The 234,929-nt window shown below is 26.1% G+C and overlaps 3 protein-coding genes across 5 annotated transcripts; 2 read left to right on the forward strand and 1 right to left on the reverse strand.

The window, feature by feature from the left end:
- Positions 1-210: 210 nt before the first annotated feature.
- LOC129610368 (jerky protein homolog-like) lies at positions 211-68,232 on the forward strand (the record flags this gene model as incomplete). Its single annotated transcript, XM_055522933.1, has 5 exons — positions 211-256; positions 331-354; positions 485-1,675; positions 67,890-68,071; positions 68,197-68,232. Coding segments are annotated over 5 exons (1,479 nt in total), but the record flags the coding sequence as incomplete, so codon positions are not given.
- Positions 68,233-81,638: 13,406 nt separating this feature from the next.
- Positions 81,639-89,499, reverse strand: LOC129610369 (putative actin-fragmin kinase DDB_G0287957). Its single transcript, XM_055522934.1, has 7 exons — positions 89,333-89,499; positions 88,623-89,035; positions 87,656-88,093; positions 86,700-86,989; positions 85,789-86,060; positions 84,566-85,235; positions 81,639-81,752 (listed from the first exon to the last, which is right to left on the reverse strand). Exons 1-7 carry the CDS (start codon positions 89,497-89,499, stop codon positions 81,639-81,641), a joined length of 2,364 nt encoding a protein of 787 aa, XP_055378909.1.
- Positions 89,500-93,613: 4,114 nt separating this feature from the next.
- Positions 93,614-230,145, forward strand: LOC129610136 (uncharacterized). Of its 3 annotated transcripts, none has more exons than XM_055522523.1 (30): positions 93,614-93,730; positions 129,959-130,017; positions 176,821-176,951; positions 179,021-179,248; positions 179,332-179,443; positions 188,935-189,062; positions 192,863-193,599; positions 194,573-194,643; positions 194,698-194,922; positions 198,156-198,276; positions 203,548-203,707; positions 203,990-204,139; positions 205,715-205,836; positions 209,081-209,173; positions 211,880-212,026; positions 212,127-212,285; positions 215,682-215,826; positions 216,093-216,184; positions 216,413-216,572; positions 218,349-218,446; positions 218,545-218,635; positions 218,757-218,870; positions 221,048-221,290; positions 221,369-221,526; positions 223,804-223,946; positions 224,295-224,404; positions 225,340-225,509; positions 227,647-227,828; positions 228,034-228,158; positions 228,287-230,145. In XM_055522523.1, the coding sequence occupies exons 3-30, from the start codon at positions 176,835-176,837 to the stop codon at positions 229,670-229,672; spliced, it is 5,787 nt and encodes a 1,928-aa protein (XP_055378498.1). In that variant the 5' UTR covers positions 93,614-93,730; positions 129,959-130,017; positions 176,821-176,834; the 3' UTR covers positions 229,673-230,145. The 3 variants fall into 3 exon arrangements, with proteins under 3 accessions (XP_055378498.1, XP_055378499.1, XP_055378500.1); XM_055522524.1 differs by having other exon boundaries at positions 223,807-223,946; XM_055522525.1 differs by having other exon boundaries at positions 216,102-216,184.
- The last annotated feature ends 4,784 nt before the right edge of the window (positions 230,146-234,929 follow it).

A 234,929-nucleotide genomic window follows, 5' to 3' on the forward strand; every position in this document is an offset into this window, starting at 1 on the left:
TTTTGTCAGTAATTTGGAAGTGTTAAAACAATAATATCGTAGTCTTTCAATTTCCTAATAAGTAAAAAATGACTGGAAATATTAGAAAATTTTTAACTCTAAAAGAAAAGTTAGAAATTCTAGATGAATTAAAAAAAGGAGTCTGCAGTTCAGTTTTAGCAAAGAAGTATGGTATTGCAAAGTCTACAATTTTCTCTATAAAAAAAACAGAGTCAAAAACTTAGTTCTACTAATGCTAATTCATTTGGTGGCCTAGGTAAGTAGAAGTACATACATTAATTTATAATTAGTGTTTATTTCTGTGTAAAAATGACTTTTTTACCTGTATAGGTAAACGAAAAACAATGCGCACTGGTGAATTCTTTAAGCTAGAAAAAATGTTGTATGAATGGTTTTTTAGAAGGCAGAAAAAAAAATATACCGATTGATGGTACCATTTTAAAGAACAAAGCTAAATACTTTTACAAAAAAATATATAAAAAAGATGACTTTTCTGCTAGTTCTGGTTGGCTCCAAAAATTCAAAAAAAGACACGGAATTCGATTTATAAAAATTTGTGGTGAAAAATTGTCTTCTCAAAAAGAACTTGTAGATCCTTTTTTAATCAAATTAGCAGAAAAAATAAAGCAGCTTAATCTAGCGCCGGATCAAATCTACAACGCGGATGAAACAGGCTTATATTGGAAACTGATTCCGGATAAAACTTACGTTTCAAACAAAGAAAAAAATGCGCCTGGCCGAAAAGTTTGTAAACAACGTTTGACATTTTTAGCGTGCACGAATGCGTCTGGTGATCATAAAATAAGACCTCTTGTTATTGGAAAGTCAAAAAATCCACGTTGCCTGAAAAATAAACACATTCCTGTAGATTATGATTCTTCAAAATCAGCTTGGATGATTTGCTCAATTTTCAAAACATGGTTCGACACAAAATTTATTCCTCAAGTGAGATGCTACCTTGAACAAAAAGGTCTTCGTAAAACAGCTCTTCTTTTGCTTGACAATGCTCCAAGTCATCCACCTGAAGATGAACTCATAAGTGATGATGGTCAAATCATTACAATGTTTATGCCGCCTAATGTTACTGCCCTAATCCAACCTATGGACCAAAACTGTACTAGAATCACAAAATTGAAATACAGAAATCTACTTCTGTCCCACATAATCGCAAATAAGGCTGAAGATTTAGAATTTATATTGAAAAAATTTAACCTTCGTAATGCTGTTACAAACTTATCGAAAGTTTGGGAAAGTTTAGAACCTGTAATGATAGCTAAGTGTTGGAAAAAAATTCTTTCTACTTCTTTCGATAATGAATATGATTCTGAAGATGAAATCCCATTAATAAATTTAAAATCCCAAATGTTTTCAGATCAGGAAATGAACATTACAAAATCATTATTTCAGAAGATTTGTCCAAATGCCAACTTATCATCAAAAGATATTTATACGTGGAATGAAGATGTAAACTTAGATGATGAAACTCCTGCTGTTGAAATTGAATCTGATGATACTGACGTATCTGAAGAGGTAGCAGAAGTTCAAACTAAAATGAGTCATTCTGATGGAATCAAAGCCATCAACGACTGTTTGAAATACGCATTAGAAAATCGTGCAACAAACGAAGAAATTTCCGTTTTGAAAAATATTCGAGAAAGAGCTGTTTTGGAGCAAAGTAAGCAAACATTTAAAGAATGCAAGATTATAGATTTTTTCAAATGAATGCGTCAAAACCAGAACTCTTTCAAATAAATGTAAAAAGTTATTTAAATTCCTAACTTATGTTTTCAGATTCTTTGTTAATTTTTAGTTTTGTTTTATGTATTTGTTTTGAACTGAATGGATGTTATTACTTTTATTTTATAATTTTTATTTTTAAATAAAATTAAATATGCGTACTTTATTAAAAATAAGAGTTTTAAAATTATTTTTCTGAAACAAATGTAACCTTTACTGATGAAGAATAAATTATAATATTGATTGAAGAAAAAAAAACACTAGTCTCGGAATAGTAGACTCCTCGTAACAATGACCACCCTGAACATTTAATTGGTCACTATATCGCGACTCTACTGTATCTCCAAAAATATTTTTGCTACAGCCTATTATCATATATTGGCAGAATTTGTGGATTCCCAGTGATCACAAAAAACACTTAAAATCGCTCTATCTCTTCTAGTTTAGCCAGAAAACGCGTTTAAAGTTTTGCAAAAGATTTTTTTAAATATCTCCAAAAATATTTTTGCTACAGCCTATTATCATATATTGGCAGAATCTGTGGATTCACAGTGATCACAAAAAACACTTAAAATCGCTCTATCTCTTCTAGTTTAGCCAGAAAACGCGTTTAAAGTTTTGCAAAAGATTTTTTTAAATATCTCCAAAAATATTTTTGCTACAGCCTATTATCAAATATTGGCAGAATTTGTGGATTCCCAGTGATCACAAAAAACACTTAAAATCGCTCTATCTCTTCTAGTTTAGCCAGAAAACGCGTTTAAAGTTTTGCAAAAGATTTTTTTAAATATCTCCAAAAATATTTTTGCTACAGCCTATTATCATATATTGGCAGAATCTGTGGATTCACAGTGATCACAAAAAACACTTAAAATCGCTCTATCTCTTCTAGTTTAGCCAGAAAACGCGTTTAAAGTTTTGCAAAAGATTTTTTTAAATATCTCCAAAAATATTTTTGCTACAGCCTATTATCATATATTGGCAGAATCTGTGGATTCCCAGTGATCACAAAAAACACTTAAAATCGCTCTATCTCTTCTAGTTTAGCCAGAAAACGCGTTTAAAGTTTTGCAAAAGATTTTTTTAAATATCTCCAAAAATATTTTTGCTACAGCCTATTATCATATATTGGCAGAATCTGTGGATTCCCAGTGATCACAAAAAACACTTAAAATCGCTCTATCTCTTCTAGTTTAGCCAGAAAACGCGTTTAAAGTTTTGCAAAAGATTTTTTTAAATATCTCCAAAAATATTTTTGCTACAGCCTATTATCATATATTGGCAGAATCTGTGGATTCCCAGTGATCACACAAAACACTTAAAATCGCTCTATCTCTTCTAGTTTAGCCAGAAAACGCGTTTAAAGTTTTGCAAAAGATTTTTTTAAATATCTCAAAAAATATTTTTGCTACAGCCTATTATCAAATATTGGCAGAATCTGTGGATTCCCAGTGATCACAAAAAACACTTAAAATCGCTATATCTCTTCTAGTTTAGCCAGAAAACACGTTTAAAGTTTTGCAAAAGATTTTTTTAAATATCTCCAAAAATATTTTTGCTACAGCCTATTATCATATATTGGCAGAATCTGTGGATTTTCAGTGATCACAAAAAACACTTAAAATCGCTCTATCTCTTCTAGTTTAGCCAGAAAACGCGTTTAAAGTTTTGCAAAAGATTTTTTTAAATATCTCCAAAAATATTTTTGCTACAGCCTATTATCATATATTGGCAGAATTTGTGGATTCCCAGTGATCACAAAAAACACTTAAAATCGCTCTATCTCTTCTAGTTTAGCCAGAAAACGCGTTTAAAGTTTTGCAAAAGATTTTTTTAAATATCTCCAAAAATATTTTTGCTACAGCCTATTATCATATATTGGCAGAATTTGTGGATTCCCAGTGATCACAAAAAACACTTAAAATCGCTCTATCTCTTCTAGTTTAGCCAGAAAACGCGTTTAAAGTTTTGCAAAAGTTTTTCTTAAATATCTCCAAAAATATTTTTGCTACAACCTATTATTATATATTGGCAGAATCTGTGGATTCCCAGTGATCACAAAAAACACTTAAAATCGCTCTATCTCTTCTAGTTTAGCCAGAAAACGCGTTTAAAGTTTTGCAAAAGATTTTTTTAAATATCTCCAAAAATATTTTCGCTACAGCCTATTATCATATATTGGCAGAATCTGTGGATTCCTAGTGATCACAAAAAACACTTAAAATCGCTCTATCTCTTCTAGTTTAGCCAGAAAACGCGTTTAAAGTTTTGCAAAAGATTTTTTTAAATATCTCCAAAAATATTTTTGCTACAGCCTATTATCATATATTGGCAGAATCTGTGGATTCCCAGTGATCACAAAAAACACTTAAAATCGTTCTATCTCTTCTAGTTTAGCCAGAAAACGCGTTTAAAGTTTTGCAAAAGATTTTTTTGAATATCTCAAAAAATATTTTTGCTACAGCCTATTATCATATATTGGCAGAATCTGTGGATTCCCAGTGATCACAAAAAACACTTAAAATCGCTCTATCTCTTCTAGTTTAGCCAGGAAAAGCGTTTAAAGTTTTGCAAAAGATTTTTTTAAATATCTCCAAAAATATTTTTGCTACAGCCTATTATCATATATTGGCAGAATCTGTGGATTCCCAGTGATCACAAAAAACACTTAAAATCGCTATATCTCTTCTAGTTTAGCCAGAAAACGCGTTTAAAGTTTTGCAAAAGATTTTTTTAAATATCTCCAAAAATATTTTTGCTACAGCCTATTATCATATATTGGCAGAATTTGTGGATTCCCAGTGATCACAAAAAATACTTAAAATCGCTCTATCTCTTCTAGTTTAGCCAGAAAACGCGTTTAAAGTTTTGCAAAAGATTTTTTTAAATATCTCCAAAAATATTTTCGCTACAGCCTATTATCATATATTGGCAGAATCTGTGGACTCCCAGTGATCACAAAAAACACTTAAAATCGCTCTATCTCTTCTAGTTTAGCCAGAAAACGCGTTTAAAGTTTTGCAAAAGATTTTTTTAAATATCTCCAAAAATATTTTTGCTACAGCCTATTATCATATATTGGCAGAATTTGTGGATTCCCAGTGATCACAAAAAACACTTAAAATCGCTCTATCTCTTCTAGTTTAGCCAGAAAACGCGTTTAAAGTTTTGCAAAAGATTTTTTTAAATATCTCCAAAAATATTTTTGCTACAGCCTATTATCATATATTGGCAGAATCTGTGGATTCCCAGTGATCACAAAAAACACTTAAAATCGCTCTATCTCTTCTAGTTTAGCCAGAAAACGCGTTTAAAGTTTTGCAAAAGATTTTTTTAAATATCTCCAAAAATATTTTTGCTACAGAATATTATCATATATTGGCAGAATCTGTGGATTCCCAGTGATCACAAAAAACACTTAAAATCGCTCTATCTCTTCTAGTTTAGCCAGAAAACGCGTTTAAAGTTTTGCAAAAGATTTTTTTAAATATCTCCAAAAATATTTTTGCTACAGCCTATTATCATATATTGGCAGAATCTGTGGATTCCCAGTGATCACAAAAAACACTTAAAATCGCTCTATCTCTTCTAGTTTAGCCAGAAAACGCGTTTAAAGTTTTGCAAAAGATTTTTTTAAATATCTCCAAAAATATTTTTGCTACAGCCTATTATCATATATTGGCAGAATCTGTGGATTCCCAGTGATCACAAAAAACACTTAAAATCGCTCTATCTCTTCTAGTTTAGCCAGAAAACGCGTTTAAAGTTTTGCAAAAGATTTTTTTAAATATCTCAAAAAATATTTTTGCTACAGCTTATTATCAAATATTGGCAGAGTCTGTGGATTCCCAGTGATCACAAAAAACACTTAAAATCGCTATATCTCTTCTAGTTTAGCCAGAAAACACGTTTAAAGTTTTGCAAAAGATTTTTTAAATATCTCCAAAAATATTTTTGCTACAGCCTATTATCATATATTGGCAGAATCTGTGGATTTTCAGTGATCACAAAAAACACTTAAAATCGCTCTATCTCTTCTAGTTTAGCCAGAAAACGCGTTTAAAGTTTTGCAAAAGATTTTTTTAAATATCTCCAAAAATATTTTTGCTACAGCCTATTATCATATATTGGCAGAATTTGTGGATTCCCAGTGATCACAAAAAACACTTAAAATCGCTCTATCTCTTCTAGTTTAGCCAGAAAACGCGTTTAAAGTTTTGCAAAAGATTTTTTTAAATATCTCCAAAAATATTTTTGCTACAGCCTATTATCATATATTGGCAGAATCTGTGGATTCCCAGTGATCACAAAAAACACTTAAAATCGCTCTATCTCTTCTAGTTTAGCCAGAAAACGCGTTTAAAGTTTTGCAAAAGATTTTTTTAAATATCTCCAAAAATATTTTTGCTACAGCCTATTATCATATATTGGCAGAATCTGTGGATTCCCAGTGATCACAAAAAACACTTAAAATCGCTCTATCTCTTCTAGTTTAGCCAGAAAACGCGTTTAAAGTTTTGCAAAAGATTTTTTTAAATATCTCCAAAAATATTTTTGCTACAGCCTATTATCATATATTGGCAGAATTTGTGGATTCCCAGTGATCACAAAAAACACTTAAAATCGCTCTATCTCTTCTAGTTTAGCCAGAAAACGCGTTTAAAGTTTTGCAAAAGATTTTTTTAAATATCTCCAAAAATATTTTTGCTACAGCCTATTATCATATATTGGCAGAATCTGTGGATTCCCAGTGATCACAAAAAACACTTAAAATCGCTCTATCTCTTCTAGTTTAGCCAGAAAACGCGTTTAAAGTTTTGCAAAAGATTTTTTTAAATATCTCCAAAAATATTTTTGCTACAGCCTATTATCATATATTGGCAGAATCTGTGGATTCCCAGTGATCACAAAAAACACTTAAAATCGCTCTATCTCTTCTAGTTTAGCCAGAAAACGCGTTTAAAGTTTTGCAAAAGATTTTTTTAAATATCTCAAAAAATATTTTTGCTACAGCCTATTATCAAATATTGGCAGAATCTGTGGATTCCCAGTGATCACAAAAAACACTTAAAATCGCTCTATCTCTTCTAGTTTAGCCAGAAAACGCGTTTAAAGTTTTGCAAAAGATTTTTTTTAAATATCTCCAAAAATATTTTTGCTACAGCCTATTATCATATATTGGCAGAATCTGTGGATTCCCAGTGATCACAAAAAACACTTAAAATCGCTCTATCTCTTCTAGTTTAGCCAGAAAACGCGTTTAAAGTTTTGCAAAAGATTTTTTTAAATATCTCCAAAAATATTTTTGCTACAGCCTATTATCATATATTGGCAGAATCTGTGGATTCCCAGTGATCACAAAAAACACTTAAAATCGCTATATCTCTTCTAGTTTAGCCAGAAAACACGTTTAAAGTTTTGCAAAAGATTTTTTTAAATATCTCCAAAAATATTTTTGCTACAGCCTATTATCATATATTGGCAGAATCTGTGGATTTTCAGTGATCACAAAAAACACTTAAAATCGCTCTATCTCTTCTAGTTTAGCCAGAAAACGCGTTTAAAGTTTTGCAAAAGATTTTTTTTAAATATCTCCAAAAATATTTTTGCTACAGCCTATTATCATATATTGGCAGAATTTGTGGATTCCCAGTGATCACAAAAAACACTTAAAATCGCTCTATCTCTTCTAGTTTAGCCAGAAAACGCGTTTAAAGTTTTGCAAAAGATTTTTTTAAATATCTCCAAAAATATTTTCGCTACAGCCTATTATCATATATTGGCAGAATCTGTGGATTCCTAGTGATCACAAAAAACACTTAAAATCACTCTATCTCTTCTAGTTTAGCCAGAAAACGCGTTTAAAGTTTTGCAAAAGATTTTTTTAAATATCTCCAAAAATATTTTTGCTACAGCCTATTATCATATATTGGCAGAATCTGTGGATTCCCAGTGATCACAAAAAACACTTAAAATCGCTCTATCTCTTCTAGTTTAGCCAGAAAACGCGTTTAAAGTTTTGCAAAAGATTTTTTTAAATATCTCCAAAAATATTTTTGCTACAGCCTATTATCATATATTGGCAGAATCTGTGGATTCCCAGTGATCACAAAAAACACTTAAAATCGCTCTATCTCTTCTAGTTTAGCCAGAAAACGCGTTTAAAGTTTTGCAAAAGATTTTTTTAAATATCTCAAAAAATATTTTTGCTACAGCCTATTATCATATATTGGCAGAATCTGTGGATTCCCAGTGATCACAAAAAACACTTAAAATCGCTATATCTCTTCTAGTTTAGCCAGAAAACACGTTTAAAGTTTTGCAAAAGATTTTTTTAAATATCTCCAAAAATATTTTTGCTACAGCCTATTATCATATATTGGCAGAATCTGTGGATTCCTAGTGATCACAAAAAACACTTAAAATCGCTCTATCTCTTCTAGTTTAGCCAGAAAACGCGTTTAAAGTTTTGCAAAAGATTTCTTAAATATCTCCAAAAATATTTTTGCTACAGCCTATTATCATATATTGGCAGAATTGTTGGATTCCCAGTGATCACAAAAAACACTTAAAATCGCTCTATCTCTTCTAGTTTAGCCAGAAAACGCGTTTAAAGTTTTGCAAAAGATTTTTTTAAATATCTCCAAAAATATTTTTGCTACAGCCTATTATCATATATTGGCAGAATCTGTGGACTCCCAGTGATCACAAAAAACACTTAAAATCGCTCTATCTCTTCTAGTTTAGCCAGAAAACGCGTTTAAAGTTTTGCAAAAGATTTTTTTAAATATTTCCAAAAATATTTTTGCTACAGCCTATTATCATATATTGGCAGAATCTGTGGATTCCCACTGATCACAAAAAACACTTAAAATCGCTCTATCTCTTCTAGTTTAGCCAGAAAACGCGTTTAAAGTTTTGCGAAAGATTTTTTTAAATATCTACAAAAATATTTTTGCTACAGCCTATTATCATATATTGGCAGAATTTGTGGATTCCCAGTGATCACAAAAAACACTTAAAATCGCTCTATCTCTTCTAGTTTAGCCAGAAAACGCGTTTAAAGTTTTGCAAAAGATTTTTTTAAATATCTCAAAAAATATTTTTGCTACAGCCTATTATCATATATTGGCAGAATCTGTGGACTCCCAGTGATCACAAAAAACACTTAAAATCGCTCTATCTCTTCTAGTTTAGCCAGAAAACGCGTTTAAAGTTTTGCAAAAGATTTTCTTAAATATCTCCAAAAATATTTTTGCTACAGCCTATTATCATATATTGGCAGAATTATTGGATTCCCAGTGATCACAAAAAACACTTAAAATCGCTCTATCTCTTCTAGTTTAGCCAGAAAACGCGTTTAAAGTTTTGCAAAAGATTTTTTTAAATATCTCCAAAAATATTTTTGCTACAGCCTATTATCATATATTGGCAGAATCTGTGGATTCCCACTGATCACAAAAAACACTTAAAATCGCTCTATCTCTTCTGGTTTAGCCAGAAAACGCGTTTAAAGTTTTGCGAAAGATTTTTTTAAATATCTACAAAAATATTTTTGCTACAGCCTATTATCATATATTCGCAGAATTTGTGGATTCCCAGTGATCACAAAAAACACTTAAAATCGCTCTATCTCTTCTAGTTTAGCCAGAAAACGCGTTTAAAGTTTTGCAAAAGATTTTCTTAAATATCTCCAAAAATATTTTTGCTACAGCCTATTATCATATATTGGCAGAATTGTTGGATTCCCAGTGATCACAAAAAACACTTAAAATCGCTCTATCTCTTCTAGTTTAGCCAGAAAACGCGTTTAAAGTTTTGCAAAAGATTTTCGTAAATATCTCCAAAAATATTTTTGCTACAGCCTATTATCATATATTGGCAGAATTGTTGGATTCCCAGTGATCACAAAAAACACTTAAAATCGCTCTATCTCTTCTAGTTTAGCCAGAAAACGCGTTTAAAGTTTTGCAAAAGATTTTTTTAAATATCTCCAAAAATATTTTTGCTACAGCCTATTATCATATATTGGCAGAATCTGTGGATTCCCACTGATCACAAAAAACACTTAAAATCGCTCTATCTCATCTAGTTTAGCCAGAAAACGCGTTTAAAGTTTTGCGAAAGATTTTTTCAAATATCTACAAAAATATTTTTGCTACAGCCTATTATCATATATTGGCAGAATTTGTGGATTCCCAGTGATCACAAAAAACACTTAAAATCGCTCTATCTCTTCTAGTTTAGCCAGAAAACGCGTTTAAAGTTTTGCAAAAGATTTTTTTAAATATCTCAAAAAATATTTTTGCTACAGCCTATTATCATATATTGGCAGAATCTGTGGACTCCCAGTGATCACAAAAAACACTTAAAATCGCTCTATCTCTTCTAGTTTAGCCAGAAAACGCGTTTAAAGTTTTGCAAAAGATTTTCTTAAATATCTCCAAAAATATTTTTGCTACTACCTATTATTATATATTGGCAGAATCTGTGGATTCCCAGTGATCACAAAAAACACTTAAAATCGCTCTATCTCTTCTAGTTTAGCCAGAAAACGCGTTTAAAGTTTTGCAAAAGATTTTTTAAATATCTCCAAAAATATTTTTGCTACAGCCTATTATCATATATTGGCAGAATCTGTGGACTCCCAGTGATCACAAAAAACACTTAAAATCGCTCTATCTCTTCTAGTTTAGCCAGAAAACGCGTTTAAAGTTTTGCAAAAGATTTTCTTAAATATCTCCAAAAATATTTTTGCTACAACCTATTATTATATATTGGCAGAATCTGTGGATTCCCAGTGATCACAAAAAACACTTAAAAACGCTCTATCTCTTCTAGTTTAGCCAGAAAACGCGTTTAAAGTTTTGCAAAAGATTTTTTTAAATATCTCCAAAAATATTTTTGCTACAGCCTATTATCATATATTGGCAGAATCTGTGGATTCCCAGTTATCACAAAAAACACTTAAAATCGCTCTATCTCTTCTAGTTTAGCCAGAAAACGCGTTTAAAGTTTTGCAAAAGATTTTTTTAAATATCTCCAAAAATATTTTCGCTACAGCCTATTATCATATATTGGCAGAATCTGTGGATTCCTAGTGATCACAAAAAACACTTAAAATCACTCTATCCCTTCTAGTTTAGCCAGAAAACGCGTTTAAAGTTTTGCAAAAGATTTTTTTAAATATCTCCAAAAATATTTTTGCTACAGCCTATTATCATATATTGGCAGAATCTGTGGATTCCCAGTGATTACAAAAAACACTTAAAATCGCTCTATCTCTTCTAGTTTAGCCAGAAAACGCGTTTAAAATTTTGCAAAAGATTTTCTTAAATATCTCCAAAAATATTTTTGCTACAACCTATTATTATATATTGGCAGAATCTGTGGATTCCCAGTGATCACAAAAAACACTTAAAAACGCTCTATCTCTTCTAGTTTAGCCAGAAAACGCGTTTAAAATTTTGCAAAAGATTTTTTTAAATATCTCCAAAAATATTTTTGCTACGGCCTATTATCATATATTGGTAGAATCTGTGGATTCCCAGTTATCACAAAAAACACTTAAAATCGCTCTATCTCTTCTAGTTTAGCCAGAAAACGCGTTTAAAGTTTTGCAAAAGATTTTTTTAAATATCTCCAAAAATATTTTCGCTACAGCCTATTATCATATATTGGCAGAATCTGTGGATTCCTAGTGATCACAAAAAACACTTAAAATCACTCTATCTCTTCTAGTTTAGCCAGAAAACGCGTTTAAAGTTTTGCAAAAGATTTTCTTAAATATCTCCAAAAATATTTTTGCTACAGCCTATTATCATATATTGGCAGAATTGTTGGATTCCCAGTGATCACAAAAAACACTTAAAATCGCTCTATCTCTTCTAGTTTAGCCAGAAAACGCGTTTAAAGTTTTGCAAAAGATTTTCTTAAATATCTCCAAAAATATTTTTGCTACAGCCTATTATCATATATTGGCAGAATTGTTGGATTCCCAGTGATCACAAAAAACACTTAAAATCGCTCTATCTCTTCTAGTTTAGCCAGAAAACGCGTTTAAAGTTTTGCAAAAGATTTTTTTAAATATCTCCAAAAATATTTTTGCTACAGCCTATTATCATATATTGGCAGAATCTGTGGATTCCCACTGATCACAAAAAACACTTAAAATCGCTCTATCTCTTCTAGTTTAGCCAGAAAACGCGTTTAAAGTTTTGCGAAAGATTTTTTTAAATATCTACAAAAATATTTTTGCTACAGCCTATTATCATATATTGGCAGAATTTGTGGATTCCCAGTGATCACAAAAAACACTTAAAATCGCTCTATCTCTTCTAGTTTAGCCAGAAAACGCGTTTAAAGTTTTGCAAAAGATTTTTTTAAATATCTCAAAAAATATTTTTGCTACAGCCTATTATCATATATTGGCAGAATCTGTGGACTCCCAGTGATCACAAAAAACACTTAAAATCGCTCTATCTCTTATAGTTTAGCCAGAAAACGCGTTTAAAGTTTTGCAAAAGATTTTCTTAAATATCTCCAAAAATATTTTTGCTACTACCTATTATTATATATTGGCAGAATCTGTGGATTCCCAGTGATCACAAAAAACACTTAAAATCGCTCTATCTCTTCTAGTTTAGCCAGAAAACGCGTTTAAAGCTTTGCAAAAGATTTTTTAAATATCTCCAAAAATATTTTTGCTACAGCCTATTATCATATATTGGCAGAATCTGTGGACTCCCAGTGATCACAAAAAACACTTAAAATCGCTCTATCTCTTCTAGTTTAGCCAGAAAACGCGTTTAAAGTTTGCAAAAGATTTTCTTAAATATCTCCAAAAATATTTTTGCTACAACCTATTATTATATATTGGCAGAATCTGTGGATTCCCAGTGATCACAAAAAACACTTAAAAACGCTCTATCTCTTCTAGTTTAGCCAGAAAACGCGTTTAAAGTTTTGCAAAAGATTTTTTTAAATATCTCCAAAAATATTTTTGCTACAGCCTATTATCATATATTGGCAGAATCTGTGGATTCCCAGTTATCACAAAAAACACTTAAAATCGCTCTATCTCTTCTAGTTTAGCCAGAAAACGCGTTTAAAGTTTTGCAAAAGATTTTTTTAAATATCTCCAAAAATATTTTCGCTACAGCCTATTATCATATATTGGCAGAATCTGTGGATTCCTAGTGATCACAAAAAACACTTAAAATCACTCTATCCCTTCTAGTTTAGCCAGAAAACGCGTTTAAAGTTTTGCAAAAGATTTTTTTAAATATCTCCAAAAATATTTTTGCTACAGCCTATTATCATATATTGGCAGAATCTGTGGATTCCCAGTGATTACAAAAAACACTTAAAATCGCTCTATCTCTTCTAGTTTAGCCAGAAAACGCGTTTAAAATTTTGCAAAAGATTTTCTTAAATATCTCCAAAAATATTTTTGCTACAACCTATTATTATATATTGGCAGAATCTGTGGATTCCCAGTGATCACAAAAAACACTTAAAAACGCTCTATCTCTTCTAGTTTAGCCAGAAAACGCGTTTAAAATTTTGTAAAAGATTTTTTTAAATATCTCCAAAAATATTTTTGCTACGGCCTATTATCATATATTGGTAGAATCTGTGGATTCCCAGTTATCACAAAAAACACTTAAAATCGCTCTATCTCTTCTAGTTTAGCCAGAAAACGCGTTTAAAGTTTTGCAAAAGATTTTTTTAAATATCTCCAAAAATATTTTCGCTACAGCCTATTATCATATATTGGCAGAATCTGTGGATTCCTAGTGATCACAAAAAACACTTAAAATCACTCTATCTCTTCTAGTTTAGCCAGAAAACGCGTTTAAAGTTTTGCAAAAGATTTTTTTAAATATCTCCAAAAATATTTTTGCTACAGCCTATTATCATATATTGGCAGAATCTGTGGACTCCCAGTGATCACAAAAAACACTTAAAATCGCTCTATCCCTTCTAGTTTAGCCAGAAAACGCGTTTAAAGTTTTGCAAAAGATTTTTTTAAATATCTCCAAAAATATTTTTGCTACAGCCTATTATCATATATTGGCAGAATCTGTGGATTCCCAGTGATCACAAAAAACACTTAAAATCGCTCTATCTCTTCTAGTTTAGCCAGAAAACGCGTTTAAAGTTTTGCAAAAGATTTTTTTAAATATCTCAAAAAATATTTTTGCTACAGCCTATTATCATATATTGGCAGAATCTGTGGATTCCCAGTGATCACAAAAAACACTTAAAATCGCTATATCTCTTCTAGTTTAGCCAGAAAACGCGTTTAAAGTTTTGCAAAAGATTTTTTTAAATATCTCCAAAAATATTTTTGCTACACCCTATTATCATATATTGGCAGAATCTGTGGATTCCCAGTGATCACAAAAAACACTTAAAATCGCTCTATCTCTTCTAGTTTAGCCAGAAAACGCGTTTAAAGTTTTGCAAAAGATTTTCTTAAATATCTCCAAATATATTTTTGCTATAGCCTATTATCGTATATTGGCAGAATCTGTGGATTCCCAGTGATCACAAAAAACACTTAAAATCGCTCTATCTCTTCTAGTTTAGCCAGAAAACGCGTTTAAAGTTTTGCAAAAGATTTTTTTAAATATCTCAAAAAATATTTTTGCTACAGCCTATTATCATATATTGGCAGAATCTGTGGATTCCCAGTGATCACAAAAAACACTTAAAATCGCTCTATCTCTTCTAGTTTAGCCAGAAAACGCGTTTAAAGTTTTGCAAAAGATTTTTTTAAATATCTCCAAAAATATTTTTGCTACAGCCTATTATCATATATTGGCAGAATCTGTGGATTCCCAGTGATCACAAAAAACACTTAAAATCGCTCTATCTCTTCTAGTTTAGCCAGAAAACGCGTTTAAAGTTTTGCAAAAGATTTTTTTAAATATCTCAAAAAATATTTTTGCTACAGCCTATTATCATATATTGGCAGAATCTGTGGATTCCCAGTGATCACAAAAAACACTTAAAATCGCTATATCTCTTTTAGTTTAGCCAGAAAACGCGTTTAAAGTTTTGCAAAAGATTTTTTTAAATATCTCCAAAAATATTTTTGCTACACCCTATTATCATATATTGGCAGAATCTGTGGATTCCCAGTGATCACAAAAAACACTTAAAATCGCTCTATCTCTTCTAGTTTAGCCAGAAAACGCGTTTAAAGTTTTGCAAAAGATTTTCTTAAATATCTCCAAATATATTTTTGCTATAGCCTATTATCGTATATTGGCAGAATCTGTGGATTCCCAGTGATCACAAAAAACACTTAAAATCGCTCTATCTCTTCTAGTTTAGCCAGAAAACGCGTTTAAAGTTTTGCAAAAGATTTTTTTAAATATCTCAAAAAATATTTTTGCTACAGCCTATTATCATATATTGGCAGAATCTGTGGATTCCCAGTGATCACAAAAAACACTTAAAATCGCTATATCTCTTCTAGTTTAGCCAGAAAACGCGTTTAAAGTTTTGCAAAAGATTTTTTTAAATATCTCCAAAAATATTTTTGCTACACCCTATTATCATATATTGGCAGAATCTGTGGATTCCCAGTGATCACAAAAAACACTTAAAATCGCTCTATCTCTTCTAGTTTAGCCAGAAAACGCGTTTAAAGTTTTGCAAAAGATTTTCTTAAATATCTCCAAATATATTTTTGCTATAGCCTATTATCGTATATTGGCAGAATCTGTGGATTCCCAGTGATCACAAAAAACACTTAAAATCGCTCTATCTCTTCTAGTTTAGCCAGAAAACGCGTTTAAAGTTTTGCAATAGATTTTTTTAAATATCTCCAAAAATATTTTCGCTACAGCCTATTATCATATATTGGCAGAATCTGTGGATTCCCAGTGATCACAAAAAACACTTAAAATCGCTCTATCTCTTCTAGTTTAGCCAGAAAACGCGTTTAAAGTTTTGCAAAAGATTTTTTTAAATATCTCCAAAAATATTTTCGCTACAGCCTATTATCATATATTGGCAGAATCTGTGGATTCCCAGTTATCACAAAAAACACTTAAAATCGCTCTATCTCTTATAAATTAGCCAGAAAACGCGTTTAAAGTTTTACAAAAGATTTTTTTAAATATCTCCAAAAATATTTTCGCTACAGCCTATTATCATATATTGGCAGAATCTGTGGATTCCCAGTGATCACAAAAAACACTTAAAATCGCTCTATCTCTTCTAGTTTAGCCAGAAAACGCGTTTAAAGTTTTGCAAAAGATTTTTTTAAATATCTCCAAAAATATTTTTGCTACAGCCTATTATCATATATTGGCAGAATCTGTGGATTCCCAGTGATCACAAAAAACACTTAAAATCGCTCTATCTCTTCTAGTTTAGCCAGAAAACGCGTTTAAAGTTTTGCAAAAGATTTTTTAAATATCTCCAAAAATATTTTTGCTACAGCCTATTATCATATATTGGCAGAATCTGTGGATTCCCAGTTATCACAAAAAACACTTAAAATCGCTCCATCTCTTCTAGTTTAGCCAGAAAACGCGTTTAAAGTTTTGCAAAAGATTTTTTTAAATATCTCCAAAAATATTTTCGCTACAGCCTATTATCATATATTGGCAGAATCTGTGGATTCCCAGTGATCACAAAAAACACTTAAAATCGCTATATCTCTTCTAGTTTAGCCAGAAAACGCGTTTAAAGTTTTGCAAAAGATTTTTTTAAATATCTCCAAAAATATTTTCGCTACAGCCTATTATCATATATTGGCAGAATCTGTGGATTCCCAGTGATCACAAAAAACACTTAAAATCGCTCTATCTCTTCTAGTTTAGCCAGAAAACGCGTTTAAAGTTTTGCAAAAGATTTTTTTAAATGTCTCCAAAAATATTTTTGCTACAGCCTATTATCATATATTGGCAGAATCTGTAAATTCCCAGTGATCACAAAAAACACTTAAAATCGCTCTATCTCTTCTAGTTTAGCCAGAAAACACGTTTAAAGTTTTGCAAAAGATTTTTTTAAATATCTCCAAAAATATTTTTGCTACAGCCTATTATCATATATTGGCAGAATCTGTGGATTCCCAGTTATCACAAAAAACACTTAAAATCGCTCTATCTCTTCTAGTTTAGCCAGAAAACGCGTTTAAAGTTTTGCAAAAGATTTTTTTAAATATCTCCAAAAATATTTTTGCTACAGCCTATTATCATATATTGGCAGAATCTGTGGATTCCCAGTGATCACAAAAAACACTTAAAATCGCTCTATCTCTTCTAGTTTAGCCAGAAAACGCGTTTAAAGTTTTGCAAAAGATTTTTTTAAATATCTCCAAAAATATTTTTGCTACAGCCTATTATCATATATTGGCAGAATTTGTGGATTCCCAGTGATCACAAAAAACACTTAAAATCGCTCTATCTCTTCTAGTTTAGCCAGAAAACGCGTTTAAAGTTTTGCAAAAGATTTTTTTGCTACAGCCTATTCTAGTTTAGCCAGAAAACGCGTTTAAAGTTTTGCAAAAAATTTTCTTAAATATCTCCAAAAATATTTTCGCTACAGCCTATTATCATATATTGGCAGAATCTGTGGATTCCCAGTGATCACAAAAAACACTTAAAATCGCTCTATCTCTTCTAGTTTAGCCAGAAAACGCGTTCAAAGTTTTTAAAAGGATTTTTTTAAATATCTCCAAAAATATTTTTGCTACAGCCTATTATCATATATTGGCAGAATCAGTGGATTCCCAGTGATCACAAAAAACACTAAAAACCACTCTATCTCTTCTAGTTTCGCCAGAAAACGTGTTTAAAGTTTTGCAAAAGATTTTTTGAATATCTCCAAAAATATTTTAGCTACAGCCTATTATCATATATTGGCAGAATCAGTGGATTCCCAGTGATCACAAAAAACACTTAAAATCGCTCTATCTCTTCTAGTTTAGCCAGAAAACGCGTTTAAAGTTTTGCAAAAGATTTTCTTAAATATCTCCAAAAATATTTTCGCTACAGCCTATTATCCTATTATCATATAATCTGTGGAGTCCCAGCGATCACAAAAAACACTAAAAACCACTCTATCTCTTCTAGTTTCGCCAGAAAACGTGTTTAAAGTTTTGCAAAAGATTTTTTGAATATCTCCAAAAATATTTTAGCTACAGCCTATTATCATATATTGGCAGAATCAGTGGATTCCCAGTGATCACAAAAAACACTTAAAATCGCTCTATCTCTTCTAGTTTAGCCAGAAAACGCGTTTAAAGTTTTGCAAAAGATTTTCTTAAATATCTCCAAAAATATTTTCGCTACAGCCTATTATCCTATTATCATATAATCTGTGGAGTCCCAGCGATCACAAAAAACACTTAAAATCGCTATATCTCTTCTAGTTTAGCAAGAAAACGCGTTTAAAGTTTTGCAAAAGATTTTTTAAATATCTCCAAAACTATTTTTGCTACAGCCTATTATCATATATTGGCAGAATCTGTGAACTCCCAGTGATCACAGACACTGGGAAAGACACTTAAAATCGCCCTATCTCTTCTAGTTTAGCCAGAAAACGCGTTTAAAGTTTTGCAAAAGATTTTTTTAAATATCTCCAAAAATATTTTTGCTACAGCCTATTATCATATATTGGCAGAATCAGTGGATTCCCAGCGATCACAAAAAACACTAAAAACCGCTCTATCTCTTCTAGTTTAGCCAGAAAACGCGTTTAAAGTTTTGCAAAAGATTTTTTTGAATATCTCCAAAAATATTTTTGCTACAGCCTATTATCATATATTGGCAGAATCAGTGGATTCCCAGTGATCACAAAAAACACTTAAAATCGCTCTATCTCTTCTAGTTTAGCCAGAAAACGCGTTTAAAGTTTTGCAAAAGATTTTTTAAATATCTCCAAAAATATTTTTGCTACAGCCTATTATCATATATTGGCAGAATCTGTGGATTCCCAATGATCACAAAAAACACTTAAAATCGCTCTATCTCTTCTAGTTTAGCCGGAAAACGCGTTTAAAGTTTTGCAAAAGATTTTTTTAAATATCTCCAAAAATATTTTTGCTACAGCCTATTATCATATATTGGCAGAATCTGTGGAGATATTTAAAAAAATCTTTTGCAAAACTTTAAACGCGTTTTCTGGCTAACCTAGAAGAGTGTTCTCTCGAGAAAAAGATCCCAAAAAGAAAAATGTCACTAGGTGTTTTTTGTTCGTCTGCATGCATTCTATGACTATGCTTCGGGAATACCTTTGAGTCTCGGACACCCTGTATAGTTAACATATTAATGGTAATTAAAATTTATTTGTCAATTTTCATCTCAGTTATATTATAGTCGTGATATTTTAGTCGTGTTAGTATTATTATGTTTACTATATTACCATACAGCATTCAATATTAATGTGGTTGAATTGTTTACGATTACAATTAATTCATATTTCAAACACATTTCTATCCAAATTGGTAATAATGGTTTTAATATTTTAAATGAATTTCAATAATTTTGATTATAAATTATTCTCAATAAAGTGAGCATTGACGTGTAAAACATTGTTTATATAATTATTATGCAACAATGTAAAATTATGTGGTCAAAATATTATTAACACTGTCATTTTGCTACCTACTGCAACATATGAAGGTGAAATATTGGAATTCAAATTTTGTAATTTGATTAGTGTTATTATGCAATATTTCCATGTTGTAACTGTTGATTTCTAAACAAGAGCATAATTCAAATTCAGAATAAACATTATTTTTTCTTCAATGTTAAATTTGTACATTGGAACGTAAACGGCTTTTATGTAAAATTCTTACACTATGTGCACCTCATCTCGCATGTCAGATATGTGTTTGAGTAGCAACTTCAAATTTAATATTCAAAAATTTGTTTTGTTGCGGATTTTTTTTTTTTTTAATTTTTATTGCGTTCAGGCTGAGTTTCCAGTAGTTAAGATATTTAGAATGATTTTTTCAGATACGAGTATTGTGGCTTTTTATAGTAAATCGCATTTAAATGAACTTCACAAAACTAATTTTATTTTCGAATAAGTTAATTAATGAAGATTTTTACCTTGCAATAATCTAAAATTTTTAAATGTATTAAATATTTTAAACAGTAATTATATTTTACAGTAAGCATTCTATTAAAACTAAGATTTCAAAAGGTTTTAAAGCTATTTTGTACAATGATCAATTAATCTAACAATCTACTTCATTATCAAAACTATTGTCAGTTATATTATACCAAAATATTTCGAAGACTGTATACATTTAAGATGAGGCAAAATAAATTAAATAATATGAGGCGTTAACATAATGCTGAATTTAAGTGCTAGTGCGTGTATTAAAAAAATAATTCAATTTTTTGGTAGCATTGATTTTACCATCAGCTTTTAAATTTCATAGAAATTTGAAAAAGCTTGCGATTTCGAAAATATAATGTGCCGAAAAATCAAATTTTACTAATATTATTCGAGCGGTGATAGTTTGATAGGTGATGGTGATGGAAAAGAATTTTCTTTCAACGAAATAAACTATTTATTAATATCTAAGGGCTGATATCAAACATATGAAAAAAAAACAGTTTTTAGTTAACGGTTAATTTTAGCAGCCATTTTGTCTTTTCAATATTCACACACAGTTCATACTTATAGTTGACACACCTAGAAAAATGTAAAATATGCTCTTAGTAGAGTTTCGATTTGTACTACCCGAATCCCCTGAAATGCTCGCCAGTTAATTTCGGTAATAACCAAAACTCAAATATCAAATTTCAAGAAATTTCATCAATTCGTTCCTTAGATATGGTGAAAAATCTAAAATCGGCCCTCAGATCAGTTTTCAGATCTTTCCAAAAAATTTATATGTTCATTGTTTCAATACGAAAAATTCAAATATAAAATTTCAATGAAATCTATTAATTATTTCTCATTATATACGCAAGAATGTTTTAGTTGGCCCGTAATAAACGTCGAGTTGCTGTCACCTAATTTCTTCCAAAACTTAAGAGGTTTCGCGGACGGTCGAGCAAAGCTTATATATGAGATTTCAAGTAAATCGGTTGAATATTTTCTTCAAAATGGTCAAAAATGTAAAACAGGCCCGCTAAAAAGTACAGTTCCCGGGGTCTGATACATCCCAAAAGTTGATCAATTCGTGCCATGGTCGAAATAAACTTACATATAAAATTTTCATCAAAATCGGTTCAGCCGAACTTGAGATACACGCGTGCACACACAGACCGACAGGTTGCTAAAAATATTTTATTTACACTTCCCTACCATGAAGAAGTGCATTCCCACCGAAAACTCGATATGCAAAATTTGTTGCCATCACATAACCTACCTATTGTTTACACAATACGGTCGGTAAAAATAAATTAGAATAATTTGGCAATTCAAATTAAAAAAGGTAAAAGATCATACGAGTATTATGGATGTACATTAGTTTTATCATAATAGTTAAAGTTAAATGAAAATTTTTGGTTTCGTCAAAGAATGTTGATTTTAATGAAAATTATGCTTTCATATCAAAAGTACATTATTCAAAATTTTGTGTAGTACTAGTAAAGCTATAACATGTAGTTTTCGAAGGATATTTACGAGTAGCTACCTCGTTTTATTATGAAAAAATTGAGTTCTGTGTTTTCTTTTTAAGCCTTATAATTCATGTACTCTTCAACAATAATAAGTATTGTTATTTTTAGCACTTTTCCAAAATTTTTTTGAAAAAAGTGCTTATTAGTTTCACTCTGTCCGTCCGTCCGTCCGTCCGTGGGCACTTTTTTTGTTTACAAAACTTCTACACCTTTGAAGACAGAAAGCTGAAATTTAATACGCACATAGATCTTCACTAGAAACTTATTTCCGTAGAAAAAAATTTTTACCTATCTCCCCCCCTCTAGAAGTTATACCCCCCCAAAACCCTAAAAATGGCCTTTTTTAAATATTTGTTGCAATGAAACCATAAGCATTTTTGAAATTTTGCAAACGCAGAAAGGCAGTGGCTTGCTTCCCCTTGCGCGGTATGCTATAGTTAAACTTTAGAAAAACAAAATGGCCGTTCAAATTTACCGTTATCTAAAGACCTTTTTTTCCAAATTTTTGATGTCGTTTTTCTTCTAGAACACAGACTGTAGGAGCTTTTAGATATTAACAAATAGTTCATTTTGTTAGAAGAAAATTTTTTTCCATCTCCACCCCCTCTCAAGTTATCACCTCTTGAAATTCGTAAAATTTGAATTTTTGACACCTTATATTTCCGAAACCGCAAGCTTTTCCAAATTTTTATAAACGCAAAAAGCTAACGGTAAATTCCATGACATTAAAAAATATAATTATTTTTCTTAACTCACACAAGTAACCCTTAAAATCGAGCATTATGTTAACCCCTTCTTATATTAATTTTTGCTTTATTTCAAAGACTGCATAAATCGTTCATCCTGAATATATGCAATCCTAGAAATAGTTTTGTATATGAATGAAAATAATTTTAATAGTGTGATAGGTATACATAGACTGTATTTAAAAGCAGAATTTTCACTTGTTGAAGGAAAAAGTGCTACAATACAAACCATTGGTTTGACCCAACTTTATTTGAAAAGTTCTTGGAAAATTTGAGTCAGGAAATAAATAAAATTTTATTTACCTATAATACTATAGGTATATTATAAAAAAAATTCCAATCGTTAGCTGATAATCTGATTTAATATTTTTTCTTGAATTGGTACTTCTTTTATATTGCAATATCATAAAATTTTAGTGATAATCAATAATAATAACAAGTTTAAATTTAATTTATTTGAAAGGGCATGAAATTGAATTAAAAATTTTCAAATATAAAAAAACTAGTATAGATACTCCATATCATAGTTTTGAATACTTATTGTATAAAAACTCATTTTCAAAATGAAAATAATTATTTTATGAAATTTTTTTTGTAAAAGTCAATATGTTAAATGGCATCCAAGTAAAAAATGAATTCTTTATTCCACAATTGATCAACTCTACAACAAACTGTTTAGTAAATAAGTAATTTAAATGAGAAAAGCTATTTCTGAAGTAAAGGCTTTAGTAATTTAATTTACAATTTTTCAAGTTGTTAGACTGTTATTTGTCTAATCGAACTGATAAGTATATAATTGGGAACGACTCAAATATAAAAGCGATCTAACTGACAAAATATATTTTGAACCGCTTCCCAAATGTAATAATGGTACTACCGAGTAATTGAATATAAAATCATAAACACTGTAAAAAATAATAGGAAATTACTAATACAAAGAAATAAATGAAAAAAACAAGCCCTTACTTTCAATCTCCTTTATACCTTATTATAATTAATATGTTATTCTTATATTAACTTCAGCTTCTCTAAATTGAAATTTCAAATAAAATTTTGAAAGTTTTTCCTATAAGACTTAGGTATTTCATATACAAAATTTTGATATTTCAAGTACCTACCTAATAATCTCTAATCAATGTAATTGAATCGTTCAAAACAAAAATTTTATTTAAAATCCAACATATTATATAAAAGATGTTCTCTACAAGGATTCAAAAGGATCAAGATAAACAATAATTTTTTTTTTTCGTTCTTTAATACTAGGAAACCTTCAGAAAAAAAAACGTTTTATTCGGAACAATAATTACATATCCTTTGAAACGATAAATTCTGTTTATGTCATTTCATTAGAGGACAGTAAAATATACTAAATATAGGTCTACCCATATAAAACATAAAAGTTGTAATTTTAAAAGATTTATTTTTATTTCGAAAATAGCATTTCTAGTCAAATCATTATCAACTTATGGTATACACATATACCATAAAGATTTCTAGCATTAAAAGTTAACAAAATTTATTATTATTCATGTTTATTGTTTTTTTTATTATTGATTTCTTTTTGAAATATTTAGGCACGTATACCTTAACATTATATTGAATAAACAAAATTTAATATCCTTATTGACTTACTCCAAATAATAGTAGCTAGGTAGTAGATGCTCTTCTCTACAACTACATACTTAAAAATATTTTGTATTTAAGAGTACCTGTGCATACTTTTTTAAGATGTGTGTGGAATTTGAAAAATTTGCTAAGAAAAATTGTTAGAATTTTACAAAACAATCACTTAAATTAAATATAAAATATGTAAGAGTACATACGTGCCAACAAGTAGAAAGAAAAACAATAAAAATTTTATGTTTAAATGGAAAATAAAAGTTCCTACTGTTAAATCACGCATATTTAATGTAGTAGTATAGCAGTTATACTCTATTTTTTAATAAATATAAAATATAGAAAAATCAAACCCATATGCATATACCATTTAACAATATGAAAAAAAGTAGTTTATTAGAAAATTGGCATTCGATTTGATAATGTCATCTTAGTAAAAATTTAGGGAAATAGGTTTAAGAAATGAATTGATTTCTAATTATTTCTTCGTAGTGACACAACACTAACTTTCATTAAGTTTTTGAACTATTACGATTATATAATTGATTCCCATATAGGTGAAAGAAAATTTGGTTCTGCTTCAATATTAAAATTTGTAAGAAATTTTATGTCGGCTTATTGCCAACGAATAATTTATACTTGCTCATTGGTCTATAGGGTAATTTATGTGAATAACTGGTTGTCAAAATATTTTTGAAATTAAATAAGAGCAAATGGCTAGAATAATAGCCCAATTTTTGAATTATTTTTAGTTGAATAAAGAAATATAATAGGACAAAATTTATTAAACACGTTTATTGTGCCAAAAACCTGTGAAGTTAGTAATTACTTAAAAAAAGGTTCATTCTGTGAAATTATTTTATTTAGATGTAGACATCACGTTTTCGGATTTCTCAACAATACTGGTAACAGAAAAATGTGCATTTGATATAATCAAGCAGAGTCAACTTGTTTTGATCATTTTATAATATTTTACATTTTCCAAGTTTTTGCATGGATAAAGTTTAAGCACAAAAATTTTAATATAAATACTTTGCATAATTTCAGGCTCATTTTAGTAAAGCACTGTAATAATTAATAATTTGAATATCTTGAAAAAATTTTGTAATATTCTTCTCAAATTTTAGCATAATTTATTTTAACCTAAAGAACTGTAAGAGTATATCGTAATATCAATCCATACTTTTCACATGTAATAAGGGCTAAAATTTATTAAAAAGTATTCTCTACGCATAGAAACTAATATTTTTATTTGAATAAACTCATATATTATATAAGTACTTTATTAATACTCAATTCTTACACTACACTAGGGAAAATTTAAATCACACAACGCTTTTAATATAGTGTAAATTAAATACATGAATACTTTAACTACGTTTACTCCAATATTAACATCTATGTATAATAATGGGTATATAAAATATGGTATATACATATAATATTTCATAATTTGCAATACCATAATTTCTTATTAGTAATTCATGGCAATATACAAAATCTCTATATTCTTCTAAAGTAGTACACTATTTATATCTTAAACATGCCTAAGAAGGGTATAAATTTCATTTACGAAAATTATTTATAAATAAAGTATAAATTTATGTAATCATTAATTAAACATATATACACCAAGTATAATGTGGCATACTATATATATATACATAATTAACTCAATTTTAAATACTCTAAGTGGTAATAAATGCCAAGGTATATAAATTTTTATATGTATGTGCCGTCTATTAAAATAACATTTGTATATACAATAAACGTGCCATATAATGTATAATAACATGTTTATAATAGAAAAGTATTTAAAAATAGTCCTTAGATTTTATTATCTTGCGATATACGATATTGCGTTACTGCTACACGCAATATACCGACATACATATATTATTATACATACAGGTCTCATTTTGGTATATTTATTATTTGAAAATCATGTGTGAGCTTATTTAATAGCAGTATTACATTCATATACATAACACTGCGAGAAGTTGTTGTGATAAAATATTATTTTCTAGGTAATTAGCGTGTGAAATATTGTCTCCGGAATAATAGTTATATGCTCTGCTAATATCTTTTGATTTATTTATTGTGAGAAAAAAGGAGAGACTTTGCTTTTATTATTCATTATTATTTTTTTTTTCTTTTTTGACTAAAATAATGACTTAAAATTCTAAAATGTAGGTTGTTTTTAGTTTTGGTTAAGAAGTAGCTAATTTTAATTGGCAACTAAATTTATAGTAATTAATAAAAACTTTGGACTTTCATCATAAATTCAATATCAATAATAATGAATTGAATATTTAATTGAAGCTTGAGCAGTGTGCAGTTTGCAACTTCTTTTCGATGGAGCTTGGAAGATGTTATGGATATTTGATAGACAGAGTTTTTCCAATCTACCTTTGTTTAAATTCTTTAAAATCACTCCTAGACGTCCGAGTCTCTACCCTCTCTCCTCCCCATTCGTAGAATGTTTTCGAAAAAAACACATCAAAGAATCATTTCCAAACAAAGCTTTAACACCAGTTCCGAAACGCCCCGTATTTATTATATTTTTTATGGCTTTAATAACCTCATAATTCTATCAATTTGTTAATGTCTCTTTTAATCATTGCCATACTTTTAAAAATATGCAATGATTGAAACCTATTATTATATTAAGAAAATAATTTAAATGAAATATTATTTAAGAACATTACTGTTTTCTTGTTGTGTAAGGCAAATATTCTTATATTAGAAATCATTGGTTTTTGGTTCGATTTAAAAATGTTTAAATGTTGTAATAATCTGACTGATAATCTGAGCTTCACTTATGACTATTTAAAAAGCATTTGTTACAATTTTTTAATTAATCTTATTTTGTTAATAAAAATGAATTTCTAAGAGATAAGGTGCCAAACCTTATCTCTTTAAAATATATTTTAAGAAATCATTTCTTTAAGCATTTGATTATTATTGTAGAACTTGTGTCACTTTATAATCTACAGTAGGTAGAATATAGAAGTAAAAAGTGATAAAAAAATATTGTTTGTCAATATTTATTTATTAAAAGTTTTCTGCACCTGTATTCATTATTCTTTTTAAAATTATGAATATAACAATAAAGATAATGTAAAAGAGAATTGAAAACGTGCTTTCATAACCACTTAGAACTTCTTATTTTTCATTACCAGCGCAATAAACGATGTTATTCGCGAGGAAAAATCGAAAAAATTAAATAAAAAAAAAAAATAAAGTTTGAAAAAGTTTCTCTTTTGCTGATTTTTGTTGTTTCGAAGATCAAAAGAAAATCAAAACTTTCTGTATTCCATTAACAAAAATTGAAAGATTTTAAAGAAAATCAAAAAAATTTTTAAAACAAAGGTAAAAAGAAAAAATAAAGAAAAAGTTTTCCTCGAAAAAAGTAGACGAAAAGTTTCAGAAATTTTATTTCACGTATTTGAAATTACAGTTTACTTCAGCTTTGGATGTGATTCCAAAACAAATTTTCTAATTAATTGCTATCAAATACATAGATGCAAGAGTTCTGCATAATAAACTCATAAACTAACAAGAGAGTCTATGAAGTGGGCTTATATTCACAAGGTATGTTTTACAATTTCAATAATAATTAAATGCCAAAATAAAGAAATTTCGCTTTCAAATTTCATTATATCGCTATTTCTACAAAGACATTCGATTTGTACGTCCACCTTGCCTTCCTGTACAATATTTTAATTACAAATCCCTTAAAGAAATAAGAAATGTTTCCAAAATACATAACCTAGTTCAATCTGCTCTCTGTAATATTTTACTTACAATAAATTCTAATAGGTGTTTTTTTTTTTGGTGGAGAAGGACAGAGAAAAAATGGATTTCGAGTTTATTTTTGTTTTGAAAAAAAAAATGCAAAATTGTTCATTTGTTTGTTGCTGTTCATTTGAAAATATGAAATTTTAATATTCTGCATACGTACATACAACGTAGGTACATCTATACAACATGCAAATCTACATACCAATCTACTATTAAGAATATCAATTTACCTACATAGATTTCATATAAATATTATGTAAGCGGGTTTTTTACGCATGTTTACCCAGTGGGAAATTGAATAATGTGATTGGTAATGGGTAATAGGTTCATACTGAGATATATGAACAAATTCACTAAATTATTTATTGCAAACGCTATTATGTACAATAATGTAATTATATAAAAATTGTTAAAGATATGAAAAAAACATATGGGCTAATAATGCCAAAATGAGTTATTAAATTACTGTCATCATAATACTTACCATATAACATTAAAATCAGGTTTGGACTCGAACCAGTGACCTACCGCTTTCTAGGCGGACGCTCTACCAACTGAGCTACAGAGGCATGAAGAAATTGCCGACGAAATGTTCTCTACATTGCTTTATACTGTAATCCACATAATTAATAAGTATTTGTTTACATTAACTGCTACATACAATCTACTATTTTAAAATTTTTTAATTAATTTTTCTGCCTTTAACTCGTTCCTTTGATTACGTTATCCATCTCTTCTGCAGTTGCATGAAGAAATTTCCATTAAGTTAAATTATTAGTGTAATAAGCACATTACTTATCAATTTCACAACTATAATGTTGTATTAGTAAAATTCAAAATACTGCCTTACCCATTTTTGGTTACTATTCAAAGAGCTACGATCTCTCACGTTTATGACATTTTATCTACCATTTATTGCATCACTTCCAAATGAAACTAATAGGTCTCGTAGAATTTTACCAATCAAATACAACTGTTGTGAGCAGAAGCATAGGCGGTAAACCAGAAATAAGAGCCTTTTTTACGATTAACTATGTTTGTAGCTATGCCACTCAAGTAATGACAAAATTTCCCACTGGGTATAAACACTTTACAGATAAGCATAAAGAAAATTCAAAATTGATTTCTTTTACTCCTTTATAACTTTGTTCTTATTAAGTACTCATTTTTATTCTTATTTTTTACGTTGGCAGTTAAGGGTTAAATTAAAATAAAAATTTTCTGGTTTATTGAAAAATTTTATTTACTTTGAAACTATATAACCGTTTTAAAACTATTGTACATACATACTCGTATAAAGTACCTAAATAAATTTTTGAAGTGTCAAATAAATCAATTTTAGACAAACAAAGTGTAGGTACATAAAAGTGATGATTTCCTTTTTGTCAAAGTAGTGAAATTGTTTTGTTTTTTCAAGCATAACTAAGTTATAACACGTAATATAATATGTGTATGTATGTATGTATATACATTAGGAATATTTGAATAGCATATCTGTTTTATTTTGGAAATATTTGAATAGAAGGTGCTATGGTAATAAATTTCAAAGAAGGAATTTTTGTCACACAAAATATTTTTCAAATAAACAAAGTATACAAAGTACATGGTTGGCTGACATGATCATACTTCAATATTCCATTTTAAATTATCTGCCCAAATTACCCCTGCTTCTAAAGAATTTATTAGAAATTTTTGATATAAATCGACAGCGTATCGACTAGTGTAGACTGCTGCTCTAACTTTCATCCAGTTATATATATTACCAGTTTCATCCAGAATGATAATATATTACCAGTTTTAACATAACAGATAAATATTTTATTTTAAAACAAAATTTTCTTTAAACCACTTCACTTTTCTGAACTATAACTCCTCAAAATCTGAAAAGTTTTACATTATCTTCAGTCACCTGCATACATTATACGAGTATAATGGGAAACTTCATTGTCTTCTATGAAAGTGGGGTTTCTATTTCATTTTTTTATTCGTGCAACAGAGAGTTTGAAAATTTTTCATTAAGTGAATAAAAAATGCTAACAATAGTTATGTGATAAAAGGTTCCATATTTAACAAGTTTTAATAATAAGTATTTTATAGTTAAGCAACGAGAATGTTGAAACACAGAAATAATGTTAATTATAAATGCTTATTTGGCAACTCTTTTGATTTAGTTATTACACAAGTTTGCAATCAACATGATTTGTGAGTGACTTTATACTATTTACTAACAAAGCTGTAAGTAAGTTTTTAAAAAATTTTAACAAAATTAAAAAATCTTTTCATTTCGACTAGCTTCAAGTTAGAATAAAATATTAAGGCCCATTTTGCCATTGATTATAATTTTCTCACACTTTCATAAAAATTTTTTGAATTTTACTTATGATATTTCTCGAATACCCCAACCAATTTAAGTACATCAAAAAAATTAAATTTTTATTTCATTAATCTTCTAAATTAAATTTACTACAATAATTACAATTTCCAGAGAATTTCTTAATCAATTTAATAAAACTGAAGTAACTTTTTTTGGTTATAAATTTTTCAATTGAAATCTTCTACTTTATTTATTTTGAATTTGGTATAGGAGTTTTGAACAAAACACAAAAAAAAATCAATTTTTCTAAAAGGAATATTTTCAAAATTTGCAAAAAAATATTTTTTTCATTTCAATAGTTTTTTACTTCGAATGAATTTGATGACCTTAAAATCAATCGAGAACTATTGAAGTAAAATAAAGTTATAGTTAGTAAAGTCATTAAGATTTTTATAAGATTAAAATTAATTAAGACTAAATGGATTAGGTTTATTTTTTAAAACTTTTTCAAAAAAAAATGGAAAAATAATGCTGATTATTGCATCGCTTTGTCCGTCAGTTAGTTTAATCCGTCTATTTCCTCGCTCTTTGAAAATTTGAGAGCTGAAATTCGAAATGAATCTGAAGTAATTAAATGTAAATAATAAACAAGTAGATTTTTAGAAGAAAATCTACTTCTCTAGAGGAAAATTTTTGCCTAAAAATCCTGTTGATATTCAGAGACCATAATGATATTTTATTGACAATTTATTTTATTGATGATTATTGTGTCGCATTGTTCTTTTTTTTAACTTTTAAATTCGATTTCGATTAGTTGTTGGAGTTTCAAGTTTTAACAACTTCTAGATATTTGTTAGAAATTTCTGCCGTTTAAAGAAACTCCAACAACTAATCGAAATCGAATATATTCAAATATATTTCTTTTTTTGAAAGCAGAATGCAACTTTGCCGACGACCGGTCTAAACCTTTTGCCTTAACTTGCAATTAAACGTAAAATATTAACCATTCTCCCCCTGAAGTATGCAATTTTTTTTTTTCATAATTATAATTTATTTGTTTTTTAAAATACTGAGAACAATCACAATTTTTTTAAGGGAAAAAATGCTTCTACAAACCATCTTGTTTGAAAATTAATTGTTTACAATTTCGAACAAGGTATTGCAAAAACAAACGCAACAATATTTTTCTTTTTACTAAATTCCTTTAAAGTCCTTTTATATTTTGATTTCTTTATTTGAAGAGTTGAACACATGCGGCACAACTTTAATATTATTTGTTGAAAATAAAAAGCAGAATAATTTTATTTTAATTTTTTTTTCTTCTGTCTATACTTTCTTATCTTAACAACATAATATTATTGTTATAATCATTATCCTTAAAATATCCTTGAATATTTACCTATCTATATATAGATGTTCATGTACATAATTAATATATACATATATACACATATTATTTTGTATTGTATATGTGTGTATATTTAGTATTATTAACTACTTATTTATAATTTTTATTGAACTTACGGGTACTTCACATAGTCTTGTTTTCAAAAAAAAATTTTCCGTAACGAAGTGTAATTTTTTTTTTATTGTTCTGTTATTTTCTGCATGTTTTTATTTTTTTTTTTATTTTTGTTTAATTGGAAAAAGGTTGATTGAATTTTATATTGAAAATTGATAATCGATTAGATTTGAAGTGTACTTCTTCTCCTATGTTCTCTTATATTCACATTTTAAAAAGCAAAATAAAATAACAAGAAAATTTTATTTTATCCTTAGGAACTTTAAGATAGATTAAGTTCTTTATTTATTCGTTTTTATTCAGGATAATAACAATAATATTATTATCTAGATGCCCCGAAATTCGAACAAGATAAAAAAAACCTTGAAAATTTGACATTGAACTTGTTTTCTTTTAAAAATAAAAATTTTTTAATTTTATTTTTATTGTTTACAAAGAAAATATTTTTGTTTTTTTTTTTTGTATTTGGCAAGTATAATAGATTATCTGTCACTGACATTTAATAACTTTTATTATTATATCTAGATAGCTGTAGCTGTAGTAGAAAATCTAGATATTATAAAATTGAAATTTTTCATATACAAATTTCAAATGTTAGTTTAAATTCTATAAAAACTTGAAATAAATTAGAGTCTTTAAAATATTTTTACGAACAGCTCTAAATCTCAAAACAATTAATTCATAAATTTCGAATAATAGGAGGAAATCACGTTAAGGAGTTGATCAAGTTAAGTTTAAGCCGATTAAAACGTGTATCAAATCACAAGGTTTATATATGCACCACATTAAATATATTGTGAATTATTTATGAATTCTGAATTTATTTGGCAAGTTTAGGAAAGTAATCTTTTAAAAATTTAATTTTTTCTCATAAAATCTGTTCAGAAAATATTTGAATTGAAAAATAGAATAGAAATAGAAAATGATAGAACAATGAATATAATTACATTTTTAACTAACCTGAATTCTTATTCTGATTGGATTATTGTCCGGAATGATCGCCAGGCTACAAAGAAAAGAAAAAAAATTACACTTTTACAATCATGCATTTAAAATAAAATAAATTTAAAAATAATTTCTTATTATTCTTAGAAACTACATTTTAAAAAAAATTTAAGTCCATTCATCCAATTACGCCAGTTTGATAATTGACACAAAAAATAGGGAAATAATGTCTACCACAGCGAATATTCAGAAGGTGCCAAGATCAATAGCTGCAAAGGCAGCCAATTAATAGACGTTTCGCCAAGTTTTAGCTGCAATTTACAATAGTTTAACAGCTGGCAACGGAACTAAAAATATTAATTTAAGAAACAAAACCCGATAAAATCGTTTAGTTTTCCGGCAACCATTAAAGGATGCAGTCGTCTGAAAAATACCTCTTCACTGCGATGAAATATATATATTTTCATATATATAAATTTTTTTTATAAATTTTAAAGGGAAAAGGTTGATCTAAAATAAGTTGTATTATATGAGCTGAACCAAACCGTGTGTTTTCACCAGTTTATAACAGAACATCGTATGAACGAAAAGTTTAATATTCTGATTGTTCCACCGTTTGTGATCAACTCCCGTATGGAAACAGATGCAGCTTTGTTAGACTATATTTTATTACGTATTTCTAATTCAGTGTGAACTTGAAAACAGCACAAAAAGATTTTTTGAATTGAAATTTTTTGGCAGCCACAGTTTTTTTTTATAAATCGATTTTCACAAGTTCGAATTTAATTGGAGTGTTGAAATGCAGCTAGAAAATTAGGAACTGCATTTATACTTTCAAAAAAATTAAAATTTAAACCAATTATTTCTTTTATACTAAATTGAAAACATTTTCTAACTCTATTATAATGCAAAAATATTTGCAATTCATCAATTATGAATCTGAATTAGAAAATAATTTATATAAGTTGCCATCGTACTGCAGTTATAGTATTATTTAATGTTTTAAGATGTAATGTGTGTGTGTATATTGTAAATAATATTATCAACTTTATTTTGTATGTGTTTCTATATCCTTTATATTCTTCTATATCCTTCTATATCTTTCTTGAACTTGAAGAATCTCTCTGTATACCTTTTTCATTTTTATTCTAGCATTTAAATTTCTCTATTTATAAATAATGTAATATTTTTTTTTTTTTATTCTAAGCACATTTTTCAATTGAACACATTTCGATCGTATCTTTTATTAGTAAAATTATATTATTTATAAATTATTAAAATTCGAAAGTAAAGGATAAGAGAAATGAGAAAAAAATAAATAAGAAATGAATGTAAAAACAATAATAATATGTAAAACATCTTGTCAACAAATTGGATTATCCTTCCAACAAGTGCTCGAATACTGACTGACTCTATTGAGTTCATTTGATATTCTTGCTTTGTTTGTTTTTCTTTTTGTATCTTTCCACTTGAATATTCTTTAATAATACAAAATTTATAAAAAACAAAAATCTAATTTTATTGCTACAGGTGCATACCTATAAAGCTTTTGCTATAAAATCGATTGTATATCGTGATAACGAAATTTTAAAGAAAATTTATTCATCGCATTCTTTAAAAATAAGAAATGAAAAAAAAGTTTTAATAAAATTTGCATTGATAATCATTGAAAATAAAATTCTAAAAATTATGATAAAATTTTATTATTACAACTCAAATTGTAAATAGAGCGACGATCGCCATTATTATTAATTTTGAAGGTCATAGCTGCCAAACAGCGCTTTGTTGTAATAGGTAATTAAAAGAAAAATTAATCTTATGAACGCACCTTGAAATAATTATATTATTTTAACATAGAAGATTGTGTAAAGTTTTATAAAAAGAACTAAGTAGATTAGACAGTCGGGGAAGGAGGCAAACACAAAACTAATTAAATCTACTTTCTTTATAGTATTGAGTTGGAATCCGTGCGAATAAGCATAACGTAATAGTAAGCTTTCTTTGATTTTTTCTTAAACAAATTCTATGTATACTCCTAACGGCAACCTGAAACGCAATATATTAGCTTTTATATTCAAATCTATAAACAGTCATGCACCCAAACAGTTTTAGATATTTGATCTTCGCAGCAGCTACAATCTATGTGGCATACTAAATTGAAAGAGTATGTTTACTACTATTTTAAATTTAATATTAAGTTCAATTAATGATATTGAGTGAAGAACTTATGCATTAGCTGCGTTAAGATTTAAAGCCAAGAAGTAGTAGGAATATTACAATGTTAGTTCTTTTTGGAACACCTTATACTTCTGAAATTCTACTTCATGCTATTATCGTAAATCTCTCATATTACTTTAAATTTTATATCAATTCATTAAGACTGTTATAAACATATAACTTACTGGCTTACTTCATATCTCTGTAATTCAGGTAGTAGAGCGTCCGCCTAGAAAGCGGTTGGTCACTGGTTCGAGTCCCGTTTGAGGGTAGAAATGTTTTAACAAAGTTTTTGTGCCTTGACTCATTCTTTTGATTACGTCATCCATTTGTTCTGCAGTCGATCAAGAAACTTCCACTAATTATTATTATAAGAATCCATAAAGAAAATCATAAAAAACTACACGTTGCGTTGGTAATGTGTAACCGGCATACTCAACTTAAAAGAGAAATATTAACTAGTTAAAATATTGTGTTAGAAAACACATTCATTAAATACGAAATTTAGTTTATCGACATGTCAGAAACTATTCTAACCACAAATAACTAACAGAATGAATTTCTAATTAGCTACTGTTCTTATTTTATAAAGTTCTGTAATTAATCTTACATTGTCAATTTAATATTAATTATTTTATATTCACATTTTCAAACCACACACATTATAAGTTTCTTATATGTTATAAAAAATCATTAATTGGTTGTTATACACGAACTTGTACATACATTTGTTACCTACCTATATAATATTAAAGAGGATTTTATTTATTTGTGAATTTTGAGAAAATTTAATAGAATGTTAAGTATCATAATTTACAATAAAAAAAATAAAAACAAAAATAATTATCCTTCTCCGTCACTCAGCTCAGCTCAACCCATTAATACATTAGAAAATTATAAAATGAAGGCATGAAAATTTTGATTTTCATCTCAAAACATTTTTGTATCATAAATAATGACGATTCCTACATATGAGTGAGTGTATGTTTCCGGTGTGACATAATTAATTTTACCAACATTATTAATTTTCTAATGAGTTTTTAATGAAAATAATAATTAATTTTTTTTTATTTTTGAAATTCATTAATATAATTATGAATCTTCGATATAATAAGTTCGACATTTTGTTTAAGAGCTCATTAATTAGAAAATTGAAGAAGAATAAATGGAAATGTTAAAAGACATTTAAGTGTTGATTAAAGTTCCAAATAATTGAATTTAAGGCGAATTTTCAATAAAAGTTTTATAAATTTAATGTTATTAACCCTTCCGTTGACAACCGCTTACCTGGCTATATTATTCAATTTTAGCATTTAATTTTCATATCTTCTTGAGACTCTTACAGAATGCTGTGTAAATATACGTGCAAATAGTCGATAAATCAATGGCCTTTGGCCTTCTTTTTTATTATATTAGATATTCTAGCTTTGGCCGCTTATGTAATTCATTCAGAATCAAATTGTTATAATAAAAGGAAAACAAATAGCCACCGTAAATTTCTTCAAAATCTTTCAGAAACGTTAGTCCGAAGATAATCAAACGTAGCAATAACAATAAAATCATTAATAAATATTTACCCCATGAAGTGGAATAGAAAGTATGCTGGGAATCAAATTAAAATCGTAATGAAATACACAAATGATTATTTGGACGTTCCGCAAAAGGTTTTCTGGCGTTTTCCGAACCCAGAAAACCTTTTTGCAGCCATCATTAAGTTGAAATACCGTATTGCAGATGCTATGCAGAACAAATCAATCTATGTATAACTTTATGAGAAAATTTATGATTTTATTTGTTTTTACTTACCCGGGTGAGATCGATGATCGAAATAAGGTTTGACTGCCAACACAAGGGTTAAAGTGTATGCTAATTGCTGCTGGTTTTATAATTAAAAATTTCAAGTGTTTTATAGTTTAATATTATTACACTTAATTAATCTTGTATGTCAAGAATTTTCGAAATATTGTAATAGCATTTAAACTTCAATAAAAACTATTATAAATTTGCTGAAACTGGAATGGAAAACTGTTCGAAAAATAAATTTTTTTAACATTCATTTATTAAAATATTAAGCTTCGAAATTACTTTATCAGCATAGTTGCAAAGAAAATATGCGTTATATAGAATTGAACCTAGAGAGAAAGGGAAGTTTCGAGAGCTTTTTTTGTTCCAAGTTCTAATCATAGAGATTTCTCAAATACCGTGGTATCTATTTGAAAATTGAATTATTTTTCTAGAGAAAATTTACCCAAACATATTTTATTTACAAATTATAATTCAAGAATTAAAATTTAATGTTCGCTATTGAAAATTTTAAAATTAAAAATATTTAAACTTCACATTCGGAGCCCTCTAACATTTTAAACACTAAACATCACTTTTTATGTAACACCGAATAAAATTTGAACTTCGAAGTTTTTTTTAATACAATTTTAAACAAGTAATATCAAAAATTTTAAATCTTAAAATTTTTTTCCATTTTTTATCTAAAATATACCTAGCTACATGATTTTACAATATAACAGTTTTCAAATAAGAATAAATATTTTATGTGATTTGTAACTTCATAATGAAAGCATGTTAATTTGAGAATATAAAATTATTTTATGAAATAAATTTGAAATTTTTTTACATATAAAATGCATTAGAGATTCACATTAGATATAAAAAAAATAATTTCAAATAATTTTATTTCGCAAATGGCATTTTTAAATGAATGTTCTTTATTACAACAATGCCAACAACCCATAATAAAATATGGGCTTAAAACATAAAAATTCAAACGTGGGTTCTCCCAATTATACAGAGATTTTCTTGCATAGGAAAATATTATATTGTTTTGGAGTTGGTTTTACACAAGTACATGTACAAAGTGCATGTGAAAAAATTTTATGGGACTGGTTGTAAATTCATTGAAAAGTTAGAAATTAGAATATGCTTTTAATATTTTCAAAATACATTTAAGAAATTTTAATAAGTTTATATTATTTCACAATTATTTTTTTGATTCTAAAATTAATAAAGCTATGTAAGAGGTTTTCAACAGAATAATTCAATTCATATACACAGTTAGTCTATGAATTAAAGATGAATCGATCACCTATCTACAACTTAAAATGGCAAAACTTGTAATTTCTCGGAGTATTTGCAGTTACTTTAAACTCAACTAGTATACTACAAATGTCTTTGAAAAGTTATACACATTACAGTTATTGTTTAATAATTTTGTTCACTTTTAAGTTTTAAATCTTATCAAAACTTTTTCATATAATTTTTTATGTGTGGATTTAAAACACAAGTGTAAAAATTCATTGAAATTAATTTCGTTATATAGAATAATTAACCATTCTACAAATTATTGGAGACCTACTTAAATTGTAATTTATATGCCCATAAAATGAATACTTATTTTGGAAAACCTTAATGAATTCGCTATTTATTAATAAACAATTGTCGTATTATTGTATAACTTTTCCTTACAATTTTGTTGATTTTCAATAGTGAGTAAAAAACTGCAATATTAATGGCAAGCAAAATGGAAAGAAAATCATCGATTTTAAGCCAAAAAACTTGATCTAAAAAACTAATAAATCAATTAATTAATTATAAAATTTGTCGGACATTGACTTGAGCTGTTTGCTAACAAAACGTTGCGTTATTTAAGTTCATTTTTTAAGAAGCGCAACTTAAATATGCAATCCATAATTTGTTTTAAAAAATATTCTACGTTCCAAGGTTATTAACGTTAAGAACCTAAACTAATGTTTCCCGTGATATGGTACTTTCCTTATCTACAGAAGATGAATAGGATCGATAGAACCTTATTAAATATTTCGGAAATCTCCTTTTCTTAAACAGAATTCGACGGGTTTGTATTTTCATTTTATTTGTGATAACAAAATTTTTCTTGAACGGAAACAATCTGTCATTTAGTAGTCCCTAACACGTATAACAAGAACAGGTATGTGGGGTGTTGTTGGAACGTGCATTTCTTTGTTATGTATAACAAAGTATATATAGGCACCAGTGTTTTAACCTAGTTTGATATTTAGTTTTATACAAACCATCACTGAATTCTGCCTCAACCATTTAATCACACATTTTATTTTAGAATATGTAAAGCAATTGCTTTTTAAATATTAATTTCATAATATTTCAAATTTAATGCTTTAATAAAATGAAAAGTAACTTCTGTGCTCTACGAGATGAGAAATAAGACAAAAAAAAATTAAAAAGTTTGTTTAAAATTTTTGAAACTCTTATACTCGTAAAGTACTCACAAAAAAATATTAAAGTTTGCTTGAACAAAAGAAGTCAAAACTTTTTAAGACTTTATTTTTTTTCTTTCTTTTTTGGGAACAATATGTAGGGGGACTAAGTAATAAATAATATTTTTTGTTTAGATATGAGTTTATAAATTTTTATAACAAGATTAAATTTAACAATTACTTTCATTTTTTATAAGAAAAGTAATTGGTAATTATTGTAATTTATATGGTACTTAACAAAATATTAGAGTAAGTAAGTGTGAGAAAAACATTGTTTACGGTTGAAAGAAATTATTGATGAAATTAAATGTCGTGTAAATTAATTTTAAATGTTATTTTTAAAAAAAAGCTTTAATTTATTATTAAATTAAATATTTTTATGAATTTATGTCTGTTATCGTAAAAATTATGTTTGGTTTTTTAAAAAAAAATATTCACGTAATTGACGGGGTTTTTGCCCCAAGGGCAGAAGTAATAATTTATATACAATATTATTTATATACAATATCAAAACTAACTTACATGGCTGTATTAATGAAAGACGATGACATTCTCTGGGCTATAAATTTATGCAAATGTAAAGGAAACTCTGTTGTTAAGTTGAATATTCGCATAGCAAAATAACGGTTGTTATATAAAATAACATTTGTACAACTTAATATTCCCAAATCACCATTTTTGTCAATAATTATTCATAAACCAGATCAAACAGCGTGTTAACTCATATACCAAATTGAAACCCCAGTTGATAAGATTCACTGCTGTTACGTGACCTAGAAAATTAAAGATGAGATTTCAAGTTTTTCAAACTTTAAAGGATCATGTGATTCCGAAATCTGAACAGAATAATATAGCTAATGTAGATATTCATAAGAAAGCCCTTATTTCAAATATGAAGTTTCCAAATCATATTTAATAATGCGCCTGTGTAACGCAGTCATACTTAAAATTTTAAAAAGTGAAAAAATCAGTCGAAATTAATTTTAACCAACTACAATTCTGAACGTGGTGGGCTGTGAACATCTTCTCAGTACAAACATTTTTTCAGCTCATAAGTTCCTATACAATGGTATATAGCAGTTCGCTTTGATATGAAACATTTTGTATAATAACTCATAACACCATGTTTTGTTATGATATAAAAATAATTTTAGAAACCTTTAGTATTTGATCGCTTATGTTCACACTTCTCCTATAATAAGTATGATAAAATATTAAAGTCTATAATTTCATTCCATAATTACAACGTCATGTAGTGTATTGATTATAAAGATTAAATTTCATTCACTTTTACAGTTACAAAATAATTTTGCCACATCTCAAATAGAACAACAAGATTTCGTCGCAGAACCACAATTTTTGCAAAGTTAATTTTTTGTTTTTCCAATAGCTACTATACAACTCGAAAAATAATTCGCTATGCACGACACATTTTAACAGTTTTGAAAATTATTATGGACCTTTTTGTAATTTAAGATCAAGTTCCTGTTATCAAGAATCATTTAGCAACTTCATATTTTGAAATATTTTCTGTCGAAAATTTCTTATTTTCTAGTTCCTGCAACTAAGAATTGCTTACTTGTATTCATTTTTATTATTTTATTAAAACGAAATTCAATAATTTTTCTTTGTATATCAACTAGAGCAACACATTTGTATATCTCTATACACATATACTTACATATGTATGTGTAAAATATTCTATTGTGAAATTCAATTTATTTATATTTGATCTTGAAAATGAAATTGTGAAAGAAAATAAATTTCTTTTTCAGCTCTACTCAATTTTTCTTTTTACTTAGAAAACGAACAAAATTCTTTTCTTTTCACAAAAGATTTTTAAAAAATTTTGTTTTTTTATTTTTTTTGCCTTTTATACTTTTGCACACATATTGTTGTCAGCTATTGAAAATTTGAAATGCGTAAAATTTAATTTTCATTATAAATTTAACATTGATTTAGAAATGTTAACAAATTTTTTTAATGGTAAAAAGAAGGAAAAACCGAGAGCTTCGTTGCGAACTTAAAATTTTTGGGGCATTCGAAAAGTTATAAAAGTGCAGAAATTATTTTAGAACATTTTGACAAAGCTAAATGGTGTTTTCTATAAAAATTTATTAAAATATTTAGAACTAGTAGCGTTTCGCCAATTGTAAATTTCAAAGTGGAAATTATAGTGAAAATCAAATTAACATTTACACTCACAAATCATTTTTAATAAGTAAAAAAGTGAAAAGCTCAAGAATTTAGAGTTATTTAGCAGCAATTCAAAATTTAGCAGACATTTGGTTAAATAAATAAATTCTGCTGGATAAACTCTTAAAATTTTGTCTCACAATTTAATTGGTGAAGGCTATAAGTTTTCAATTTAAAGCTCATTGTAAAAGGCTCAATTTTTGAAAAAAATACTTTAAATGAAGGCTCTTTCTACCTCATCTACGTGTCAGTTTGTTTCCAATTATATTTTTTTACAATTAAATTCACAATTCACATTTAATACTATTTTTGAATACAACTTGATTTTCATTCACAATTTTGTGCAAATGTCTTTTTATAAATTCAATTTTTTATTGTTTTTTTTCTTTATTTTTTTATTTTGTCATAAATTATTCATTTTAATTCAACTTTATAATTTAATATATCCTATATGAATAAAATTATTAAATTAAAAATGCACAATTTAATCTCTTTTCGTAAAAATTTTTTCATCACGTTTTTTTTTTTGGCTTTTCACACCTTAACTGTTTGCAGTCATGTTTTGCGTACACAAAAACATGCACACATTTTTAGTCTTTTGTTATTCATAAATCAGAGTTTTTTTTTTTAATTCTACTAAGGGAAATTCTACATAATATTCAGAATTCAAATACAAAAGTATAATAATTAGTTGAAAGTCATCAATGCAAAATGGAAATTAGTTCAATGAAAGTTCATTTTTGATTTCATTAAAAATGGGATCATTAATTATTTTTACTTTCAAAATATCAATTTTATTAATCTCATATGTGTTGATTAACAATATGAAAAGACAAAAATTACCTATAAATAACAGATAATGCTTAAACAGAATCTAAAGGATATATCTATAATTTCTGCTATATTTAAAAAAATTTCATTCAAATTTAATAGAAAAAAAACAAAAATTTAATCTGTTAAATTCTGCTGCCAGCCTCTTGAAAAACCACTCCAAATACCATGTCGAAATCAAAATTATTTTTTAAATTGCTTGACATTATTTTTCCCATATATGGTGATTTATGAGAATCTTAAACTTTATAAGGTCGCAGATATTAGCAAACATTTAAATAATGCGAATTAATTTTATTAATTAAGGAAATTATTTCCTTTTTACTCGCTTTTCGAGTATCGTGTCTCAAAAATAGCGAAATTTAAAAGTTTAGCAACTTATTTCTTTGAAAATGTTTTATCATTTTTGGTAATAAGATGCAATATCTAAACATGGAATTTTATTATTATAATGCCCCTAAATGTATGCAATTTTTTTTATATTGCGAATGTAAATGAGAAACTTACATAAGACATCTTTTAAAAAAAAAAGAAAAATATTTCAATTTTTGATCTAAAATTATTTTATTTTATAAATAATTGTTTTAATTCGAACTTTTAATAGAACTTTACAACACTATTAATATCAATAATATTAAATTTTTAATATTTAATATTTAATATTTACTATACAATAAATTTTAAAATTTACGCAATTAAGAGAAACCTTATTATACCTACTTAATAATTGATTTACTAGTACTACTTAAGAACAGATGTCAGAAACATTCTACAAACGTAGAATATTTAAAAGATAATCTCATAAAATATTTGAATAATTTGAAAAATCTCCCGTTACAAATTTATTTAATTGACGGCGATCTATATTTTAAATAAATTTAAGGGATTTTGTTTCAAATAACATAAGTTTTCGTTTTCATTCCATTAAGCATATAAGGAATAAATTTTATTGTATACCAACTGCAAGGTAGGGAGGGCAGGATTAAGAAAATTAGATAAATATTCAAAAAAATTCAACAGACAAAAAAAATATGTAGAACTTTATCTACATTATTATACACACTCCTAATTTTCTTGCTGAAAATTATGACAAGTGATTTAATTTTTAAGTGTTTAAGCACGTTTCATTTAATAATGTGAAAATTATAATTATTATTATTATTATTTTAATACTATAATAAGCATATTTTACTCGTACACTCATAAAATCCCCACAAAATTATTACGTTTCAAAGAAAATATGCGTATTATTTTTATTTAGAGAGCTTTAAAATTAATATACACGTATAATTTCTTCTTAATACTCAAAAATCCAATCATACAGGTATACGGCACACTCACAACATATTGTTATACATAGGCATAAAAGTGTCATTAAGAAAGATTTTTTTTTTCTAAATCATGAAACATTGAAACCATTATTGTAAAACAACACAGTCGTCTTCTTCATTTTCTTCTTCTTCTTTCTAATTGCTTTCATTTCTCTTAAAAACTTTAGGAAAAAAAAAATGACAATAATATTCTTAAAATTCCATGAAAGAAAGAATCCTTGGTTTTAAAGCATAAAACTGTGTTTATATACTTGTGTTCAATATTAAAGTGTATAACGTTTACAGGTGACGTACATTGACGATTTCTAATATATACACATGTATCGCATTTATCTTCTGTTATTTTTTAATTTATTGCAAAAATAAATTCTGTAAAAGAAAAGAATTTTTTTTCTTTCGAATTTTAACAATATTTATACAGATGTATTCTTCGTTTTATTATTACAAAAAAATTCAAAGGAAATTAGAATAAGCGAACGATGTAATACATACGTTATATACATGGCTGTGATGTGTTATACATTTTATGCTTGAAAATATCGTACTATACTAATTCGTTCACCGTTATGGCTGTTTTAATTGACAAAGTAAAACAAAATCGTACTAACTGTGAAAAGCTTTAAAAAAAAATTCTACATTTCTGTACAACTAAGTGTTTTCTAATAGTAATGCGTCCAAAATTTGGAAATAATTAATTAAGAACATGTTAGGTACTCGCCTTGAATTTTCGGCAAAATTCGCGAAAAAATTTAATAATAATCACATATTTTATTTTAAATTTATTTGTAATCTGCGATTTCATTCCCATTAGGTTAAATTTTGTTTTTGCCTATTAGAAATTGTCCAATTCAAATAAAATACATTTGCATTGCGCCTCCTATGAACGAAATTTCAAAATCCTAGAATGTCTGAAAATTAAAGTATTCAAATGTGGGTTTTTTTTATTTCCCATAAAATTTATTTTTTGTCGCTTACTTCATTTGTTATTTGTATCCGTGAGAACCTATATCTGAAGGATATTATAAATTTGCCATACTATTTGTAACGCTGTCTGAGGTATACAAATAAATATATGTTTTTTGATTAAATCGAATTCTGAGTCGATCTAACCACGTCTATTCATCTGTACGTCCGTCCATTCCAACCATGACTTAAAAACTAATTGAGCTAAGGTCACCAAATTTTCAGAAAAAATTTATAATATTGAAATTGGATGGCATTAAAGCAGTGGTTCGGGTAGCTGCCCGAACAACTTCAAAAATATTTTGTTTTATTTCAGAAAATTATTGAAGCTATATAATTTGGAAATTACGCAGAAGAAAATATATAATTAGAACTGTTATACGTAATAAAAGTCATTAAAATTTCTCAATTCTTTTAGCAGGTATCGTACCATTTTAATAGTTGTTCGGTCATGTCTCTGAAACTATTGAAATTCCAGTTTTGATATTTTGCATACATTATTATAGTAATACGGCAACTATTGCGAACATGTATCAAAAAATATTACAAATTCTCAACTCTAAGACTTTTTTTCCTTATTTTTCTGTAAATGGTTGAATACAGCTCGATGCAAAAGATTCAATGCCACGTAGATAATTTACTTCATTCCTTAAAAAACAACACTAGCGTAATAAAAGTCATAGTCTGTCCTATAGTCAGCTATGGCATATTTGTTCGCCTATAAGACAAAAAGTTCTAACGGGTATCATAGAGTTGACAGGATCAACACTATTTTTTCATCTTTTTTTTTCTGGTTGCATATTGGCACATTAGTAAGCCGTTATCATTTTATTTTCTATTTTTTTCTTTTGATATTTTCAGAAAATCTTCTGAAATTTTATTCTTGATTACTCAAATTGAAAATATAATTGAAATAAAATACTTTAAAAATATGAAAAATTAAATTTTTTATAAATTTTGTGGTTGCCACGCATTTAAAATAATATTTTTTACCATTTTTAATGAGTATTGATTTCAAAATTTTTGTTGTAGCTACCAATATTTATTAAATAATAAATAAAGAAGGAAGAGTTTTAAGGAAATATGGAACGATAGTAAAAACATTAATGAAGACTTTTAATGCTACACAATAATGACAATTTTGGCAAGTTTTCAAATCTAATATTGTTTCAATTAATTCCCTTTTTTTATATATACAAAATATATTTTATGAGAAAGTTTGTTAAAAAAATAAAAATAAAATTAACTTTTATTTCTACAAAAACTTAGTTGATTCAATAAAAAATTGAAAATTTTTATGGAAAGCAGATGATGCACATAAGAATTAAAATATTTAACTAATTACAATTGGAAATTGATTTGGAATTTAATGAAAAACTTGAATTCTGATGGGTGTCATCTGTTTGCAGCGTGTTTTTCAATAATGTTATAAATTAAATTCTGTACACATGTTCATTCAAAAGAAGCTCAATATTGTCTTATGAATTGAATATTTCAAATATTAAAGACATCTTGGTATATGAAATGTTTCAAGACCTTGTTGAAAAGCAATTCTTTTATTTACGAATATTAAAATGTTACAATAATTGAATCTTTTGTTATACAAGTCGGAATTTTGTAAATTAGAAATCGCTTTTTTAATTACTAAAACAAAATGGTAGTGTTAAAATATTGAAGTAATATGCTGGAATATGTGCGGGATCAGAGTGATTTGAACGCACATTTCAAAACAAAAATTTCGTTGCAAATACTGTGAAAAGTCAGAAAATAAACTTTTCATTGCGATTGCACAAAAAAGAAAGTTTTTCATGAAATTTAAGAGGCTGTTTAACTTCAAGTCCATTCAAGAAAGATAAAATGGTTATATTGTGAAAAACTATAAGTTTATTACAGAATTCAACGTGCGTTAAAACTTACAAAATTCTTGTTAACGAGCGGATGGACAGATAAAAGTTATTTTATATTTAGAACATTATATTTGAAAATAATTATTAAAACTAATTAAAATATTTGTTTTAATATTATTGTTTGAATTTTTTAATAAAAATTTTGAAAAAATTTTAAGCAATGACCGGAATTTATTGAAATAACTGAAAAAAAAATTATTGTGAGTTGTTTACAATTCAGCGCCGATAAAGCAATTTTGTCAAAATTTCCGGCAAGCAATAAAAATTGGAAATAATTTTGAGACACTCTTACACCTACGTATAAATACCTGAAAATTCAGTAAATCAATTAAATATTAAATAATTAGAAAATCTAGTCAATAATAGATATTAATAATTATAAATTATTAATTATCAGATAAAAATGTTAAATAAATATTCTCAGAAAAATATCAAATAACAAATGACCCAAAAATACAAAAAATTGTCTTAATGACCTAGGTGCCTACATAAAAATCACCTTTAATTCTTAAATAATTTTTTTCAATAAGTAAAATTATTTATGGAAAATTTGGGAATAATAAAAAGATTAATATTCTCCTTTAAAATATAATCTTAAATTTTGTTCTCCTTTTTTGTTTTTAAATCAAAAATATCACAAATCACGTACGACCATAACTGGTAAATGGTATGTTGACAATTCATGGTATATTAAACAATAAAAATAAAAACAAAAGAAAAATATCAAAATATCAAGTTGACTTTAAGGATTTTTTTTTATATTTACGCACGTATGAAAATAATTTATGAATAATTTTCTCTCGAAATTTCCCTTTAAAACCTTATATAGCTGTAAGACATGTCTTTAAAATATTAATAATGCAGGTATTATAATAAAATGCCGAAAATATAATATAAAAGAGGAAAATTATTTTTCCTTCAAACATTAAAAATATTTTAACATTTTTATTTTCTTTTAATTCTTTAGAAATTATTTTTTGTATGGTATGCAAGGACGAAAACTTTAACCTTGATACTAAAAGAAAACTTTAATGATTCAGTTTAATGATAGTATAGAATTATTAAAACTTTATGTACCGTATAACAACGAAAACAAGATAAAGATTCTTGAATAATTTTATGGGGTGCGGTACAAGAGATAAAATTTTAAATAAGTTTTGTATCATTTGAAATATAAAAGAGAAATTATTTGAAAGGATAAGAGTTTTTCTCGGCAGAAACCTGAAATTATGAATTTGATCACAGCGTATAACAGAAAAAAAACTTTGCTACGGCATTAATATTTTTATTTAAATGGATTTTTAAAAAATTTTAAGAAAAAACTTCTTGCCCCTATTGGTTATTGAACATTTAAACATTAAATTGCATTTTTTTATTTTACTAAAACGATATTAAAGATAAGGTCTCTAAGTTGCACAGTTCCTAGTACAATGTTTTCTTTATAAACGAAATATTTTTATTGTTTGCAATATAAAAGAACCGTGATTAACTTCAATATACAAATTATTAAGTTTAAAGTCCGATCAAAATTGTAAGATCAATACGGCGATATTCTTAATGATAATTTTCGAAATCTTTAGATTTTACGATTTTAGATTATATTTTATAAATTTAAGATGCCGCTCGCGAACTAAAATATTAAACAAGTTTTCTCCAAACACTATGGAGACGTGGATACTAGATCGATCTTCAAAGCAGATAATTTTAATTCGGAATTCCTTGGACTTCTATTTTTAAGAATTGCCTGAGTCAAAAATTCTACACAAAATTTTAACTAACAATTTTTAGCATGTTTAGCAATTTTTAGACAAAATTAAGCAATTCTTTCCCATATTTCTACTTTATAGAAATTAATTAAAAATTTGATTTTGCTAGAAAATTCTATTGACAATGAAATTTTTCTCCCAAAATGCTTATCTTAAGAAACAATGCCTTAAAAAATTCGAAAAAAATTAATAAATATTGATCATAATTTAAGAAACTTCGATGTATGATTTCCAAGGTAATGCAAAAATATAGCCTTAATTTTCAATTTAAATTGGCAGTCATTTAATTCAAATTTAAAATTTAGTTCGAGAAATTTCATTAATAATTATTATTCAGTATCGAATTGCACATTAATCAAAAGATATTTTAAATTAGTAACATGCTATTAATGAAAATAATAAGAATATTTTCATTTTACATGGGTAAACATTTTGTCGTTCATAGGTAGAAAGGGTTTTGAGGCGGAAATATATAAATAAATCATCCAAAATTAATAAGAAAACGCGAAAACTGTGGGCTCATTTCTAAGATAATTTCCATACTTATACCTTTATAAAGTAAAATATATTTCCTCGTAAGATGCAAAAAAAATGTTTTTTTTTTTCTTTTAAGCATATAAAATGAAAAAGCATTAAGTGCAGCTGCAGCTCCACAAATTATTTTCTCATATGTCCTTATGACGTCCATCATAAACCGCTCTAGTATAGATTATGCCCTGTGTAAAATGCAAATGAAAAGCATATTTAGAATATTTTCATTAATTTATTAATGTTATTGGTATAACATTCAAAAGCTGAAAATATTTTGCCACAAAACGTCTTTACACAGACTGCAAAACTTTCTAACGTTTAGGAATTATCAATATTCTTTAGCAATAATTCAAAATTAATATCATTTTTGATTTTCTTTTGTTACAAGGACAACTCTTGAATGTTAAATGATGATTAAAAATCATCCTCCAATTTTCCTTTGGGAAATTAAATATCAAATATTTTTTTTTATTTACGCAAATAATCTGAGAATCAATCGTAATATTAAAACAACAATATGCTAAAAATAATAACGTGTGTGTAACATGTAATAAAAAATGGAAGTTGAGAGTGAATAGCTTTTGCAAATACTTTAAATATTTCTTTGAATTCAAAGATAAAATTGAGTCTTTTTAAAGTATGTTAATAGAAGAAATCAATGAATTTATAAAAATTACTATTATTTCTTTATTAACTTTTGATATTGATATTTTTCATAATATTTTTCATTGTTATCTGGCTCAAATTGGAAGTTCCTTTAAAAATCGTAATTCTCTTTACTTTTTTAAGAATTACGAATAAAAGAAGCATAAGAATAAACAAAGCCCTTTAAATATTTTAATATTACTTCCAATTTGTACTATGCTAAATCCTTTTGTTAGAAAAGCATTTTCGAAGGAATTTTGGAATAATTCGGCTTGAAAATATTTTATTTAAGAATCAATTTAAATATTTTTTTAAAATTCGTAATTACCTATAGCTTGAATCAGGAAATATTTGAGATTTGAAAAACTTTAACTGTGTTGTATGACTCAAATAGAAGAAATAGATCGAATCTGAGTGTTTTTCTTGATATTAGGTATGAAAGTAACTTTAGAATTGAAAAGTTAAAAATATATTTTTATAGAAGTTAAAATTATCTGACCGTTGTTGTTATAGAACCTATAAAACCATGACCAAACTTGATCGAAATAGTATCCTTGCCCTGTTACTAAACTCTTTTAAGCAAGTAAAAAGGTACTCTTTTCGTCATTTATATGTCTATATGTAAAATAAATTTTATGATTAAGTTTTCATTTAAGAAGAGAAATTCACAAGTACAAAAATATTCCCAACAATATTGTATTTAATAAGGACATTTTTCAAAATTTTCCAATTACCTAGTTAGTGAAGATATTTAAATATTTAAGGCAACAGAAACTATGACGAATATTATATTTAGTTTCATGCATAATAAATATTAATTGTAATGAAATTTATTAGTGAATTGCACAAATATGCTAAGTAACAATTTTATCAAAATGCGTTTTTTTACAACACTGCTAGTTTTAAACGACCCTCTTTCTTATATATGGATTTTAGTCGCGTACGCGTATTAGTTCCCGAGACCGACGTGGTACAAATATGTTAACTGCATGGTCGAAGGAGCGTGAAAAAAGTAAGTGCTTTCTGCGAATGTCTCTATTACAAAAACTGATATACTGATGAAGCAATACTGTTGATATGCTAAGTGTACAATCTTTTGTGCAAAAACTCAAATTTTATTTTAAAAGACTTTTTTGAGTAATTCATTTAGAATAGAGCAAAAATTTAACTAGGCAAAATTATTCTAATCAACTGTCTTCTTTTCGCAAATTTGCAAACATTCGAAACGATCCCTTGCAAAATTTTAAATTTGCTATTTAGCATACCTGTGCGCTTCACCATCGATTTGGTGTTTAATTAATAAAACAGATTGCAATCGTAAATTATGCTGCAAAATATAATATTGAAGAAAGTTTAAAAATATTATTTATATTTCGTCTGATGCCTGAGAGCTGCAGTTAATGAACCATATCTGTAGCAGAAATTTCTTTATTATTGTTTATGTTATTATGCGCTTTCCGAAACATTTAAAATTTTAAGAATAAATTAAAGGACAAGGTAATTATTGATTTTCTTGTTTCACATACATAATTTTTAATATTACATGTACCTATCCACTTCCCAAAAACCCCTCAATCTTGTATCATACAATTTACACTATTTATTTTATGCTTGTACTGTTTTATTGTAAATGAATTAATTTTGTATGTTATTTTGTATTAGACCTTTAACTAATCGATTTTTTTTTTACATCAATATACATACACACATACCATTATGCATATAGTTTTTAAATTTTTAAATATTTTATTACAGAAAGGCAATCATATTTTACAAGGATATTATTTTAGGAATTTTTTTCCTGTTTCTTTATTCTCAAAAATTTCAATGTGTGTTTTTCAAGGTTTTATAGTTCAATGCCATAGTTTCAGATTTACATTATAATAATATTATATGTATGTACCTATACTTGCATGTCTATTGTTTTCTCATATGAGAATTTTTATAGATTTTTTTTGTTACAAAAATTTTTAAATATAGCAGCAGCAGTTTTATCCGTCATACATTCTATTTAACATCAAATTATAATTTTGTATGTATGAAAAGAAATCGATTTCACTTTTCTTTTTTAAAGAGATCTTCAAACAATATTGACAAAAGAATGAAAAAAAAAGAAAAATCATGACAAAATAATATTTTTAGAATTCAAAAGAAAATCAAAAATGGATCTTGGGATCTTTGAAATAGAGAGTATAAAAGAATTCCTTTGTACGAGAATATTTAAATTTTCACTTTTAATTTTTAAATATTCTTAGATTCTGTTGTAAAATTTTAATGAAAGTAAATTTGAATGGAATGTATTACTGAAGGTTAAATCGAAAATTGTAATTCTACATTTAATAGTAATTAGTTAAGCAATTTTTTATTGAATTTTTATCTCTTACTCAACATGAGAGCGTAGGCCTTCCAATTGACGATTCCTTCTGTTCTATTTTCTGCTATTTCTATTGACTTGATCTCATGTCGGGTCCGAATATTTTAGTTTATATCTTACATATATACGCCAAGTACTTCTTATTCGTCATATTCTTTCTTATAAACTATATTTAGATTCCACTATAAACCCATTCTGACTATAATTTTTGCGGATTTTCTTAGAGTGTGTCCAATTTACTTCCACTTTTTCCTGCTGATTTCCCTATCGATTAATTCCACGCCTGTTATTATTCGGAGCTCCTCATTGCTCTTCGGCCATTATTTCAGTGGCTTCAAGCACAAACGACTTAAGTCTGTTTTAGTGATTTCGAGATAAATGCATTTTAAACTTTAAATTAAATTTTGAAAAAAGTTATGAAGTTTTTTGAACCAATTTTTTTTTTAATTGAAAGATAATTAAAAAAGGAAGCGATTAACTCATAATCTGAAGTAAAACAACTAATAGTATTCTCATAATTATGAAAAAAGTGAGATAGGCGGTTATACAAAATTTATAAAAAGCATTTTGCAAAGCATAACTCGACTTAGGCGATTTGTGAAAAATTACTTTTGTATTTTCGTCAAACTTAAGTCGACTTAAGCTGTTGTTGCAAAACTGAAGATATGGTTTTAGGTGACTTAAGTTATACTAAAATGGGAAGAAATATATATATTATTTTTACGTTATTTGATTTTTCACTTTTTTTTCAAATCATTGTCATAAAAAACATAAATTGAGGTAAGAAATGAATAAACTTCAAGTAAAAATTATTTCTAAAAGTTTAAAAATAATTTTTTCATGAAATTTAAGAAAGGTGACAGTATCTTTTATTCTCTCTCGGATTCTCCAACTAAATATGGATGAGTATCTGCTAAATCTCCAGTCTTAATCGTTTTGTAAAATTTGTAAACCAAAAGATTAAAAAATTGCATCAATTACTCTAAGTTTTTCTCTTTTGGGACTAATTTTCTCTTCTTCTTCAATTCGGAGTATATCTTGAAAATCTAACTAAAAAATCTTTGTATAAACTGTTCTTATAAAATATTTTTGGAAGTCAATTTTTTGAAATCTGTGGTGCGACTCTTTCCACTTAAGAAAATTTCAAAAGGTAATTCAATTACAAAAAGGCTTCATTGTGCAACGGATCTGACAAAGTTGTTACATTATTGTAAAAATGAGCACATAAAGTAATATCTAAAATTATGAGTTTTGTGTTTGTTATTTTATTTATGTACTATATTAAATTATAGTACATTATAGTCCATATGACTTTCTTACTTGTTCATAATGATACTAAATGCGAATTAATTAAAATTTTTAAATCAAAAACAAAATGAAATCGAGTGTAAGTCATTACAACTACTGTAATGAAAAGTCAAATTTGATAGTGAACTCGAACTCGTATAGAAAATAATAATTCGATACTTGTGACAATTAAATCTTGGAGACGTATTATTAATTACATATAGAAAATGGTTTGTTCGTCAGTTTTTCTCTAAGTTCTGCCGTAAAAAGTATATAGATCTCCGTAAAAAGTTGTGGCAAAGTAAATTGGTTCGGAATTTGCTCTCCTATCATAGAGTATATAAGTATTTGATTATCAAATAAACAAAGAATATTGTAAGTTTGCTCGACATTTTTATTTTAGCTGTCAGCATTTACTTTTCAATTAATACTCCATACAAATGGACCACTAGTCAGTTTCGAGCGTTCATGTACTTGAGTGCATTTAGGAAGCCCGGTCGCGAAAAATTAAGCGAATTTTTCTAACCGTTCGGCAAATTGTAAAAGGATTTTTCTTAAAACAATAAAAGTAGAAAGCCTTTCATATTTTTTCATCTCTACAGATATGTTCACATGCCCAATAGGACCCGAAAACTTGCTTTTGAATGTTGTCAATTTTAAAATCAGGATCATTAATACAGTCACCACGACCAAAGTCAATTGCGGTTTTCAAAACTGTATTAACTTTGGTTTTCAAAGTAAGATCTGTTATGTAAATACTTGTTTATTTACTATAGGACCAGTTTCGCTAATTTCTATGCTTTAAAACACTTTGAATCCGTTATGTTAGTTTCAAATATATTGTAATACCTCTAACATCCGCCACAATCATCTCAGCTCTCCTAGCAAGTTCCAAAATTTTTAACGTACATTTATTAAGCGTGAATAAAGTTTATATTGGATAATTTTTGCATTATTTAACAATTTCCAACATCAGCACATTTAAAAACAATAATAAATAAGTGTCTTTGTAAAAAATGCTTCCTTCGAAATAACAAAAATATCATAAATATTTGAAAATCGAAGAAATTTTATCTCACGGAAATGAGTAATAAAAAGTATAACAAAATATTGTTATTCCCAGACGTACCAATTTTATTTATTGAAAACCCTTGCATGTTATAATAATTTGAATTTTCTAACAAAATGTGTTTTACTAGTTTATAATAAAAATATTGCTTTGTAATACAATAATTAGAATAAAAACTCTTGTTAAACACAAAAATTTGATCTTCCTAATAACATGTGTTTTACAAGAGCGTAATAAAACAACACTTTGTTTAATAATACAATTAGACCACAAAGGCAAAACAATCTACCATCAGGTAGCTAGCCACGTGTCATTTTAACATGGGAACTTCGTCAATTGAAAAAAACATTTGTCGCAGGTAAATCACGAAATGACCTACAAGATTATTTGTTAAATAAAAGAATTCAAAACTTAAACGTGGTATATTTGGGTAATTAGAGCATTAATAATGCAGGTAACTTGTGCAGATGTTTTATATTTTGAGTTAAAAAATACAACTATCTTCCTTGTCACTGAATGTAAGATTTAATTTTAACTATAGTGAACAAGTTTTAAATCATGGACATAAAGTACCTACACTATATATCACATAAAACAATATGTTAAGCGTTATAAAATATTTTTTATTATAAAAAACTAAAAAATATTCCATACTGATCATGTATTATTTCAAACACTAAACGCTTAATTTTGGTTTATTGTTCTTATTTGCACGCGTTATAAAAACCTAACTCAACATAAGAAGCCTTTTGGAATATAATTGTATTTGCAACAATCGCCTAACTCGAGATGAGTTTAAAAAACTACCAATTTTTATTTTACACAAATCGCTTATGTCGAGTTAGTATTTAAAAAAAATCAAAATTAATTTTGCAACAAAAGCCTAACTCGAGATAAGCGGTTGTAAAAATTCATACAAATAAAAAAAAATGTCACTAATTTTGATTTGCAACAATAGCCTATCTCGAAATAAGTGGTTTGTCAAAAACATAAAAAAGATGTTTTCTGCTCTTAACTCGATTTAGGCGATTAGTGCAAGTGCATATGGTTGCCATTTCGAGTTAGGTCATGTGTGAATCCGACAATAACTCCGGCTGCAATAGTCGTAGAACCACCAAAATTTGTGAGCATATGAAACTCAAAACGGAGAATTCGCTGGTAAACATATCTCATTTTTGTCTTAACTCGAGTTAGGCGGTTTGTGTTTGAGACCACTGATTTGTCTCCGCAATTTTCGGCCATTATTTGGTTCATTATTAAAATTTATTTATTGTTGAAAACTTTCCGCCTTTGATTAGTTAATTTTGATGAACTCTGATTTCGCCGCCGTAAGTTAGACAAGATTTGATTTCACACAGCATCGGAATATTATAGGTATGGTTATTTTAATCTTCCTTAGCTGCATGGAGCCCTTTTTTTTTGTGCCGTTTTTTTATTTTCGCTAAACCTTTTTTGCCGTTGTGCCGTACTGTTTTGCGGATACTAAAATTTTTCGGGATATTTTAATTTACTCCATATATCACTGGTCTTGTAGACGAAAAGACAGATGTCGTCAGTATAACCTAAGTTCTCAAGCTATCAAGTGAAATTCGATTTGCTCTCTTTACTGCAAATAGACGATTTGTAAAATGCATTCCACCTATTGTTGCCACTTTTGCTCGAATAGGCCATTTGAAGATTTGAAGTAAAGAAGTTTAAATTTTGATTAACAATTATATTAGAATACAAATAAGCATAATAAATTTTGACCCTTTTGTTTAAATTTTGCAATTTTCTTTTCCTGATCCCAGCAAGATTGTGAAGAGCAACGGAAATAGAGGGTAACTTTGTTTGCTTCTGAGGTCGTAGAGGAACGTAAATAAATGTTTCTACCTTTAAAAAAATTAAAATTTATTAAATTAATTCCGATCTGGAAAAAAGTGTATATTAAAAACAATTAAAATATAAAATTAAGCGAAAACTTGTTAAAGAAAAATTTATCAGTTATCAAATACTCGGCATATCTTTTGATTTACTTTAATATTTTTATTTTCTATTAGTTGTGTTTTATTCAGGAAGGCTACACAAAGAAAATTCATTAGAGTGCAAAACTTTACACATCGGTAATTTAGTTAAAAGGAAATTTTTGTACTTCATCACGTACCATCCTAAAAAATTGACACAACAAAAACAAAGATATTTTTTTATTGCTAAAATAACTAAAATATCGCAGTCGCACCCATAAAAATTTTCTATTTGACTAAAAAATTATCAAAATTTTCGTTTTTTGGTTGTATTTGTGAATCGCTTGGGATTTGGCTCCCAAATGCTGTACACAGTTTAACAGTTTTAAATAATTATTTTTGGATAATAATTACAGTATAAAGGTAAAATAATTAAAGTTATTATTCACCTTATCCAAAGTTGATGACTTTTATAACTTAGATTGTCAGATTACAAATGAGTAGAAGAGTACAAGATCTCTTAACATAATAAATACTGCGAATTTTCTATTGTCTCTTATTTAAATAATTTTTTGAGCCTTTCTTGGTTTTTAATGCTTTAGGCCGATAATTCGATTTCCAACTCCAGTATATATAAGAACTCAACAATAAGTCACAATGTTGCCATATAAAACCGTCCTCAGCAAGAAAAATGCATTACCTTTTTAATTTAACGAATCTTTGAATAAAAAATTCAAATTCAAAGACTAACAAGAAAATGTAATTATCCTTTGTACGAATTTAATGCCTCATCTGATAGGTTTACTTATTGTTTTCACTTTGCTGATAAAAATGAAATTATGGTGCCCTTAATTGGAAAGCGCTTTAGTGATAAGCTTATTGACGTGATAACAAGAATATTTTCTCAATCCCATTTAATTTTCTTTGCTTATTTTTTCCTTTTACATATTTTGTACATGAAATGTTAAGATCCGCTTTGAAATAATGAAAAAAAATAAAGTATACCGTCTTATATGCACATTCATGCAATTCTGTACGTAATTTTCATCCTTTTTTTTCTCTATTTGTTATAATGTACATACAAAAAAACAACAACCATGTATCGAATGAGAGGAAACCACATTGTTATAAAAATTTTTTACAAAACTAATTCTCTCCTGTTTTTTATATACTTTTCTCTCTGTAAATGGATTAGAACGGATAATGGATGACAAAAAGATTTTTTTTGTTGCAGATTATTCTTCGTGTCTTTGTTGCATTGCAACATATATGCAATTTCCGTTCAAAAACTCTATTTAATACTTTTATTGTTGAACCAAAAAGCATTGGAAATTTGTTATAGATTTCTCATTACGCTTGTAATACCAATTGGGTATTTAATAGGTTTCATTAATGTAATATATAAGGTATCACACATCAGTTTTAAATTGGTTGAAAACGGTCTTTCGATTTTGTTCGAACGTAAATGTTGTTTGATGGGAAAAATACCGTGTCATTCAATTTGCCGCAAATGTTTATCAGATTAAAAATGCAGGAGACTAATATTTTTTCTGTATTACCTTGCAATGAACTTCTTTTTCAAAAATTGACATCGAAAAAACCTTCCAAATTATTGATATGCAAGGATTATTCGATGTTTGATATATAAAAGTATGAACAATATGTTTGGTGTGCGTGAACGATTAAAGATATGAACAATGTTTGATACATGTATAAACGCAGCCTTGGAGGAAATGGCATGGATTTAATTTTGGTTGTAAATGAAATTTCGAGAAAAAAGGGAAAATTAAAAATTATTAAAGGATTTTTTTTTTCAAAACCAAAATATTTGGCGTTTAAATATGGAAGATGAAAGTTTTTGTGTAAGTATACATATAGATTTTAATTTTACCACATTTCTTCTTGAAGATTACAATTAATATCAAAATTTAAAGATTTTTAAATTAATGAAATTAGAGATGAATAGTAACTTGATAAAGTTGATAAGATGTGAACGTTTCAATTTGTTAATGTTTGAAAAAGGGTAAGATTATTATAAGCAATGTTGATTGAGAATCAAAATTCTTATTTAAGAAAGCTATAGACAAAACGCCCTTCAGTTAAAATTAACGAAAACTATTGTGAAATGAAAAATAAGATATATTGCTCTTCATACCGCATAATAAGCAACAATTTAACTTTTGCCAAACTTTGGATAAGTTTCCCATTTCTATTAATTATAATTGTTCACTTTTCAAGTCTGAAACCGAAACTAAAATAAAAACTCAAGAAAAACGAACAACAATATGCTTTAAAGTACGCCATGCAAAATTACTGCAGTCTTTAAATTTTAAAAAGAGTGAAAGCATTTTAAACAAAATTTTTTAAAATTTAAACTTGAAAAAACTTTTATACCTGTTCCACAATTTTTTTGTTTTTACATTTTCCGCAAAACAAAGGAAAATAACAAACAAAACCGGAATTAAGAGTAGAAAAGAAAAAATAAAAGAAAATTGCAAACAACAATCCCGTTTGTAAGAAAAATTCATCATATTAAAATTTTGTTTCGGAATGTGACTGCAAACATACACATTATGTGCTTCCAACCGTGAAAATATTTGGGTATACGACAAAAATCCTTGACTTCTTTGAATTTGAAAAACAAACAAATGTACTGCGACATACACTGAAAATTAAATCTTAGTAAATTCACGGTGCGTATATTATTCAAAAGGAAGTCGCGTGTTCAAAGTTACATACCATGTTAACATAGCAGAAGATTGAATCATAATACCCACTTTGCCTTTTGTTTTTTCAGATTCTTTTACATATGTAAATAATAATGATTTTTCATGATAAATTGAAAAATTCTTGAAATATTATTGTTCTTTTTGTTTAAAATTTAATTTTTCAAAAATATATGAAATGAGAAAGCCAATTTATTTCAACGTTCAAAAATATTTTTAAAATTGAGAAAAAATAACTGTTTAGATCAAAAGTATAGAATATTAAAGCCAACTTCGGTGTTCTTTAATTTTTTAATTTATAAAAATAATTATTCCGGCAACGATGGCAACACTATCGCATATCACATAGTACTATCAACTATCACTTAGGCGACGACTGTAAGACTAAAAGTTGAAAAATTTCTCAGCAGTAAAAGTGACAGTGGACGATGTAAGTAAAAGCCATGTTTAGTTGTAAGTAAGCGCCTCATGCATGTAGTAGCAAAATTTTTTCGTTGCCAACGTAATTCTGGTCATACTACGTACAAAAGTTGATTCGAGTAGCTGCCATACAACTCAAAGAATTTATTTTAAATATTTCAAAAACCAATAAAGGTATAAATATGAAATTTTGTATATTTGAGTCCAATGGCATGAGGGCACCGGTTTGGATGGCTGCCAAACAACTTCAAAAGCAAATTTTTTATATTCGAAAAAATAATAAAATGAGATTAATAAAACCTGGCAGTCGTATGTCCAATTATAAGTCAGATATATCCGTGAAGTTTCTGTAGAATAGTTTCACAGGTTCGAATAATTGCAATACAGGAATGAAAGGAGGTATAATTCAATCGGTTTATGCAGACTGAAACGTTTTTAGTTGTTTCCATTTCATTTCTACGTTCACTTTTGAATAAGAACAATTTTTAAAGCTGACATACAAAAAAAAAACCAAAAAATCGAATACGATAACGTTAAATTTAAACAATTATGCTCATAATTATTATTGATTTTATATTCGAATATTAAATTTCATTTTAAAATTTTGGCATTTTACTATTTTCATAATTGTTATAATTTAATGGTTGTTACAATTTAAAGATTAAATTTCATAAAACTATTATTAAAAATATTATTATGGGGGCAAAATATAAGCTGCTTTTAAAACACAACATTATATTTATATTGCCCATATTCCAGTACGCATAAATGTATAGGTATATGAAATATAAAGTTATAGTTGACTCCTGTACAGTAATGATACTACATTAACGGATAAAAAAAAGAACGAATAATTCAAGATAAGAATATTTTTAAATACCTTTTTTTTATTACATGTTTCTCTTGTGACATGGGTCCAGCAAGCTATTTCCATATTAAAGGTTTTTTCTTTTGGTATTATTTCGAATATTTTTTTAATGAAAATTACATAAATTAAAATCAAAATTTATCCTTTATTAAAAAACACATCGGGGTTAAAAATTCAAATTTATCATGGTTACCTTTTTAATTCTTTATTATGTATAACAGATAAAAATTAAAGTGAATTTAAAATTTATTATGGTGAATTATTGAATTTTATGCCCAATTTCATTTAATTTAAGTACATATATAATAATATTGAATAATTCCAAATATATATTCATAGAGATATATCTTCGCCTGAGGGCTATTTTGATTCATACGCCACTTTCGTTATTTTTGAACTAAGAACGCTTTCACATAATTTCGAAGATGACCTTTCAGAATATGTTATCCGTTTTTGGCTTTCTCATTTAGTTTTATTGATTTTCAGATGTTACTTTCATTCACCTCCATTTTTAAATCGATTTTGAATGAATTTTGATCTATAAATCGAGAGTAAATTTGATCCATATCCATCGTTGGCGTAATTTACTCTAAATTTCTTTACCGAAATTGAAAGAAACTTGATATTCAAACTTTTAAAACTATAATAAAACCCCTAACAAAAATTTAAGAAATCCCGTCATTTAGTTTTGAAATGAAATGCTATTAAATTTCAAATATACTTTTTCTCGATTCAAAAAATTTGTCATATGGATCAAAATAACACTCAGCCGACGATATGCCTAAAATAATAAAATATTCTGCACATAATCTGTTTCCACATATATTTGGAAAGAATTGTAAAATTGTAATCCGATTTATCAATTAATCGAGAACCATCAATTCAATTTATTTGGTAAGAGAAATAAGAAAAATGAAATGAAACTGAAATTTTGCAAAAAAAAAAATTTTTCTTCAATCTATTGGATTCACAAAGGTTTTGCATAAAATTAGAATTAATTATTACACACATTGGAAAAAACAAAAATCCAATTTCATTGAATTTGTACTTGTATACAACAACAAAATTTACATATTATATACCTACATAGTCCTAATACACATTTTAATTCAAATATTTGCATTTATCGTATACATAGGAATATTTTGGAATAAAAAGAATATTGATTCGTAATTTGTATTCAAAGGAGACATTGAATTGATTATAAAATATTATTTTTCATTCCAAAATTTTCTTTTGATTATCATTATGATTAGTTTAATATATAAGATGTTTATGTGTATATAATTATTTTGTAGCTGCAGGATATACTGTAATTGAATCTTAAATATTTTTCAAAATATTTAGATTATACAGGAAATTCTAATAATCCTACTATACATACTTGTATTAAGGTAATGTTATTGTATATACACTTGTATAATAAAATATACTTATTGTTATAAAATATTGTATTTAATTTACATAAACACTTTATAAATAATTGTTATACGCTTTATTTGATTTCAATTATTTCAAAATGTCCATGCTTCTACTGTTTTGCTTTATACACAAGAAATTTATTTTTAAAAGTTTTTAAGATTTGTTACTAGATTCAATGAATAAATTGTAAAAATTTCTATTATATCGCTTATAAATTTGAAGTAAGAAATAACAAAAATCTGATGTGGCTGTCCGTCTGCCCGTCCGTATCAACAACAAGGTCACCAAATTTTCACAAGATATTTAAAATAGTAAATGCTGGAACCTAATTTAAAATTCATATAATCGAGGCTGTAGTTCGTGCATCTGCACTACCACTTCAAAAACTATTTTGCTATATCTCACAAAATTATTGAAGGGCTGTTATATTTTACAAAACGGTTTTATAAAATTTCTTGATTTGTAGTTGTACCTGCCATACATTCGAAAGTTTACTGCCATATGTGTATAAAGTAGCATTATATATATAAAAAAAAATATGGTCGTGAGAAACAGTGTGGGTATTAGAATACAACTTTTAAAATCATTCATTCGTATGACTGACTCTTTGAACGTTCAGTTTCCGTGCCTTAATATTTCCAAAAAATTTACTTTTAGTGATATAAAATTCAAGGAAATCGGTTGATTATTTCTCTATGTTTTTGAGCAAAAATGTTAATTCGGTTCGTGGTAAAAATCCAGTTCTTGGGACCTGATTTATTCGAAAACAAAAAGAAATAAAATACAAAAATAAATATTATTTTCTTAAAAATTACCAAAAATGTAATATTGGTCCATGGTATCGGTCCAGTTCCTGAGATCTGATATATTCAGAAAGATGCCGAACCCATGAAATATAAATTTTCAAAACAATTAATTAAACGGAAGATATAGCACTCGTGTATGTAAATTTCGGAGATTTCCAAAAATATTTATATCCAAAGATTTCCAAACGGAAATTTCCAAATATAAAAATAGACCAAAAATAAATTGCCAAACTGGCAAACATGTGCTGTAAAATTGATATTTAAGTTTTTATCACAATCTTTTGAAAATATTCTTACAATCTTACAGCATGTATACAAGCATTTGACCATTTTAGTACAGAGATATGTAAATTAATTTGTAATATAAGAAAAACATTAACATACAGCATATACATACATACATATGTACAAAGCTTTTATGTTATAAAAATTTTGTGCAACAAATATTTTTAAAATTTTAAAATCAATTTAATTTCAAAATTATTTATCATTCAATATAGTTAAGAAATTATCCTTGGAATGGTTTTATTGAAATGCAAAAGTAAAATGCATTACTTGGAAATTCTCTTGGAAATTGAAGAATTAAATAAATTTTAAATGCATCTCTCTAGTAATGAAATTCTTATAAACATACAATCAATCAAAAACGAATATAAAATATGCACGTTCAATAGAAGTCTGCACTTAACTCGATATTAGGGTCTTAGTAGCAGGGTAGTACATTTTATGTTTAATATAAGAAATTTTTCCCTACAATTATAAAAAAATTTTATGGTAATATAGAACACATGGATTACACATGGATTGTGTACATACATACACATACCTACGTCCAGTTTTAATAAATTCTCAATTAATAATCATGAAATAATTATGAAAAGTTAGTGATAAGGCTGTTAAAGTACACTCTTAAATCTTGAATATTAAACTTTTGCTATGAAAATTTTAATTTTGAAATAAAATTCATGTATGTTCTTCTCTTAAATTATACCATATTATGTTGAGGATTTCCTCATTTCTGCTTGTTACATAAAATGTTACCTATTCTAAATGAAATAGTAGCATTCTCGTTGTAAATTAAAAAATTTTTATTTCAAGTGAATTGAAAGTCTTGCTAAGTTGTTAAATTATTACAGTAAATGCAATCCTGCATATTTTCAAATACATTTTGCAACAATTTTTAAATTAACTTAATCATAGTCTTAAAAAATGGTGTGGAAAAATCATAATGAGGGCATGTTAATGCAATTTTTAAAATCCTACTGCCAACCAATCATATTTTAATGCTATTGGTTGCTATGAAATTAGAAATAAGTAAACAAACTTATAGAAAATACTAAGAGCTTTAGACAACATTGCCACTTTATTTGCAAGCCTACATACTACCATACAAAATATTGTTGAAATGTGCGAAGAGCAAACTAAATTTTAGTATACAAAAGAAATATTATTTCAAGTAGTTTTTTTTTAAAAATATCCAAGTCATTATTTGACTAACACACCAACAACAACATTGGTATGGCATTGTTATATGACACTTTTGTGACAAAATCGATTTTATGAATCAACTAACAAAATTTTCAATATTATAGAATTAGTAAACAAAAAGTCTTGAAATTTTTTCTCTTTTATGTAAAAATTATTTGAAATTATTCTTTTATAATGATTGATTGATTGATAGACTTTGATAAATGATTCAAATAAAAAAACTATATTGATAATGTTTAAATATTTTCACTTCAATGATTATGAAAATGGTATAAAATATCCTTGCTATGTAATCTTCCTAAGAGATATTAGAATATCATTTTAAATTTAACACCATTTTTATGAATATAATGCAAGAATAATATGCACAGAACATGCAATGCAAGAATAATAATTTCCTTGAATTTCCTAACATTTTTAATTTCTATTAAATTTTGTAAATTTTCTGAAGCAGACTCTCATATGCAGGGAAATTATTTTATTATTTCATACTTTAATTGTAAAATATTAGGAGCTTATTACTAATTGTAAAGAAAGTGACCATTAAATTTTAAATCATTGATCAACTACATGTATAATAGAATTTAATTTATTAATTAATAAACTTATTAAATCAAGAACACAGTAGAACCTGGATAAAAGGAAAACTTCTTTAAATGAAATTATTTTTTCCGTCCCTTGAATTTTCTATTTTCAGAAAAGATTTCAGAAAATACAAAAAAAAGCATATCAGAAATATTGACAGAAGAAATAACACCAGGGTGACATGCGATTATGTAAAGAGATGTGGAAACACAAAATTGGAAAAAAACCTAGATAATGGAAAACTGAATAAATTATTGGTTAATAATCAAGTACAAGACATTGGTTAATAATCAAGTACAAAATATAAACCTGAAACTAAGTAAAAATTCATTTGTTGTGAACTAAGATATCTGATCACAAGCCAATAAATTCATTTGTACCTCTAAGATAAAATGTGGTATAATTTTTAATTTAAATTATTTCAATAAAGTGCAAATATAGATGTCGTTTTGACTATTAATATAGCAAGAATAGTCAAACCCATAGCTTACAAAATAAATACATAGTTTACAGTCTCGGGATTGCCTAACATGGAGAAATGTCCATTATTTGGAAACTCGACTTGTGAAATATAAAGCAATTTTAATACGTTCTTCGTTTTCGCCAATATGGTCTGTAGCCAAAAAAAAAAAATGGTAAGATGCTCTTTTGTATAAAAGTGCTACTTTGACTAACAAAGATAGTGTATAGAGGTTGTCGTAGCGTTAATTTTAAAAAATTCTTTACAAGCTGTGATAATTCATGTATTACTTACACATTGAAGTAAGAGACTTATCAGCTTTTGATGTTCGAAAAAAATTATTTTCCATTTCATTTAGTTTCAAAGAATTTCGTTTAACCTTTAAGATCCACTCAAATAAACGTAAAGAATTTTCTACCCTAGAACAGATCAAGCGAAATATTTTACTTTGTTATCAAAAAATATGCGGTCTTGTTATTTAAAAAAAAATATAATATTCAGTCTGTTCCTCTGCCAGTTTATGACACCTCATCCCTGCTTCCATTTTATAAGAAACAAAGCACGTAATAAACTTTGTTGATTTAAAGATTATCTGGTTTTTCGGTGAAATTTATTTCTTTAAAATATTTTATTTTAAAGAAATCGTCTATAAAATTTAATTGTACCTTTTTCAAATTTTCTAAGAACAGTTAATAAAAATTTTTTTCAATATTGGTATTTCATAACACAGAACAGTGTACAAAAGACAAAAATGTAAGAAAAAACAAGAAAAATAAATTACTGTCAAGACAAGAAAATAATTGAATAATATTTTTCAAAATCACCCACGCATAAAAACAACAATACTAAAAAGACACACACACACAGTGACACAAACATGTTATAGCTATAGGTATATAGAAAATTTTTTAAGGCAGAATTTTAAAGAATTTCGTCTGAGTCTGGCAATACATTGAGAATAATTTATTAGGTGACACTAATATAGGGATAATAGATGACAAGTTTGAGTATCCTCTAAAACTGCAATTATGTTCAATTTAACAGAACATTATTTAAAATAACATTTGAGTTGATCTCAAAAATTAATAGATCTCAATAAATTAATGATTTTGGACTAATTTATTGGGAATAAACCTTTAAGAACGTTTGACCTAATTGAAAACCATAATCTGCCGCTTTGCAGGTTCAAAATATGCAACATTTCAAAATATATTAAAATATATGTAGAATATGTAGCTAAATATTTTTTTCGACTTCCTTTATTCAACCTTTGGTGCAAATTTTACTCTAATAATAAAGCAAATGCTCATACGGAAGCCAAATGAGACTCGTAATAACCAATCAAAAAATAAAACTTCTTTTTATTTCTAGCCTCCCAAACGTTTATCTAATAAATTCGAAACCAGAGCTCTCAAATAGTCTACCATAAATTTTTAAAATAAAATCTTCATTTCGAAAATTTTATAAAAAAAGATTCTATTGAAAACAATGAGAAGCAAAAAACATCAATCCACAATCACATATTATGTTGTAAGTTAATTGCAGCGGCGAATACTAAAAATTTCATATCATAGAAATAGTGCTACCATGCGTTAAATTGACTTTTTGGTCAAACATTTTTTTTTTGCAAACTTTGGAAAATATGGAAAAATGTTTTAAAGAAACCTTAATTTTATTTTTGTTCGCACGCAAAATTTGACCTTCACACTGAATTACTAATACAGCGTTCAGCGTTGTTTTAATTAATAAGTATTGTACCTATTACACTAATAATGTTAGCTCAATGAAAATTTCTTCATACAACTGCAGAACAGTTGGATGACATAATCAAAAGAACGAGTTAAAGGCAGAAAAATTAAAAAAAATTCTTCTTCGAACTGGACTCGAACCAGTGAACTACCACTTAATAGGCGCAATTTTTATAATGTTTTACAATTTTTGAACTATTTTCATTCGTACAACAGAGTTACTATGAATATTATATTTAACTTTTCTTTTAGTTCAATGAATTTTCTATGGATATTATGAAAAAAGAACGATTGTTGACCTTATCATTCATAATATTTGAATGGGTGTTCAGTCCCTAGGTAAATGCACTCAGTTCTAATGCAAAAATGAATTTTTAATACAGAAATATTAATAATTTTTCTTTTGGAAAGAGATGGTAACATTTCTCGTCAAATTCCTTTTATTCTAGAAAAAAGAAATTTTATTCTTACTCGCATATGTTGATTTAAAATTCCCGTTAGCAATAAAATGACATTAGCAACCTTTTACAATATTCACAATAATTTTCCATTAAATATGTAAAATATTTTGAATTAAAAAAAACGTAGAAGAAATATTTGAAACTTCAGACAACTGAAAATTTTCTATGGATCAAAAGTAACGTAATAATCATAGCTGGTCAAATCTATTTCCAATAAGATTGCAGAAGAAGAATTTGTACGTAAATAGATATTTTTAACAAATAATTTTAATTTTAATGAATTGTCAGATAAAGTTTCAGTTTGAAGAATTTTAGGATGTTAGTCAATTTGCTTAATTTCTCTAATTTACTTCTCCCCTTACTGTAGTTCGAACGATTTAACAATTTTAAATCTTCTCACACTTTAGCCAAATGTTAATTAAATAGTGAGTAATTCAGACTCGATCACAAAATTTGTACGGTGAATTTTTATTATATCTTTAATACAATCTGTTCTAATTAAAATTTAGTTGCACAAGCATACATGTACGTATTGTTCTTTTCAAAATTTTTAAATTATTAATTTCCAAATTTTGATTTATTATCATTATTGTAGCTATCTAAATAACTTTAATTAATTTTTGAAAACAATTAATATAAAATTGATTCTAATTGTAAAGCAATTCCTTATCAAAAATTCTAATAAAATTTGGAATATTACAATTTTTGAATGCTCTTCCCAAAATTGTCTCTCTTATCTTTTTCTTATCTGTCTTGACTCCTCATATTTTAATCAAAAATTAAAATTACTTATGATAAGAATTCAACCGATTTAATTGTTATTTAATTTTGATTAGATTTATTTTGTGCACTCAAGAAGTCATTCTAAAGGTTGAATAACACGGACAACGTTACTTTAATCTAAACGTCATTATACCGTTATATTAAATACTACTACTTTTATTGTAAATTGTAAAGTTTTATAAGTGATAATTCACCTCCATTATTGTATTACAATTCCCGTTTCTAAACATTTCGTTAGGTCACTGCCTCTAGTTTTGTTTGCAATGAAAATTTCTTAAAATTTCTTCTTTGAATTTCTTTTGACACATTAATATGTTAACGTAAGACAATTACGTTTGCATGTGTTTATATAGTTCAACCTTAAAACTACTCGAAAGATGTACTCTTATATATAATTAAAGTTGTTTTTACTAAATTTGTTTATTCTATTGTTAACCTTTCCACATAATTATTAACAATAACTTGTTAAACATGAAATTAATAATTTCAATTATATTATTAGCTTTTATTCTTGGCGTTGTCACTGCAACTGCACCAGAACTAACTGAGTGCCCATCTCGTGATGATCCAAACGAAATTTATTTTTATCCACATCCAGATTGTTCGAAATTTTATATTTGTTTATTTGATGAGCTATTTGTTGAAGAATGTCCGAATGGTTTAGTGTTCAAACCGTTAGCAGAGGTAAGTTAGAACTATAAATTAATAACATTGTTGTTCAACTCACATCATATAAATTAGTTTTTAAATATTTTGAATTGGAGTAAATAAATTTTTTAATATTCATAAAAATATTTGTTCAATTCTAGGCATGTGATATTCCTGATGCTTCAGATTGTAAATAAGATATGAGTATAATGGCTGTAATATAAAAGCAAGTTTGTGTTTTAATGGTTGAAGCTGATTAAATTTGAAAAATATAACTAAAAAAAATGTGTTTTTTATTTAAATGAAAATATTTTTAGAACAATTGATTCATTTTTAAAATTTATGGATTCTTGAATATTTAAAAAATACCTAGGAACGAATTGGGCTCTCAGAAATCTGACAAACAAATTCGGCGCCAGAGCAAAAAATTTTCTATATTAAAAATCAACATTCTGTGTCGTAAAATGAGAAATTCTTTACGTGTTAATTGCTGTTATCAAGATAATTTATAGTTAGAGAATTTTTTGAATTTTTGTAAAACAGGAAAGCCCCTATTTGTGTACGAATATATCGGACTCTTTAAATAAATTAAAAAATCTTCTAAACAAAATAACAATTTTTCGTTTCTGTCAGGGGTTTTTGACTTCAAGTATAATTTTGTTTTGTAATTTTCCATCAATTAAGCGAAACATTGTTAACAAACTAAGAGGAATTAATTTACTTTTATTAGATTAGTAAATGTACAGTCAAATTTTCAAAAATTTCTTTCTACAGCCTAAGAAATTTACCTTTTAAAAAGCCCATTCCAATCTTATCTTGTTCATATTATAATTCATAATTTTTTGATGTGAAATATATTGAGAGCTAGTACTTGAATACGCTGATAATAATATATAGAAATTGAAGAAATATTCCTGCTCTTACAAAATAATATTCACATTTCATCATTCAGATAAACTTGAAATCAAAAAAATATTGTTGGTTTAACGTAACGCTGTAGCGGAACCATTAATGTAGCTTAACCTTAAACACTATAAAACAGTATATAAATAACTGAAATATGCGCATAACTTCTTATTACTGCATTGTAAAGACGTGTTTAATTGTTGACTACAGAAAGTGAAATAAATAATTTTTAAAATGAAATTTACAATTTCAATTATTTTATTAGTTTTTATTTTTGGTATTGTTACTGCAGCTATACCTGAACTAACCGAATGTCCAAAACTTGAGAATCCAAATCAATTAGCGTTGTATCCACATCCAAAATGTTCAAATTATTATCAATGTGTTGGTGACAAGTTGAATGTTTTGAATTGTCCACATCCCTTACATTTTAATGCTGAATTACAAGTAAGTTAATTAAAATTAAATTATGAAGTACTGTGCGTATATTGTAATTTTATTTTAAAATATTTATAATTCTGTTATTTTTATATTTAAAACAAAATATGTAAAGGAGTCTAATGTAATTTTTAGGTATGCGATTGGCCAGAACGTGCAAACTGTGACGGAGAATGGTGATAAATTAAATAAATTTGGTGTTTCTTGTGAATTTCATAATAAATCTAGCATGCAATAAAGTTAAAATTAAAAAAAAGTAAATTGTTTCTCTCTCTTAGTAAAGTCCCTGGAATTCTTAAACAATAATTTCTAAGTCCAGCTTAAAAAAGAGATTTAGAGTCCAATTTTTTGAATTTTACTTTCTTTTTGCTGAAACTCTTTTCACTGACCGAAATTGTACCTGAAATACGAAATCTTATTAAAAAACTAATTATTCGAAAATTTGAAAGGTTATTCATAACATTTTGAATTTCCGAAACAACATAAGGACTTTGGAATACGGAGGAAATTTTCAATAGGAATTACTAAATTTTATCAACTTGAATTTCTTTTAGCCAATTAATTTTTAAATTTCCCTTTAACGTGGGTCTTTTTCTTTATACACTAAAAAAACTTTGTCATTTTTTGAAAAACTTACAAACCATTATGTTAAGCTTACTTAATAATAAGAATGAAATTATGTAGTTCTTTTGATGTAGAGGTTTAAGGTTTAGCTTTCAAACATTACGAGATTAACTTAAGCATAATCATGATTTATGTTTCGGCCTTTGTTTAATTAAAATGAGTGAAACTGTTTCTCTTTACCAATAATTTTTTACGTATTATTGTAAGCAAAGCAGAGAATTAATCAAGTGAAGTGTTAAAATAAGTGTAAAAAACTAAGCAAATTTGAATAAAATTATATGAATCCAAAAAAAAAAGGAAATGTTCCAATTAATATTTTTACAACCGTTTTCAAGTACATTGTCTCATAAACATCATCGTAAATCTAGAATACTAAAACTATTAGCATCACAATTATGCGAAAATTGCAGAGAAAAAGAAAAAATATGACCTGCGTAATTCATTTCTAGACTAATAAAAAGTAAAGAGACAGTAAACATTTACTACTTGGGGTAAAATTGCCCGACGAATGCAAATAATGAAACCAAATTGAAAAAAAACGTACTACCAGTACTATGCTTGTAAATTTTATAAAACTTTACTTAACACGAACCCTACACTCCCCCCAGGAATGAAGTATGATAAAAAAAATTAATGATTTCAAATAATTTTTAATAAATTGTTTTCTACGCTCTTTAGCTGAAAAATACCAAGAGTGTGTAATTTGGGGCCAGATGCTTCATTTTTAATTTTTTGTAATTTGCAATCATATTTGGCAAATTGCTTTAAAAAAAAATTTAATAATTGAGAAATATTAATTTTCACATTTTTGTAATTGCTGTCATTTTCTTCTATAATAATCTCAATTAACAATTACAATTGCTCTCTTGAACAGTTATGCGTTCTTACTCCCATATTACGTCAGTTTTTATTTTACAGTTTTTTACTTTGTTCGTGACATTTTTATTTCATGAATGTCACTTTTTTTATTACTTACTTTTATAACAAAAATAGTTTTGTAATTTTTGATTAGAAAAATTAAATTCTAGTGAAAATTAAATTAAAATTCTTTAAAATATTTAAAATATTTTCTTCTATTTCAAATAGAAAAAAAAAAGTGTAAAACTCATAATTTAATATTTTTTTTTTTTGCTGCTTCTTGAAGAAAAAACAAAAAAATTTTAAAACTTTAAGAAAAAATTTCTTTCCAAAGAATTTTCCCGTTATTTTATAAATAAATATTATTTTCATCTGGTACAATATTCCATCTTTTCATCATGGTTTTTCTTTTTATGAAACTTTAAACTTTATTTTAATATATTGTGCAGAATCTACTAAAAATAAAAATTTCAATTATGCAATATGAGCAAACTGAAGGAAATATTGAGAGAAAACAATTCCTTAAGGATATTTTTTTTCATTCATATTATGATAACAAGTTGTTCTTATAAAAATTGTTACTGTTTTTATTTTTATTTTCTAAAATATTTTTCAAAGAGTAAAAAGAGAAAAAAAATATGTAATAATTTCTTTGAATTTTTATTTAATGATGTGAAAAATTAAATAAAATGTGTGCATACAAATAAATTGTACTGAAAGAACATTCAATATTGTTGAGGAATAAGATGTAAAACTGAATGAAAAATGAATTAAGTTATTGTTTAACTGTTAGTTAAAGGAAACTATGCATGTGGCGCTGTTGTGAAAACTGTAGAAACTGGTGACCTGTTTTGCCAGAAACATTTGAGCTTCATTGAAATTACTTACATTATTATTTTCATAATATTTTAATCATACCTTCTTATTGCATACTTTTAGGATGAGGTTTATGTCATATGTAATTGATTATGATATTAAATGGATATGTTGTGCTAAAAAACAAATATTCATAATCTGATAGAATCCAATCGGCAATTTGATCAGTTAGAATATTGGAGCTTATTCTGAGTTCCGAATCGCTAAATAATAGTGATATTTATCGTAAAAGTATCAAAACATTATTATAGAAACAAATCATTTGCATGAATGATGGTTTGTGTTTACAATAATAATATCGAAGTTTGTACGATAATTATTATTATCACTTAGTGATTCGATACTAAGAATATTTAGCCCAATTGAAATAATAATTATAATGTAAAAAATTTATTTTTATAGAAATCCAAAAATGCTAACACAGTTTCTAGGAAATAAGAGTTGTTGAAATTTAAAATATTTTACTGATTTCAAGAAGTAATCAAGTATGGGATCTATCTCAAGAGAAGAAGGTAGAAAAAAATTTTATTATAATAATATGTGTAAATTATTTATTAATGCTAATATTTTGAATATCTACCACTTACAGTCTCAGAGAAAATTATGTTAAAAGTTCTAGAAAAATTGATTCAAGGAAAACATTAACTAGATCGACAAATTTGGTATTATTATGCCTTTTCTACACAATATAAAAATTAAGGCATGTGCTATATTTGAATAAATGCTTCTGTTTTAGCTCTAGTAAAAATTGTCAAAAAATTATACTTAAAGAGGTGCTTAAAAATATTGACAGAAAAGCGAACGATTGAACAATTATGATTAAATTTTTGTAACATGAAATCTTGATTAAGAAATGTACAATAAGGTTATTGACAGTGATGTTACTCAACCTTTCATCAGAATTTATATTAATCTTAAAAATATTTTTCTTTTCATTGTTTTTGCCATGTCTCCATCAGCTTTAATTAAAATACGGTAACACGTGTACCAAAAATATAACTTTGATTCAACTTTATCCAAACCGAAAAACTAAATTAGATAATTCATAACTAACTCTTGTTATCAATAACATATTCCTGTTCTCAATCTTACACTAAGTGATTCGATTCAGTTTTCAGTTCTTCAAGCCTAAACGATGTCGTAAGGTTGGATAAACAGTCAAATATTGTTAAAAAATTTGATTATTGTAAACTGCATGTAGTATTTTAATTAAAAATTTAATTCTCAGAAGCATTAGAATCCTTCTGTTTCCAACTTTAGGAGTTAAAAAATTAAAAAAAAAACCACATAAATTTTTATGGAATAAATTCTTTGTTTGTTTTTTTCTTTTTTACTTTCAATTTCCCGTAAAACAAAATTTTTTTTATTTTAAGTAAAATTTAAAAATCTTTTAAATAAAAAATTTATTTTTATATGTTAAAATTCTTGGGAAATTCAATTGGTTTCTCTATTCTAGATTATCCTTGAAAAAGTTAAAGAAAAAACCAATTTTTTTTTAAACATTTTGTTTTTTTGGTTTTTCTTTCAAAATTTTCGTAAACATTTTTCTTTTACATGATTTGTTTATATGAGTAAAAATTGTAAGCGTGTTAAAATTTTTCCATGTTTAGAATAAAAATTATTTTACAAAAGTTAAAATTGCTTATGGGAATGAGAAAACCTTTTAAAAGAATAATAAATATTTCAAAAATATTTTCTTTATATGGTAAATATAAAATATTTAAAACTAAATGATCTACATTAGAATAAAGAGAAAAAATAACTCTTCTAAAATCATTAAGGCCTAAGACTTTTACTTTATAATCTCGTGGGAAATTATTTTAAATTCAAAAGAAAATATTTATAAAAAAAATGTGAAACCAAAAACAGATAATAAATTTACGAATTAATTTTTGTAAGAAAGACAAAAATTTTGAGTATGTGATGCCGAATTTTATTAGTCAGTTTTATGATATTTAATAAATAATGTCCTTGTAGCCTTTATGTCCCTGAATTATATAACTCTATTCTTATGGAAATATTATGGAAATTTTTTTTTGAATTTTTTGAATGACAAAGGTACTTCTTATGAATTTAGGCAAAATTCTACAATTTTCTATTTTTTAACAATAATTCACAAAACCGAAATAGAAAAGCAATTTGAAAATATTTTATTTCTTTAATCTTAAAATTCTACTGTGAATACATAGATTCTTTTTAACTGTAATAAAAATTTTTAGCCCTTTGTTGCCGGAGAATAGAAATAGACGAAATTTGTTTCTAACTTTTTTTATTTTCCTAATAAATGGACGCTTATGAATGTTTCTTGATAAAACAATATTTTTTTTAATTTGGTTTTTGGGTCTGAGTTTTGGGGCCTGATACTAACTGGTATTGTGAGTTTCCTAGTACTACAATCAAATCAAAGTATAAATAGCTTAAAACTGAAATTTTATGTATATCTACGATTTTTAAACGTTTTAAATTTGGTGATAATTGAGAATAGCATCAGTTAACAAAAGGTTAAATAATGAAAATAACTCACCATTTTTTTCCATATTTTAAGTCAATAGTATGAATAGGTTTTCTGCTAGTATGAATATGTTCTATATATAAAATCAATTGTTTAACAAGTCGGACGATTTATTGCAATTTTTTTTTGTTTTTTTTAATTCTGGTTGAATTTCTCAGATCTGTGCTAGCAAAATATTTCATTTTCAGCAAATCAAGCACTGGCGATCGTTAATTATTCTAAAATTAATTTATACTAAATCGAGTTCATAATCATTTGAAAAACCTTAACCTTAAACTCAATTACGACGTTGAGATTAAAAAAACTTTTTATTCCTAAAATTGAAAGAAATCATTTTAATCTTTTCCAAATTCACTTTAAAAATTTTTTATTTTATTTTTTAAAAATATTTCAATTAATTTTCTTAACTACAAACTTTTGCGCATCTTATTCTAATGTTTATTTTCATAAAATGAAAAATATTTCGCTTTGTATTTCAATTCTAACAAATTAATTTGTTGATACCTTGTTGGACGTCATCAACTCCCATATTTTAATTGATTATTATAAAAGGCAATAAGTTTTGGGAAAATCTTTTTATTTTTGAATGATTATGGATTAACTTAATAACAGAGATTCTCCTTAAATATCTTGAAGAATATTACAGAAAAAATATAAAAAATTGAAAATAATCTACGGGATTTATTATTTTGGAAAAAAAAACAAAAAAAAAAGAAATAAAAATTAAAAAAAAAAATGGAAAAATATGGTTACCCTCGTCATTAAAATTTAATTATAAGAAGATTATGGTAATAATTTTTATACATTTTTCCGTTTTTTCTTTTTTCTGAATTAATTTTTGGAAAAGTTTGTTTTTTTCTCAAAAAAAAAAAACAAAAAAAAACAAAAATCTTTAAAAATTTTTAAAATCCTTTTCATAAAATGAAAAAACAAATTCCTTTTCCTTATGTTTTTAAAATTTTTTATGTTAAAAAACGAAAATAAAAATCTTGATGAAATGAAATACAAGTATAAGGCGCAAGAGTGCCCAGTAGGATTCTAAAATCCATTTTTTAAATTAATGGATGGCAGAAAACAAAAAAAAATGTTCGTCAAGTAATCAAAAGAGATTATAAATTTCATAATTTTCTGAAGAGTTCTTTTCACTTATTTCAAAAAATAATTTTAGAAAATTTGATTTAACGAATTAATTTGGCTGTTAATATGTTTTGCCTATGCGATATAGGCATACGAACATTTTAAATAGTTGAAAGGGCTTCAATATAATTAGCATTACTAATGCATAACGTATTATAAAATATTTATTATGAAAGCAACTCATAGTAAATGAAATATTAAGCTGTTGCCCCTAAATATATGCAATTTTTCATTATTATTATCAGCCTTATTCTACGAGTAAACACGAATAGCAAAATGTGCAAAAGTGGCAGATTTGTTAGCGTATCGCTATTTATCTTAAAAAGCGTCCATAGTATTATTCTACTAGACGCATTTTTGAAAATTATCACATTTTTTCGTTACATTTAGTTGCGTATATTTTATTGTCGTCCAGTTGAATAAGGCTAATTGTTATAATAATGGTTCGTCTTCGCAAATTGTATTTGAAAAACTACATTAAGTAAATTTGTATATTTCCGACTATAATATAATGAAAGCTGTCTTATATTTCTGTAATGATTTTTATTATAACAATACTGTAACTTGATTAATAAATAAAATAATTTATTTCCTTGAGGCGAATCCATCGCTTTCTGTAAAAGTACCTCTATTTTCTTATATTTTTCTTGGACTGGCTTTTATTTCCCACAAGCAAAGGTATACTTTGAATGCATTTTTACAAGACTGAGAATTAATTTGGCTTTTAACTGTGCAGAAAATCACTTAACTATTCGTTTTCAATCAAATTATTCACTTTACAATCACAATTCTCTTTGCTCTATTCAAAATATCAAAATTTTCAAATTATTTCAATAGCAATTGATAGAGTTCACATAAAACAATTTGTTGCACCTTAATTTTTCCTAGGAATAAAAATTTTCTGTATTTTAATGAAGCAAAGTATTTTTAACATTTTTCTAATTGATATTGTATTTAAGGATATTTAATTTTATCAAAATATTATTCTTTTAAAAGTATACAATTTCTCATTAATTGAGATTAATTAATTTTTGAATTAATTATCAATTAAAAATAATATTTTGAAGTAATTTTATTCATACAAATCAATAATACAAGGGGCTCATATTAAATATCCATTCGTTCTATGACGTATTAATTTCTAATAAGAATAAAATTCTGGCTGGTGTTTTTCAAGGATCAGAATAAGAAAAAATATTTTCTTTTTCTTGTTTATTTTGTAAATATTTTTTTTGTAAATTCGTTCTGATATTTTTATAAATTTTTTTTTTTTTATATTATACATTTTTTAATTATAAATTTCTGTACGTTATTTTGTTTTTAATCTCACCTCCTTTTTGTCATTTTGCTTAATAATAGTTTTATATATAGTTCTTTAATTGTTTTACCTAATGGAACACTTGTGTACACTACTATAATCATTCCTTCATATTCATATAATATAGTTATTATGTGAATAATGAGGGCTACAGCCACCAATCTGATGAAATTTATAAATACGATGGAAGATAGGTTTCAGTCGAACGTTATTTATACTGTTCTAAGGAAGGTTTTCGATTCGTTTCACCATAGCATAATATTTTTAAAATTGTGAAAGTATGGCTTTCCACCATATTAAATAGATCAGTTTTTATCCGTGTAGTAGAAAATATAATATTAATTTTCGTCTTGAATCTTCAATTACCTTGTTGGATTTTCTTGTGTAACTCACAATGGTCATTTGGGTCCTCCTCTATTTGTTATTAGTATTAATGACGTTTTTCGTCCTCAACTGCTCTTGCAATATGACTTAAATTCGTTTGCAAATTGGTGCAATTTCAATAATCTATGCCTTAATTTCTCTAAAAACTCCGTTGCAAGCTACACTCGCCATTTCTTATCTATAACCTTGATTTATTTTTTGAATAAAGATAAACTTGATAGAATTGGTTATGTTAAGGACTTTGGCGTTTTCTTTGACGAGAAGAATGACTTTTAGGTAACATTACAATGCCATAATTGATAAGGCTAATTCCGTTTTGGGGTTTCGTTAAGTGCTATACAAACGAAATTCATGGTTCCTATGTAATAAAAACTTTTTTTTGTTGTCTTGGTTCGGCCACATCTTGAGAATGATAGTCAGGTTTCGTATTAATATATTGAAAGCATGTAATGGAAAAAAATAAAGAATTTTTTGTTATTAATTTTTGTAAATAGCTTTATTTAAGCTAATATAATAATAAATAAATGTGAATGTAATAATAAGGAGGAAATATTAAAAATACGCTTAGAAATAAGTTTCATACGGGGTACAGATAATTATGCAATAATTCCTATCAGTTGACTAAATTTTTGAACCATCGAAATTTTGAAAATACGTACTTCTATTTTACATTGCACTAAAAATATTTAATTCTAGTGGTATTTACAAACTCATATTTAATTGTACTGTTCTTGTTTCGAAACTAAGAACTATTATTCTTTATTTTTCAATGAATAAGACGTCAATACCTTACGCAAGTCAATATTCGTTTACTACATTTTCTTTTAATGTTGTCAATACTAATTCACAATCATGAAGATCAACTTTTCATATAAAATTTAATAATAAATGTCCTTAAGACTTGGAAACAAAACGAAAAAAAATAGTAATAAAAGTAGCTAAGAAAAAAATTTAAAACCCATTTTCCTTCTTGAACAAAACTGCAATTTTTATAAAATTGAAACATTTTATATAAAAAAAGAAAAATTGTTATGTACACGAATAATGGCAACACCAGTTAGCAACAAGAAAAAAATTTTTCATAAATTCAAGAATATTAGATTGTGTTTATATTTTGTGTGTGTGTATGTGTTGCGTATCAAGAAATATGAGTTTTTTTTTTTAATATAAAGGTTGAGAATTATTGAAGGTCCCTTTGTAACACATGTAAACTTTTGTATAAGAATAAAAGAGAAAAAATAAAGTTTATAAAATAAAAATGCAGACAAGCTTTTCATCAAAGAATCTTTAATGTTGATTTTATCGTGTATATTATATAAAAGAATAATATTTGTGTGTGAAGAAATATGTGTGCTTATATTGTACAAATAAATATTTTAAAGGAAAACAAAGTAAAAAGAAGTTATTAAACTTTATACACGAATTAAATTTGTTATTATAAAAAGATTTTTTTTAATAATTTTATTTAATATTAAAATTGATTTTTAGCAAAAAAAAACACCCTTTCTTTGCTTTCATATCATTTATAAAATTGTGCGAGCCCTGAAACACTTGTATTTATTCCGCCTCTCTTAAATACCTTATAATCTACTATTTTATAACCAGAAAACTTGCAACATATAGATGACAATGCATGTTAAAAGTCGCAAAATACTCAATTGCTTAAAAATACTTTATTAAATTCTAAAACCACAAAATTTAAACTCATTTGTATACCTATATGCTTCTACATTTCGTGTGAAAAAGTCATTAATCAATGGTACTTAAAAATGATAATGGAAAGGCTATAAATCTATGCATGTGCAAAGGCTTGAGCGCTTGTGGTCAAAACTATTTAAAAATAGGAAAAACAGTAATTCTTCTTTGTATGGTCTTAAATATAGAAAAAAAATTTACGTAAAAAAACTACAATAAGATTAATTAAAAGATTTGAAGAAAAGAAAAATTACTCGTGAGTTGTTAAAATGGAAATCAGCAAAAAATTAAACTTTTTTAGAACACTGACTGATTACGAAATTATTTGTTATTGTAACATGCCTTCAATAATTTTGTAAGTAATTAATAAAATTACAGGTTTTGCAATTCATTTGTTTTATAAACTAAATTTAAGAAGAAAATGCAAGATTACAATTTTACAGTGCATAAAATTACAACCTTCTTTTAACCACTTTTAAGGAAAATGAACTTTTCAAAAGTTAGTTGTATGAAAAGTGTGTCCAACTATTCTTTCTGTATCTACTTTTCGTAATTTTTAAAACAAAAAATTTCAAGGTGCCATCACATATCCTCTTTAGGTAAATTAGCCGTCTTTCACCTAATGCTTTGCAGAGGACACGCCAACGGTTAGCCGTTTATCCTATTACAAGAAATAACTGTCTGCAAAGTATAGTAAGGAGACAAATTGTGAATCTAACATCTCTTATTAACCGTTCTGGAAGACCATTCTAAAATGAAGAGGATTGTCCGCTGGCATTCCGAATATACAATTCTAGTACTGTTGCTACCGCTGCTTCAATTGCTCAACCCGATGCACATCCATATAACATAGTTGACAGATCACAAAAGGGCTTCAAATTTAGAAAAGTATCCGTTTCCTTATTTCCATAGACATTACCATGTGCCGCGATCAAATATAGGATGACTTTATTCTTCTTACTTAGTTCTACTAGCGCTTGCAGACACTCCCACAGTAGCTCGATACGATAAAAATGAAAAACTCAAATCATCTTCCAACTAGCCGAGAATAATATATTAATGAATTTATTTACATATCTTCTATACAAATTTTTCAGCGTAATCAGAGGTTTATTGCAAAGATCACATCTCTGGAAAAGCTTCCAAAGTCCTCGAAGGAAAATTGAGTTTGTTAAAGATATTATATTAGCAAATAAAAAATATATATTTTAGACTCCGATGACTCTGAGTATTGCACACGAAATTTTAAATAAATTAACAGAGTAAGATAGCTTTAACTTATATTCAACTCCAACGACTCGAAAATAAAGACAATTTTTTACGTAGATAGCATAGGTATTAATCTTTTTAAAAAATATAACAGGTGATATTGGATAAAAGATCCAACTGAAACTATATAATTTTCCTGTCAGTTTAATAACCGCATTCCTATATAAATTCTAGATTATCTAGGTGTGCTTGTTAACATTTCATTCCAAACCATTTCCACACAACATATTGGTAATCGTAAGGATGATACAAAAATTTTATTTTACAAATTATATCGAATTTATTTTATTTTAAAAATGTTTTAGGGTTATCATTATTCTATTATTAAGATTATAAAAAAATAAAGCATACAACAAATGTGCTATGAAACAGTAAAGTTTTTTAACCTGACGTTGTTGTTGTTCAACCATCTAAAAATGCATATGTTATCGGGCTGTATGACACAATAGAAGGATTTTATATACATACATATTGTACGAAAATAGCTAGTTTCTACTTTTATGCTTTGTTGTCCTTATACTTTAAAAGATTTCAAGCATGTTTTAATTCTGTTATAAAGGAAATTAACTATATTAAAGTTTTATAAACGTATATTGCATTATCCTCCGTATATATAATCAATAGAAATAGCTCTTTAGATATAAAATTAAATTTTAGTATAGCTTTTAACATTTTTTTTTGTATGTGTACAACAAAAAGGATTTTTACAATAGCTGCACTTATCTAGAAGGGATAACGTATAACGTATATGCTTTCCCCATACAAGCTATTTATTGCAGAGAAAATAGAAATTTCAAAACATTTTATAAACGCTAACATGATAAGAGCACCTACCTTTTGTTTTACAAATGATCACCATAATCTAAAAAGAATTTTAATTAAATTTGTAAAATAAATTTTAAAAATTGATTTGGTGGTTCGCTAATCTCATCGAATTTTTAAAGCAAAATTTGATTAATTTTATAATATTTTTTTCTTAAATTCTTGGAAAATTCTGTAAAAATTATTATTTAATTTAGTGAAATTCATTGTTATTTTAGAAAACAATAAAGGTTTTTATATTGATTTTAAATCTGAGATGTGGAGTAAATTTAGTAGTACACTATCATTAGTTGACTACTAATTAGAAACGATACTAAATTTAATTGATATTTGATTTTATAAAAATAATATAACCTGTAGTGGATTGTAGATTGCAGAATGGAGCGATGATGCATCGCGACCTAAAATGTCTATTGTGCCCCTACCATGAGCTCCCAGTGTCCAGCCTAGAGAACCACCTCGAAACCTACCGTTGAGAAAACCCACAACGGCATGCCCAAGCTGTCCCTTCTCTTATGGATCAACACTCTATACTCATTGAAAAGTCTTTTCCCCTTCTTTATAGTAACTACAAGACCCGTCAGTACCTAGGCACAGTTTTCTTAGGTACTTTCTATGCCTGCAGTGTCCTATCAAGAAACCTGGGAGAATTGTCACATGATTCCCCGGGAATAATTCCACAAAAGCATCTGCGTTTGACCCGGAGTCCCGGTCGTATGCCCTATAGCTTCAGCTTTTTTTCTTCCACTTTGCTTCTTACCGCCTCACAGATCTTGCCAGATCCAATCCCGAAAAAGGGCTCCAGTCCAACAAAATAGGAATTGTCCCCCAGCTTCACCAGCATATCTGCTTCCTGAATATAACACTTTTACGAACATCTTTAATTAATTTTTGAGTTTGTTATGGCATTTCTTAAATTTTTAGTAAATGAGTGTTGTAGTTTTATTTTATAAAATAAAATTAATATAAAAATGAATTTGGTAAGTAGGCAAATCTCCTAAATTAAAGTAAAAATCTTGTTCCATTGAAATTTTCTCTTATTGAGGTTCAAGTTCATTACTCTTTAGCAACCAATAAATTTTTAACTGACCCTATTTGTAAAAATTATTTTACTTTAAAATACTCTTATAATTTATATTTTTCCCACAAATGAGTATAACATTAAAATTCAAACATAAAATAATGAAAAGGATCATAACAAATTTATAAAAAGCAACGATAGTTTTAATATAATAAAAGTTTTTTATTCATAAAAAAAAAAAATGTTATACTTTTTTATAGTTTATTAAGGCACCTGAAGTGATAATGAAATTTTTATAATTTTTCTCTAGCTTTTTAACTTCATTTCCCATTATAGTTTTTTACAATCTACTTTAAATAAAAAAAGAATCTGCATTTGATTTCAAAGAAAAATATTTTAATAAAATATAGGTACCAACTGTATATACTTACTTATATACATTCATACATACCATATGTACGTAATTAAAAGGAAGAACTGTTGAACATTTTAATTCATATAAGCAAACCAATTATAAAACTATTTTAACTTTTACTTGTTTTACAACAAACTCACACTCACATTATTATATGCATATAAATTTAGAACTTAATACTACAACTATATATATATACATATACATATATATAATTTTATAATTAAAAATACAATATTCTCTAAACTATAACTTTTTGAAATTTCAAAATATATAAAATTAAATAAATTAATTAATTTATAATTAAAAGTTTTGTTAATAGTCTTGTTTATATTGTGTTTCATATTGTAGCCTTTATTAATAAAATTTTCTAATTAAATTCATTTTCTGTAAAACATTAATAAAATTAAATTTTAGTATAGAAAATTTGATTAGATTTGAGGTTTGAAATTTCAATTGCACATAAAGGAGTACACATAAAAGGTTAAGTTGAGATACCAAAAGTAAAAATATTTTTTTAAAATAAATTTCTTTTTAATAGAATGCAAACAGTAGAATAAATGAAAGAGGAAATATGGCTTGTTCTTGTTTACATACCATTAAATACGTTTGTAAGCACTTTATAACAGATACAATAAATTTTTAAATTCAATTGCAGTAAAGGCTCTGATTTACTCGTATGAGCTGTTAAGGCTTTGCTTCCAGTAAAATTTAAATGAAACAGCATTTATGTGACAATTATGCGTTAAAAAAAAATTTTATAATTTAATTTGCAGTAAAATTCAAAGAAATTTAGGTCAATTGTGATAATGATTGACATTGATTAAAATTGCATTAAAAAAGCAATGTTCAAAAATATTATTGGGGAAATTACTAACTTTTTTCAAACATTAACGATTTATAGTAATTATTTTGATTATTGCACTATAAACACAAAACACTTGAATTAAAACACAAAATTAATTTCTTCACAGTCAATAACATCGTAGAACACAATATTGCATTAACACATACTATATTTATTATGCAAATTAAATTATAAGTTTTTACTTTACACAAAAAAATATTTTAAGATTTATAAAAGTTCTTTTTATTTCATTTATTAATTAATTACACTTTAATTTCTAATTCCAAACTTATTAACTTTATTTTTAAATCTTTATTTTCTAAACGGCAAAACGATTTAATAACTAACGAGCTACTGAATTACCAACCAAGCCAAGTTGCTATTGAATTTACTCTATTTATAAGAAATAACTGTTTAGTAAGCAAAAAATTGTTTAGAATAATTCTCATGGGAAAGTTTTAATATTGTAATTTGAATATTTGGAACTTTGCTTTAGTTTTGTCTGTAAAAGTTCAATCACGTTGCAATTAAATGATTTCATATAGGAGTTTAATTGCAACGTTGAATTTTAATTTTAATTTAAAATAAATATTTTGTTTTTGTCAAATCACGTTGCGATTAAATGATTTAGAATAGGTTTAAGTAATAAAGTATGGAAATTTGATCGCAACGTTCGATTTAATTTTAGTTATAGTTAAATTTTATTTTTTGGTGTTCCGGGCGTAAGCGAATATATAACTCCCCCCTCGTTAAGCTGGAAGCTCTCCTGAGCTCCAGAGATTATATTTCCTTTACTATTATTTTCATTTGTATCGTTTGGCCGTTTTTTACATTTATAAAATTTTTTCATATAGTATTTTGTAATAAAAATTATTAAAAGCAATACAATAGAGATATTTGACAGTATTAAAATATAATGGTTTTTAATTTCAAATTTTACAAATTCTATTTCATTGTAATTTTCAATTTGCTTCAAATTAATATTTTCTAAATTTGGTATATAACTAACATTATAAGGTTCTAAATAGTTTGGTATTATTATGTGGTTGTTAATTTTTCTCTCTATGTTTTTGAATATTACGTCATCTATTTTTATAGTGCAATTATAATATGTAATTAAGTTAGTTTTAATTAGTTTGTATTGTATGTTATTACAAGTATTTTCTAACATTACATTATTTGCATTTTTTACTAAGATAATATTAGATGAAACTTCCACAATCTCAAAATTAATATTTTTCCTTTTTGTACAATTCTTAAAATTATTATTCATTAAATTTTTTATACAACCATTTATTACTTTTAGTTTATTTTCACAATTCTGTTTATTATTAAAGTAAATTTCATTTTTAAATTTCAATATATTAGTAGATTCAATGTTTATTTCCTCGAAATTTTTGTTAGGTACTGGAATAATTTTATATCCAACTGCAAGTTCCTTTGCAACGTTAGGAATCAAAATGGCAAAAATAATATTATTATCTAGACTAATAAGTGAACTTTTTATTTCTTTATATTTAAAAACATCGATTTCAAATTCATCAATTTCTTCATTGGATAAAATGGAGTGAGTCATGATACCATGTTTAGCGAAAAGAATGTTTTGTTGGACTTTGTCTATTTCTGAATTTAGTAAGTTAATATTTGTGTAACTAGAAAGAAACTGTAAACTTTTTATGCTTTTGCTAAAGGTGTTGTTTTGTTCTCTCAGTGTAATATTTAAAATTTCTTGGTTTTCGTTAATTCGTTTCTGTAGAATATTTAGGTTTTTCTGAAATTGGTCGTTTATTTTGATCTGTTTATTTATGGTCTGAATGGAGTTGTAATTTCCCTGTTCAATAAGTTTTATGTTTTCTACAATTTCAGTTTTGTCATCATCGTCTAAGTTTCCAAATAACCATTTTAAAATTTTGCCACCTAAATTAATGAGTCCTCGTTTTTGTCTGTGTGGTAGTAATGTTTTAATGTTATGTCGAGTTTTTTCGATTTGAATTTGTAATTGTTTTAATGTGGTATTGTCTTGGTTAAAAGTGTTGTAAATATTATTTTCAATTTGTGCTAAAGTATTTTCTAGTTCGCTAATATTTATAAAGTGAAGAATTTTAGAATAGTTTTGAATTATAGGAATTTCTTCCCGTTTGATTAGTTGGAATCCACCTTGATTTTCCAATACCCGAACGTCAATATTTGCAGAACAAGTATTTGAAGTGAGGAGTAAAATTAGTAGTGCTAATTTAAGTTTGTTGTGGTAGTGGTTGAGTGGAGTTTGTTTCTGGGTTACCTGAGGAAAATTTAAAATTTCTTTTTAATCTACTTGGGTGAATATTTCTATTCTGGTTATCTTTTAATTTACCGTTAATTAATTTAGATTTAATATACGTATATTTCTTTTTATGTTTATATCTTAGAGCTTCGGGATTTTTTACAAGAACTTTGTCTCCTTCTTTATAGTCAGGGTCTATCCTATCTTTGTTTAGTTTTTCAATCGTTTTAAGTTTATTTTCATCAATTAATTTTCTAATTTTTTCAATATCGGTTATTTCGTTATTTACAAAGTTTATAGGCTTAACTTTAGTTACAGAGTGAATGGAATTATTATATTTTTCGACTGCGAATAATATTTTTTCATACGGTGTTAAATGTGATTTTTGTGTATCTAAGATACGAAGGTGTTCGCTTAAAGTTCCGTGAGCTCGTTCGATTGTAGAATTTCCGGTATGGCTTCTGGGTGACGTAAAGTGAGCGTTTATATTTTCTGTTCTAAAGAAGTTTTTGATATTAAGACTATCGAACTCATTGTCGACAACGATTTTATCTGGCCTACCGAATAGTGCAAACCTGTTGCGAAGTGCTTGTATAATAGTAGTTGCATTTCGGTCATTAAGACGTTGGACCATTAAATGCTTTGAGAATTTGTCAATTATTGTAAGAAATATTTCCTTATAACAGAAAAATAAATCGACGTGTATTATTTTATTAGGAGAGCTCGGGGTTTCGGAAATTTCGAATCTATATTTATTTGGTTTGCGATCATATTTTGATTGATTACATATGTCGCAATTGTTTATATACTTATGAAATAGTTCCTTAAGTTTAGGGAAGAAAAACTCATCTTTCACTTCTGTATAATTTTCAACGATACCTCGATGGTTTGATTCTTTATGAATTTTTTCTATTAATTTTAAAGCCTCTTCTTCATTTTCTATGTCTATTGCTTTTTTAGTACATTTTATGAATTTCATTTTATTATTATTAGAAAAGAGTTCCGTGAGTTTCTGTTTTACTATATCAAATTTTTCATCATTTAATTCGGAATAGATAGCAGTTATTCCATTTCTAATGAATCGTCTAAGTATGTCATTTAAATAATGGCTATTATTGATTTCATTTTCACTAATAAAGATTTGTCTAAATTTTTTATATTTTATAATTATTTCCCTTTCTTTTTCTTTTGTCAAATAAAGCTGCGTCAAATATTTATTAATTATTATATCGGATGTTGGGAATTGATTTTCATGGCGACTATGGTTTGTTGTTATAACTGAATTATTAGAAGGTGTTTCGTTAGGGTCATCTATATGATTAATTTCATTATTTGTAGAATCCATTCTACTTAAAAAATCAGCAACACGATTTTCTTTTCCTTTTACATAGTCTATTTCGAAGTCGTATTCGTTTAGTCTGATTCGCCATCTTTGTAGTTTGGCGTTCGGTTCTTTTAGTGAATGCAACCATTTTAAGGGTTGGTGGTCTGTTCTTATTAAAAATTTTGTACCATATAAGTATGGCCGAAAATATTTAGTGGCCCATACTATGGCAAGAAGTTCCTTCTCTATAGTAGAGTAATTGCATTCATGATTATTAAGGGTTCTGCTAGCGAAGCAGATTGGGTGGTTTTCTTGTGATAGGACCGCTCCAATTGCAAAGTTGGACGCGTCCGTTGTTAATACAAATTTCTTTTTAAAATCAGGGTAACGAAGTATAGGATAAGTTGTAATCAATTCTTTTAATTTTTGAAAGGAGTCTTTATATTGTATATCATTTTCATTGATTTTATTTCCCTTTTTCAAATATTTAGTCATAGGCTGAGCTACTTTCGCATAGTCCTTGATGAACTTGCGATAGTACCCCGTAATGCCTAGGAAACTTTTTATCTGCTTGGGAGTCTTAGGCAGTTTGATTTGTTTAATTACATTAATTTTATCTTCGTTTGGCTTTATTCCCTCTGGTGTTAATATGTGTCCTAAATACTCTGTCTCTTTAGAGAAAAATTTGCACTTATCCACTTGGATTTTTAGATTGAACTCTCTTAATTTTGAAAATATTTTATTAATAGCTGAGAGGTGTTCTTGTAGTGATGTAGAGAAAATAAGGATGTCATCTAGATAGACAACGCAAATTCGCCCGATAAAGTCCTTTAAAACGTAATTGATCATCCTTTGAAAAGTTGCCGGAGCATTCTTTAGTCCGAATGGCATCCGTACAAACTCAAAGTGACCTTGCGGTGTAGAAAACGCGGTCTTTAGACGATCTTTTTCATCCACCAATATCTGGTGAAACCCCTTTGCGAGGTCCAGAGTGGTGAAATATTGAGCGCGACCCAATTTATCAAATATAGAATCTATATTCGGTATCGGGAATTTGTCATCAACCGTAATTTCATTTAATTTACGGTAGTCGATGACAATGCGCCACTTTTGTTTCCCTGAGTAGTCCAATTTTTTGGGTACTACCCATATAGGGCTATTATAAGGGCTACTGGATGGTTGAATAATATTTTGCTCTAACATTTCCTGAACTTGCTTATTTACTTCCTCTTCATGTATTTTCGGAAACCGATATATTTTACTATAAATCGGTTGGGAAGCAGTTGTAATTATTTGATGTTTTACACTTTTGACACATGTTAATCGATCTCCTTCTTTATAGAAAAGATCTTTATTAGAGTTTAAAATATATTTTAATGATTTAATTTCTTCTCTATTCATATTTTTATTTAATAATTTTTCAAATAATTCATTATGGTTGATTTGTAAAGGTTCTATTTGACAAGTGTTTTCAAAAGGACAAGCTGAATTAAATTTAATATTACGGTTGTTAATTTCTAACCGCCCCTTTGAAAGATTAATATTTGCTCCTATTGGTTTTAAAATATTTTGGCCTAAGAGAGCGTCAAAGTTTTATTGCTAAGATCCATTACTTTCCAGGACATAGTTGAATTTTCATTGAACTCGTCAGGTACTTTTGTAGTTATTTCGTATTTAATGGCTTGGTTTCCTGCGAGTGTTTTTAATTGAATTGGATTTTCTAATTTGTTTTGTTTAGATCGATCAAAAATATTGCCGTTTATAATTGAAGTAACTGATCCTGTGTCGATCAGACAGGTCAGCCTTTTGCCTTCTATTGTTAAGTCTACTAAGGGTAATGTCGGATAGGGGGACCACAGTGAAAATTTTCTGTGGAACCCGAATCCACGTCCATTGGAATTGGACTTGACCGATTTTCGTTATAAGATGGTCCTGGTAGATTATTACCTGTACCACCAAATTGTTGGTTGGGCCTAAAATTCCTAAACTTTTCGTTAGTAGTGTAGTTTCTGTCCATTGGTCTATTTGTGTAAGTGTTTCTTATGTTGTTATTGTAATTGTTATTGTTGAAAGTTCTATTTGCGTTTCTATAGTTATTTCTGGAATTTGTATTATTACTACTATGTCTAGAATTTATGTTATGGTTATTTCTGTAATTTGTATGATTATTGTTCCTATACTGAGAGTTGGTGTTTGGAACCTTGCTGTCGGATATATTGGTTTCTAATAAGCTTCTATAAGCGTCTTCTAATGTTGTTACATTTTTAGTTCTAAGGTACATTGAGTCTACTCTATTTAATTTATTCAAAAATTTTTCTAATATTGAATTTTCATTATTAATTGGATTAAATTCTGAAGATTTATTGTCATCCAAATCATATTTTAAATTTAACAAATTTAATATGGAATTTAGTTTAACATAAAGATCACTTACATTTCTAAAAATTATACAGTCTGCTTCTTCTTTTAATTTCAAATAAGATTTCTGTACTCCGAAGGTAGCTTTCAGTTGTTGTTTTACTTCGTCCCAAGTTTTTTCCTGAATTCTCCGGATTGCTGCCGCTGCAGGACCCTGGATCTTGCTGTACAAAATTCTGTATAGATAGTTTTTTGCATCGGCATCCGCTGCTAAGGCAATTAAACTTTCGACTTCTTCGATGAAGGATTTTAGACTGTAGGCGTCTTGTCCAGTAAAAATTGGTACTGAACGAGCTTCGCCTATCAAGTCTTTTAATGTAATTGCAGCAAGTGACATGTTAAAATTTTTTTGTATATTTTTTAGATTATCAAAGTATTTTTCTTTTTCACTTTTCTTCATAAATGTTAAAAAAAAAAAAATATTTTGGTTTTTTTTTTTTTTCTTTTTTTTTTTTTCTCTTTTTATAATTTTTGTTTTATCAATTTAATTAGTTGTAAAATTTGATTTGATTAAAGATCTTTTAATAGATATTTTATTTGTGTTTTACTTATAATTTTTGTTCGTTTATTTACCGAATTAACTTTTTGAAAAAAGTTCTCCGCCTTTACACAACTAAACTTTTATCACTCAGTTCACCACAAAATTTTTTTTTTATTATTATTATTTAATTTTGCTTAATGGTTTGAGCATTACACTATTTTATTTTCTAGTTTTTTGTTCATTTAAATTGACTTAAGAAAAATATTAGTGTTTTCTTTTTTTTTGTTTAGATTTTTTTTTGTTTTTATAGACGGAGTCGGTATCCTACCGACTGCGCCAATTAAATTATAAGTTTTTACTTTACACAAAAAAATATTTTAAGATTTATAAAAGTTCTTTTTATTTCATTTATTAATTAATTACACTTTAATTTCTAATTCCAAACTTATTAACTTTATTTTTAAATCTTTATTTTCTAAACGGCAAAACGATTTAATAACTAACGAGCTACTGAATTACCAACCAAGCCAAGTTGCTATTGAATTTACTCTATTTATAAGAAATAACTGTTTAGTAAGCAAAAAATTGTTTAGAATAATTCTCATGGGAAAGTTTTAATATTGTAATTTGAATATTTGGAACTTTGCTTTAGTTTTGTCTGTAAAAGTTCAATCACGTTGCAATTAAATGATTTCATATAGGAGTTTAATTGCAACGTTGAATTTTAATTTTAATTTAAAATAAATATTTTGTTTTTGTCAAATCACGTTGCGATTAAATGATTTAGAATAGGTTTAAGTAATAAAGTATGGAAATTTGATCGCAACGTTCGATTTAATTTTAGTTATAGTTAAATTTTATTTTTTGGTGTTCCGGGCGTAAGCGAATATATAACTTGCACACTATCCGCATAATCTTAAACAATTCAACAGCCTTCCATCTTTAAAAAATTATTTACAATAAGCAAAAAACTAAAAATATTTTTCAAAATCCAGTAATAAACTAATCTGCCTGCAATTATAAAAAATTCAAAAAAAATATTCTGCTGGCTAGTTGCTTAAATTTTTTTATTTCTTCAATAAATATTGCATATTTTTAGGTTCAGAGTAAAAATTAAAGATTGTCGAAATCGATGTTGACTTAATTGTCGAATTCAAATACTATTTGGGCCAGGTTAAATTTTTTTTTTTTTTTCTTATTCACTCCTAGAAGGAGCATTAATTATTTGAGGTTATTAATATTTACTGTTTATTTTGTCTTAGTTTTTTAATATCGAATATTACGAATATTTGAAATTTACTTGTATTATATTTATTAGTATTGTATATTAAGTTATATAATATTGAATATAATTTTTTATAGTGACCTGACCGGGGTTTGAGCCCGAGAGTTAAAGGACGGGTGCCATAACCGCTGCACCAATGGTCGGATTAAATAAATAAATATATAGAATTTTTAGTGTTATGACGGTTACAGTTAGTTTTATGGTATAGAAAATTTAAGTCGAAAAAGCTTCAAACTCACAATTAATAAGAATTATTAATTAAAATTTAAAAGTATCCCGTAAAATTTAAATTTATCATTAAATTTAAATTTTCGCTTCTTTTGCGAGGCGATGAAAAATGAAAATTGTGAAATATTAAAAAAAATTTAATGATTCCTGCCATCTGTTAAAATTTTATACAAATTGCGATTCTAAATGATGCCTTCTAAGAGGAAAGCTATGTTAAAACGTTTGGAAAAATTATTTTAAGATAAGAGTAAATTTCAACTGATATTTTGCTACGTTATAATGTTTAGAAGAAGTTAGTCGAAATTTTTCTGCAAAAGAAATTATTTTGTGGCTTCGAACTAATAAATTTTCAAAAAATCCTGATATCCTTATGATTTTGAAGGGTCATAAATTTTATATCATCTTCAAGTGAAAATGAATCTTTAGAAAAATTATTTGTATACAAAATTTTGGCCTTCAATCTTAAAGTTTATTGGAAATGTGCTGATAACATGAATTTGCTTGTTCATGAAATATTGCCATCCCATATGATATGAGTAGGTAAGTTTTTAACATTAAAATCTACAACAAAAAATTCTTATAAAAAAATTTTATATGGAATTTTTACTTATAACATTTTGTTAAAAATTTCCTTATGAAAACCAAAATACCTGAACAATGGAAAAAAAGGAACATTGGAAATTACTCAATTAAAATAAATTTGAAAGTTTGAGAAACAATGTTATATTATAGAAAATCGTTTTCACTACAAAATGTAATACTACAAAAATCTAACAGGTGAATAACCATAACACACACATAAACATCAGAAAACAGCAATTAAGGATCTTTTTTTTCTTTTTAATCTTCTGCTCTTTATTATTCTTTTGTTTTTATTATTTTGTTATCATTTCGCTGCTTTCTTCATGAACGTTCTCTGCTCTTTCAAAGAAATTTTTTTCTCTTTTTCAATTAAGCTTTTATAATATTTTTATTAAGAGAGAAAAAGTTTTCATTATCTCAGCAATGTGCTATTGAATTCGTTTGGAAAAAGCTTATGACTTTTACTTGTTACTAAAATGTTACTTTATATTTCTGGTTTAGAAAAAGCTTAACATTTTTTTATTAAAAGAAATCAAAAAAAAAAAATTCTTCAAATTACTTTCACATTCAAATGTTCGTCGCTTATTGCATTTATAAAAGAAAGTGTTTTAGAATTTTAAATTTTAGTTCTTCATTTCAATTCCTCAGATTACGGTGTCGGAATCTAAACGGAATCTCAATATAACTGTTGCACTCCTCCTTTACACTTAATTTCTCAATATTTTTTATTTTTAAAAATAAAAAAAAATAAAAGAAATTAGAATTACAATTTTTTTATTAAGTTTATTGTTAAAATATTTGTCATTAAAAAGAAAATGACGACCTTAAAAATATGCGTTTTAAATGAAAATTAAAAAAAAATTTTAATTTAGTGGCAGTGTTGGCGGCAATGAAATATTAAAATTCTTTTTATTATCAATAAATTTTATTTGGAATAATGAGAGGAAAATTAATATAACGGTTTCAAAATTACAACATTATTAAAAAAATTGGAACAATTGAAATTTTTTAAAAATTATTTAAAAAAAAAAAATTTTTTTATGGCAAAAATCAAAACGGATAAGGAAATTTAAAAATATTATTAAAAATACAATAAAATTTTTTTCAGAAGAAAATTTATTTTCTTTTTGCTTGTTTTTCTGAAAAAAAAAAACAAATTTAATAAAAGGACTTTTCTCAGAAATTTATTCAGTATTAAATTTGGAATAAAAATAAGGTATTTTTTACTGTGATTTGAAAAACAAAATTAACTAGAAAAATTTAAGAAAAAAACAAGAAAAAATTTAAGTTGGAAGCAACAAGTTTTTTTATTTTTCATATTAAGATTACGAATAATACAAAAATGTACACATTTCTGATTAAAAAATAATTAAAAAAAATTAATAATAAATTCCCAAGATTTTTAATTCCTTAATACTACTACCATAAATTTTAAATTTTTACATGAGCTAAATTCAGTTCTAATATTCAAATGAGAAAATTAAAATCATAAAATAATTATTAAATAATATTTAAAATTTATTAAAAAATATTTGTGTATATTGTGTGTTAAAAAAAAAATATTTAATATTAATTGTTTGTCATAATAAATGTTGTAAATTAATATTACCTATATATAAATGTCAAATATATATATAAAGTGTTTTATAATTTAAAATTATTATTAATTAAATAATTAATATTTACAAATATATAAGAAAATTAATATATAATTATTTATTATTAATATATAATTAATAACTATTTAATAAGAAAAATTTATTCAAAATAAAATTAAAATAAAATAATGATATTTGTAAGAGGTGATTAAGCTAATAATTAATTCAAATTAATTATTAAACAAATCATTCTAAAAGAAAATTATAAATTTGAAGAAAAATTTTAAAGATTTTAACAATTTCAAGAAGCCAACAATAATTATTATAGAATTCAAAATTCTTTGCTGGATTGTTGTAGTATTATAGAAGAATGAGTATATGAAGTAATAATATTGTAAGTTTTGGAACACATTTAATATAATAATAATTTTAATATATTAAAATATCAATAGGAAATTTTGTTGAAACAATTGCAACAGTTGAAATGCTGTTGTGTTTCCATGTGAAAGAAGCCCATGTGAAATAGTAGAACCTATTATCGTAAACTTAAATTTTCATTCTTAAAATTTTTAATAATAATTTTTTATATTAAATTCGAATATTTTAGCTTAAATTCTCCAAAATTTATATTTAAAACTGTTTAATTGTTGGGTTAGTATATTAGTATAGCCAACCAAATTAGATTATCACTATTTCAAATAAAGTAATTTCAATAACGTAAGGACAGTATTTTGACTAATTATAAGTAAATCATTAGGTACATTAATTATGCCCCGGTTTTTCAACGGAAAGCCTATTAAATTCAAAATCTGAACAGAGGTCAGTAATTAAAAAAATTATATAGGATAGTATTCCATTGCTACTGGTATAAATTTAAAAAAAAAATAGTATTAAAAGTGTTATACTCCATATAACAGAATGTAGTTAAAGGAATGAATAACAAAACTGAAATGTGACTCAATTATGATATCATGCAACAGTTTTATACTTCTTTGGGAAAGCAAAAACCAATTACTTCTATTATTTTGGGCTAAAGTGACTGAAATTACTACACTAAGAAGTTATAAATCAATTGAATTTGAAATAAATTCCAATAATACCAAAAAAAGTTTAAAATGAGAGAACGAGTGTTTCTGATACGGTATTTCACGTACGCTATTAACGAGTGATTTACTATACGCTAATTTGTTTGTTACATTCTTGCCATAAAAATTACTCACTTACTTCAAAAGTTATCAGCAAAAAATATCCAATTAATCACAGTCTTACTTTTTATTTTTAATTCTAAGCAATCCATTTGGAATTTCAACTTTAATAACGATTTAGTTCAAGGTTAATAATGACATTAAAAAGTCTACGACATTGATATAACGATAATTTAAATTTTTTGAAATATTTCAATTGTACTTGTACAATATTTTAAAATCCCGTGAAACCTATATATTTAAAATAATTTTAAAGCTACTGAGAATATTCTTAGAATTGATTTTTTTTTGTTTAAGTTGAAAAATTATATTTAACTTTTCCATTTAAAATTAAGGTAACTGTTTTCGGGAAAACAATAACAACAATACATGTGCATACATATATACAATACATAATATATGTATACATATATGTACATCTAATATTGTTTGTGTCTTTTTTTAAAAATATCCAACAAGACGTATTTGTCATGTTAAAGAAAATTATCTTAAATAAATAATAAAGAATAACAAATATAATTTTTTATTATAAAAGGAGGAAAAAAGGGAAGTAGATACAAAAGAGCCAGCCCTCTCTTCGACCTTTTCCTTTTTCGTTTTTTGTCATTTCCCAAATTATTTTTTTAGTTTTTTGACCTCTAAAATCCTAAATAAATACAAAACGATGTTAAAGAGCTGATTGAGACCCAGTCATCAAATGTTTAATAAAAAATAATAACAAAAAATAGTAATGAAATTTGCGAAAAAAAAGAAAACCGATACAGGAAGGAAAAACTTAAAAATTGTAAGAGAAAACAAAATAAAAAAAAAACTGTGATGGAAAATTAGGGAAAAATAATTTTCTGCTAAAAATATTTTTTAAAATTTTATAATTTATTTATTTCATTCTATTTTTAAAATTCTTAAAATTCTTCACCAAAATTTAATATGATCCAATAAAATATAGAACGAAGAATACGCATGAATGAACAATTTTTGCTTCCCATTTCATTCGCACTAATAATAAAAATGGCCTTCGCAAACTTTAAAGCAGAATTCCACTTAATCTTAATATACGTGCTTTATACAAGTAATTTGCCAGATTTTGGAGAGTGTAACATTGGCTAATATTAAGGAATCGACAAAAAGTTACAGGTAGCAAGTAACATTCTGAGTAAAAGAACATATACATGGAAAATAAAGCAAAACGAAAGTAAATTTGTACATGTAAATTTTACAAACAAAAATTTACTAAACTGCCGCAATTGAGTTTGAATGGTGTTAAAGTATCAATCCAAAATACAGTGAAATTCTTAAGTATATGGCTTTGGATGGTAAGCTCAGGTGGAAAGAACATGTAAAGAGGAAAAAGAATAGAATTAGAATACAAATATATAGAGAAAACTATTGGGTCCTATGCGGCAGGTCTGGATTGTTAACATATAATAAAGTGTTTATATATAGCCAAATCATAAAACCTATGTAAACGTATGGCTCGCAGCTATGAGGTTGCGCCATAATACATCCAACAAATACAATCTTTCCAGACCAAGGTCTGGAATACAGAACTGTCCTATGAAGCATAGGGTCCGATCATAACAGCATGTAAATGTCGAGGCTTATTGACTTATAGGACAGAGGGTTTGAACAAAAAAACTGAAGCGAATGAGACGTCTCGAGTTAGAGTAATGCGTTGAAACAGCAATTCATTGTCTTTCTCCACGGAATATAGACACAAAAACACCGTAGAAAAAAACTAATGACCTATCAATAGTGTCTGATAAGAGTGTGGGTCAGCCTATATTTGTCGATGATTTTTAACACCAGCTGAATTAAAAGAAAACTTAATCCTTAAAATACTTAAAAATTATGATTACTTTAAGTTCTAATGAAAGTTTTATATTGTTATTAAAATCTCATAATATTTTAAATTATTTTAAAAACATAAATTAGATTTCAAAATGTCTGTCGTCTAAGACAAAAAAATTTTTCTTGCGTAAATAATGTACACGTTTATGTAATTGTAGCTATGTAAAAATTATTACTCAAAATTGTATTAAAAATTCATTGATTCCGTAATAAATTTATTATTGTGACAGTAATAATTTTATTGGGAAATAAGAAAAACATTTTGAAAACAAGAAAATTTTGAAGCATCAACTATTAATGCTGAAATATTTGAGCTTGTCTACGAAGAGTGCGAGAAGACATTTTCCTATATTTTGTATTGAATAAATTTATTAACATTTCGGGGACTTGTTACCGCGTTTCGTCTTTCTTTGAGAAGAATGTAAATTCGAAATTATTTCAAGAGCAGCTACATTTTTTTTTTATAACCATGAAAAATAAAATAAAAATATTCTTTTTTTAAAAATTATCCAAGAAGAAATTTAAAAAGCTAAAAAGAGAAAAGTTGAAGCTTATAATGAAAACTAATTTTCTTTTTTTTTTTCCTTGTTTGTAAAACTTTTAATATTATGCAGAGTTTTTTCTTTTTATATACTTTTATATAATGTTCATTCAGTGTATAACTTTGAATTCATTTTGTTAACTATAGAATAAGAACCGTATTATAATTTTTATTACTTAAAACTTTTATAACACTTCATACATAAATTATTAAGAATCCTTTACGAGTATATGAATAATTTTTTTTCTTCTTCTTTTATATTTTAACTTAAATGAAATTTACTTGTACAAAGTAGCTTTCAGTTACTTTACTTATACTAATGTAAAGAATATAGAGAATAATTTACAAAGAAAGCCATGCTAATTAAAATTTCATTAATATGCTTTATAAATAGAGTTTTTTTTTTTCTTCATTTTTCTTTCACTAATATTTTACTTTACTAACTTGTATTCAGATATGTTATAAATTCATAATGTTATACTAAATTAGGTTCTACAATCTACTTAAAAATTAATAAAAGTATTCTAAATTAAGAAGGTATTTACATAATTGACTGACTGGTTTATAAAAAAAATGTGACAAATTTTATTTAACTATTAATACCAAAAATTTTTAGGCGGCATAACATTAAATTTTCATAATGTAAAATAGTTTAAAGCGGATATCTTTGAGTGTCAGATAATTTGTTTATTTACTGTGCTCCTAATTTGTCTCTATTAAGATCCTGTTAAATATTATAATTATTACAGTACCAATAAATAAAGAAATTAATTTGAAACAGAAAATTTTTTAAAAAATTTATAAAATTCATTGAAAAATTAATAATAGTGCCCCGTAATATATGCAATTTGAAATGATTTATAAAATTGAAAATGCATAAATAGCTAATGGGCATATTTGTTTAATTTATTGTCATCATAATAATTATTATAATTTTTTACTTTATTGTTACCTACTTAATTATATTGAAAAGGAATCTCATATACATGATACTGTTGATTATGAAGGCAATGAAAATTTTTGTGCAACAATTAATTATTCTTGTATTCTACCGCAATAATTTCACTTACCTTATTGCATTGCAAGATGACAAGATCAACCTTTACCTATGTATGTTCATGATAGATTTTTTGACATGTCGGAAATAAATTTTCGTGTGCAGCAATATCACTTCACTTGTATTTTCCTCTTTTGCGGTTAGCTTTAATTTAGTATTCATTTTGACTTTAAGAGAAAGGATTATTTAGTAAAGGAGAAATTTAGTTAATGACAAAAAAATTCAACAAATAAGCTTGGACTTTCAAAAAAATATTTTTCTACTCGTACATATAAAGGCTACTTTTTATTGATGTTATTTTTATATTGGAGTACTTTTTATTATGGGGCTGACACACGTATAACCTTCATAGATGTTTTCAGGAAAACTACGAAAAATGTCTTTCAATGCCATATACAAAGTTTAAAGAAAAATTAACTTGCATAATATTTTAGGAAAAGAAACAACGGAAGCCTGTTCGAATGGAATTGATATATCTATCTAACCCAACGACCACTATTCCATAGAAGAAAATGTGCTATATATGTACGTCGAACTGAATGAACTGCAAAAGCCCAATTTTCAATTGGTTATACTAAAAACACTGTTCTCAAACATATATTGGTGATAATACCGAAAAATAAAGATTGGTGATAATACCGAAATATTCGAGGCCTCTGATTTTCTTCATTTTTTCGATATTCGGGTAATAGTCTTAGTTTTCATATTATTACTATGAATTTGATTCATTTTTGCAATTAAAGAGTTCCTAAAAACACTAGAAATAGTATTTTTGTTTTGTAAAAAATGAAGTTATATTTTTGTTAATTTTGAATCCGAACATCATAGGCTGTACAGTAGTTAGTAGGCTAGTGTTATTAAAAAATACGGAGCATATATCATTTTTAGCTATTCAAAAATAAAAACGAAAAATTTATGTAAACAATTTGTATTAGAAATTTTTGAAATTAAAAGTAGTGTCAAAAATTTACCACATATACAAAGAAGCGCAAATTCAAACCACGTACATAATTAAGGGTTAAACATTTATAAAATTTGATGACATAAAATTTGCAATTTCAAACGCAACATAATAATGAGTATTGATAGACGTACTGCACCTACGTATATTTTGAACCATTAAGCCTAATATTTTTAGTTAATTTCTTTTATATGAAAATTATTAATTTTCAATCTCCATAAAATTTTCAAACAAATAAAAAATCGAAGGTGAAGAAAAATCTTATTACTTTAGCAAACAAATTACTGAAGTCGGATTCACTCATCGTTATAAACCAAAATGTTTATTAAATTCATAAATATTTTGATTTTAATTTCTAAAGTTCATAATAATTTTGAATTTATATTCTGGAATTTATTATTTTTTTTTTTTTGTAATTCAAAGCCTTTTTTTTTCCAAGAAATCTATTCATGTGTATGTACATACATTATTATGTATGTATTTATGTAATGGGCATTAATTATGTGAAAAAAATATAGAAAATATTTTTTTTCTTATTCGAAAAATAAACATTAAAAATTTTTTAAAAAATAATTACATATAAAAATTATGAAAACATTTTTAAAATTATTAAATTCATAAATTATTTGATTTAATGGATCATTAATTATTATAGTGGAAAATTAATGAGAATCATTTGAGAATTATAAAAATTTCCATCCATAAGTAATACTTATTTTAATGATTTATGTATGTATTCTATAGAGACGCTATACTTTCTAAATAATTAAAAATATTTTGAATTTATTTCATTGTTGAATTTCAATTTAATTAAAATATATTTGTTAAAAATTTAATTTTATGCTGTAATTTTCTTTATGAAAACTGCGGTAAGTTTAATTCATAAATTTTATACATTAATTATAAACGGAACCGTTTGTTTATGCTTGAAATTATTAATTTATTGTGAAAAACAGGTGAGAATTGAAAAAAAATATTGCATTAAATAAACAAATTCAAGTGTATTACATTTTAGAAAATTTGAAAATTTTTTACGATATTGAAGTTTTGTTATTCGTTTAGGTAATTTTTAAATTTTATATAAAAAATCTTTCATGTTAATTAACGTAACTCATCAAAAATAGCTTTTTTGGGCTTGACAATTTTTTTATTAAAATTTTTAAAATAATTTCACTACAGCAAAAGTTTTCAGATCAATTGCAGGGTAACGGTATACACCTTGTCTGTTTAAAATTAAAATTTAGGATTTAAACTTCTTTAAGTTTCGCCTTCTTCAATCTTTGACATTCTTCAATTACTTTTTAACAACTGATTATATTTTACATTAAGCTAAACTTCAAAGTTTCAAATTACTTCAATATTTTTAAATAAAAACATTTCAAGACAAAAATTTCAGAAAAAAATACCTAAAGACTAAATTTAAAATATTAAACATTTAGAAATAAAAATTTTCCATCAATTTATTTTATCAAGGTTTTTTCCGAATAATTTTATTATTATTAAAATATAACCTTTTTAAGTGGACTACGTTTTTTTTATTTGCTCTGTCACAATAAAAATCTGACTGTATGGATAATTTATACATTTATTATAATATATTATATCGTAAAATATGAAAACGTGCAGGCACATGTCTGCTTGGCCCGGAGCCTTTAAGAATTAAAGAAGGAAATACATATGCAAATGCAAAGTTTTTGCAAATTTTGTGCAGAAGGCACAAAAGACGGAAGGCTTCGGTATACCTTCTGGGAGAATACGAGCTCTCAACAGAAGAGGGAGGGAAATACTGGAAAACTACATGCTCATTTCGACGGAGCTGCGGTCTACCGGATCTTCCAGGAATTGATTAGGAAGGTGGGCCTCAACGGGCTTGTCTCACACCAAGTTTGGAGCAACTTCCAATAATTTTTTTAAAAGTTTTCTAATATTATATGTCAACCTTTAAATATTTTTAAAAGTGACAATTCAAATATTTATTACCAATTATTGTCGAAAATAAGTTTTAAAAATAAATTGGTAATTAAAATTCAAAATTTTCATATAAGACTCTTCAACAATTTCTGAATAACATTAAAATAAACATAAATTAATATGCAATATGATATTTTCTAAGAATAAGTAAATATGGCTGAATTTTTCCAATTATGTGATAGTAAAATTATGTACTGGGTATAGAATATATTTTATATACCATTAATTGGGGTAAAATTTTTATCCTTTTCAAGAGTATTTATTATTTAAACGAAATATAATACACGAATGAGTACAGTAATCTTAGGTTAAGTAGGGACACTTTTTTCTAATTAAATTTCTAAGTTCATCAAATAGGATGATTTCATCTTATTGTGAGTATATGATAATTACAAATATAAGAAAATTGATACTGAGCCAATATTCCCTTTTTGGTTGATATTTTTTAAATATTAAGAAATGTAATAATTTCATTGAACATTATGTATAGTCTCATTTTTTATGGAAAGCACTGTAACTAATTGTTTATCTTTTAAATAATTCAAACTATTTAATTTTTTTCATAATTTTTTCCAAAATAAAGTCCTTTTAATTTTTGTTATTAGATCTTTTCATTGAGGAACTAAAATTGATAATAGTATGTGAGTGTTGCCAAATTAAATTTATTTAAAAATAATTTTTTCATGCTAGAAAAAGCACAATTTGATTTTATTCTGAATTACGCCAAATTTATATTTTATAATAAATAAAAAAATAATTCAAATTCACAATGTAGCTAAAAGAAACATTTAAACTTGAAATTTTCCAAAAATATGACAAACAACTGAATATTTTTACTAGATGAAAATTGAACATGATAAAATTTTGAAAAATCGCATTTACACTGCTATTGTTAATTTATTTACATAATAAAAAAAATGTTTATAAAAATATTGTGTTATTTTTTTATTAAAATGAAAACAACCACCTAAATAGAAATTTTTAAATGTACACAAAATAATTACATACTAGATAAACAAACAAAGGAATGCATTATTTTTCGTTTATTTTCATAAAATTTTTGGCGGTGCTATGTATTGGAGTCAAAGGAAATAACATCAAAGAAAAAACCATATGAAAATAAGGTTGATATCAGGAAAAAGTAACATTTTTTAATTAAAATAGGTTTAACAATTTTTTTTCTGACATATTGCATATGTTTAGGGGCACGACAAAAATTTCAATCAAACTGGTAATTTCTGGTACTAAGTCACTTAAACAACTCAAATGATAAATAAGGGTTTCATACACCGAGACAAGAATTCATGAATGGACAGGGTGATTTTATTGAGCATTTTTTTTTTTCAGATTTTTTAGTAAAGTGTCTACTATCATACTTAATTCATTTATGTATAAATGACTACAATAAGAATTTTTAAATAATAACAATGTTTTTAGTATTGTTTAAATATACCAGAAAATTTTCGCTTGTGTATATCTTAAAATGGCACAAGTATCCCATTTTACTGCCACAATTTCGCACATGAAATATATCACTTAGATGATAGTTCTCCTGAGTTTATACTACAGCATATCGTACCTAAAAACACATTCAATTTTTCTTAAAATATTTTAATAATTCATAAAAAATACTTATCAAAATGACTCTTATTTGTATTCTCTAACCACAGTACTACAACTGGCTACCGCATTACGTATATGTATTTATTTGGTTTCTGATTTCATGCGGTGCAGGATGTAATAAATAATAGAAGCTAAAAGTATATTTTTAAAATAACAAATGAAATAAAAAAAAAACAAAGCATGTGGTTTTAGAAGCTCTTTATTTATTTATATTTTCATATATGTGAAAACATAAGGAAGAATTTTACAACAATAATTCTAAATAATGCGGGCTCTTTATTTTGGATTCTAAAAAAAAAATTTTTTTTTAGCATTTTGTTGTTAAATAACCAAAAATTTTCCTAAATTTTTTATTTTTGTTTTTTCATTGCATTTTCAGTTTTGATAACTGAACAAATAAATTGTATGATTTAATTAAGTCTAAGTGGTTTTATCTACTAGAATATGTAGTGTATGTAGATTGTTTTGTAATAAAAATGAAGGTTAGTCTAGAAATGCTCATATATATGCAAATATTAAAAAAATTTTACACATATTAGTATGGAAATGAATGAGAATAATAATTAAATTATTCCCTAAAAATTGAATTATTTCCATACCACTATACTATTAGGTTGTATTGTAAAAAAATTATTGGAATCTATTTTAAAAAGCAGATTATATTTTAAGGGGAAAAATATTTCTGCTTTTAACCTGATGAATTGAGAAAAATTTTGTGAGACTCTTTAGGGTTTAAGACTTAATAGGCTGGTGAGTTCCTTGTGTGCTTAATTATACACATTGAGCGCGTATTGAGCCTTAAAACCTGTATGTCTTAAAGAAGTAGCATTTTCCAGGAATCTGTTCTTATCACTCATATCCGGAGTTCAAACAAGTACATAGTCTAGTATTTTGCTATGTGCTCAAATTAAAATATTAATATAATACTTGAGGCGATATTACTGGAAAATCAAAACCCAAAATTTTAAATCATAAGAAACTCATTTGAATTTTTCATCAATCAAAAATTTTTAGTTTTTTTCGATGGTTAAACGGTACACTATTCTATGAAATTTTAAACCTTATGAGAGCCTGATACATAAAGTTATCCACAAATGAATGTACATATAGTATACATGTTTCACGTATGCAAGCATAACCATATAGATCGTCTATCCGAACATTTTAAGAATATTTTAATTAACTTATTAAAATACACAATTAGACCAAATAAAGTAGCTATGCTACAACAAAATACTGACTTCAAAATTTTTTTATTTTTTCATAAAAATCATAAATTTAAAAATTTATTATTGAATTTCTTGTATCACTATCCGAAAAAGAAAATTTTCATTTAATTTATTAGCCCTCTACATGATGTTTTAAACGTAAAATTTTGTTTAAACACTAAAAATGGCAAATATATTCGAAAACTATATAGCAATAATATGGCATAAATAAAAATTTAATGCGCTTAAAATAAGTTAGACACAAAATTAGTGTAATATAATAAGGTACAATTTTATTTTCTGCTTTACGTAATCATTCACTCGATATGTTCCAAAAGTAACACCGAGAACGTATTTAGTACCAAGAACAAAGCATTTTCGTACCGATATTTTATCTTAGAATCAAATTCTAATTTGATATCACTTGAAAAATTGAAAAATTCTTGAAAAATTTTTTGAACGCCAGTCTTCCTTATGATTCTTAAAACAGTCATTGTAAATACATTCATTTTAAAATTTTTAAGATGCAAGGTCGAAAATGAAAATTTATTAATAAATCGCTATTGAATTACTGTTAAATTTCATTTTTAATTGAAAATAAGTGTGCGACATGCGCGATCGAACGTCAAAGTGGTTTAGGCCTGTAAATAGCTACTCAATATGAATATGAAAAATTTAGGAATATTAGAGAAAATTTAAAAAATTTTATTTTTTTACTGAGACGATATTATAATTCCTTAGTATAAATTAAAATGAATCTAGGAAATTTATATGGAAAATTATATCGAAATTAAAGTGGAAATGAATTTGAAAGCAATTCTTATTTGGTGTCTAATTTATACAAACTCTTATTACTGGCATTGCCATACCTAACACCCTACGTTTCTAAATTCCTATCCTAAGAATCCTATCGGATTTTGTTTAAAGCAAAATATTTCTAAAGGTAATACGAACGACCATTCGTATGTAAAAGCCAAATGGAATAATGAAATATGTTATGCATTTTCAATATTCCATTGTTTATACGATATTCTGTTATCGTAAGAATATATGAAAAATGAATTTAACCTCGCATTTTTGTAAAGTCAAATACCAAAGAAAAAAATTAATTTAAATTCATAGTAAGAATATATTATTGGGCTACACAGAGATATGAACACACATTCGGATATACATACATATGTACTACATGTTCTATATAATACGAAAGTTAATGTTAATTAAGAATGATGTTTACATAGTCCCAAAATTTTACATTGAATTTTTTGTTTTTCATTTTTTTTTTAAAGCAAATAAACAAAAATAGGCAGTCATAAAATTTTCATAAATATTTTAAAAATAGTCTCAATCCCGATTCTTGTTATTTGTTTAACATTTTTATATATAATATTTATATACATATTATGTATACATATATGTAATATACGTTTTACGCGATCTATGTGTGTATATAAATTTCGTATCATTATTTATGTATCCGCTTGTTTACAGTAATCAACACCAACTTGTTTATACTAAATTTATCTAAAATTTAATATGAATAACAACATCTACATACACAATGAATATTTACATACATAACGGCTCTGATATTCACTATCAAAGCGGGTGCGAACTTTTTGTGTTGCCAGAAATTCAACATTACTAGTTAAGTAAAATTTTAATATTAAACAAAAAATATTATTTATAAGTTTATTAGCCGTCTACACTCACACTTATTTTCGGGAAAAAATTTACTCATACCGGGATCTACTAGACCCCAATGTGCGATGTCGTAAAAATATTTAAAAAAAAATTGTTCTAATTTAACTTTTACGTTTATTAATAATTTTTATCTTCAAAAATACATATTAAGCAATATAAGCAACTTTTTTTCTTAAAAAAAATTTAGCTCTAGCCTGCAATATCAACCCTATTCCAAGCTATTATTTAATTTATAATCTTTTAAAGTATATATGTAGATGCTCCATGTAAATTTCAAATAGTTGACTAAAAGCAAATTAGGAATAAAAAAACTTTTATACGTTAACACACAGTTACAGTTAGACGACTTCGATAAAGCACCGAATTTTGACGAAAATGAAAAATTGTCCACTCAAATTGAACTCGATTCGAAGACTTATCGTTTCAAGTTGTACTAAGTTATAGAGAGGCAAAATTACTATATAGGACCAATCAAGTTACCGTTTTTTAGGTTATTTTATACAGCACTATTAGTGGGGTGTGTCTATGATGATTTCACAATCCAACGTAGGGAACTAAACACAAATATTTTCTGAAATCTACATTAAATTTATTTTAAAAACTGAATGAGCCCTAGTTTAATGCGAATTCTTAAATGATAATATGTTGGTTTCTCTTGTTTTCTTCTTTTTTTGGTTTTGAATCAAATTGCAGCCCAATGGTACCTTAATTACGAGTAAGAATGGTAGGTTAATGGAATTTATTTTCTTACGAGTAAATTGAAGACCAAACATTTATGATAGGTCAAATGTAGTGTTATCAAGAGTATTTATATAATGATAAAAGCAATAATAGCTCTGGAAAAAAATCATATTTATTGGCAGAAAGTGAAACAATTTTTATGGAAAAAGAGTACACATTTTAGTTTTCTGTTTTTTTTTCTCTACAAAATCTATATTTTGAACCATATTGGATTGCATTGGCAACATTTTCATTAAAATTATAGTTTTTTTTTTTGAAATTCTATAAAATACTTATGATTTTAATAGAATGTTTACAAATTCCTTTACTAAATTAATTAAATAAATATTGTATAGAAATTCATTTTTATCTATATAGGTCTAATAATATTAAAGTGTAGACTATTTGGAAACAGATAAAATAAAGAGGGTCGTAATCATTAGTGTCTGTAATGAATAAACATTGTTGTATTTTTGTTGTAGTTAACAGATTTATTGCTTGTTTTTTTATTATTTTTTTGGAATTTACTTTTAATATACAGGTGTCAATAAAATTAATTATTCCCAAATTATCTAGCTATGTACATAATAAAAAAAAAGCAATTCGTGTTTTACTTTAAGTAATGTGTGATTTTAGCATTAAGATATTTTTATAATTTTTAAGAGGAAAACAAGGACAAGGAACAACCCCACGGAAAATTTTATATACCTTAATATTACATAAAGGTATACGCGTAGGTGTCTCAAAATAAGAGTTAGGGTTAAAAACATCGCTAACTGAAAATGTTGATGACTAATCGTGATAATATTAAACAACAACCACATCTACATGTAGCAGCTTAAGCTATTATAGTGCTGTCTTAAAAAAGTGTCGAGATTGTAGTAAAAACAGTGTTAATAATTTAATTTGTTTTGCAGTTTAATGAGCAAACTTACTTCAACGTATAATATTTTTTTATTTGATCCTGAAAGAATCAAGAAATAGCATCATTTAATTAGAGCAGAAAGAGGTCCAAGAGAACTCTTCGAATTTCATAAAAATAATATCCTCCCATTTGTTCTCTATAAATAGATCGAATTTTTTTATATTTTATTACAAATTAATTGTGCTACTTTTCATGTAAATTAAAAAGTTTATGCAGTTTTCTCCCAGAAATTACACGTAAGTTTAATTTAACGGTCTTAAATTAAACGTTGTTGATATGACCCTAAATTAAAACATTCAGAATGCCATGAGTTGACACTGAAATAGAACAAGTGAAGCATTTATATAAGTGGAAAAATTTTTTCGATAATCGGATTTTTTTTTACCTAAATTAAATTATTCTATTAAATCATTGAATTGAATTTCATGAATCCATGTAATTTTTAAAAGTTTTTTGAAATTTGCATGGTGTCATAACAGGAAACAATATTAGCATAACACGGACACATACTTATATATAGAACTTACATAGAACTCGATCAAAAATATAAGAAGAAAAGTAAGCAACTAAATAAAATCATTTAAAGACTTAAAGTACCCGAAAAAAAGTGCTTCTCTCATGATCTATCTCTTGCATATTAATTTTAATAGAGTGGTACTAAAGCATAGCATCATCAACGTCAAAATATAAAGAAATCTTATTTTAAATTTGACATCAAAAACATCAAATTTAATCTGTCATAAATTTTTAAATTCAGTTTTTTTTTTTACACAAAATTGTTTTCCAAATTTAATTCAAATTTTTTTGAAGCCAAACCATCATCCCTCATTTTATTTAAATACTTATTAAGATCTTATCAAAAAATCAGAATTTTAAAGTACTTTTTTTTCATAAATACATAAAATTATGAATTTTGCGATTTTGAGTCAAAAATAAAACACAAATTATACAAAAAAAATGATGTGGTCAGCACATAACCAACCACAATGTGTACTGCCTAGTTTAATGAACAGAGGATTATGAAAATGCGTTTTAAACACTTCTTTACAATTTTAAGGACACTAATAAGCTTTTAGTTAACATACCTAGAAAAATGTAAATTTGGCTCTTAGTAGAGTTTCATGTTGTGTTATCCAAATTATACAAAAAATTCGTCAGGAACTCAAATATTAAATTTTAAGAAATTCCATTCCGTAGATATGGTAAAAAATGTAAATTTGACCCCCAATTTGGTTTCCGAGCCATGGTTTTTCAATTAATAATTTATAGATGCACTGCTTTATCACCCCATTTTTTGCTTTTAAATATTAAATTTCAAGGAAATTAGTTGATTATTTCTCTTTATACCAGTAAAAATTAAAAATTGAGTCGCAAGAAGGTTAAACTCATAAAATAGCATCAAAATCGGTTCAGCCGAATTTGAAATTACCGACAGACTGACAGACCGACAGGTTTCTAAAAATATTTTATTTACGCTTCCCTACTATAGAGAAGTACGATCGCACCGAAAACTTGACATCCAGAATTTGGTGTCATCACATAACCGCTCTTATTGTATGCAATGCGTTTGGTAAAAAAATAAAGGATAATGGAAAGGAAAATCGAAAACGTGCTTCTTCATTCTCTTTTTTATTACATTTTATTCTCAAAATAAAACCGATTTTCGGATCTTATTTTTAATAAAATGGAAAAAAAAATAATCAGAAATGCATGAATCCAAAAAAAAAAATAATTAAAAATTCCCTTTTATCAAAGATTAAACAGAATTGAAAATAAAGTACCCACCCGTTTCATTGCTTTTATTTTTAACAAATTTCAGAAACGAGAAAAAAACAACTCCTTTTTTTTATTAAAATTCGAATTTATCGAAATATGAAATGAAAGAACATTATTCTATTGTTTTCTTCATTTTTTATTTTTGTACAAAATAACCCTTAAGCAACACACGAACATTTTTAGTTCTAGGAAATTTCTTTTAGGGCATAGCTATTAATTAAATAATAAATTACGTACAAAAAAAATTTTTTGTTTTCCTATTTAATATCATATTATTGTTGCTAGCAAATCAGGATATTTTAATAAAGGACTTGCTATTCTCTTATTATGAAAATGAATTCAATATAATGAATAGTTCAATGCTGCATAATGCGGATTGAATAATGAGCGGTGCATGTTGTAAAACCACAGTGTTATTATAAAATATTAATAAACAGCGCCGGTTCTACAAAATATGTAATGAAAGCATTTGCAAAGGGCGGCATTGAAAATGTAATTAAACGACTAAATTTTAAAAAATCAAATTTTTTTCCAACTTTTTTCAGTACGCGTTTTCCAAACATTTTTTCTCTCTATATTTGTAGCGAAATTAATTGGATAACATGTACCTATATATACAAACATTGCAAAATAAAAGGTTTAATTCTATGACTATTATCTTCCACTTAGCATGATAAAATTGCACGAATGCTATTTATTAAGAGCAATGTGTAATGTTTATTGCATATTATTAATTGCTTTGAAAGTGGATTGGATGGTACGGGATTGGAACGGAAGGGTCAACGTTTTGGAAGCCGCGTATTACACCAATAAAACCAGAAGTGGACCTATTAATAAATTAAACTAATAATTTTTAAAGAGAGTAGGTTCAAGAAGAGATATATTTTTTTTTCTCTTCCTTGTAGTCCTATAAAATATTATACGTTCTCACAGACACTTAATGTTTATGAATATTTTACAAAATTAATACGAAAATTCAATTGATAACTTAGACTTACAACGTGGTTCATTGTTTTATTATTCATGGCCGCAAATAAAAAAATCTCACTTTATAAATTTTCAATTTTTAAATTTTAAATGATTTACGTTCATCTCATGCTTACTAAAAATTAAAATTTTTGTTTTCTATTAATTTTTTTCATTTTTCCAACTTCCGTTTAAATTTTAATAAATTTCCGACAGTTTTGGTCTCACCTAAACTTTAAAAGGGTTTTTTTTCGATTTTTAAAGAAAAATTCTTTTATATAATTTGAGAAAATATTTTTATTGAAAATTTAAGGAAAACCTTGATCATGTCTTGCTTGAATTACTTTAATTAGTTTTCTTGTACAGTTTAGCAGCTACATCAAGATTTTTGTGGGGCATATAATATGAAAATTTTCTTAACTCGAATTCTCCATAAATTATTATTTTCTTTATTAAATATTAAATAAGTATGGTAGTTGTGATAAACTTCAGAAATAAAAGTAAATCATGTAAAATCAGTTAAGGAAAACGATAGAAACTCATTCCTGTTAAATATGAAAAATATTCGAAAATTATCAAAAATTATTTTGTTTTTTTTTTATTTTCTTGTATAATGTTAAAGAACACGAAAAAACATAAAACAAAAATTAGTCTTGTATAATATGCTTATGATTTCAGAAAAAAAAAATCTGTTTATTTTCTGGTTTTATTAATTTCAATGGGATATTGCATAAAACACGGCGTAGTTTGGAATTTTTTGCCATTTTTCATCAGCACTTTTAAAACAAATTTAAAAAAAGATTGCTTATCACTTTTACCCTGATCATCTCTTTTGTTTATCCGTTCATTTGTTTACAAAACTTCGACACACTTTACAATAAGAAGATAAAATTTTTATACATTTTAGGAATAGATTTTTAGGCGAATAAAAATTTTTTCCTAAGACAAGAATTTTAGCTACCAGTTCTCGCTCAAAAACCTTTGGCTTTTCAAAATCTTAAAAATTTAATTGTTTTAAAGTGAAACTATACAAACTTCTTGACAAAATATTGCTTCTTTGACAAAATTGCTTCCCATAATTAACTTTTGGCTCTAGTCCGTATTTTTCAAATGTTTGGTAATGTTTTCCTCTTAGATGTTAAGTTTAGAGAGTCTAAAGATTTTCAGTATTTTCTAAACATTAATAAATATGCTTTAGACAAAATTAGTTTTCTGCATTCCCCCCTTCCCAGTTATCACAATAAGTCTCTCAAAATTAACAATATTTCCATAATTGATTTCTTATATTTTCGGAACTAAAAGGTTTTCCAAATATTTCAAGCATAAAACTAACTGTAAATGTTTTGCAATCTAAAACAGTAATTACTTACCTTATAACTTTTCTAATTAACCACAGAATTCGACCATTATGTTAACGTTACTTTCAATTTCTGTTCTTTCTCCGCAAGTTTTTTTGGTATTAAATGAGAATAATTCAAGTGTTGGCACTGTCTTTTGAGAAAATTATTTTTACTTTTTCAAGGGAAAAGTGCTGCTACTTTGCAAACCATTTAGATAAATTTATTTACTTTTTCTTTCTTTCATTTGTGATATTATCGTAATAAATAAGAAGAAAAATGTTTAAAAATTCTTCCCAATTATAATTTCAGTATTACACACTTACTTATCTCTTCACAGATATTTTTGGTTGCCATGTTATTAGTATGAAGACGAATTACCTTCAAAACAGCATTACCATATTATTATACTTTTATTTTTTTCATTTTATTAGAGAACTGAAATTTAATACAGAAACAGAAAAAGAAAAAATAAATAAAATTATTTTCAAAGTAATGTAAACAATAAGATGGAATTTTATTTAAAAATAAAGTTGGGTCAAACCAATGGTTTGTATTGTAGCAGTTTTCCCTTCAACAAGTTAAAATATTCACACTATTAAAATTATTTTCATTAATTTACATAACTATTTCTAGGATTGCATATATTTAGGATGAACCATTTATGCAGTCTTTGAAATAAAGCAAAAATTAATATAAAGTGGGGTTGACATAATGCTCGGTTTTAAGTTTTAATGGTGTGAGTTAAGAAAAATAATTATATTTTTTAATGTCAATGGAATTTACCGTTAACTTTTTGCGTTTATAGAAATTTGAAAAAGCTTGCGGTTTCGAATATGTAGGGTGTCAAAAATTCAAATTTTACAAATTTCAAGGGGCGATAACTTGAGAGGGGGTGGAGATGGAAAAAAAATTTTTTCTGAGGAAATGAACTATTTGTTAATGTCTAAGAGCTCCTAAAATTTCAAACTTCTACAAACTGGGGTCTAGAAGAAAAACGATATCAAAAATTTGAAAAAAAAGGACTTTAGATAACGGTAAATTGTAACGACCATTTTCTTTTTCTAAAATTTAACTATAGTATACCGCACTAGGGGAAGCAAGCCGCTGCTTTTCTGCGTTTGCAAAATTTTAAAAATGCTTATGGTTTCATTGCAGCAAATATTTAAAAAAGGCCATTTTTAGGGTTTTGGGGGGGGTATAACTTCTAGAAGGGGGCAGATAGCTAAAAATTTTGTTCTACAGAAATAAGTTTCTAGTAAAGATCTATGTACGTATTAAATTTCAGCTTTCTATCTTCAAGGGTGTAAAAGTTTTGTAAACAAAAAAAGTGTCCACGGACGGACGGACAGAGTGAAACTAATAAGCACTTTTTTTCAAAAAATTTTTGGAAAAGTGCTAATTAAGTAAAAACGGGAATAGGTAGAGTTGACCGTGTGAACTTTGTGATAGCCCTACGAATACTGCTGCTCTGTTTCATACAATCTATTTGTTTTCTTTTATAGGATTTACCACATAAGCACCACAATACCTTAAAAAATTTTTACTGGCAACACTGCATCGATCACATCCAATTGAAATAGGGTACTGGCATTAACTGTATATAAGTCATTTGTGAATATTTGATGAGCTTAGCTTAATTAGTTTCAGAGTTATCGTTGGGACGAACAGATATGGTTAAATCAACTGAGAATTCGACACTGATCAAAAACATACACTTGAGTCTATATCTCAGATCATTATTTCTTAGCGTTACAAATGGTAAGGTAAATTTACAATAACCTTCAAAAATACCTTCGTACGAGTATCAACAAAAAAAAAATATTCAATACAAAAGAGCAATGGAGAAAATATCATTTAAAATAATTTGCACAAAAAATTAGAGGGAAGAAAAAAAGGAAGAGAAAACGAGACGTTAAAATAAATTGAAAACTTTTTAATTTCCCTCTAGCTTAAAATTGGCGAAAATAATATTCTAATAATAAACAACTGTAAGGCATTAAAGTTATTATAAAAAGATTTTTTAAAATATTTAAATTTGATATTTTTAAAAATATTTCACGCCGCATATAATAAAAAATATCTGATCAGATTTTCTGATTATACTTTAAAAGTATTGTTGAAATTTTAATTGAAAATAATAGTTCTAAAATAATTAAATTGAAATTCATCTTATTATGCTTATTTAATAATTTGAAAGTTAATGTTAGTTTTGAAAGACACCTGTATATAAGTAGTTCAATTATCAAGGAAAACTACTAATAATGCTTAAGATTTTGCCAACTATATCCTACTAACTACCATGCGTTTCAAAATAGTCAGTAGTCAAAATAAAATTATATAGTAAACATATTTAATTTTGTCAAACACTGTCCTAGTTCTTTGTAGTTAACAAATTCGGTAGACAGTTTTTTATGAAAGGTTTTGTATATGGTGCCTTATACTGAATTGCTTGTTCCGAAACATGTACTAAAGAGCATAAGGGTTTCTAGCTTTACATATCATACCATTACAATGATAGATTCTTTTACTTTATGAACGAGAAATTTTTAAAAGACCTTTCCAATAATTTTTTTTTTAATAATATTATTTAACAATATTGACAACCAGTGACATTACAAGAAAACAAATGGATATTTTAATCATTGCTTAATTTACATAATACTATGTAGAATTTGTAAGTTGAGTAAAATTTGGCATAAACATAACTAACATAGTACACTATTTGCAGACACCATTGATATTTAATTTTACTTTGCTTTGAAAAACAATCTACTATATTATAAAAATTACTTTTATTCATATACACAAATATTTCAAAGATTGCATACATTTACGATGAGAAATTGAAATTGAAAGAAGCCTTTAATATTATGTTCGAATTCATGGGTCAATTGCATGAGTTAAGAAAAATGATTTTATTTTTTAATGGCATGGCAATTACCGTTTTGTTTCTGGATTTTTAGAAATTTGGAAAAACTTGCAGTTTTGGAACCACAAGGTGCCGAAAATTCAAATTTTAAAAATTTTGAGAACCGATAACTTAAGAGAGAATAGAGGCAGAAAGAATGGTCTTCTAACGAAGTAAACTATTTATTGATATCAAAAAATTGCAGGCTCCTGAAGCTTATTGTTTAGGAGAAAAACAGTATCATGAATTTTAAAATATCAAATAATTTTCTGCAAAATTTCAAAAATGCTCATGGCTTCCTATTAGTAAACAATCAAAAAATTACATTTTAAGGTGTTTGAGGTGCAATATTTTACAGAGGAAGAGAAACAGGTAAAAATTTTCTTATACGGGAATAAGTTTTTAATAAAGATCCACCTGCAAACGATATTTTAGCTTTCTACTTTCAAGGGTCACAAAAGACGATCGCACGGATGGACGAACAGACGGACAGAATAAAACTAATAATTTAAAATTTTCATAATATTTTACAATTTCAAGAAATTTCGAAGAAATTTCGTAAAATTTTAAAAATTCTATTCTTTTTACTTGGTGTTCTCATTACAAAAAATTAGTAAAAATTTCATTTAGACTTGCTTCTCAAGCAAGCAAACAACAAAACGACAAAATAGTGACGGGTCTTTATCTAACAGTTTATTTCGTGTATCTATATTATATAATTGACAACCTGACAAATGAAAAATTATGAAAAATTTTTAAGAAAGTTTTTGAACATAAAAAACATTGAAACTGAAATTGAAAAACGTTTTTCTTTTTATTCGCATTCATAATATTTTTAAGACTTTAAAAATTTACTTTTAAAAACTTTGAAATTAATATACAGAAAATTTTAGAAATTTCCTTTTTATTTATTTTTATATTTATCTTTTTAAATTGGCTGTTTAAAAATATTGGTGTCATGACAATATTTAAAAAATTTTTAAAAGACAAACTTTTTTAATACAAAACTGAAAAATTCGCTAGCTATACAGGGTGTTTACATAAAGTGACAAGTAATTTCAGGGATAATTTTTTTGATCAATTTCAGCAAAAACTATATTGCAGACGATACAGTTCTAGCATATTCCAGTGTCAATTACTTTCATATCTGTGTTAACGTGAATCATGACTTGGAAATTATTGGGAGGTGGTTTAATTATGCTCTTCAAAATTATGAGAGATTAAGGAAAAAAAATCTACGAGTTTTATCACGAAAATCGTAGTTTAAATTACTTGTAAAACCGTACCTGATGGTTATTCCATCAGGAAAATAAAGAAAAATCTGGTATTTTTTTTTTCGAACTAGCAGTAGCTCGCAAACGAGTATATCTGTACCCCAACCATACAATTTTTTGCTGGAAATTGATCTAAGAATTATTCTTAAAATTGTTGGACACCTTCTGCGTAACACCCTGTGTAATCACGTATAATAAATACATTATGTATAACCCATATACAGACATAGTCGGCAATATTTGAACGAACGCCTTCATCTAATTTAGTTTGAAAATCAAAGTAAATTTTACAAATTGAAATGTACACATTAAAAATAAAAATAAAAAAAAAACATTTTCGTTTTTTTCTCATCACCACAATAACTTTGAACATTGTGGAAGTCTTTGGAAAAAATTAACAAAAAAATTTTCCATATAAATTGTCAAGTAAAAAGCAATGAAGTTGAACTTTATTTTTGTGGGGGAGGGGAAAATAACAGAATTTTATAGGAGGAAAATTTGTTTGCAAAGTTTTATAATAGCTACCTAAGTATAAAAGGAAAATAAAAGGAAAATTCAAAAAAAGAAACGTGGAAATTGGAATTTACTTTTTTTCATTTTCTTTATTTTTGTGATATTTGTGATGAATTCGATAACCAGTAGGTACTGTCGCGATTAAATTGACTTTTTTTTTGAATTTGTATCTAAAATGTATACAAGTAAAAGAATTTCTACGGTTTCATTTAATATACGATGGGATTGTGAGAAGAGAAAAAAATTAAAATAAAATAAATGTTTAAATAAAAATTAAGGAAAATAATTTCAGACAATTTTGTATACCAATATTTATAATTAAATTAAGAAAACAATTTATAAATTTATTTTTTATGCAAATATTTTTAAAAACAACACTCTTTGTTGAATTTAATCATTAAATGAAATTGAAAATGTAGGCACAAAATTATAATAATTATTGAATAAGGTCGGTGATATTTGACAATAAACAAGTAAGAACTAAGAACAAAGAACTAATACAATTTGTTTTAGAGTTATTTCTAGAAACCATAATAACATAGTCATTTGGCTAGATTTGCATACAATAATTTGATTTCTAAAAAAATAACGAGGGAAATTAAAATACAAGAAAAATAATAAAAGCTTCACAAAAAAATTTCCTGAGAATAAAAATCTTATATGGTGAGCTCATAACCGACCGAAATGTGGATTTGATCGTTTAGGGAAAATATTACAAAAAATTTATGAAAACACCTTTTAAACACTTCTTTTCAATTTTAAGGGGGGAAGTAAGCTTTCTTTTAAAAACACCTAGGAAGGTGTAAGTTTGCTCTTAGTAGAGTTCTGTTATGCATCATTCGAATTCCTCGAAAAGCTAGTTTTAAGTGGCAAGCAGAACTCAAATATTAAATTTCCAAAAATTCCATTGGGTGGTTGCGTAGATATGGTACAAAATATAAAATCGGCCTCTAAATCGATTTCCGAGCTCTGATCTTTCAAAAAAATGTATGTACCCTGAAATCAATAAAAATCTAAAATAGTGAGAATTTTTTTGAATTTTTACATTATTATTAAGGTCTTCAAAATCTTGACATAGAAATTCTTTTTCCGCTATATCTTCCGTGCCATAAAAGATTTTTTAACGTTTGAGGGCGTAAATTAAAGCTTCAGCGGCTGGATTAAATTCTGTAAAAAAAAACAATTTAAAGTTTCAAAAAATTTCGTACGAAATTATCAAGTTAGAAAACATAAAAAAAGGAAAAGCTTGATTTTTCTTAAAGTTCGAAGGCTTGGTATTCTGAAAGTACATAAATTACAAAATCAAGTAACACGTTCATTTTAAACCCTTTACTAGGACTTTCGAAAACTATTTGTTTGAAGTCCCAACCTTTTTCCGAATGGAAGGTATAAGCAAAAACAACTTGAACAAGTAAAAATTTCGTGAAAATTCGTTAAAATCCCTGTAACTCGGATACACGTAATATTTAGCACATAGTCCAGAACAAAAGTTCTATCCATTTTTGACCCTATAATCAATGGTATATATTTTTGTATACCTTTCTGAATGACCTTGTAAAACCAAGTGTATGGATCATGTAAGATACATGTATCTATTTGTGGAGCACTGACTAAATTGTTGAAATTTTGCAACAGCAGCTTTAATCTTTATGCAGTTTACAGTTTTTAATAATTTTTCTGAGAACATGTGACATTACGAGTCATTTATTACTTTTCTATATTTACCGATCACATAAAAATAATCCCGCATGCCTCATAATCAAATTATTTAATAATAATTTTGAACAACTTCCCAGAAATGTAACTATTACACTTCAACTCAAGGACTCAAGGAACCCTAAATATTTTTCCTCTGAAATTATTATTAATGAACTCCTTGGTATATAATGCAATTACGTCCTTTTCGCTGAAAAGCAAATTTCATTTAGATTTTCAAATAATTTCTGGTAGGTGCATTAACATAAAAATAGCTGCTACTTTCACATTTAAAAATCTTTTGATACGCCAACATTTTCTCATTTTATAAAAATAATTGGTATAGCTCCATGATTAAAGTGTATTTCACGGAATTCAATTAGAAATTTTATTCCGACCTTATAATTTTCTCACGTTCGATTACTTCTTATTTTCCGAATTTTCCGAATTTTTGTAACTTATCAAGCTATTCTATATTTTTTATTCCTCAACATATTTATTTTTTTAAAATGTAATTCATATCGCAAACAGAATAACATCGGACCGACAACAGTCTTAAAATAAAAAGATTTTTTTTTTATAATTTTTTTTTCTTTAGACCTTTCCCTTCGTCTTCCAAGGAAGAAAAAGTTGTTTCAATATTAGTTTACAAAGAAGAATTTTTTTGCTGAATTGGGTTTTCTTTTTATATTCATTTTGTTTCATTATCTCCATGAATTAAATTACACTTTTAAATACAGTAGCATCGCATAAGTTTGGGTATATGTGTTTGTTCTCCAGCACTCCTTCCAATAATGTGGCACTCTTTTATAACAAATGTTTATCATTCATACAACCACATATGTAATAAAAATATACAAGCTCTAATATCCTTTTTGTAATTCTATATTCACACGTGTGCTAAAATAAAATTGCATGTTCATGTTCCTTCATACAATATTGTTATTGTAACTAGATCAACAGGTGAAAGAATTTTTATATACCATATATATGTGTATAAAATTATAAGATGAGTAAAAATTCTTTTATTAAATTCAAACTAATTCTATTCATAGGTATAGGTTCATTCATACAATCATGGGAAGCATAATGACAAAATCTTGTTTATCTTCTTTTCAAAGAGAATCGAGAAATTAATGAAATGGAATTTCTATGTTTCTTGATTATTTTACAAATTATTATGTGCACATAATATACATAACTAGTATATAGGAATCCAACTAAAACATTTGTGCAATTATAAAGCTTATCCTTGAAAAAATTTTCATTGAAGATATTTTTAAATTCTTAACAAAAATGTCAATTAAAAATGTTGCTATAAATATAAATTTAATCGGAGTACTTTAAATATTTTAAATTTTTTAAATAGTTCTTAAAGTTCCTAACGATAAGTGCAAAAAAATTTAGGTGGGTACTCTTTTAAAATTTATTTCAAAAAATATTCAGGGTTCTTTAATCTTTAATAATATTATTTATAAAGTAATATTAATTAGGGGATTCTGCATTTTTAATGCATTGCTTTTACTACATCATTATCATTTTAATTTAATTAGCGAGAATAAAAAATAAATAGAATTGAAGAAGAAAAAACTATGCGTCTATAAAGAGAATATTTAATTTCAATTTCAAATTGAACCTCATTCTAAATTTGCAACAATCACTCTGCTTTTATTTTTAGATGTGGGACGTGAATAGTAGACACTCAACAATTTAATCTAATTAGTGTTTTTTATTCCATATATTATGAAAAAAAAATACAATCAAAAGACTTTTACATAAACAAATTGAAATAAAATTTAATTATAAATGAAATCAATGTCAAATATTATTTTTGTTCAATTTATAAAAGAAAATTAAATATAGATGAATGAAGTAGGCTTTAAAAAATCTTTTAAATTCTTGAAGGATCACACAATTTATTAAAAATTTAAATTTTGTACAATATTGTAAGAGGACTAACATAAATACTATGTTTAACTCTCTTAATTTTGTAATTCTCATTGTAATTCTGAGAAAAAATCCTGAACCTAAAAGTATGCAAATTTTGTGAATTTAGTTATCGCTGAAATATAAAAGGAACTGGAGAAATAATATATAAAAAAATTATTAACAACTATTTTTGGTGCAACAAAAGACCAAGTCCTTAAAATTCGTGTCGACTTTTAAAATATTTTAATATTTTTAATAAAATTTTATTTGATAAACGTGAATTATTCCCTGCTTTCTATGCAATTCATCTTACTTTTAGCAGAATTAGTTCAATTTCTGAAAAATATTTATTTCATTGCATGACTTTAGATTTTAATTTTATATAAAATTGGGTCAATCCAATAGTTTGTAATGTGGGACTATTCCTTTCAACAAGTGAAAATGCTGCTTTTGAAAACAATCCATACGCCCACTAAATTATTAAAATTACTTTCAATCCTATACGAATTTGTTTTAAGGTTTGAATACATTAATGATGGGAAATGTATGCATTCTTTGAATAAATTGAAAAGGCGTTAACAAAATCCTTGAATTTAAGGGTTAATTGCGTGACTTAAGAAAAATTTAATTAATTTTTAATGTCCTGGCTTTTACCGTTAACTTCCTGTATTTATCGAATTTTGGAAAAGCTTGCAGTATCAGAAATATAAGGTGACAAAAATTAAAATTTTGAGAGCATAAACTTGAGAAAAAAAATTTAATTTCACGAAATGAAAAATTCTATTATTGCTATCTAAAAGCTGCTAAATTTTCAATCTCCACAAACCTATGGTCTAAAAGAAACAAGATTTTTAACAAATTTTAACGGCCATTTTTTTTTGTTAAAGCTCAAATATGGTAACTTCTGTAGAAGCAGGCCGCTATATTTATGGTTTTGAGCAATTTAAAAAATGCCTATGGTTTCGCTACAACAAATAGTAAAAAGGTGACATTTTTAGGGTTTAGTGGTTTTAACTTTTATATGAAATGAGATAAATAAAAACTTTCTACTAAGGAAATTGGCTTTCAGTAAAGATCTACGAAATTTCCTTTTTCTATTTTTAAAGGTGTAGAAGTTTTGTAAACATGTCCACGGACGCGCGGAGAGACGAACAAAATGAAACTAAAAAGCAATTTTTTCCCAATTTTGTTTGGAAAAGTGCTAAAAATCATTATAAAATTAGTAATAGAAAAATTTCTATCAATTCCTTACACAATAATTTTTATTCGAAGGTTATGAGACAACGAAAGACAACAGAAGGTCTTTCGTGTAATTTCGTGACGGTAATATAAAAGCTCACATTTTAAATTTTATGAAAAAAAAGTTTCAGGTTTTCCTGCCTCATTAATAATATTAATTATTCAAAATTCTTTATAACTTTCTCGAAATTTAAATTTTCTTAAATTTTTTATAATTGAAAAAACTAGAATTTCTTATGTTACAAAAGAAGAAAAAAATTTATTTTGATAACACGAAAATTTTTTGTTTAACCGCAGTAGAAATTTTCAAGGATTAATAATCCTACATTCATTACCATACCCCAATAATTAACAAAATTCAGTACAACATTTTATTACATTGTGTAGTTTTAAAGGATGTTAAATTTCAACAAAATTATTTTGGAATACGTATTCCAAATTCAAAATTATTTAAGTAACTTTAAGCAATACATTGTAAGATACTTCAGACCGCACTAAAATATCAAAGTTATCAAGATATCGTAAATGCTAAACCAAAATATACGATGAAACCATAACAAAAACCACCTACACATCATTTACATTTTCACAGAAACATAAAAAAAACTTCTGTACGTCATTTCAATTTTATAACCCAATTTAATTTTTAATCTAAATAATAAAAAAAAATTTTAACATTTCAATTTCAATTTGAAAATTTTGTTATGATCCTATGCGTATAATACCTACACTTTTATGTAATAAAATTTTATACAAAATATTTTTTTATTGGCGAGTGCTATGTGACCAAATAAGATTCTAGAAGCATTAAAATAATTTAATATTAATGACATCTATATTAAAAAAGAGAAGATCACGCAAAAAGCACCAAATAAAATTTTTGATGTCTTTTTAATGAGAAAAGTAATTAATTATACATACCTACCGACATTGGTATTATATAAATATACTTAGGCCATTAATTATATGGTATAATGAATGGAAGAGTGTTAGAGGATTCAAATGAATAAAAGCTAGTATAATTAATACAAGTATAATACAAATTACGAAATTTAAGTTTTATAAGAAAATGTCAAAAAAAAAAGAAAACATTTACAATTATTAGAAATTATTGAACTGTGTGGATTTCTCAAGATAAAAAAATTTCTAATTAATATTAAATCCAAATCAATTAATCCTTCTAGGTAATAAATCTCTATATATACTCAGAACATAGAATATAAAAGAAATTGATAATATAAAAGTTAAGAAGCTGCTTAAGTAATAGGCAGTAATATGTAGGCATAAATCCATAAATCTAATACAGGTTAGGGAAACAAGTGATTTGAGTTTTACTTATAGAGAGAGTTTTACTTATATGCTTATATATATTCATTTATCACATTACAACGTCGAGTGTAATTCTGAATTTTGTCAGCATTTTGCAGATGAATTTTTATTTTAATTAAAACTTAATATACGCGATCATCAATAAAATTAAACACATTTCACAGACTAAAATAAAACGTCAATTTGTTAAAAATTTCATTTAGACAGGAAAATAATTTCATTAATAAAGATTTCACCCTTACTAACAAAGCTTTTAACAACGTTCAACCGTATTTCAAATACGAAATCAATTCAACTTAATGCGACTTTTACTTACAACATCAATTACAATAGAGAGGAAGTTGAACTTTTAAACTAACGTTTACCACGGTAGAGAAACGAAAATATATTTTTATAGAGATGTCTGTTGGTCTGTCGGTCTGTTAGTGCAGATCAGTTTCTTAAGTTCGGCTGATATGTAAGCCTATTCTGATAATACAATAACACATCCAATTTTTTGAAGAAATCAAAAGTAGAGCCGATTTTATATTTTTGTTCATATACAAAGAAATAATCAACCAATTTCCAATGACACTAACTTAGTTATTGAATCAATAAATCAATAAATTTTTCGTAAATGGGCTGAGAAACAGAACTTTTACTAAGATTCGATTTTACATAACTCTCTGTTTCATCGTTTATAACTCTCTTTTAGTCAAATTCTTTCTTATTGAATTAAAGTCTTCGAATATTTAATTGTATTTCTTATATTTAAAATTCTTGAATCTAAGATTTATCCTCGGTGACTAATTGCAAAAGATTCACTGTACTTTGAACAATTCTTACGATTCTTTACTATTATCTAACATCAGCTTAATTTTCTTCCCCAATTAATTTTAAGTTTTTTTTTATATTCTATACGGCTCTGTTTCGAAATATTTTCTGAAATTAAATATGAAATATTATAGAAAATAACTTGCAAACATAGAATCGAACAAATTAGTACAAAAAATTGTTTCAATACTTTCATTTATCTTTCATCCTTTATTTTTCAAAATTGATTGCTTTAAGCAAGTTCTTTAATACTCTAAAAGAATTATTTCCTTATAATATGCTGCAATTTTTTTTATTATCGCAAAAAAAAAACATACAATTACTAATTGTAAGTTTAAGCAATTTTTTATTCTTAGCTCAATTCTTTGTAGCAATTTCTTTTGTTTTTGAAAACACTATGAAAATGTTTCCTACACTAAAATAATGTAAATTTTAATTTTTGCATAATTTAAAAAAAAAAATTGGTTTTCCTTGTCATTTCTCTTTTTAAAAATTTATTTCACTTGTATACTTCGTATCCTTTACTTTATCTTCTTTTTGTATATGTATACGGTTAGAATGAAAATTCAAAGTGAATTTACAATTATTATGAAAACATCCTGTTTAATTTTCCAACAATAAGAAAAAATTGCTGTATTTCGCATAAGGTTGGAAAAAATTTTAGGGATGGCTCTTTGATCAATTTCTAGAAGAAATTGTATGACGAAGGAGGTGGTGCCGATATACTTGTTTTCCAGCTATTGAACCTATTGAAAAAAAAATTTACCAGGTTTTTCTTGAATATAAGTAAACTGGTATAGCTTCGGAACCATATAACATAGAGTTACCATCACAGACTTGTTTTACAGGCAATTAATTGCTCTTTATTTTTAATCTTACGATCAAATTGATTTGAGTCATAGATTTCGAAATAAACCTTATCAAAGTCAGAATTTTTGATTTTTTTTTTAAACTCGAAATTTCTCGAAAATTTTTGTTGCAATTTGTCTTTGTTTTGTTCTTTCCGATGCGCTACAATGAGATCTAAAAGCTAACCCATATAACATTTTCCTTTATCTCTCATAGTTTTTCCAGTAAAACGTGTTAAATGCGTTTAAAAAACATGCGAATCGTCCTGAAATTATTTGCACACCTTATGCGAAACACCCTGTCCTGTACAGAATAAAATAAAATTTTAATAGAGAAAAAAGAATAAAAAAAAATAGAAAATTTCGTAACTAATAATTTATAATCAAGATTCCTTTTTTTTAACTGTAAAAGCAAAAATTACAATATTATAATTAACCTACGCCATTTTTTCTTCTATTCATGATGAGAATTCAACTGAAATGTTATTTTAATATACAAGTACGAAATATACACCATAAACTAACAATAATAATATGAGAAAAAAAAATAGAAGTTAAATAAGAATAAAGTTATTTAGTTACCCAATAAAACAGCAGAAAAAAAATGGATGATGTATAAAAGAAACGTCTTTTAGTGAGAAAATTAAATGTGAATGAAAAATAATTTATTTATAAAGGAAACTGTAGCACAACAACAACAACAAAAAAAAAGAACAAAGAATTTTCTGTTTTTGCTCGTTTCTCACCAACGACCAATATAACACTGTTGTGGTTCATAGAATTTTATATTGTATTTATATAACACCAAGCAAAAAAAAAGAAAAGCAGCATACCATTATGTTTCATTAGAAAATAAAAATTTCAAAGTGAATTATTAATTGTGTAGAGAAAACAAAAGGAAAAAATAATGAAAATAAAGTACAAAATAATTTTTTTTTTTTATAATTTATTTTACAAGGATATTTGAGGAAATATGTACATTTTATTGGTATATTTATAGGGTGCTTATATATTAAATAGCGTTCCAGAAACCACAATTTAATATTATCATAAGTAGGCAGCAATATTATTGTTAATATTTTAATGTATGGGTACACAATATTTGTTATATTTTAAGTAAAATATTTAAAACGTATCATAACGTACAATATAAGAATATAGGTACTCGTATGTACATAATAGTAGTATCCCGATATATGTACATCAAGAAATTTGTTAAGTACATTGTTAAAGGAAAAGAAAATTCGCCGCAAGTCGAAAAATTATGTTTCGCATAAATTTTATTGTGAGCAGAATTTTTCAAATTTAGATTTTAATTTTGTATTAATTATCAAAAAATTTTAAAATTTTTGTTTATAATTACTATTTGTTTAACAATAATGTTTCTGAACTAAAATTGGTAAACCTTAAATAACCGCATTTTAAATTGCATATGGTATCAAGCGTTATTAAGAAATACAAATTTCCGCTTTTGAAAGCACAAAAATATTAAAAAAGAAAACACATAATATTTGATACAAATTATGTTTAGAATTTTATTGAAGCAAAGTTATGGTAAACTTAACAAGTTCAGTTGAATCTAGGTCAAAGAAACTCTCAAGAAGCGAGATTTCAACAAAAACTTTTATACCAACATCGAATCAAATGAATCCTCTCTGTACCTGTAAGGTACACCTTACACATCCGCCCTATAATGACTATAATATTTATTTTACTAAAAAACAAATTATTTTTTAATAGGAAAAAAGAATCGATTCAAAAGGACTAATTTCTAAAGACAACATTTTACTTCTAAATAACAAAATAGTTCCACTAACTTGTATAGAATTTATTATTGTTGTTAAAGAATTTAAAAATTTTACAAATATAATTTTTCCGAAAGAGAGGGTTTCCTATGTTATTCAAAAATATTCATGATATGTTTAGAAGATTATAAAATATTTTCGGCAACTACAATTCAAGAAATTTATTTAAATTAATTTCTCCTTCTAGTATTTAATTTGCGCTTACTAAATAATTCTGAAAATTGAGAAGAATTGAAATTAATTTGCATTTTTTTAACTAAATTGAGGACCAAATTTTAAAATTCATCATGAATTTACCCAGAATTTTTATGAGTAATAATTTAAATTTAAGTATTCAGAATATAGAACAATTTGACATCGGACATTTAAATTTAAATATATTTCTTTTTATTATAAATAAGAACAATGATACTTTCTATATTACATCTCTATCTGTATCTCTATATTAAATTTAGAAAATTTGTTAGAGAAACTAAAAATTTCACTAAAAATAAAAATTTTTCCCTTTCCTTTGCTATTTTGAATGGGCATAAAATTTTCTATAAAATCACCCACAAAATAATTTTAATGTAAATTACTGGACTGCATTTGACGTTACTGGTATTGCAGAACTCAAACATCTTACAATACTAAGGTTATTCTACATAAAGTCTCTAAAAATTACTAAAATTTTCTAAAATCTATAAAATTTACTAGAATCTCAAACAGTTTTCATTATGACAATATTTTATTTAAAAAAAAAAAACAGGAGAGCCCACTATATTGTGGTTAACCCTAAAATAAATTAACATGGTTCATAAAGATTGAGTATTCAATTTTCAGTACAAATTTCTCATAACAAAAGATTAAAAGATTTGGCTTCATTCAGTACTCGTATAAAATATTAAAGAATAATTTTTAAACCTACATTTATTTACAGCAATATATTTTGATTTTTACAATATTTTCATGTTAATTAATTTATTTGTAAGGTCCTTAAAAAGGAAAATTTTTAAATTTTGATTAAAATACGAGAGTAATGGGTAAGAGAATAATATTTATTTTTAGGAAATTCTTAAAATAAATTTTTTGACAAAGAAAAAAAATATACAAAAAATTTTATAAAATCCACAATTGAAAAAACTCGAAAAACACCGTAACTCCAATGTAGCCTTACACTGAAACCCTTGAATCCTTATTCATTTTTCTTTTGTATACTTGTGTTATAATCCTAAATAATTAACTGTTGGAATGTTTTAATTATATATTAAATTAAATGTTAAAAAAAACGAAAAAATATTCCATTTGTTTTCATGTAAGTTAAAAACATGGGTTTTTTTCACAACCTTATACATTTTATTTACTTAAATATTTTTCTTTTATTTGTTTGAGGGATAAAGGTTTTTTTTTATTTCGTAAAAGCCACTGCCACCCTTCAAACATTTATCAAGTACACAAACCCATTTAATTAAGATCACAAATTTTAAAATTAATACAAAAAACAAGAAAAATAACAAAAAAAAGAACCAATTTTGAAGAGATTTTTTTGTTACACAAACAAGCACACAAGAGCCGAACCAGTTAACTTTTAAATTCTTTGTTTCTTTGTTAAAATGTTATTAAAATGTTGGTTTTTCAATTTTCTCATTAACACGTCATCATAAGCATCATAAAATCAAGAAGAAAAAATTAAAAAAATTTTTACAAAACATAAAATATATGAAATTAGACATTAGATTTGTAATGTTTGCGAAGAGGAGAGAGAATTATTAGTATGAAAGATTCACGTACATTATAATTTTGGAATTAATGGTGATTGTTGACGCACAGAAGGACGATTTTAGTTTTTCCAATAAATTTATTAATTTTTTTTCAAATTTTTGCTCTTCGTGGCTTTATGTTTTTCGAAAATTATGACACTTTGATATGGGAAAATTCACAGTTTCTTCTTTTAACATAGTATGAGCTTTATTCAATGACCAATATACCAGAATGGGCATGGCTTTTCTTGACAACTCTTATAAGCAATCTTTTCGCTATATTTGATGTTGGAAACCAATTTTCGTTTGTGAAAAAAGTGAGATATCAGGAATAATCTTTGAAAATACTTGCTGTACTAAAAAGAAACACACTAACTGCCCAAGATGTTTTGAAGAAATCAAAATTTCAAATTTATGAGGTGAATTAAGGTATCACCTGGATCACTTGTCTTATTGAATGTAACTTTTTTTTTTGTTTTCTTCTGTGGAACTTTTCTGTGGAGTTTCGATTTATTTCACTAACATGTGGAATATAATTAATACCATCACATATTTTGTCGAAAAAGGACGACCGTACTACCTGGTTTTTTTTTGTCTAACTGAAAAATTAAAATGGCGATCAGTAAGCAATATTGATCCTCAGTCGTCTTGATGCACATTTTGGTAGAATTGGATACATTACAAGATGTAAAATTACTCAAAAGCTCGATTTTCACCCTCATTGAATTTTAAGTCTCACACTCGTAATTTTAGGATTATTTTTAGTGTCAATCTCGGTATTATCCTGGACAGTCACAATTTTTCATCATGCAACAAGCTTTTAATTTATAGCTTTAAATTTCAAACAATGTCTTCATTACTCAATATAATAAATTTGAGATCGTAAATTATTCTGATAAAATTCTTAAAATTTAAAATTATTTACAATATTTTTAATAATTTGTGTTAATCATTTTTGTACCTACAGAAAACCTCTTTTGTATTATTAAATTGCATTTTATTTGCACTAATACTAGAATTCAACCACTTACTTTATAAAATATAGATACCCCTGAGTTGACCTAAAGAACTTCAATTGAAATACTTTATCGTCTTTGTTCGTATAAACTTCAACGAATACACTTTTAGTAGAACGCCACATCGGAAGAAAAAAACAATAAAAAAAATTTGTTTTTCTTTCTTCTCTCTTTCAAAAAGAACAAACAAAACAAGTGAAAATTTTTTTGGTGTAGGAAGAGAAAATTACAAAAAAAAAAAACAAAAAAAAATCAACAACAAAAGAGTAATACCGTAGGATAAACATAAATGAAACAAGGACGATTTAGATTGCTACAATATACAAAAAAAAAAGAAAAATAATGAACAGGGCTTCAAACTTTCCCAAGGATAAAAAACAAGAAAATAATTTTTTTTTTTTTTTGTAAATGAAATACGCTCGCTTCTCTGCATACTTTGTTAAGAAAAATATTACAAAAACAAAAAAGGTTTTTGTTGTCTTTTATTTAATTACATTTCGCTTTAAAGACCTTCTCTTCTGCGAATTTTCTACATATATATTTACAAAATTTTTAACTTTAATTTTCACATCGTCATTTTATTATAAACAACCATTTAATTTATACAGAGGTCTTCTTCTGATCAGTAAAGAGCAAAAACAAGGAAAAAAAAGGAATAAAAAATATTCTCCATTTTAAATTAAAAAGTTGTTTTTCTTTACCATGAAATTTTCTTTTCCATAATCCTTTAATTGCCTCTAAGCACATTTTCGAAAATATTCTATTTTATAAATTCTTTTCTCAAATACACACACTTCTATTTTTTTTTATTTTGTTTTTGATGTTTTTACATTTTTTCGCTTTTTTAAGATTAGTCTTGAAACTTTTACATTCAAAAGAGTATATACAAGAGTATTAAACAATATGGTCTTCTTTCTTTGAGTTAAGTTATCATAAATTATGCTATTTGGTATACACAATTCCTATTATGGTTTTTAAAGAGTTTGTTAGCCTTAAAGGAGTTCCGTTTACAACAAAAGTGGCACAAATCAAAAAAAGTTTTTAATTCGAAATTTTTAATTTTAAAGTTAACAATTATCTATTAAAATAATGAAAGATTTTCAAATTTCTCAGTGACAGGAGGATCGTCAATTTATTAAAAAATTGACTAAGATATTGACTTTCCTCGAAACGCAATAAATGCTTTATGTATAAAGGCTACTTTATTTTGGACAAATTGTGGAAAAATTTCTTAAATTTACAAATTTATCTTTTTTCATCCGAAACTCTTATCACCCCGATTCAAAGACCCTTCAAAGACAGATTTATTGTCCCGCCTACATGAATACTAGATGGACTCTGTATCTAATTGGACTCTGTCTATGATATGCTGACCTATATTAACAAAGCATTTTGTCTAAAGATCGCGAAATATTAAAAAATTCCAAATACAAAAATCATCCAAACTACTTCAAAAAAAAAGCAGTCACTTGCTACCATTGCGTCCTTTAAAATGTGCAAAAGTATTTCTACCTGCAAGCAACAGACTGACTGTAGGAATGATAAATTTTTTTTTAAATATCTTAAAACTTGAAATGCAAACCGAAGTGATGATCTTTCTGAAAATATTCAAAATATATTTTTTTAACTTTTCGAAAAAAAAAAATGTAATTTTCTTTTATTTTTTCAGAATGCAACTAAACTATTTTTGGTCTAATTTGTGAGCGAAACTTTAACTATTTTTTGATGGTAAGTTAAAAATATTTTATATGGCCTCTAATTTAAATAAATATTAATTTATTTTTAAATTACTCTGTTTTTTGTACCCTGGAAAATAAATATTCTATCGGATATCTGCGTGTACATCAGCCTGAAACACGCTTGAGAACATTCCTATGAGCTCTGTGTTAAATTCTATGCCAAATGCTCCCACATTTGCTCTCACACAAGTTTTTGACCCATCAGCAATCGGTTGTGTTATACAGCAAAAAGGGTTTTCTTAAAGCTGCACTTTATTTCCTTGTTATCCTTAGGCAGTGGCAGATGTATAATATGATAATATTCCGCATACAAAGTATTGCTTTCCACAAATATCGCAAAAATTCCAATTAAAAATTTATTGTTGATAACTCACTTATTACCTATATTAATTTTGCTCATAAAATAGTGCGTATACTTATGTATTTCAATATATGCACAGAAATTCGAGTATGACAGTGATTGATGCCTTTTTACTCTACCTTTATCCAAAATCCCATCACAAATTGATGAGAAGACTAAGTAATTTCCTTTATTTATTATTTTACTTGTCATAATAATCATAATTTTTGTATTCACATAATATAGGAAAGCCGTAGAATATTGTTTTAAATTTTTACATGCGTACCTACATAACAGTATACCGTTATACTCTTGACATTCCAACAATCCAATTTCCTCCTTTATACACATTCAACCTTAAATATTAAATATTAAAAAATCATGTACAATAATTTCACTATTTTTACTATGAGCACATAAGATATCTTTGTGCACATGGGGAAATAAAGTATACATACATATGTACATGTGTACATTCATCTATCCAACCCAAATCAAAAAAATTGGCTTTTTAAAAATTTACTCGGTTCCCTTATTTAAATAAATTTTTAATAAATATAAAATATGCAAGCCTCCAGGTGTCAAACCGAATTTTACTGTAATGGTGTACAATGTAATACACATGTGCATATATAGTAAGAAAAAGAGTATTATTTAATATATACGTAGTTTGTAAAATGCATCTATACAAAATACCTGTACAAATATTTTTGTCTTTAAGAATTGAAGAATTTACAGAAATTTTCTAATATTTTGCTATGAGAAAACTTTAACAGATTTGTTACAGATCTGTGAAATTTAAATGTAATCGTAATCCGATCTTATGTACACGGCGTTGATTATTAAAATATGACACAAAATGCTTATTAAATTTTTGGGTTCTTACACAGCTTTTTCGAATAGCTAGATTGTTAAAAGGAAAATCATTTCATTCGATTGCACAGAAATAAGACTGTGTTGCTTAAAATTTTAAATTTGCTTTTAAAAATCTGTAAACTTAAAGCATAAAAACTCCAACAAAAATTTATTAAAATTTTAACATTATTAAAATCTCATATAAAAATATCAAAAATTTTCGGTTTTTTTTCAACCAGAAAAATCTAGAATATCCTTAAATAAAAAGTTAATCCTTAAACAAACTCGTACATGGAACAAAAAATTCGGAGAATTACAAGTAAAATTAAATAAACGTAATTAAAATCTTTTTTCGTCAAAATTTTTTTTTTTATTTTTATGTAAAAGGACCTTGTATTGTATTACAGGATCAAGAGTAGCTAAAAATAATTTGGACGTGAAGCTTTAGGATAATCTTAATAAAAATAAAATGAATTCAATAAAATATTGAAAATTATTTGGAAAATGATGAGAAAATATGAATAATCTTCTTTGCATAAATGTTGCAAGATTGATGCTTTAACCTCATATTTCCAAAATATTCTACGCCGAAATTTTTGCGGAGCTATAAAAATATAACACCAGCCTTATCTTGAAAAATTTCAAGTTTCCAATTCGTCTTTAAAGCATTTTCAAAACTATTATGCACAAATCGAAGGCGTACAATCAATTTTTTTGAAAAAATTCAAAAGTGTATGAGACAAATTTCAGCTGAATTCTGAGGAACTGTTTTTTTGAAAGCGTACCAAAACTGTTGCAGAAAATCTAAGAAAATTTGCCCGAATTTTACATTATTCTACCTTGAAATAGCAGGGATCATTCTTACATGAAAAAATTCTGAAATTCCGAATTTAAAAATTACAAAATTTTCCAAAGTACACGAACATTTTCAACGAATTTGGAAATTCTTTCCAATTCTTCAATTGGGTGGTCAATAATAGTACCACTTTGTTTCCAAATTCAATATCAAAATATATTTGAAGCTTATAATAGAAATAAACAAAATCCCTAGCCGATTCCAATTCAACCTAGTATTATAAACGTTTAAAGATCCACAAAATATATTAAAATTTTTTTTCATCCATAATAAAGAATTTTGAATAAAAAGTGTAATATTTCGAGACTCTGAAGTAATTTGGGTCAGTATAGAAGCTAATTAGTTTAACTTGGGTAAATTTGAAGAAAATAAATCATAAGCATACCAAAAAAAACATAACATGGATTCGAGTTTTTTGTTTGTTTCCCTCTCATGTTTTTGTTTTTATTGGGTTTTTTAATAATTGCAAAATTAAATTTTTTCTTATAAATGTTAGCAGACTGCTGCAAGGCAAAATATAATTTTTATATATGATAAATTTAAAAAAAAAAGGAAAGTTTTGGTCTCAGAATGGTTGGTGTACGATCAAGGAATTTTTTGTATAAATACTGAATTATTAATTAAAATTTAAGCTAAAGCAAAAAAAGAATCATTTTTGATGTTTTTTAAAAAAAATTTTCGATAATGTGAAAAACAAGTTTAATTTTTATGAAATCTAAAAAATTTCTAAGTGATTTCAATTCTCTGTTGTATGCTATTCTTCCATTCTTTTCAGTATCGTATTTACAGACTGGAGAACTGCCATTAACTGATAAGCTTTAAATACAACCTTGTATAAAATATTCTTTTTATATTCCTTAGCAGCTGTTACGCTTTCATTAATCGACTGTGGGCTCTTTATAATTACACGTTTTCGTCATAATTCTTGAAACCTTTAATTACATATTTTGAGACCTTTAATTACAATTATGAATTTACTTCTAAAATGTAAAATTTCCAAGATTATGTGGAAGTAATCGAAAAAATATTGTGATCTATCCTTTCTTTTTCACGCTGCAGAGAGGAAAATGCACTCTAATATAACTCTGTCTTTGAAACTTTCGATGCAATTATGTTCCGAGAACAAATAATTTTATTTTAGAATTAATTGAAATTTTAAGCTTATAAATTGATAAACTTACACTGCATTTTAATGAACGCAATTCATAAATTTAACAGACAACTTGCAGGCTTCCATACAATTCCATACAGTAATTCTCATACTTTCATTATTATAAATAATAACTGAAATGCAATGTGAAAAAATAAATAATTTAACATTTGAATGTTTTGCAACTCTTATCTTACCTTTAATTAAAATTGATACGACGTAGACTTGATACGAATATTTACATATCAAGAGACCAGATACATCCACGCACGTACAAGTAAAAACAAACCAGCAAACACGTACATACCTAAATTTATAAAAAAAAAAAATGTATTATTTTTTTTTTATGTTGTTTGTGTATCCTACAACTCCATCATGTTGCCAGGATAATAACCTTTACCATTTCTATTCAAGTATAGGAAACAAAAAAAAAACCAGAATAGATTTAGTTGACCATGTCACCTTTGTCATACCCGCACGAATAAATGATTTTAAATGTCGGAACTAATTGACACACAGTTTCTCAGAACTTCTTGCTTCTTATGTCTAGTACTATTTTATACATATATGGTAGTTACCATATAAACTCATACCATCTAAAAGAGTTTTACTCAAAATAATGGCAGCTACTCGAACTAAAACCTCTATCATATATAAATTTTAATAAAGCTCTGGCATTTACTATAATAAATCATTTGTGAAAATTTGGTGACCTTACCTCAATTAGTTTTTGAGTTACCGTTGGTAAGGGCAGACATTGTTTAATCGATTCAAAATTCTACGCTTATCAAAAATACATATACTTAGGTCTGCATCTCAGACTATCATTTCTTAGCATCGCAAACGGTAAGGCAAATTTTTTATACCATTTGAACATACGTTCGTACGGGTATAAGAAAGAAACCATACTAATGTATGTAAACACTTTACACTTTTAATCATAAAATCTTCTTTTCATAGAATACCAAATCATAGAAACCAATACTTTTATGTTGGTACACAACTAAAATCTATGTTAACAATATTGTTTTTTATAATAAATTTTTGTAACAGAGATGAATGATAAAGAATACTGTTGATCTTAGATATTTATACAATGATAATTCGAGTTTATTAAATTTCAGTGTTTGAATGTGTTGTGTACGTGTGATATCGTTTTGATTGGTAAAATATTAGATCGTGCATTTATGAATGTTAGTAAGCTTGTGAAATATTTTATAGGTTTTATTAATCCCTTGGACAAACACAAAATTATGCAGTTCAATTATTGACTGAACGTCTCACTTTCAAAGAGAATAAATTTTGTATGCATTTCAGAAAAAAAACGAAATACGCAATACAGAATAATTCTTCTCACTCGAAAATTACACTATACAAATTTTCGATAGTTACTCACTTTCTTCTCACTTGACGAGTAAATAACACAATCAGGCTCTAATTCTCATATTATTGTTTTTCAGCCTCTAAAACTTCTCAAGTTATAAGCAAAAATTTCAATGCTTCTCTTAATTTTTTCTCTTTTTCTCCGAAAAGTATGCAAGAACATTTAATTACATAAAATAATTTAGTACGTTGGTGAGCATTAAAGAAAAAGTGCTACTATTCGAATTTATTTTATAATTTGGCAAGTTTTTAATTACTTGATTTTTTTTTTAAGGACTGTAAAAAAAAGTTTTGCATTTGCTTTTGTATGCTATAATTTGGTAGCTATAGAAAAGCAACATAAAACTTTTTTCAATTCTATTAACTAAAGGTGGTTTTTTCTTTTCTATTTTAAATTAATTTTTATGCAACTTTTCGTAATTAAATTAGATTATCCATGGTTACGCGTTTTTATTAAAAATCAACGTACTGATACATTTAACATGATTCCATTACAATGTAATGTGCTAAATATATGGGTCCTTGTACGAGAATTACAAATGTTCATTATAGAATAAAAAATATTCGAAAAGAAAACTAAATTGGAATTTAATTGATTCCAGTTTATTATTTCGATATATTTTTATGAAACTCTTTTTCAGTTTTATGAGAAATATCGTTTAGCAGTGTCAATAATTGTACCCGGTACGCTACTTATTACATAGCATAAATTTTTCAGTTAAACCGTAAATTATTGCATAGCTATAGGGGAATTATTTTTTATTGTATTGTACAATTATGTGTCACTAGAAATTTTTTTTTATGATTTCAAAATTATTTAAGAATGCAGCTGTTATTTTTCTGAATACATGCATCATATTTACAGTAAACCTCCCCATTTAATTTCTACAATTGGGCGAACTTTACTGTAACTCTAAACACAGCGCAACAATCATATTTTGATTGAAAATGACCCAATCCTATTTTAATATTGCAAAATATTTCATCCAAATGAAAAATACCAAATTTACACAGTTTAATTTAGGAAATTTGCACATACCAAAAAAAAGCATTAAAAATTTTCAATATTTTTCAATAAAATTTGAAGTTTTTTCCAAAATATTTTCAATAAAATATTTTGACTAAAGTTATTCAGAAAAAAAAAATGATGCTAAAAAATCAAACAAATAAAAAAAAAATCACACTTTCTTCAACTTTCTTTCATAAAGGAAAAAATTTTAGATCTCTTCATTTTATTGAAAATTTTCCTCTTTCTCTTGATATTCAATAAAAAAGAAAATATTAGAAATAATTTTCATTTCTACTGAAAATAAATTTTATAAAATATTTTTCTATCGAATTCTTTTTTTACTTTTATAATCTTAACTTTTGAAAAGGGTATAAAGGGTATCAATGGTAAGGAAAATTATCAAATCCAAAAAAAAAAAACCTTTTTTACATATTTTGGATGCCTATGTATAAAAAGTATAAAAAATATGAAAGAGAAAACCTCAGATGTAATTTTCATTTTTGTTTACTCTTCTTCTGTTTTTTTTTTTTTTTTTGACATTAATTTACATAAAAAATATTCGCCCCTTTTATTACTGAACTCATTTGTTCTATTCTTATAATATTTTTAGTCACTTTGATTTCTTCTTTGGTATTTTTATTTTTTTGTTTACATTTTACCAAATCAACCACATGTGACATAACATTACAGATTTACCTTATATACTCATACTAAAATAATTTTGTTCAGGTTTATGCACAAACAGACCTTTTTCATTTTTTTTATATGACAATTACAGTAAAAATATTTTTAAACTAACATTTTTATTGCGTCTATAACAATTTAAAGAAAACAAAAAATATTATTTTATGTAACAGAATTACCTTTAATTTAACAGTAATTTTACATTCTCGATCTGAAGCGAGTCTTTTGGCATAGTTTTAGTAAAATTTCGGTAAGGAATTCAATTGGTTTAATTAAATTTTAGAAGAAAGTAATTTTAGAGAAAGTTTACCAGAATTAGAAAATTAATTAAAGAAAATAAGGTGCCACTGTTTTATATTTTATTGCTAATTGTTCTGTCATTAAATAATTGTATATGCTTAATACATAATTATAATTTAGAAAGTCCATCAAGATTAATAATGCTTGCGAGTTTCTTATCACAGATTATTGAACATGAAATTAACATAGAACAAAATATCTGCAATATTTGCCATTTATAATTGTAACATCAGCATCGAACAGCTTACAATTGAGGTGATCAGCACATTAGTGGCCTACTTGCAAAAATGACATTTAAATATTTAATTTTTAAGAGAATTTTTAAAAGGCAATAATGAACTTAAAATAATTTCAAAATAGAGTTTGAAGAAGGGTAAATTAAGTGTTTTAAAAATATAGAACAATTATTTAGGCCATTACAGCTCTATTGAATATAATAACTCATTTTTGCAAAAATGTTAGATAAGCCATTAATGTACTGAGAGTCTCAATTATTTTCAAAATTTAAAGATCATTATTTGACTAATTCATAATTCGCCAAAAAATTTTCTGTACTAAGAACAATTGATCTTTGTATAACAAGCATTGTCAAAACCAAAATTAAACTTTTTACCAGTATTTCTCTGTATTGTTCTTTACAGAAACACAGAAAATTTCGCTTTTGCTTCTTAGGTAAACCGCACCACCACCGTACATAATTTGAATTGTTATGGAAAAATTCGCAATAAAGTACAAAAAATATGGAAAATTTTATAAAAAAAAAGAAAACTCGAAATCTTTTGGCCTTTTGAATAAATATTTTCCAAACAAATAAAAAAAAATAAAAATTATTTTATGAATTTTTAACCCCAGGTTTTTCTTTTTTTTTTCGCTTTACTTTTTTTCTAACTGATCGAAGAGTAAAAAAAAAAATAACTGGATTCCTTTTTTCCCAAAAAAAAATATTTTCCATTTAAAAAATACCGAGAATTCTTTTTTATTATTTGATTTTTTTTTTTGAAATTCAATTGAAATTCTCAACCCGATTTTTCTATAAACACAATTTTCATTCTCGAACCAATATTCTAAATTTGAATTGCTATTATTGCGTTGCTATTATTCAATCGCTACTATACCCAATATAATAATGATTGTACCATTAAATTTTATACGTAAAAGGCATTTTAGAAAAAGAAAAAATATCTTATATAATTTGCAGTAAATAATTTACTTTATTTGAACTTTATTTTGAAATACAAACGAAGAAAAGGCTCAACGTATATTAAAATAAATGTATACAATATGTGCCATTTTACAGTTTAGTAATAACAATGTACGTATTGTAAAATATTATGTACGTAGGTGATTATTTTATGATAAAGAGTTAAATTTGCAATAAAGGAAAGAATGTTACTTCTTTTTATAGAAACATGAAGGTGAAAAAATAAATAAAAAATTTAAATAAATAAACGTGTTAGAGTATTGGTAAATAATTGGAAATAAAATATTGTTCAAGTGTATTAGGAATTGGAAATTGAAATAATACCGAATAATGGGCGTAACGCGCTCAAAGATGAATGCTTTAAAGAATGTAATTTAAAAATCTTTAACTACTTGTAAATGTTGAGAACATTGGGAACATTTCAAATTATGAAAATTCTATGGCATTTACGTAACCTTTATATTCATGATTACGGGATTAATCTTTTAAATACTTACATCTTTTTAAATCGTAAAGATGACCACAAAGACATGTCCATATTTTTTAAGTGAGACAAATGTTTAATGAAAAGTAGAGGAAAAAACATAGTTGTAAATGAAACAAAGAAAATAATGATCGACACAACTATTCCAGGTGTTCAAATAAAGAAAAAGTAACAAAGTTGTTACAGTCTAAAACTTCGTTTTTAAGTTTCAAATTGATATTAATACGATATTTCATATTTTTAGCAAAATGTGCAATATGTTCGAAAAATTTTTTTAAAAAAATGCTTATTAGGTTTACTCTGTCCGTCTGAGGACCCTTTTACAAAACTTCTACGAGCCTGAGATTGAAAACCGAAATTTCATATGTACATAAATCTTTTCTAGAAACCTATTTCCGTAGAAAAAAACTTTTTACCTATTTCACCCCCACCCTCTAAAAGTTACAACTTTCCAAAAGCGTAAAAATGCCATTTTTTACCTATTTACTGTAAAAAACCACAAATGTTTCTCAACTTTTACAATGGACAGAAATGTAGGGGTTTCCCATTTTCACTGCGCTATACCATAAGAAATCAAAAAAAACAAACAAAATGGCCTTTAAAATTATCCGTCAAAGCATGTATTTTTCTTCTAGATTGTATGCGGTATACGGCTAAACTTTCGGCAGCTTTTAAACACTAATACATCGTGAATTTCCTTAGAAGAAAATTTGCTTCCACCTCCAACCCGTCTCAAGTTATCGTCTCTAGAAAATTTATAAAATTCCAATTTTCGGCACTTTACGAGTATATTTCAGAAACTGCAAGCTTTTCCAAATTTCTATAAATGAAAAAAGCTAACGGTAAATGTCATGCTATTAAAAACATAATTATTTTTTTTAAATCACGCAATTAACGGCAATTTCTTCATGCCTCTGTAGCTCAGTTGGTAGAGCCTAGAAAGCGGTAGGTCACTGGTTCGAGTCCAGTTCGAGGAGAAAAATTTTTTTAATGAATTTTTCTGCCTTTAACTCGTTCCTTTAATTACGTCATCCATCTGTTCTGCAGTTGCATGAAGAAATTTCCATTAAGATAAATTAGTAGTGTAATAAGCACATTCTTATTAATTTCTCAACTATGATGTTGTATTATATATATATGATATTCTCAAAGTTGGTAGGGCTTTGCTACGATGAGCTGACGAGATTGTGCAGTCATCATAGTATCACCTTGCTCTGGGTTCCGGGACATAGGAACATACCAGGAAACGAGCGGGCTGACGAACTGGCCAGATGTGGGTCGGCATTAGACGGCTCCAGGGCCGAGCGGGTTCTTGTCCCTATAAACACCATCAAGACTGATATATATCACTTCCAAATAACATGTGCGGACCACAGGTGGAGGGGCCTGAGCACATGTGCAACGGCTAGGAAAACGTGGCCGAAATACGACCATAAGAAATCAATGAGCCTCCTGGCGATGCCTCGACCGGACATAGCTAAGTTAGCGGCTGTGTACACGGGGCATTGGCCTGTGGGGGATCATGCAGCTAGGCTGGGAATGCCCTTTAATACGTCATGCCGCCGTTGTCGGGAGATAAACAAAAAAGAGACGCTTTTTCACTATCTCTGCGAGTGTCCGGCTCTTCAAAGGGCCAGGTTGTTGTCATTTGGGGAAACGGACATAATGGAACTGGGGAACATTTCTAGTAAAAGTATCGGGGACGTAGATAAGTTCCTTAAAAGAACGGGGTGGCTCTGATCGCTGGCCCTGGACCAACGTACTTTGACAACCGGGTTTCACGAGGCGGTGGTAGCAAAACGGCACGTCAGTGCTAATTGGGGTGTTGGCCAGTTGGGTTGCACCAGCTACTCTAACCAACCAACCAACCAATGATGTTGTATTAGTAAAATTCATAATTCACGCAATTAACCTTTATATTCCAACATTATGTTAAGGCCTCTTTAAATTTTTTTTTTACTTTAATACTATTTCAAGGATTGATTGCGTTGCTCGTCCTATAAGTATGCAATTGTTGTGAAAATTGATATATGAATGAAACTAATTTAACTAATGTAATTTATTGTTTTTTAGACCAAAATTTTCACATGTTGAAGGGGAAATGGCTACTATGCTGCTAATATTCTTCCAAAAATTTTCTTTTGTAAAGGAATCATTAAAATAATAATAGAATTATGTCATTTTTATAGAATTTTAAGAGCCGTCAACTTTACAAAACAAAAAAATTCAGTTAAATATAAAATTTTACCTTTCTATCTTTTCTATCGAAAAATTGAAAAATTTCTTTTGATATGGTAACTAAATTCTATTTTGTTAATTACAATTTTTAAATTCAAAAATATCTTTTTATACCCGTACGAACGTATGTTCGAAGGGTATACTAAATTTGCCTTACCGTTTGTAACGCTAAGAAATAACGGTCTTAGATATAGACTCAAGTGTATGTTTTTGATCAGCGTCAAATTCTGAGTTGATTTCGCTTTGTCTGTCCGTCCGTCCGTCCGTCCGTCCGTCCGTCCGTCCGTCCGTTCATCCGTCCGTCCGAACGATAACTCAAAAACTAATTGAGCTAAGTTCACCAAATTTTCACAAATGATTCATTGTAGTAAGTGCCAGAACCCTATTTAAATTGGGCATGATCGGGGTACCGGTTCGGGTAGCTGCCATACAACTTCAAAATTTATTTGGCTATATCTCGGAAACTATAAAAGCTGTGGTAGTGAAATTTCACACAAGTGAATATATTAGTAGGGCCGATGTGCCTGGTAAAAGTCGTTGAAATTACTTGGCTCCTTCTGGTACCTGCCATACAAGTTCAAAAGTTATTTGACTATAACTCAGAAACTATAAAAGCTATGGTATTGAAATTTCACACAAACGAATAAATTAGTAGGGCCAATATATTTCATAAAAGTAGTTGAAATTGCTTGGCTCCTTCTGGTACCTGCCATACAACTTCAAAAGTTATTTGGCTATATCTCAGAAACTATAAAAGCTGTGGTATTGAAATTTCACATAAGTAAATATATTAGTAGGGCCGATGTGCTTGATAAAATTCGTTAAAATTTCTTGGCTCTTTCTGGTAGCTCTCATACAACTTCAACAGTAGTTTAGCACACACAGTATTTTGAAAAACACATTGTACTGAAATTTTGCATAAATTAATATACAGCAACTTAAAGTCATCGTCTGTCCCATAGTCAGTTATGGCATCTTTATTCGCACATAGGATAACAAATTCGTACGGGTATCACAGAGTTGACAAGGTCAACTCTATTTTTTTCTCGTTTTTTTTAATTTTACAAAAGGATCTTCGAAAAATTCCTATTTTTGAATAAAAAGCACAAATTTCAATGGAACTCTTATTTTTTAATAAAAAAATTAAACATTTTTTGATTTCTGTTTTATTATGAATCCTTATGATATTTTTTATAATTTAGTTCTCAAAAATATAGCTCGATTTTCGTGCTTACAAATCACTATAAGCTCTAATTATAATTTTCGAATAATAATTTCCGAATCAATAGAATTACACAAAAATTCGTGAGTTTAATTAAAAATTTATAATACATAATAAATTAAACATCAATCGTAATAATTTATAAAGAGACACAGCTGAATACACATACATAGCTTATTGATAATATCACGTTAGTTAAGAGTTTTAACATAAAAACGAGTACTTCAATCATAATACAACAATTGAATGCATACTTTTACTCCTGAATAGTAGTTAGTAATTATTTTCAAGTAAAATATTATACATAGTGTAAGACTAACTATCTATATCGTTAAGGAAATAAAAAATTTTTCAATTCTAACAAATAAATTTATTTTTCTTTTGTTCGTACAAAATACATACATGATGTGTTATTTTCCACCAACAATAAGCATTCATATTTGATATATAGAAATTCATTGAACTATATGCCGCATATTTAACATAGCACATCACAAAGAATTAAAATCCTTTAACAAAGGAAAACAAAATTATTTTTACAATATGCTACAAGATGTCATTATGTACACGACATAAACGCCTCAGTATACTTTTTGTTTGCGTATCATCTAATTGTATTCATATCAATTTCATACGTCGACAATGTTTTCCTTAATATTTATGTCAAATTTTCATACACATATTATTATTAACATGGTATATATTAAATTTGCATGTATGGTGGTATCATTAACATAAAATTAAAATATTCGTTTTTTGTTACCTCAATATGCTTGTATGCGTACATATGTGTTATATGTATATATTATGTGTAGAGAGGTTTATAAGAAAATTCATGTCAAAAACTTTTTCTTTTTTTGGTTAAAAATTAAAATGCGTCTTTTTATTATTCAAAAGTTTGAATGAAACTTGTTTGAATGTATATTGTGGATCAGAATTTTCATTTGTAATGGTTATGGAGCGAAAATGTTCTTAATTAAAATAACACATATTTGGATTTTCTAACCATACATGTAGGTGCTCTTTGTTTCTATATGTTTATCGTAAATTTTTCTAGCTATTTTCATGCACACATTGTCATCTTTCATTTACGAATTGTGTTCAACTATACACAAATGTACAATATTATTATTAACAAAATGTTTTATTCAACAAAATGTGTTAGGAATTAGAAATTAAAAGCCGTTCCGGGAGTTAGGATGTTAATTTCGAAATTTTTCATATAAAATGCTTAAACATAAATGATAACCGCAGTTCGCCTGCATTTTGGAATTCTTCTCTTAAATATTTATGCAAAAATTTCTTCGGGTTATTTCTATTAATTCTTGTAGTATATATTATATATTCCCACAAATAAATATTATCTTACATAAATGTATAATCTGTAATATATATACTTATGCACAATCATATTTACATATTTTGAATACAATACGGTGTTTTATATAGAACCGCTAAATATAATATGCGGTAAATAATTAGGAGTAATTATTAATATTATATATTTTACGCTGATATTATCATATTTTTGAAGTAAGAAACCTTATAAAATCTAAATTAAGAACTATATGTTTGTATATGTTGAGGATCTATAAATTTAAATATTTCATTTACATACAGATTTAATAATTTGATACATAAAATTAAATGCTCGTTAGATCAGTTGATATAGTTTTCACGCAACAGGTGTCATGATGTGTGAAGAGGAGAGGAGAATATAATAAGGCTATGTTGTGACACTATTATGATTGTTCTTGAGTATTTTGCATACAATAAATTAACAAGAAAGGGACAATTATTTTTCACTATTTACGCAAGTATTCGGCTCTGGTCGTGGTCAAACTGGTTACATGGGATAGGGCATATGTGACTGGGCTGAACGAGATATAGAAGATTATTATCGGGGACTTAATATTAAGATAGATTCCTTAAGATAATAACATACTTAAAATTTCCTAAAAAATCACATTTTCAAAAATTTTCCATCACAACCTATTTTTTGGTATTAGAATCACAAGTTAACAAGTATACTTTTAGTATATGATAAAAATTATTTGTTATACAACTATAAACATTAACACAAATAATTTCAAATTAAAATATTGTAATTCGAAATTTTTACAAAAAATATTTTCAATAATTTTTAATTTATAAATGAATTTAAAAGTTTTTGTGATATGAATGCCCTTGTACAATATACCAGTTAGGCTTTTAATAAAAATCTTGTTTAAAATTAAAAAAAAAATAAAATACTTTAATAAAATTAAAATAATTCATTAAAAATACTCAAGTAACAAACGAATTTTCATGAAGGTTTTGTATTATTTTGCAAAAATGCATTACAGCAATTTGGTGAAAATTTTTAAATGGAAAAATTTCAAGAGCCGATTTCAAACTTGCATAATAAATGTACCTGCCATTTAATAAGTTCAAATGAATACATGAATATGGAACCGTTGAATATCCACAAATTTTTTATTTTAAATAATTCTATTTAAAGTATTCTGTTGGAGTGTACAATCAATTAATTTATTTTAAACGTAAAAGCAAAATTAAATCAACCCCAATAATTTTTTTTTATTTTTCGATTTTTATAACAAAATATCCTTTATTCCCAACTGAATTTTGTAAATTGAAATTAAAATATGCACAGTAAAACTGATATAGAATTTAGAGTACCAATATAGTTTGACAAATCAGATACCAATTTTATAAATTAATAATTATTTCAAATGAAAAAATGAATTTTTTCCACAATAAGGACAAATTCAATTTATTTAATGAGATGATCAAACTCAGTATCAACAATTATAATTGTATGCATACTGTGGAATTTTTATAATTTTCTTTATATAATAATTAAATCTAATAGTTTCCATGTAACTATGTAATATTTTATGCATTGCACAAGGGTATAACGAAATCTACAGTGTGTGAGCTTAATATTGGTAAAGTCAGCAAAATTTATTATAATAGGCAATTTAATAAAGACTTTGTTTTGGTAAATTTTAACCATATGAGGCGCTAAGGAGAGAAAAGAGGAATAAATTAAGTATTTTGAAAATATAGAACAATTCTTCAGGTCATTACAGCTCTATGGAACATAATATTTCACTTTTGCAAAAATATTGAATAGGCCACTAATGTGCCGAGCGCCTGATGTGCTTGTTTTTTAAATATTAATTATTACAGAGCTTTGATTATGTTTCTTGTAATATTGTTGTTTCATTATTAAAAAATGCTAGAAACAAGATCTACAATTAATTTAGTGAATAGTTAAACAGTCCTTGTGTCATATTGTTAAAGTAAAGGCAAAATGTGATACTTGTTATTTATTATCCATTTCCTACCTATAAGCACAAATTATTTTTTCACCCTTGTACAACATTGTAACTTTCAAACAAGCACCAAAATCATCAACTCTATTATTATTTTACACACTATATCCAATATATTTCCGCAGGCATTCTATTAGTCCTAATTATATTGGTCTTTATTTTTTAATTTGATGGAAAGGTGAGAACGTATATTATATTATTTACATTTAGTTTACATGTGTGTTAATTTTTTTTTGTAGCACAAATTATTACGAGGGACGTTACATTCAGTCACGCCATATTATTATTCAAATCAAAACTATTATAAATATTGTTATTGTGTCAAAAGTGAAGAGTATTATAAAATTTCTAACAAAAAACATATTACAAATGACATAACATTTTGCAATATGGAACAATATTTTAACATATTATATACACATATGTATGTAGAAGATACTTCAATTTATATATATACAAAAATTATAATACAGTTAAAATAAAACTTAATTATTTCGAAAATACTTCAAGTGAAATTTTCATTATTTTATAATTAATATACTGAGGAATTAAATTACATCAAAAAACAAATTAATTAATTTTGTTTTTGAAGTATGTATTCAGTTTAAATTGCAAAAAATCACATTAGTTTCAAATTAATTTCATTTGCTGTATTAACTATGATGGACCTTGTAAGGAAAATTCTCAAAAATCCTTTGAATTCCATACCAATGTGCAATGTATTTATGCGCAGTACCGGATCAGCTATATATGCATTTGCATCTACTTTATAAGCATATGCAATGAGAGCCGACAAATATGGGCGTAATTATTATGCGCAATGTACAATGTTAACTGCATACTGTCAAATTGTTTTGTGAGGAGGAGGGATTGGACGCATTATTATATCTTCTTGAAAACACGTAGGGCGTCAGAACTGGGCCTGCCAAAACGTATTAAAATTTAGATATTTGTTATTTTTATATTATGTTTGTTTATATGTTTGGTTCAAACTTAAATCAAAATGCAATATTTTTGTACATAAAAAAAAATAATATTACTAAATTGAATATTTGCCCACCAAGCTGACAAGAATCAAAGATCTTAGAGTCCAAGATTCTTTCTCTTTCTCATACTACTTTAATTATTTGTTAAAAATTTCAGATTCCAAAAAAAACCCTCGGAATGAATACATCATTGTAACTGCAAATTAACAAATTTATAATATTTAATAATAATTTTCTATAACCTTGTGTTTTTTTTGACAAAATATACTATTCGAGAGCTGTTAGAGTGTACTGCTTATATCAAACTAAGAATTTGAATTTTAATTAAACAGTTCCGGAATTTTTGACGCTATTGGATATGCTTCAAAAGGGCGCTTACTAAATTTATCAAAAAATTAATTTGTTTATTACTGCGAAACTTTTACCAAATTTTTGTGCACTAAAAAAAAAATAAAAAAATTTGTCTAACCTGTAGTAGGACAAGCAAAATACTGCATGTTGTACAGAGGCGTCTGATATAACAATAACAACATACGATTAAATTTTCCTATTTTTCCATCTTTTCTACTACTTCACTTTTCTAAAACATTTTTCCTATGAAAATATCAAAAACTTGATGTCGATTTAAGGTTTGTGTCATTTTAAATATTGTACCTTAAATTTCATGATTGAATTTTTCTTCTATTTTTATATTTATAACATTAACATTAACATTTCGTTCAATAACATTTCATTTTATATAACATTATTGAATTTTTAAGTTTACACTTCAATAAACATTGTTAGAATTTTATATTCTTTTTAAATATTAGATTTTATATGTACATACAAAAAAAAAATCTTCTTTAAAATAGACACGTTCTGACTGACACATGGGTATGTACATATGTAAATATAGATACACACACACAGTCAAGTATACAATGTATAGTAATAAGTATGTGCGCCAAAAAAAATAAAAATTCCAAGAATAAATATTTCTTTTTTTAAAGGATATACGTCTATAACATTATGTCCTTCATTTAATATTATTTTTTTATTGACAGTATGCCGAATCAATACAGTAAAATTCTATCTATACGTTTTTTTTTGTATTGCTTCCCTTTATATTTTATTATAAATTAAATTTGGACTTTTATATGATAAAAGTAAATAAAATATAAACATAAAAGAATCTAGAATTCAAAAAATAGCAAAGGAAATTTTTGAAGATTTCAGTTTATGTCTGAAGAACATACGATTTAATCAAAAATTGAGTTATTCGAATTAAATGTTTGTATAATTGTAATGTCTATATTTCAAATATTGGAATTTTTCATTTCATATTGAAAATTTTGTGATAGGTTGTTAAAATTTTCAATTGAAGAGTCAAAATATTCAAAGAATTTTCCGTAAGAGAAAGGAAATCTTATATGTTTAAAAAATGACACATCCTTTGAAGAATTTTATGTAAAATTTAATACCTTCCAATTACATAATATTTTAGTATGACAAAAATAAAGTTGGGTCAAACCAATTGTTTGTAATGTAGCACTTTTCTCTTCAACACATATAACAAAGTTCACAAAAATTGCATACTTATAGGGCAAGCATTTAATTCATAGAATTCATGCATAGAATTGCATTTATTTTTTAAAATAGAGTAAGAAAATTTAAAGAGGAGTTAACATAATGCTTGATTTTAAGGGTTAATTGCATGAGTTAAAAACAATAGTTATATTTTTAATTGGCATGGCATTTCCCGTTGTTTCGCCAAATATATGGTGGCGAAAACTCAAATTTTACATATTTCGAAAAGAAATAACTTGAAAACGAGTGGAAGTGTGAAAAAATTTTCTTCTAACGAAATGAACTTTTTATTAGTGTCTGAAAGCTAATAAAATTGCACGCTTCTACAGTCTGTTATTTAAAAAAATCAAAAATTTGTAAGATTCGCTAAAAATCAAATGTGGTATGCCGCTGTACAAGAATAAAGGCATTACTTTTCTATGTTAGTAGAGTTTAGAAAATAATTGTGATCTTGTTATAATAAATAGTTAAAAAATGGAACTTTTAGTGTTTTTGGGGATGATATAGCTTTTGGAGGGGAAGATAGGTAAAAATTTTGGTCAACTGAAATAAGTTTTTAGTAAAGATCTTTGTGCATGTGAAATTTCAACTTACTATCTACAAGGGTGTAGAATTTTTGAAAACGGATCCGCGGGCAAAGTAAATTTAATAAGCAATTTTTTTTTAATTTGTTTTGGAAAAGTGCTTAAAATTAAAGGGGCTCATTGTTAATCATTGTTAAAAATAAATTTTTGTATTTAAAAGAATTTTTCGTGCACAAAGGTCTTTATACTCGTATATGTATATTGTACAATAGCATTAATTTTGGTTTAATGTTCTGTAAATTAAAAATTTTTTTTTATTACAATTGAAATCCACATTTTTCTTTTGTGAAAAATATTAAAATTTACTATTGTTCTACCGATTTAAAATTACAAATAGTAATTTAATCATTTATAAAGTTTTATTTTATATATGTTTTATAGCTCTTGTGATCCATTAAACAGAAGAATTTATTTATAACTGCATATATGCATGAGTAAATGAAAATAACCAAAAAAATTTTGCCATTATTTATAAATAAAGGCAATCATAAAACATAATTTTCAATTGAAAAAATTTTTACCATAAAAAATCCAACTATTTATTTTGTACGAGTATAAAAGTTTTATTAAGTGAAAATTTTATGTATTTAATTTTTTGAAAATAAATTCCACAATTATTCAAATTTACAGAAATAATAAAGAATTTTTACAATTATAAATTCCACATAGTACGTGTAACAAACTTGCTCTTTAGGTGTTACCATAAATATAGACGAAAAATTATTTGATGACACGATGTACTTTATATTATGTAAAATTGTTCAATTACGCAAGTTCGTACAAAATTAAAAATTTAGAACTACATTATCATGAATTCGAATAAAATTTTATTTTCTATTAGTATCGTCGTCTTCCAAGAAACTTATCATGGGAAAACTTCTATTTCTTATGGCATACGATTAAACACCAAATATATAGCAAAAATTTCTTCTTATGCCTGCACGAACAATGAGTTACTCAAGAAAAAAATAATTCTGACACTAGAACAAAATTTATTATAAATTGCAATTGAGATAGTAGTTACTGCTGCTGCGATATGATTTAAATAGAAATTTGGCAATAATCAGAATAATCCTGAAAGCTGCAATAGTTATAACTAAAATTTCACGGTAATTTAAACTAATATCTAAATTTAATTACAAAAATCTTTAAATTTTGCATCGAGCTAGCTTAAAACTGATCATTCCTAAATAAACTATTAGAATCTCAAAATAGTACAAACTGTTTTATGAACTATATACAACTGGAACTTTTCGTGCATTTAATAATAGATAAATAATATTCGAACAAATATCGCATATCCTTTAATAAGGTGTACAAAAATAGAATACTATGTATGTGGTATATATATGTATACTATGTAAATTTTACCTATATATTACGCCAACTCTACTTTGAAAATCCTAATTGTTATTCTATATTTATATTTTCTAAAATTGTACCCAAAATTTATCCATAGGGCGTAAAATCGTTCCCTATAAATTATTTATTCGTTAAATTTAATTCACTATAAACAAAAAATATTTTGAAGTAAACAGAAACTTTTCTGTTTGTTTTTTTTTTTTTTAAGTACATTTAAGTAATCGCGTAATTGTTAATAATTTGTTTATTTTCTATAACAGTTATTTTCACAACATGAACTCACGAAGGTTATTAAAAGATTTATATTTATAGTTTTGTTATAATACAAGTACCTTTATTATGACACTTGCGAAGCACATTTATTTTTCATAAATTTAAATTAAAGTGAGGGCGATTTAGGCATTTTGTTAACGTTACATAATGTATTTTAAAAAAAAATTATTTTGTTAGAAAATTTTCGAAACGACATTCGAATTAATTGCATGTGAAATAGTAGCTTTTTTTATATATAAAGGATTTTAATGGAAATTGAATGAAATCTTTAAGATTTGCACATTCAGAAGGATTTCCTTGTAACAGGATTACTACTCGTATATTTCATAAATATTGTTGTGGTAAAATGTCTATAATTGAAGGGTTCCTTAAACATCATCATTATATTTGAAGAGTCCTTAAATTTCTTGCTGTTCTTCGAAAACAATTATTAGCATCCCTTGCTTAGCATATAATATTCTTATATAGCGTTCCAAAAGTAAAAATTTTTTTACAAGAAACCAATGCAAATATTAAGAACAAATCTGAATTTTACAAAAATATATTCTATTTCGATGAGAATAAATAATAATACTATATAAGGTTAGCAACAACAAAGAAAGCCTTTACCACAAAAAAAAAAAAAAAACAAAATGAAGTTATTTCCTTTTTCAGTTATGACTGTCCAACTTAACCGGAAATAATAATTTGAATAATATTTTATAAATCAAGATTAAAATAAAATATTAAACGGGAAATTAATATTTAAGGAAAATGATATTAAACGGAAATTATTATTCGGTTGTCCAGAAAGTCTGTTCAATTTCCACAATGTCATACTACTCAAATGCTATACACTATTTATATAAATATAAATTATACTACATATATATACTATATAAACATATTATACAGCATGTTTCGCATAATATGACAAATAATTTCAGGGATGATTCTTCGAATTTACAAAAACAACAGAAATTTCTGGGTTGCAGATGTACTCAGTTTCGAGCTACAGCCTGTTGAAAGAAAAATGTATCACATTTTTTCTCCATATAAATAAATGCTTATAATTTCAGAATTTTATGCGATATATAGTAACCCTTGCCGGCTTGTTTTACAGACGATTGATTTATTTTTATTTTTTGTCGAACAATAAATTAGATAGGATAGAGCTTGTTCCAGATAGAGCTGTTTTGCTGTAAATTAATCAAAGTATTATGCCTGAAATTATTTGCCACCTCAAGCGGAAGACCCAATATAGCAAATATAGCGAAACACCCTGTATATATAAATTTAATTATTGTTTTATGTTAAATATTGTTATATATTAAAACTCTTTAACTCTAAGAAGAAATTTTTTCAGTAAGATTTCAAAATAGCATGTATACTGGGTTTTGTGGAGTTGTATATAAAAGAAATACCGGATTGAAAACTAAAATTCTTACAAAATCAGACGCAACCATCCTCTAAAATACTTTATTTTCAGCATAGTTACTAAACGTGCACGAGATTTTATCCCAATAATTTGCCACCTAATTTCCAAAATACTAAACCAATAAATATTTCGTTAAATACCAAAACCCCATTAAATGCGAAAACCAATAAATGCGGTAAATCCAAATCCACAATATCCTAAAATTATGCAATTTTATTTGAAAGAAAACACATTAAATAAATATTATTTTTTAATGAATACAAAACCGATTTAAATATTTCAATTAAAATAAAAAAAAATCTAATTTTATCATAGAGAATAAATTAATTTTCAACTTTTTTATTTAAAAAGTCAACAAAAATTTATAATCACCATTTGATTAGCTAGATAATAATATTAAAACTCCCTAAACAAAAAATTAAAACGAAAATTGAACATCATTAAAGCTTTTAAATTTAAAAAAGTTAATAAATTGCTCATATAATTTAACGTTAGGGTTAGGGTTTTTATTAAAAACAAAACAAAAAATTGTATACATTAAAAAATTTATGCAATTTATAAATATTTTATAAAAAAAAAAGTTTTTACTTTTGATTAAAAATTAACAAAATCTCTAAACTTTCATTATAGTAGAATAAAAAAAGAAAAAATATTGTTGAAATAAAGAAAATAAATAGCAAAACACAAGCCAAAAATTATAAAAACAAAAAATTTAACCCTCATTTTATCCCAACATAATAATAACATAAATTTTTCATTAAAGTAAAATTATTTTCAACAGAAGCTTCTCTTTCATACACAAGGTGTTTTTATTCAACACGGTGGAAACCACATATAAAATATACACGTTCATGTTGCGCTACGTTAATAATTACAACGCCACCAACATCCCTACTTTTCACTACAATGCACATGTATGAATATAATATATATATATATATATATATATATATATATATATATATATATATATATATATATATATATATATATATATATTTATATATATATACGTATATATATTATTATATTATTGACAATATTCGCATAAAATATTCATATAACGTAAAATAAGTAAATTATGGTTGAATGTGTGTATTCATTTACTGTTTTCACGAATTTCTTGGAAAGAGTGGATTTAAATTGAAATGTATATACGTATATACATACATACATACATAAATAAATAGTAATTTTTCATTGGCGACCCCTTCAACTTTAATTAACCAACTTTATTACATATATACTCGTAAATATTATATTATATACTCATTAAGTAAGCTGTCATGTTGAATTTTAATTAAGAAAAACTTGCATATTTTATTTACTATATAAAACTTAAATTATTTTTTATTTTAAATTTTAAATATTATGATATAAAATAGAATTTTAAATTACACAAATAAAATATAGAATTTAACGCGTTTTGAAATTATTATTGATTGTTTGGAATATTGCAATGAAAAGCTTTTTTATTAATTCTTGCATCAAAAACTGAATGACTTTTAAACTAGTTTTATATAGAAGGTTTGAAACAACCTTAACATTCGATTAAACTAGTATTCATAGCAAAAAGACATGGAAATAGTTATATACCGATTTTAACGGGAAATATGCAAATTAAAATATCGAGGGCTCATATATATCAGACAAAAATTTTTGTATATCAAAGCAAATATCACTTAGCCAACAACTGGGGTATCAGTAATTGCAACTAAAAACCATCATCATTTATAAATGTAAAAGGAAGGGAAAGTGAAATAAGGTTAAGGAAAAATAATATTATTAGTTGAAAATTAATAAATTAAACTGCTATACGGTGAGCTAATTGAGAGGGTCATATAAATTAGGATTAAATTGAGTAAATTCAATGCTATTGTAAAGTCAGACTTTAATCACTCTCTTACTTATGTTCGTACGAGTACAAAAAACAGACAAATACTAGTTAATTTCGCGCAACACACGTGTCATCGGTTCATGCATCCGTCATAGTCAGTACTATGAGGCAGAACACTGAAAAGCTCGACGAACTTCAAGTTAATGGGATTCACGTTGTACGAAAACCGAGCCAATAAAGCCAAGCCAACCACATCACCTACAATGAGTTGATGAATTAAAACTATATCGAAAAACACCCTACGTTTATGTACGAAAAATTCTTTATTCTAATTATGCCTCAGTTACCTAATTTTATAACTATTCTTCTTGTACTGCCTATCCAATACAGGATGTTGGCAGTCATATGTCTGTTTTTTTAATACACTGGTTACCAAGTTTTTGTATTCTACTCTGTCTATTGTTAGACGCACCAACTCACCGATTTTTTATATACCCGCCTAAGCCCGCCTAAGATGTAAATAACTATATGAAGAAGAAATGTTCCTGTTATTAGCTAATATAGCAATATGTTTAGAGCAGCATGTGAGTAGCATTGAAGCTTTTAGACTTATACAGCAGAATGAGAAATCTGAAAGACTGTTTTTAGGTTGGTCGAAAGATTTTGGCCAACTCTTTACACTTTAAAAATCATATTTTTTCATTATATTTTCTCATTAAAACATTTACCCATAGTAATTACCCTCAACTCAATTAAACGGAATATTCACCAAAATCTTATCTTACCCGTTAATAAATCAAAAATCTTTAAAACAAAAACGAAACAAAGAAATTGAAGAATGAAAAAGATGTAGGACAGTATTCCCTTTGGAACAGCATTGTAATTTATTTTACTGAATAACTCATCACGAAATGACATCAGCTGCTGCTGAACTTTGACAAAATTATAAAAACTTTTACTATTAAAATTTATAATAGCAAGAGTAGCAAACAATATGACTGTGGTGAATTATATAAAAACAACAACAATACTTTTACAATAGACCAATAAAATTGTAGAGGATAAAAGAGTCAACAGAGAGTGTTGAATATTTTATTTTAAAAATATAAACGGGATGTTATAAAGAGACTGGGATGAGAGAGTTATATGCTCTATAAATAATTTAAATATAATGCATTGTTCGCATAAGAAAAATTAAATGAAGAAGAAAGAAAAAAATTATTGCAAAATCCTTGGAATTTATTTTTAACTTTAACTTTTCTCTTTTTTACAAAATTAAAAATAAAATGAGTTAAGGGTATCAGAAAAATATTTTTTAAAAAAATTGGGATGAGTTGTTGATTGAATAATTCTCTCTGGCTGACAATATTATTATACGAGTATGTACGTGTATAACAGGCAAAATCATAATGTTGCAAATAAAACCCACCCACGAAGAAAATGATATTTTTCTTAGAATTTTCCAGAAAAGTTTCATGATTATCCATAAAATCATTATGTCTTTTTTTTTCTTAATATTTATTTTTAATGTAATTATTAATAAAAGAAAAGTGAAAAAGTTTTCTTATAAAATTCTTCAACATGTTCAGATATTAAAAAACCCGACAGATTTAAGAAAATCAAACATCAAAAGAAAGAAAAAAGGGCGATAAAAATGAAGCAAACATTTTGAATTTTTTATGTAAGCACTTTTTATTAAACCGCTTGTTTTCTAAAATAAAATCTTAAGATTTCATGTAGAAAAGTTGTAGAATTTCTAATTAAAGATTTTTCGTACACAAACATAATTATTGCGGTCTATGTAGACTGAGTGTCTACAATCATCTGTACATAAAATTCAAAAAATAATCTAAATTATTTAGAGTAAATGGTGCAAAAGGACACGAATATTTTCTTAAAAATTATTTTAGTTCAGTGGATTCGGCACATTATTTACTACTGACACATTAGTGAAAATTAATTAAATAATAAATTTACTGTCATATCTTGTATAATAATTATGAAATCATAACATATTCAATTAAAGTGTTCAAGTTCATTTAGCCTTAAATATAATAATAATATGAGCTCTAAGGAATTTCATATAAATGCCGAAAATATTAGACCCATTTATAATATACAAATTAGAAAAAAAAATAAATTCTCAAAGTTTTAGGACACGCTTGTTTCCTTGTTATAATTTTTCTAACGTAATAATTAGCTATCGAGCTCTTTTCTTTTTCCGACATTGACATGAATTAATCACCGATGACAGGCTCCCAAATTATTTAAATAAGATTTGTTTTGTGTTATGAGCACGGGAAATCTTTTCTTCATTTCATATTCTTCATTTTCATACATTCATATATATACACTTACTTGGTTTACCGTTTCGATTAATGGTCCCATGTAAATTTACAATGTTTCTAGATTTAAAAATTAAAAATTAAAAAATATCACCTATTCTTTTCTTTTTCGTAGTAATTTTTAATATTTTTTAATTAATTTCTCCTTAATTGTAATTTCATTTTACCCAAATTTTCTATAAGTTTTATTTTAAATGAAATCTTGCGAAATTTAATTTTACGATTCCGAATATTACCACACTGCAAATTTTAAATTAATCTTGTTATTTCACCGTAAAATCAAAATCGGATAACAACGATAATCGAAATACATTCAATAACAACGTGAGCTGAGGAATAAATAATTTTTAGTGCTGCATCTTAATTACCACACTGTTTCATACATTCTGGTTTTTTATAAGTACGATGCTTTCATATATATGGCAGTTACCGCATACATTCATACAATTTCAAAAACTTCATTTGTTCAATATTTCAGGAGTCGAATTCCGAGAATTTAGTAAACCTACCATAATATGAATGGTGCCTTGGTTGTCAAGCTTCAATGGGAAGAACATATTTCACAATAAGAAAAAAATCGAATTAAAAAACCAATATGTAGAGAAAACTATTGGCTCCTAGGTCATGGGTCTAAATTGATTAATAAATGTAAACCAAAATTATAAAGGCTACATAGACATATGGTATACAGCTATGGGTTCGCACCAAGTAAACACATATCAAGCTAATAAAGACTTTTCAGAGTTGAGTTCCTAGTTTGAGGAACTATGTATTTTATGACTAAAATACATGCATTTTAGGTTAGGTTAAAGTCCTGCATACTACTGATACATCTCACGACTTAAGTCCACCCATCTTGTTCTGTCAATGATTTTTAACGCCTATATGGAAAAAAGAAATTATTATTATTACAAATCATTTGTAAATATTTGTAGTGAGCTTAGCTGAATTAGTTTCTGAATTATCGTTGAGACGAACGGATAGACGGACAACATAGTTAAACCGACTCAGAACTCGACGCTAATAGAAATCATACACTTGTAATGCAAATTTATAATGCCTTTCGAACCTACGTCCTTGCGGTCATAATAAACAAGAAAAAAATAATAAGCTTTAAATTTGTTCTGACAAGAAATTTTTACCTAATTATTAGGGTAACAATTTATTCTCACCGAAAATATTAAAAATGGGATTAACATGAAAGGGAAATCCCTTAGCTTTATACTTTCGCTGTCGGTCTCCTTTTCGCCTTTTGTTTTTTTTTTTATTTCTTTAATTAATCAAGGCTTCCTGTATACGTTAAAGGGGATATTTTACTATAAACTGTCATGAGAAAAAAGGAGCCCAAAGAAAAAAAATTAATTTTAAGCAAATTAAAGTGCTGTTAAGAGTAAAAATAATACTTGGAAAAAAAAACAAAAAATAAAAATTAAATTAAATAAATTTTCATAATATTTTGAAAACCTCTTGTCCGGTAATTATAGTACTTTATCAACAAAAATTAAAAACAGAAAAAAATGGGAACCGTAGCAGTAAACCGAGGATTAATAAAGCAGACAAGGGAATAATAACAATTTATATCACATTTTCTCGTCTCATAATTATTATCCTTTTATTATTTAATCTCGAAAATCTTAAAAAACAACAAAAATGAATAATAAAAAATTTATTCAATTTCAGTTGATTCTTCTTTCTTATGGCATCACCATAACTCCTTGTTATTATTTTTTTGATGTATTCAAAAATTTATGAAAAACTATTTGCATAATAAAATCTGATTTCTTTTTATTATCAAAGAGGAAAATATGCTTAAGATTATTACAAAGAATATTCTCTCTAAGGACGATAATAGTATAATAGTAAAGGTATCTCATCTATTACCTTATTTAAGATGAACTAAGATAACATTCTCATATACTAGTATACTAAAGCTTTCTTTTAAAATGTTCAAATTGTATACGTGCTTCCTTTTTTATCTATTTTTCTTTTTCTCATGTAACATATAAGAGTCCTGAAAAGCTTTCTATATTATTCATGTATATTAGAAATGAAAGAAGCTCAACAGGTACATTCACACAACTACATCTAAAGAACTTAATAAAGAACATTATTCAACAGGATATGGAAAATAGAAAATGATAAAAATAGAATGTTTGTTTCTGTATTAGTGAAGGATGAATAGTATTTTTCTATGTATTTATGACTAGGAAGAAAAGAGTATAGAAAAGGAAAACAAATTTATCTAATTTTCCTTTCCGTTTTAATTTTCTTTTAATTTATTTTTTAATTCCTAAAAATATAAAAATAAAAAGTGAAATCAATTTTTTTTTTGTTTTCTCGCAATTTTAAGGATTTAAAAAACGTTTTGGTTCCTCGTTTTTCCTCTAATTAGAAACATTTTCTATTTTTACTTGGTAAAGTGCTGAACAATGAAATTTCTTTAAAATGAAATTATTTTCGTATACGGATATACTTTTAATATCCCACATATAGGAAGACGGGTGTCTGAATCAGAGTGTCCTAACTCTCATACCCAAAATTTTAACCACAATATGTGGGTTAGTTATGCACTGGAAAAAATCAAATTTTGGGTTTAGACCAAAAATAAATAACGGAATATAGTAAAAATTTTACTTTTTTGTTAAATTTGGGGGTGATAGTTAATCCACTTTGCTACTGACCCCCTCTTGAAAATGAAAATTTATTAACAAGTCGACATTAAAGTGAAATTTCTTTCAGTTCTCACATTCTACAGTATTTTTAAGCATAGATTGCATTTGGTATTGAATTAATTCCAAAAATTTTTAATACTGTCCACTTTAAGAGCAATTGAATTGGATTGAAAAGCTTTATTGGTGAATATTGTTGAATGTAGTTGAGAAAATTGATGAATTATTGTAACCATTTTACTTTTGTTTTAAAATATTAAAATGAAAAATTCTTTTTAGATTAATCAAGAGAAAATACGCCTAAAAGAATATCTAAATCAAATTTAATATAGAATTAGAGAAAATTCTGTTACCTTTTGTAAACCAGATAGCCCTCTTTATTATCTAAGCAGTTTTTATAATAATGATAATTTTATATCTTTTCCAAATCATTTATTTCAAAAACAGGGATCAGAAAATATTCTTGAAAAAACTTAACAAAATAAGAATAAAAAATATCTTCCGTGTGAAGAGTCTCCTATAGGGTATACCAGGCTATTGTACATAATATATAGAATATATACAGCAAGTTTCATGTATGTTCTCAAAGTAGTATTTTTTATTAAGCAATCCATTTACTTTAATCGCGATAGATTGCATTTTGAACCTGTATATCTGCTCTCTAATATAATTTGCTGCGATAAATAGATTCAGCAAAGGGAACCAAAAATATTAACAAAACATTTAATTTAGACGTAAAGCAGACTGTCGTTGTTTAAACGCCAGACTAAATGGACTATAAATTTACAGTCTGTTACAAAAATAAAACTACTACAAAGAATAATATAATGTTTAAATTTCAAATTCTGATCTGTGCATTATTAAAAGTAGACTCATTAATTTATTTCATATTTAATGATTTTATTCTCTCTAAGTTTAGTACAGTTAATGGTATATAGACGCACATTATTGTATTATAATAAGATTATCTTAAGACGGTTTTATCATTATTACTAATTAATATTTTATTAGTTTTTAAAATCAACCATTTTCAATTGAAATCAAAAACGTAAAACTAATTAAATACCCGCATAATATACGGAGAGCGACAAATATAAAAGCTGAGGGTTGTTTTAATCCAAAACAAGAACAAAAACCTACCTTTTTCTTTATTATGAAAAATAACTGACATAAATTCTAAAATTAAGGCACAAAAAAAATTAAAAACAAAGAAAAAACTTCCATAATTTTCACGCGACATTTTGTTTTTTTTTTTTGTTTGGTTTTTGTTTGGTTCTGCTGTACACGGATTTTTTATAATACGAAGATTTTTGTTAAAATGAAAACAAAGCGACTAAAAAGTGGGAAATAAACGTTGAAATTGAAAGATTAAAGTGATTTAGTGAACAATATAAAAAAATAAGGAATTATAAAAAAATTTTGTTCAACTCAACAGCCATTCGCTTTATGTATAAAAAATTTTGCTTCATTGTAGTTTTTAGAATTCATATATAAAATTTCAAGATATCCACTAATAGCCGACTTAGATGTGGTCTTATTAATGAAGTCTATATAGATTTACCGAAACCGTATAGAAATAACTTCATTTAGGATATTCTAGCACTGGAAAGTTCATTATAATTTAGAACACAGCGATATTAAATTGTGAGCATTCAAAATTAATGCATCTACTATTAAATTAAAATATATATTGAAAAATCATATATGGGGACTCAGCTATCCCGCCAGCATGATGGTGAAGCTATGTGCAAAACGCTGTATGAATGGCGCTGTCAAAAATTAATCAATATCAGGTAGAGCTAAGCTTGCTACTCTATGCGTTCTATACCTACAATGTGTTTCAATTATTAAATAAATATAATCGAATTTGGTAACATTTAAGTGCTTTAATATATTTTTTATTTCTAATTCTAATAAACGCCATTATCACTATAATATTGCTCATATAAAATGTTTTTAATTACATAAATCTAAATTAAGAAATTAATAAAATTAAATTATTTAATTAAATTCAATAAAATAAATTTCTTGCCATGAAATATAAATTTAAAAATAAGGACAAAACTTAAAATAACTTCATTAATAAATCACCAATAATTAAACAATAAATAAAAATTTAGTTGTTAAGAGTGTAGATAAAACATTGCTGAATTTCTTTAATATTTTAGACATCACAGGACCAAAACTAAATAAGTGGATCGTGAAAAATATTACTAATTTAAATTTGTGTGTAAAATAAAATTTCTTTAGTGGAAAACGTTAAAAAAATATTAATGGACTAATTTTGTAAATACAAATGAGGACATTAACTATACAGCTGTAAGCAGTTAGAACCTTTAGAAAAAAAAAATCCTTTAATATTATAATATTGTTATCCTTAGCAATTAGTATCTTGTAATTTAATTTTGTACCAAGATTACCATTAGTAATCTTATTATTATTGTACAAAGATTTCGTATTAGATAAAATTATCTGCAGTAATTATAAAAAAATTTACATTAATTTCAAATAATAACCAAAATTTTCATCTACAATATGGTGGAATTTTTGGAGTACAATTCTGTAATAAAATTATGGTTTCATTAAATTTTTTTTTTCAAAGAAATTTGAAATTACGTAAAAGTTAAATTTGTATCAAGAAAAATTAATTAAACCTGAGTTAAGAGCTGGAATTTATTTGAATTATTTGGAAGTTCTCACAATACACCAATATCTTTATCCTTCGCTGTTTAGTCATAATATCTTCCACAATATACAAACACTTGGTTAGCATCAATCATTCTGAACGCATTATTTTCCAGGATTCAAAAAGCTATTCCAAAAATTATTTAAACCCGTTCAATAAATAAAATACTTCACAATTTTAGTTTTACAAAAATTTATTTAATTTTAAATAAAATTACCAAAATTAATAAAGAACTGAACCACAATAATAATTTATAAAAAATATCAAAATAAATTATTTTGCCAACAAATTAAACCGCAAATCTGTTTTAATAGTTAAGTGTCAGACTAAATAATACATCTAAAATATTTTAGATGTTATTTCTACACTATACAAAACCACAACATTTTAAACCTTTGGAGAAACAAAATTGCGCAACAATTAATCTTATCCCATATATTGAATTTATTTGAACAAAATAATTAGAAACATTTAAAAATTTCATGAAAAATTAAAAATATAAATAAGTGCATATAAATGCTGTATTAAATCCTGACCAAACAAGTAGTATGACAAAATTTATATTTTATATGTTATGTATGTAGATTGATATATGAAGAATCAGCTATGTTTTTTTCGGGAGGGAACGGGTTCCTGTTTCGCCATCAACACAGCGAAAATGAATATAATATATAGAAATTATTTATCGCATGCCGAACGCGACTAAAAATTCCTGTACACATGTGGGACGGCAAGAAAAATGGGGTCAAAATACGATCTTATCAAATTTAATGGAATCCTAGCGATGTCTCGGAAGGGCATTGCCTGCTTACGAAGGGTTACCCTTCAACACAACCAGTCGCAGTTGCCGAGAAATGGTCAAAAGGAAAACTGTTTTTCGATAAATATGTGAGAATCCGGCTCTTAACAGGGCCAGACTGGTTACGTCGAGATAGTATGACTGGGCTGGACAATATATTGAAGATTAGCATCGGTGATTTAAGTAAATTTATTCCTCAAGATGGCCAACTGTAATTATACGCTCAATTAGAGCCTGGTGGTCACGAGATATTAGTAGCAAAATGGCACATTTGCGCTTATTGAGGTACTGTGCACTTGCTGCCAAATAAATCAAAATTTCTTGAAATATATTTAAATTTATTCATTTTATTTGATATTTTTCTTATATCATATTTTATGCGATATAGATACACCGAGAAATAACAAAAAAATTCGATTTAGAAATTTTGCTACTTTATCCCAAAAAAATTCTGCCATTGTATAATAAAAATTTATTTTTAATTAAAGAAACAATTTTTTTTTTCTATATGTAGACTAAAATTGTGTTAATTTAATTAAATTTTAAAAATTCATTATGTAAATTACAATCATTGTGCTATAAGATTAATATGAAAATGATAGGGTCTTCAAACTAAATAGCAATCTATATTAAATTTAATATTTATTTTTTATGAAATGTGTACATAATAATAGTATAGGTACTTACTCAAACAGTACATATACCGTATATTTAAGGATCATATCTGAAAATTAGAAATCATTTTCAACATTGAAAATGAGTTTTCTTTATTAAGTATAGAATCCTTTTTTTTTTAATTTCCCTTTTTTATATAGCTATTTGTAAATTTTAAAAAAGAAAAATAAAGGACATGAAAAAAAGGGAAAAAGGATCTTAGAAAAATATATTACATTAAGTATACAAATATATATGTATATATTTTGTGATAATTGATTATTTCTGCCTGTTAAGCATGATAAAACAACAATGTGTATATATAATCTTTAAGAAAAATTTTCTAAAAATAATCGGTACCATTTATGCAAATACCATTTTGTATTCAAAATATTTTTTATATAAATAATTTTCTTATAGAGAAATTAAAACAAAAAGGGTTAATATCCTTATTAAATATAATTTTAAAATAATAAATCATATTATTATGATACATGTATATGTGTATCGAAACATGTGCCTAATTTTGTTCTTAACTCTTTAAAATTATACTGAAGCAACCATAATCATACCAATATAATAAGAGTTTTAAAATAGATATGCAATATTTTGTAAGACAAACCCAAATATCAAGGTATAAACCAGCTAATGAATGAGTAATATAAATTGAATTTAACTCTACTAGTATACTGGACTTATGTATACCAGGAAAACAAAATAATAAAGGTAAAAATAAATGTCACTGATTTCAAAGCAGCCCTACACAGATACAGGCACTTTAAATAGATTCTTTTATATTTCAAAATGAATAAGAAAGAGGACGAAAAACATGGTTTTGTTTCTTTTGTATTTAATTTAAAGAAATTATTGTGCTAACATAAAAATCATATAGATAATATAGATAAACACAATGTTTTATTTAGAAATAAGAAATTGATAATATCTAAGAAGATTATATAATTTTCTTTCAGGATTTATTCTCGGCTTTTCAGAATTGTATACAAATATATGAAATGAGAAAAACCTGTGATGAAAGGATATATTTTAGTGAATAGAAATTCTAATAAACAGAAATGCTTTTGTTGTGCTACATCTAGTATAAAATTTGATAGTATCACCATATATATAGTGACAAATTATTGATAAACTTCTAATGTGTTTTCATGGCCAATAACCTAATCTATATAAATTATGTGTTATAATATGACAAAATCAAGCAGAAAGACACAAATTTTAATTAAATATAATTATTGGAGTAATTTTTGTTTGTTTTGTTTTAAAAATTATCAGCTTTTTTTAATAATTAACAAACGACCTGGAAATAATATGAAGGTCTAGTATATAACGTGATATGAATGTTCTAATAAAAATACTAATGTTTTAATTATAAATAATATAGCAAAGTAGACAAGATTATTATAAAATTATTTATATGTGACGGACAAAATCTCTTCTTATATGTACTTCATTGTATTAGACGATTGCTTACTACAAGCATTTTAGTATAGGAAAGTAAACCGTCATCATTTGTAAATGGGAAGGGAAGAGAAAGCAAAATTCAATGTTAATAAGTAAATAAATTAAAGCATAAACAGTACAATATAGATTAAAATAAAAACAGCTAAAACCAAACGTAAACGACTACTGTAGGTTGAGCTAATAGAAAGCGTCACATAAACTAGGAATAATTTAAACAAACTCAATGCTACTGTATGGTCTGGCCTTAAACACTCTTTTATACTAACGAATACAAGTTAATTTCGCGCAACATACGGGTCACCAACTCTTGCATCTTATAGTACGTACTATGACGCGAAACATTGAAAAGTTCGACCGACCTTAAGTTACTGGGATTTCCTCTGTAAGAAATTCGACCTAATAAAGCCAGGACAACTACGTTACCCACAATAAGTTGATGAATGAAAATTATATCGGAAACCACCTCACGACGACGAAGTAATCTTAAGTTCAAAAGCTGAACCCTACTCTCACATGGGGGCAATCTAGGATCCGACCAATATAACACGAAGAGCGAAATGAAAGAAACGCCTGTTCATTGCTTCAATCGAAAGATCAATAACAACATTACGAAGAGGAGACCAAACCAAAAAAACAGAAAAAATACAAGCAACATAAAGAAGTTCCACCACAAAAGCATCATTAAATTCATTATACCGCCTTTGTTGCCTTTCCAATTCCGCTTCTAATTCCGCTTCCAATTCCGCTTCCAATTCCGCTTCAAATACAATTTTTAATTCAAACCCTTAATTATTTTAAAGCATGCATGCTTTGGACATCCCAAATGTGTTTTTCTTTAATTAATAATTGTAAAATAATAAAAATTTTTCATTCTGATTTACGTCACATTTCCTAAGACCGCAAAAAAAAATACCATTATAAAAATTTTGAATTCTTATAGGAAAATTTGTTTGCAAACAATGGCAATGAAGTTTACATTGAAAAATTTAAAAAGAAATAATTTTTTATTTGTTTAAGAAAAAAAATCTAAAACTAAATTTGAACCAATTAATTGGATAATCAGAAATTTATTAGATTGATTCCCAGAATTTTCAATTAACTTTTATTTAACTTCTATGTTCAAATTTTATTATTTGTTCATTGTGAATTTCCAATGAATTTTTCTTTTTCTAAAATAAATATTTTTAAATAATTTATTTTTTCATGTTTTTTCCGATATTTCAATTTTCTTAAAGTTAATCAAAGTTATCCTTAGGCCATTTTATTTGAAAAAAAAAATAAATAAATAAATAAAATGTTAAATTGTACGGACACATGTTGATAAAATGATGGCAAGGCAAGAAAATTATTTACAAAAATTTTTTTTTTTTACCAAAATCACCAATGAAAGTAGGAAAACATTAAAATGTTATAAAAATTATTTATTTTCAATGAATAATTGATCAATAATTTGTTTGTTATATTTTAGTCACCAATACAACACTGTTAGACGTTCGTATTTTAAGAGCATGTAAAACAAGCTTTCAAGGTTTTTTCTAATTGTTCCTCTATTCATAGGTAACTTACGACCCATTTAACTTATAAAAAACTTAAGAAAAACTTTTAAAACAAATTAATTTTTAACGATTACTTAAATGAAAGTAAGACGAAAATGGGAAGTATAAATAAAATACTATTACAGGGTGGCCAATTTGTATTAACTGCATACTTAAAATTGGTTACCATTCGTATATATTTTCGAAAATATTTGTGGTGGATATACATTGTGTCAGAAAGTACAGAAAATAAATGTGGTTGATTAAATGAAACAGAAGTGGTAATTATGGTGATATTAATGGAAATAAAGTTGATTTTCTTATGTAAAGTTATAGCGATACGGTATATGATATACGGTAATAAAAATTGCAGCATTGTCGCGGCATAATACCATAATTAAATCGCACAGGTAAAATCATTTTTGCTGTTAATAATACCACGACCTAGTATAAATATTATAATGCTTTGTAGTTTTTGTTAATTTTGATATTTTGATCCTAAGTATATGCAATTAATAGTATATTAATAATAGAAAACAATTTATTTATTATGGGGCCAGTATGGGTTTCAAAAAATTTCAAAGCCAAACCAAGAATTTTATTTTATACATTATTATTAAACGGTATTTCTTGCAAATTATACCGTAAATTTATATAAAAAATTTAAAAATATTTCCGAAAATATTGAAGAATTGGAAATTAAATAAAATTCTTTAATTTTCTAAAATGTTTGGCAAAGCCTGGCAATACTATTTTACTTTATAAACAATGAAATTCAGTAATTAGATAAATATCAAAATATTAATAAAATTAGATTTTTTTAACTCAAATGAATTGGTCTTATATAATATTGTTAACAATTTTCTAGGGAAAAATTCATGCGTCTTTAATATTTCTAATTTAACTCAAAATTTAAATATTTTGAGAATAATAAAATGAGTTGTAAAGAATTCATTTGATAAACTAAAAATATAATGAAAATTTTCTTGAAATTTTTGATTCTCTCTATACTCTAATATCGGAAAATTTTATTAATGTTTATGAATATAGAGTCAAAGAAGTTGATTTTTTACCTTGAAAATTTTTTCTATACGCATACCCAGTATTTTATTAAACATTTATCTTTGAAAATTTTTGAAAAAGAATGGCTCTGTAAAAATTTTACCGTAATATTTATTTATTATCGTAAAATTTTCATATTATACCGTATTTTACTTCATGTGATACCGTAAATTATTAATTTTCCGTGAAAAATTCATTCAAGGTATGAAGAAAGCTTATACATCTACTTTTCAAGAAGAGAATGCAATGTAAGGAAACTATTAATTATTAAAATAAATTATGAATAATGTTCGATATGTTGGCTCTAATATTTTTAAAATTTCAACAAGAAATTAATCATTAGTGTTTTTTCAGAAGTTAATGTAGAAAAGCGGTGAGATAAGATTAAATTACGAAAACTAAATATAAATTTTTATAGTATAATTTCTGGCAGACAATATTTCGGGGCTTGTAGGTACAAATTAAAATTGAATGTTTTTTATTACAACTAAAGCAAATTTTTAATATCATTTTGAGTTATTTTACAGTGCCTAATTATTTCATTGCCAAAATATGAAAATATTGAACCCTTTCAGAATATAATAAACATAATACACATTATATTTGCCTATATATACATACATATATATACACATTGTAGTTACACAAATTATTTAAATTAAACCCTCTTTTTTTATCAAGAAAAAAATTTTCTATAAATAACATTTTATTATTAAGCTTAAAATAAAGTTTCTAAATTATGAAAATTCTAATTAATTCATTTCATATCCATTTATATTGGAAAGTGTATTATGCAAACTTTAAAAAAATTAAATTCAACCCTTTTTCTTTTATGGATTAATATTCTGGACGGTATTCTTAAATTAATATAACGAAAATAAGGCCGTTGTCATGATTATTATTGTAGGAAATAAGTTTTTTCAATTTAAAGGGAAGTAATTAAGTGTTGAATACAAAAAAGAATTCAATAACAAAAACTAAATTCCCTAGAGAAAACAGTATCCATTATGGCCTTTAATAATTTTAGAATTTTCTAGAAATCCTTCTATTCCGATTGCATGCTATCTTGTATGAAATTTAAATCTAATTATAGGCATATCATCAATGTAATTTTTCAATAATTGTTAAATTTTAACTAAATTTAAATTTGTGAAACAATATTTAAAAGTAAAGCTGCAATACAAATCTGATTACTTCATTTTTTTTCAACATTTCTATTAAATTTTAATGAATACCATAAAATATCCTGTTACACATTTGCGACTCGACTAAAATATTTTTATATAGGAAATAAGAAAAAAATTCCAATGTATCAACTTTAATACTTTTATCATTTTTATTAAACATTTTTCTTTCAATAAAAAAATCTAGTCAGGTGCCAGAATTTTAAAAGCTAAAAACGAAAAAAAACAGCCCAAAAAATTTCAATTTTCATAAAAATAAATCAAAAAAAATAACAAAAATACATAAAATATGTACAAAAATAATAATAAAAAACGAAAATATTGAAATAAAAGCCCCTAAATTATTCCTTTCATATTAAGGTCACACATATATATATTATATAAATGGCAATATCACATAAAGCAGTCCATAATTTGAATTTAAGAGGATAAATTAATATCTTTCAACAAAAATTTCATTTTATCCTTTTTATAAATTCTCTACGCCTACAAAATTGTTTTCATATTTGTTTTATTTTTTTTTTGTCATTCCCTTATTTATTGTACGTTTTTGTTTTTTTTTGTTTTTTCATATTTTCCCCCTATGTATCCCTTCGGTTTTTATATATATCATAAACTCAATCCACATTATATTTAGTATATATACAAGTAAACAAGAAGGTTATACCTAATAACATATAAAATCCTTTAGACCCTTAAATAGTCCGTAATAAAATTCAATGAAATAAATACAAACAAGGTACATACTCGTACTTATAAAAATGTAGTAATAAAATTTGTAATCTTATTTTATGTGCATATAGGTAATGGAAGAGTAAAGAACGACAATTCTAATAACGTAAAAAATTTTGACGTACTATATGTAGATTAAGTACGTACATGAAATTAACAAAATATTAAACACTTATTTAAAAAAAAGGAAAAATAAAAAAATGCTCTAAAACGGCAAAAAATTCAATACTAAATTTGAAAAATTTCCAAAATGAGAAAGAGCAGCAAAACCACCTCAACGATTCTCTCATTTTCTCAGCAATTTCTTATGTCAACATTCAAGAAATTTATTAGTAAAAAGGTTATCTATCACTCATATTTCTTTCTGTTTTTAATGAAAATAAATTCTTAAAAGCTCAAATAACAAACATAGCCGAATTAATTCTATATAGGTATAAAAAGCGTTTCTAATTTAATAAGCATAATGCAACATAAACAACAAGCATAATAAAAAACTTTAACAAATAATTTAATGTGATATTTTAAAACTAACCCTGCACATTATAAAATTTTTGCATTTAATAATTGTCAAATTCATTGAATTACGCTCACACAATTGAATTACGCTCATACTTAGTAAGAGTGTAAAAATTTTTGGGGAAATGAATGCACTTACAGGTTGAAGTCGAATTTTATTGTAACAAGTACTTTTTCTAATCAAAGATGTATTCAACCCAAAATGTGGTTTACTTATAATATATACACACATTATACAGGTTGATTCAACAACAAATTAATGAATAGGAGCAATGAATAAAAATTTTAAAATTCAGTTTTTTTAACAAAATAAATGGTTCCTAAAAATTTCAGCTGCCTTATTAGTTTCGTTAAAAATGTTTTTTCTATACAAATTAAAATTTAAGCAGCTGGGTAAAAAATATGAGAAATTGTGGGGACAAAAAAATTAAATGATAAGAAAGATGAAATAAAAAATGCGTAAATTTCGACAAATTTTCTTACGAGTCCCCTAGCTTGAAAACGGCTCTGTTTTAACACTATGTTCCGATGAAAAATTTTATTCAATTTCCACCCTCTAACCGATGGTACACGACTCCTAATTTCTTTCTGAGATAATTTTAACTTATTAATAATATTGTAGTCTTAACAAAATTTCGGTAAAAATAGCTTTGTACTTTGTATATAGGGAATTAAAAAATAATATTGTGTAAGTCTAAAAGGTTTGAACAAATTTGAACAAAATTTTAATCAATTTAAGAAATTTGTAGAGGAAAAAATTAATATACCTTGTAAATATATAAAAAACGTGATTTTGATTTAAAATATTTTCTAAAAATACACAATTGAATTACGAAAGGTTATTTTTATATTGTACTTTTTATACTTTCATACATGCCTATAAGCACGCGAACCAAGAATTTCTGTATACAAAAGTAATCGTATACAAACCAAACAAATGTGTAGGCTTTAAAATTTTATAAGGTATATGAAAAACCACAGCAAAATTTACTTTAGTGATTCAAATATACATTTGTATTTTGAATTTAACACCCACACAATATAACAAAAGTTTAAAAATAGCCAAATAACATTTTTAAAAAATCAAGGTAATTTAAAAAACATTCTATTTAAAAATTAATAATAGAATTGATATTGCCCACTCTGTCTAATACAAAACACAAAACAAAATATGTATGTTTGTATGAATGAGAAAAACCTATATACATAGATATAGTAATTGAATTTTTATGATTTGAATACCTTATTTTAAAATTAATTTAAAAATTTATTTAAAATTTAATGAATAAATATAAATTCCTATAATAAGTTTAACAATTCCTATATAATTCATAAATATAATTCATAAATGCCCCATACTTGTTGATTTTTAAAAGAATAATACTAGAAAAATTGCATTGCAAAATTGTATTGGAATTTTGTGCATGAAGATTCGAATCTTGTATTTAATATACAGAAGGATTAGTATATAAGATAAACTCAATTTATTAAAAAAATTATACGAAAGTATTATTACAAATTTTAAGAACATTTCGAAGAAATTTTCAAAATGTGCTTATTAATTTCGCCTTCCTGTCCATCTGTATGTTTGTCTGTCTATGACAAAATTTCTATACGAGTACACTTTTGAAAATGAAAAATAGAAAATTTTGTACTCTCTTATAAAAGTTAGGGATTATAACTTAGAATACTTGAGATGATTATTTGATCAATTTTCAGTCATATGCGAGGAGGGGGAGGGGTGGAATTTTGAAGTTATACGCATTTATTTACATGAAGAAAAAATGTAGCATCTTTTTTTCAACAGGCTGCAGCTCGAAAACGATCATACCTGCACCTCCGACCCCCCTTCCACCGCTCTATACAATTTTTTGCTGAAAATTGATGAAATAATCAATTAATACAAAACAACCTCTCTATATGTATATTCCAAATGGCTTAATTAATTTTAAAATCCCAATACTATTTCAACGCTTCTCTATATTTCTGTTCTTCCCCTAATTGTATGCAATGAAAAAGTATTTTACGACATTAAATGAATAATATGAATAGTAATTTTTAATATAATTATAAAAAAAAATATGTGCTGTTTTACAAAACATTTTGCTTGATCCGTATCTATAGTAGTTAACCTTAAATAATAAAATAAATATCACACATCTTTGAACGTTTTAATACTTAAAACATTTAAGAAAATTATTATTACTGTGAAAGGTTATTTTAGTAAAATTATTCATGAATCCCGAAAAAAAAAAATGAATGGCTGTATAAAACGTGATCAAATTTTATTTTCATATTATTTAGATATATGGGAACTACTTGTATAATTCTGCAAAACTCACACGAACTGGTAATAAATAATTGAACAATATTTTAAGTGGACAAAATAACAAAAGGATATAATTCTATATAATATACGCACATATGTAAATATATGTATAACAAAATTAACATTCACATTCCTGTATACATACACATAACATTGATCCTTTATTAATTTATTATAAATCTGCTATGTTATTCGATTTTTTCTACACTTTCTTTCTTGATTTCTTAAATTTTATTCCTTTTACTTTTTCGATTTCTCTTCGCACTCTTAAGCAGAGAATCTCTTTCTCTTTTGATAATTTATTCTAATAAAAGTAAACATTGAAAAGGATTCCTTTTTTTTTTGTTTTTGTTGTTTTGTGTGATTATAAAAGGACCTAAGATTATTTACTGTACAATTTTCAATTTTGTTATTTTGTTAATTTGTCATTTTATTGTGCAATTTATTTTTTTTATTTTTCGTCCTTTTTCATCTTATTGTTTCCATCTTTCAAAGGATATTATGAAAATGTTTTTTTATTTTTCTGTTTTGCAAATTCTTTACAGTATACAATGTATATACCTAAAATTTATATTAAAAACAATACCATTGCTTGTATATAATATTTTTTATATAAAAATAAAGAGAATAAAATCAAAATAACAATAAAAATGCAGGTTACATACTTGTTATTATTATTATTGTTATTGTTGTTTTATTAATATTATTGTACTTGTAAAGAATGTGAGTTCTCAAGAGGATTAATGACAAAAGAATTATAAAAATATTTTCAATGTTACTTTAATATAAACAATATTATTATTATTTACTTTACTTTACATTATAAAAGTCCCATATATATCTACAGATTCATACACACACACGCACATTCTATATATAAAATTATTATATTTGGTGTGTGTACTTTATGTGACATTCATATGATATTACTGAATATATTATTAAGTGAAATATGTCTTAATTATAAAATATTTATAATAAAACAATCTGACATATTCGTATATATTATAATGTTATAAAAGTGACATAATAAATATTATCTTTTATTCATAACTGTTAATCCGAAGAGGATTTCAAAGTGAAAATTTATTTCAGTAATATAGTAGAAATAAAAACACATACACACATATTTTTATAACTATGTACAAAATCTTATAATGTTTTTTGTCAAAATGTTGTTATTTTACTAAAAACGTGCACTTTATACAAAAACACATTTATACATATCAGTGGCTTCAAGCACAAACGACTTAAGTCTGTTTTAGTGATTTCGAGATAAATATAGTGACTACAGTGAACAAGTAGGCCTTATGGAATAAGAAGCCTTATGGAATGTAATTGTATTTGTAATAATCGCCTAACTCGAGATGAGTTTAAACAACCAACAATTATTATTTTACACAAATCGCTTATGTCGAGTTAGTATTTAAAAAAACTCAAAATTAATTTTGCAACAAAAGCTTAACTCGAGATAAGCGGTTATAAAAATTCATACATGAAAAAAAAAATGTCACTAATTTTGATTTGCAACAATAGCCTATCTCGAAATGAGTGGTTTGTCAAAAACATAAAAAAGATGTTTTCTGCTCTTAACTCGATTTAGGCGATTAGTGCAAGTGCACATAGTTACCATTTCGAGTTAGGTCATGTGTGAATTCGACATTAACTCCTGCTACAACAGTCGTAGAACCACCAAATTTTGTGAGCATATGAAACTCAAAACTTAGAATTCGCTGGTAAACATATCTCATTTTTGTCTTAAGTCGAGTTAGGCGGTTTGTGTTTGAGGCCACTGATATATAAATAAATTTACATTATTTGTAATGATTCTAAATAAATTTTATTATATGAAATATTTTACCTTCAAGTCTACTTACATTTATCTTAATTATTTATAAAAATAAGTACATGTTATTTTATTAAAAAGAAAACGGTTGTTTGTTTTGTGTTTTTGGCATTTTTCCATAAAATAAAATTGAAAAAATTCTTATTAGTTTCACTCTGTCGGCGTCCGTCCGCGTATCTGTTAACAAATCACGCAATTTACATGCTTTAAGATAGAAAGTTAAAATTTTTGCACACAAATAGATCTTAACTTAAATACTTGATTTTGTAAAAGAAAATTTTTATCTATCTCTCCTCTTCTGAAAGTTATAGCCCTTCAAAATTCTCAAAACGCCTTTTTTGACTACTTATTGTGTTAGCACCAAAAATATTTTTGAAATTCTGCAAATCCCGAAATATGGCTTTTTTTGTAGCGATATAAAACAGTCAAACATTGCAATAATAAATTGGCTGTTGACATTGATTTTTTCAAAATTATAATATCATTTTTATTCTAGAGCGTAGTATTAGTAGCAATAGTACTAAGATACGTGGAGCCTATACACTACGCACACAAAAAGGCCCATATCGGCAACCCTCAAATAAAACATCCCAAAACCCCCATGTAATCCGATCCTAAAGACCATCTACCCGAATCAACCAACCTCCTTGATAAACCTGAAAAGTTACGCGAAAGACTATTGGGACAGGCCCTACAGGCCATCATAAAAGAAAGCCCCAAGGATACGTTTTCTCTGCCATATCAAAAACGTACAGACACAAAGATTATGTTCAACATTCTCCACCTCCGCCATATTCTGACCTCCATCACGACTTATATCCGTCGTAGCGACCTCAAGCCTCTTGGACATTTTCCCCAAGAGACAATGTCCCGTCAACACTCCATCCCCCAGTATACTGAGATCAGCTCTACCAAAATAAGAAATTTTCACACTCATTGTTTTGGTGTAAACGTGACGGGGATAATCCAAGCTTTTAACAAAAACTAAATTTCAATTTTAAAAACAAAATAAAATTTTAAATTCAAAATTCATGAGAAAATTCGAAAAAATTATTCAAAAACCAATTAAACTTTTCTTTTTTCTTAAAATTTATTTATTTATATTACAAGAAAAGGAAAAACCTAAACAAAAGAACAACAATAAATAAAAATTAAAATTTTCTTCTTGTTTTCACTTCATCCAGGTGTTGTTTTCTAATTTTATTCTCACCATTTTAAATAAATGATTTTAAATAAAAAATTTTTTTTTGTTTTGTTCCTTACCATCAAGTTCTAAATTATTTATTTATAAAAGAAATTGTTACTCTTAATTTGAGAACTAATTTAAAATTAGCAAAAAAAAAAAATGGAGAAGAAAAACTTTTTATCTCTATTATAAATTTTTTCTCCCCCTACAATCCTTTCAATGGACTTTCATTCTGAATTCAAAGTATACTTTTCTTCATCTATATCTTTATACTATATAGTTTTTAACTAGTGTACAAACTTTAAATAAATAATTTTTCTTGTTTAAATTAAGAGAAGAAAATAACTAGTAAGTTTTATCCTCTTGCATCCACTTCTTGTTATGTAAACTATTTTAGAAGTATACATGCCCGTTTATTTTTAACATTTCTAGAAATGGGGTATTTGTACGTTATCCCAATATGTCCTTGTGACTTTAATCAAATGTTTTCAAGGATTTTATAATATTACGTAAGGTTTTCTTTTATTGTTGTGATAAATTAAACTAAGCTAAGAACTCAATAAACTCAATTTATTTTGATCTGGTTCAATTCTACATCTTTTAGAATTTGGGATAACTTGTAGAGCTCGCGATCAAATGTAATAATGGCATTGAAAAAATGAATATAGAATATAAGTGTGAAAGTAGTATTTGTATAGCTATTTGCATTTGAAAATGGAATTTCAATAGTAACTATTGACGATTAATCAAAAGAAATCTCAATTTATTAATTTTTAGGAAAGACAAATTAAAAATTATAATTTCAAATGACCAGGTTCCCTCCAGAAATTTAGAGCTATATCTTGCTTTATAATTAGAAACTTTTAATCATCTAAAAATCATCATTTTGTAAGGAATATTTTTTTCAACAGCTCAACGTAGCGAATAATTATAAAATGAAATTGTAGAAATATGCAGAGTTAAGAAAATGACCTTTAAATTGTTTGATTTTTGAGAGTGAAGTTTAGGCAACTTTGCTTCTGATCCCCTCATTTATATTATAAAAATCTAATCTAGAGCATAAAAACTGAAAAATTTCTTGTAATCATTTTTATTAAAATTCGTTGTTGTGTGACCATAACTATACTGTTTGTTCAAAATAAATGTGGTTGCAATTCACAATTGAAAATTTAATCAACTTAAAATTTCACATATTCCTTTCTAATCCCATAATATAATTTGTCCTATTTAAAATTCTATAAGCATATTATAACCAAGTACATGATCTTCATTTGATTTAAAAAAAAAGAGGAAGCAATAAATGACCGCCAAGGATATACGATAACATTAAAAATGGTTTCTATTGAAAAAAAAATTCATTTATTTTTTTCTTCTTTCTTATTTGTTATAATTTTCACCAGAACTCTTTGTACTTTAAGATTTTGTTAATAAAAAAAAAAAAAAGAAAATTTTTAAAAAATAAATCAAATTTTAAGAAAAATAAAAATCTTAAGGTATACGATTGAATTCAATTATGGCACCCAAAAATACTTATTTTTTTTTCTTTATTGAAATTTTTTTCTTTTTATTATCCTTTCAAGTTTTTTCTTACACATGTACTAAAATATTTGTGTGTAGGCTTTTTCTTCAATTGAATTTTACACCCCTTACATCCCATACGTTTTCACATTAAATTTTTTTTATTTCAATATTTACTTCCTTTTTCTTTAAGGGACAATTTAAGGAAGGTTGCTTTCTTGTTTAATTCCTTCCTTAAGGACACTTTTTTTTTTAATGTTTATACTGAACGTCACCTATTTTTACTTGCTTTTCTCTCCTCACTCTCAGTTCATAGTTCAGTGCTACTCACAATTATTTAGATACAAATATAACCATATTTTAGGAAATATTAAATAAAGCAGAGAATCGTGTGGACTTTAACTCTCCACGTTCTGTATTAGTAAGGATATTATTTCAAAAAAAAAAAATTTTTATATCACCATCATTATTGATTCGTAGAAGAAGACAAAATATAAGAGTACTACAAAGTTTATAATTGAACCAAAAAAAAAATTCCATGAGTTTTTAAAAAAGTACCTTGAAATTTATCTAAATATGGAAAATAAAGAAAGATAGAGAGAGAGAGAAAAAAAGCATGCGGAAATTAATGTTCAAATTTAAATTTAAAATAAAATTCGATGAGAGACAAATGTGTCAAAACGAAGCTTATTATTTAAAATTTGCTGTTAGAACAGATACACCCTACAACTCACACTCGGGACCCACCCTCATGATAAACTCAAGCAACTTATGAGACCCCGAAGACCGCAACTATTATAGCTTAAATAGGTTTTGCTATTACAGTGATTCTTTAGAATTTTTAAAATATTTCATAAAATTCATCATATTCTAGGGCGGAACGTTCTATACTAACTTATATATTACATGATAAGCTAGAAACGTAAAAGAGTTTATAGCAAGACACTCGAGAAATTTAAAATTTTTTAATAGGAACTATTTCCTTTGCTCTTGGGTGAGATAAAAGAAAATCTAATTTTGTGTGAATTTTTCTGTTTCAGCTTCACCATTTTATTGAATTAATCAATTTGTTATTTTATAAAAATTAAATTTAATTTCATTTAAATTTTTAAAACTTCTATCATAATAATTAATTATTAAAATTTTTTTTTACCACTTTTTCAGTGTTTTAAAAACTTATGACAACTTTTTCATCATCAGCTTCACCAATGTTTCGTTCATTTTCATCAGAAAGTCAAAAAAAGGATTGGAGCAAACGTTTGTCATTGCGTGGTAGCCGACGCTCAGCTAAAGAGGTAATTAATTTATGAAAATTATTGTTTTAAACACTTTCGACCCGGCTGCTACATAAAATGTACCAGTTAAGTCCAAAACATCTCTAAAAAAAGGTAATAAATCCCACATGGGAAAAATATGCTAATTACACTTTTCGAGAACTGAGTCGAAAGGGTTATTCACAAGCTTAATAATATACTTAGTTCTCTTTTAATTTTGTTATTTATCCATAGGTGAGGTTTCTTTTATTAGAAACTGAGTGGAGTGAATAAACATTATATTGCAAGAGCACCGCCATACCTGTATTTTTATTGTTGAATAACGAAAAATTTCATTTATTCAATGTTTCTTTGATTTTAATCCCATCACTCATCACATAAAAAGAGTGCTAATAACAAACAAATTTAACAAATTTTACTAGTATTTCTTGGATACTACAACCTAACATAATTAATATAAATTTTTTCCAATAATATTCTTAGACACCCCTTGAACTCTACTTCTCAAAAACACAATGAAATTCAAATAATTTCTTATTCTCTCAATACTACGTTACGCTGTAATTCAGTTAAAGTATATTGAACGCAATTTTATGGTTCTTATGCAATAAATTTGTATCTGAAAAGTTTTATCATATTTAAACTACAATCATATATTCTAAAGAAATCAAAAGTAATATCGTATTAATAACAGTTTAATGTAAAAAACAAAATATTTTCATATACATATTATGTAAATACTAAAGAAAATTTTTAACCCTCAAGTTTATTTGTTCAGTGTAAAGAAAATTAATATTTTTTTCTCTTGTTGTCTCTCATATTATCCTTTATTCTTTTATTCAAAAAATTGTGGTGGTTGTCATGACTCATGAATAATTTTATACATTTATGTGTCATAATACATGGTTCTTTTATATATATGTGCAATTTTAAATAATCTTGATTCAATTATAATGTACGTATTTCATTATAGTTCTTAGAAAAATTCATTGCTCTTAACCAAATTCAAGTAAAGTAACAAAACTTTTATATCATATTTGCTGAATCTTTGTTTCAGATACAGTAATGCTCATATACCATATAATATTATTTGCTTATACATATTGCACGAATATTATAATATTCTTGTAGATGATGCGGTAATAAGGACGATCAAGATTAAAATATTGGGTTTTCGGTTACGACAACGTTTTAAAATTGAAAGCGTATAAAAGAAGAAAATGAGTTTTTCTTCTGTTATTTCTTCTGTTATTTCGTTTTGTTGCTCTTTATTAAAAGATAAACTTCTTTTGATAGCTATTTTTAGTAACTTTTATAAAAGAAATGAATAAGATTGCATTAAATATGAATTTTTATTGTTGTTATTTTTATTACTGCAATTTTTAAACTCAGCAACAGTATTCTAATTGAATAAATGACTTTAAGAAAAGAGCATTTAAGAGTTCAAAAAAGCCAGAAAAGAAGGAGAAAAAAAAGCTATTTTTGCATTTTATTTTTTTTTTCATTCTTTTCTGTGTACAGGATGTTAAACATCCGCTATAAAAGGATAGAATAAGAAAGGGTGAAATTTAAAAGAAAAAAGATTTTTCTCTCAAAAAAGTGTATGACATTTTGTGTCTCCTTCGAATTCTTCATCTTTTTTTGGATAAAGATCAACCATTAAGGTTTATGACTTTAAATTTTCATTTTTTTCATCAAAGCATCATTTGAACATAATAGGTTACGTTAGGTAAACGCGGCTACGGTAAGGTACATATAGGCCAGATAGGTCAAGAGCCAGCCCGACCTTTCCAAAACCCGGCTAAGGTCCAGGCATTTACATTCGACATGAGCAAAGCAGATGAAATCGGGCACGAGCTAAGAAGATGAGTTGCGGGATCGTCTTCCTCCTCTCCGTCACAGCAACTCTTGTAAAGATCAAGATCATTCGCTGGGCAGCCATCCTCTTGGCATGTTCGCCAATTAGACACAGCTCAAATACCTTTCAAATGAAGTGTTTCCAACATTACACAATAAATTTTTTTTTAAATTTTGATAAACATATACAAACTTAAAATAAATATCTTAACATACTTACTAAAATTCTATAGGATGTTTCTGGTGTTTTATCAAGAAAAGCAAAATTTACTGGACGTTCAGCTTCGCTACGTCAAAATAGAAGTCCACAGGTTTCATTAGAATTACAAGCACCATCACCACAAGGACAACAGCCATCTTCAACGCAACCGACTACACCAAAAAAATCAAATTGGGAAGTTATAGAACATTTTAATAATGCTAAAGATGGTAAATCATCAGTTAGTAGCAGTTTAATTGCTGTAAGTGCAACCTATTATTAATTTGATTTCATTCAATGTAAGATAAAATTATTGATATTTATTAAATTTTATTTGTATTAAAGGCCGGTGTTACCAGATATAATGTTGATGAATCGTTAGACTCTACTGCATCCGGTTCTATATGTAATAGTCCAATGGTACACCAACGAGATGTTCAGCAACCCTTATTACAAGGTAACTATTTTTATTTCGTCCTATACTCTTACTGTTTTTTGAGAAAATTAAGTGCTCTGAACATTATTTGCTTTTATATGCAATTGCAGAGTTATTAATTGCCGTGATTGTTTTCAGCTATTATCAGGGAAAAGCTCTGATTTTATATTATTTTTAAAATCAACAAAGTTAGATTGTTTATTCTAACGAATTCAATATAATTTTTGAAAATGAGTAATATCACAAGCTACCCCTAAATATATGCAATTTTTTTTAAATTACTCTATTAATCAATATTGCCATGTCGTAAAATATTTTATAACAATTCTTCCACAAAATTTTAAAATAATTTATAGAACTATTCAAAATCTGCGTAATAGAAATAAATTCGAACAAAAAATAAATTTAAAATTTTACATTAAACTGTCAGAACTTATACATAACCCACATTCAGTTAAAGTTATTTTAAAAGAAAATATTTTATAAATAAAAAATAAACTGTTACTTCCATACATTAAAATTAAGAATTTTTTTTTTAGTTCTGTCAAAAAAAGAATTTATAAAAAAAAAACCCTTTAAAGTCACTAACAATTCTAATATATTAAAAAAAAATTTATTTATAAATTCATTTTAGGTATACATACATGCATACCATATTTTTAGGTATACATATATGCAAATATTACCTTCATCCGGTGTGTACCTTCCCAACTATTTCAAATATCCTTTGAACTTATATGAACTTTTACTTAATATTTTCGTTCTATACAACAAGGTTCTACAATATACACAACAAAAATAAAGATGCAAAGTGAAAAGAGGAAAAATGAACTCATCGCCCTTATTACAAAATGTTTGTATCATATTAATATGGCTTATGTAACCTGGGCAGTTTACAACCCCGCTTCATATTCCCTAACATTTTTAATAAAAGAAAAAAATTCCTATTAAAAAATTTATTTATTTTTTGTTTTTAATTCAACCAAAAGTAGAAACAAAATAAAACAACTTCGTTACTTATATGATGGTACGTACAAGTGTACATACTTGCATAATAATAATCCATTCCGAAACAATGATTATGAAGCCAGAGACACACCGATAACTATATATACTCTAAATCCATTAACATTAGAAGATGAACGATATCAAATCTACTATATACAGCACATACATACGTCATATATCCTTATATATTATAATATAGCCAGTCATCAGTTCAAGAGCAAGACAAAAAAAAAAGGTCTTACTTAGGTCTCGGTTATTTACATTGCGTAAAATTTAATCAAAATTTTTGTTACATTTTTTTGTTTTTCTTTTTTTGCAAAAACCAAATTTTTTTCTCTTTTTAAAAATGGAGAATGACAAAAATAATAGAATTTAATATGACACAAAAAAGTAAAGTAAATTTAAAGGCAAAATAAAAAATCTTCTTTAATTTTTTTTTCTCCTCTGTTACATTATTCATCTTAAATTTACTCTTAAACAAGGAAAGTGAAAAATAAAACTTAAAATAAAAATGAAAATTTGGAAGAGAGTGAAAAAGTTTTCGTATTTTACGTTTCTCAATATTGTACACAATATTATGGCTTAAAATTTCAATTCATTGCCTTAAAAGATTTATGAATTACCAAAATGAAATGAATTATATTTACTTTTGGAAAAAAAAAAAAACAAAACACTGAACAGAACAGAAGAAAAAGCAATAATTTTATTATTTTGTAGTGTTTGTGCTTCTCTCCCGAAAAATACAATTCAAACATTTTGATCCAACAATTTATTTATTACATTAAAGTACATAGTAAATGTATGAATGTTTATGTATATTCCATAGATATGTAAACGTTTTTGTCCATAAGGATTTACAACACTCGAATTTCGTAAAAAATTCTTGTGTAAAATGACATCAGGCAAAATAATATCCTTAGAGTAGTTAAACTTAAGGTTTTTCTTGTTTAACATTTTTTCCAATGATATTTTTGATATTTTTGTTGTCCCTTTTAACCATATTATACAATCAAAACATACATTTTACGTTAACATTTGTGCACACTCAAAGATTCTTAACCAAAAAATGTTATGCTAAGAGTACACAAAATAATACGAGAGTAAACATAACGATAATAGAAATTATGAAACAGAAAAAGAAAAATGTCACTACAGTGATCAAGCATTTTGAAACAGAAAAGAAAATAAATAACATTTTTATCTCTCTTTCTCTCTCTCATTAAATTTTTTATCATTTGTTGCTTGAAATCGTTAAATTTTTTTCTTAAGAAAAGTTTATTTATAGAATAGAAACTAAGAATTTTTGTTTTAGTCAAACCTACACATTGACAGTAATTGTTTTCATTATTTCTTTAAAGGTCTCAAAAGTTATTAAATTAAACTCGCAAAATAAACAAATTTTAATTTAAATTAAGACCAACTTTAAAGCATTATTTAATTTATATATAACAGATACTAAAGAGTTCCTGTAGCTCAGTTGGTAGGGTGTCCGTCCAGAAAGCGGTAAGTCACTGGTTTGAAATGAAAAATTTTCTTTTGATTACGTAGTCCATCTGTTCTGCAGTTGTATGAAGAAATTTCCATTAAAGTTAATATTATTAGTATAATAGGACACAATACTTGCTAATTAAAACAACTACACGTTGTATATTAATAATTCAGTACTAAAGAACTTGATTTAATTTAAGGAATTCTTAAATGAGGACATCAAAAATTCAAATTAATTAAACACAACTTCATTTCTAACGAAAGTATAAAAAAATATTCTTTGACACCTAGAAAAAGTGTTAATTTGATTCTTGGCAGGATTTCGTTTTGTGCAATTCTAGTTCTCTGAAAAGATCATTAATTAGTTTCGGTAGCAAACAAAACTCAAATATTAAATTTCAAGAAATTCCATCAGTTTGGTCAGTATAATTATATGGTAAAAAATCTAAAATCGGCCACTAAAATCTAGTTTGGTTTCCGAGTCCTGATATTTCCAAAAAAATTATAGGTTGAGTGTTTTAACATACCGAATTTAAATAATAAATTTTAAGGAAATTGTTGATTATTTCTATCATCGAAAACTCGATATGCAAAATTTGGTGCCATCACCTATTGTATTAAATGTCCTCCCCTTATTGTATTCAATGCGGTCAGTAAAAAGACGTATTAATGGTCTAATTCTAATTTTCTACTAAATTTAAATTTTCAATATTTTAATTTTTATATACGATACAGTGTTTCCATACATTAGTCAATATACGCCACAAGTTTTAAATGAAGTATAATACACAAATTGACCGGAAAATACACACACACATATTACATCGAATATATTCATTTATTACCTTTCACCATACTCATTTACAGTTTTAAAATTCGATTTTCCTCAAGGATATTGAATAGTTATTATATTATAAATTTTAAAACCTTGGAAAATCCTTTATAAGCTTCTATTTAATAACATTGTAAATTAATATAATGCTGCCATGGTATTAGTACATTATGTATTTTAATTTTGATTATTTTTCGTTCTTTTTTACAAACCTATTGAATTCTTTGTTATTATATTTTGTAAAGCAGATTTTAAATTTCATACATAAGTGTACAATATATTTACAAGTATCATAATTCAATTTATTTTATACGTATTATGTGCTGGTACAATCTTTTGAAACTAAATATAAATGGTTTTGCAATACCTATTAGATGAAAAATTATGAGATTTATGAGGAATTCGCGAAAAATCGAAATAAATATCGCGTTTAAAAAAATTTTAAAGCGTTACAAAAATGTTAAAATATTCAAAATTTGATTACAAGCTCTAAAAAAATAAATAAAGTTGGGTCAAACCAATGGTTTGTATTGTAGCACTTTTCCCTTCAACAAGTGAAAATTCTGCTTTTAAATACAGTCTACGAGTATGTATACCTATCACACTATTAAAATTATTTTCATTCATATACAAAACTATTTCTAGGATTGCATATGTTTAGGATGAACGATTTATGCAGTCTTTGAAATAAAGCAAAAATTAATATAAGCAGGGGTTAACGTAATGCTCGATTTTAAGGTTTAATTGTATGAGTTAAGAAAAATAATTATATTTTTTAATATCATGGAATTTACCGTTAACTTTTTGCGTTTATAGAAATTTGAAAAAGCTTGCGGTTTCAGAAATATAAGGCGGCGAAAATGCAAATTTTACAAATTTCAAGAGGCCATAACTTGAGAGGGGGTGGAGATGGAAAAAAATTTTCTTCTAACGAAATTAATTATTTATTAATGTCTAAAAGCTGCTAAAATTTCAAAGTTCTACATTATGGGGTTTAGAAGAAAAACGAGATCAAAAATTTGGAAAAAAAGGACTTTAGATAACGGTAAATTTGAACGGCCATTTTGTTTTTCTAAAGTTTAGCTATAGTATACTGCGCTAGGGGAAGGAAGCTACTGCCTTTCTGCGTTTGCAAAATTTCAAAAATGCTTATGGTTTCATTGCAACAAATAGTTAAAATAGGCTATTTTTAGTGCTTTGGGGTGGTATAACTTCTAGAGGGGGGGAGATAGGTAAAAATTTTGTTCTACGATGTTTTAGAATGTAGAATTTAGTAAACATTTTAAGAATGTAGAAGTTTTGTAAACAGACACACGGACGGACGGACGGACAGAGTGAAACTAATAAGCACTTTTTTCAAAAAATTTTTGGAAAAGTGCTAAAAACTAATCTTAGGATATATAGGTTAAATCATCACTTCGTGTACACAATCACGGGCTCAAGAACTGAAAATATTTCGATTCAGTTGAGGCTTTTATTGAGGCTTAGAGAGTTCCTACAATATTCACATAAAACATAAAACATAATTCACATAAAAGTATCTTAAATATCCTCAAAATTCAAAACAAGAGAATAAAATATTCATAATAAAGTATTTAACCTTTCTTTAAAAATTTGTTTAAAAAAATATTAAACAAAAATTTTCGAGAAATTTCGAGTTTTTCAGAAAAATTATAAAAAAAAAATCAAAAATTCTAACTTTGACGAAATTTATCTTGAAAACTATTGCTCAAATCAAATTTATTTTAAGATCGAAAGTAAAGAGTAATCCATCACCTATAAAACAAGTCCCCGATAGTTACTCTATGTCGCGTTATAACCGCTTATTTATTTGCAGAAAAAAATCTGATACCTATTTTTTTGAACACGCTGTAACCCATACAAATATTATACATTAAATATAACAGCCCCCACTCATGCAATTTTTTGCTCGAAATTGATCAAAGAATTATCCCTGAAACCATTTGATACCTTATGCGAAACCTCCTCTACGTTTGAAAAGCAATTGAATCGATCTATTATTCCACCAAACCTAGAACTATTAATAAAAAGTATTCCCATTGTTTTTTTTTTTGTACTTAATATAAATATTATAATGAAATTTTTATTTAAATTAAAAATTTAACACACATTTTAAATAAAAAAAAAATTTATTGAAAATTCCATTTCCTATATATATGTACTAATTCTTAATGCAATAAAATTCACACACTTAAAACCCTTATAAATTATTCACAATATTTCAATATAACTTTTATCCTTTCAAAGCAGATTTTGCATAATGAATTATGCAAAATTGTGCAAATTATTTGGTATAAGTCAGATATTTGTATATGGTCGTACATATTATTGACACACTTGCAAAATATCTATCTTCTGCAACAAATTTTCAAATTTTATAACTGTATGTGCATACATGTAGTTTAATTTATTACATACAAACAAAAATCATACAAATGCCTATGAAACAGGTATTCCTAAAGCAAATTTGTTTCTATTCTTTCTACGTCTACTTTATGATCATTCATCTTGATTCTTAATTTCCTATTCTCATTTTGATGGATACAAAAACAAGAAAAACAAGGAAAGTAATGTTGGGGGGGGATTGAATAACAAAAATAAAATGGACACATAAAAATAGAGTGAAAATATACCTGGGTAGATTTGCACCATAATAGTATATTTTGTTGAATACAATATACACCACAAATAATATGGTGATATTGTTTATATACTGATGTATTAAAAATTGCAAAAATGTTAAAGGTAAAAACTTGCCTGACATAAGAAATAAAAATTTTTTTTTACAAACGGATATACGTGTATTAAATGCTATTATACTGAAAGAACTCATAAATAAAGTTTTAAATTTGTAAAAATTTAAAATTCTACCTATGTAATAGAAAATTTTATAATAATATTATAGAACTGAAAACTACACGTGATTTGATTTTAATAATGTACAAGAATTGCAAGAAAATCATATTATAAACTATACGAACAGGAACCACACCTGAAAAATATTCAAATTGGAAATTAATGTTATTTAGTGATTGGAAAACACCTAAATCTTATTTCTCGTTCTTCCAAATACTTTGTTATCGCAATGTTATCCCACAGAGAATTCAATGATCCGTTTGTCGCTACAGGCTTTAGCTCCATTTGGATCTTTAGTTCTAAATATTTTTCTTCCTCTTCTGAGTTATCTAAATGTTTGAACCTCGGCCTACTATCTTCACTGTAAATTTTACTATTAAAATTATATTTATTTTCATTCAATAACATTATTCGGACGATGTTCTCGAACTTCTCACGTGCTTTCAAATCTCTTCATTCTGTTAACCTTCAATACAACAAACGATAAAAGTACGGAAGGAACTTTCTTCAACTTCGTGTTGCATATATTGTTTCATTACTTACGAAAATACTAATGGGCCGACCAAAACTACGGGGTACATGCAATACGGTAGTTAATCCGACTATTCTTACATTTAATCCAAAGGTCTAATCGTCTAATACTTGACTCTTTCATCAATCTCGTTCCCTTAAAACGTTACACTCTTTAATTTATTTGGCTTTTTGGTTTAGTGTGAAAATCATAAAATGAGCGGGTCAATGGATAAAATTGGAAATTTTTAGTAAACACCTGCGGGTTCTGACAATTATGTTCCGATTACAATCAATAATATGTTCTTTCGATTTTCAATTATGTATTAGTTAGTTCTAATTCTCTTCTTCCTAATTTAAATCAGGTATTGAAAATAGATTTTTCTGCCTCAAATTCCGTGATGTTATTGGTTTCGTGCATTGATTCTCTATGTATTCAACAGTAGCTTCTATGTAACAAACAGAAAGGATATGTAATTTAATTGTCTAATTGAAATTTTAACTTCTATTTTGAATAGACCATTTACACTCTTCGAAATTTTAAAAGCAATCTTAGAAAAATGGCATTATTTTTCATAGTGCAACTTACTTTCCATTATTATTGTTATTTTTATTATTCATTTCCTTCTCCCTCTTCTCCTTTCTCTTTTTTCTTTTGTAATAAACATTGATTACGAAGAACACATCATTAATCCATTTGAAGGCTTGATTTTGTTTTCAACTTTAAAAAATGATCACACTTCAATATAAATTCATTGGAATAGACAAAGAATGAAAATAATTCAAGACAGCCACCATATTTTTTTATCCTTTTATAAGTCAATGCAGAAAACTTGTATAATTTTCAATTTGCATAAGGGTGAAAAGGAAACAAAAAAATGTATTTTTTTTAATGGAAAATGAGCAAGAAGTATACTTAGCCATTATTACGGCCACAATGGATACAAGCTTTTAGGTACGAGTTTGATTACAATTCTATTCATTTTAGCAAAAATATTGCAAACCATATAAATGTGCTTATAAACACTTTATGTACATATATGAAAAAACGTGTATGAATGGTTAAATTGTGTGTGATTTTTTTATAATACATTTCGTATTTCGATAAAATTCGTATTAGGGTATGCAAATAAAATTATGGAAGAGAATACCACTTCTGTGTATTGTTACGTTGGTTGGTTGGTCCCACCGAGTCCATCCAATTTCCTATGGTCGTATTTTGATCACATCTTTTTTGTTGTCGTGCATGTGGACTGGGCTTTCCACCTGCGGTAAGTGCACGATAAATAATGCCTATATATACATATATTCATTTTCAGTTGCTTTATGGCAACAAAAATCCATTCCGCCAGAAAAATGTCCAAGGCTGAGCCACACCTAGCCCGCTCATCCGCCCATTATATAGTTGCTTAATTTTATCCAATCTATATTACTTAATTCGGTAACTTGATTGATATTCTTGAATTTTGTGGTTTGATTCATGTTTAGCAAAATTTATTCTGTTACGCGACAAGAAATTTTAATATACGTATTTTGGCTACGAAAATAATACAAAAAGAAGACAACTTCAAGTGTTGAAGCTATATATATGTAGGTCACCGGAAGGTCAAGCATGAGATTTGAAAATTGCTTTCTGAGGGAGTTATTTAACATTTTTACTCAAAGTGTGATATCTTTAAATCTTTATTGATTTCTTTATTAAATTTTTTATATAAATTTTTATTATTTAAAACTATAAAATTTTCATTTCCAAACCATCATTTTTAATTCAAAGATTAAGGCATTTTCAAGATTATTAAAATGCTTATATTAGAATTTAACAAAAAGATCCTGAAACGAGAATACATTTTATTTCTTTATTTGTTTCTGGTTAAATAATCTTATGTTAGAATATTACAAATCATAAAATTGTCATAAAATTTTATTATCTATATTTCCTTAAAAATCTTTATTAACTATAAATTTACATTTTTCAAGAATTTCGATTGAAATCCAAATTTATTGGGTCAACTGAAACTGACACATGCTCAATTTTGATAGATTTTCTTTGATTTATGAAAAGTAAAAAAATATTTATTATACATAGTTCTAGAGCAATTATAATTTTTGAAAAGGCAATAAAATTTTATTTTTATTTTTTTATGCCACAAAGTATTAAAAATAAAATATCAATCAAATGAAGTATAAAAGAAATTTATTTACATTTACTTTATATGTATGTAGGTATGCCTCAGGATTTAAATTTAAAATAAAATCAAAGTTCTTTTGTAAATTCCAACTAATATTTAAATTAACAAAGTAAAAGTAACCAATGATTTATGGTACTGCTCTCAGGCTCCGATCAAACGGTAAAGTGTTCCAATACCCCAAAAGACATGTACCCCAAATAAGCAAAAGATCATCAACAGTGAGAACATAAATTCGTTAATATTATAAATTTATACGTAAAGGCATCTTCTTCTATGTGATCAATTCAGTCTTGTTGATTTGAAATCCCAAAAATTTTCATGTATAACATGTATAACAAAAATCGTCATTCTTGAATAACAAAAATCGTCGTCTTGAATACAATTTCGAATTGCTAACGGGGTTAAAATTTGAAGTTCAGGTTCAAAACTTTTAAGGCTTGCAATTAACACAGTTCGTTTTGTTTTTTTTAGAATGGAAGTCTTACAAAACCAAGAATGTTAACTTATCCATGAATTTAGAGGACGGTTTTTCACTTCCATAATTCACTCCATAATTATTAATATCAATTTTTTTAATAAATGTAATAATATTCTAAAAAAAATTTCAGGTTCAGAAAGTGATAATCGTAATTGCGAAGGAAATCCGAATTTAATAAGTCCGACAATATCATTTTGGTTTCGTTTAAACAAGGTCATTATAAGATTATGTAGTACACATCAATTTAAGAACTTACAGGTGAGAATACTGTTTAAGATCAAAAAATTTTTTATTTATTAATTAAATATTATTAAAATTATTTGTATTTTACCCTCATATATTAAAATAACATGCTGGTAATCATTTCGCTTAGAATGACCCTGCGAAAATACCAAACTAATTTATTACAAATAAATTAAATTACTTTTTTTTTTTTAATTTAAATTTGATATTTTTCAAGGATTATAGAAAATTACTATAATTTTGCAACAAACTACGCATATGCACACTTTCATATTAAAATTGTGTAGCACACACACACACATGTTATTATGTTGGGCATGTATGAATACAAAAAAGTGTTTTGAGAAAATTTTGCAGTTTGGAATTTTTTTTCCTTTACATTTTTTATTAAAATTTTCACTTTTACTCTTATTGCTACTCAAACGAACTTGGCACTTTTTTAAAATGAAAATTATTAAGTTAAAGCTTATTAATAGATCGTAGTTAAATTTTAAATCTTTTATAAATTTTCGATAAAAGGATATTTTTTAACCTAAAAGAAAATACAACCGTCTCCCTTTCAACTTTCTGCTCTTAAAAGGAGCAACAATAAATTGTGATAAAAAGAAAAGTTTCAAAAAGAAAAATTAAATAAAGTAAAAAAAAGTTGCAAAAAAAAATTTTTTCTTCTTCACTAAAATTGGGTCTTTAAAGGTTTTCCTTCAAGGAAAGTGAAGAAAAATCATGCTTTTAATTAAATTGTTTTATTTTTTTAAAGCGAAAGAAACTTTTTCTTAATACTTTCCTTTTATGGATTCTTAAGTAATTGATAAAAGCGTTAATATGCGTAAATATAACGGTAAAATTCATGAAAATTAAACCTATAAAAGTTAAGTGAAGAGCGCTTCAATAAAAGGAAAAATATACTTTCTATTTACGATATTGCAAATTTCTTAAAGTATTCAAGAGTAATCAAGAGATTTAGATAGATCAACAATGAAAAAATAACAGGCATAAAAAATTCAACGAAACATGTCAACTGGCCACTTACTTGATCTATTTTTACTGTATTTTAAAACAGCCAATTTGAAGCTAGCTACAGAAACCATAGGGTTTTACAGCACTCAAACGGGTTTACTTAAAATGTTTTGGTGTTTATATACTATGTATAACTATTTTTTACTTCTGCTTCATTAAAGAGAGCATACGACTTTCACAAAGCTTCTCAAACTAACCCTCGATTACGAGCCATTCTTTTTACTTCTGCCCATGCAATGTTAGCCGTGGCGATTTTATTTTTTACTATTCTCTACTATATTTACTTAGGTCATCCAACAATTCTTTTCCCCTGCGAACTCGACACTATCTCCATATTCTCATCTTTATTATGCTTATTCTTGCCGGATTACAGCTTAGAGGTCTGTATTGCGTATTCGTCTGGGTTAAAATAGTTCACAGATGATTCTCAGGCTTCTATTTATAAACACTTTTATTTCATTCGTACAGTGATTTTTTATTAGCCGTAATCCAGAGTTTTACAACAGGTCCGATATTATACATGTTTAGCTATAAAGATATCACAATATTTAACTCAGCTTAAAGTAACTCCAGTTAAAACGCAGCATTAATTTTCTAATAACAGTACATCACAACACAAAATCATCTTACATCCGAAAATATCACTATATCACCGCGAAATTATTCAATTAAATTCTTTAATAGGCACACAATTTTATATCCCCCATCCCTAATTTTTTATCCACGAATTTGTATTTTAACATTTCGCCGAAATCTATTATAATATTGAGGTACATGCATACATATGTAAAAATAAATGCAAAAAAAAAAACATTTGGTATTCACATCGGAAAAAAAAATAAAATTAAATTACATTAGTATTTTTTATTGTTACAAGCTTTATTTACATAATACATACATATGTACATGAATTTCAAATTTTAACAGTACACGCTTTTGTACACAATATGTAAATTTTTTCTACAAAAAAACAAAACATAGGATAGTGTGACCGTTTTTCACTTATTCTCTTACATATTTCAACAACGCGAAATTCTTTAAAATACAAAATTTTCAGAAATTTTGTGATGCGAAAAACTGTTATTAAATTTTCGGTGTTATTTCCTTCTACATTATTAAATAAATTCATTTCTTGTTGAAAAACCTTTTCAGGTTTAAAATCTAATATATTTTGTTTCATATAAAATTGAGTGATCAGAGTATCTAAATTAAGCACTTTTATTTCTGCATAGCTTACGTTAATAATAGAAATTTTTCTTCTCGAACTGGTTTCTAACGAGTGACCTTTTGCTTTCTAGGCGGACGCTGTACCAACTGAGGTATAAAGAAATTGACATGTTTTTTTCAACATTGCTTTATACAATAATCATTATGACTGCCAAGTATTGTTTACTTGCGATAGCCTTTCCTTTTTCACCTTGAATCATTCCTCTGTTTACGTCATCCATCTGTTCTGCAGTTGTAGCAAGGAATAGTTCATTGTTAATTCTCATATGAAATTGATAACAAACATAAAACAAAAATGTACTTATAATTGATATTATAATAATGGTCACCTTTAAAAATTGAAGAACAACATTTTAATTTTTATTTATTTCTAAAATATTTTTAACAATTTTTTTTTATTAAAAGAATAAAAATTACAATTTTCGGTATTTAAAGTGATTTTGTATTTTTTTTAAATTTCATTTGTGCGCGTTTAAAATATTAAAGATTATTTTATTAAACAGATGCATGAGCTTTTAAAAATGTGTAAGTCTTTCTTCCCTTGATTTATTTTGAATTTTATTTGCAAGTCCAAAAATAACTTAAAATCAATGTTATGTTTTGTTTGCATAATTAAGACCTAAGTAATATTCCCTTACACATGTCTTTAAGATTTTAAACATGATAAAATCCTTGAAATAATCAAAAACTTATTTTGTTATAAACAAAAATTCAATCAGAATATCAAATATTTTTCCGCAGGACCCACAATAATGAATATTTAATACTCGTATTATATGTTATGATAAAAATAAAATTTTTAAATATTTTTCAAATTGAAATTTTTATAGCGTCGATCGATTCAAGCCCCAAGTGTATTAAGAAAATTAAAATATTAATTTGGAAAATTTTTTTATTCACACACATTTTGTGTAAAATTATGTTAAAAAATTTATGCCCAAATTGTGAAAAAAATTTTTAGAAAATAATAATTAATGTATTGAATGTAAAGATATTATTGATTCATGGGCTTAGTGTTAAGATGGAAATTTTAAAGGAAAGCTGTGTATACTTTTTGGTTACGCTTAAATCGCGATATATGTACGTTATGACTATTCGCTAAAAATTTGAATGCATTTAATTTCATCCATATACGCGTATTGACAATTAATATTTAAGTATTATTATCAACTTTACGAGAAGTTCTACACAAAATTATTATCTGAAGTAAGAAGTAAATATATCGCATTGAATAAATGCTACTATGCGAATAAGAGAAACTGAAAACGATTAAATTTCAAATTCTCTGTTTGAAATAAGCAATATCTTTACTTTGAGATTACAAAAATATTTCCTTACCAAAATCAAAAGTAGCTCCATAAAATAAATATTCACAAAACAATCATATTATATACACTATACGCGAAACTAAAAAGAAACCTCTTTGACATTTGACATTTTATTCATTTTTATTCAATTGCTAGTAAATTAACTTTCACTATTATATTTTTTACTCAATTATATTATTCAATTATATATACCGTTACCAATATAATTATAAACAAGAATATCTTCCTTTTTGTTTTCTATAGGTGGAAATGCTCTATCAAAGGTATTTCCTTCGTATGAATCAAAGTAATACAACGCATATATTAGGTTTATTATTAATACTTGTATTGGCATTAGCTAGTGTCCATATAATTGTAAGTACATTTTATTTAACAAGTACATCAGCATCAATAAGAAATCGAGAGATATTACCAACAACATTTCAAACAAATAAAATGTTTAATATTGAAAGAAATCAAAATTATCATCAAAATCAAAATCATCATCAGCATCATCATCATCATCAGTACCAGCAAAATAACCAACATCAACCAAATATTCAAATTGAAAATGTTATAATTTTATCTCGAAAAAATGATGAATCAAATGATAATTTGAATAATAGTAATACAAAAGGATTATTTTTAACACATACACAATCTTCATCATCAGTACTTCCATCAGAATTTCCAATAGAATTTAAATCAGTAAATGAAAATTCACAACATCAGCTGCATTTACAAAAAAATTATAAAAATAAAATTGATTTTATTAAAAGTCCAAATGCTACTACTACCGCTGGCAGTAATTTAAAATCAACTTTAAAAAAAAATTCTTTAGAAATTATTCAAAATGAAAATAAAATAAAAAATTTTGCATCAACAGCAAAAATAAATCATAATCCTTTGAATAGCTATGATGTCAATTATTTAATGCATTTTAGAAGGAAAAAACGTTTTCATAAAATAACACATCACAAGCATCGATACAAAAATTTTAGGTAAATATGTATGTATGTCTAATATATAGGTGTAGATACGAGTATTTTGTATTTTATTTTTTCAGCACATCCCCATTGTATATTACTGGATGAAAAATTAATTTAATTTATGCATTATTTTTATTAAGTCCCAAATATTTTCAATGCATTGTTGTTCATGTAGTTTTCTATTTAATATTGTTTAAAATTATTAAAAAATATTAGTTATTTTGCTACGATTGGTAGCTATGATTTTTTGCGTTTCATATATTGCAATGAATCGCAGAGTCGCTTATAAAAAGATAGTGGAGTCTGCCCGTTCCTGATGTGGAAGAGGCAGCGCATTCTGTGAGGCGACTTTCTTTCATAATTTCTTTGGGTACTTGTCGGAGGAGTATTTGGCGCGGCTTTTGAGATTCGCCAAGGAGGTTGGTTTGCTTGGTTGTAAAGAGATAGTGGAAGAGATAAAATTAACTTGCCATTTCAAATCGTTCACCAAATAAAGTTGGTGAATCAACCAATTATTTTAAACAATAGCAAGAAATTTTCATCAAAAAATATTAATATTAGAAAATTTTTTAAAAAACGTGCTTCGTTCAAAAAAAATTCAAAGCAATTTTATTTGAAATTCCTCATGTATTTTGGTAAATTGTTACAAAAATGACCAAATAATCACATTCTAGCGAAAAAGCTTGGATACTCTCAAATGTATCTATATTCTTTTTCAAATTTCATGCAAAACTCCACTAGAAATCAACTGGAAATACTGTGAATTCAAATAATGTAGTGATAAGTTCTCAAAAAAATGTGATCCTACATGATTTTCGTAATTAGAGAACTTCTTTCTATTTTTATTATGAATCTATTAATGAGCTAGCAATTAAAAATTTTTATATTTTTTATAACACTAAAATAATCTAAGTAGGCATTTTTTTTTTTACAATTAAAATTTTCATTTAATTTATTTAATAAATTTTTTTTATTATATCAAAAGGTTCAAACGAAACCTATATGATTTGGATAGAAAAAATTCTATGATGGCATTGGGATTAAATATTGAAGCTGGTAAAGAAATTTTTAAATAAACTAATTTACAAATTATAAAAATTCTATTTATAGAGAATATAAAGGAAGAAAATGTTGAAGATCCAATATTAGATGATTCAATCACAAGTCAAATAACACAAACACCAAATGAAACATTAATCAATAGCAACTTGAATAACAACTCTTTTGATGATAACGATTCAATTACTAAGACATCAAATGTAACAACATTCAATATACCCGATAATGTACTTGCTTTACTTTTTGTTCTTGGAATTTGTGCAATCGTATATGCCTGTAAGTCCTTATTCTTTTTTGCTTCAAAACCAAATCTTTACATTTACTCAATTTAATATTATAAGTTATTAATACATATGTATATGTGTGTATGTATATTTGAAGTAACAAAAAAAAAAATTTAAATACAAAATCAAATACAATTTTTTATAATGGTAAATAAACTTTTCAATATTTACAAAAATATTATGTACAAAGAAAATTTTGTATAATAAATACTCACTTAAATACATATTAGGTTAAACACACATTATAGGGTTTAAGACTATAATTTAAAATAGGAAGGGGTAAAGCTTATGCAAATAAATAAAATTTTTTAAAGCATTAGTATACATTTAATACTTACAGCAGCCTAATCGTATATCTCGCTTCTTTACTCACTTTTTATTCACTTTCAAATCAGAATTCCTCATTTTTCTAACGGATATTTCATTTTTCCGATAAGATTAGTCATTTTTTCAATTTTATTTTTGTATTTTTTCTTAAATTTTCAGTTGAATGTCTCACTTTCAAAAATAAAGTTATACGAAATATTGAATAATTCACTTCTCACTCAGAAATTGCATTACACAAATATATGATAGTTACTCACTTTCTACTGACTTGCAGAGTAAAATAAATACCGAGAGACGATCATACCCTTGGTAAATTTTTCAGTCATTTAATGAGAATATCAAGTAAATTTGGATGTATACTGCTCTAATTTTATGTTCTAATTGAGTTTATTCAAAGTTCTAACGTAGGTGCACATACTTTTGAAGTTTCAAGCTCAAATAAATAAAAATTATTTTCCAATTGCAAAAAAATATAGAAGAAATTATTAGTCCTTGTAACTCAAAAAAGTAATTTTTAATAATTAACTTTGAAAATTCATTCAGAAATCTTGATACTCGTATAATAAAACTTTTCGAAGTTTTTCGAAATACTGCCTCAGCAAGATCAAAAAATCTAAAACACTTCCTTTTACCAATTATTTTGAATTTTCAAAGATAAGAGTTTTCTCTTATTTCCTGACTCAATGTCGTCCTCATCTAAACTAAAGTGAAATGTGCTTTTCTGTATGAACTTTCTATATGAAATAAGTATGAGTAAATTTTCGTACTTTCAATTTTTCCTGAAAGCAAATATTTTGATTCATTTTTTTTGGATTTTGTGCCAAAATCACCCATTTATTTATAAATTTTTTCACCTGAAAACTTGGTTCCCTTAGGGTTTATAACATCGTAAATTCTTTAATACACATACAAGTAAATATATATATATCTGATGTTATTAAATAAGGTTAAGCTTTTAGACTTATGAAAAATACCAAACATATTGCAAACAAAAAAAAAAAAATTATATTTATAAATTTATATTTATAGAAAAGTTTAACTTATTTACGATTAAAATAATTTTATTTTAACACGCATATTTTTGGATTAAAGGATATTTTATTTTTTGACTTGAAAATTTAAGATGACATCTGAGAAGATAATATTAAAAGGATATTTTATATAAATATAAAATATTATGATTTCAAAATTTCATTTACTTGGCGTTACTTGATTTGTTTTTAAGAAATAAAAGTAATAAGACACATTCTAGCCAGCAAGCTTTCTTTTAAAAAAAGACAGTTAATTTTATATTTCATAAAGAAAGCAAATTAATGTTTCTTCATTTGATTTTGGAAGGTTTCATTGTACAGTGTACAATATTTAAAAATACGGAATATTTAAAAATACCAGTTTTGTAGGCGGAGGCTCACACAAGCGTGGTAGCTAGAACGATAGGAAGCGGACGAAGGCATTGTTAAGATAAAGCAGGGCTGATCTCAGCATACTGGTGAGGGTGCTGTTAGGACATTACCTCTAATCGAAAATAGCTACGGCGAATATATATCGTGGATGTCAGAATATTGCGAAGTTGGAGGATGTGGAACATGTTGTTTGCGCCTATCCATCTGTGATGTGCAAGAGGAAGTGTATAGTGTTGATTTTTGTTGTAGTATGTTTTGTGATGGATGTTATGAGTGATGTTTTTTTTTTTCTCCCCGGGGATCGAGATCCTTAAGCCCCCGTCACGTCGACTCATAGGATCTTTTGTGATTCCCATCCCCTTATATGAGCTCTATACCTAGGCCCCTGATCTTTATTTAATTCCAATTTGAATTTCCCGTAATTTTATTCCTATACATCACTTTTCGTATCAAAGCTATTAAGAAATTGATAAAAAGTTCGAATTTATTTTAAAGTATAAATTTTTAACTTTGAATTCAATGTAATCTATTCAAGAAATATACTAATTTACGGCCTCGCAGGCTTTTATTTTAGAGCACGCAAGTTTATTTTGTTTGAAAACTTCAAAGTTTTGATAAAAATAAGTTCATGTATAAATTACATATCGTATATTGGGAGGAATAACGGCACAACTCAAAAATATAACTTCGACTTCCGAAATTTAAAGTATTTATAGCGCGTAGAGTGTAAATTACTACCGAAGTCTAAAAAACGTTGGTATAGAACTATTCTACACAAGTATTATTTTGTTACAGAAGAGCACTATAATATTAAAATAGCAATAAAAGCAAGTTTTCGACTCAGCTTTTTGACTTATGTCATTGTTCTCGCAAACGTGCGATGTAATAAAATGACACATAACTATTTTGAACTAAAAACCATTTCATAGTTTTAATATTGAATAACAACCTTTTATTATTAAATATTAAATTAAAAGCAAAAAAATATTGAATACGTTAAGAGAAAAAAAATCCATTCTACTCTGAAAATTATCAACTGTCAAATTAATATTGTTCCATACCGCTTCCATCCTTTTAAAAAATAATCTCCAAATACACATACCTACCTACATAATATGTACATAATATGCTTTGATGCCAAGTTCAGGAAATTCTTGAAACAAAACCACATAATTATATTTTAATTCAAAATGAAATACTGACAGAAAATAAGACTTACCGTATATTATTATTTTAATCAAAATGCCAATTTAAATTTATATTAACACATAAATTAATTTTGTATACGTTAATTGTTTCTATATACACAACTATACAATATATACATACAAATTTAAACGCATGGGATCATAAACATAAAAATGTTATTATTACGATATAGAACAATGGGTATGCATACAACGAGGTTAAATATTAAAATGCCTCCTATAAAATCCTTTCAAATATCCTCCTTTTAAAATGAATATGTATTTTTTTTTTGTTTTTCTTAATAAAGGTTTATTGGGTGTCTTGTCAAAGCCAGCTATGAATGAAATTTTTTTGGTTCTTGTCTCTTACATCATTATTGGAACATTTTTAGCAATGGAAATTGCCTTAGCCTATGTTGGTTTGCCACGGTAAGTAGATATTTTGTTTATGTATAATACTATGATATAAAACTTGTATATATGTAGGCATAATACTATGATATATTTGTGGATAATATAAGAATATTACAAAAGCACTTTTAATGTATATCCTTTAGCATTACTGAATTGAAACTGTTTACCTTTTTCGGTATATTTCTAAAGAAAAGAACAAAAGTTCAATAAAATTTTTAAAAAATGGCAATGATATTGTTATACTAGTATAATCATATAAAAGTTAAAAAAATTCTTCGTCGATAAAATTCTATATAAAAGAAGAATGACGGTAATTGAATTTTTTATCAGTAATTTTACCAATATTCCCTAACCTTTCTCTTCAAATTCTATTCCTACAAAATTGATATCTCTGAGAGTGATAATATTAGAAGGAGAAGAGGAATAATTTTATGAATATTTAATTATTTAGAACATTAATTTCAAAAATACAGTGATAAAGAAATTTTCACTAATCAAAAATTCATTTTGCTTGTGTAATTTTCTGAAATATTAGAAAAAATCAGAACTATTATTTAATGTAGCTATTTTTGATTTGTTAATGACATTTGAAATCATAATTTTTGTAATTAATTATTAAATACATGCAAATATAAAACAAAGGATGTCAACAAAAACAAAGAAAAAAATCTCAACACGAAGTTGATTTGTTTGGATTGGGGAGAAGACACGATTACTGAAAAATTACCATTATTTATTCATTACGGTAATAATTGTATAATTACCGGCTGCGTTGTGTACAATAAGGGTATTGCGATCACATCAAATTTCGCATATCGAGTTTTCGGGGGAAAAGCACCTCTCCATGGCAGGGAAACATAAATAAACAATTGTTAAAGAGAAGTCGGTCGGCCGGTATGTCTGTTCTCAAGTATATATCTTAAGTTCGGCTGAACGGATTTTGATGAAAGTTTATATATAAATTTATTTTGGCTACGACACGCATGAATCAACTTTTAAAATATATCAGATTTTAAATTTTTGCACTTATAAAGACAAATAATCAACCCAATTTCCTTGAAATTGAATATTTGAAGTAAGGGTATTGAAACAATGAACTTATAATGGCAATGATAATAAATTTTTTTTGATCGCTCTGGGCTCGGACACTGAATTAGGGACCGATTTTACATTTCTTACCATATCTACGAAATTATTTAAATAGAATTTCTTAAAATTAAATATTTGAGTTTTGATTGTTGCAGAAACTAACTGACGAATCAGAAAATTTTGAAAGAATTTAAATGGTGCAATGCAAAACTCTAAATTAGTTTTAATTAAAATTCTAGGACCCAAAATTACATGTTTCTATAGGTAACATATATTAACGAAAAACTTACTTACTTGCTTAAAATTAGAATAAAAAATTTAAGATGCATTTTCATAATCTTCTTTTGCTAAATTAGACAAAACACATAACGATCAGTTATTCGGTCTACTCCGAATTGCGCCCTTTACAAACGATTATGGTTTATAAAACACTAAATTGTTTCTGTGATTCGTGAAGAAAAACACTAACTGTTATTATAAATTCTCTTTGCCTCTTGTTGTTATAGCAATTTCCATCTCAGACGTTAATTAGAGTGTTACTTCAATATGTGAAAAGTGAACTTAGAAAAAAATCATAACAACGCGTAAATATAAATAATAAATTTTACTATTAAAACAAAAATCACTTTTAATTAATTCACGAACAAATAATTTTAAAAAATCCAATTTCCAACTTATCAATAACTTATAAATTGTTATTTGAATTTTTACGTAGGATTAACTCACTTCCTTTAGAAAACCCAATATAATAATAATAATTAAATATCCTGAAGCAAATTACCGCAATTTAGATTAAAAAAAAAATTGAAAAATTTTCCAATATACACAAAATTTTCAAGTTATTTAATTTCAGTAAATTTTTTTTTAAATAAGTGTTTACGTGATTTGAAATCATAATGACGTTCGGATTATAGAATTTTAATATTATTAAAGATTAAGTGATTGAAAAAATATTATTAATTTTTTAAAAATAATTTAATAAATTAAACAACAAGACTGCTATGGAGTCCAATTATTTAATAAGAAAAGAATGTAAGCATTATGACAAGCTTCTAATTTTTCACACTACTATATAACCTTAATATTATGCAATTGATTGGTAATTTTGTATCAGTAAATTTGATCATTTTATTATGACAAATATTCCAAAATTCGGAAGCGGCAGACCATAAGAACTTTCTAAAGATAGGTAGTTTTTAGCACATTTCCAAGGAAATTTTGAAAGAGTTGTTTATTAGTTCCGCTTTGCCCACCCGGCCGTTCGTCCGTGGACATGTTTACAAAACTTTTACATTTTTGAAGATAGAAAGCTGAAATTTCTATATACACATCTACCGCGCCATACCTTACTTGAAATTAATTTTTCGGCACCGAAAATCCGCTTTTTGCAAAATTTTGATATCGTTTTTTGATTCTGGATCGCAAATTTTAGGAATCTGAAATTTTAACAGCTTTTAGACACCATTAAATAGCTCATTTCGTTAGAAGCAATTTTTTCCACTTCAGTCGCTTCTCAAGTTATAGCCTTTCGAAATTTGTAAAATTCGAATTTTTTTATATATTAAAATACGAGTATATAATTATTTTTCTTAACTCCCGCCATTAATCCTTGAATTATGTTAAAGTTTCCTTTATCCTTCTAAGTCCCTCCCTTATTGGAGGGAGCTCCATCTTTAAGAGCGTTGTGTTAATGTCTCTCTCCATTTTTTTTGGTTTATTTCAAAGACTGAATATATCGCTCATCCTTAAGGTATGCAATTTTTGAAATATATTCGTATATGAATGAAAAATGAGCTTTCCATAATGTAGGAGATTGTTTTTAGAAGGAGTATTTTCATTTGTTGGAGAGAAAATTGCTACACTACAAATCCTTGGTTTGACCCAACTTTATTATTCTCAATTTTAAATTCTTCAATATTTAAAAATAAAATTATTATTTAATTAAAAATTTTTCACCAATCAAATTAAATATTTAATAAATGTTAATTATTTTATAATTAAAAATGACGTACGTTTATGTCGCTGTGGTGACCTCAAATTTAAAAATAAAACAAAAAAAAACAAATTCAAATAATTTTAATTATATTTTTTATACATAAGCAATAAACAAAAGTAAATATTTATTTTTAATAAATTATTTTTACAATAAAATGTGACGACAAAAAAAAAAAAATTAAATATTTACTTAATTAATTTTATGTAACAAATTTGAAATTAATTAATAATTTAAAGCATATCCTTATACTGCCCCTATTTTATAAAAGTGCCATCTCCTCCCTTTCCATAACTAGTCGCTACGTCATATATTGGTCAGTTAAAATTTAAGTGAAATTAATTTTATAATTAAAATTTAAAATTTAAGTGCATAATGGTTTCATTTAATATTAATCAAATTTAGAGCTACATATATTAATTCTAAAATGAAATGGAAAAATTAAAACTTGTAATACATGGGGGTAGAATATGTCAATATTTAGATGAAATTTTAATAAATTATATTGCAAATAGTTCATTCTTTTGCCTAGACTTTTATAATTCAAACATCAATGGAAAATTTTTATTATTCATCCGATTTACAATTTTCGGTCATTAAATTTTAACAAATTTTAAGAATAATGGAATTCGAAAAATTTTCTTCAAACTTAACTTTTTATTTATTTGTTTATGCTTGCTACAAGCCCATTCACAGTAATTTAAAAATTAAAATACAAGGGCAAAATTATGAATTTAATATGCAGGCTACATTAAGCTCAAAGTACGGAAGTATAAATGATCGTGAAATACTTAAAATACCTTGTAAGATTAAAATTCATATTGAAATTACAACTAACGTCTCCATTATTTAATTGTTACCAAATTTACAAAAATTTAAATAATTTTTAATTTTTCAATTAATATTTTATTTATTTAATTTTTAGACGTTGCGAATTATAAAAGCAAGTATTTATTGAAAAAATAAACTTTGTCAAAAGTTGCAACACCCCCTTGGTCATATTAAAATCAAAAATAGTCTGGCTCTCATTACAAAACTTAAACATTCGATATATCGGTTCATGTATACTATAATTAATACGGTGAAAATCTACACTGTTCAATATGAACTAATAGTTCAATATTACTCAATGAATTATCCAATACTCGAAGACTAAATTTACTTATTAGAAATGGCGATTTAATAAAACCATTGAGAAGTTGATGAATAAAAACTATATCAGAACCTCGTGCCTCCTAACAAATGAATCCAGGCCCTGTCGATTAAGTTCATCATCATAAGAAGGACACTAATCCATCGGATTCAGACTATTAAGATCGAATCGAACAAATCTTTTTTGTTTGGACGGAATAACCTCAATCCAAACAATGTGAGACACATAATGGGAAAACCACACCTGACTAGCATATTCCAAAAGAGGTCTAACGAAAGTCACATAAGGCGAAACTGTCATTTTCGGGTCATTCATCTTTTTGTTATCTTTTAATAAAAAGATACCTTGTTCATCTTTTAATAAAACAAATCATTGGGTTGGCTCTACCAATAATATTGCCCATGTGAAACCTGAAATCAAACTTATAAAATCACATAAAGCACCCAAATCTTAGACAACCTTAAGCCTACTACAACTACCTATATTGTAGGCAAAATTTAGAAGAGTTCCTTTCCTGGTGAACGATATAAGTTGACAATTTCCACTATTAATAATGAGATTAGTTTTTAAGCACTAAGTAGTTAAACTATCCAGATCACCCTGTAAGTTACGTGACTTCTACATGCAAGCTATTCTTGTGTATATCATCAGCATTAATATTAATGTTACTAAATTCTATGGTCTTGTCGACATCATTGACAACAATAACAAAAAGTAAAGGATCCATGTGACCACTTTTCATTCTCAAATTTTATCAAAATAATAAAAATTCTGATAACTCTATTTCACACAAATGATTAAAGTTATTTTCTTTCTAATGTTTTCTCCTGTTAAATTAAATGACACCCAAAAATATTAGTCATTTTAATCATTAAGGCAAAATCGATTACTGTTCCTATAATTAAGTAACTACACTTACATATTTAATTATTTTAAACTATATCCTTTAAGTAAAATTACACAAAATTAATTTTTATCTCTTATATCTCTTTTATTTCAATTCACCAACTCCAATATTTCCCATACATGTATATCAATATAACAATGTCAGAAAATCATTTAATACTAGTGGAGGCTGCGTTATATTTGTATATATAATTTATACAATGTTACCGGTACGTTTAAGAGAAGCAATGATTGGTGGTGTTCTATTATCATTAGCCCATATATATGTTTCAATATATAGCACAAAAATATTAAGATGGGAACAGGTAAGTTTTATATTACTTTTTAAATATAAAAACAAAAAAAAATAATTAATTAATCGACAACATATTTTATTACTGATTAATTTAATTTTTGCATATATACCAGAACATAGCTATAATATAAACATTAACATTCACCAATACAAATTACATTAATATTACATTATTCATTATAAATATTTATGTATGTACAAAGCATCCATTATAAGAAACCGAATAAATTTCCCTTTTAATCATTAAAATTTTTCTTTATAAATTATATCTTCTATCTTTTCTGTGCTATAGATTGCTAGCTCAATTTTTGCATTATTTTGTACAAATTTTGCTGGTATATTTACACATTGGCCAAGAGAAAAAGCGCAACGGAAAGCTTTCATAGAAACAAGACAATGTATTGAAGCTAGATTGAAAACACAAAGGGAAAATCAACAGCAAGTAATTTTCTATTTATATAAAAAAATGAAACCAAAAATAAATATTATGATATAAAACAAAAGAGAAACAATAATTATAAAAAGGAGAAAATAAAATTCTCACATTTATTCATTAAGAATTTCAACATTTCAACATTGTAAAATTACATAATTACAGTATACAGGTTGAATTAAAATTAATGAGCGAATTATAGTAGGCAGAACTGATATTTTTGATTATCTAAGGAAAAAAACATACAATATCAATTACTTTTGTAGTTATAAGGTTTTTTTTACTTTGCTCTGGTTATATACGAAATTAAACTTTACATTAGAAACTCAACGAAAAGAGAATCAAGAAATTTGGCCATTAGAGCAAGTTATAAAGCAATTTTTATTTAATATAATTTCATGGACGTGGTTCGTATTCTAACACAAATTAGTAGAAAATTACTTCTAAATTGTGCATTAGAACAGCATTACACCGCAAGCCACACATATTTATTGTGCTAGCCCGCCAGAGTGCTAGGCACGTCCAACAATATAATTTTGGGGCGCCCCTTCTGATTAATTCGAACAGTTTTAAGGGTTCAGCAAATCGAATCACTGTTGCAATCCCTTATCTCTCAGAAGATATACAACGTTTTCACACCGCTTCACAAGATACCCGTGAATATTTTCACTTGTAAATTGTGAATTTATAAATTATTGAAGAGAGATATGGGCAAAGGAACTCCTCCCCTCCAACCACCGCAGCCAAACATAACTTATTATAGTCTTCCCATATTCAGCTTATAGCACCCCGGTTTCAAATATCCGGAAAGCTCTCAGGAAGTTGGACATGAATTCCCAAACACTGCACTGCTTCAACTGCGCGATCTCCATTTTTAATGGTTGTGTAGAAAGAGCCCGCACTGATTAAGAACGAAGTTGCTTCCTTCCTCACCAACATGTTTATCATTTAATTTGCTTCTACGCTTTCATGTAGTGATGCTCAACACAATGTTACCCTATCGTATTTTTCTAACTTATATAAAATTCCTTAAGAGTGTCTCATATCGTAGCAGAAGATATTAAAACTGAGTTCAGTTGTATGGTACAAAGTACTTAGTAATAAAGTAAATGAATAAAGTAAAAATACTAAAAAATTTCGAATATTTTTGATGAAAATCGTAGTAAAACACAAAAAAAAACATCTCATTGAATTTCAATTAATCTCAAACCAAATTTTAACAAAACCTTGAACTTATAATTCACCGTATAACCTCTCTGTAAAATATATTTCACCCTGTATACTTAATTATCTTGTGATTATACAAAATTATATACATATGATTGTTATACTTATAACTTTCTATCTTTTATTTTCTCTATATAATATTCCCTTGATTTTTCATATTAATATTCAACTACATTTTTCATCAAACTTCTATATTTTATAATATGAACAAAATAATGATTCTTTCAATGAATTAATAATGAAAATGATGCTGATTATGGATATTCTTTTATTCATTTATATACTATGCTATCAACAATTACGATATCTTCATATTATACAACAAAATCAAAATTAAAATTAAAAAAAAACAAAAAGGAACGTCTTCTTCTATCAGTATTACCGAGGCATGTTGCAATGGAAATGAAAGATGATATAGCCGGTCAACCAAGAGAAGCACAATTTCATAAAATTTATATACAACGACATGAAAATGTTAGGTAAGATATGGGAAGATCAAAATTATACAATTAAAAATTTCTTTTTTTAATTTTTTGCTCCCCCATTATTAAAACGCAGATTCTGTTCAAATTACAAGGTTATTTAAATAGAAGGAAAAATTTTAAACAGAAAAAAAAAGGATAATGAATATTTTATAAAAACACTCAGTTTCGAATTTTTTTTTTAATTTTTTCTCTTTTGACTTAAAGGGAAATACATAATAAGAAATTCGTTTTAATAAAAGTAATTTTTGTATATAAATAAAATGAATAAGATTATAAATTATATTAAGGTTTGAAGAAAGAAATATTTTAAATATTTTATTAGAATAATTCTGAAATTTCATTTCAGATTCTAAAATAATTTCTCTATTCGTACTCTATTTTTTCTCTATTAATAAAACGAGAAAAAATAGAGTACGAATTTGTTATCCCATAGCTGATTGGGACAGACTATGACTTTAAATTTCCATATTACCATATTAATTTATGCAAAATTTCAGTACTGTCTTTTCAATATTTTCTATATGAAACGAGTTAAGAAATTTCAATGATTTTTATTACACTACAACAGCCCTAATAATATCCTTGTTTTCACGAGATTTCATATTATAGTTTCAATAACTTTTGAGATAATGCTAAATAAATTTTGTAGTTGTTGAACATACGTTCGTAAGGGTATAATAATTTATGTATTTCTAATATTTTAAAAATTATTATTGGCCCGATTCAAATATCTTATTTCATTTCTAAAATTCCTTAGAATTAATTAATTTGTAGATCATTTAACATTAATTTTGTAATACAATAATAATACAATTATCTCTACTATAAGAAATTACTGTAATACTGCAATATTGGTAAATAGTAAAAGCTAACTAATAATAATTGCAAGAATTTTCTCTCTATAAGAGAAAACTGCTATGAATGGAACAAAACCTGAAATAGTTTTTCATAATTCATTTTCTCATAAGAGGTGTGTAATAAATTTTGGTATAAAATTATAATTTTAACGTCACACAAATGTTATAGTTGATCGCAAACAACAAATTTTTATTGATGTCAAATAAAATGTTAAGCTTTATTTCTTTTGCAATTTTCCATCCGTGCTACTGCGGAAAGCATATAAGTTTTTGTTAGTACAGTTAATCTTATAATAAATCCCTGTAATGTTGTCTGAATTCCCAATACTATTTGTTCGAAGTATGAATCAAAATAGTATGAATATTTGCAGACACAAAAGCTTACTTTATTGGCATTAATTATAACAATTCGCTACTTTTACCGTAAAGAATAGAATTTTCTCTTTCAATTTTTATAATTTGGTTGGAATGCTTTTGTTACGCCCAAATTTTTAAATTGTCGATTATTATAGAATTCATAAATTTATTCATATAACAGTAACCACTAATTTTTATATTAAATGACTTTTCTATCTTATCATAATAAAATAAAACTACGACAAACTATGACAGACTACGGAAGTCACCTACTTAGTTAAAACTCTAATGACTCAATGAAATTGGGGCACGACTATCTATGATATCATGCACTACCCCTTTGCTTCTCCTAGGAGTGAAGAATGAAAATAAATCTTACATTTGTGTTCAAATAAGGGCAATTCTTGAATTTAAATGCAACAATTTTCTACACTATCGTAACTAAATTACAAGAAAGAAAAAAAAACTAGTTTAAAATTAAATAATGTAAAACGAAGAAATTTTTTTTATATTTCTATCACCACTCAGCACAACTTTATTATTCCAACAAGTAAACACAAAAATTAAAATTAATTTCCTTGAATTTATAGAAAAATTTTCTTAGAGTTCGGTCCATTTATAGAAAATTCTATAATATCAAATCTGATTTAAAAATTTATGAAAAACTTTTCCTGATAACATGAATTTCAAAGTCGATAAATTATTTAAATTTTGTAATCATAACTACATTGAAATCAGTAGAAAATAAAAAAAAAATTCTATAGAATTCTATATTTATTATTTTTATTAATAGTGAAGAAGAAATTTAAAGAAAAATTTTTCTATTCTATATAAAATTTTTATGTTAAATAATAATTTGTGTATGAAAAAGTTTTCAGGCACATTCAACAAATGAAAACTTTTTAAATCAAATTTTCTCTGAATGTAGCACAATTTATTTTTCAAGATAAGTAACATAAATTTTTCAAACTAGCTATATAAATTTGTAACCTCAGCTGTCTGCACTGCTATGATGTAAAAATGATTATAGTTTTTTTGTAAATTTTTTGCGAATATTTTTAAAAATTCTTAGAAAATTAATAAAGGTTCAAAGAACAAAAGATATGTTGTCCAAATATAATTTGGTATTTTCAACTTATTTCGATTTTATACAGAAAATTAAGTTTATGAAAATTGCATATATTAGGGCGTAAATATGACTTTACAAAAAAAGTTTAAATATTATACCGTAGAATTGATGATATTTTACCGTAGATTTTGCTTCTATTTAATTCAAAAGTAAATGTTTTTTTTATCTAAAATTATTTCAACTCTTAAAACTTAAATAAAGAATGAAAACAAAATTCCGGATTGTTTTTATAAGAATAACTAGAGCCATAAGCTCTGCAAGACTTTCGTTCTAATTTATACCAAATTATTGAATACGGGCTCTTTTGCTTCAGTTTCACATACATTTTCTCTACACTACTATTCAAAAAAAAATGTCTGGTATGAAATCTTCAACAATCCAAACTCTTCTTCTTATTTGAACTGTTTGAACCTAATCTGAACAACAGCAATATTATTATGTAGAAAAATAATAGACCTGAAAGCATATTTATTGCATTAATATTCTCATACTCCAACCTTATTTTAAACGTTTAATAAATATTCTTTACTTAGCTGTTTGTGCTGCTTAAATCAAGAGGTTGGAAGATGATAAAAATACAATTATTAAAACGTCACAAATTCTTACGCATTTCTTAGAACATACAAAAGTTCTATTTGAAATAATCAATAAAATAATGACAAATTCTTATCTATGATTGATTTCAAAACTAATATACAATATAATAGATATTATAATTAAATTTGAATAATTTATATTTAACTTTTTCAATAATGACAAGATGAGAACGAAATTTTTTTTTTTCATTTCCACCTTCTTCACAATAAAATTTTTTTTTATTTCCTATTGATCAACACCATTTTTCTATTCTGCTTTCTAATAATTTCTTTTTCTATTTTAAAATTCTATGTTACAGTATACTTTTTGCTGATATCTGTGGTTTCACAAGTCTTGCGGACCAATGCACAGCTGAAGAACTTGTAAGACTTCTAAATGAACTATTTGCCAGGTAAGTTTTTCTTATAAAAAAGTTTTTTTTTAACGATTTTTTATTATTTTTATATTAAATTTTTTTATTTTTATATTTCGTATTTTGTTTTGTTACCGTAATTTAATAGAATAAAATAAAATCGTAAATTCTAAATAATAATATTTACGTCAATACTTACTGAGTATTGATGAGATATCAAGTATATATTTAAACACACACATATTATGTACATACCTACGTATAATCCATATTGGTAGTATTCTTTAGGTTTGTAGAATTGAATGGTATAGCATTATGAAAAACGTATAGAATTGCACAAAATAAATAAATAAATAAATAAATAAATAAATAAGAAAATTTTATATCCGGGGCTGGTGTTCTAATAATATCTGTAAAACAAGATAAAATATAGATACATGGGGTAATAAAAATGTAAAATAATTTTGATTAAATTTGCAATGTGATTGCAATGATATTGGCAACGACACCATGTTTTTTTATGATTTGTTTTTAAAAATATTACCCTTCATGTCTCCTCTTATTATGTAAATCGCGAATAAACTAATTCAAAAATAAATTTGTAAATTTTTTCTATTGATAATGAAACATTTGCCACAGCAGCATTTGGTATGCTTGTATTATAGTATATTTTCCCCCCTGTTTGTGAAATACTCATTTAAAAAGGGAACTCGGCAAATGCTATCATATTAACAGTATCTATAACAATATTTCTTATTAATGGCTCTTTGCTACATAGTACATTTATCTTTGACTTCCTTATTCCTTCGAGCAAGTTCTAGATCCCGAAAAAGGCTCATCATTCAAAGGTTATCACAATTGATTTAATAGAATTATTAAGAGAATATCAATACTCTATCTCAAATTCGTAAAAGGAAATTACCTGTACCTGAATTATCTGAAAAAAATATTTTCCTGCCACTCGAATAGGTCTCAAACTTTTACAACGATTACAACAGATGAATTACGGATTTAAACAACAACAGGTTACATGTGTCTCTACAAAATTGTACCTCACATTTTGCAAATTATTTTTCAATTCGGGACATCTTAAACATTATAAGCTCCACTGCAATACCACAGGAAAAATTTGTTTGAAAATTAATCTAATTACATTATTTGAAAATATTATGTATTACAGCAAATCGTTTCCTTATTTAGTATTTAATAATTCCAGTATTGATTTTATGAGTTCTAAACTTAAATTGTTAAACAGCCACAATATAGAATTTTACAAAAAATGAGTTTCATCAACTAAATTTTTGTTCTCCTACTCTTGATCATTGAATCATTGAATTATGATTAAATCTTCACAAAATCTAGCGCTTTCTCTGTTGTATTCTTTATTTTAAAATTTAAAAAAAGCTAAAAGAAAAAGCAATGAGATGTCAATTTGTCACAAAAAAAAAAATTTTTTTTTTCCTGGAAAATTGAAAATTAAATAGGAAATTTAAAATTGTTTGTAAAATCTTTAAACCAGATAAAATTATTGTAAAAGTTTTGAAAAAGAACAAAAACAAAAAACAAGTAAAAAACCCTTGCGAAAATGTGTTTTTAATACCACCATGTAGAAAGCAAATCACCTGTATAACAAAAAATTGGAACAAATAAAAAATACAAGAAAGAGAAAGACCGTGATGTCTGATGGAGCGTTTCAAATAAAACGTTGAATTTTCATTTTTGTTTGTTTTTTTTTTTTGATTATTTTGCTTGTATTTTTATTAGCAAAACATTTCTCATCTGCAAAATCCTATTACAAGATTAGGATTTAAATTGGTTTTCTGTTTTGTTTTTCTTTTTTTTCAATTTTCGATTTATTTTCTTTTTTGACTTTGTTTTTGTATTTTTTCATTTTAGAAATGAGAACGTGTAATTTTGCGCTCTCAATCTCACAATCGTTCTTACATACTTACAAATTTTTACCAATAAATTGTAGCTTGTTTTTCACCTTATTTTTATTATTATGAAAAACTATTTTTATTTTATTTTGATAATGGCAACTCAATACGACAAGATTTAAACATTTGCAATACCAAAATTGGAATTTTTAATTTGAAATTCGCGATATTTTGTAAAAATTATATTGGGAAATGTTAATAAAGTGTAAAAATTATTTGGAAGGTAGGAACATTTCTGAATGTTAAAAGAGATATACGTCATTAACTCATAGTAGTTAGTTATAACCGGTTTGATTCAATACACGACAATTCGGTAACTAAAACTCATATTCATGGATGCAGCTCTATAATTCAAATTTTGTATTTCACATCATTGGATTTATTGGCTGAATTGGATCTTAATCTTATTAGAATTTCCTTGTGACAAATGCTTTTACGATTTAAACTTGTTTTCCAACTGCACCACAATGGATGAATTCAAGAATTGTTTAATCAAAATAATTGTACCCATATTTCATCATTTATTAAACGGTTGTATTCACTAATGTTAAGCATTGAATAAAATTTTATCCAACTGAATTTATTTTCAAACTATTGTTTCCATTAATTGTTCACCTACCAACTGTAATCCTCATTGTTTAACAATTATTATTTTTACTCTTCATTTAACAACACTGCCGATTGTTCTATTTTTCTTTTAAATAAAATGTGTTTTTAATTTACATAAAATTTTTTTTCAAACCACAATCGTTTTTTTTTGTTTTTTCAACTACATTTTTAATTCAGATTTTATTTAATTTTATTTCAGATTCGATCGATTAGCTGCAGAACATCATTGTCTACGAATAAAATTATTAGGTGATTGTTATTATTGTGTTTCAGGATTACCTGATCCTAGACCAGATCATGCACATTGTGCTGTTGAAATGGGTCTGGATATGATTGATGCAATAGCGTAAGTATAAATTCAATATGAATTTATGTAAGGATATTAATTGTAAACTGAAAATTTTTAATTATTGCGGAATTTTTCATACTATTATTAAATTTTATAGATTGGTACGGGAAGTTATGGCTGTTAATGTTAATATGAGAGTTGGAATACATACAGGTCGTGTTCATTGTGGTGTCTTAGGTTTAGTTAAATGGCAATTTGATGTATGGTCAAATGATGTTACATTAGCAAATCATATGGAAAGTGGTGGTATACCTGGGTAAGTAAAAATTTATTTAATACTTAAACTATTATTGAACATTAAACTTGATTTCTATACCAATTTCAATCATAGAGTTGAGACTTTCGAAACTCTGCTTCTTAAACCTCAAAAAAAAAATGTTTGTTTTTTTAAGTTTTGAACATATTTTAGAATTGTTTGAAATTTACCCCTGAAAGTATGCAATAATTCAATAAAAAAAATTTTTTTATTCCATCAATGAATTACAATTCCCACTCTAATAAATTTAAAAAGAAAATAGATTAAATTATTTGGATAACTATTAGCACCTCATAAATTTAAGCCTGAAAGTGCTAAAGTTATATAAAAATAATCTCCTTCAGAATAAGTGAATCAATAATTTTTGCAATGATTTTTTATTATCCTTATTATTTTCTCCAAAAAAAATTGTTTATTTAACTAACACAGCATATAGAGAGGACTCGTGTAATGTTATTTACAATCACACAAATTTATTACCAATAAAGTACCATGAAATTACGTGATCAATATTTCGATTAGCTCAATTTCATACAATATCTATATTATCAGCATTCGTGTTTCATTGAAGATTATTTTTAAAAAAATTTTGAAGGATAAAATTTCAAAAGGAAACAAAACTAAATTGCCTTACTCCCCTCCGCCATCATTATTATTTTCTTTTATAGTCGTCACGGTTTTTTAATTAAAAACGAACTAAATATATTTGGCTTTGGATATTGCTCATGGAAATATTCAAAGTCAACATACCTTATTGGTTTAGGCAACATTTCTTAAAATTTAAATGAATTTTAATACGAACTTTTGATTTTATGAATAAAGTTCTTGATATATTTAATTTTTTTAGGAATATTAGCAACTTTGAATTGAAAAAATAGTCAGAACTACTAAAATTTTAATTTTAGTAGTAAATTTTTAAAGCTCTCATACTATTTTAACAATTGCATCCTTTAAGCTTTAAATATTTTGAAATTTTAAATTGGAAAATAAGAAATTTTTCATTAAAATGTGTGAATTTTAATAGCCACAAAAATGTACAATTTCGGACTCAAAAAATCAAAGCATACTAAATGAAAATCATAATTTTTGAAAATTTTATAAAATTTATAATAAAAAACTACAAAGCAAGGTTCTCTTTCATAGTATAGACTAGACCGTAAAAAAAAATTATTTTAAAAATAAATTGTGTTTGAGCACCATTTTTCGATAATATTTGTGATTTCATACATTACCCTTTTTTAATAACACCACAAAGAAACTATATTAAATCTCTGAAAAATATTTTAATAAAAGTACACTCTTCCCTCGATTTGAAATTGAATCTCTCCGGGTTTCCTTAGTAAAATCCAAATAAAATCTTTACTCAATTTACATTTTATTTTTCGACTTCTTTTTTCGAAAATTATGCGTGTTTTATAGTACACGTTTTATTTTATAAAGCTTAAAAAAATTTTCCAAAATAACAATCAAGAATTTCGCCCTTATTTTCCCTAACCTTGAAATCCTCATTTACATCCAATTTTTTCTTTAAAAAAATTTAAATTTTTTTAAATCTTTCCATTTTACATACTCGATTTTAAGATTGATCCTATGGGTAGTAAATCGGAGTTAAGGTGTACGTTGATATCATATCAAAAATTATTGCAAAAAATTTGGTTATTTTGTAATCTTTTGGGAACCGCATCAAGTTCTTTTGTTTAAGAAAAGGTTTTCCATATTAAAGCACATGTTTATATACATAATTTTTATATAGACATGAAAACAGATAACAAACTTCTATTATGAATGAAATTTAAAAAAAAATTTTAAGGGTCTAGACAATAAATAAACTTATTTAAGTATTGAATATTGTTATTCTCAATTAATAGAAGCAAATAAGACTGCATATAATTTATACATTTACAATATACAGAATATAATTGGAAGATTATTAAAATCGAAGCCGACTTGCAGAGCTGTATTAAATATAGATGCTATGTGATGTTCTCTGGGCCATTAATTTTTGCAAATGTAAGAGAAACTCAGTTGTTAAGTTGAACATCTACATAACATAAGAGAGACACTACATTTTGAATCATTGAAGAAAAATATTTGGTATAAAATAACTCTTGCAGAACTCTATTTTTCTAAATCTAAACTAGATCAGGTAGCATAATGACTCATATACCAAATTAAAGGTTAGAAGACAAAATTTTCACCTGCGCTTAAATTGGAGAAAGCTCCAATGTTGTGTCACCTAGAAAATTAACATTTTTTAAAAATGAAAAGTTAAAATTTTAAATTTTTCAAAACTTTAAAGTCATATGTTTCCAAAAATTCTGAGCAGATTATAACTAATGTAAACATTTATAAGAAAGCCCTTATTCCGAGGTTCCCAAATCATATTTAATACCGCGCCTATTCTACACGTGCACGTAGTTATACTTAAAATTTCAAAGAGTAAAAAAATCAGTAGAACTCAACTTTAAGCTCATGTAACTTTGAACCGGTCAAAAGTTTTGTCAACTCATGAAGGCCTGTAAAATGGTTATATAGTAGTGCACTTTGATGGGAGACACCCCGTATATCGGCTGAAAAATAATATTAAAATTTAAAGGGTCATAAACCAATATTGTAGAAAATCGAATTACGAAAATAAGAAAGTTTTACAAAATTTTTATATCAGAAGATCAACCCATTTTAAATTTAATAAAATTTTGCAATTGGAAACAAATTTTTCCAATTTATTCACGAATTTTAAACTTTGGGTTTTCAGATATAATAAAATTTATCTCGATTTATCGCATCAACATACATATATTATGCAAATATATGTATATCATCGGCGAACGAAAATGATTACGGTATTCAAAATATAAAAAAATAATTGTTTATCTGCCGTGCGTTATTAGGATTTTGTCGTATAGTTCATATTCTGAATTGCGCGCCCTTCTCACGGCTAGCTATTTGAAATAAAATTATGTCAATAATTTTAGTTTTTGAATTTCACCACAGTACTATTCGCCTGCTTCATATCACGCAAGAAAAAGCTACTACTTGAATTTGGAATTTCAGCATAGTAAAAACTATTTGAAACTTTGAAAAAAAAATAAATAACCCGAGAGACGCCGAATAGTTGTAAATGTATGTAAAATTGTATTTCTCTTTTAAATGACGTAGGAGCTTTCTGAATACCCTCTGCGTCTGCGAGAGCAAAGTTAAAGTAAAAAAGGGTTATTTCTCTTCAATATTATTCGAAATCTAAACTAATTTAACTCATTTTTTTCTTGAAAACCTATCCTTAATTTATTAATCTTATTTGTATATGAGAAACTCTATCTAAATACACTCTATCTAACTCCAATTACAATTCTATTTTTAATAAAAATAACAAATAAAAATCCTTTCTTTTAATAGACGAGTTCATATAACCAAAGAAACACTAAAATGTTTAGATGGTGACTATGAAGTTGAAGAGGGACGTGGTTGGGAAAGAAATTCATATTTAAAAGATCATCAAATTGAAACATATTTAATAGTTCCTGGAGATACATATAGACCGGTAATTTTTATAATCTTATAATCCACTAAACCTTTAAAACAATTTTAATATAAATGAAAATTTAAAATAATTTTAATTGAAATTTTATTATGCAACAATCTAAATTTATTTTCTTTAATTTTCTATATTCCTTGAATTATGCCAATAAATTGCTCCTGTTAATATTACCGGAAATTTAATTTTCTCTACTACACACCGTTTTTTTTGTTTTGCAAAACATGGATACGCCCTTCAAATGATCTCTTCTACATTTGAAATGCATTAAGAATAAAAAGAGTAAACCAACTTTAGCAATTAATGGTAATATATCGAAAGAACTTAGAATGATGGGACATGGTACACAAAAGAACACATCAAAGTAAGAAAGAGAAAAATAGATTTTAATAATGCAATTTTCAACTAGAATTTAATAACAAAAAATAGAAAAAAAAACAGGAAATTCTATTAATTTTTAATTGTGGAAAATTTTTTTTTTTAATTGAAAATAAATTGTTTCATTTTATTTTAACACTCACTTTCAATGTTATTATTTTTCATGTTTCTCTCTTTTCTTTTCCGCTTTATAATATTTTCAATCTTATTTTAGATTGGGTTTCACGGATGCTACAGAAATCACCAAAGATCCAGAAGATGAAGTTAATGATTATTTAATGAGAGCCATTGATGCACGTAGCATTGATCATTTACGTTCAGAACATTGTAAATCGGTTTTATTATCCTTTAAGGATGTCAATTTAGAGAAAAAAGTAAGTAGATTAAAATGAAAATAACTGGAAAAAAAAAATTGCAGTAAAGAAATAAGAGTTTGAAAAATGATAAAGTTTTAAAATGGAAAAAAGTTTAAAGAAATCTTAAAAATGAATTTTTCATTTAAACTTTTTCTATAACATTTTTTTTTTTTCACGTATGTTTTATATAAGAATAATGACACGCGTTATTAAATTATTTACATAAACATTTCTGCGACCTTTAAAAATTGAACAAAACTGAGAAAAACGCTATCATAACAGTAATTAAGCTGCAAAGAAGTTAAGCTTACGTTGGTTTTTGAAATTAAGATTCTACTTCCAAGTATTTGTTTTGAATACGGTTGCCCAAATTTTTTCTTCAGCAAAAATACGATCTCCCTATTTACTACTAAAGGAATCCCAAAACTAATATTAATATGCCGCAAAGCCTGTTCACTAATTTTCACGAAAAGTATTGTGGTAGACGCAAATTGTTCTAATTATTGTTCAACTAAATTTTTTTATTGTAATAAAAAAAAAACAAAAATTAAATTATTTGGAGATCAAGTACTCAAAATTTTTGTTTTAGAATATCCTAACCAAAGATCTTGAAAATTTTCCCCAAGTTCCCTAAATTTGAGTACTTGAATGTGCTTATCAACTTACACCAACATCATAAAAAAAGATTTACATAGCAACCTACTAATTCAAGGTAAAATTTTACTTAAAAATAAATCTAAAAATATAATTTTAAAATCATTTCTTAATTTCACTTTCAATTTATAATGTTATACAAAATGAGACCACTTAAATTACCTCAAGTCTTCTAAAAATTCATTTTTCACTATTATTAATTAAAACTATTGTCATGCCAACTCATAAAATTCCAAATTTTTCTTTTCATAAAAATATTGAAAAAAAGTGCTTATTAATTTCACTCTGTCTGTCTGTCCGCCCGTGAACCCGTTTACTTCTACATGCTTCAAGATAGACCGCTGAAATTTTACACATAAATAAATCTATTTTAGTTTTAAATAGTAATTTACCAGAAATTTATTTTCGTGGAAGAAAATCTCCGCCCAGCTGTTGTAACAAAAATTCAAAACACTTTGAAACACTTCAAACGTAAGAAAGTAGTGGCTGGCATCTTTTACCGCATCATACCATATTTGGAATTTACAAATATTGAATCGCCTTTAAAAGTTACCGTTATATAAAATTCGTTTTTTCAAATTTTTAATATCGCAGGTTGTAGCTGTCTGAAATTTTAGCTTTAGACACTAATAAATAGCTCATTTCGTTAGAAGAAAATTTTATTCCACCTCCAACTCCTCTCAAGTTATTCAGTCTTCAAATTTCTAAAATTTGAATTTACCTCAGAATATATTTCCAAAACTGCAAGCTCTTTCCAAATTTCTATAAATGAAGAAAGCTACCGTCAAATGCGATTCCATCAAAAAAAATAATTATTTTTTCCAACTAACGCAAGTAACTCTTAAATTTGAGAGTTCTGTTTACGCCTCTCTCAGTTTTTTTTTTCATCCTAAATGTATGCAACCTTTAAAATATTTGGTCAAGAATGAATGTAATTTAAATAATGTAGTAGATTGTTTTTAAAAACACCATTTACTCTTTTTGAAGAGAAAAGCGCTATTTTGCAAACCATTGGCTTCACCCAACTTTATTTAAATAATTATTTGAAAACGAAAAAGAAAGAAAAAATTTTTTTAATTATCAAATTATCATTGGTTCTAATTAATAAATTTTTTCTTTTTACACTTTTTTCAATTTCAGTATTCTGCGGAACCAGATAGAATGCTAACCTTATATTTTTATTGTAGTTTTGTAATATTAGGAGGAATAATTGTAATGCGCCTAATAGTTTTTAAAAGGTATTGTAAAAATATGGAGAATATGCGAAAACAAAAAAATTTTAATTACTTAAAATCTTCAAAAAAGAAAATTATTCTTATGTTTTTTCACTTTTCAGAAATTCTTTGAATTACGTAACGGCTAGTGTTTGTTTAATTCTTCTTTTAATTATTGTATTTCTTGTTGCCTCTTATGAAATTAACCTTAAGGTAAGAACAAAAATTTTCATTTCCACATACAAAATTATTAACACAAATGAAAATAAATTAAAAATTATTTTTTATTGTTTAATTTTCTTTTTTTGTCTTTTAAAAAAATATGAAAATGCAGCTTCCGCTTGGTGCTAAAAAATTTTCAGAAAAAATTCATAGAAATCGTACAACTTCACAAATTTTAGGTTTTTTTGTTGTAGTTATAATAAATTTTGCATCTTCTTTATCTATAGTAAGTATAAAAAATATTGTTTTTTACGTCAAATATAATGTTAGAATAAAGAATACATACACATACATATTCTTAATGGTATTGTACATACAACTATGCATATTTACCCGTAATAAATTTATATAACATAAACACGGCAAAATTTCTATTGCAGTACATTGATTGCGGTATAAAAAATGTATAAAATTCTTGTAGGTGCAGTTCAGTGCCCATTATTTAATTTTAATATAAAAAATTCATACACCTAAATTTTATTCTATAGGTATTCCAAATTTTTCCGAAATTTAGCAGTGCGTATAATATTGTATTATTATTTAAGTACAAAACTCAGATTAAGTTCACACATAAATACGTACATATGTCTTAAATACGTACGTTTTTTTGCAATACAGGTGTTAAAAGTCAAAATAATCGAGACAATAAAAAAGGTGGACTTTAATTGTTTTTAGACCTATAAATAGTCGGATGTTTTAACCCAAGCTTAAATGCACTTAATGGGCCATTATTTCATAAAACTTATCAATTTGGTTAACTATTAGTTTTACTCTATTGCAGCACAGACATTGTGTCGCAGTACTTTGTGCCAAATCAATATATCTTTTTAGATTCAGTATATCTGTTCGAATCCTATCTTCTGTTAGGCGAGTGGTCGTATAAAATGTATATGCTGCTCGAAACGTGCCTCATGTTTCACTATTCCTTATTTCATCACTTACCCTAGGGACATGGAAATCTCTATTAGAGTCACTGTTATACGTACATAAGAGGGAGCACCTACCATACCTACATTTTGTCTATAATAAATTTAGATACAAAATTTTTTGCGATAGAATGAAAATATCAGCAAGACAAATTATTGCGATAAATGTACTCATACTTTCAAATAATTTCTTTTAGCCATGTAGATTAAATATAAATTTAATTCCACTTTAAGTATAAGTTACGAAAAAAAAAACTATTAATGAATAATTTCTTTGATATTAAATTAAAAAGAAAATCTTAATGTGCAATCAAATCAGATATCCCAAAATATTTTTTATTAACGAATCGGCATCATATTCCAGTGAGGCTGTTAACTGAACCTTACTTTAACCTTACAAAAAAAATTATTCCTATTTTCTTTAATTTTATTGTATTTTTGTTTTTTTGGGTTCTTTTCTACATCCCCCATATGATGAATATATCATAACATATAATGTTTATAGATAACTTAATAATTAACCACATGACTTCTAATTTACCTTTATTTTCGAGTTAACTAACCCTAACCACATTTCATTTATTACAACTCGTAAAAAAGTTTTATTTTCCATTTTTATTTTTGGTTTTTTGTTTTTTCATTTCCTTTTATTTCCTCATTTCCTATTTTATTTGGGACAAATTATAGTCCTTTTTTTTTCTGTTTGTACCAAGGTAACATTCAACAGTTGGTGTATACTCAAATAAAAATTATATATTTTTTTCTTTTCCGTTATTTTTATGTTAAAAATAATGCTATGTATGTATGTAAAAGTATTTGTAATGAAATTTGTCCACACAGTTCAACATCCAAATACAGAAAACGAAAATACAATAGAAATATTATTGTTATATTTAAGGTCAAAAAATATCTTCATCGATATTTTGTATATTAAAGTGTATATATTGGTCAGTTACTAGGGTTTTAATAACCCCAATGATTTGATATTTTGCATGAATTATATATGAGCTGTAATCCTTCTCTGTAAAATATTATAAGTGCATTAAAGAGCTCTTAATTGAATTAAAATTAAATAGAAATTATTTAAATTTTTTGTATAACATTTCTCGCTAAAATACTTTGAACTACTAGTAGCTACACCAACATTAGAACCATAAGTATGCCGTGGGATTTTTTTTCTATAGCGCATTTTATTTTTATACGGGTATCCCTTAGGTTAATTTTATTCTCTGTAATTCGACTATAACAATACTATAATAATTAATAAAGTTTCCAGATGAAAAAACTTTATTATTATTTTCAGTTTTTCTTTCTTCCCTCTTTTTCCATATATTTCATTTTATATGTATATGTGTATGTATGCATATATAAATATCCTATATATAGGAATTATTTTCTATTTTTATCTTTTCTTAATTAATAAATTTATTTAAAAGAAGATTTTTTATACAAAAACCAAAAAAAATATTTTATACAGGCTTTAATAAATTTCCAAGACTGTTCACCATCATCATTTAAAAATTTAACACAAAATACAATAATAGCTACAAATACAATAAATGCTACGACATCATTATCATCAACAGCCAGTATGTTAACAACAAATTCACCTATAATTTCAACTATGAAAACTACAACAGACAGTAATATTAGTACAGTAGATGTTACAACAATATCATATCAGGATAGTATTCAATGTGATTATTTTATTCTTAATAATGTAAGTTTTGATAAGAATTGTTATACAAAACGTGTCATGTAAAAATTTTTTATATCTTTTTCCGAATTTTCTTTGTAGACTTTTCTATTGGTATCATTACTATCAATGATGACTTGTGCCATTTATCAAGTTTTAAGAATTATCCTTAAATTATTATTACTTTTATTTACTGGAACATTTTATTTTGCGTTCTCATTATATTTCTATACAACGAGAGAGGAACAACTTAGTTTAAGGTAATTGATATAAATTGTGGTTGGTTGCAGTTGTGCTTTTATTTTGCTCTTTTAAATCTTTTAATTTTTAATTTTTTTTTTGTGGGTTTTGTTTTAAACACTTTTACACAGACCAAAAAATTTTGAAAAAAAAATGCTTGTTAGTTCCACTCTGTCCGTGGAATATAGATATTTCCGTAGAAGTAAATTTTTACCAATCTCCCCCTCTAAATATTATAGCTCCTCAAAATCCTAAGAATGCCATTTTTTAAGTAATTACTGTAGCAATACCAGAAACATTTTTTAAATTCTGCAAAGGCAGAAAAGTAGTGACAGGCTTCTTCTACCGAATACCTTACCATACCATACTTGAAAATTTCTAAAACAAAATGGCTGTTAAAATTTACCGTTACCCAAAATCCGATTTTTACAAATTTCTAAATCGTTTTTCTTCTAGACTTCAGATTGTATTGTTCTCAAATTTTGGTAACTGTTAGATATATATGATTATATTATTTCGTTAGAAATAAATTTTTTTCCTCATAAACGCCCTTCTAAAGTTATCACTTCTAGAAATTTATAAAATTTGCATTTTTAGCACCTTATACTTTCAAAACTCCAAACTTCTCCAAAATTTTTTATAAAAGAAGAAAGCTAACAGTAGACGCCATTCCATTAAAAAATATTTAACCCTTAAATTTGAGCATTATGCTAGCGCTTCTTTCAATTTTTTTTTCGCCTTATCCTAAATGTATGCAATCTTTAAAATACATTAGTATACGAATGAAAGTCATTAAGAGCAGTATTATCACTTTTTAAAGGGAAAAGTGCTACTTTACAAACCATTGATTTTACCGAACTTTATTTTAAATTTTGAATCCTTTAGTTGGGAAACCAAAAAAAAAAGAAAACAAGAAAAAAAATTGTTTATAGACTGTAACCAATTTTTTTCATACGTACATAATATAGGTGAACATTTTAATGTTTTATTAAAATTATTTTATGAGAAAATAAATTAAATATTTCAGTTAAAAAAAAAAAAAAAGTAATTTTCGTCTAGACTTTCAGAACAATTTTAAAAATCTATATATAATCTTATTCTTATACTTACTCTACATATTTAACATATTTCACAAAAATCGCTTTAAGAAAAGGATAATTTAAAATTATTTCATACGTAGGGTTTTTCTAAAACGACGACATTAAAAAAATAATTTTTGAAGTTTACAAGGGGTTTGTTCTTTTTTTTAAATTGAAAAAAGTTTTTAATGGTTGTCATTTTATTTTTTATTAAGTGCCATTTAGGGGATTACACAAAATAAAGTACATGAACATTATATTATTTTTTTTTTTCATCTTGCTAAAATTTAACCCCAATTTTCTTAATTCAACAAAGCGTATCGGCTGTGTTTTATAATTCTAATTTATTATTAAAATGTCATATAGGTACATAGAAAAAAATTTTTAAATTAAAATTTTCTTATTTTTCATATTGTAGAATATTATTGATTTACCCCTAAAAATATGCTATACAACTTTAATATAACTGAATCAGACACTAGTTACTGCGCAATTTTAATTTTGATACTTGATTCACAGAATTTGAAAAGAAAACAATAAATGAACAAGTATTATTTTCCACAATTCATTTACAAGCCAGTAAAGAGCCTGTAAATTTACTTTACTGTATAGTGAATGCTTTTAAAATAAATGAAATCATATGCGAATAACGCAATCTAATATTGCTTATTTATGTACTTTATTGCATAAGTTTGTAGATATATATACTTTACTGTCTATATGTGCTAGAGGGGCCTTCCAGCTTTTACAGTTCAGGGAGCTTTTAGGAGGTCACGATCAGGTCCGCTTTAGGAAAATCATATGAAATGAGCTTGAAACACATCATATGTGAGAATTCTCCCCTGTATCACTTAATTGTCACTTTAGGAGGCTGGGCCTAAAAAGTTAAGGTGTTTGTGGATTTTGCAGTGAGGCCTTGGTACCCCTTCTGGGGGATAATGTGGGACTCTTATCCGTTGGACTCTTATCCGTAGGGGGGGGGGGGGGTGTTGTAGAGCATTGTCCCATATGCAGTTTAGAGGACACATTATATTTTTTAAGCTGGTTGCGGTGCACTGAATTCTTTTTTACTCACAATAAAGACAATTCAATAATCCTGATACTTATATTGGGCCGAAAATTTTGCAATATTTTGTTATTTAAATTATATTTTCTTATATTAATTTTTATTATATAATGAAATAAAAACAATTTTTTTTTCTAAATTTAATAAAATAGCAGATATGATACATCAGAAGTTCTTCTTAGATTCACAGTTGATTTAATATTTATAGTAATATTTACAATAGCCCTAATATTTCATAGTCATCAAACAGAAGCAACCTACCGATTAGATTTTATATGGAAATTGCAAGCAACAGGTGAGTAAATATAAAATAATTTTTGTATATTGAACGATTTTTTCATAATTAATGTTAAATTATTTAATTAATTTCTTAGCCCTAATACTTAGTCCAATACTTCCTAGTCCTAATTCTTTGTTTCATATAGTTACACATATTATATAAGACATATTATATATATTCTCTCTCTCCCAATATTATTCAAATTTCCCTCCTTTTCTCCAGTCCAAGAATACTCAAACAAAAAATTAGTTAACTGAGTCAGCATTTTCTCACTTTTTATTTTGTGTTAGTATTTGTTCTCTTTTACTTTCTCATTAAATAAATTGAGATAATTTACTTTTCATTTCTTTTTGAATTCAATAGAGGAAAAAGAAGATATGGAACACTTACAAGCATATAACCGGAAATTATTGGAAAACATCCTTCCGGTTCATGTTGCAGAACATTTTTTGAGTCGAGATAAAAATATTGATGTAAGTATATGTATATGTATAAGCATATAATTATTTTTATTTCTTTCATATTTCAATTTAGCACTACAAGTAATTGTATAAAAAGTAATATAAAAGTTTTTAATTGATTTCCACCTGATTTCCACTCGAATAAATAAAGTGTGTAAAGTGTAAAATTTTGAGATCCTTTTAGTGTAATATTATTCTTCTTTGTGTCACTTATTTGATCTATATAAATGAATATCCCTCTTTTTGTTTTATGTTAACTATTAGTGTGCTATAGTAAGTCTTTTTTCAAATCAATGGCACCGTGTAAACGTTCAAGAGATATCGAATACTGTACTTCCTTAATTTGTTTTCGGTAGAAAAAAAAATTAAATTTTCATGTACAGAATGGAATTTCTTAACGCTATCTATTGCACGACGACGTCATATAATGTAGACGTTGTCGTGCAAAATCCAATATCCAATATGGTGAATAATTTCTATATTATATATTTAATTTAATGTTATAAACCGCATAAATAACACTGATGAACCCTTCATTCTCCATTACAAACTCAATTTGAGTAAATAATAAAAAATTTTAATTTCAAAAATGAAAATGGAAGCCCACATAGCTAGTTAAAAGAATTTATATAATTAATTTAACATCAAACAAAGTAATGACTTTTGAAAATTGATTAATTTTTTTTTTTAAAAACACTTTATTCTTCAGCGATTTATGGTTTTAGGTGATTTAAATTAATAAAATGGTTTTATATTCAACATAAATATTTGCGCTTACGGCTAATAAATTTTTGTAATAAAAAACTTTTGCAAAAATATCCGATTAATTTTTTCTTTCTTTTCATATTTTTACTTCGGGTTTTATTTCTTGTGGCGGATTTTTTATAAACAAACACCTCTTTCAATTTTATTTTACAATTGAATATTTGAAAAATAAAAAAAAAAAGGATTTATATCATGAACAATGTGATAGTGTTTGCATAATGTTTGCTTCAATACCAAATTTCTCAGAATTTTATGTTGAACTTGAAGGGAACAACGAAGGTGTAGAATGCTTAAGATTATTAAATGAAATAATTGCTGATTTTGATGAATTATTGAATGAAGAACGTTTTCGGTAAGTTTATTTTAAACGAGCAATATATTTTAAAATAAATGCAAATTAAAACTATTCTATTCTTATAAATGTGGTGGGCTTAACTTCTCAATTAGTTTAAAATTTAAAAATTGTTTATTGTTCTTTATATTATCACTGCAAATTTACTATGGTTTTTACAAGGTCTTTCGGTAAATGTGGTACAAAATAGAGTAGAAAAGAGCTACGGTAAAAACTCCTGAAAATTCGCAATATTTCCACAAGGTAGGGACATGGTTAAAATTCGTCAAAATTTCGGTGTTTTTGAAAAATAAAGAAGAGCTACGGTAAAAAATCGTGAAAATTTACAATTTTTCGGCAAAGTATAGGGGTACGGTCAAAATTCGTGAAAATTTCAGTGTTTTTTCCACCAATTATACGGTCAAAATTCTCCAAAATTTCGATCAAAAATTGAGAAAATTTTGGTTTTTTTGATAAATTAAGGTTATGGTCAAACATCGTGAAAATTTTAGTTTTTCTAACAGGGTACGGGCACGGTCAAAAATCTGGAAATTTTCTTTTTTTTCTATGAAGTATAGGGGTACGGTCAAAAATCGTGGAATTTTTTAAAATTCAAAACTGTTCACTTTTAAATCTTTTCTTCCTAAAATCATAGAAATCAGTACGAAAGATAATCCACTCAATTACTAACGCACATAGAAGTTTCTTACCTGTGAAAATAAAATTTTGGCATTGCATTTTTTTTATTCATACTGTATGTGTGTACTGTATAATTAATTCACTAAATTTCCAGTGAAATATAATATTTTGAATACTATGTGTTTCAAGTGGAAAAAAAATATATACGAAATGAAAATCATACAGACTAGTGGCAGAATCACTTGTCTAATTCAGAGTATTCGGAATCAGCCCTTAAATTTAATATTCTTGCATATATTATTTGTTTTTTTTTATTATTGTATCTCACCAAAATTATAAGTTAAGCCCTTAATATTAAAAATTTAGTGAAAATTGTAAAAATTTTCAAAATCAATCTGATCATGTAAAAATTAGCGAAACTTGGGTTAATATTTCGAACAATTCTACTTAATTTATACAAGATCAGGTACACTACATAAAATTTTCATTGGAATACCAAGAATGATATATAAATTACACCTACATTTGCAATTATTATACACAATTTTTGATAATATTTTAAATTGTTCCATTTTATAAAGAAAATTTACCAAAAAACTAACAGAAATTCTAAAGAAATTCTTGAAAACTGTAGAACAAGTCCAATAAAATCAAATTTATTTATTCATTTTATTTAAAAAAAAAAATCGTCTAACAATAAATTAATTCACAACAAAATATTTCTTAGTTATTTTTCCAATAAAATTAACTTTAATTAAAAGAAAATAATTTTTTTTCAACTTGTTGAAAATTCCTAGAATTCTAATTTTTCTCGCCCTAAATTCAAAAGGACGCATCTATAAGAATAAATAACTTTGAAGACCATCTGTAAATATAATCAAATAAAATTCTAAAATCATTTAAAGCAATTTAAAATAAAAAACAACCATCTTGTTATTTTCTCTACAAATTGGAAAATAACTTTTCAAACATATTTTACTGTTATTTTTTGCTTTTTTGTTTTTTAAATTTTCATTTTTCCAATACAGCTTAAAGGTATTTTCCATTTTACATATTAATCCAACTTAATGTAATTAAAAAAGTTTTTCTTTAAAAAAATTATAAAAAAAAACTCCACAGAAAGAACAAAACTAAAAAATTAAATAAAAAAAAAAGAAAAATAAAGTTTTTACAGTTATAAAGGCAAAAATTTTTAAAAGGGAAAAATCAAAAACGTTCAAGAAAAATTAACAATTATTTTTTCTCTACTACAAACACCTATACATTTATACAAAAACAATTTCCTTTAATTTAATGGAAAAATATTTTGAAAAAAAAAAATGAAGAAAAAAAAAGAAATTGTAGAAGAAAAATATTATTTTTTTTATTTCCACCTCAATACCCCCATAAATTCAAAAAAATTTTCTTTATTCAATTTTGCATTTATTTTTAGAATTTTTCTCGTTCTCCCCCTACATAGTTATAAAATAATCGAAATTTTGAATATTAATTGCAAAATCTATTTTCTATATGAATAAAGTTATATTGAAAAAATCAAAAGTACTGGTGCAACATATATGGCTGCTTCTGGATTAACTGCTCAAACCTGTGATATGACTGAATTTCGACATGTTACATCAATGGCCGAATATGCTTTACAATTATTTGATAAAATTGAAGAAGTTAATACCCATTCTTTTAATAATTTTCGTATGAGAATTGGTAAGTTTATAAGCCAATGAAAATTCATTTTTATTCATATGAAATTGCTATTAAAAATTACATAATTAATTTGCCGACTTAAAATTCTAATATTTTTTAACCAACCTTTGTAAATCAAATTATACACAAACATAACTTTCATTATAGGCTACGTTTTAATTTATTTATAAAAAAAAATTGAAAAACTTTTATACTTATTCAATAGGAATCAATATTGGACCTGTAGTGGCAGGTGTTATAGGTGCACGTAAACCTCAATATGATATTTGGGGCAATGCTGTCAATGTTGCAAGTAGAATGGATTCAACTGGATTATTAGATCATATACAAGTTAGTATAGTAAAATAAATTTTAAATCGAAAAAGTTAAAAAATAAATTTTAATTTTTTTTTTTTCTTCGAATTTCTATTTTAAATTTCTAATTTTGTATTTTCAATAAAAAAAATAAACAAATCTAGGTTACACAAGAAATTTTTCAAATATTAGAACCAAGAGGTTTCATATTAGAATTACGTGGTAGTGTTAATGTTAAAGGTAAAGGTACAATGATAACATATTTTTTAAAAGGAAAATCAACAGTTATAACAAATAATAATATAAATAGTAATAAAAGTATTGATGAAACAAATATAGCACAACAAAATCAATTATTAAATCATAATAATAATGCCAATAATACCATTCCAAATAATATTTTACAAAATCAAAATAGTACAAATTCAGATGATTTTACACAAGATTTTGATATAAACATTATGAAAAATAATCCAACAGCACAACGTCGAAAATCATTATGCCGTCAACATCAAATATCATCATCATTTGGTACAACATTTAGTGCATGTATAACACCTAGCCTATCAAATAGTTCATGTAGTGTAAATACAGCAAGTGCTCAAACAATTCCAAGTATTAAAGCAGTTAATTTAGTTGAATCACCAACTGATTCACAATCAACAATAACAACAGGAACTGGAACTGGATTACCAATTTCTATGATATCATTAACAACAACAACAACAACTACAATAGCAACAATAACAACAACAAATTCAACTACAAATCAATTATTACAAATGTCACAGAATTCACAAAGTGGTAGTAGTAATAGTAGTTGTACAAAACCACCATTACCAGTAACATGTCCCAGAAATCAAATAACAGATTTAAGAAAAGATTTTACAAAAGAATATTCAGATCGTTTAAAAGATTCAATTGAAAATTTAGAAATTTTATTAAAAAATGATATTAGTTTATCTGATTTAAGTAATAAACATCAACAACATATTATATTCCGTCAAACCGATCAATATAATAGTAGTTGTTCACAAGATTCAAAGCATATAAATTCAATTGATTTAATTAATAATTGCAACAGTAATAATTGTAAAAGTATAAATAATTCAAATAATAATAGCATTGATAATAGTGATAAAATAAAAAATTGCTCTGTAATTGTAAATTCAAATTATAATAATTGTAGTGGTGATAGTAGTAGCACCGATATTAATAATTATTGTATAAATGTAAATGATGTAAATAAATTAAAACGAAAATCATTAGATTTAAATGTTATGGAAAATCATTGTCATCATAGTAATAATAGTAATAATAGTTGTCTATTAGCAAAAGAAGCTAAAAATTTTATTTTATTAAATTGTAATGGTGATGGTAAAAGAATAAGTCCAATTAAAAATTCACAATCATTATGTCCAATTCGTACATCAACAACTCCAACATCAGCTTATATTATACCAAATAGTAAAAGTTTAACACTTATACATTCAAAAGGTATTACTAATTTTGTATTAAAAGATGTAACTAATGTTTTAGAAAAATCTTAGATTTCAAAAAATATTTTCCTATTTTAAAAATTTTAAATACAAAGTACAATTTTAATTCAAATGCTTTTGTTATACTTATAAAATCTTATCATGCGCCTTTTTAAAATGAACAAAGTTCAATAAGATCACATATCTTTTATTCAATAAAATTGTTAATTTTCCAAAGAATTTATGAATGTTAAAAGATTGTTGTTTTATATATGTATGTAGGAACAAAGAGGAATTTAGTAGTCAAGAAAATAGAAGAATAATAATTAAATAGTGCTCCAAATTTATGAAATTCAATAATTAAAAAATTATTTTTATCCTTATGGGAAGCTGAAAATATTTTTATTTGAAAATCCTAACTAAGTTGTAGTTTCAATTTAAAAAGTTAGATGAATTAAACACAGCATGTGAAGTCCTAAAAATCTTTGTTAATAAAAAATTTACTTAGTCCGAAAATATATAGTACCAAGGACAGGTAAATGAAATTTAACTTAATTTTTATACTAACATACATGTTATTCAGCATTCAGTTAGCAAAAGTATGCTTATCTGAAGTCATCCTAAAAATAGTAGTGAAAATTTATATTTATAATAAATTTTAGTTAAAAGGAGAAGGAAAAAGCAAAATTCCAAAATATTGACAGCATTCAAATTAGCATCACACTTTATAGCATTAAATATAGAAATTATTTATTGTCATAAGTCTGCAAAAATATCTCAAATCCTGAAATTTACTATTTTTTAAATTAATATTTAAAATAAAGTCTTTTAGAAAATATAGACGTACATATTTTTCTAAATATTTTCAAAATCCAATTCAACATTAATTCGAACAGGCTAAGAACATCCACCCATTTGTATACGTCTTTTATTGAAACAATCATTTAATATACCAATTTTAGTGGTATCTGCTGGAATTAGTACATTTCGTAAAATGCTCTAACGGAGACTTTAAAAAAACTCGCCGGCGAATATATGGTCACGCCGAATATATGGTCACATATAGTTCCGACGGTTTCTGATATATCTACGAATTTTTATTGAAAATGGGTCCTAAAAAGTGTCTTTTAAAAAATTCTTGTATATCAAGCAGTAGTTAAATTTTCGCATAATTCAATTGGATTTGAGAACTTCTGTCAGAACTAGGACAATATATAACTTAAATTTTAAAATATAATAAATTTCATCCTTTTCTAAATCTCAATCATATTTAATTTTAATCATTAATAAATTTAAAAAAATTTAAAATATTTGAAAATAAGAATAAAATTCTATTTAAAAACAAAAAAATTAAGAAAAAAAAAATCGACATTTTTGCCCCGGTTTCATTAATTTTACTATTCAATTGTATTATGAAATATTTAAGAAAAATATATTTTATTAATTTATTAAAGAAAAAAACCAATTGAGTAATTCCTATGAACATATTAGCCACATATATTTATATATATAAAATCAAAAATATATTAGAGTATAAAATAAATGTCTCTGTTAAGATTAAATGTTAGTTCTTAATAAATAACATAATTGTAATCTGTGATTACTAAACCAAAAATTAAAAAAATATATTACAAAATTACTAAAATATAATTTTAAATTAATAAACTTTTATAGAAATTATGCTATTTAAAAAAATCTTGTAGCTATACAAAAAATATTTAAAAATTTATGTATATAATGAATTTAAAGAATATAATATATTTTTAATATAAAGAAAAAGTTATATAAATCCAGGAATGAAATTCCAAGAGTACATTTAAGAGTAAAAATTCTGAAATATACAAGATTATAATAAATTTTCTTCATTAACAATTAGCTCGAATGAGCTTCTAGCTCGGCACAATTTATTTGCAATAAAGAATTGTTAACAAAATGGTTACAAATTTATAAGACCTCAAAAATTAATAATTTTTCAATATTTTGTATATTAAAAATTCACCATATTTTTTTTATATCCGTACGAACGTATATTCGAAGAGTATAAAAAAATTCGCCCTATCGTTTCTAACACTAAAAAATAATGGTCTGAAATATAGACTAAAGCATATGTTTTTAATCAGCGTCGAATTTTAAATCGATGTAAGCATATCTGTCCGTTCATCTGTCCTAACGATAACTCAAAAACTAATTGAACTAAATTTTCGAAATTTTCTCAAATGATTTGTTATAATAAATACCAGAACCCTGTTTAAATGGGATATGATCGAGGTACTGGTTCGGAGAGCTTTCATGCAACTCCAAAATTTATTTGGTTGAATCTCAGAAATATATAGAAGTTATGATATTGGCGAATATTTTTATTCGGACATTTCGAACAATTCGGATTATATTATGTAAGAATTTTTCGAATGCATGTGGTAATTAGCTGCCATATGATTTCATAAGCTGTTTGTTCATAGCTCAGAAATTATTAAAGTTACAAAGCTGAAATTTTTAACCAGCAAATGAATTTGATGATGTGGTTATCATTTTTAGTAAAACTTTTATAGATTGTATGGGATTATTAAATAGTACCAAACATAAAAAGCAAGAGATAATATGAAACTGTATGTCAATTATCTCCGACATTCAAAATCTTTTTTTCGTACGGGTATCACCGAGTTGACACGGTCAACTTCTCGTTTTATTTTAATAAATTAATGAAGAATAAATATTATTCATTTGTTACATTTGCATATGGTAAAATAAAAAGCTATTATTCTTAATTAATCTGCGAAATTTCGAACTTTTACTCTATATATAAGAATCTATAAAAAGAATTTAATATGTAAATAAAAGTACATAATGTATTTGCATATATTAAACACTTCCTAAATTTTTAATATTTTAAGAAATCAAAAATAATTACAAAAAACATATAGAAATAAAAAAAAAAAATAATTATTTTTTGACAGAATTTAAAAATGCTTCATTCAAAAATAAAATTTAGAAGTATAAGAAACTTATTATGTAATAACAAAATATTTACAAAATATTCAAGCCCCCAACTAGATATATGAAAATAAAGTTTCCGAGCATACAGAATACTTTGTTTGCCCATGGTCTTCTAATGTAAAAATATTTTTTTTGAGTCTTCTTATACATTTTTAGCAAAAAATACAAATTTAGTTGTAATTGAAAGTTCAATTTAAATTTATGTTTCCTTATAACCACAAAATCTGAGATGGTAATCATAAGCATAAAATGTGTTCCATATTTTTATTAATTAATTTACCAAAAAATATTGGTAATGGCGTAACATTTAGTTGACAAGCATATTTCAATTTATATAAGAACATTTAAGAGAGAAACTCCATTACATTCGGACACTTTAATTTTGAAATTTAAATTTCAATAAATACTTTTAATTCTCACATGTAAAATCGACTTACAAAATATCGAAAAGATTCAATTTTGGTCTTTTAGAGTAAAATTCCAGTTACTGGCATTCGATTTACTTCAAAAGTTTGTTATTTCATTTTGTTTCCAAACAAAACTTCCAAGAAGTTCTGCTTTCATACTAAATTATTTTTCGAAAAATATCTAGTATTAAATATAGCTACATATCTAGTATTTTTATTAAAATTCTACCAATCCATTTTTAAAATCTAATTCTAATAAAAAATTGTTATATTCTAAAATTTATTAAATAACCGTTTATCGAATGGCATATAAGAATTTTCTGTAAACAGAAATCATACAGCAACTAATTCTAGGATAAATGAACTCAAAATTGAAGCATAAATTTAAAAAGACTTGCCATACAACTTTAAGTTTTATCATTAAAATGCAAAAGTAAAGTCCACAATTAATAAGTGTATGTTACCTAAGGTTACAAGAAGAACAAGGAAAAAATGACCAATTCTTTTTCGTTTTTTAATTTATTTTAGTTTTATGAATGAAAAAAAAATTGTGTAAAAAATTAAAATAAAAACTAATTATAAAAATAAGAAAAATTTATATTACTAGTTAATCCCATCTTATAAATGTTTGTAAAAAAATTATTAATTACTTTTTTAATTTTAAGAAAATCTAATTAAGTTTGAGAAAAATAAATTAAAAATTTAGTATGCATATATGTACATAAAAAAAACAAATATTTAAAATATTTAAAAAAATTGTCATATTTTAGTGTTTAGCTTTATATTTTATGAAATAAAAATGCGAGCTCTTCTAAAAAATTTCAAAAAACAAAAAAAAAATGTTCTATATTGCAGTTGTTTTATTATTGATTTCTCTAAGAAGGTAATTTAAATGTAAAAAAAATTGAACGAACAATATAAGACGTAATTGCAAAGCCAATGTTTCCCTATACCAGAGGTCGGTAACCTTCGGTTTTTTAGAACTCTTTGTGATACCCAGTAAACGGCCAAAATATTTTAAGAAAAAATCAATAAATTAATAGAACATTAAGGCGACGTAATATGCTTAGCAACAAAAATTCGATCTAATAGATACACTAACTTTACTGTGCTGAAACTTTATTCGCACTGTTCGTGTTCAAATAATTTAGTTTGCGTCGCCACCAAATGCAAAAATAAGTATGATAAATATGAATATCAATTCTTTGAATGTGCGGCCCGTATAAAAAATTTTATTTTGAAAATGTCTGGCCGCCCGAAAAAAATTGCCGTTACTTATTTGCTTTCCAGTATTAGATAAATTTATAATTCAATCCGAATGTCCAGCGCAATATAGCCTATAGAATTAATGAGTTTCATTGAATAAATTTTCTATATTTAATGTTACCTAAAAGCTCTCACTATACACAAATTATTTATATAATAAAGGTATTTGACACTTACTTATACTAACTATACAACTTATAATTATTGTAATTAACTAACTTATTCCATAAATATAGCCAACATCAAACCAACCGTAAAATTGCATAATTCTAGGATGAGGCAAAAAACAAAAAATTGAAAAATAACATTACATAATGCTCAAATTTAAGAATTAATTGCCCGAGTTAAGAAAAATAGTTATATTATTTAATGGCAGGGCATTTACCGTTAGCTATTCTATCTTTTAATATTCAATTGTTCTGTGCCATGGTATGTCTCTACTTTTCTCTACGTTGAGAGTCCAAAATCAGTGGGAAACCACCATCTGCACTAAGGTTCCTGCCATTTAAACAAAAAACTATTATCATAAACCATTATTTTTACAATTTTATTCTAATATTTACAATTTTTTATTTAAGTAGTATAATTAAATAATAATTTCCAAATTGATTAACAAATAAAATGATTTAATATCTTAATTAATTTAAAACAATATTAATTCG

The sequence above is a fragment of the Condylostylus longicornis genome, unplaced genomic scaffold (genome assembly GCF_029603195.1).
Source record: "Condylostylus longicornis isolate FDR11 unplaced genomic scaffold, ASM2960319v2 ptg000044l, whole genome shotgun sequence".
Taxonomy (NCBI): domain Eukaryota; kingdom Metazoa; phylum Arthropoda; class Insecta; order Diptera; family Dolichopodidae; genus Condylostylus; species Condylostylus longicornis.

Coding starts and splice junctions, on each gene's coding strand:
- LOC129610369 (XM_055522934.1), bottom strand. CDS start 89,499: ATGTCACTTGCTGCAATTACATTAAAAGACTTGATAGGCGAAGCTCGT. Junction 88,094..88,622: donor TCCAATGGACGTGGATTCGG/GTTCCACAGAAA, acceptor ACTCTAATAAAG/ATCTTTTCTATAAAGAAGGA. Junction 86,990..87,655: donor CGCGTTTTCTACACCGCAAG/GTCACTTTGAGT, acceptor ACTCTACTATAG/AGAAGGAACTTCTTGCCATA.
- LOC129610136 (XM_055522523.1), top strand. CDS start 176,835: ATGACAACTTTTTCATCATCAGCTTCACCAATGTTTCGTTCATTTTCA. Junction 198,277..203,547: donor GCCTATGTTGGTTTGCCACG/GTAAGTAGATAT, acceptor TAACAATGTCAG/AAAATCATTTAATACTAGTG. Junction 228,159..228,286: donor GATTATTAGATCATATACAA/GTTAGTATAGTA, acceptor AAACAAATCTAG/GTTACACAAGAAATTTTTCA.